Raw genomic sequence first — 263,317 nt, 5'->3', positions numbered from 1 at the left:
ATGATCACAACGCTGTCTTTGCTTTGATTGGGTCAAATCCTGTAGGGGTTGCCCCTGTTGGTTTGTTGTTTTACGCCGCACTCAGCAATATTCCAGCTATATGACGGCGGTCTGTAAATAATCGAGTCTGGACCAGACAATCCAGTGATTGATATCATGAACATCGATCCACGCAATTGGGATCGATGACATGTATCAACCAAGTCAGCGAGCCTGACCACCCAATCCCGTTAGTCGCCTTTCACGGCAAGCATGGGTTGCTGAAGACCTATTCTACCCCGGAATCTTCATGGGTCTCCAGTAGGGGTGATGTGAAGAGATCTGTTTGCAGACAGTGTTTGTGACGATTTTCTTCTCAGGGGGCTTTAGATAAACATATGGAGTATTGTTATCAAAAGGCCCAAAGAATAAATATGCCTTTAGAAAATGAAAACTCACTCACTCACTCTTGCCTCCTTCCACAGCATCGCCATATGATTGTAAATTATTTTGCTTGTGATGGGAAGATTTGTGAGGCTAGAATTACAACAAAACGAAAATGTGTGTATGTAAACTTACTGTATGAGCAAAAGAGCCTTTAGGGTATACGGAAATTCCCAAATGACAGTGTGTTGTATACAATGTTAACATAAGCTTACTCCCCGCTATTACCATCATAAGATCATCGAACACCAAAATCATGTTTGTGAGAGGCTTCAGACCAAGAATACAGTTCACTTTAACTAGGTAACCCATTATGAAACACAAATGTTTTGAACAGAAGTTTGCATATGAGCGAAATTCTTGCCAAGCAGCATAACATTAGACAATGACCTCTGGTGTCTTATCAAACATCTCTTTGGACAGGAGCGCAACGCGACTAATTTTAAGTGTAAGCAAAACCAATTTTATGTGGGCTAAACGAGCGTTCTGCAGTGGCAGAAGTGGCTGGCATTGTGACCAGTGTTTTCACAGCTATGTTAAACCACCTACCACTATAGTCCCAAGGTGCGTAAAGATTCCGATTTTCACGTTAGACAATAAATATCATGTTCGACCGTGTAGAGTTTGAATTAATCATTTACTGCATAGGTAATTAATCGAGGTTTACTTAATTTATTTTTAAATTGTGCGTTTTTAGGTCTTTGAAAGGCATTTAGAAGTGATTCACATAAGGAAGAGAATATATGGATGTAACTTCTTTATTATTAGGAACACAACGTTTCGGAGTATATGCTTACTCCTTCATCAGGTGTTTTTTTATGTCCCTTTTTAGGTGTAAAAACAGATTGTGTTTTTTCTAAGGTGCGAAGCAAGTTTTTTTCTGCTGCTGTTGGCGTTTTGCAGCATTTTGCTAGTCAGGTAAGTCTCTCCACTACATGTACCATCGATGACAGAAATTGTGGTTGGAGAAGAGAAAGGTAGTAAAACGTTGATCCCATGTAGGTCCCAAGTAAAGGTATTATGGAGTTGTTGGCAGTCGTATTTAAGCCGCTCGTGGCACAAGAGGACGTCTCATTCGTTTAGCTTGACGGAGAAGGTTCTGTTGAGCCTCATTCCTCGCGTGACGCACATGTTGAGTTTATATATGAATGGTATCAGTTGTGATGTCGAATGATACTGCGTTTGACACTGTTATCAGTAGTGGTGTTCACAGAGATGCGTCGTAAAATCCTCAAATAGGAGTTAGCTGCAAGTACCTCTTATTCCCGTTGCGTGTTACAGGTATGCGTCCATTCAGCAGATCTCTGACAAAAGCTTTGACTGCTTTGATTTGTGCACAAGACACATTACGTATGTCGTCTAGTGTTCATATTAATTTTGTAGAATGAGATGTCTCAAAAAGTTGTTATGGGTTAAAACATATCTGGCCATGGTCTGTTGTTAATGACGTCTTGCTTTAGCCTGATAACATGATCCCAAACAGGGAGATTAAATACTTTTTATTAGGGATATTACATACATGTATTAAACAATATTTCAATTAATGACAAATGTAGTTTGATACATTCTCGCCATTGTGGAGCTTACCAACTGTAAAGGTTGACACGATATGGCAAAGTGGTGTCTGGGGTTTACCTTTCTGAATCAAATAATACAAACAATAAAATCCACAAACATTCGAGATAGACTGTTGTTATATCTAAATGTTGATGAATGTTTTTTTCATGAAATGTACAAAGACTTTATAATAAAACACGGGTGTGTGTCCGTAACTATAAAAAAAAACACATTGACCCTGGTTATTTCTAAAATAGAAACCTACCCAGTGTTGGCCCGGTGATTGAACAACATCAGCGTTCACAATGCCTCCCTCATCACGAAGATGCTGTGCAGGAGGTTTGACTTTCCAGAGTGTCTCTAACATACACCCCCACGACATATCCTCGTAATGCTGGGTCGTTGTTAATGGCGCTTGTTTTACTTTCACAAATACATTCTTAACTTCGCGGTGCTGATTGACAGAGCTATTTGATTGAGAGGACTGCTCAGTGCTACCGTGAACTGAACTTCTAGTCTGAGGTTGCCTGATTTGACCAAGTTTAGGTAACTGTCGTCGATAGACAGCGGTTCTACATTAAAGACGAATAGAGCGTTGTCAAATGAAGCTCTGTTCTTTGACTAAAGTTGCCTTTGTCCTCTCTCCCTGAGTTGGTACAGCAGGAACTCGTTGTTGGTCAGTATATATGAGTATATACCCCCTATGTGTAAGTACTTATATACATAAGGGTATATATTTTTATTTACTGACCAATAGTGATCTTTATATTGCCATGCCTTGAAATATATGTTCCGTGATTCAATGCTTCAACGGGGATGATATTGTATAGTTAATCACTTGATAGCCTTTCGAAGCGAGGCGGTGACGTCAGCTGATCGATCGTATATTCCAGGTCGCTTCGTTGACGTTTTGCAATCGGTACTCTACAAGTACTGCCCTTGATGTCTGAATATCATACTTTTAAAAAGGTTTTTTATAGTCACATTGTATATGTACCCGTACCTACCTTGTATAACCGCCTAACCATTCCTGATACGTGCTCATGTTGAGTTTAATTGGCCGTATTTGTTTACGTTTATTTGGTGCTTTGAACGATTTAAGACTTGAAACAAACAGTGATGTAAATATAACAATTAATATCGCAAGCTTACATTGACTTATCAGTATACCTTATTTTTTATGTTTTATAATTCTAAACTAATGTTTCAAATTCTTACACAAACAAATTGTGTCATTCTTTTTTCTCTTTACATCAATAGATATCTGCATTGCACAATGTTATAATTTTAATTGATATCATTGTATATCTTTGCACGTGGACTAGTATTAGATTACACATGCACGACTTTTTAGCAGTCATGATATACGAATATAATACGTTTTATGTAAAATCAAATAACATAAAAAAATGCATTCAGAGATATCTACATGGAATGATTGTGGAGTTAAATTTGCATTTATGTCATGATAAAAATGTTTTTATTTATAAACATTTTAAAATCACATTTGCAATATCATTATATCTCATAAATAAACTTAATACTACAGTTGTGCTGTTGAAATCAGGATATATAGTTACAGCAGGATAGCGCATAGGTTATAAGAGAAATAACTTGTCAACATAATATAAGTTGCCAAAACAAGAAAATACAGCTATCGTGTACATTTATTTATGTATCATACACATCTTGTGGGGTAGTGAGTATGATTTGTTGTTTGTTGGGACAAATATCTGTATTTTACCTCTATTTTATCAGTATTTATAATTATGTAAGAAATGGTGGATCAATGAATTAACACCTGTGATGTCTAAAACACTAAATATGAATGATGTCAAGGGGCAGAATAATATGGGTAAATCTCCTATTTCAAACTATTTCAAACTATGTTGACAGGTGGGTAATGCAACTGAGTACTGGTTGGTTGTTGGATGCATGGTACATTTTCATTTGGTATATTTCTAAAACATAGAATAAAAACAAACCATGAAATCAGATTAAGAGGAAATGTTGACATAACAGTAATATTTAAATCATTTGTTTTATTCCAATCTCATTAAAATCCAATCTTAGTTCTCGCTACCGCTAAACAAAGATCTGAGGACGTCCCATGAGGGGTCACGTCAGAACGACCTTTCATCCGACCAATCAGAGCATCGCTTACCAGATTATGAAAGTGACAGTCGGAATGTGATGCAACCTCGAAAACTTTAACTCCGAACGATAGTTACGGGTTTAACGACTGAATCCATACAATCTAGACCATCTATTAGCCATTCCAGAAGGTGCTTTTTTCAGGTTTCAAATTTGTAATCGAGAATTTGTTTCGAAGCGTAGTCGTTTGAAATTAGTGCCGTAAAGCACGAGAAATCTGCCTTCTGATTGGTCATTCCATTGGTCGGTCAAAGTTCGCGTAATGTCGGTCTGACGTGACCCGTAATGGAGAGAACTGAGGTCTGATTTTAATGAGATTGGTTTCTATTCTGAACGTTATTTATTCTTCAATTGATAAATTATAATAAAGGCACGGGTGTATACTAATTAGAGATCCGTCGGGAAAGGCCTGTCAGAGATGTCTCTGTGCTGAAAATGTAGGAGTTCTCCAGTTTTATTACATTGAAGTCCACGCTAGTTTGAAAAGTATTTGTGATATTTGAAAGCTGCAGGTGTTAAGGACTTGTCGTCGGAAATAACACAAAGGCCGTTTTTCATGTCGTTTTCCCCGCTATCTTCCATCGTGTCAATTCGTGTTTTAGTTTAAGCAGAGACCATTGGTATATGGTCTCTGGTTTGAAAACAGAACAAATGTTGATATTCTAAACTAATAATCACCACAAAATAAGTGTTGGTTTGAAATATTCAGTCGTAAACGACCGTTTTTGAATAAAGATGCAACAAGGCCACGTTTCAGTTTGGCTCCGTCTCTACCAATCTGCCAACAGAGAGCGCTGGCAATATAAGTCTTTTTCCGGGCTTGGCGGAAATAGCCGAACGTAAGATTGTGTCTCTCCATGACACTGGGATAAGGATATGGATAAGTTTTATTCCATACTGAAAGGCCTCAGGCCCATAGTACAATTCTGTTTTCGGGCGTGGTTTCAGATCCGTTTAACAGGTCATATTCTAATTAACATAGCATGATAAATGAACGTTGATAGATTTTTTAGAGTATCTTTATCAGTTGTTGACATGATCGTTGTACATTTTTGTAGAGTGGGATGTACATAAAAAGGCAGATCAATATATTGTCTTCATAGGTGGTCGTATTCTGGACAAACTAACAGAAAATGAAAGTCATCTTCAATCACATTTAAACCACATTAGTCACATATTTTCAATTCTCTGGCTCTGACTCTATGTCTGCCTACTTCGATCTGAAGTCTATGAGAGCTGCATCTAAATTGTGCTAAACATATTCTAAACCTTTTAAAATTGATATCAAACAAATAGTATTCTGGGGAAATAGTTGTCTTAAAAAGCTTGTAATAATTGCATTTTTCTGAACTTAAAACATGAGATGGCCATTTTTGTAAGTAAATATCCTTAAGTCTTTGGCTTATAGATACTAAAAACGAATCTGGATTGTTAGGTACACATTAATTATGGCAAACATACCCATAGCCGTATTCATTTAATAACGACTTTACATCATATACCCAATTGCGGATTCCATGTTTTTCAGACAATAACATCATATTATAACATTTTCTAGGTAATCTATCAATAGGCATTTTAGGAATCTTGAACCAATACTTGATAATTCTAATATGTTGAAATATGTAAAGTGCTACACGTCCACATTCACCATATACCATAACACTCGATGTACAGTTTTTTTTATGCCAAGGAATCGTTTACAAGCATATAGATGGACCAGTTCAATAGTTCTGTATTGAGTACGACCCCAGACCTCTGCTTTAGTAATTTAGTAATTTTTGTATCAAATATTTTAAAAAAGGTTTTATATGAAAGATCAGTGAAAGTTTTTAAACTATGGAAGATTCCCTTTGGTATCTTTTTTGCCTGCATTGCTGCATTACTGGTGTGGTAATTCCACGATAATCTGCCTGTGAAGGTTACCCCCAGATATTTATAAGAAGTGACAATTTGTACCGTGAGTTGAAGAACCATTTTTCCTTATTTGATAGTTTATTTCCCTTTTTAAAAACTAACTCTTTCTTTTTCTCAATGTTAACTTGGAGTTTACAGTTAGAACAGTACAGCTCCAGTTGATCTATCAAATTCTGTAAATCTTTATCGTACAAGAGAACATGACTATATCAACAGCAAAAAGCAACAAAAATGCCACTAAAGTACTCACGGAAATGAAAAAAAACTGTTTTTTCGATCTCAGATTTTAAATAAATGCAGTTAATATACCAAATATAAAAATATTCAACAACTCAATTAGTACTAATTGGGCCTTGGCACAAAGACAGGTTTTTATGTCTTTTTACACGTAAAAGTGTGTAAAAATATGAACAAAACAGACTATTGTGAAACTGAGCATAACCAGGTGTTAGTAGATCAAGGTGAATGTCCATGACCTATGACACCTTGACAACAGGTGAAAACAGGTGCTTCAAACCCATGTGCATGTGATTTGTCAGTGGTTAGTGATTTGTGAGTGGCATTGTGGGATAGTGAATTATCGTCAAAATGTCAGAACGTAAAAGTAACATATTCCCTTCTCAAACAACAACTTACATGTCATTATTATCATGTACATAAACATAGCTGTTATTTTTATTGTTGTTTTGATAACTTTTTTTCAGGCTAATTTGCATAATGCCTATAGCCTGTTCCTGCCATGTCAATTTGGACTTAGTTTTATTTTTGAATGTTGAAAGTGCCTACAAATTACCTCCTGTAAAGTACATTTTTTATTGTGCACTGAGATAAAACTAGCAAATCCAGACTAGTACTTTTCCAGTTGTTTTGTTATTACGTATTTACATCTACGTGTTAATGCTTTGTGTCTATTATTAAATCCAGCAAAACAGGTTTTTTTCATTGCCATGAGTACTTTAGTTGTCGCAGCGCACATTGATACGGGAACCATACCAGCAGCCTGATTCCCTGGCTCAAGCTCCTTCCCTGCGCGTGAAACCTTCGTTACATCGCTGGCACCAGTATGGGCGCGTCCATTACAAGAATCTTGAAATTTGCCCTCTAACCCCATATGTAGTAACGTTTATACATTTGTGTATGTCTTCGGGAATGCCATCATATTTCATTTGGAAAACCAACTTCTCCCTTACATTCTTACTATATCAATTAAAGATGATACTTTTAATGAAATAGAAATTCAATTTGACAAACAAAGAAAGCAATTTATCAGCGGTAACTGTATTCGGCGTCACGACAGTCGTCACTTGTTTGTAAACATTCGGTTGCGAGTTCAACTCCAAGCATGGTTGGGGCCACCTATCACAGTGGGGAGTTTTGACTGGTGGCAGCGATAGTATAGAGAGCTCCGCGAACGTGCTATCGCTGTGAGGAGCTTGTCCCTGGCTGTGTAAGCTGGTAAGCTGGTTCCCGGCTGTTTTCATAAAATAAATATATTCCATAGTAATGGTGCAGGACTAACGCTCGGTATGTGTTCTCTGATAAAATGAAGATTTTGAATCGAAAGAAAATAAGATATTATCTTAAGACTTGACAAGGCCTAACCACATGAATGATTGTATTATCAAATCTGTAAGTGTATTGTACATAATCAGCCGATAATGACCTCGATTGTAGTTGTACAAGTTTGTGTATATAGATATATAGGTATTCGTTATATATAGATCTATATATTTGACATCAGTAGACAGGAGCCCAGTTGGAAAAACCGGCTAAATATAGCATAATGTTTACAAGCTTAATTACAACTTACACAAACAAGACAGGTTCAGGAATATTTATTCAAATTTGACATTACTTGTGAAAAAGACGTAAAGTATTGAAAATACGATCATTTTCCGTCGGATCCAAATTATAGGGGATACTGCATAATTAGGGAGATCCCCTTCTCTTTGCTGCTATCATGCAGCGGCCGGCAGACTGTCCAGAACGCCCGATCTGGTTTAATAGAACGTGATGGATACGTACGTGTCGATGACAAACATAAAACGCTGCAGTCTTGTGTGACGACAGGTAGGATTCTACTAAATTATTACTTTAGCTCTAATTGTGTACTGTTTCGTTAAAGAAAGATGAAACCTAATTGCTGATGAAATGCCATTTGGCCCTTACTCACTTTCTAAATTTAGCTAGAACTCAAGCCTAAACGTGATACGTGCTCATGTTGAGTGTAATTGGCTGTATTTGTTTATTTTGTTTTGGTGATTTGAACGATTTAAGACTTGAAACAAACAGTGATGTAAATAAAACAATGTGGCAAGTTTACATTGTCTTATCGTGTATATAAGTACAGTGATGTAGACAAGAACAGTTGTATGTACCGATAAACAACGTGTGAACTGGTTTCAAGCAGTTCTAGTGTTTCGAGAAAGTTCTGTCAGTGCGGTTAACCTCAGTAGTGCTACGACAACAAGGCTGAGAAAGCTATTGTGCCGCCCACATTTTTGTTGGTTTAATATCTGGGTATAGAGCTGCAAGTGATTTGATCGACCATCAATTTATGACGTCATATTTATTTTACTCAGATTAATTGTGCTGCAATGTGAATATTGTATATATTTTGTGCTGTGTGTATTGTATTATTTGGTATAGGTGGGTAATATACATGATGCGTTGTGACAGTAAACATGGTTACAGGGTTACTCTTAGGCTAACATTTAGTCTGTGAAATCTTATATTTAGGAGATAAACATACTGTGTTTTCAATGTAGAGCTAGGTTACCTGTAGATTTAACCCCGCTACAGGTAACCTAGCTCTACATTGTAAAACACAGTGTGTTTATCTCCATTCTACCATGACAGAATAAAATGCGAACTATTTGGTGTTAGCAAATATACTGAGTGAAGCGGCATTGGTTGAGTCGAGTGTTTTGATCTGATCGATCTGAATTACGGAATCACCGAACACAATATGGCGCTGTATATACTCAAGCAGTTTGTTTACACCATAATACTTCACTCGAACATATGACAGGCATTGAAAGCATATAAGCACGGCAACTTGATAAGCTAACATGAGTTGGGAATCCCTAAAGAAAACAAAGCAAGCTTTGCAAGGCTTTCGCTCCACATCGCACGTCACCATTATGACGTCATATTGTTTATTGTGACGCAAAATATATGACGTCATAGTCGTATATAGAAAAGCGCCAAAATTCCAAGCTCTCTGTTGTCTCCAAAACATAAATACAGTGCCTTTGTAGATTTCTATCGTGTTTTATGCACGAAATGTATTGCCACACATCCTTTGAATATTGTAGTAACCGCATCTGTGCATTTTGTAACCTGTAATTGTAGATATAATTATTTAAATATGCCTACCGACAATGACTGAAAAAAGTACTATTCTATGAATATTAGCTTCCGCAGTGATGCGGCCGTCAAACCAGCTGTTTCAATCAGAGGGGGTTTATTGTGATTTAATAGCCTCTGATTGACCAATCAGAATTGAGTAAATTCCAAATTCATGGTAGAATACACAATATCCTTCTTGGCTCTAAAAATATATAAAAAATTCCCTATGCTGATTTCAGAATAGAGCTAGCTTCAGCTGGCTAGACTTGCTTTAGTATGCATTTCTAGATTATTATTTTATTTATGAAATAAATATATTCCACGGTCATGGTGCAGGACTAGGTTAGGCTTTCTTTTGTTACTATCAAGGTATAAGTATATATATTTCGATTTACTGATATCATAAATATTAGGACCATGTGGGATTAACCACCAAACAATTGAGGTACTTTGCCCTACTGTCTTATGCTATTATTGCCTGTTTAGGCCCCAACTGAGTCATTATAGCACCATGCTTGAAACAGTAACTGTCTAGGTGTAAATATAGTCAGAGACCATACAGTAGATCTATTATACATGTTATATGGTCTCTGCTATAGTGTAATCATTATGACTGCCAGATGGCTCAGTACCATTACTATAATCATCATAGTGGTTTTCAGAATTGATATTGGCATTCTACTTACACTAATGTTTCCATAAATAAAAATAGCTCAGAATGTAACTGGGAATATAGCAATATAGCTTGAAGCTATAGTTATGAAACTGATCTAAGTTTCAAGTTTCATTTAGCCATCATCATTTTCATTTAAAGTAAAGCAAGTACAGCTTCCTTGATTCCCCATATAAAAAAGCAGAGGAGGAAAGGCTCTACTGAAAAGAAAAATTACATTTATTTAAAGAAATGGTTTCATCATGTTCATAGAATTGGTGTTCGTCTGATAGCTTAATAATGCCTTGACAACTAAAATGTGAAGTACCAATCAGTTTTAGCTCATAATGCTCATTAGGAATGAACTGTGATGCTATTTTGTGGATAACACTCCTGATTTATGTATTTGCTGAAAACACATTCCAGCAGTTTTGCTAGACATAATGACTGAGTGGCAGAAGAATCTGCATCTCAGTTGATTTTGCCCCCCCTCCCCACACACACACACACACACACAAACACACACACACATGCACACACAGCATATCACTAAGACTAATTGGTACTCTTTCTTGAAACTGCGGTGACTTTTGCTACTTGGGATTTTAATAATTTATATTTTGTTTCAAGGTTGCAAGTTTGATTTTGACTCTGTTCACAGTGGTGTGTTTGTGTGGACCACATCTCTAAAAGTAATAGGTATTCTTACTTAATACTGTGCACACACAAAAAACAGGTTGTCATCTGGTGCCTTATGCTATATAGGGATTTTTTAAATTTATGTTTCTTCCATTTCCATGGCAACAAGTGTGACTTTGACTCTGAGTGTATATTGGTGTCTACAAATATAAAGTTCTGAATCCCTATTTCCATGGTAATATTTTGATAGCTCAAAAACTACTCTTGGATACAGACAGATAGATTGGATAGAAATTTTCTCATCAAGTTGGACTTAAACGTAACAGTCAGCATGGTCGGATGATTTGTTCCTTCGATTTAGTGCTGACCGGGGGAGATTTGTCATCTTCTGATGACTCTTGTTTAGTAGAGAATTATTAATTGGTTCTGTACAATTACTCTGGTATTTTCTGTTTCAGAAGAGCATACTGATAGACCCTGATATATGCAGTATGGCACAAGAGCCCATGCTTTTACAACAAAAAAATATTCAAGAATACAGTCTGTCTGCAGGAAAGTTCTCGTCAGTGGCGGGTTATGAGGAGAGAATGGACAGTCAAGAGACTAGTGCCAGCAGCAGTCTTGAAGGCGCTGTAATGTCTGCCAGCTTAGCTCTGTTTGATGGTATGTGCATGACATCAGTAATGCAAGTGAACCTTAATTGGCTGTGATCCCTATGACAGGATTTATTGATTTATCATTATCATGATTACCATGTTATGAATATTAAATAGTAACCTACTGGCTAAATTTCAATAAACTACTTATGTAAGTATTGTCAGTAATTAACCGTATTTACCATAATAAACACCCCAGGTGCTTAGAAGAGTGACAAAGGGAAGGGAGGTTTGTGTGTGTGCTAATTAAAACCATATACAGTCAAGTCTCGTTTATCCGACACTCGTTAATCCAACAATCGGCTTTATCATGTTTATCCGACACAAATGATGGGAACCGATTAAATCAGTACTGTTTAGACCCGTTAATCATGTTAATCCGACAGTCTCGCACTCCGACTCCGACGCACCTAATTTGCAACGATTTGCTGAAATCACTCATTAATCAGTCTCGTTAATCCGACACGGTGTTCAGCGTACTCCATGGTCATCTGCCCACAAGTACATAGCCCCGTGTTTTGATGCAAGACAAGTCGGCGAGTAGCTGCATTTTTAAACGGCTGCAGAGATAAACTTGCATGATTAGAAAACATATTGTAACATAATGTAACACAACAATATGAATATTTCCTTTTTCCTTTTTTTATTACAATATGTTTGAATCGTTATCTATCGTGTAGTTGTCCAATTTTCGATCGTGAACATTGATAATACCTAATTTCATTTATCCGACATACTCGTTAATCCAACATAATCATATGCAACCAACAATGTCGGAAACGGGACTTGACGGTACAAGTTAATTTGGTTGTCTGAGTTTGAATGGTAGAGAATCATGAGAACAGACATAGTACAAATATCCATGAAACTAAAACCGTTTGATAATAATTACCTGATTACTGGGCAGTTCTGAAATATGCACTAGAAAATACAGATTATTTTGTAAAGTTTCAGGCTCAGTACCAGGCACATGAAGTTTACTTACATCTTGGTCTGGAAGTTGGATGGGGTGGTTAAGATGGCAAATACAGTATTTGATTTATATAAGCACAATGATAGGTTGAGCCGTCTCGTCTTAAGGGAAGATTTTACTGTCTGGGACATTTCAGACTTAGGATGGCCATTGTTATTGCACCACTGAGACATGGCTCATTGTAGGCATGATACTCAATCTTGCTAGGACTGCCAATTAGCTGGATCACAGCCCCCCTTTAATAGCTATACATTTTCATCCTGGTTTGAAGCCATGTATTATGTATCAATGTAAGGAAGAGGTCTTATTATTCTTATTTTCAGAAAAAGATATAGCAGCCGGCATGTTTGAAAGCAGTCTTGGCTTCAAAGATTTGGAAACTGATGGCACAAGCACCAACATTGATAGTGGTGTTGACAGCAATGTTCCTGCCGTCAGTCAGCAGCAGCCACCCCTACTACAGCCACTGAGTGCAGCTCAAGACACGGCAGTTGTAGGCGTTAGTGATGTCCCCAGATGGTTTCCCGAACCTCCTGGAGGGCCTGATTTGATCTGGGATGCTAGGCGGCAGGGGTATCAGAGCCACATTGTATCTGCTGGAAGATGCTGCAGTTTTCAGCAGCAGGTGGCAAATCTCTACAAGCTTGGTGAAATTCCAAGGTTTAAAGAGATCAAGTATGGCACCAAGAAAGATGTTTATGATTTTCTTGGCAAAATCGAAACAGCAGAGAATGATTCTGGGGTCTTTCTGTCAGAGGTAAATTTTATTTACATTCCGATATTTGATACATACCACAGTTGATTCTTCTAAAGTTTGAAACTTGGAATGTGTTCATTATGATAAATTTTCATGGAAGTATGAAAATAACATCATCATTAACATGATAAAGAAGCAGTGTGTGAAATAAGAATGGAATTGTAGATGACTTGTGAACTCATGGTGCAACCAGATATTAATGAACAGGATGAAGGCAAGTCTTGCCTCCATCTTCTCCGTCATTAGGACTGCAGATACCGGTAATTGATTTTGTGTTGATGTGGCTGGATACATATGTACTGAATTATACTAAACTACCTCTCATCTTTGATATAAAGCAGACAATAACCAAGAAGATCAAACTAATGAGACACTAATTGTTTAAAATATGACAACTGTTACTGGTCAGTTTGGCTGGTCTGGGTGAGTCGTGCTCAAAGTAGCAATGCTCATGGCAGAGGAGGTAACTCTTCCTGCACTTATTCTCAAAGCTGGTTTACCACACCTCGGAGGGTCGGTTCAAAATCCCATCTCCAAACTCCTTGATTAACGCAGAAAGCGGGAAAATCAGTGTACATCACAAACTAGGGTAAAGGTTGCGTGCGTATTTCATAAGCTGCTATTTTTAGAATTTACTTGGAAGTTGAGTTACAATGATGAAGTCAACAGGTATTCTTAAAACTATCAATACAGCTGAATACGCGGTTGTAAATAGGTTTATTCTCTTCTGCAATCATTTGTTATAATTTCCAGTGTGTTTACGATTTAATTTTTAAGGGACAATATATGAAAAAATAATTAAATCGGACCCCACCCTATTTCTATTAGCGGTATGCAGTTTTTACATAACTACGCAGTTACTTCCCTTCGGACATGCTTCGCAAACACGATCGAATTTACTACAGTATTTTTTTTAACAATCCTGCAACTATCCTCGCAATTTGAAGCAGTATATGTAAGTATGATGTATAGGAGAATATATTTATGACATTGGGGTATTTTGTGCACTGTAAATTTCGCGATGACAAACTATGATATGCGTTTTAACTTTAACAAAAAACTTTGTCAGGCTGAACTGTCAAAGCTCACTAATCACGACAATGTTTTTTGCAAATTGTCTGCAAAGAAATAATAGTCAGTTTAAGAATTCCATTTATTTGCAAATTATTTTTAATATCCCCACCATTTATCTTCCATCATTCTTTTTCAGACTGAAGGTATGTTTGGAAGCTCCAGTTTCAAGCGTGGTGATGACTACATTTGTTTACGAAGGTTCCAAGATGATAAACTTGTGGACCTGTGCATGGATAACATTACTCAGACCAAATTCATCACCAAGCAAGTGAGAAATCATTGTGTGAATTAATTGGATTAGGTGTGGACCTGTTGGATTGTACTAATGTACGGCAGGGGCAGTCGGGTAGCCTAGCGGTTAAAGCGTTCGCTCGTCACGCCGAAGACCTGGTTTCGATTCCCAACATGGGTACAATGTGTGAAGACGATTTCTGATGTCCCCTGCCGTGATATTGCTTGAATATTGCTAAAAGCGGCATAAAACCATACTCACTCACTAATGAATTGCAACCTTGGATTCGACTTCATGCAATGTTGAGCCATTGCCATTATCAAAATTATCTCTATGAAAGTTCATACTGCAATGGGTACTGTATATCTGTAAATGAATATGATATTTCTCTGGTAATCTTGTGTCTCATTTGACTTTTACTGCATTTGAAATAACTCTGTTACTTCAACTTGAAAATAAACATTCAAAAACAGCCAGAAATATGTCTTGACATTTGTCATGTTTGTTGACAAATAAATTCTGTAACTTTTTAAAGTCTAACCGTAACTTTTACATCATTTATATACCAACAAAAGAAATGTGGATACCATACATGATTGTCAATAGATGTAAAATTACTCATATTCAAGAAATATTAGATTGGTTCAATACACAAACGAACATACTGGTATGTTGTGTGAACCGTTCCTCATGAATGCTGGGGCACGGGTGGCCAAGTCGTCTAAGGCACCTTGATTCGCTGTGCAGAGTTGCGTCCCTTGGGCACGCCAGAAACCTATGATTGTGGGTTCGAATCCCGGTTCGCCCCAATTATGTTTCTAGGTTTGTCAGCACATTACCCGTGCTCGTGGGTTTCACCGAAGTGGTAAACATCTGAGACCTGCATCACTTCGGGCTTTCCTCCCACATTAAGCTGACACGCCGCGATATAACTGGAATACTGTTAAAAGCGGCGTTAAACCCAACTCACTCACTCCTCATGAATGCATGACATGTGACGTCATAGATCTACGACTCGAGATGCATCATATATCTTTTGGCAGTGAGTATATATCAAAGTTATACAATTTAACCAAATATACCTGATGTATATCCTGTCTTACCTTATGTTGGTGTATCCCAGGTTCCCCTGGTGGCTACAGAACTACCATTTGGGAAGAAGGTGTTGAAGCTGACTCGAGAGCAGCAAGTGTCCCTTGTTGTTGATCACCAGGACCACTGCCCTGGACTTGGCAAGATCTTTGGTATTGTCAAGCGCAAGATGGGTACCAAATACTTTGGAGAAATCTTCATGGAATTTTATCCCGGTATGTATATCATTCAGTCATCATCATCTCAAGCTTTTGCAGTTCATCCACTAATTTCACGTTTAATTGACTTTTGAAGTGTTAGTTTGAAACAAGATCTTGGGTAGGTCTTTGAAAGGTATTTAGAAGTGATTAACAAAAGGAAGAGAATATATGGATGTCAACTTCTTTATTATGTGGAACACAACGTTTCGGAGTATATGCTTACTCCTTCATCAGGTGAAGGAGTAAGCATATACTCGGAAACGTTGTGTTCCACATAATGAAGAAGTTGACATCCATATATTCTCTTCCTTAAGCATGTTAAGATCTTGAGTAGATTATTACTTGTGTATTTATTGAACTTTAATTTAATGCAGTGCCCTTTGACATTAACATTCCTGGTACTCCCCTGGATCTGATGAGTCAGCAATTTCAACATTTCAAAATCAACAAAATCTAAAAGTGTATGTGTGTGATCCCAGTAACAGTGTGTCTAGAAACCTGCTCACAATAGTTTAATCTGATTTTACATATGAAATGTATTTTACATGTTTATTCAATTGTCTTTGTTTTATTTGATACACAGTAATGTCTGCTGTATGAAATAAGACTATATTTGTTTTACATATTTTGATATGATGATCTTTTTGATTTTAGTTTTAAATTTTCTGCATCAATCTTAAACTAAATTAAACTTAAGTCTTTGATTTAAACATGTTAAAAGTTGGAAGTTCACAGAGATAACATTTTCGGGCTTGTACTTCTGGATTCTTTCTACGCAATGTTTCATCAGATGAAGAGGCAAGATGCAGCCTAAAAATGTTCAATCTCATTCAAATCTGATCTGTGCCTATTATCTATACTCAAAGATCTGAGGGCAATCCATTACAGATCACATCAGATCGACATTTTGTGAATTTGGACCAACCAATGAAATGACTGACAAGAAGTTGACATTAGCCAGTCAGTCACTACTTTCAAACTAGTGACTTCCATTCTAACTTCACTTTGAAAATATGTTTTGACAAATTACTCGATTCAAATTTTGAAAACTGAACAGAAGAACATTCTGGAATGCATAATAGATTGCCCAAATTGTATGGCAGTACTTTACATGGGCTATGGCAGTCTCTTTTGTTTCAAATGTTTATACCATTGAGGCGAGAGACTGACAAAGTTTTGACAGAATCAGTCGTATAGCTGTAACTGTCTTTCATAATACCCCATGTTAAGCTTTTTGAGGTTGTATGATTAGAAAACACATTCCTATTGTCGCTATCCCAATATGGATAGTGACGCTCTGATTGGTCGGATGAAAGGTCAGTCTGACATGACCCATAATGGAGGTCCTCAGATCTTTGTTCAGTGGAAGCGAGAACTGAGATCTGACTTTACTGAGATTGTAAAACATTGCATATAAAATCCACATACATCTATCAGTTCTAACATCATGTATTTCTAATGTAAGAGTCTTACAAACACTTGTAGTACCAAGATCATGTTTATGTGTTTCAGGGGGTACCCTTGATCCATCATCTCTGTTCCGTTCTTTGGATATTAGAGCGAAATGGAGACTTGCTGAAAACATTTTGATTAATGTTGGATATCTTCACTCGAAAGACATTGTCCATGGGGATATTAAATGTAAGTTGAGTTTATCTTGTGTTTCAATTAATCATGTTAATAGGGACTTAATATGAGCATGCATTGCATCAAAAAAAAATTCGGAATTCGGACATGAATTGCATTTACACCCACTGAACAAGTAAGGCAGTGATGCTGTCCTACTAGAGGCTTATTTGCCATGGTTCTGTTGTGGTACTGACTTAGGACCGACTGTTTGATATTTTGAGGAGGCTTGGATTTTTGTTAGAGGCAGAATATTTTTTCACTGCTTCAAAACATACATTATTTTCTCAGGAAAAAGCTGAACGTCTGATAAATATTGATGGAATTTTATATACGCAAAATAAATCCTAAAGAAATCAACATATTTCACTCCACAGGTGAGTGGTGGCACATTTATTCAGGGATTACTTAGTGGACATTTTTGATATAACAAAAACAGTTACTTTCCATCTTAAGCAATTGAGATTATTGACAATAACCATGATAACAAGTCTGTTTTGGTAAATCTAAACTTTATTTCATCATGTTCATCACAGTGCTTTCTGTAAGGTATTATTGATGACACAACTGTCATATCGATAATCTTTAATTTTTCTTCCCTCTGATGATAATTACAATTATTGATCTTATATATTTCCAGCCCTAATTAACACAGGGTTATTAAATAATTTACAGAGTTGCCACCTGCCCAATGGCAAAAGTGATAAACCACAAGAAAATGTCAGAGTACTTTCTGAATCTTACCATGCTTAGTACTGCCATGATTAGGACCGCCTCCATGGTCTAGTGGTAGAGCATCCGCCTGGAGAGTGGGAAAGTCCGGGGTTCGATCTCCAGCTGCGTCATACCAAAAGACGTTAAAAGATGGTACTTGTTATTACCCTGTCTGGCACTCGGCATTAAGGGACTAAAACAAGGACTGGCTTGGAGTCAGTATACTGTGTCCAAGTGGGGTATTCATGTTAAACTGTGGCATGGTATCTCAGTGTGCTAGCGCTATAAAATCAGCATCTGTCCGGACTAGTACAAGCAGCCACACACACAGACGCACAAATACATGCACGTCACTATATAAGTGCAACAATCTTGGATGCGACTTTAAACCCAATTTCACCTCACCTCACTACCATCCTTTATCATACCCTGAATCTGGCTTCAGGACAACAACTAAAAAATCTGTTGATTAAAACTGCAGATGAGTTTTATCTTCTTTAGCTTCCAAAATCAATCAAACTTGATGAGGTCAAAGGCCACATCATCCTCATACTGGACTTGGCAAATGGTACTGTGACTAGGTTTGTGGAAATTTATCATTGTTTAAACTAGGGCTTGGACGGGTAACTTGGGTACACGATCAGGTGGGTACTTTGTATGACCCGGGTATCCACCGGACTACCCGGACCTGTGGTTACTCACAGGATATATTGTGTAATGACAAAAACTCACTATAGCTCAGTGGTTACACTACAAGTCTCTAATGTGCGCATTCCTTTTGACTTGTAGTCAACTTCAGTGTACGTATGATCTGATCGTTTGATACATGTATCTAAATAGTTTTTGCCAGGGCTGCAGTAAAATAATTCCCAATCAGACATTTTGTTCCCAACTCTTGAGACCTACAGCAGGTACCCGGGTAGTACATTTAGACAGGTCTTAGCCCTAGTGGTTAGTCACGTGTTTAATGACAAAAAAATATCTTGAACTCCATGGTTACACTGTAAGTCACTTATGTTCACATTTTTCTCTCACTATGTACGCATTCCTTCTAACTTTATAAGTTTGAATGAAGATAAAACTTCAGTAAAATTCAGTGAAGGCATGAGCAGATTGTTTTATAACTGTACTTAAATACTATTCCCAATCAGATATTTTGTACATTTATGTGTTGAAATCTACAGCAGGTACCCAGGTAGGATTAGGTAATAGTGAGTGAGTGAGTGAGTATGGTTTTACGCCGCTTTTAGCAATATTCCAGCAATATCACGGCGGGGGACACCAGAAATGGGCTTCACATATTGTACCCATGTCGGGAATCGAACCCGGGTCTTCGGCGTGATGAGCGAACGCTTTAACCACTAGGCTACCCGACCGCCCGATTAGGTAATAGAGGGGTGGGTACCCGGGTAGTAAATTTGGACTCGTCTCAGCCCAAGTTTAAACAAACAATACGGGCTTGCCCTATTTTATCCAAAGAATACAGGCTTGACCATGTTGACAGCATTTGGTTTTGTAGGTAGGACAAGATCAGTTGTCCATCAGTTGTCAATCTTAATTATATGTCAGCATCCGCCCGGAGAGCGGAAGGTCCAGGGTTCGATCCCGGGCCGCGTCATACAAAAAGACGTTAAAAGATTGTACTTGTTGTTACCCTGTCTGGCGCTCGGCATTAAGGGGCTAAGACAAGGACTGGTCGGCTCGGAGTCAGTATACTGTGTCTGAGTGGGGTATTCATGTTAAACAGCAGCATGGTATCTCAGTGTGCTATCACTATAAATCGGCATCAGTCCGGACTAGTACAAGCAGCCACACACACACATACACGTGCATGCACGTCGCTATATAAGTGCAATAATCTTGGACGCGACGTTAAACCCAATTTCACCTCACCTTAATTATATGCCAGGTTTCTGGCTAATAGCTTTGACAAATGTTAATGTCAGAAATTGTAGAAATGCTATTTAGACACAAGTGATGCTAACACAACAACCAATTCAGTTAATCATGACTTCAGCTGGCTTAAACATGTTAAAGCTTTGTTTCAGACAGTACCGATACACAAGTGAATTTGTGGACTGGAAGCTACAGGCTCTCATTCCAAATCTATTGACCAATAAAAGTTGCTGATAAATGTTCCTCTTGCTTTCAGATGAAAATATCGTTCAAAACGGATATGGTTATCCTATCTTAATTGACATGGAGTCGGCCTATCACCCTACCTACAACATGTACAAGACAGGGATGCGTGGTAAGACTGATGTCATGTATATATTTGTACACCTTCCCGAGAGTCAGTTAACTCCCTTGCCTTGGGAAGATGATGTTTGCACCAACAAGACCATGTACCCTGACAGTTCTGTAAACTACTGATGTGCCTTGATGTAAAACTGTCACTCACTCACTCACTCCTTTGTGTTTCTGTTTTGGACACCTCCATGTGGTAATACCAACCTCATTAAAATCATATCTTAGTTCTCGCTGTCGCTAAACAAAGTTCTGAGGACATCCCATTTCAGGGCACGTCAGCACGACCTTTCATTATTCAAAATTATCATCTATCTCTCGCTTCCGTAGGATAAACATTTGAGCCCGAGAAGCTGCACAGTATGTGGGAAGCACTGCCATACAATTTCAACCATATATTAGACATCCTGGAATGTGCGCTTGTTCAGTTTTCTAAATTTAATCGAGAACTGTGTCAACATATTTTTCAATTGTAGTCTGAAATGGAAGTCGCCAGGTTGAAACGATTGCCATAAAGCTTGAGAAAGCTGCTTTCTAATTGGCTGATGTCGACTTTTTGGTAGTCATGTCAGTGGTCGGTCAAAGTTTGGGAAAGGTCATTCTGACGTGACTCCTAATGTGATGTCATCAGATCTTTGTTTAGCGGCAGCGAGAACTTAGATCTGATATAATGAGATTGTGGAAATACCTTATGGCTTTACGTTGTGTGACATGGCATTGTGTGATGATTGCTCCACTGAGTACCAGTTGTTGGCTTCAGACCTGGTTATGTATTGCAAGTCCAAGATTTCTACAGCTGTCCCAATGGAAGTTAGTCATGAAAGTACTAAAGACCTGTTTACACCTTAGGTTTATCCACAGTTCCTACTGATTTAGAATAAAAGTCATGGATTAATAAATCCAGATGAACAAAATCTGAGGACACCCCATTACTGGTCACGTCAGACCAACCTTGCGCTGACTTTGACCGACCAATGGAATGACTGACAAGAAGCTAACATTAGCCAATCAGAAGGCAGCTTTCTCATGCTTTATAGCACTAATTTTAAATAGGCGACTACGCTTCGAAATGTATTTGGACAAATTCTCCATTAAAAAATTGAAACTTGAACAAATGAACATTCTTGAATGGCTAATAGATGTTCTAGATTGTATGGATTCAGTTGTTAAGCACGTAACTATTGTTCGGAATACCCCCTGTTAACGTTTTCGAGGTCGCATGATTAGGAATCACATTCCGACTGTCACTTTCATGATCTGGTAAGCATCCCTCTGATTGGTCGGATAAAAGGTAGTTCAGACGTGACCCGTAATTGGATGTCCTCAGATATTTGTTTAGCGGATGCGAGAACAAAGATCTGATTTTAATGAGATTGACATGTATATCAAGTTCTTAACTGATGAATTAATATTGCTTCTAATTTGAAACAAAATATAGTAGATAGTATGTGTTCAGAAATGCAAAGAAGCTTTTTCTAAATAAATCTTCAAATTGATATTGGCAATTTTACTGTTTTACCAAGGGTGCCGCCATGCATCACGGAAATAAACCTGTCGCTTTAGGGGTAATAAATATCGAGCAGACTCACGGAATGGCCAAAAATGAAATGCTGACGACTTTGGTAAGTCAGTGTCAACTAAGACTAAGCTGTAAACCTGCTCACACTCTGTTGAAATTGATAATCACATCTCCATTAATCCATGTATTTGTTAAACTGATCAGTTTCATTGAAACAATAACATCCAAATTAGCAGGGTTAAATAATCATTGATCTATTGATGTAGCGAGATAATTCTAAAGAGCCTTCTTAGAAGAAACACTTTCTGTTACAGCGACATACACATTCCTGCCTCCATGGTTCAGAAAGTGCCACAAAAGCCAAGACTTTGATTTGCTGAAATCTCTCGACCTGTGGGCAGTGGGGGTCGTGCTGCTGCACATCGTATTTGGACGTGTCTTGCTGGGGAATGAGCGAGCGAATCTTCGGCGCTGTGATACATGTAATATGCAAGGGGGACCTTGCCTGCATGTAATGTCCAAATATCTGAAATTGGTAAGTTTGACAAGAAGTCAATTAGCAATTCTAGCTACTCCACATAATGAGACAAAAAAACAACTACAAGTAAGAGTCTTTCTTCGTGCTAGATAGATCCATCAGATAGATTTTAATCCCTCACTTGGTTCCTTATAAATAGAAATCTTGACGACAGTACTTGTCACTTTCACTGACAGACAATTTGATCAATTAATTGGATGTAAAGCGCCCAACTCTTACAAATTGAAGTGTATTTGAATAATGCTATGATTAGTATCATAGGGTCGAGTATATGTTGCCAATACTTTTGCGATTCATGTATAATGAATGCTCCCTTACATGTTAGCATGCCTGCACATTGCGTGAGTTAATCGGCCTTCTGCCACGGTGAATGATGTGCGAGTCATGTATAATGAATGCTCCCTTACATGTTAGCATGCCTGCACATTGCGTGAGTTAATCGGCCTTCTGCCACGGTGAATGATGTGCGAGTCATGTATAATGAATGCTCCCTTACATGTTAGCATGCCTGCACATTGCGTGAGTTAATCGGCCTTCTGCCACGGGGAATGATGTGCAAGTCATGTATAATGAATGCTCCCTTACATGTTAGCATGCCTGCACATTGCGTGAGTTAATCGGCCTTCTGCCACGGGGAATGATGTGCGAGTCATGTCATTTGTGCAGGGCACAATTCAAAGCCAAGATACAACACAAATGTTAAAGGATGATTATATGATGACTGAATGAGGTTTGAAAGTTCAGGCTCGGTGTCCGGGCTGATGGTAGGTCATCATGGCCATCGTGATTTGGCTGGAATATTGCTGACTGCAGTGATAAACAACACTCGCTCACTCATAAGATGTTGCTGTCCTGCTAAAACATCCCGGGAAGGACTTATTTTAACCCTAACAGTGCAAAATCTGTGAGGAACTCTATTCTGTATGTAAGTAGCACTGCCTCAGAAGTAACAAAAATTAAATTTGCAGTTATTATGTACATAGGACACATTTGCTTGATCATGTAGATTTTCGTCAATTACCGTATTTTCTTGAGTATAGTGCGCACCCATGTATAATGCGCACCCCCCTCTAGCGGGTTCAATATTTTGGAAAAAAAGAAATTTGAATATTATGCGCAGAAACTTTTTACACCGTACCCTTTGAGCGAAGTCCGGCAAACGAACGGATGCTGAGAAACTTCGTCAGTACAAATTCGAAATTTGAGATAAAAAATCACCAGACATGTTTATTTACCGTTTAAATAGTATTTATTGTTCTGCTAGGCATTGTTTTATATTTAGGGATTAAGATTACCTTGCGTATTTTCTCGTAAACTAAGCTGGAAACAGCAATCAGCTGTACACACGTTTTCTTGGAATCGACCGGTGATTCGGTTAAGACACACCCAATGATATAACTTTATAAGATTTTTAATGCAAGGATCGGCGACAATTGTATCTGAAACTATTTTATTTATCAGGAATAATATATTCCATTATTTTCTTAATTATATGCAACCTTTACTAAACATATTTAAAATAATAATAACCCTAAGCGAAGCTGCTGATCGCTATTCCCGGGTATTATTTTTTACATGGAACATGTCTGACCAGTCACCGTCAAGGCTCACGCGCACGTGATCACGTGATCGCGTGAATTTCATGTTGACATAGAATCGTCAAACAAAAACAAATATGACTTTTAACAAGTCAAAGTATGTCATTTATGATATATGTATCGATTCTCTGTCAACTAAAGTTTGTTTCAAGGCGTCAATAGCGGTATTCTGACCGTGGTTGCTGTTAATAACGGTGAGTTGTGCGATCTTCCGATCGCTTCACACACGATTTCGCCGAAATTAATAAAAACAATATTATAAGGAATTTTGAATAAAATCAATGAAATAAGTTACAAACATAAGTCCAGATATACAAAGAACACTTTTTATAGCCAGACAGTGTAATTACATGATTATTTTGCGTACTTCAGTATGGATTTGTTGACATGGTATTCCCGGTGTTTCATGCTCACGGTAATGTCTTTCCATGGGGGAAAAAAACATCCAAACTCATAATTCGTGTATAATGCGCACCCCCTTCCACACAGCTGTGTTTTTTGGAAAAAAAGTGCGCACTATACTCAAGAAAATACGGTAATACATTTTATTGATTAGGAACAATCACTTCCTTTTGTAGACATGGTAGTGTCACTATGAATATCCCTATATGAGCCAAAACTACAACCTGTTACCTCTACAAAGACATAACGTAACATAACGTTAGTTTAACTACATTAACATGAATTGGGTATTTTTACTGACATTTGCTGCAGACTTGGAGTCAGATATCACGCTATGAGCACATCTTGATAAATTACTGGTAGGCCCTGTGAGAATTGTAATTGTCTTTTTAATTAACCATTACCTTGTATATACTCAGCAACTAAAGTTCCTGCGATACAATATGAAAGAAGAACCTGATCAAAGTAGATGCACACATCAGAAAGAATTCATATTTTCAAACAGACAATGGACCAGTAAAACAAGTTACACATTTAATGACACATGTCTAGCACAGAAATGACGTTATGACAAAAGAAAGTTGCAAGAACAGAATTGTCAATTCACATGTCATTAGATTGTTGGTCAGAATTGGGCGTCTGGCTAGTCTCCTTGCAACAATCCCATAACGTCTAAGACAGCGACGGACAGTCTGTGCCTCTATTCAATAAAAGCCAGGGATGGTTCTTGCAGGGATTGTTGCAGGCTGGAACCAATTTGGCAGATGGGTGGTTCGAATCCAACGATCTTCACGGACGCTTGTATAATGGAGAGGGGGTGGGGGGGCTGCCACCGTTTGGTCGGCCTCTGACAATGTATATTTGCTGCCATAACGTCCAAATGGTGTTTCTGTGCAAGTCACATCACCTAGCAACTTCACACTGCGACATTCCTGACTGGAGCATACCAGTGGCTCTCAAGCAGTCATTTTCAGATAATTATGATATCTCCAAACTTCAAATAATAATTGAAATTTGATGTTTTTCCGTGTTGCAGTTGTCAAGACAAGCAGAAACAATGCATGCCGAATCCCTTCAACATGCAGGCTTTTATACCCTAGTTTACATCATCAATTGCATGATAGCTGCATGAAAGACACTTTTTGCCATCAGAACATGCTTACAGCTGAGGTTGCGTTTGTGCTACATGTTTTCATATTTTCGTATCTGAAAGGTTTTTCTTGTATGCAACCGATTGGAAAAGGGTGTTACAGGAACTTTTGTTGCTAAGTATATGTAACTCTGTTATCATACTATAAAATGTATTTTCGATGCAGTTTTGAAAATCTGCCTTCTATCCTTGCAACCTTTATGTCCTTTCTTACAAAACCAGGGCCCAGTTCCACAAAGTGATCGTGGAACTAAGGTTCTCATATCTCCCATACTTTAACATAGACAGTCATAGCGCTTCAATTGCTATGTGGTTAATGGCCCTGTAACCTGACAGCTAGTACCTGGTGTGGTTCAGATTCCTCATTTCCCAGCTTGCCCTAAATAACAGGACCCGTGAAGATCCGGGGTACAATAGGTCTTCAGCAACCCATTCTTGCCGTATCAGGCGAATATGCTTGTCGTAAGAGGCGACTAACGGGATAGGGTGGTCCGGCTTGCTGACTTGGTTGAAGCATGTCATCAATCCCAATTGCGTGGATCGATGCTCATGATGTCAATCACTGGATTGTCTGGTCCAGACTCGATTATTTACAGACCACCGTCATATAACTGGAATATTGCTGAGTGCGGCGTAAAACAACCAACCAACCAACCAACCTAAATAACAGAGCCCTCATTAATATTTACCAAACACTGAAACTTTACTATAGTTCTACATATGGTCCCTGATTTACTCAATTAATTGTTCATCCTGTTTTAAAGTGGACATTGTTGTACTTCAGCTGCAGCAGAGACCCAACATTGTGAGGAATTACCTGCCCAGCATCTCCCGGAGTGATGACCCCGACCTGAGGCGTCTGGCCTGCCTGATTCATGGGCTGCTTGCTCCCGCGGGCCACAATGCCCAGCTGACTGCAGAACAGGCTGTAGATGCCCTTCGTGGTAAGATCCATGGAAGTGTTGAAGAGACAAGTAACCTCTACAGAAATATGTGTCAGGGTGTTGACTTCTTTGACAGGCATTTAGAAGTCTGGACTAATGGACGTGACGTTAAACCCAATTTCCAGGGTATGAAACTCCCAAAACATTCAGCCAGACCACAGGACTGGCTAGCTGAAATACTTGCCAGCCCTGACCAAAACCTGCCTGCCCACTATAATCATATGTTTCTCAGGATAAGCTAACGAGGTTTCTTTTTGGTTACATTTTATCATTCATCTTTACATGTGAATTAGTGCTTATCATCAGGAAATATTTAGAATATTTTCACATATAAAATATAACCTGACCGTCGGGCAGGGGGATTTGAAAATCTGGCAGCCAGAGTTGAAATCAACCCGTCTCGGACGGTTGGGCAGGCAGGTATTTCGAACACTGCCATTTCACCTCACCTCATGATTAATGTCCCACTATCCATGTGTCTTCTTGTTTCAGATGACTATGTGATTGCAGTCATCAAGAAATCCGGGGATCAGAGAGTACCCCCAGCTGTAGTTCCCCGGGGCACATGCATGAAGGACTTCATGAATACTCCAACGGTGGAACAGCTGGTGGGTTGTTGTACTAAGCAATAATTTGAGCATGTATTTTGTAAAATAAAGAAAACTTTATTCAGTGAGTGAGTGACTATTGCTTTATTCCGTATTGATAGAATCACAGAAATTTCATGACAGGAGGCACCAGAAATATGCTTCACACATTACGCACATGTGGGGAATCAAACCCAGACCTTTGGCATGACAAGCGGACGCTTTAACCTCCAAGTTACCCAACTGCCCCTGAAAATTTATTCTGTAAAAAATTGTAATCCTTTTAGCATGTTTAGTTTATCTTGTTCAAAGGGGGCTCAAGTTTGTTCAAAACATCGCACTTTATAGATACATGTTTGTCTTAGAAGTACTTTTCTTTTTTATCCAATTCTTTAGATGTTTAGTGATATTCGTCCAAGAAACCACAGTTTCAAGGTTTTTTCAAAGCATCATGATAAAAAATTCCTGGAATTATGATTAATTTGTGTGTTTTCATGAAATAAAATATACTTGAAAAAAGGTTTACTTGGTAAATGTCTCTTTCTCTAAAACCAAAGAAGTAATAAAGCTGACAGTTTGCATGGATGCTCCTGCAAATAAGTTCAGATTGTCTGCGTCAAAAATTTTTTTGCCATAGCCATCATGGTGAAGATGCTAATTTGAACCATCAGTCTTCTGTCTATGTAGAGTGAGTGAGTATGGTTTTATGCCGCTTTTAGCAATATTCCAGCAATATCATGGCGGGGGACACCAGAAATGGGCTTCACACATTGTACCTATGTCGGGAATCGAGCCTGGGTTTTTGGCATGACTAGCGAACGCTTTCACAACTAGGCTACCCGACCGCCCCTGTCTATGTGGAATAATTGATGTGCAGATGAAGGGTGCAGTGAGACCAGATATATGTTCTGTTTTGCCTAGACATTTTACATAAATTCCTTGTTTTCCACACCTGCAAAAGTGTTAAATGTGTTAATTTAAACAATAATAATCATATTTTGATAATTCATTTTTGAAGCTGTGAGTTTTAACTCCAAATTCCCGCTGTCTGTTGGCTAGAGCCATTCTAAAATGGGGATTGGATGTTTAAATTTGTCATGTGTGCTAAGCTATGAATCACGGGTGTGTCTGGTCCAGATGTGATCTGCAGACTGCTGTAAAGTTCTTGTTACCTTTCAGAAAAGTCAGCACCCAGACCTACGGGAAGGAATGTATTTTACCTGGGACCAACCCTATGATGGAAGGGAGATGGACAAGATCATGAATAAACATGACAGACTAACGGAGTGTTGTGAACTCCGTATCCATGCTCCCATCGACTCCCATGTTCGACCCCCCATCTACAAGCCACCGGATACCACTGAGCTGTAATCATCGTCTGAGGAGTGACATGCAGAACCAGGGACTAAACTTAATGACCAATGCGACATTTAATCACAATAGTTACGTGATGTTTCCCCAGACCCGTGAAGATTCGGGGTAGAATAGGTCTTCAGCAACCCATACTTTGCTTGTCGTAAGAGGCGACTAAATGAATCGGGTGGTCAGGCTCGCTGACTTGGTTGATGCATGTCATCGTTTCCCAACTGCGTGGATTGATGATCATGATATCAATCACTGGATTGCCTGGTTCAGACTCGATTTTTTACAGACCGCCATCATATAGCTTGAATATTGCTGAGTGCGGCATAAACAACAAACAAACAGAACAAAAATGTGATGTTCCCTGGTCAAATATACTGATGGGAGTAGATAAGGAAACACATTGAAATATTGCAGAATTTGTTTACATTTTGCTTGTCCTGTGCGGAATCCAGGTTAGAATAGGTCCCCGGTAACCTATGCTGGTCGTAAGAGGCGACCAAATGGATTGGGTGGTCAAGTTCAGTAACTTGGTTGATTCTGCGTCATGATACCCGGTTGACATGGATCGATGCTCGTAATATCAATCACTGGAATGTCAGTCTTGACTCCATTATTTATAGGCCACCATCACACAAGTGGAACATAGCTGATTTCAGTGGTAAATGACAAGAAAACCTTTTTTTTAATACAAGTTGGTCATCAAGTGAAATGTTAGCATGAAGTGTATTCACTATATTGCCAAGCAATCTGTTCTGTTCAGGGTACATGTGACTTTCATTTCCTTTAATAATTATAAGTGTGTTTATAGTGTGCCATTTTTCAGTCACCGAGTGAATTCACAAGGTGCTACATATTATCACCCCGGTCATTGGATCAGTGTGCATTCAATGTTCATTCTCAGCTCCCTGGGGTAACAACCCTTACTGCCTATGAGGTGGTAGAAGGTTAACAGTCACATTACCACCTCATCCTACCGGGTACCCACTCACTGCTTGGTGATGAGAGGCATATTTCGATTTCGAACAAAGTCACTTGCCTAAGGAGACACCATATGTGGTACATGTGCTTCAGTGTTGGGCAGGACAGAAGCCCTAAAAACTTTCAGGAGTCCAGCTGCTTAACGTGGTGACCAATCCAACTACTCTCCATAACTAACTTTGCTCAACTTCACCTGACTTGTGACCTGTGTACTGTGCGCCTTTATAGGTGTTGCCTTATTTATCTCCCATCAGTATATGTATTTTACTTTCATTAGACTAGTGAGTTCAGCATTCTCTTGTATCAAGGGCAGAAGAACAATTAGGGAAGACATGAAGACGTCTCATTGGTCAGCTTTTATTCCCTGTTGTAGATAAAACAACATAGTAATATCTGATAATACACATATTTACCGGTTGAAATAAAAGTTAACTGCATCTGTGGTTCTGCGTGCATGCTCGCCTGTTGGTAGTTGGCCTTGTGTTGAACAACAGGGCTTTTAGATCTAGCAGTCTTTCAGAGTTTTATTTTGTCGGCTCTGCTTCCTAGTGCTGGCTTTATTGGTACTGGTGGTCAGTGTTGACTGTTGACAATGTAAGTACCGTATTCGACGTAATAAGCGCCCAGGGCGCTCTCAAAATTAGAAATAGGGGTCTCTTATTAGAATATTATTTTGGTGAAAAAAACAGATTTGAAAGATAAATTTTGTGGTTTATGCTGACAGCCTGAAATGTTTAAATACGAGATACGTTTTGCAGATTTTAATTGCTCATAACTAAGGGTGCATATAACACACGAGTGCGTATTATACGCGAATAAATAAGTGTTGTGTACATTGATCAATCGGAAGAGGTGCTAATTGGGATTGTTCACTAGCCAATATATTAGCAAATATCGCCGTGGGCGCTTATTAGAGCAGGGCGCTTATTACGTCGAATACGGTAAATTGACTGCTGCTTTAAGTAGTGTTCATGTCAGTGATGTCTCAATACTTACAGTTTGCCAAACTTGATTGTAAATATGATTAACAGGCTTATAATATTGGTGCATAATTAAAACCATTACCAGTAAAAACCACTACAGCTGACATGAGTATACAGCTCCATGTTGTCATCACAAGAACAGGTATACCTGAGATTGGGTTCGAATCCCGGATGGTGCTAGAATTTGTACTTAATTAAGAAAATGTAATCCCAGATATAACATATGTTACATTTGACCACTTTCTAAAAAGCTTTATATATTCATAGCTTTGGCCATGGATGATGTGCCAATTTGCACTTATCAGCGGGGTACACAAAGTATGTGATCTAGACTACAAGTTGTCAGACTTCCATTTTTGTGGAAGCCGCTGTGGCTGAGTGGGTTAGATCGCTGACTTTGTGTGCTGGCAAGGATGTGCCTCACTCTGAGAGTGTGTGTTTGCATCCCGGATGGGACTCAACCCACAATTATTAGAATTTGTACTTTACTAAGAAAGTGTCATCTCAAATATGACATATGTTACAGGAAGATCTCCATTTGAAATTTCTGAAATAGCTGAAATTATTAACTGCAAGTATTTCAGGAACACATTTTCGAACGTTTCTGGAAAAGAGAGAAACCACTCCCATGAATATTTGTATCCATTGCAGACAGTGGTTATGCTGTATTATATGTTGGTCCAAAACCACTAGACTTCACTTTATGTACTTAGTTGCTGTTTCATGTACTTAGTTGCTGTTTCATGTACTAAGTTGCTGTTTCATGTACTTAGTTGCCGTTTCATGTACTTAGTTGCTGTTTCATGTACTTAGTTGCCGTTTCATGTACTTAGTTGCTGTTTCATGTACTAAGTTGCCGTTTCATGTACTTAGTTGCTGTTTCATGTACTAAGTTGCTGTTTCATGTACTTAGTTGCTGTTTCATGTACTTAGTTGCCGTTTCATGTACTTAGTTGCCGTTTCATGTACTTAGTTGCTGTTTCATGTACTAAGTTGCCGTTTCATGTACTTAGTTGCCGTTTCATGTACTTAGTTGCTGTTTCATGTACTAAGTTGCTGTTTCATGTACTTAGTTGCCGTTTCATGTACCTAGTTGCTGTTTCATATACTAAGTTGCTGTTTCATGTACTTAGTTGCTGTTTCATGTACTTAGTGGCCGTTTCATGTACTAAGTTGCTGTTTCATGTACTTAGTTGCTGTTTCATGTCAAGTTGCTCTATGTCTTCTTTCTCTGTGCTCACTGACAATTTACAGCAAATACAAATCTATGTGTGGGTACAAGTATGTGTTCAAGCATATCTATGCAATCAGGTGGGAAGTGGTATCTTTGTGTGTCAATCCATGTACACAAGTGCAGGTCTTTCGAGGATGCAGAAGGTGAAAATATTTGCAAGTCACGCTGAAGATAGGGGTTCGATTCCCCAAATGGGAACAGTTTGTGAAACCCATTTGTGGTGTCTCAGTTGTGATCTTGCTGCCGAAGGCTGAAAGTGGCATCCATGGTTCACTTGTTCGCTCATGATCGTATCCATGCATTCCTGTGTGTTCGTGTATAATTGTAGAACTATTGCATTCATGTGTTCAGCAGCATCCATGTATACAAGTGTGTGTGGCATCCTTGCATTCGTGCCTGTAGCTGCATCCATGTATATAAGTGGGTGTGGCATCCATTCATTCATGCCTGTAGCTGCATCCTGGCATTCGTGCCTGCGTGTAGCTGCATCCATGTATATATGTAAGTGTGTGTGGCATCCTTGCATCCGTGCCTGTAGCTGCATCCTGGCATTCATGCCTGTAGCTGCATCCTGGCATTCGTGCCTGCGTGTAGCTGCATCCATGTATATAAGTGGGTGTGGCATCCATTCATTCATGCCTGTAGCTGCATCCTGGCATTCGTGCCTGCGTGTAGCTGCATCCATGTATATATGTAAGTGTGTGTGGCATCCTTGCATCCGTGCCTGTAGCTGCATCCTGGCATTCATGCCTGTAGCTGCATCCTGGCATTCGTGCCTGCGTGTAGCTGCATCCATGTATATAAGTGGGTGTGGCATCCATTCATTCATGCCTGTAGCTGCATCCAGGCACTGGTGTATTGGTATTCATGCATCAAATGATGTGATAGCCTTATGGTTCAAGTGTGTACATATCACCCAGGAGATCAGGTTTTTCTCCTCAAATTTGTACATTTGGGAAGCTCATTGATGGTGTAGATATTCCTGTAGTTCAGCTGAAAGTGAAAAAAAAAATCATATTCTCTCACATAATGATCATGATGATGTCTTTTCGTCATACAGTAGATGCCCAGAACAAGTGAGACAAAAGATCACTGTATCCATAAGTATATCGCATGTCAAACCTTGGTTGTCTCCAACAAGAAAACACATTGTCCACAAGGCTATCACATTAGGGCTATTACTCGGGTCGGGTCGGGTTGGTCCTAAGTAAGACCTGGGTACCCACGGGACTTTCCGGATCTGCGGTTAGTCATGGGATATGTTGTTTAATGACAATAACAACCATACTCCATGGTTCCACTACAAGCAGCTAACGTTTACATACGTATTCCTTCTGACTTTTAGATGTTTGAGTAAACGTAGAGCTTCAGTCAACATCACTGTATGCATGATCAGATCGTTGTACACATGTATCTCAATAGTTTTTGCCAGGACTCGTGTAAAACAATACCTGATCAAATTTTGTATCCAACCTACAGTAGGTACCAGGGTCAGGTATCTGGGTAGTAAGTTTGGGACTCAATCCAGCCCTATATCACATACCGGTACTCCTGTTTGGGACAAATGCTTCACGGTCTGAAAATCTCACATTGCTCACTATCCCTAACAACTGTGATACAATGGCTCCTCTAGGATTCAGTATTCCTAATGTTGATGTCAAACTACATCAGTATCTGTTCCTGTTAAGGCAACCTGTTTACCATATATCTTTTCAAAACCTAACCTGCATCTTGGCATCTTCATTTTTTCAGGTTTCTCTGGAATTGTTTATGAAATTATTTAAAAAATCAATTTGTAAGCTGTAAAGGTTCTTCAACTTGTTCAAGGAAAATGTTCAAGTACCGGTATGAGTGTTTGTGCATCATCTAGGGTTCAGTTCTAGAGGAGCTATGTGAGAACAACAAAAAGTACCTGATTGGTATTTTATTGAGAAATATTTTGTGCCTGTTAAAACTTTGCATGACATACAGCTATACCATGTTATTCAAAAGTGTTTGTTTTTGGTTATCTCATCTGGTATTTTGAAGGTCAGAAATGGGCAGGAACTTGTCTTTATTCAAATGTATGTAATTGTATATTGCCGTTTTAGATTTCTCTGTAAATTGGGGGAAGCAATAGAAACACAAAACCAAGCACTTGGTTTTAAACTTGGTGTGGCTGTCAAATCCATCATGTCCATGTAACATTATACTCATGTTCATTGGAAGTTTTGTCTCGTGAACAATATTTTTCTATTTCTATATTTTCTTTTAATAAACGCTTTGTAGATGCAATATTGTTTTATTGATTAAATTTCATGGGATATACTGAAGGTCACTGTTAAAGCAAAAACTGCTACAACCTTACATCTATTTGTGCTATGTGATTTGAAAATCTCAAATCTGTTCGAACAACTTGCTCCTCGGGCACCATCGAGTGATTGTTGGGATTACATCATTTGTTGTACATTACAACAGTGTCGGCCTGGGAGTGCCACATTTGATATTTGGGAGGAAAACTCATGGTGGTGCTCTCTTGACCAGTAAGGGCTCGGACAATGGTTCAAAGGCTTTCCAGCTTGAAGGCAAATATAATGAGGACAAAGGAGTACCGGTCATCAATTTCATTACCATAGTTAATATTTAGAAATTTGCATGCATGTTATGGCAAAATATACATACAGTGTATGGAAATGGTCCATGAGTATTACAGTATTACAGTTATATCGCGGTGTGCCGGGTTAATGTGGTAGGAAAGCCCGCAGTGATGCAGGTCATAGTGGTAGTGGTTGTTGTCTAGGTGCCCCGGAGCACCCAGCCTAACCCTAGCTAGGCTAAGGGTAAGACCTTTTTTTTCTCCTTCCTCTCAATCATTCTGGACCAAGGCTTATATAGCCAAGGTCACCTGACATTTAGTAAGTAATAAATATAAATATAAACAGTAATTCATCAATGACATACTTGCACATCTCGTTCAGGATGGCAGACGGTCGATGTACACAAAAATGGGGATTAACAATTAGGATTAGCATCTTATAAATAACAGCAATTAAATGTTTCAAGGCATATAGATGTCATGGCTCCAGGGTAATAGCCTTTGCAATTAAATGTTCTTCAGACAATGGGTGTCGTAAATCAGTCGCCATGACAGCACTCACAAACTACATCAACCCCTAACCACAATTGCGGAATAAATAGAGGATATTATATGAGTGTTCATGTCATACTATGTTTAAGACACGAGTGTTTTAATTCCGGTTTTTAGAATTTATGCATGAGTGTCGTAAACATAGTGTGACATAAACACAAATATAATGTTCTATTTATTACCGAAGAGTGAGTGAGTGAGTGAGTGAGTTGGGTTTAACGCCGCTTTTAACAGTATTCCAGTTATATCACGGCCTGTCAGCTTAATGTGGGAGGAAAGCCCGAAGTGATGCAGGTCTGAGATGTTTACCACTTCGGTGAAACCTACGAGCACGGGTTTTGGTGCTGACAAACCTAGAAACATAATCGGGGCAAACCGGGATTCGAAACCACAATTATAGGTTTCTGGCGTGCCCAAGGGACGCAACTCTGCACAGCGAATCCCCGCGCCTTAGATGACTTGGCCACCCGTGCCGCCCTTAATACCAAAGAAGAAATCCACACACAGAGAGGAATTTTAGTGTTTACCTATAAGAACAGCAGCGGAACCATAATTTGTCGAATGACGTGAAAAATCTTCAGCTATGATGTCGCTTCTCGCTCATTTCAACCTCGCGTCACAATAACATTCGGATGACGGAAACAATACACTGTTGTCTCGTGATGTGATATGACCCTGGGGCATGTCTGATTTTTATGAACCCTGATATGTTTGCCCTTGTAGGTAATAATATACAATAACTAACATGTCATAACTTTATTGTATTCATGCCACATAAATACAAGTACAATGACATTAATATTTGGACAAAAATACGAAGATAAAGGTGCATAAAAACAGCACCTACACCTCAGAATCTCCTCAAGTCTTTCAAATAAGTTCATGTACATATTATAACATAAATCTGTGAGTACCATAGGAGCAAGTTACTTTGGCCCTTAAAAATGAAAGTCAATTGCAAGAATTCCAGTCAATATCGATAAATATATATCCGGAAATGTCAACAAACTAGTGAATGGTTTTAATAAGCGCCTCTGTCAAATTCTATGTGCCCAGGACACTTATCATGGCAAATACGGTTATGAAAATGTACACAAACATGCAAGATATGTTTTATGATGACTTTCAACTCCTCATTTCATTATGTCTTACGACCTGTGAAGATGCGGGGTAGAATAGGTCTTCAGCAACCCATGCTTGCCGTTAAAGGCGACTAACAGGATCGGGTGGTCTGGCTCACTGACGTGGTGGATGCATGTCATCGATCCCAATTGTGTGGATCGATGCTCATGATGTCAATCACTGGATTGTCTGGTCCAGACTCAATTATTTACAGTCTGCCGTCATATAGCTGGAATATTGCTGAGTGCAGCGTCAAACAACAAACAAACAAACAAACATTATGTCTTACATGAAACTCCAAAACAAATTATGGATATTCTTTAAGATATTTCAACAATTAAAATTAAACAGCTATTGCTTATTGCTTGATGAAAACAATGTCCAATACACTTCTTTCCAATCATAAACTGAACAGTAAAGCCATACAGATGCAGGAAAGGCCCCTTGAGGATATCTTACACAATAAACAAGGAATGGTCTGATTATATTTGAGCCACCATAATAGTGCAGACACTCTTACTTCAATGCAACGTACTTGCCTGATAAAGGTGCAGGCATCTGTATCGAAACGTACATGCTTGATAAAGGTACTAGCATCTGTATCGAAACGTACATGCTTGATAAAGGTGCAGGCATCTGTATCGAAACGTACATGCTTGATAAAGGTGCAGGCATCTGTATCGAAACGTACATGCTTGATAAAGGTGCAGGCATCTGTATCGAAACGTACATGCCTGATAAAGGTGCAGGCATCTGTATCGAAACGTACATGCTTGATAAAGGTGCAGGCATCTGTATCGAAACTTACATGCTTGATAAAGGTGCAGGCATCTGTATCGAAACGTACATGCTTGATAAAGGTGCAGGCATATGTATCGAAACATATTTGCTTGATAAAGGTGCAGGCATCTGTATCAAAATACTTGCTTGATAAAGGTACTAGCATCTGTATCAAAACATCACATTGAAAGAATATTGGAGTTGTAATCAACTGTATCTTCATCAATACTGCAGCATCTAAAATGTCACTTACAGAACACATAAAAACAAGCTACAGCCCTGAAGTTATGGCACTTTCACATTCTACAGTCTGCTAAGGCTGCAGTGGCTATGCACAAGTTAATAGGCAGTCGTAGAAAGTTTGATTCAAGTCCCCACAACACCACTCTGTCTGCTTTGTCAAGATCTAGGTTCCATACCAATGTGGCAGCTAATATTTACTCTAATTACACAAAAACAAATTCTGCTTCTCACAGCACACTCATTACGACAAGGGGCGGTCGGATAGCCTAGTGGTTAAAGCATTCGCTCGTCACGCCGAAGACCTGGGTTCGATGACCGACATGGGTATAATGTGTGAAGCCCATTTCTGGTGTCCCCTGCCGTAATATTGCTGGAATATTGCTAAAAGCGGCGTAAAACCATACTCACTCACTCAATACGACTTGAGATATGCTGGAATTCCGAAGTACCACAACTGTAATTATTAATTATTTTAACAATGTGACAATGTAGATATGCCAGCGATTTCATGTGAACGTTAATTTTCTGCTGGTTGTAACCGACATTAACTGAGGTTCTCTATCAGTTGTGACAATGGGAATTGACATGTACGTATGAGGGTTAACTGACACATTCTGAGCCCCACAGGAAATGCATAATGGTGATCTTGTGTCATGGACATTACATCATGTCACATAGGTGTATCCACAAACACGTTCGTCAATTGATCAAATTGATTCGTTGTGACAAGTCAGTAAAGGGTCCCAGACCTTTGGAAAACAGACCAACGTGAAGAATGTGCAGGAGAGCTATAGCTGTTAATTCTTGATACAAAATTGTTACCCGTATAAAGTTTATATGATAACATATAGTAAAGTGAGTGAGTGAGTATGGTTTTATGCCGCTTTTAGCAATATTCCAGCAATATCACGGCGGGGGACACCAGAAATGGGCTTCACACATTGAAATGATTTGTTGTAAATCTTAGTATTAATATATGGATTTTCTTTATCAGAGACTGAGAAATATTAAATGCAGAACATACTTACAAGTCAAACCAACATTGTCAACACTGCTTAAGTGTCAGTGACAGAACTTATATAACACAATCCAGAATTGAATTATTGATAATAATGATGATGATGATTTACAAAACGCCAGCCTTCATACACGTTGTGCATACTCAAAGCAGTCAATCAGCACATTGATCAGTGCAGTGACCTTTGGAGCTTGTACTCCAGTCTAGTAGGTTCACCAAATAAGGGGGAGCTAGGTGATATCTCAATCTCATTAAAATCAGATCTTAGTTCTCGCTACGGCTAAACAAAGATCTGAGGACATCCCATTAGGGGTCACATCAGAACGACCTTTCATCTGACCAATCAAGGCGTCGCTTACAAGATCATGACAGTGACAGTCTGAATGTGATTTCTAATAATGCAACCTCGAAAAACTTTAACATAGGGTATTCCGAATGATAGTTACGGGTTTAACAACTGAATCCATACAACCTAGACCATATATTTGCCATTCCAGAATGTTCTTTTGTTCAGGTTTCAAATTAATAATCGAGAATTTGTCAAAATATGTTTCGAAGCGTAGTCGCCAATTTGAATTTAGTGCACGAGAAAGCCACCTTCTGATAGGCTAATGTCGACTTCTTGTCAGTCCTTCCATTGGTCGGTCAAAATTCGCAAGGTCGGTCTCACGCAACCCTTAATGGGATGTCCTCAGATCTTTGTTAAGCGACAGCAAATACTAAGATCTGATTTTAATGAGATTTGGTGATATCTCTTAAATATTGGCAGTTGGAGTTATCTTTTACTTGCCCTGAATGATATGAATAGTAGTTGTCAGTAAAATGCAGACCAGCTTTCTTCAACCTGTCAAGAACATTCATCAACGGACATGCATGATTATGTGATGGGTCCTATGAAGATCCAGGTAAGAATTGGTTTTCGGCATCCCATGCTTGTAAGAGGCAACTAACAGGATCGGGTGACCAGGCTCGCTGACTTGGTTTGATGCATGTTGTATCCCTATTGCGTAGATCGATGCTCATGATGCACTGGATTGTCTGGTCCAGAATTAATTATTTACAGACTGCCATCATATAGCTTTAATATTCCTGAGTGTGGCGTTAAACAACAACAAACAAAAATTATGTGATGGAACAGCTCTTTGTGTCACCATGACAAATATGTATTCTATCCCAGGAAGTGCAGTTTGTCCATCAGCTTCTTGAATGTAGAATCCCCCTTCTGTACTGTGATGATGCATTTGCTGTTGATGGAGTGGTCGGATGGAGGCCGAGCCAAGGTCCATTCCTTCAGTTTGGGATGATCTTTCAACTGTGAAGAATAACATAATCAGCATGGACATTCAGAGGTGGACTTATCTAACCACAAAGCACAACTAATTTGACAGATACATACAAGCTGCAGATAACTTTACATATTATAACAGTGTGGTGTAAGTTTGAGGTATAGTCGTTCTTTATTACTAATGATGGCAAAGCTTGATCGCCTTACACACTATTTGTCACCACAATAGTTCACATGCATATCACTGGGGAAACTGATGTTGGAAGACATCATATAGATAAATTATGAAGGAAGGGACATTGTGGTATGTACCTGAGCGTGTTTCTGTATCGTAAATCGGATCGTATTATGACTTAAACTTGCATTTTAAAAACTTGTGATTTTAAAAAGAAAAGGTCAAGAATGAAAGGTAACAGAAAGAGATAAATAAAAAGCGTAGTATCTTTCATCCTAGGCTATAGCTATGCACGATTGCACTACTTTTGCATTGATTATTTAGTTCAACTGAATGAATGAGTAGGTTTTTATGCGCTTTTAGCAATATTCCAGCAATATCATGGCAGGGACTCCAGAAATGACTTCACACATTGTATCCATGTCGGGAATTGAACCCGGGTCTTCATCGATTCAGATAGGTAGTTTAGTTGTTTAGAAAGATGTGATTACTTTAAAACATTTTAAAATTTTTTAATTTATTTATTTTTTACTTTTACAAACTTAACCCCTGTTGTGGTCAGCTTGGCACAACACAAGTTTTAGCTTGATCTGTCAAGCAGCTCTGGAGAAAACATAAATATTAAAAAAATGTGTACAACACTAGACAATAGGTGGCTCCAAACACTTTGTGACTTAGTGACAAACAGCAATATTTCAGATTAATGTCAGCTGATCTGATGCGTTCAGAAAACAATATCTGGTGTGCTCAACACATTGCTGAATAATGTCTGGTGATCTTACTTTCCATCAGAATATATATAAGGAAAACAAATTCGAGTGAGTGAGTGAGTATGGTTTTACGCCGCTTTTAGCAATATTCCAGCAATATCACGGCGGGGGACACCAGAGATGGGCTTCACACATTGTACCCATGTCGGGAATCGAACCCGGGTCTTCGGCGTGACGAACGAACGCTTTAACCAGTAGGCTACCCGACCGCCCCTTGGAAAGGTCAGACTGCGTTACCTTTTGTTGTACATCCTGCATCTGGAGCACCTGTCCTACAGATGTACCTCGCTCCACCTGTCTCCTGTACACCGGCCTGCCTTTGTACTGAATCTCAACCTCCACTTTCTCCACCACCTCATCCTCCCCTGCACAGACAGAGTACATATAAAGGTGCTCATTCCATTTTGATACTAACACAAGACTCATTCACCATCATAGCTTCATTTTGAGTCTCATTCAAATGACCTGACCTGACCATACAAACAGCCGTCCAATCAAATTACACTGTTCTCTCATGAATGCAACAACAGAGCTACAGATAAGCAGCGTATTTGTGCAAAACCCAATTACTATCAACTAACTTGCGTACAGAAACGCATGCATTAAATGAAAAACTCAAATGTATAAAAACAGCATGCATAAATATCCAATGAAGCTTTTTCAGCATGCGTACAATAGAGCTAATTTCCGAAACACAATTTCAAACTAATTTACTTTCCGAGTCAAGCCTATAGTTAGAACCCTTATATACATGTACATCTAAAACATGATTACAGTTTTTTTTTAAATTTCAAAATGTGAGGAAAGATGAGTGAAAAAATATTGGTTACCCAATGAAAAATGTAATAACCCAATTAAATTAGAAACCTTCGAGTAAAAACTCAATTGCTCCCAAAGTTATCTGGAGCTCTGCAACAAGCAGGGTTATCACCTGTGTATGACGAAACATGATCGATTCTTGCTGTCACAAATAGAAATTTGATTGTATCGTAGATGAGGACTTCCCTCCCCGTCTTTCATTGACAACAGTGTTCTGATTTGTATAAATATATCCAGGGCTAGGAAGGCTGCAATTCTAAATGTAGCACAATGACAAACTCGTATTCAGAAGAGCCATTTTGATTGGTTTCTTAATTTCAAATTCATGAGTGAGCGAATTCTTTGCTAAGCTTGTGATTAGAGATATGGAGGTGGTGTCTTTTAAAAAATGAGGCTATTAGTGCTAGGACGAGTCCAAATTTACTACCCGGGTACCCGACCCCCTATTACCCGATCCTACCTGGGCACCCACTGTAGGTCGCAGGAGTTGGGTACAAAATGTCCAATTGGGAATTATTTTACTGCAGCCCTGGCAGAGACGTATTTAACAATCAGATCATGCATACACTGAACTTGACTGAAGCTTCATCTTTACTCAAACACATACAAGTCAAAAGGAATGTGTGCATCATCAGAAAGAAATGCAATCATCAGCTACTTGAAGTGCAACCACTGAGCTATAGTGAGTTTTTGTCATTAAACAATATATCACATGACTAACCACAGGTCTGGGTAGTACTGTCGATACCCGGGTCCTACTGAGGACCCACCCGACTCGAGTACCCGAGTTACACATCCCAGCCCTAGAGGCTCTGGTGGTGAACTGGTCTAGGGTATTTTGGAGATAAGGATAATGAAAGATGACAGGTTCTATGTCGGACCAGGCAAACCAAGCAAGCATAAATCCAATGTACCAGTTAAAACCAATGTACCAGTTATTCAGTGAGTGAGAGAATATTGCTCTATGAGGCAGTCAGCTGGTACATAATCGACTCTGGGCCAGGTTAACCAATGGGTGAAGTAATGATCCACAGCATCAGGGCACAAGTCACACAATCAGCCAAATGACACAGTGCAAAGCATCCTCAATAGTCACCTCATTGTTTTAAGTCCTGTTAAGATCCAATCTCATTGAAATCAGACCTAAATTCTCGCTGTCGCTAAACAAAGATCTGAGGACATCCCATTACGGGTCACGTCAGAACGACCTTCCGCGAACTTTGACCGACCACTGAAACGACTAACAAGAAGTCAACATCAGCCAATTAGAAAGCATCTTCTCGAGCTTTACGGCACTCGTTTCAGCCTGGCGACTTCCATTGAAAGATATGTTGACAAAGTTCTCGATTAAAATTTTGAAAACTGAACCAACGAACATTCCGGAATGTCTAATATATGGTTGAGATTGATTTTAGCGGTTGCATTATTAGAAAAGTCATTCCCCCTGTCACTTCCATGATCTGGTAAGCGACGCTTTGATTGGTCTAATGAAAGGTTGTTCTGACGTGACCCGTAATGGGATGTCTTCAGATCTTTGTTTTTGAGATAGCGAGAACTTAGATCTGATTTTAAAGAGAATGGTTAAGATCCAGGTTAGAATTGGTCTTCAATGACACGTGCTTGTCGTAAAGAGGCGACTAACAGGATAGGGTGGTCAGACTCGCTTTATGCATGTCATCATATCCCAAATTGCATAGATCGATGTTCATGATGCCAATCACTGGATTGTCTGGTCCAGACTCAATTATTTAAAGGCTGCTGTCATATACCTGGAATACTGCTAAATGCGGCATTAAAGAACAAACAAACACTGTTTAGGACAAGCATTGGGTACTTGAGTTCTATTTAATTACAGAACAACAACACTGACTAACCAATGAATAATAGGTGAGCTAAAATTGGGTTTCACGATGCATCCAAAATTATTGCACTTATATAGCGATGTGCATGCACATACATGTGTGTGTGGCTACTTGTACTTGTCCGGACTAAAGCTGATTCTATAGTGCTAGCCCACTGAGATACCATGCCGCAGTTTAACATGAATACCCCACGCAGACACAGTATACTGACTCTGAGCCTCCAAGTCCTTGTTTTAGCCCTTTAATGTCGAGCACCAGACAGGCAAATAACAAGTACCATATTTTAATGTTTCTTGATATGACCCCTCTGGGGATCAAATCCTGGAGTTTCCGCTCTCCGGGCAGACACTCTACCATTAGACCACGGAGGCGGCCCCGAATCAATAATAACAAATAATAGCAAATAATAGCAAATAATAGCAAATAATAGTTCCACTGATGATTGAAATACCACACATCTCATCATCTAATTATTCATGATATGGGAAAAAAAAAAATACCATTGAGTATCTTTAAGGCCTGCTCAGCTTTGCAGATGTCTCTGTCACCTTGGTGCTGCTGGGTCAGGAAGGTCAAGGTCATTAAGAGTAACGTCCCCTCTACTGTTTCAGTGAGTTTGTTGGTGTCTAGCAGGTTTAAAATAGTATGGCCATTAGAACGGATCTGAAACAAAATACAATACATCTGATATCCTATTTCAAGGTCACAGAGACAGAAATGGCAGATCAAAGTTATCTACTGTCCAATAAGAGCTATAGTGAGTGAGTGAGTATGGTTTTACACCTCTTTTAGCAATATTCCAGCAATACCACGGCTGGGGACACCAGAAATGGGCTTCACACATTGTACCCATGTCGGGAATCAAACCCAGGTCTGCAGCGTGATGAGCGAACACTTTTACCACTGGGCTACCCGATCACCCCCAATAAGAGCTATACCATAGTAATATATTTGATGAAATTAATAATGACAAATTTAGCTGACTATCGAACTAGTTTATATCACCTATCTTCAGATTGAATTTGGTCCGAATAAATCAATATTTGTTCAAGTTATCATTCTTAAACCATTTTATAGTTGTGTTAATGCAGGCAATGTTTGATCTTTGGCCACATCGATCAGTTCTAATTTGGTCCTATTTCTTTCAAAAGAATTGTGTTCACACATAAACTAACTTCTATTTGCATTAGATATAAGTCCATCAATTTTGCAGACAGGGTTGATTTATGGCATTCAACTTCTTTATTCCCTCAATGCAACAGTCTGGTACAGGTAAGGGTACCTAAGGCTAAAACAAATAATAGTCTTGGTTCTCAGGCACCGCCCGCATCATCATAAAGTTTGCCACACATTTTGTTTTTATTTCCATTTCAAAAAATAAATAAATAAATAAATAAATCCTTAAATATTCCAAATCCAACAGTAGTCAAATACTGTATTCCAGTATTTTACTCATCAAGGAATACATTTATGTTGGCAGGCCCTTTCCCAGGTTGATGGTACACAACTGGTTGTTTGGTTACACAACTGTTTAATTGGGTACATACTAGTTTGAACAATACAAAAGAAAAAAGAAGACCCTGCCCGCCCTCACTATATTTTCAAAAAACATTGCCTGAGAACCATTTCTTTTATTTTCTTTAGCCCAATTGATAAAGATACAGCACCTGTATCAAAATGTCACATTAAACTATACAGAACTTGAAATCAGTATGTCAAACCTGTCTTCACTGATACTGTAGCTTCTAAATGCCACACTCATTCGCTAGTTTAGGGGATCACACCTAAAACGTAAACAATATCTCTCAAACTATCAAAGTGTGAGTGGAGACAGAAGTACAATCCTTCCAAGGGTTATTGTTTAAGATGAGGTGCTGACAGTGGTTTTAGGAACTAATATATACATACATGATTCATGATTTGCCTCAATACACTGCTGCAAGAACATCTCCTGTTGGGTGGACATTTTTGACACTGTTTCTTATAATCTTTAACTTGACTTGACCAGGGCCTCTTGCCAGTCAGCAGACAAATGGCCACACATGCCGTCGCCCATAGGTCCATAGTTACCAAGAAGGGAGAGAACTTCTCCTCTTTTTTTATTGCTTCCCACCAAGGAGGCAAAAACTGAGATGTGTAACCTGGAAAAGATAAATTTCTTAAAATCACCCAAAATAGAAATATAATTGAGATCAGATGTTTTTATATTTGTATTTGTGCAATAATCAGTGTGGGTAAATCCCAGTTAGTTAATCTTTGGTAACAGAGGACAACTACTCTGAGCATCTTCCTGAGGCAAAGGCGTTATAGACTATAAAAATCCAGTTTCCACCCTTGCCCAACTAGGTTGGAATTTCCAGGCTCACTTGTAGCACCACCAGTGGCTATTACTAGTTATGTCCCTTCTATGTCCCTCCTGTTGACCAATCGGATTCCATCTCTCATATCACATGCATTTTCTTCAAACAAATGGTGCTGACCAGTCAAGACGATCTGATCAATAATCAAGATCTGGAGTGTAAAAAAACTAGCCTAGTTCGGCAAAGCTGGAAGCTGGACTTTTATAGTCAGTTAATGCCTTTGCCTCGGGAAGATGACTTTAAGGGAATTTGTAATATTTGAGATCCTGTTTGAAATAAAGATAGTTTTAAAGTATTCTGTTTGGAAGGTGGGATACTATTACCTGCAAAAATGATTGTGGATAGTTCACAATGAGGACATCTGTTGAAAATTTGAAGATGTTATAGAGTTATGTTAGCCAAAATACTGGATCTATGGCAGTGATGTAATCGAGGCATGGTATTCGTAGGAATTGATGACTTTTTGTGTTGCCACTGGTGTATAAGAAGTGAGAAATGCCAAATACATATGTAACATACCAACAGTTTTGTTCATCTTCTACGCAAATATCTCTGTAAACGGTTGAATCATGGTCTTGGGGTTCATATCAAGAATGTTTCCGCTTACCTTTAAACTGGGGTGGAGATTCCCGAGTTCGGACAAACTCAAAGTCAATCAGGCAAAGAGATGTCAGATCTTTTGGTATTCGGAGGCAGATATTTTCAGCTGGTAAAAGATAAGAAGGAGATAAGTTCTAAATGAAGTTATTTTGAAGATGTTGTGACAATACCATGTATTACATCAACTAGGTGTAGCAGGGCGTGGAGTCATCCCACAGATGACATCCTTACCTTGTCAGCTTGCTGACGGGGTTAACCTCTTTGGTCATGTGGACAAGGCGTCCGACCTCGGATCAGAAGGTCCGTGGTTCGAATCCCATCACGGGACTCGGAAATTTTATGGCCGCTACATAGGGAATAACTTTTAAACTTGGAACATACCTATGTCGCATTAAGTTTCTGATGCTTAGTTTGTAAGCCCACAGCTGTTGAGAAGTGACCATGACAAGTAAAGCCTCAGACTTAAGGAATGTTATATTTGGGACAACACTTACTCAGTAAAGACTTTGAAAGTACAGATTCTCGTACTTTTGGGGACTGAGTCCAGTCCAGGATTCGAACAAACACTGCCATCATGAGGCATCTAATCACCAGCACACAAAGTCAGCAATCTAACCCACTCAGTTCGAAACCTATGATTGTAGGTTCGAATCTCGGGTCTCTCTGATAATGTTTCTAGGTTTGTCAGCAACATACCCGTGCTTGTGGGTTTCACCGAAGAAGAAAACGTCCAAGACCTGCCTCAGTTTTGGCTTTCCTCCCACATTAAGCTGACACGCCGTGATATAATTGGAATAATGTTAAAAGCGGCGTTAAACCCAACTCACTTACTCACTCCTGGAGCATCATCAAAATCTTCAGTACTCACGCTTGATGTCGCCATGAACGAGCCCCCTGCTATGAATGTAAGACAGACTCTGTAGCAGTTGACGAAGAGCATGTGCAGCTTCACTGACAGAATAATGTGCGTTGTGTTCCAAATGCCCACCTACAACGGGAAACCTACCATCTACATCAGAACATACATACACACACATATATCAAAGGAATGGTTGCACTTATCAAATAAAAACTTGTTATCAATGGAACTTTTATCCACAATCAAAAATGATAATATAAAATCATGCAATCAATGAATGGAACATCACTGGCTCTTTTCTATAGCTATTTGGTTAACCATCTGGTTGCCATGACTATACTTGTCTGTGTGTCTGCAGGGAGGCTGCAAATTCATACCTATGTACTGTTCATTTTAACTATCTGACATCCACTGGCCACAAAAGCATAGCCCCGATTCATGTCTTCATAACTTTGTACTAATGTCTGATGCTGCTTGTTACCAGCCTATCGATAATATCATGGACACTTTTAACTCTTTAATCACCAATTATGTTGATATTGGACATATTTTGTCAAACATAATGAACCTGCAAACACGAAGGGGCCGAGTTCACTGCCTCAGCTGCTGTGTCGAAAGCTATTAAGTGTGGACCAGGCAGTAAACACTGGCCCTCATGATAGCTTTGACTGTTTTCAAAGGTAAATGATTTGGGAACAAGGGGACATTTGCAGTCTGATAGAGCTTGTAAATGCCAGCGCAAAATCAGCATCAGACCAGCAGAATGTTAAGGTGTGAATCATCGCTATATATCAGCAACAGTGGATGGGGGACAGTAAAACTGGAGCAATACACAGCTAAGAATTTGCAGCTGCCTTCAGGGGTGAACATTTAGTAGCCATATAAACAAGTATTACAAGTACGTATTAGTTTCCCAAGTTAGTCCCCATGTTCATGTCACTTCTTTGTGTGAAGGACCAGAGTCAGAATGTCTTGCAATCTTCCTGGACAATGATAACAAATAAATAACACATAGCTATGATATTACAGAGACATTGACAGCTTATACTGGAAAAACTCTCTTTTTGAGGAAACAAGAGTTGAAAGATTTGAAATTTTTGTGGTTTATGCTGACAGCCAGAAAAGTTTATCTAAGACTGATGTATTTTTTCCAGAATTTAAATGCCAATCATTAAGGGTGCATATAAAACACATGTGCGTAGTATACGGGAATAAATAAGTCTTTTGTACATTGGTGAATCGGAAGGGGTGCTTATTGGGATTGTTCACTAGCCAATATATTAGCAAATATTGCCGTGGGCGTTTATTAGAGCAGGGCGCTTATTACGTCAAATATGGTATGTATTCATTTATATTGGGTATTGACAGTTTTCTTTGTGCATGGGTATTTTTTAGGTTTTTCCTCCCTTGGGACAAGTCTATTGGGTATTTTAGACCAATGAATGGACCTTTAAAAACATAATTCTGCCCAAAATGTTGTTTCCTGTGACTCCAAATTTGTGTCTAAGTTACTAATAAGGGTGACTTAGAGCTATTCACTGCAGGAGATTGTATGTTTACTCTATGCTTGCTTTTATTCAGCAAAACAATCTGTAAAGAACTACAGGAACACAACTTGTGTGAGTGAGTTGGATTTAACTCTGCTTTTAACTGTATTCCAGTTATATCGCGGCGTGTCAGCTTAATGTGGGAGGAAAGCCTGAAGTGATGCAGGTTTCAGACGTTTACAACTTTGGTGAAACCCACGAGCACGGGTATGGTGCTCTTAAACCAAGAAACATAATCCGGGCAAACCGGGGTTCGAAACCACAATCATAGGTTTTCTGGCGTGCCCAAGGGATGCAACTCTGCACAGCGAATCGCGGCGCCTTAGACGACTGGGCCAGCCCATTCCCCTGTACGCAACTTGATAGGGCTATATTACATGATTTTTGGATGCAAGCAACTCAAAATTATTTGGGTAAATGGCGATTTATTTCACATTATGCAAATATGCAGCTTTTCTGGAGCCTTGTCTATTAATATTACTGTATTCGACGTAATAAGCGCCCAGGGATCTCTCAAAATTAGAAATAGGGGGCTCTAATTAGAATATTACCTAGTGGAAAAAACAGAGTTGAAAGATAAATTTTGTGGTTTATGCTGACAGTCTGAAATGTTTATATACGACAGATACATTTTTCCAGAATTTAATTGCCCATAATTAAGGGTGCATATAACACACAAGTGCGTATTATAAACGAATAAATAAGTCCTGTGTACATTGATCAATCGGAAGGGGTGCTAATTGGGTTTGTTCACTTGCCAATATATAAGCAAATATCACCGTGGGCGCTTATTAGAGCGGGGCGCTTATTACGTTGAATACGGTAATTGAAATACCCAGACTATTCACCAACCTTCACAATATTCCATGAATACATGGATTTCCTCCTGGAGGACAATGAGTCCATAGATGTCCATTATGTGAGGACTGTCATGGTGCAATAAAGGAACTAATACAGATTTCTTCTGACCCTCAAACTTGACACGTTTCTGCTGAAATCCAAGAGATATACTGTTATCATGGCTGTCATTCTGTAGGATGTCAAAACACCTGATGATAATAGTTAGGGGACAATGACACAGAAGGCTGTGATATATATATATATATATATTGTTCACCTGGGACATATGGTACAAGTCAAAAAAGGGAATTGCATCAGATATCACTTTAATGTCACTGATGCATCAAATTTGGAAATGTCATTGTATCTGACTTGGCATCCTATTTTAGCCACAAATGCTTTGTTAACCATTTCTTTTTTAATTTTCTTTCTACAAGCACCGATTTTGATCTAAATTCAACTGTTGCAGGCATGGACGGTTTCCCTGTGTCCTCCTTTGAGTTCATTGCCTTGGAATCACATCCACTATAACTATTATTAGTTTCAAAGTTACCACGGTTACAGTCATTATTGTTTTCACGCACAACTCATCAGCCTTATGTCGTCAAGTAAAGCAGAATGGTTTTTGCATGTCAGAAGTTCGTAAACTTGATGTATTGCACAAAGTATGAGAATGAAGCCTACTGAATCCTCGCACTTCTGCAAAATTAAAATAAGGCCGCCAATGTTACAATTCAGTTGCAGATGTCACCATTCAGTCACTAATAAGAGGACTGTATACTGGTAAAATATTGTAATACACATCGTTTGTGAAGCATACTGCAGATAAGCTGCGTATTTGCGTAAAATACCCCAAAAATATTCAAAACCCAATTACTTTCAATTAACCTGCGTACACAAACGCAGGCATTAAATAAAAAACTCAAAGGTAAAAAAACAGCACTCATAAATACCCAATGAAGCTTTTTCAGCATGCGTACAAAGGAGCTAATTTCCGAAACACAATTACGAGCTATTAATTTACTTTCCGAGCCAAGCCTATATATTTAGAAAAGTGATCATGGTTATGTACATCCAAAACATTATCTCATTTTTTTTAAATCTTAAAATGTCCACTCTTTTGGTAAAATACCCAATAGAGGGATGAATAAATGAGTGAAAAAATATGGTTACCCGATGAAAAGTGTAATAACCCAATTAATACAATGATTAAAATAGAAACCCTAGAATAAAAACTCAATTGATCAAAAAGCTATTTGGAGCTCTGATATCGGAATACCAGTAATACCGCCCAGTCCAAGTATTTTCCTCATATTGGAACTGGTCTGTATGTATCAAAGGCAACATACTTCATGCTTTGCCTTGACTATTCACTTGACACTTCAAAATATTACTGACACATGACTGACATATTTGAACAGTTAGAAAATACCAGATACATACCAGTTTCCGTACAAACTTCTGGTGAGACTGACGGTCTTCACATAAACAAACACTAGCATGCTGTATTCCTTCAAGTATCCTGTATTCTTCTTTTTCTCTGTAATACCATTCACCCCTGATATTTACTGGAGTGAGTTTCTGAAAGAGAAAACATTCTTCTTCAACAAGTATCTTGCCATTTTGGCAAGAAAAAACAGTGACTGTCTTCTAGTTTGCATTCCTGCTAACCAAGTAGAGTGTTGCTTTGACTTTCCTGTGAGGACAAGATCAATGATTAAATCAATCTCATTAAAATCAGATCTTTGTTCTCGCTACCGCTAAACAAAAATCTGAGGACCTCCCATTACGGGTCATGTCAGACTGACCTTGCGCGAACTTTGACCGACCAATGGAATGACCAATCAGAAGGCAGCTTTCTCGTCCTTTACGGCACTAATTTCAAATTGGTGACTACGCTTCAAAACATATTTTGACAAATTCTCGATTACAAATTTGAAACCTGAACAAAAGAACATTCTGGAATGGCTAATAGATGGTCTAGATTGTATGGATTCAGTTGTTAGACTCGTAACTATCATTCGGAATACCATGTGTTAAAGTTCTCAACGTTGGATGATTAGAAATCACATTCCGACTGTCACTTTCATAATCTGGTAAGTGACACTCTGATTGGTCGGATGAAAGGTCGATCTGACATGACCCCTAATGGGATAATGGTATGTCCTCAGATCTTTGTTTAGCGGTAGCAAAACTAAAATCTGATTTTAATGAGAATGTGATTAAATAAACATAATTGTTATATTTCTGGTTATTTCATGAACCTGCAACCCTGTGTTTGGTTAAACCCTCATCCTTCATTTTTCAGTTAAATACACTTGATTCACTAGCAGCCCTGTGTTAGGTGTAGCTCTGTACACTTACCTCACTAACTAGCAGCCCTGTGTTAGGTGTGGCTATGTACACTTACTTCACTAACTAGCAGCCCTGTGTTAGGTGTGGCTATGTACACTTACTTCACTAACTAGCAGCCCTGTGTTAGGTGTGGCTCTGTACACTTACCTCACTAACTAGCAGCCCTGTGTTAGGTGTGGCTCTGTACACTTACCTCACTAACTAGCAGCCCTGTGTTAGGTGTGGCTCTGTACACTTACCTCACTAACTAGCAGCCCTGTGTTAGGTGTAGCTCTGTACACTTACCTCACTAACTAGCAGCCCTGTGTTAGGTGTAGCTCTGTACACTTACCTCACTAACTAGCAGCCCTGTGTTAGGTGTAGCTCTGTACACTTACCTCACTAACTAGCAGCCCTGTGTTAGGTGTAGCTCGGTACACTTTCTTGGTAACAAACTCTTCTAACTCCTTCATGGTTCCCGGCTTGACATCATGGAAGACCTTTTGAGGTGGCTGATATAGTGGGACACTATCCTCTTGTAAGTCTGTGCTGAAATGCTCCCTTGGGGCAGTAGAACCTATGGTGAAGTCATCTCCAGGTAGTGTAATCCTCGACAACTCTCGATTCAAGCTGAATCTAGAGACACCGTTGACAAAACTGGGGACAGAGGTGGCAGGTCTGAGGTCTCTGTTAACTCCACGTGCTATCAGTTGTTCACCATCGCCAGAAACGATTTGATTATTGTTCTCTCCATCATCACTTTCAATTTCAAAACTTTCCCTTTCTTCCTCTCCATCTGACTCTTCCTCTTCATCTGAGTCTCCCAAGAGGTCAAAATTAGGAACACAAGACAACAAACTTGATGAATTCTGCATAATCACAGAATCATCTTGCCCTTTTGATATGATGGGATCACTGCCACCAGAAAAGATTGGTTTATTATGTTCTGATAATTCAGAGGTCTGACTAATGACCACATTTTGTGATCGTTGAAAGTTTACATTCCTGTTGTAAGTATTCGATACACATTTCTGGTTATCACAATTCCCAGGTTGTAGTGTACTACTGTCCATTTCTGATACTGAATGCTTGTCTACATTTGGTTTTACATCCATCTGTTCCATTCATCATCAATCCAACAGAACCAGATTTGTGTTCAGTCTGACTTCTTCCAAGACAAGGGAACATATTTTAATCTGGCATAGTTCTCATGGAAACCCATGGAAGAGCCTTGACACTCTTCATCCTTCAAGTCGGGAAAGTGCAGATCTGCACCATCTTGATATTCTTGTGAACGCACAGTTGGAGAAATGTCCATTTCTGGAGTATCAGTGATCCATCATTTTACAGAATATCTGAAAAGAAAAACAGACATCATGTAAATAGTGACAGACATCGATCTATACTCTGTGACCAGTCTGTATAAATACTAGGGCTGTGCATTGGCAACAGATTTGTACTGCAATATATTGAATGGACTGTGTAAGATGAGACGATGTGACAGAGGTACAAGGCTGGCCACAATGAACTCTGGGTATGGGAGGGACTGGCTTTATACACACTGGCTTCTAATCTAATCAAGCTGGCAAATACTAATTAGTATCTTGTAATTCAGCTGCAAGAAAAACTTTCACTCTCCCCCTTAATTTGCCTCTATGAAAAAACATAGCGCTTGGGCTTATGGCTTCACTGTGCGTAGCTCTATTGTTTTGGTTTGAGAAATGAATAGGGCATGTGACGTCACACTCATAATCTTTCATACAGGGAAGATAACAATGTGAGAGAAAAATCACTTAAATGTTTTTGAAACTTGATATTTCTTTTTACCCAATATACCTGAAAACACAATAAATATTGCAATATGCTTCATTTGAAGTCCTAATCAATACTGATGACACTAAACAACTGATGGGTCTAGCAGGCTTGTGGTATGTTCAGGATGTGGGTCCTATTGAACTAAAATATATCCACATCTATCATGATAAGGTCTGTTTAATTATAGAGAGTGAGCATTAAGCATTCTTTTGCAATATCAATACAGTGAACTGTAAAATTTACTTCACACATTGTACTCATATGAAGAATTAACCGTGGTCTTCAGCATGACAAGTAAACTTTTTAACCACTAAGTTAACTCCACTAAGAATGATCTAATCACGAGGACGATCATGGTTACCCTGAATAAAAATAATTATTGAATTCATTCTCTATAACCTACTGGTGAGAAATTTGACAAGCAATGTTTTATGTACGTGTTTAATAATCTCAAACTAATGTAAAATAGCACCAGACAACAGTAAACCAAGTCCTGGTTCTGCATTTTCCTTATCAATCTTATAAGAATTAAGACAATTATCGAATTTCAAATCATGATTAAAAACAAACTTTGAATGCACAACATAAAACAAGGTATTACTAACAATTAGTACTCACATGAGTCCAGCATGACGCCTTTGATAGGCATTTAAAAGTTGGAACAACAAGTTTCATGTCTGGAGTGGAGCTTGATAACTACCCAAAAAGTAAATTATTACTCACATTCTTGGAGAGTTATTTCCCTTTTTCAGTTTAATTATCTCCCCTTCTTAGTAGCTAAGGTGGACAACTTCCGCTCAACTGTGTGACAATCTTCCAAACTGTCAGAAGAAGAAACAAAATCAAAATGCAAAACTTGCTACATTCAGCTCCCTTTTAAGGGTGGCACTACCTCCAGAATGAGGAACAACCTGAATCTAGAACATTTTAAACTACTACACACAGATATAAATGCACGCTCCTCATTTTGTGTTATGACACACAGGTACAATGTGTGAAGTCCATTCTTCCCTCAATGTGATAATTGGATTATTGCTAAAAAATGTAATGCTCATTCACTAACGCACTCACTCACTCACACACATGTAAATAAGATTTCACAGAAAAATGAGGAAACATAACATGTTCAAATTATTCAATCAAAGAAATGTGTTCTCCACAAAACTACTTCAAATATACACAGTTACACAATAATACACAGGTGTTCTAGGCAAAGTCAAACTATATGTTGAAATTGCTTTTTGATTTATATTCACAATTGTACAATGTTTATCTCCAACAGCCACTCTAACATTTCAAATTTTGAAGTCATTGCACACTCATGTTTATTCCATTCAAATAAAAATTGCCTTTATTTCTGAAATTGTATTTACATTAATAGCACACTACTAATAACATAGACCGTCAGTGTCAAATGAGTGTCAGTCACCATGGCTACATTATCACACCATAGGAGAAAGTTGGCTCAATTTGTTAATAATGTTCAAAAAGGTTATTTTGCCTCAAAACATATGGATGGAACTAAACATAGTAGTTAATGATTACTCTAATTACAAAATGTATACATAAAACATGTCTCACATGACACTATAATTATGGACCTGAAGTGTAAACATATGACATAAGCACTTCCTCCCTTTAAATTCCAACAAAATGTCACTCCCAGAAATATTTCTTTAAATGAACGCTCAGATCCCTACATTGTTCGACTCCTAAATCAAATTTTATGGTGGAGGTCAACCCAGCTGTAATGAAAAACACTAATTGCAAAGAAACAAAACATTCTTGACCAGCTGTTGCCTGGAACTATTTGTCGTGCTTATGGAACTGACCCGTGAAGATCCGGGGTAGAATAGGTCTTCAGCAACCCATGCTTGCCGTGAAAGGCGACTTGGCTTGTCGTAAGAGGCGACTAACGGGATCGGGTGGTCAGGCTCGCTGACTTGGTTGATGCACGTCATCGATCCCAATTACGTGGATCAATTTTCATGATGTCAATCACTGGATTACTGGTTCAGACTCGATTATTTACAGACGGCCGTCATACAGCTGGAATATTGCTGAGTGCGGCCAAACAATCAATCAAACAACCAAACAAACTGATGGAACTTTGTCCCACTTTAAAGTCCGGAAGTTGGAGTAATGTCAAATAGTTGACACATTCATACATGTCAACATGGCAGAGAATCGTTCAGGTCTAGCGACATGAGTGTTACAAATCATGATAGGACACAACAATTATGAACTTATTCGATGTGATACATGTATATTGGGAACTTACAATAACCTCCGCATAGATTGAGAGCACACTGGTCACAGGGCACTTGATTACAAGCTCCACGCATCGATAGCGTAATGTGCCCCTTTCAAGCGGGATGTAGCATGTGTTGGGGGTGAGCTCAAGTGAGCGTATTAGGAAGCGACCATTTGACCTGGGAGCTGGTCTCTTTAATTAAAGCTATAAGCTAATAATAAAAATTCTAAAAATAATAATGATTTTCGTTCAAGGATTTTCCATTTGATATGAATTTGACAATGATAATATTTCAACACAAATAAAAAAATATAACCTGAATACATGCAAGGAAGACAATTTTTTTCCCACGTGCGTTTGTTGATATTCGTAGACGTGACACACCTCTCATTTAATCTTCCCCGTAATGCATATGTAAATATGACACCTCTAGAAAACCATGACATTGTTCAAGTGTCTGAAATATGAAATGTCACTATGAGGTGTTTTTTTTTAAAATGATATATCATATATCTTTAGTACTCACAAAGTACTTTGGCAAAAAAAGGTCATGGACGCAGGTGATGTATTTATCACATGGCTTCTCGTACGCACTTTGGAAAGAGTTGTAGCGAAGAATGGTTGGCATGTCCAGTCAATAATGATACGTGAAGTAAAATCTAATGAAAATCAGATCTGTCACTCCTATTCTATACTTTTCTCCGTTAATCAGATTGGGGAGCAAGTTTGCCAAGTCGTCTATATATGCCGCAAATAGCTGTGCTCATTTAGGAGTGCCGGAAACCGTGATTTTGGGTTCGAATACCATATTATCCCTGATTATGTATTTTCTAGGTCTGATAACAGCTGATTATGTTATAATCAGTAGTTATACCTAGTTTTCGATACATTTTAATAAATATTTGTTTTGTTTCCTACCGTAGTCATCCCAAGTCGCAGAAGTTTACAGTTCAAAATATTTCAATAATGCAAATTGGACAAATAGCGTAAACTTTGTGTTTCACTCAAATGTTCCACTTGCAATCGTTAAATAAACGTATGTTTGTCTTGCATGAACAGAAACGCATGTGTGCTTATAGGCAAACACACATGCATGTGAATACACACACACACGCACTAATTTCACTCAATTTCATGCTTCTTCAGTTTTCCGTTCATGGTGTTACCATAACTGTTCATTGTTTGCCAATGTCTCAAGTTGTTAATCAGTTTGAACCATTAAGGGAAATAATGATTGAATCAGAACAAGTTTACTGCACTTCCTGTTACTCGTCCGCCCTTCGTGCCACCACCATTTCCATCCTGTTTTATTTGTATTCAATTTAAAATCAATTATCCAGTTTTGTTAGTGTAATCATACTGCTAATGATATTGACATTAGTATGATATCAGTATGGTTTCCTTTACTTTTATACATTGCTAATGATAAAATAATTTACGTCAGATCAACTTCTTCGCATGTTACAATTGAAAGTAATAGAAAGACAAATATATTTGTATTTTCCCAAATTTTATAGAATATGTTGGCAAATCCTTGACTCATGTAGACATATTGTTTTTCAGTGGTAACAGGAGGGACAATCAGGTTAGATCAGCTTAGTTTCAGTATTTAGATTTTCACAATTATTTTCTGTTAAGGTCTGCATGTCTTATTTTAACATTCAACATTGTTTCTGTTTTGATGACAAAGGAATAAAACTAAGCTCCTTTGAACCAAGTCAATTTTTGTCAATTTGTATCTGAAAACAATCTGACTATTTCTGGTCGGTATTAGCCTGGACTAGTACAAGCAGCCACACACACACACACGTTCGTGCACGTCGCTATATAAGTGCAATAATCTTAAACGACAGTTCATCTCACCTCACCTTATAGTGCTAGCCCTCAGAGAAACCATGCCGCAGTTTAACATGAATACCTAACTCAGACAAAGTATAATTACTCCGAGCCGACCTGTCCTTGTCAAGCTCCTTAATACCGAGCGACAGACAGGGTAACAACCATATTTTAACGTCTTTTGGTATGACGCAGGCGGGGACGCTCTGCCACTTGACCACAGAGGCGGCCCTAGCTAGCACTAAAAACCGACATCAGTCGTGACTTGTACGTGTGGGCAGCCACACGTGCATGCACGTCGCTATACATGCACATTCTTGAACGCGACATCAAGCCCGATGTCATCTCAGCAAACCATGAACATTAATCGGACCTCCTGTTACAAGGGTTTTCAGGCCAATGTTTGACACGGAGCTCTACAAGGAACTGATAAGATCGGTCACGATGTATAAATCATCACGAGGGAATACCCCGCGCAGGAAACAGTTAGGTCACCACCATACGCTGGAAACATTGTCAATATGTATTGTCGAGGGTATGGACGAATTAAATTGCTATGGATCGTCAGCTCTCAACCGAATAAACATTTACTTGAACAAGACTTTTCTACAAGTTGCCACATCAGTTATCCAGTTTGTTTAACAAGATTTATCAAATTAATGTTGGAAAATGGCAAGGTTATAATATCATATATTCAGTCTATTATGATAAACATAGAACGGAGATATAATACACTGGATAATCCAGGATAACCCTAATGAAACATTTCCCCTTCAACCGCAAAATATTAAGAGGCTAGTTTGCGCGGTTTAGTCAATTTGACAATCTCTATCAACCGTCAATGCTTATCTGCCATTTGAACATCCACATAGAGTGCGGGCCTCAGTGAGAGTCTGAATGTTGTTTTACACCACAGTTACAGCACAGTTACCACAGTTACCACAGTTACAGCTTCATGTCACGACGACCGGTCATTAATCGACTGCATGGTTGTAAACAGGAGCAACGTCAAGCAAGGAGTACTGAGGATCTGTATCAGGACAGTCAACGAGAAATCGCTGGATCAAGAACGTACTTCTCTCTCTCTCTCTCTCTCTCTCTCTCTCTCTCTCTCTCTCTCTCTCTCTCTCCTGTGTTCCTGTGACACCAATATTTCAGTGTATTTTTGAAACAAGTAAAGTTTGTTTTCAATATTGTAGTACTTGTATGGAATCAAGTCACAAAAACGCAACTGCTACAGAAAAGTATGCATTCCATGCAAAAGTTGACGTGATGTTGCAAGACAATTTAACGTCCACAGAAATTCCATTTGGTGTTTATGGCAGCGTTGGCAACAGACGAATGCAGTCGGGGACCATCCTCGGAGTGGCAGGCCACGCGTAACCAACTGGATTCGAACTGGATTCGAACAACACGCCTACGAAATCGATTCCAGCCAGCAACAGTGACTGCAAGAAGAATCCCTGGCCTTCGATGAATATCTTCACAAACCGTACGTCGCCGCCTCAGACGGTGCAGGGATAGTCGCTAGAAGACCCGCCAGACGTCCCATTTTGACAGGAAACTACCGTCAAGCACGTCTACAATGGTGCAGACATCGTCTACGCTGGACGGCCATGCAGAGGGGACAAGTTCTATGCACTGACGAGTCTCGTTTTCACCTCAGCCACAGCGATGGACGGATTCGAGTGTACCGATGTCGAGGTGAACGTGACGTGAATCATTATGTCATGGAAAAAGATCGGTCGGGGACGGCCCCGTTATGATATGGGGTGGGATTACAGCAAGACAGAGGACCCGTTTGATAGTGGTTGAGGGAAATCTCAATGGACAGCGCTACCGCGACGAGATCATCAGCCCTGTTGTTCTACCGTTTTTGCGTCGTCATGGCCCAGGCATTACCTTTCAACATGACAAGGCCCGCACTCATATTGCTCGACTTGTTCAGGATGCTCTTCAACAAAACAACGTGAATGTCATCCCCTGGCCGGCTCGCTCCCCTGATCTCTCACCAATCGATCACATGTGGGATGAGATGAATCGGCGCTTTCGACGTCAACCACGTGTTCCACAAACACTCCAGGAACTTCGAAATATGCTCCAGCAGATATGGACAGATATCCCACAGGACTTTGTGCGACGCCTGGTCCATTCCATGAGACGAAGATGTGTTGCTTGCATCGCAACCAGAGGTGGACACACACGCTATTGATTTGTAAATTGACATTTTGGCATGTTCATGGTTTATTTTTATGAAATCACGCATTTTCTTAAGTCAGTATGGCAAATTAAACCATTTGAACACTTACAGGAGTCTTTTATCTGTTGCAAACCGGAATTGTTTCAGATTTGGTAAAAAACCTAACTTTGCATTAAATCTTATTCAATGTCACAGGAACTTTTGATGTTCAGTATATATCTGATGTTAACATCAAATATTTCTCAGTCCAATTTCCGGGTGTGCCCCGCCGTGATATGGCTGGAATGTTCCTAAAAGCGACGTAAAACCATACTCACTCTCAATCCAAGCTGTAGAACTCACTGATTCTTATTGTGGTGCAACTTATCAGCTGGATCCCGTAGCGGTAAAGCAGAAAGGGACCAACTTACTGACGCTGTCCGGTGTTTTTGTTTATTAATAGCCATACAGTCAATAAATTAAAACGACGAAATGGAAATATATTAATAGCCTTACATCGACATTTGGGAAATACCGCTTTATATATTTATAAGGAAGTGCATTACTGAACTATAATTTTCGCAAACGTATTTGTTAATGCATTTTGTGAAAATATTGATCAGCATAAAATCACCCTGTATGAATGTGTTCTATTCTGTAAAATAGCTTTCTCCCATGTTTTCAAAATCGTACAATGATTTTTAGCAGAGATTTGTTACGATTATGGAAAGGGTTTTATGTGTCATTTATGGCATATGCATGGATAGAAGAGGATCCGGGTTCAATACTACACTGTGTGAAGTCCATTTGTGGTAGAGAAACTATATATGCAGGTCAGTTTGTGTTGAAGGCGGAGGCCTGCACGCTGGTATTAATTTGCTCCGACAGTGAACGTAATTTAGTCACACATTCACATTCACACACCTGTTACCGTGACACTTTTCTGATTAAATCACCGCATGTGTCAGAACGAAGAACCTTACGGTGAAATGTCGTGGTTTACTTACCTACTTGGTTTTGATCTGTGAGGATATCCTTTGGGCAATATTTCTCAATGGTTTTGACCAGAGCTATGCTGAGAAGGAGCTTTCGTTGGTCATTGCTTGTGTGGCTAAGTGTCAAAGTGGCTTATGATTTCTATGCTTGGAATAGAGTTTCCAACAAGGAACTGATGCTACAAATGGAACACCACGTTTATAGTCATACACTCAAACATGTGGATTTCCCCGTACAGGAAAAGGTTAGATCACCATCAGTTAGAAGCACTGACATTGTGAGTACAGGATGTGAGGATATTTGTCGAGATAAACGGCAAATAGATCTGTTGTACATTGTTCACTCTGCACCTCAGAATTTTAATTTTCGGACAAACATACGAAAAACCTTTGCAAATCAAACATTCTTTCCGCACAATGAAATACGAATAGTTTTCCTTCTTGGGAAACCGGAGAATGAACAGACGCAGTCCGATATATTGCTGGAGCAGACGACACACTGTGATATCGTTCAAGGATCGTTTCACGACTCGTATCGTAATCTTACCCTCAAGGCTGTGTCGGGCCTGAAGTGGGTCAGTGAAAACTGCCCAAATGTTTCATTTGTAGTAAAGATAGACGATGATGCCTTTGTACAAACGTTCAGTATATTAGAACAATATTTACCTCGCTATGAGAAGGGTAAGAGGTTGATATTTTGCAACGTGTGGAAAGAGGGTTTCATGACCATTCGCAGACGAGGAAAATGGAAGGTAGCAGACGATCAAATGAAAGGATACTACACGTTTCCGTGGAAATACTGCAGCGGTTTTGTCGTGATGATGACTGGAGACCTATTGCCATTGTTGTACAAAGCTTCACTTGCAGTGCCCATACTGTGGGTGGACGATGTATACTTGACAGGGATATTAGTGTCCAGGATTAAAGATGTGAAGTTCGTCAACGTGGATCTGAATGTGCACAGCTCGTTAAAGGCGCCGGTGATCCAAAAGTGTTTCAGTCGTCCCAATTGTCGGCTTCTCTTTGGTGGATCGAAATCTCTTAATTTGGATGAACTCTGGCAAATGGTTTTGCAGAATCGCAATGAACACTACAGGAGAAAAACACAGTACAACCGTTTGTCCTTCAAAAGGGTCTAATTACAAATGTACAACTAAGATGTGGGTGCAGTGCATACGCATCAAAATCTGACATATTTTACATATAGTACAATATATTAAATAGGCAGTGATTCTGGAGTATCATTTTTGTTTTGAAATTCAGCTTTGTTAATCCCAGAATATTTCGGTGAAAAGCAATGTACCGGTATATTGTCATCCTATCATTATTAAGATTAAGCATAAAATATAACATTTGATTCAAAACACAAAAACTTGGTACATCACCAACCTCGTTACTAAATTTCGTAAAAATCGTCATTAGAGAAGCTTAATTAGATCGTGAAAATGTTCCAGATCTCATTATCAAGGGGAATATCCCCTAAATACCCTACTCAGCAATATTACAGCTATATCCGTGGCCTGTAAATTATAGTCTGGGCGAGAGCAAACAGTGATTGGTATTGTGAGTAAGTATACAATTTGTTTGAAACAGGTAATGCACCAAGTCACAGAGTCTTATTCGGTAAGAGTGAGTGAGTGAGTTGGGTTTAACGCTGCTCTTAACAGTATTCCAGTTATATCGCGGCATGTCAACTTAATGTGGGAGGAAAGCCCGAAGTGATGCAGGTCTCAGATGTTTACCACTTCGGTGAAACCCACGGGTATGGTGCTGACAAGCTAGAAACAAAATCGGGGCGAACCGGGATTCGAACCCACAATCATAGGTTTCTTGCGTGCCCAAGGGACGCAACTCTGCAAAGCGAATTGCGGAGCCTTACCACAAACAGTTTGCTGACATATTGGATGGCATTGAACTGAAACAAGGGTCAGATGCACACCTGTAGCAAACAGTATCATTATGAAAACAATGACATCTGGATTGTACATAACTATGTACATACTGAATCAAGGTAACTCAATGTTATATTTGAAAGAGGCACAATACTGCTGCACATAACCCAAACTTTATCATGTATCAATTACCAAGTTTTGTGTTTGTTGGCTTGTTGTTTAAATCCACATCCCACAATATTCCAGACATCGTTCCAAGACTTAAAATATCAGTTTAAGCTGGTCTTTTAGTCAGGTAACTCCCTTTCCTCGGAAGATGTATTTCAGCTATATGACAGCGACCTGTAAATAACTGAGTTCAGACCAGACAAGCCAGTGATTGATATGAGCAAAGATCCAAGATAATGACATAGAGATCACGGAACCTGACCACCATATTCATTTTGTAACCATACTAAATGCATAGGTTGCTGGGGACCTCAAAACACAGAGTCCCCCACCAAGGTAGACTGACATATAGTCTCTGAAATGAATATATTTTACAGAAAAAACAGTTGATAAATTATAGTTATAAAATATAATAAAAAGGAGCCCAGAGACTTTCTTCATTTTCAGATGCTGCAGTAATCTAGAACATTATAGACTTGCAAGGGCTGTATTGGATATATTTGTTTCAGGGCCTGTATGACAGACCACCACCATGGATCCATGTATAAGAACAGTTCACTAAACTTGACATGAGAGTGGTCTGTGGCACAGTCAAAAAATTGTTTTCTAAAAACAATCCACACATAGCAGCCACCCTGGCTCACCAATCACCAGTTTGGCCGCCTCTTTCATTCTTGAGTGAGTATGGTTTTACGCCGCTTTTAGCAATATTCCAGCAATATCAAGGCAGGGGACACCAGAAATGGGCTTCACACATTGTACCCATGTCTGGAATCGAACCTGGGTCTTCGGCGTGACGAGCGAACGCTTTAACCACTAGGCTACCCGACCGCCCCTCCACCTCTTTAGTCAAGCATGGGTAACTGGGAACCTGCTCTCACTCAGACCAGCCATCTGTATATGAAATATATCGCAGGAGGAAAAGTATGATGTGACACAAATTTAGTTTTACATGTTTATTATGTTATAAATACAAAATATTAAACACTTCCAAGGGAAAAGGACAAGAAAACATGCATCTTGAGGTGAAGCAAACATCATCAACATTATAAGGACTGCATTATGATGAAGTTAACACCATAGCGTGCACAATTTTGTTGCAAAGTTTTCATCTGACTGTACAGGTAAGTACCCAAACTGGACACTTTCAAAATCAAGACAGTGAATGTTTAGACAACATGAAAGGTGTAATGTATTCATACATAATTGTAAATCTCCAAAGGAACTTCATAATTCAACACCATTTCTTCCAAGCGTAGCAGCAATACAGTTTTAAGACATAAATGGCAGGCTTACACAGGTGTGCATCATGTTTAAGAGATCATATTTGACATGGAGTCAAAGACATTGGTTTTGTGGTCAGATGGGTTAGCACGAGCCTCGTATGTACAGATTGTAACCTCGTGGCGACGAGCCTGCAAGGGAAAATAAACACAATGAGCACTCAGTCATAAAACATGTACATAGACTTACTTAGAGAAGCACTCTAGTATAATACATAGACACCTTACTTAGAGAAGCACTCCAGTATAATACATAGACACCTTACTTAGAGAAGCACTCGAGTATAATACATAGACACCTTACTTAGAGAAGCACTCTAGTATAATACATATACACCTTACTTAGAGAAGCACTCGAGTATAATACATAGATACCTAACTTAGAGAAGCACTCTAGTATAATACATAGACACCTAACTTAGAGAAGCACTCTAGTATAATACATATACACCTTACTCAGAGAAGCACTCGAGTATAATACATAGATACCTTACTTAGAGAAGCACTCGAGTATAAAAAATAGATACATAGACACCTAACTTAGAGAAGCACTCAAGTATAATACATAGTCACCTTACTTAGAGAAGCACTCGAGTATAATACATAGACACCTTACTTAGAGAAGCATTCTAGTATAATACATAGACACCTTACTTAGAGAAGCACTCTAGTATAATACATAGACACCTTACTTAGAGAAGCACTCTAGTATAATACTTAGACACCTTACTTAGAGAAGCACTCTAGTATAATACATAGACACCTTACATAGAGAAGGACTCTAGTATAAAACATAGATACATAGACACCTTACTTAGAGAAGCACTCAAGTATAATACATAGACACCTTACTTAGAGAAGCACTCTAGTATAAAACATAGATACATAGACACCTTACTTAGAGAAGCACTCATGTATAATACATAGGCACCTTACTTAGAGAAGCACTCGAGTATAATACATAGACACCTTACATAGAGAAGGACTCTAGTATAAAACATAGATACATAGACACCTTACTTAGAGAAGAACTCGAGTATAATACATAGACACCTTATTTAGAGAAGCACTCTAGTATAATACATAGACACCTTACTTAGAGAAGCACTCAAGTATAATACATAGACACCTTACTTAGAGAAGCACTCAAGTATAATACATAGACACCAAACTTAGAGAAGCACTCGGTTACAATACATAGGACCCCATACTTACAGAAGCACTCGGTGGTAATACATAATACTAGCCTACTGTGATACCATGCCACAGTTATAACACAGATACCCCAGTCAGACACATACCAACTCTAAACCCGCTAGTCCTTGTTTTGTTCCCTTAATGCCAAGTGCCAGTCATGGTACCAAGAAACCTGTTTGATCCACTAACCTTCCGTTCTAAGAGCATATGTTCTATCCACTACACCACTGAGGCATATATAACGCCAGATTATCAATATTTAGTAGTACAAACACAGGTAAACATACAGGTGAGGTGAAATGGGGTTTAATGTTGTGTCCAAGATTATTGCACTTACCATATTCGACGTAATAAGCGTCCCGCACTTATAAGCGCCCACGGGAATATTTGCTAATATATTGGCTAGTGAACAATCCCAATTAGCACCCTTTCCAATTGATCAATGTATACAAGACTTATTTATTCACGTATAATACACACTCGTGTGTGATATGCACCCTCAATTATGGGGAATTTAATTCTGGAAAAATATATTTGTCGTAGATAAATATTTCAGGCTGCCAGTATAAACCACGAAATTTTGAGAGCGCCCTGGGAGCTTATTACGTCGAATACGGTATATAGCATTGTGCATGCATGTGTGTGTATGTGTGTGGCAGCTTGTACTAGTCCGGACTTGATGTCCGATTTTATAATGCTAGCACACTGAGATGTCATGCCGCAGTTTAACCCCACTCAGACACAGTAAATTGACTCCGAGCCGACCAGTCCTTGTTTTAGTCCCTTAATGCTGAGCGCCAGACAGGGTAACAACAAGTACCATCTTTTAACATCTTTTGGTATGACACGGCCAGGGATAGAACCCCAGACCTCAGCTCTACAGGCGGACGTTCTACCACTAGACCACAAAGGCGGTCAGGAAAACATTATTCATCATGCTTCCCAGATAATTGACATGTATATTTCATGTTCCCCAAAAATTAAAGTTGAAGAGGTTTCACTGTAGTTTATGTTGCAACAAACCGAAATGTTTCCATCTTTTTGGTATTACCTGTGTGAAATCTCCCCTGAGACCAATGTAATACACCAGAGTGGAGTCATTGCCAAAGTTTCCAGGGAAATGTATGGTTAAGTGTTCAACACTGTTGAATCTGGCAGCCCTGAAATGTATCATGAAAATAGTGAAGGTAAGCTATGAACATTTGAATAAAAAGGAAAATATATTATCGTACCATCCTACTGTATGTATACGGTTTCTATTTCTGCAGAGAGACACTCAATATTCTCAGCACACAAACATATTTAAAAAATCATTTGTACAAATGTTTGCTGATTCACAAAATACATCTACCTGTGTAAGATATTATACATGTCAGTAAACTGATAAATGATGTTATTCAAGTCAATCAGGTAATATTTCTCTCCCAATAAATATTTTTTGAGAACAAAGGAAGTTTCCCTGTCAGCTTAACAGTCACAAATGTTAACAAACATAGCCACTTCACAAAAGTTGCTTTTAGCATTGATATTTAAATATTTTCTATTAATATTGAGGACTAAAATCTGTGGATTTGAACAAAATATGATGTGATCATAAGGAGAAACATACATGCAAAGTTCAGCTCCTTAATTTTGGTTGGTTTGTTTGTTGTTTTACGCCGCACTCGGCAATATTACAGCTATATGACAGCGGTCTGTAAAATAATCGAGTCTTGACCAGACAATCCAGTGATTGAAATCATGAGCATCGATCCACACAATTGGGATCGATGACCTGCATCAACCAAGTCAGCGAGCCTTTTACGACAAGCATAGTCGCCTTTTATGGCAAGCATGGGTTGCTGAAGACCTATTCTATCCCGGATCTTCACGGGTTTTGGAGACATTTACAGAGCCTTATATGCATTTTGAGAGAATACATGATCATAGTTATAACAAGGTCAAAAACAAACAAAAAATGCATGAAATGGAAAATATGTGGGGTCCGACAATGAACTAAACAAAGACCAAACTTTGTTACATTCTGTCCAAAAAATGTCAGAGTAATGGCCAGAATGAGAATTTTCAATATGGATGCTGTGGCAGCCATATTGAAAATCGTATGAGAACTTTGATCAAATGCAGGTTTCATCATTGGTGGGAACAAGTATGTGAAGTTTCAGCTTTATTGCTCCTGTCTGAGGAGAAGATGTTTTTGATGCACGACTGACAACAGGTAAACATGTCCTGGCATAAGGGCTCTTGACTCTCAGTCAGGTGAGGTAACAATTCTGAGAGTGAGTGAGTGAGTATGGTTTTACGCCGCTTTTAACAATATTCCAGCAATATCACGGAGGGGTACACCAGAAATGGTCTTCACACACTGTACGCGAACGCTTTAACCACTAGGCTACCCGACCGCCCCAACAATACTCAAATCTAATCCCAACATTCCCAAAATGATCCCTATGAAAACAAAACATTTCAAACTTTATCTGTGTTATCTTACTTTGTTGCATATTCTAACATCCCCTCTGGGTCAGGGTGAAGTTCATACTCTTGCTCTGCTTCAATGTTCACGTCATCAAAGGTCATGCCTGGGCGATTCTTGAATCTACAATAATTCATTATATGTTATATGTCGACAGAATAATCTTCAAGGTAGCATATACTATATCTTCCACCATACATGAAAATTCACAGTGGTAGCAAATGGGTGTGCCTCATGAACAAAAACTATATTTTAATTCTTTTTACATTTCACATATTTTCATTTTGATTCTAAAAAGTTGGCATCTGCCACAATGGTATAAAAGTAATATTCCACAAGGAAATTTATCATCCAAAACTGGCTCCCACAGGAGATAACGCTTGGATGAGATCAAGCGATATCTACACTGTAGATATCGCTGCAATGAAATTACATCACAATGGTTTGCAGACCATTGTGACGTCACTGGTTACTATGACGTCACAATCAAATGACATCACTAATGGCTCTGCTATTGAAGCTGTTTTCAGTACTTTTTACACTGAAGACACTGCTAATTACTGTCTACAAATTTAAAAAGTTGAAAGAATGATGTTGGATGATAAATAAAATCTCACCCGAGTGTCTTTTGATATCAAATATATCAACACTCGTTGATAAAAGTGGCAAAAATCCTCGGCAAGCCTCAGGATTTTTCCACTTTTATCAACTCGTGTTGATATATTTGATATCAAAAGACACTCGGGTGAGATTCACTATATAACCAGTCCTTCCTGATTTTTACTCGTCTCAGACAAGCAGAATTGATGTTAATTTCAAATCAGTACTAAAAATAAAAACATGATTAGAGTTGATTGTGCTGATTGTGAATATAACTTTGACAAAGACAGAAAACTTTGATCATTGGGGTTGACACATTTAACCATTCTTTTAAGATGCATCAACTTACAGTCTCATTCTTGAAGGATGACTGTCATCTTGTCCACCAATGACAATAACTCCTTTCAATTTTACACTTCCAGTGAATCTGAATTAAAAAGAAAGAAAATGTTTGACAAGACCACCCTTAGAAGTCTTCATTTCCTTACAGCCGCTCACATTGAACCAATATTGGGCAAAGTTGGCGTAACCAGGTAACATATATTACCACGTAATGGCCATTATTTTCAACATGTTCAGATACTAATGGACTCAATGGACCATGAATTATGTAAGTCTTTGACTAAACTATACAAAATATTCAAAAATGTATCTATATAAGAAACCAAACATGGTAAATATAAATGTATATCAATTATGAAATATATATATTTATATATACAGAAAGCTCAAAATACATGATACAGGTGATCATCATAGTGACTATTTTTTGTCTTTTGCAATGGTTGAAATACCAGGATCCACTATGGTGCTTGGCCTTGTGATGAGTACGAAAGTGTTTACTAAAATGAAGAATTCTAATAGGTTTTCTTACGGTATGTTGAAAATCAATTCTTCATCAACATCACTTTCAACATACTGAAATAGAAAAACGAATCAGTTTACAAAATTTAATCAATATGAACAAACAACCGGTAACTACATTTTTTATCAAAGATAAAATCAGAATGTAAATAAATGTTATGATGAGGGCTTTATCAAGGAGATGCAGTGAATCCGTAGACACTAACTTGTAGACACAACATACAGTGAACACGTAGACAAATCAGGAGTGAAATCGTAGACACATTTTATTATATTGGAATTGAATTATAATAATTAATATTATCAAGGTTCTTTTGTGAATAAATTGTTAAAAAAAATTCCCGTTGCATGCATGCCTAAGTGCTGGAACATCGATAATTATCCATATAATTGCCACATAATAATTCAATATGCATATGTAATACATCAATATTTAAGTCTATTTCCCAATTCCCAAACCCACTGTGAATTTGCCTATGAGTCTATGAATTCTCCATGGCTATGAATTAGTTTGGTTACAAATTCACTTACTGGCTTTGTCAAGTTTATCTCTATCATCACTTTCCCACCATTGTTTGTTGTTTTGGTCAATCCCTGTATATGCAATTCTTAGCTATATAACCCTGTCCTATCAAGGTGTTTATTACTTGCTTAATAGGTACCAGTACCTTTTATACCAAATGTTGCATTCAAAGAACAAAGAAGTTGCAATCCATAAATCAACTCTGTCTTCACTGATGAGAAATAAAATGGCATTTACAAACTAAATAGTTTGTTTACCATAAAACATACAACAGCAATAAGTATCAGTCTTGAAATAACTGAAGCAATGTCAATTAAAATAACAAAGAAACAGATACCAGACAAATAATTTCATACATAGTTTTGGGGAAAACTATTGATCTTTAATAATTTCATTATGACATTGTTAAAGGGAGACCATCGTATGACAACCGCGCGATTATCGCCCCTTAATGTATCCTCAACTCGACCAGTCTAAAAGTAAAACCTTGTCTTTATCCAGTCTTTGATCCCATGGCTTGAATATTGTCCTGCCCGATCCATCAAGTGTTTCATTCAAACATTCCACACGTTCTGTGTCGATCTTCGTGTAAAGGCTGAACTGAGCTGCCATTTCTGATTCTGAAGGATGGTCATGTCCACCTCCGCAGTCGTGGCCGTGCCCATGTCCATGTCCGTGCCCTGACATTATGAACTATCAACTCTAAATAATTTCAGTTGCGATTTTCGATCGAAAACTAAAACTTGGATGTACTATAAGTGAGATAAACAGACAATATTGACAGAAATCACAGCAGCAAAATTATTGACATGCCTACCGGAAGAGTTTGATTTAAATCTTTCTTCTTGTCAGGAGAGTTCCAAATGTGATTAAACTAGTATCCTCTGGCAGTTGCGTGACGCATGCACATGTCAATGGCTTATGTTTATTACACTGGTTTATTTGCTGACTCAGTTAAGTGTAGAAAAATCACAAGGCTGTAGCCAGTCAGGTGAACTGGCTTTGTGTTCCATTTAGAATGAATGTAATACTTTAGGAAAATATTTTAGGTTTCAGGTAAGGGGCTGTAATTATTAAATTTAATATTTTAATGAATTTTATTATTATAAAATCTATATGATAAGCCAACAACAAAATAAAAAGAATAAATTTAGTTTGTTTATCAAGTCATGTTTTTTTAATTGTCACAAACAAAGACACTGGCCATGTACTTCAAGGAAGAGACAAGCAGTGTTAAAATTTTAAGCTGTAATCCTTAATATTGTCGGTTACCCAATGGCACTGGCGTATCCAGAGTGAGGTTGCACACACAGACACACTTTTTCCGACACATTAGAAGTTACCTGCACCCTCGGTCAATTCACTTTGTGACTTGAGTATTATGTACACCCCTCCTTTTTCAATATTCTGGATCCGCCTCTTCACCGCTATATACAATGAAAAAGGACTGGCATTCATACATCTAATTTAAATCAGTTAGTTTCAACCAGTTCAAGCTCACGAATAATCTTTTCTTAATAAAACAATAAAAGAGTGAAAATTCATTTCCATTTTGAAATACATAGCACTTAAAACATACAAAAATAAGAGCAAATTGTTTTGCATGCTTAACATTTGAAATCATCATGGTCGATGTCCGCTTTTCTAGCTATCTTTTGAGTTATGTGTAATCTTGTTTGTGATCTGGGTCTTAAAGCTGCTTTACACATTATTTTCTTTCTGTAACAGCATGTATTGACATGAAGGGAATATTGCTTTAAACGGAATCAACAATCTTGAAGTGATTGGCAACACTGACGTTGACATCGCATGTGCAATTACACGTTTTTCTAATAGATGCATGTATCCCATACATTATTTTTTAAATCTCTTTTTAAGTGTTAAAACACACTTCAAATTTGTTTCCAACTACCTGATGTGTTTGTTTTTCTATTCAATGAAGACAATTTTAACAATGTCAATACAGTTTATATTAGTTACCATTGTACAGATATGTACATGTTTAAGGTCTTGAATAATGGGAGTGATTGTGAGGGTTAAAGTTCTGTTGGTAGATTGTTACAAAGTGTTGAAGCACAGTATGCGAAAGATCTATGACCAAAAGTCTTCAAGTTGGTTTCAGGAACTTGCAGCAGGTGTCCACGGATAGATCTTGATGGCCTATATTTAGGCATTAGTTAAATCAGATACAGTGGGGCTGATTCATTGAAGCATTTGTAGGCTAATGTCAGTAGTTTAAAATCAGTTCTCGCTTCGAGAGGCAACCAATGCAGCAAAATCATGAAAGGAGTTATGGGTGTCCATTTTGGACCCGTGAATATTCCGGGGTAGAATAGGTCTTCAGCAACCCATGCTTGCTGTAAAAGGTGACTATGCTTGTCGTAAAAGGCGACTAATGGGATCGGGTGGTCAGGCTCGCTGACTTGGTTGATGCATGCCATCGATCCCAATTGCGTGGATCGATGCTCATGATATTAATAACTGGATTGTCTGGTCCAGACTTGATTATTTACAGACCACCGTCATATAGCTGGAATATTGCTGAGTGCGGCATTAAACAACAAACAAACCAACCATTTTGAAGTTCTCATAACAATACCTGCAGCTGTGTTTTGTATGCCTGAAGCCTCTTGAGCTGTTCATTTGTGATGTTAAACATGGTTACCCATCAGACTACAGTATTACACTAGTCAAGCCTTGACATGACTAAAGATCTGGCCATGAGATGTACAGCATCTTTTTTGAGCAGATGTCGAAATACTCTACCACACTGGCAATATGTCAGTTAACCCAACTCACACCTTCTCTTGGGCCGTTCTATTACAGCTGTGAGGCAGCCTAGTGATAAAAGCATTCATCGTCACACCAGAAGCCTTGGTTCGATTCCCAACATGGGTACAATGTGTGAAGCCTATTTATGGTGTCCCCCATCAAAATATTGCTAGAATATATTGCTAAAAATGGTGTAAACCCAACTCACTCACTATAACAGAATTAGGAACATCCATTTGTTGTTAATTACTGGTAAGTGTAGAAGTTTTGGGCGACAACCAGTTGTACACGTGATGTGTGTCTTTAAATAATGCATTCATATGCAACATACATGGGTTTGTGTAATTTTTGTAACAGAGATTTCAATAGTTACTTTGTTGTATATTTGACTTGAAGATGTAAATCGTAATATTGTTTATTTGTTTATTTGTTTATTGTTTAACGCCGCACTCAGCAATATTCCAGCTATATGACGGCGGTCTGTAAATAATCAAGTCTGGACCAGACAACCCAGTGATTAACATCATGAGCATTGATCCACGCAATTGGGATACAATGACCTGCATCAACCAAGTCAGCATGCCTGACCACCCGATCCTGTTAGTCGCCTCTTACGACATGCATAGTCACCATTTACGGCAAGCATCGGTTCCTGAAGACCTATTCTACCCAGGATCTTCACGGGTCTGTAAATCGTAATTTAAAAGGAAAAAGTGTGCTAACTGTACTAAGGTTTACCTCACAATAAGTAGCAGGGAAGTAGCCACAACTAAACAAAAAGATGACAACATTGTAAATATCTGAGATCATGTTTCTGAAACAAACATGTCAGGGAGAGTGGAGAAACACAGGAAAAGTCAGTGTTTCCTAGGTCCTTTGAAGATCCAGGGTAGAGTAGGTCTTCAGCAACCCATGCTTGCCGTAAAAGGCGACTATGCTTGTCGTAAAAGGCGACTAACGGGATCGGCTGGTCACGCTCGCTGACTTGGTTGATGCATGTCATCAATCCCAATTGCTCATGATATTAATCACTGGATTGTCTGGTCCAGACTCGATTATTTACAGACCGCCGTCATATAGCTGGTATATTGCTGAGTGCGGCGTAAAACAACAAACCAACCAATCGACCAGTGTTTCCTAGGGGTTGAGCATTGAGGCTGTATATTTCATATGGATGCAGCTTTTATAATGTCAATATTTCTCCGTCTCGAGTCCGTTAACACTTGTTATTATCACAATGTTACAAGGCGGCCCATATATATATAATCAAGTCTGGGCCTTTCATGCCAGTGGTCGATAGCATGAGCAAGGATCCATGTCGTTGGGGAGTGGTTGAGGGCTCCCAGTCAGACAGGTTGCACACTGTTACCAACTTGTTGGTTCTTACAACAAACATGAAATTGACGATTTATTCTGGAGTGACCACGGAGAAGGTCTTCAGATGGCTGACGTGATGATAAAACAATGGTGCTGGTAGGTTATTCACATTCAGTTCAATTCACGAGCTTGTGGTTTGGAATGCATGTTATCCGATATTTGAAATACCGATATTTTGTTTGTGCTATACACAAACGTTTTTTAAAATAACAAAAATACATTCACCCACAATCTTATTATTTCATTAAACTTTATTTGACCCATTCAAATCAGGGTCATCATCATTTTGAAAGGTGACAATTTGCATTTACAGAAAAACAACAAATGACAGGGAAGGGGTGTTGACTTATTTATTCACATCAATTCCCTTGAAGGTATCAGGCCAAACACAGTTGCTTTTGCCAGCGAAAGCTAATACAGAGAACATCACCACACCATCACACCAATACTCCACCTGTACATTGCTCAATGAAAGTACCCATCCTTGATGACAATAACCCACCTATCTGGAAGGATGCTGTGAAGCACACATATCCAGGGTGCCTTTCCAAGAACACTAAACATATATTTAGCTTCACACACTGAAGTCATAAGAACTCCACTGCTTTCAAAACCTGTACATCACACACTCATTTTCAAAATGGTGAACCCTTAAATGTAACGTGACAAGTGATTTCAAATTGAATTCCATAAAAAAGGACAATGATTAATTAGAAGTATGTGCAGTTGTTCATGTACATTTGTAATAAGTATACCTTCATCAGATGTCAGATAAGTTACGTCCTTGAAATTCATTAAGCAGATTCTAAGAATTTTATCATCTCTTGATATTCATTTATTACATCAAGATGGTTGAATTTGTTTGGCATATGGTTGAAGATGCGGACCAGATTGAACCTTTCACCAGAACTTCTACTGTAGTACATGGACATTTGTCGCACAAGATTCAATGCATCCTTTCTTTTCTGAAAAAAAGAAATGTTACTTTTTACACATGTTTTACCTCAAGAAACTAAATACCGTCAGATCACATTTCACTAAAGTAAAAAAAAAACCTGAATGAGTTTGCTTTGTCAGTGTAAAGGTGACTTGATGCTGGAGAAAATGTCCCACTGCTACTGAGAGTTCGTTAAAACATTTGTGTATGTTGTCAGCAATTCCACCAACATGACAGCAGCCTGTAAATAATCAAGTCTGGACCAGACAAAGCAATGGTTGACATTACGCAATCAACGATCCGTTTAGTCGCCTCATTTGAAAGCATAGTTCTAAGTTTAAACCCACCCCAAAAAACCATTTGTGATCATTTATTCATGTCACTGAAAAAAGAATATAGCCCCACATCTGATTTAGAAAAAGTAAGAGGTTTTGCCTCGGAATTGCTTGGGTACAACTATTATTGTATAGAGTCCATGGAGTGAACTGCTAAAATAATCCCCGGGAAATATATGCTCCAGAGGAACCGAGTTTACCGAGTGACAAGATTACAACTTACCAGTAATGAGTCGTCATACTGCCCAGTCATCAGCACAATACCTGCACAGAACAAAAACATTGAAAGAGAGTGGAACTTAAGACCTGAACATGTTCATCTGAATGTATAAAGATGATATAGATGACTGGATAAAGAAAAACTCCCTCAGGTTCTTTTGTAAAGTTCTGAACTTTATAGCCAGGTTTCTTAACGATAAAGAAGGTAAGGATCCCAAGCAGCTAATCACCAGTTGGGCATCTTCCCGAGGCAAGGGAGTTAACTGAGTATAAAAGTCCAGTTACCACTCTTGCCGAACTAGGCTGGATTAACAAGACTATGCATCAAAATTGCGTAACAAAAACAACATTGCAACTGCCGTGCAGGATTTGCAAAGCATGTGTATCATCAGCTGGCTGCAACAGATATTTTCCAAATCTTTTCATGTTCTTAATGAAGGTACTCAAGTGATTTAATGGATTTTACAACGTATGACCAGTTTTATTGCAATACAGATCTTAAGTATCGATCAGGCTGTTTTGACTTGGCGCCGCCAATTTGTTTGAAGCAAATGCAACTGACATGAGAGGTGGCATCTGATTGGTCAATAGCAGGGACATAACTCGTAATAGCCACTGGTGGCGTTATGATTGAGGCATGAAATTCCAGCCTAGTTCGAGAAGGGTGGAAACAGGACTCGTATAGTTTATTATCTCGCTTGCCTCGTGAAGATGCCAATTGGGAAAAACAAAAATCCTTTACTCAAAACCTGAATTCACATGTGGAAGCAACTACATAGGTTTTAGTAATACAAAAAGACCTTTGTTTACCCAGGGCAATTCAAAAAGTGAGTTTTCACACAAACAGAACTTTATCATTAATTCAGTAATTGCACATGTTTGATTAGAGAGAGCCCCAAGTCATGCAGTCTGTAGATATTGTAACAAGCATGGTTATGGTATGACAGAAACAGGATCCTCTATAGCCAAGGGATGCTACCTAGACATTTGTGGCACATTGGTCCACTGGGCAACCCATGCCCCCAAGTGGACCAGGAAAAGACTCACCCTTGTTCCTCTGGAGCTCTGTGAAGTGGACCAGGGAGAGACTCACCTTTGTCCTCCTGGAGCTCTGTGAAGTGGACCAGGGAGAGACTCACCCTTGTTCCTCTGGAGCTCTGTGAAGTGGACCAGGGAGAGACTCACCTTTGTCCTCCTGGAGCTCTGTGAAGTGGACCGGGAGAGACTCACCTTTGTCCTCCTGGAGCTCTGTGAAGTGGACCAGGGAGAGACTCACCTTTGTCCTCCTGGAGCTCTGTGAAGTGGACCAGGGAGAGACTCACCTTTGTCCTCCTGGAGCTCTGTGAAGTGGACCAGGGAGAGACTCACCTTGTTCCTCCTGGAGCTCTGTGAAGTGGACCAGGGAGAGACTCACCTTGTTCCTCTGGAGCTCTGTGAAGTGGACCAGGGAGAGACTCACCTTTGTCCTCCTGGAGCTCTGTGAAGTGGACCAGGGGAAGACTCACCTTTGTCCTCCTGGAGCTCTGTGAAGTGGACCAGGGAGAGACTCACCTTTTTCCTCTTGTCTCTCTGTGAAGTGGACCAGGGAGAGACTCACCTTTGTCCTCCTGGAGCTCTGTGAAGTGGACCAGGGAGAGACTCACCTTGTTCCTCTGGAGCTCTGTGAAGTGGACCAGGGAGAGACTCACCTTGTTCCTCTTGTCTCTCTGTGAAGTGGACCAGGGAGAGACTCACCTTTGTCCTCCTGGAGCTCTGTGAAGTGGACCAGGGAGAGACTCACCTTTGTTCTCCTGGAGCTCTGTGAAGTGGACCAGGGAGAGACTCACCTTTGTTCTCCTGGAGCTCTGTGAAGTGGACCAGGGGGAGACTCACCTTTGTCCTCTTGGAGCTCTGTGAAGTGGACCAGGGGGAGACTCACCTTTGTCCTCTTGGAGCTCTGTGAAGTGGACCAGGGAGAGACTCACCTTTGTTCCTCTGGAGCTCTGTGAAGTGGACCAGGGAGAGACTCACCTTTGTCCTCTTGGAGCTCTGTGAAGTGGACCAGGGAGAGACTCACCTTTGTCCTCTTGGAGCTCTGTGAAGTGGACCAGGGGGAGACTCACCCTTGTTCCTCTGGAGCTCTGTGAAGTGGACCAGGGAGAGACTCACCTTTGTTCTCCTGGAGCTCTGTGAAGTGGACCAGGGGGAGACTCACCTTTGTCCTCCTGGAGCTCTGTGAAGTGGACCAGGGAGAGATTCACCTTTGTCCTCCTGGAGCTCTGTGAAGTGGACCAGGGGAAGACTCACCTTTGTCCTCCTGGAGCTCTGTGAAGTGGACCAGGGAGAGACTCACCTTTGTCCTCCTGGAGCTCTGTGAAGTGGACCAGGGAGAGACTCACCTTTGTCCTCCTGGAGCTCTGTGAAGTGGACCAGGGGAGACTCACCTTTGTCCTCCTGGAGCTCTGTGAAGTGGACCATGGAGAGACTCACCTTTGTCCTCCTGGAGCTCTGTGAAGTGGACGAGGTGGAGACTCACCTTTGTCCCCCTGGAGCTCTGTGAAGTGGACCAGGGAGAGACTCACCTTTGTCCTCCTGGAGCTCTGTGAAGTGGACCAGGGGAAGACTCACTTTTGTCCTCCTGGAGCTCTGTGAAGTGGACCAGGGAGAGACTCACCTTTGTCCTCCTGGAGCTCTGTGAAGTGGACCAGGGAGAGACTCACCTTTGTCCTCCTGGAGCTCTGTGAAGTGGACCAGGGGAGACTCACCTTTGTCCTCCTGGAGCTCTGTGAAGTGGACCAGGGAGAGACTCACCTTTGTCCTCCTGGAGCTCTGTGAAGTGGACCAGGGGAAGACTCACCTTTGTCCTCCTGGAGCTCTGTGAAGTGGACCAGGGAGAGACTCACCTTTGTCCTCCTGGAGCTCTGTGAAGTGGACCAGGGAGAGACATGGTGGGGCGTTCTCCTTCATCTGCTGGTACATGATGAGAGGTGTGAAGTACACAGACTTCCCAGAGATCATGGAGAAGAAGAGTTCATATCCATCCTGGCGAGGCAGTGGGTACAGAAACTGCAACAACATTCACCATCAAATACTAACTAAACAAAACATGTAAGAAAACGTACAACTTTGGATAACCTATGGTTTATTGCATAAAGCGATGTTTCAATGTAGATTTTTACACCGTTATCAAGCTGGAGTAAGAATCTACATTGAAATGTCGCTATATGCAATAAACTAAAAGTTGTTATCCATAAACTTGTACAGTTTTTTATTTATTCACCAAATTCTAGAATGCCGATCAAATAGTTGAACATAACACAGTGTTTTAGATGGAGCAATCATGTAATTCTTTCTATTAATGACTTCATAATGAACAAGACTTATCTATCCATGCATATAAGTCAGGTACATTGCTTTCATTGAAATATCATCTAATTTCAAGAATAAATCCAAGTGACAATTTCAAGAACTTCAAGAAAATATTAGCAGAATATATAGAGTTCATTTTTCCGAATTCCACCAGAATGTACATTGCCATCTTTCTACATAATGCTCAGTCACTGGTTCCATTCATTATTTTAAAAGACCCGTGAAGATCCCACGAGCAGGGGTATGGTGCTGACAAACCGTGAAGATCCAGGGAAGAATATATCTTCAGCAACCCATGCTTGTTGTAAGAGGCGACTATGCTTGTCCTAAGAGATGACTAACGGGATCCAGTGGTCAGACTAGCTGACTTGGTTGATGCATGTCATCACATCCCAATTGCCCGGATCAATGCTCATGATGTCAATCACTGGATCTTTTGATCCAGACTATTACCAAATTATTTACAGACCACCGTCATACAGCTGGAATATTGCTGAGTACGGCATTAAACAACAAACAAACAAACATTATTTTAAAGATATATCAAATAGACTGACAAAAAATTAATCATCACAGACAGAATTTGTAATGGAACTCACAGATGGACATGTCTTAGCCTTTTCCATCAGATCATCATAATCGATAGACTGAAATATAACAAGTACAGCATGTTAAGATACATTTAAACTGACAGTGTTGAAGTCAGGAATTCTGCAAACATCTGCACTGCAGGGATTCAATCAAAAATCATCTTTAAACTGTAACCCTGAATGAGTCAGTGGTCAACCACTGGTCAAGCAAGCAGAACAAGCAACCAATGTCATAAGCTTGAAGAGTACCTTCTACAGAAAGAGCCAACCTATAGAGGTAAGTAAAACATTGATCAACATTCAGATTAACAGTCAGTATCAAATTCCTTTCAGTTCAGGGTTTGACAAATAAAGAGGAAAAATCAGTGAGTGAGTTGGGTTTAACGCTGCTTTTAACAGTATTCCAGTTATATCGCGGCATGTCAGCTTAATGTCGGAGGAAAGCACAAAGTGATGCAGGTCTCAGACGTTTACCACTTCCGTGAAACCCACGAGCTGACAAATCTAGAAACCTAATTGGGGCCAACCCACAATCATAGGTTTCTGGCGTGCCCAAGGGACGCAACTCTGCACAGTGAATCGCGGCGCTGTAGACGAGTGGGCCACCTGTGCCCCTGGAAAAATCAGTTCATTTGGTACTTAATATAGTTTGTCTCCTGGTGAGTGTGTTACCTTCATGACTGTGTATACACATTCCTTCTTACAGTGGAATTCTTTCCATATCTGAATGAAGGAAGAAAACAGGAGTGACTGTTATTAACAAGAACAAACATCAGCTGTGGAGTTATCTCCCTTAATGAAACAACAGCAGGTAATATATTCAGAAAAGCTTAAAAAGCACTGTATTAAGTTTTAAGCATTACTTTGTGTAATAAAATGAGATAATCAGTATTTTCAACTTACTTGAACTGATTGAGTGATACTCATACACTGTAACATGTTTTATATAAACGCATACTGTACAATGTCTGTATTGAAAACATGAACAAAAATATCAAACAGTACTAGAATTGAACAAATGGAAAATTATTACATCGTCAGTGTAACCCATTTTAAATGCCTAAACTGAGATCAAAGGCACCTGTGTTTGTTGATTCTTTTAGCTAATGAATGAAGATTAATATCACTACTTGATGAGTGTCCTTTGTTTGAATCAGTGATGGTACAACTGGCCACAGATAATCACAAACCTCCTCAATCTCCTCTGCCGTCTTATCTCTGATCAGTTCCATCTTCATGACACTGTCTAACCCCTGGAACAGACAACACCATGAATAGTACATTCACAACCTGTGGAGACCATACATTCATAATCCTCCACAAGGAGATTTGTCTGCTAAGATAAGGTCAAGAGTTTAAAGTGCAGGTATCATGAAAAATAGTGATAAATTTCTCTTACATCATTATGTAGCCAGTATGATGTACAATACGATGGCTGAGAAAAACTGTGAAAATGCAAATGTAGTGCTGTTGTATTTTTTAGGTCTATATTGGAAACAACCCAAGCAAATTTTAAAGGCGCTAATGAGGAACCGGGGGTTAATTAACATGGTCAACTAGGCCTGCAAGCTGATTAGGTAATACCAGCAGCCTGGTACAGAATATACGCGATCCTGATCGATCCAGAGAAAGTCAATCCCCATGAGGTTGATTGAGAGTGATAATCCCGAGAGCGGCGATCCCTAGATCCAGAACATCAGACCTCCAATGAGTGATCCCAAGAGCAGCGATCTCTCGATTGTCGATACCTGGACTGGCGACTCTGCGATGAAGCACAGCGATCCTTTTTGGAAGCGCAAGATTGATCTCATTCCCTGGTAGAAGTAGAGGACCAACTCGCATGATCGATCCAGGGACAATATCAAAGCCTGCGTTATCGACTTGGAAGCGACTGGTAAAGCGTGGGATGATAGGCGACTTGCAGCTGACGGTCGGGGAGCGCTAGAAGGTTCGACAGTCGAGGCTGTCGATGCTGGCTGGGACACACCCTCTTTAGAGAAAACCATACCGATGTCAGAGGCTGCTGGCTGCTCCAACGTAGGCTTGGACACGGGCACTTTGGGGACAGACAGTTGGTCCAATGTGGTGTGAACATATCAGTGAGGGAACTGTCGGAAACACCATCATCTTTGCCAGACAAGGAGGGGATGGTAGACGCCGGAGGAGGCTTCATGATGGAACTGGTGGAGGGAACAGCCAGCATGGTGTCTTATTTAGGCTTCTTTCAATGTTGAGGAAAGCCAATGTTCTGCGTCCCTGGACTTGGACCGGTGGTCAACATCCCGCTTGCAGCACTTGGGTAGGTATAGCGTAAAGGCTTCCTCTGTGAGGTGGGAACACTTAGATAGTCTTAGAACATCGCTTGTCTTGACTGCAACGACCACGGCAATCACAACGGTCGTGAGCATCAGCAGTGGAGTAAGTATGGCAGCAAACTTGGTGTTGATCGTCTCGTAAACAACAACAACAACAACAAATGTATTCTCTACAACTCAATACATGTCTCCACAGGATGGCAATGAGAATATGACTGATGTGGCAGGGGTAGTCAGGTGACCATGTAAGGTCACAACGCATGGGATAATATGGTAGTGCTTGACCTCTTTATTGGGCTGGAGGAGATCTTGGTGATGCTGTGGGATGTGTTCGGGTAAATTGTTTTTAGAAGCTGGAAACTTTGTTCAATCACGTTTTGGCATAAGGAAAAATTAGATTGTGTAAGATAGGACAAGTTTAAAAATTTGTCTTTTTCAATTTTAGGGGCACGGGTCAGACCCACCCCCTACCCCTTGATCTTTATAGCCAATTTAGTGCTAATTAACCAGAACAGTGTTTGTCTGGTTATATCCCATTAGTTAGACGTCCCATTAGTTAGACGTCCCAATTGTTAGACATGTTTATTCGGGCAAAGAGGGAATATACCTACAGGTGTAATGGATCGGTCCTAATTAGATTAAAGTACTGGGTAGGGATAGGGGACTCACAGTTTAGGGAGTATATATGTTATAATTTCGTTTAATTAACCTAAATTACCTTACTCTCAGCACAGGTTCAATAGGCATGAGATTTCCTATGTAAACTATGGAGTAGCTTAATTGTCTTACTGTATGATCAGTTGAAGGAGTTGAGTTTAGATTATCTACTCATCAAACAAAAAAATTGATCTTGGGGTACGTATTATTATCAGTATCGATATGGTTGGTTAAAGGTAAGTAGAGTACCTCACCTCTCGGCGTGGAAGTGAGCAGTTGATATTAGATGGATATATTTACAACAGAAACCGCGAGAGGCAAACCTGCACACATTGGAGATGTGTCGTCAAGACGAGCAATGGGAAATGTACGACTGTCGGTGACTTTCTTTGCAATCAGTCGGAACATAACCATCCGCCTGAAGATGAAACCAGAGTGAACTTTGTCTGCAATCTTCGTAAAAGAGCGCGAGAAGAAACCACACAGATGCAGGCATTGTACGAGGAGCAAGTCACTCAAGTAGATGAAGCCAACATGCCAGCGATGCCAACATTTCAGAGCGTGAAAGGTGCACTTTACAGGTAAATATCATCCCGTATTTTTGACTTGGTTAGAATTTACTCTCTTGTTTTAGGTCCCACATAACTTGTTTCGCTCTTAAACATTTCAAGTTAATGAAATCATTATCAATATTTCATGTAACATGTGTGTAACTGTTCCTTTGCTCTTGTTCAGGCGTTACATTCCAGCATTACCCAGGTCGAGGTCAGCAGTAGACATTGAAGACAAATGGTCAGAGACAACAGATGGACGTCCCTTACTACTGTTCAGCGACGGCGACGATGACAAGATCCTGGCGTTCTCTTCTGCAGAACAGATACAAGCACGCCAGGAAGCTGACACCCTTTACATGGATGGTACCTTCACAGCATGTCCAGGTTTATGGGATCAAGTATACATCATTCATGCCAGAGTTGGTCCCAACGCCTTCCCTCTAGTTTTCGCCCTTTTGCCAGATCGCCAAGCAACAACCTATGGCCGGCTTTTTCGACAACTGAAGACAGAAGTTCAAGAGCGATTCAACAGACCTCTGTCACATAGCACACTTGCTTCGTCTGGGATAAATAAACTGTAAAAGTTATTAAATGTAAAGTGTCATTAAATGTTAAGTATAATATTAAAGTATCTATTTAAAGCTGCTTTCCTTTGATTGTCAGATCTTATCTGGACTATTCCATTTTAAAGTCTGAGGTAACAAGCATAAGGATTAGTGTGCACCCAACCGTTTAAAGTGTTGTTATAAGCTGTCTAACTATTGGGACGTCTAACTAATGGGAGGACACCGTTTGTCTCACAGCCATGCACCTTATTGCATAACGTATGCCAGCAGTCAGTCCAGGTATCATTAAACACTATGTGTATAGTGTAGTGTAACACGTTTACAACTGACACTGAGTCTTTGACATGTCCATTCCTCTTTCTGGTGCTATTTCAAAACAAATTAACAAATCTGTTTTCTGCAATCACTTGCGATCCATGCTTCCAAGATGGGGATCATCCGGGTTATTTCCATCACTACTGTCGGTCACAGGTTCAAACATGTAGGTGTTCACGTGTACTTCTTCCCCAGAAATCACCAATTCATCTTCCAAGAAACATTCACATTCCATGACAACTCAAAAACTAGTGTCACTGTTAGAGTTCAATATATTGGCAAGTTACAAGCTCACGATACCGCACAAGGAACAAAGTAAGTATGATTGATGCTTCATCATTTTATACACAGATCAGTGAGTATGTTTAACAGAGAAATTCTCACAACAAAATAAATGAAAGTACCGAACCATGAACAAGAAACGCAATTGAAGAAACAGCATGTTTCACACATCGTTTTCTCACTGAATAGTGAACTCAATTTGTGAAATAATGGCCCTGTCACATTTCCGATGTTGAAAGAAAAAGGAGTATATTTTAATCCTTTCTTCTCACTCATACGAAGGAACATACAGTGAACATACGGGAATTGTTCATTTGTGGATAGGAGAATGTCCAAGGATTGAAAAGGGTGTAGAATAGGTTTCCTTTGCTGAGAACATGTGCAGCCGACCATTACCTTGAACAGAGGGGCAGGCTTGTTGAGTGATCAAGCATGTAATTTTTGAGGACATCACCTCTAACATGACCATATATGGAGCCTCTAAATCTGGTTCCGCTGCATTTTTGTTTGAGTCTTTGAATTGACAGACAGGACTAAAGTGCATATAAACCTTATTTATGCGCCACTTTTGATGTTTTGAATACAATATTTGCATTGACAATGTTACGATCTATCTAATTTTGCAAAGTTGTATATACCCATGAGACTTGCACTTTAAACAAATGGAGTGTAAATACTGTCAAACGCAATAGATTCAAATACATCTTCACTGGTTCCTCTGAACACTGATCTTACCTTAGGTGAGGCCTTCCCTTCAGCCTCAGCCTCTGCTTTAGCCTTCTCCTTCTCCGCCTTCTCCAGCTGCTCTTTGATGAAGGCTCGGTCCTTCCTCAGCTCCTCTTCAATCTGATTCATCTTTTCCTGGTAGGACTCTGGGGAGGATCTGTATAAAATATATGAGGGTTAATTTCCATTTTATTTATAACAAGGAACATTACAGTTTTAGGTAAAGAGTCTGTAAACATGGTAAACTAAGTTACAAAAATAACAAAATGAGTGAGTGAGTTTGGTTTTACGCGGCTTTTAGCAATATTCCAGCAATATCATGGTGGGGGACACCAGAAATGGGCTTCACACATTGTACCCATGTTGGGAAACCAACCCAGGTCTTTGGCGTGATGAGCGAATGGTTTAACCACCAGGCTACCTGACCGCCCCAAAAACAAAATGAGGCCTCACTAACTTGAACTGGTCATCATCAGTGTCCAGTGTCAAAAGGCTAAGGCTTCACATGTAGAAGCTTGCATTTATAGCAATGGTAGTTCACTGACTCAACAGAAAGTTCATCACATTGACTCAGCTTTAAAAGCGAAGTTGTTGTTTTTCCTAAAAATTAATACTGCATTTTGTATGTTTTTCTTAAATTTGACAAACCTTTGTAAATCCAGCAGTTTTTTCTTGTACTTGTCAAAGTAAGGATTTTCCTCTATGTTCACCTTCACATCATCTTCATTCTTGACTGATGATGTAGATGAATATCTCAAGTCAAGATACTTCCTTGTGTGCTGTCCTTTTAATAGACTGTTTGCATTTGTCATGGTTAATCCTCGAGCATCAGAGATGGTCGAAGGAACATTGTGTTGTTTCTTCACAGAGGAATATAGTCTCCAGCATTTCTGACAGAGTCGAACGCTTTGTCTTTGTAGTACAAACATATTATATTATGTTGGTCTTCACTTTATTCAGTCTGGAAAATAATTTGAGTGAATAAGAAATAGGTTGAATCTGGTTACAACTGTGGATGACCTCCCAATACAAGCAATGTAAGTATAACATTGGTTTTCTTTTAGAGTGAGTGAGTGTGGTTTTACACCGCTTTTAGCAATATTCCAGCAATATCACGGCGGGGGACACCAGAAATGGGCTTCACACATTGTACCCATGTCGGTAATCGAACCCAGGTCTTCAGCGTGACGAGCAAACGCTTTACCCACTAGGCTACCAGACCGCCCCGTTTCCTTTTAGAAGCAATGTAAAGACAAATTCCTTTTTGGAAACATTCTGGCTTATAATATTGTTCAAATGGGGGGGTTTACTGGTAGTAACTTGTATAGAGAGTGTGGTCTGTAATGCTACCACGTCAGTCTTGTGACCGACCCATTGGTTGATAGTGCGAACAATGTGCAGAGTCTTGATATAATGAGACCATTAGACAGGTCACAGCTGCTATCTCCTGATCACCAGTGCAAGTTTCATATGTGGTCCGACATTTTAGTACTTATTTGCTTATGATCAGCTGATGATGTGTGTGATGTTTAAATATTATTCTTGAAAATTCCTATAGATAGGCCAAAACATCATTCATTTAAATACTGATCATAATCTCAGATTTAGACATTTCCCACTTTACCAGCTGGACTAAGCTTTACAAAATGATAAGTGCCATTCAGTAGAACGATGAGAAAAGATGCATGTCTTGCACCAAAGACGTACAAACTGTCTTGAACTTTTCTCCACTCTTGCCGACGTTTGCCTGCAGAGTTATGGTAGATCTGACAACAGAATAAATTGGCAGTCCTCTTTATGACACAATGATTAAAGATTAACTCTTAAATCGATTCACTGACAACGTCGTAAAGCTGTTACACCTGTCATTACCGTTACATTACCCGAATACTGAACATGAGGAGTGTGTTAATTGCCGGACAGTACTGGTTAATTTAAAACATGGAACGGTCGACGAAAATAGATAAATATCTCAACATGAAGATATCGTTTTTATTTGGCGCAAGGTATATTGAAGATTCTGATTACAGGTATTTAAAACAATAGTAAAAGGAATAAAAATATAAAATGTTAATTAAAAAGCAACGAAAGTAAATAAAATACGCAAAATAATAGGGCCTCGTCCTAGATATTTTCCTCAGGAGAAAGAGTGAGAGTTGTTTATCGTACAATAAAACACTGCAGGGAGAATAAACCATGAGAGGCGCAGCATGATAAAATGTATAAGCTTGAAAAATATTTACCCAAATTAAAAAAATGATGACTCCCCAAATAGAATCCGACCTCGGAAATGTTGGACATGTCCATTTTATGAACAGTTGGATTAGGTTTGGTTCAAACATATTCTCACAATCCTCACATCGATTATCTGTACCTTTTCTTCTAATACTGATTTTCATATCTCTCCCACTTTTGGATGCGATCGTTCGGCCACTGCGTTGCCCAGCTACATCAGAGGGGACCAGGGAATATCTGGAGGAGAAGAGGTCTTCAGCAACCCATGCTTTCGCTCGTCAGATACAAGAACTATCCACTCGTTTAATAAAATTGGTATTCAACGGGAACGAGTTTAGTATTCTATGTATCTCGTATAAGCAATAAACGATACATAAATATTAAACACTGCGAGGAGAATAACCTCCCCCCCCCCCCCCCCCCATACATAATAAGGGTTTGATTTCGAACAAGCCGAGCCAGCCCGTTGGCGTTGGCTTTTTCATCTAAAGGACACAATATTTCGAAAACTGTTTGGTTGTCACACCTATATACTGCGGGTTCGCAATTCAGTAACTCACTAAAGATCATTGGCATTTGCTATTTCAGACAACGTCAGAACAAAATAACCGTATTTAATTTTCACACGCAGTCCGGTATCAGCATCCGGTTTTATGAAGAAAGACTTTTTTGAGCAGATTGTGCAATTTTCTGCATCTAATAACATATTTAAAAAAAACTATTTTGAAATGTCCTGTCGATTTGTTTAACTAAACGAACATGTCCATTTTTCGTCTAGTTCCGAAGTAGTTCGTTTTTATCTTATGCAGTGTTTTAGCTTTTCTGTTTTGATTTTTTGGTCCTCCTGTCAAGGAAGAGTTTGTATTCATAGAAGCAACAGGTGGCCGGCTATGTATGTGCACTCTTTCAATACACGCACTCAAAAGAGGAGGGGATCAATAGCGTTTCATGTCGGAATGAACCAGAAACAGTAATGGATACGTTCTACTGAAAATCTACACGTTGTCACAATCATTTAGATATTTTCTACAACGTTAGGTAAGATATCCTGTCAGTTATTGCTAATGTGTACATGGGGTAAAGCTCGCCAGAGTTCCCGTGAGTTTCATCTATTGTTATGGAAATACACCCAATGGATATGTTGTGGACGTTTGTCATGAATCACCGTACCTGACTGCTGGGTCACACTGGAAGAATTCTGCATGTAATCACTGCCGATGTGAGAACCAGCTCGCTTCATGCTCTTATTTAGTGACCATATTCAGTGGGGATAAGGGTTTGACCTGGTTTTACTGTTGTATAGGTATTATCTCTGCTGTATTAGATACTTTTAGAATTACACTTGGGAATTGCTATCAGTGTGCAACTCAAAATAGTCCTTGATATATTTCTGACTTGTAGGAGTTTGGGGTGGAGTCAACATGATCAACATGAAGACGATAGTGTACTTTATTGTTTAGTTTGACACAATGCAGATCTATTTTAAGTGATGTTTTTTTCTTAAAACTATTCATTGCTTTTTGGTTTGGTTTGTTGTTTTACGGCGCACTCAGCAATATTCCAGCTACATGACGGCGGTCTGTGAATAATCGAGTCTGGACTAGACAATCCAGTTATTTACATCATGAATATCGATCCACGCAATTGGGATCACCATGACACGCTTCAACCAAGTCAGAGAGCCTGACCACCCGATCATGTTAGTCGCCTTTTACAGCAAGCATGGGTCTTTACGGGCTATTCATTGCAGCACAGACCTGTACCACACTGTGTTCACACGTTTAAAACACGAAAAAGTCATTGTTAATTATGTACCAAGATCTACTGTGAATTAAGAATTAGATGGACAATATCGTGATAATAGTTTTAAGCATTTTTGGTAATTGTTAGGTTTACAGATTCAATGGTCACGAGCCACAAACCACAATGGCCCCCCCCCCCCCCCCCCCCCCAACTTTGACGGATGAAACATTTTAAAAAATATGACTACAGAAATAAAACAAGAAAGTAACTGTTCGTTTTTTAAACATGTCTCTCTGTAATATTTGTTCCAGCGATATGATGGGGGTCAGTATTTCCCCAAACAAGCGAACATTTTAAGATTAAAAAAAATTAAATAATGTTTTAGATGTTTAAACTGTTCTAAATATATAGGCTTGACTCAGAAAATAAATTAGCTCATAATTGTGTTTCGGAAATTAGCTCCTTTGAATGCATGCTAAAAAAGCTTCATTGGGTATTTACGCAAGCTGTTTTCATACGTTCAAGTTTTTCATTTAAGGCATGTGTTTCTGTATACAAGTCATCTGAAAGTAATTGGGTTTTGAATATTTTTTGGGATATTTTACACAAGTACGCTGCTTATCTGAAGCTCTGTGTATGGCATTATTTCTTCTTCACCTCTTGTTTTAAGCTCATGACCCTGTATGTATGTGGTCATGTGATATTGTTTGCAATGCTATGTTAAATCATTCAAATTGGATAAACGTTACAAGGGAGCATTCATTTGATGTCTAGGGATTGGAGGGGAGCGGGAATGGGGGAACGATCTCTACTGCTAAAGCCTCACCTCATACATTGCATATCTGAGTTTATAAAAAATATATTTGTTTTGTTTATATATTAACCAAATGTTTTGTGTTAATAGTGAAAATGAATAGACTGTTTCATGGTGCTCAGTAAATCTATAGTTTGTTGGACACAGCTGGGAAAAAAATATATTGTTCTCCAAATATTCCCACCACCACCCAGCTCCACCCCTCTACAAATCAAATAAATGCTGCTTGGTATAAGGTACAACAGGTGCTTTCGATCCAGACTCTTGAACTGTCGAAACAGTTTAGAATGAACAGTTTTCATTAAAGTATATGACAGTTGTCAGGTTTTCATGGTTATTTGTGACATTTTAATTTGGATCTTTCAATATGTGAAGGCAAAAGGGATCATGTTTTTGTAAATGTGATGCAAATTGAATATTTCAGATAAGATGTCAAAGATTGATGATACAGCGACTCAAGCTGGATGCTGCAAACCCCCGACACTAAAACCAACTTTCATCCACATGATCTAAGATGGGGAAGAGGAAGAAAGTGAATTTTGTCATCTTCATCCTCTTTCTCCTGTCAGTTTACTTTCAGGATGTCCAGTCACAGGATTCAAAACCAAAACGTGAGTTGACACTGGGACAAGCTGTGATGTTTGTGTAGCAGGGCGTGGAGTCGTCCCATAGATGACATCCTTACCTTGCTTGACAGGGTTAACCTCTTTGGTTATGTAGACAAGGCGTTCGACCTCTGCTCAGAAGGTTCGTGGATCGAATCCCATCACGGGACTTGGAGAATTTATGGCCGCTTTATATGTATGGGGAGATGGTGGATAACTACAACATGTTAAATTGAGACATGAACAATTAAATAATTTTTTAAGAGAACAAGGGGGGCATGGTGGCCCAGTTGTCTAAGGTGCCACGATTCGCTATGCAGAGTTGCGTCCCTTGGGCATGCCAGAAACCTATGATTGTGGGTTCGAATCCTGGTTCGCCCCGATTATGTTTCTAGGCTTGTCAGCACCATACCCGTGCTCGTGGGTTTCACCGAAGTGGTAAACGGCTGAGACCTGCATCTCTTCGGGCTTTCCTCCCACATTAAGCTGACACGCAGTGATATAACTGGAATACTGTTAAAAGCAGTGCTAAACCCAACTCACTCACTCACTCACTCAAGAGAACAAACCAAATTTGCCGCATATATATGTATATGTGACTTGGATGAATATTGTTTGATGTACCCTCTGTGTGGCTGTGTACCCTGTGTCTGTCGCAGCAATACAGAGAGCACATCAGACAGTATCCCACCTCATGAATTGCCGACAACTTATAATATGAATCTTATATCACAGGTTAATGGTGAATTGTGGTATGATATCAATTCATCATGAAGAAATGTTGCGCAACACTTGAAGGTGGTAGTAGTAGCCAACAGAATATGCTACAGACCAATCTCTACCAGTCTATGTTTCAGATTTTATTTCAGAAAAGAGCATTGTAGAAGGGGTATATAATTTGCCGAGTATCTATGACTGAACCGGTTTTAGTTTTCAGTGCTTCAATTAAGGTTTGTTTTCTACCACTCAATCTCCCTGCTTTCTTGTATGGTGTATAGCTTTTATATGCATTCGTGGCACATAGGGCTGGGACGAGTGCAAATTTACTACCCTGGTACCTAACTCGCTATTCCCCAACCCTACCCGGGTACCCACTAGAGGTGGGACAATTAATCGATCCCCGAATACATATTCAATATTTTTTTAATGCACCATTCTTTTATTCAAAGTTATTAATACTCAAATGTTGAAAAACCTTATTATAAAACAAGTGATACCAACTGAAGTAGTCAAATCCTGAATCAATCGAATCGAATTGAATCGGACATGTAATATCAATAATTGAATTGAATCGCATTGCATGTGAATCAGCTCACCTCTAGTACCCACTGTAGGTCTCAAGATGAGGGAACAAAATGGGAATTGTTTAACCGCAGCCCTGGCAAAAACTATTTAGATACATGTATCAAACGATCTGATCATACGTACACTGAAGTTGACTGAAGCTTTATCTTTACTCAAACATAAACAAGTCAAAAGGAATGTGTGCATCATCAGAAAGAAATGCGAACATCAGCAACTTGTAGTGTAACCACTGAGCTATAGTGAGTTTTGTCATTAAACAATATATCACGTGACTAACCATGGGTCCGGGTAGTCCTGTGGGTACCCGGGTCCTTCTCAGGATCCACCTGACCCGAGTACCCGAGTACCCATCCCAGCCCTCGTGGCACTTATCATGATGAATATGGTATCAATGCATCATCTTCATTTGTTTGAAAAACAGTAGGCCAATGATTTTGACATGTTTAGGAATGATAGATATATCAGTGACATCTGTGTCTAAACATGCTAAAAACATGCTGAAATAGAAGTTATGCTAGGATTATTTCTCTTGTAGCCTATGTAGAGAACTGTCCCGATCTGGTCCCCTATGTGTTCCTGATGTTCTGTGGGGACCCGGTGATGCCTAGCAGCTGTATCCTGGAAAAATGGGTGTGTGACGGAACACCGGAATGTCCCAATGGAGAAGATGAGACAAATGCAACTTGTCACAATGGTAGGTGTCGGAGACATTTTAACAATTTCAATATTGTGCTGTTCACTAATATCTGCTGGTTTAATGTTCATGTGTGTTATCATATCAATGTGGATGATGTCAGTGTTATGCCAGCACTCCTTGAACATGTCTTTGTGTATAGTCTGGAAGGTAATTTAAGGTACCGACACTACAATATCTGAGAAACTATTGGACCTACTCCAGTCAAAGTTGGTATGAGATTATTAAACAGTCATACATAACTGGATATTACATTTAAAGACAATCGGTGCATGAATAAAAAATCTGTCTATTTAGCTATCACGATATTTCATCAACAACCAGACCTGTTCGTCACGGGTGTGATGAGCATTCATTGTAAGAGCCATCTGCATAATGCTACCCCCGCGTCACAGGGCCATATGACACAGTTGAACCAATCAACTCAACTCGAAAGGTTGCACGGGAATCACGCACGTTGAGACGCCCAATGCTAACTCCATATTCGTGCGTGCGTGATTCCGGTGCAACCTTTCGAGTTGAGTTGATTGGTTCAACTGTGTCATACATTCACAGTTCAGAGCCTCAATGGTTGATTACTTCAATATAGTACTGAAGTCCCAAGGGGCGCTGGTTAAGGCATTCATTCGTCATGCCTTAGACCCGGGTTCAATTCCCCACATGGGTACAATCTTTGAAGCCAATTTCTGGTGTCCCTTGCCGTGATATTGCTGGAATATTGCTAAAATGTATAAAAACAGCTCGCATTGATCATGTGTTGATACCCAATGAAGCTTTTTCAGCATGCATACAAAGGAGCTAATTTCCGAAACTCAATTACGAGATAATTTACTTTCTGATTCTAGCCTATATACTTAAAACATCTATATATACATCTAAAACATTATTTCCTTTTTTTTAAATCTTAAAATGTTTACTAATTTAGGGAAAACCCAAAAGAGTGATGAATTGATGAGGGAAAAAATATTGGTTACCTGGTTACCAAATGAAAACAGTAATAACCCAATTAAAATAGAAACCCTAAAGTAAAAACTCCCAAGGGGCGCTGGTTAAGGCATTCATTCGTCATGCCTTAGACCCGGGTTCAATTCCCCACATGGGTACAATCTTTGAAGCCAATTTCTGGTGTCCCTTGCCGTGATATTGCTGGAATATTGCTAAAAGCCTCGTAAAACCATAGTCACTCCCTCACTATTGAAGTCCCAGTCTGTTATAGACTTATGGCTTCTAAGCACTTGCAATAATATGACATCAGTAAACTTTTGGAAAGCCTACCACATGTCCTCAGACTTGAACCCCTTAAAACTATTACTAAACATAACATACTTTGCAGAGCTACAGATAAGCAGTGTATTCACGTAAAATAATACCCTCCCCCCCTCTTCCCCCAATATTCAAAACTCAATTACTTTCAATTAACTTGCGGACAGAAACGCATGCATTAAATAAAAAAAACTCAAATGTATAAAAACAGCTCGCATTGATACCCAATGAAGCTTTTTCAGCATGCATACAAAGGAGCTAATTTCCGAAACTCAATTACGAGATAATTTACTTTCTGATTCTAGCCTATATACTTAAACCATCTATATAAACATCTAAAACATTATTTCCTTTTATTTTAAATCTTAAAATGTTTACTAATTTAGGGAAAACCCAAAAGAGTGATGAATTGATGAGGGAAAAAATATTGTTACCTGGTTACCAAATGAAAACAGTAATAACCCAATTAAAATAGAAACCCTAAAGTAAAAACTCAATTGCTCAAAGAGTTATCTGGAGCTCTGACTTTGTGATGAGAAAACCCCATGAATGTATCTGTTCCTGTAGGTGACCCATGTGAGGCACAGCCGTGTCAGAATGGAGGAAGCTGCTATGGATACCCGTTAAGTCCTAACATCAGTGTAGCCTACTACATATGTGTGTGTCCCCCGGGCTGGTATGGTGTGACCTGCAACACCACCACACGCCCGCCCGCCACCACCACACCTGCTCCGCCCCCCACCACACCCACACCTGTCCTGCCACCCATCAGCACCACAGTCACACCAGGTAAGTGTGGGTAATGCAAAACTAATCAGGTGTGCAAACGAGGGTGGATATTTCATATATTTCATGTTTGGTTCAGTACTATTGTTGATTTTTAAAGGAATTTTCATGATAAGAATGCACAGTTAACTAACTGTGTCAAGAAGTAATTATCCCCCGCCCCAACGAAGTTGGCGGGGGATATAGAAATGGGTTCTGTCCGTGTGTGTGTGCGTCCCGAAATCGTTTCTGGAGCATAAGTCAGAAACCGTTAAATATTTCTCTACGAAACTTTGCATGTCTATCAGACTCATGCTGAACTGGTGCCTTTTGCTATTTAGGAATTTTATTAATTTTATTTTTTACGGTTCCATGGCAACAAGTTGGACTTAGGTTCTGTAAGGGTGCTGTTCGTTTCCGGAGCGTAACTAAAAAAACGTTAAATAATTTCTTGCAAAACTTTGCATGTTTACCAGACACATACTGAACTGGTGCCTTTTGCTATTTAGGAGTTTTATAAATTTTTATGTTTTACGTTTCCATGGCAACAAGTTGGACTTAGGTTCTATGAGGGTGCTGTTCGTTTCCGGAGCGTAACTCAAAAAACGTGAAATAATTTCTTACAAAACTTTGCATGTTTACCAGACACATACTGAACTGGTGCCATTTGATATTAAGGAGTTTTATAAATGTTTATTTTAGAATTTCCATTGCAGCTATTTTGACATGGCCTAAGAGAAATGTTGGGTCAGTTACCTGGTTTGGGACCATAACGTGTTAAAATGGCGGGGGATATAGATGACTTCGTCGACTATACACTTGTTAATCTCTAAAAATAGTGATTTGCTTCAATTTATCAGTATAGATGGAACTTTAAGCAGGTAGTAGATCTGGTGGAACCTGGTATTACTGAATGGTTAAGTTGACAGGTATTAAAATTATGAGTGAGAGATAATATTTTGTTTTCAACCTAAAGAAACTTGGATATAGTAGAATGAGCACATGTAGAGGAACTCTTGTCTTTATGATCACAAACTTGCATTCTTAGAGTATTTAGTGTGATGTTGCTTTTTACACACTACCTGTTTTGCCTGTGTTTACAGTTGACCCTACCATCTGTAATATTAACCCATGCATGGCGGGTGTATGCACTGCACTGAGAGGGGGTCAGTACCACTGCAACTGCATTCCAGGTGGGTGTTTCTGCTGCTATTACTGTTAGTATGTTTGTCTCTGCCAATAATGCTCTCCTTGCAATTTTCTCAGTTACTTCAAACTCGTTAGGTGTCTACTAGTAACTACAGATATATAATACCTGCAGTCTGGTTATATAGAGGATATTTGTATTATCTTGTCAAATAACATGTTTATCTCAAAACCTCCCTGCCAGATAATTCAACATGATTATTCAAATATGTTCTAAGGAGCTGAAATGCAAGGTACCAAAAAATTTGTTTTTATTAAAATTTAAAGTACCGTATTCGACGTAATAAGTTCCCAGGGCGCTCTCAAAATTAGAAATAGGGGACTCTTATTAGAATATTATTTTGGTGAAAATAAACCAGGGTTGGAAGATAAATTTTGTGGTTTATGCTGACAGCCTTAAATGTTTATATGCGTATTTTAAATAAGTATTGTGTACATTGATCAATCGGAAGGGATGCTAATTGGGATAGTTCAGTAGCCAATACATTAGCAAATATCGCCATGGGCGCTTATTAGAGCGGGGCGCTTATTACGTCGAATTCCTCTATCTTGGCTTTTTCATTTCTCATTTTGATATGTGTCTGGGATTGCAAAGTTGCAAATATTTAAAGCTAATTTGATGGGCATTTCCTATTTGATATTTTGTTTCCCTCCAGGTTACAGTGGGCGGAACTGCAGTACTGCTGAGAACCCCTGTACGTCCTTCCCCTGCCTCAACAAGGGAGTGTGCCAGGTGTCGGGCAACAATTTCACGTGTGGGTGTGCGGCAGGCTACTCTGGCCGGCAGTGTGAGGAGGACATCGACGAGTGTGCAGCACGGCCATGTAGGAATGGAGGCTCTTGTACTGACAGGGTCAATGGCTATCTCTGTGCCTGTCCTGCTGGATACAATGGTGGGTTCTCCCACCTTGATAAAACTGTGTCCTCCTGCATATATAGGTGACCCATGTAAGCCTAGTCAGAATGAAGGGAGTTGCTATGGTTACCCTTTGCATCCATGAATGTGGCCTCCTACGTATGTATGCCGTGACACTCACCTCCGACATCACACCCGGCCCTACCAAACCCAAATCAGTCCTTCCACCCAGTAGACAGGAGGATACTGTTTTGTCTGGGATTGTTCCAGCAATTTTCTTGAAACATTGGGAATAAAGGCTAATAAAGTAGTTAGTAGAATTATTTATGTGTGTTCAACGCCTCTCTTTGAGGCAGAGTACTTGGACAGTATTGCAGCAGACATCTGTTGAATGTAGTGAAACTATTGTAATAATTACCCTCACAGGCTCAAACTATTGCAACAATTACCATCACTACTCACAGGCTCCAACTGTTGTAACAATTACCCTCACTACTATCAGGCTCCAACTTCTGTAATAATTACCATCACTACTCACAGGCTCCAGCTATTGTAATAATTACCCTCACTACTCACAGACTCCAACTTCTGTAATAATTACCATCACTACTCACAGGCTCCAGCTATTATAATAATTACCCTCACTACTCACAGGCTCCAACTTCTGTAATAATTACCATCACTACTCACAGGCTCCAGCTATTGTAATAATTACCCTCACTACTCACAGGCTCCAACTTCTGTAATAATTACCATCACTACTCACAGGCTCCAGCTATTGTAATAATTACCCTCACTACTCACAGGCTCCAACTTTTGTAATAATTACCCTGGCACGCCCCAAATTTTGTAATAATTACCCTCCCAGGCTCCAACTATTGTAATAATTACCCCCACAGGCTCCAACGTTTGTAATAATTACCCTCACATGCTCCAACTTTTGTAATAATTATCCTCACAGGCTCCAACTTTTGTAATAATTACCCTCACAGGCTCCAACTTTTGTAATGATTACCATCACAGGCTCCAACTTTTGTAATGATTACCCTCACAGGCTCAAACTTTTGTAATGATTACCCTCACAGGCTCAAACTTTTGTAATAACTACCATCACTACTCCCAGGCTCAAACTTTTGTAATATTTGCCATCACTACTCACAGGCTCCAACTATTGTAATAATTACCATCACTACTCACAGGCTCCAACTGTTGTAATAACTACCATCACAGGCCCCAAATTTTGTAATAATTACCCTCCCAGGCTCCAACTAGTGTAATAATTACCCCCACAGGCTCCAACGTTTGTAATAATTACCCTCACAGGCTCCAACTTTTGTAATGATAACCCTCACAGGCAACAACTTTTGTAATAATTACCCTCACAGGCTCAAACTTTTGTAATATTTACCATCACTACTCACAGGCTCCAACATTTGTAATAATTACCCTCACAGGCTCAAACTAGTGTAATAATTACCCCCACAGGCTCCAACGTTTGTAATAATTACCCTCACAGGCTCCAACTTTTGTAATGATAACCCTCACAGGCAACAACTTTTGTAATAATTACCCTCACAGGCTCAAACTTTTGTAATAATTACCATCACTACTCACAGGCTCCAACTGTTGTAATAACTACCATCACTACACACAGGCTCCAACTATTGTTACAATTACTATCAGTACTCACAGGCTCCAACTGTTGTAATAACTACCATCACTACACACAGGCTCCAACTATTGTTACAATTACTATCAGTACTCACAGGCTCCAACTGTTGTAATAATTACCATCACAGGCTCCAACATTTGTAATAATTACCCTCACAGGCTCCAACATTTGTAATAATTACCCTCACAGGCTCCAACTTTTGTAATGATTACCCTCACTACTCACAGGCTCCAACTATTGTAACAATTCCCATCACTACTCACAGGCTCCAACTATTGTAATAACTACCATCATTACACAAAGGCTCCAACTATTGTAATAACTACCATCACTACACACAGGCTCCAACTATTGTAACAATTACCATCACTACTCACAGGCTCCAACTATTGTAATAATTACCATCACTACTCACAGGCTCCAACTGTTGTAATAATTACCATCACTACTCACAGGCTCCAACTTTTGTAATAATTACCATCACTACTCACAGGCTCCAATTTTTGTAAAAATTACCATCACGACTCACAGGCTCCAACTGTTGTAATAATTACCATCACTACTCACAGGCTCCTACTATTGTAATAATTACCATCACTACTCACAGGCTCCAACTGTTGTAATAATTACCATCACTACTCACAGGCTCCAACTTTTGTAATAATTACCATCACTACTCACAGGCTCCAATTTTTGTAATAATTACCATCACGACTCACAGGCTCCAACTGTTGTAATAATTACCATCACTACTCACAGGCTCCAACTTTTGTAATAATTACCATCACTACTCACAGGCTCCAATTTTTGTAATAATTACCATCACTACTCACAGGCTCCAACTGTTGTAATAATTACCATCACTACTCACAGGCTCCAACTATTGTAATAATTACCATCACTACTCACAGGCTCCAACTATTGTAATAATTACCATTACTACTCACAGGCTCCAACTTTTGTAATAATTACCATCACTACTCACAGGCTCCAACTATTGTAATAATTGCCATCACCTCTCACAGGCACCAACTATTGTAATAATTACCATCACTACTCACAGGCTCCAACTGTTGTAATAATTACCATCACTACTCACAGGCTCCAACTATTGTAATAATTACCATCACTACTCACAGGCTCCAACTATTGTAATAATTACCATCACTACTCACAGGCTCCAACTTTTGTAATAATTACCATTACTACTCACAGGCTCCAACTTTTGTAATAATTACCATCACTACTCACATGCTCCAACTATTGTAATAATTGCCATCACCTCTCACAGGCACCAACTATTGTAATAATTACCATCACTACTCACAGGCTCCAACTGTTGTAATAATTACCATCACTACTCACAGGCTCCAACTATTGTAATAATTACCATCACTACTCACAGGCTCCAACTATTGTAATAATTACCATCACTACTCACAGGCTCCAACTTTTGTAATAATTACCATCACTACTCACAGGCTCCAACACTTGTAATAATTACCATCACTACTCACAGGCTCCAACTATTGTAATAATTACCATCACTACACACAGGCTCCAACTATTGTAATAATTACCATCACCACCCAAAGGCTCCAACTATTGTAATAATTACCATCACTACTCACAGGCTCCAACTGTGGTGTGAACATTGATGACTGTGCAGCCAAGCCATGTGGGTCGGGGACTTGTGTGGATGGTGTCGCCTCCTACACATGCCGGTGTCCACCAGACAAGGCTGGGCAGAACTGTGAACGTCCACAACTATGTCCTCAAGGTAATCTGTCACTATCATGTAACAGGCCATGGTTGATAAAACTGGCTGTCTTATTATTGATCAACTTTAAATGCCTGCCTTATTCTAACTTGTAAAAGGCTTTCTTGTTTTCGTTTCTATACAGTTCTTAATATGTAAACACAAGTTGAGTTTGATAGCCCAGCAGATCATTTGATATAACCATGGACCAACATAACGATAATATAGGTCCGTGATATACCAGAATATAAAATTAAGTACATATTTAGGTACTTGACATGAAGAGTTTGGTTTTTTTCGATTTGGACAGAGATTGCAGTCATGAAGAATTGGTCCACCTGCCCAAGTTTTGATGCCATTTTCTGAGAACTTGTAGCTGTAATGCTTTTGGCCAATGCAAATGAACAGTTTTAGAACTGTACAGTTGGTTTTCTTACACAGCTCAACATTCACCTCACATTGTAGTGGTTGTAGTTTTATTTTTTGTTTGTAGGTGACCCCTGTGAGAATTTTGGGATATGTTACCCTCTCCAAGTAGGCAGCCAGGTATGCGTGTGTTTCCCTGGGTTAAGTGGATCCCGATGTGAAAACAACATCAACGACTGTGACAACAACACTTGTGGACAGCATGGCAAGTCTCTGTATACATCTATAGAAGCTCTGGGATACTGTTGAATAATTCCTACACTAAGCCAAAATTTCTGAAAAATTTCTCTGTGTTTTTGTGTAAAGGACTTTTTGGCGTAGGAATTATGTACGGTATGTGTGATGTAAATTGTTTCGTTGATAAACGAAAGATAAAGAGCTCTATGGCCATTATCAGAACTCAAGGGAAGAAATCTGTAATTGTCAGAGAGCACCTTTATCCTATTGTCATTTAAATAATGGTAATTTTTCAATGTGAAGTTTACATGATATACAGTTTTTCGATTGGATGAGAGGCTGGTCACATGACCGCGAAACTGAAGTCCATAAGCGTGTGAATAAACACATTTTGAAGTTCAAACGTTATTCACAAGACTGTATTCTTGAAATGACGTAAACACTGACGGACTACTTCCACATTTCTTGGGAAATGCCAGGAAATACCCTAGCACAAATACATACAGAAGCGTTGTTTCTCATTATTTAGACCCTTAAATTTACTGCATTTGGACTAGTTAAACTGATTGACAGATTTGTTTCCTTCTAGAGGTTGTGTCAACAGGTACAAGCATAAAAGTGGAGTAGGTCTGGATACAAGGGAGATAACTGTGTGTGTTTATGTGATTGCATGCGGTATATTAACAGGTACATGTGGTATATTGACAGGTACATGTGGTATATTGACTGGTACATGTGGTATATTGACAGGTACATGTAGGGACGGTGTCAACGGGTACAAGTGTGAGTGTCAGACTGGGTACAAGGGAGGTAACTGTGAAACAATCATCGACCCCTGTGAACCTAACCTGTGTAAGAACAACGCGTACTGCTGCAGTAAGGGGAAACAGTCGTGTGGTGACAGGTTGCCCCTTGGCTCCTACCAGTGCTACTGCACTAATGGATTTACAGGTAATTTAGAGATTGCAGATTATGAGTGAGTGAGTTAAAATTTAACGTCGCATCGCCATTATTTCAGCCATATAGCTAGGAGATTTAAGAATATATGACACAGTATTGATCTGCAAGACGTTGGGTGATCTTAAGGCTTTTTTAAATGTTATTAAACTAACAGTTGAAGATTGTTCATCACAAGATGGGCCTTGTTTAGTTACCAGTAAAACAGTTCTTCAACTCTGTGGCTCTTTTAAGTTTCTCTTGAAATGTAAGTCTTATTCAACTCAAATAAGTGTTCCATTACAGATAAAAGCCTTACTTAAATCTGCAGTATGCTGATCATTTGGAATACAAATTGATCACAGAGGAATATGCACTTCATGTGATGCTGATGCATTTTGTATAGATTGTAATGCTCTTGAAGATGACAATCATGTCATATTCAACTGCCCTTTGGAGATAGGTTTAGTGATTTGTTAGTTAAATATATCCTACCTTACCACCTGCAGATGATTGTTTACCTTTGGTGTATGCTCAGTAGCCATTTTCTCCACGGATCCCAAATCTGTTTTACAGTTTTCATCAAATTATATTGGATTAGTTAGTTTAAAAGCACAGGTAACCCATACCCTACCTCACATCTATCCCTTAGAATCTTGAAAGGGAAAGGGGTAACTAAGCCTTATGATTGTAAAGCTAAAGGGGTGCTGGATCAGAAAGGGAATCCAAGGGCTAAGGATATAGTTTAACCTACCCCAACACAACTAACCTGAATGATCAAAGATGCACATGAGATCTGTGAAGCGAGAGCCGCTATTGGCAGCCTGAGCCAATTAGCACTGTATAAGCTGCACCAGGTAGACTCCATTGTTGCATTTGTATATTCCAAGTTAAATTGAGGTAACATGTAACCTTATGTATGTTACATTTATGTATTTACATGTAATATCGATCATATGGCCTTGAATACAATAAACGTCTTGAAATCTTGAAATCGGAATACACTGGTAATAAGTGTATGCTTGGGATTCAAAAGATTTGACATTTGTAACCAAATTTGGCTTTTAATGATGATGTCACATTTGCCTGTAGGTAGTTGCGATTGAAGAGTTATCTCCCTTTAGGTGCACTTGTCACCAACTTGATTTTAGTTTCTTATGTCTTTATTATTTTGATTATCGGTTCAAAGACTTAGAAACAGATTGCTTTTGGACTATATTGTTATAAATCAGGCCCAAATGAAAGAAATCTTTCACAATATAGCAGTGGTCCATATTTAAGGTCCATACTTGCCAAAACTGGCCTATTTGCTTCCCAATTATAGGTATAGTCGGTAATATTTCAGCTATATACAATGGTATGCAAACGTGTATTATCAGATTAATAACTGCAGACCAGAGATGAATTTACAAAAACTTGTTTTGTTCCTCCATATTTTGAGTTTGACTTTATATATTAAAAAAATAGAAAAAGCGACTTTTTAACTTGCCGTCTCCCACCTATGGTACTAGCTTCTGAAACTCATCCTTTTTCTTATACAGGTACTCAATGTGAAAGGCGTATGAATGAATGTGAGAACAAGCCCTGTCAGAATGGAGGTCTGTGCACTCTGATAGAAGAGAACTACGTCTGCACATGTCCTCTCGTCTTCACGGGACGCAACTGCGAGACACTGATACCCTGTGCTAGCCAGCCATGTCTCAACAACGGAAAATGTCAGACCACGGGGAACACCTATCAGTGCAATTGCTCGAATGGAATCTCGGGAGACAACTGTGAGAATACTGGAAACTGCATTACAAAATCATGCCAAAACAATGGCACATGTGTTGTAACCACACAGGGAGAAATTTGTCGATGTCCATCAGGTTATTCTGGTTTGAACTGTGAGAGTGCCCTCCCTTGTCTTGCAAATCCTTGCAGGAACAATGCCTCCTGCGAAGATGTTTCACTGACAGAATACAGGTGTGTCTGTCCGCCAGGGTTGACAGGACAGCAGTGTGATAGTGTATTACCCTGTGGGGGTACCCCATGCCAGAATGGTGGGACCTGTTCGAATCTTGCAGCAGGATTTGTCTGCACCTGCCCTGCTACATATACTGGTGTCAGGTGTGAAACTTACTTAAACTGCAACAGCTCGCCTTGTTTCAACAGTGGTACTTGCACAGAAGAGGGTTCCTCATTTCGCTGCCAGTGCCCTCCGACCCATACAGGTTCAAGATGTGAGAGTGGTCTCCCTTGTCTCAGCAATCCCTGCAGCGTTGGATCCACGTGTGTCAGTGTCAATATTTCTTCATATCGCTGTTTCTGTTCACCTGGGCTCACCGGCATCAACTGCGATACAACTCTAGCTTGTAACAACTCCCCATGCAGAAACTCTGGGCAGTGTGAAAACGTCAACAATTCTTACAGATGCACCTGTCTTCCTGGCTTCACCGGCCAGAATTGTGAAACACACGACCCCTGTTTGAGCACACCATGCCTCAATAATGGTGTGTGTACAAACTTTGGTTCTTCTTACTCCTGTGGATGCTCCAATGTCTACGGCGGACCGAGATGCGAGATAGCCAATCCATGTGGTTCGAGCCCCTGCATCAACAACAGCACATGTTCCAACAATGGAGACATCTACCGCTGTAACTGCTCATCCACCTTTACAGGCAGAAATTGTGAGACCAAACTAGAGCCGTGTGTACAGAACCCCTGCTTGAATGGCGGGACCTGTGAAATAGAAGGACTGGATTACACATGCCGCTGTTTGTCCTCACACGTAGGCAAGAACTGTGAGATTCCGGTTCCCTGCGCGAGCTCGCCCTGCATTAACTCCAGCATCTGCCTGAACCAAGGATCTCGCTACACATGTCAGTGTGGACCTGAGTATACAGGCTCTAGCTGTGAGAGCAGACTCCCCTGTGCAGACAAGCCATGTGCTAATGGTAACTGCGTGGACGGCAACCCTGACTACGTGTGTACCTGTAATCCGGGCTACACGGGGAGGAACTGTGATTCTCTTATACCTGTTTGTGATTCTACCACCTGTATCAATGGACAGTGCAGTATTGAGGGTCTCAGACTCAAGTGTAACTGTACTCGGGGATTTACAGGTAGGTTGAGTTCTATCTTTACCAATGTGCCTACAGGCTTGAAAAGGCTTGGAATTTTAAGGTCCCTCTTAAAAAGCCTTGATGTTTAGTTTCAACCTTGAAACTGCGGTAGAAACTAAAATTTTTTGTCCACTAGTCCTTATAATGATAACGTATAGCAAAATCCTTAAAAATGGAAAATTTCTACTGGTCCTTATGATACCTTGAGTATTTGGCAGTTTGGCAAGGACTACAGGACTAGTAGTGCCAATTTCTAATGCTGTGAAAAGCTTTGAAAATCACCAAAATGGCTTGAAAAGCTTTGTATATGTACAATATAACATATACTTGTTTATAAAAGAATTTCAATTAATGACAAACTTCATAGATTTTATTTGTTGGTTGTGAAAATAAATCTTGTTGGAAAATGTTCAAACTGCTTTTAGGTATGACAACTAATATATCAGATATATAGTATGCTGGATTTAATCAATATTGACAGACTAAGGCTAATAACCTAACTTTAAAAAGCCTTGAAAGGGCCTTGAAATTTAGTGTTCCGTATCTGCAGTAACCGTGTCTACATTGTTTTATTAAAACATGTTAAAATCTGTGCAACACTGCTGATAATGCCTCTTGTACAAAATTTTACAAGTTCATAATATATATAATAAAAATATTGTTTCGTAGAAATTACAGTCTTGTAATAGAAAATAATAAACTTCCCCTGACTTCACTTTTGCTGTTTGGAAGATCTAACAGTTTGTCAATCAGGTACTTCTTGCTAAGTGTATTGATCAAATGGAAACTTATTAAGAAGGGTCTATATGTTGAAAATGAAAAATATAATCTGAACATGTTAATTTCAAAATTGGCATCATTTCATTCAAATTTATATCACAAAGTTTGAGATAACATTAGTTTATTGTAATCATGGTAATTAGCAAATTCATGTTTTACCTTACCTGATGCTACTCAGTGCTATAGGTGTAGCGTCAGGTAAGTATGAAAACAATGTATTTAATCAGAAATGCTCATGTTTTACCTTACCTGATGCGACACAGTGCTATAGGTGTAGTGTCAGGTAAGTATGAAAACATTGCATTAAATCAGAAATGCTCATGTTTTACCTTACCTGATGCTACTACACCTATAGCACTGTGTAGCGTCAGGTAAGTATAAAAAAATTGCATTTAATCAGAAATGCTCATATTAGAAATATTGCAAAGATACCATAGATAAATTGGGCATGTTGACATAGAACAGTTAACAAACCACACATATTTGATATATGAATTGTTATTATTTTTAACATTGTCTGTGATGTGTGAATTACAAAAAATTAAAACAAGTTTGTGTATATGAGCTCTCCTTGTTCCTGTTGACACTGAGCACTTGTTGACTAGGTCCGAGATGTGACCTGGTGGATCCCTGCCTGACACCCCCCTGTCAGAATGGCGGCACCTGCCTGACTCGCGGAACCCAGTTCTTCTGTCAGTGTCCTGAAATCTATACTGGGGAGACCTGTGAATCCCTTCAGCCCTCATGCTTCTCACAGCCATGCAGGAACAACGCCACCTGCATTGACAATGGGTCGGACTTTGTGTGTTTCTGTACACCTGGGTTCACAGGTGAGCTGCTTACCAGGATTTAGATGATTACAGATTTGATTTATTTGTTTGTTTCTGTTTGACGCCATACTTAAAAAGTGAAGTTTCCCAGGTTGCAAGATACTATTACTTGCACAACTGATTATGGATAGTTCGCAGTAAGAGGACTTCTGTTGATTCATTTGTATATTTGCTATTTGATGCCACACTTAACATGCTTAAGAAGTGAAGTTTCCCAGGTTGCAAGATACTATTACTTGCACAACTGATTATGGATAGTTCACAGTATGAGGACTTCTGTTGATAATTTGAAGATTTTGATTAGGTAATGACAGACAAACTACCGGATTTGTGGCAATGATGTAGTTTTCTTAGAATTATTAACAATGATAACTATTGTTTGTTGTTTGTTGTTTGTTGTTTGTTGTCCAATACCACACTCAGCAATAATCCAGCTATATGATGGCAGTCTTTGTTTAATTGAGTCTGGGCCAGACAATCCAGTGAACTCATGAGCATCAATCTACGTAATTTGGATATGATGACATGATTCAACCAAGTCAACAATCCTGACCCGATCCCATTAGTCGGCTCTTACTACAAGCATGGGTTGCTGAGATGCAAGGGTTCAATTTGATGAATTCTGAATGTCTGTGAAGTGTACATGGTGTAAATTACAAATCATTAGAACAAGCAAGCCAGGTGGATATCAGAAATATTTTGTTGTCGGTTGGAACTACTTAATCAATCAAAGAAATAAGGAACCAACAAGGAAATACCGCTGACAATTAACTAAGAAATTGCTATTTGTGTGTGTTTTGTTATTATTGTATTTCATCAACTTCTACATTTCTACCAAGAGATTAAAAACTGTACACAAGATTCTGAATGGGAGCAGAGCCTTCATGCCTTACCGCTGTTATACAAGATACACCATTCAGTGACCCGTGAACATGGTAAAGAACTGGGGTAGAATAGGTCTTCAGCAACCCATGCTTACTGTAAGAGGCAACTATGCTTGTCGTAAGAGGTGACTAAAGGGATCGGGTGGTCAGGCTCACTGACTTGGGTGATGCATGTCATTTATCCCTTATGCGTAGATAAATGCTCATGATGTCATTCACTGGATTATCTGGTCCAGATTCGATTATTTACTTTGCTGAGTGCAGCGTTCAACAACAAACAAACAAGACAAACAAACACCATTCAGTTGGATTAAGTACTTCAACACAGCACTATGGCCCCTGACTGAGCATGCTGAGATTCAGTTACCATAGTTATTGTCACCAAGTGTGTGAATATATACAGAAAAAATGTGATTGGCAATTGAAAAGGAATTTGTGTATACTTTTATCCCAGGTATTCAAATAAGAATAATTTTATACAAAACTGACATATCATTTGGTATTTTTTCAAAAAGCAAGGGATATCAACTGTTGATTTTCATGTTTTAGTTTGTCATGATTTGTTCTCTATGTCTTCAGGGAAGGTGTGTGACACAGTTCTGCTGCCGTGCGATGTCCGTCCATGTAAGAACGGGGCAACATGTGTCAATGTAGGTGGCTCCACCTTCAGCTGTCAATGTCCACTGACACACACAGGTAATACAACTCATTATAGTATTCACGACCGTCCGTCCGTACGTCCCACCTGTTTGTTGCCGATATCTCAAGAACTAAACACTGGATTGTCTTCATATTTCAAACTATGGTGTATATACAAATTCCGCAGACACCAGTCTGTTTTGGTGACCTGGACCCCATTTTCAAGGTCACAGCAGGCAAATCTGCTTTTGGAGTTGGAAAACGATGTTGCCGCGATATCTCAAGAACTAAACACTGGATTGTCTTCATATTTCAAACTATGGTGTATATACAAATTCCGCAGACACCAGTCGGTTTTGGTGACCTTGACCCCATTTTCAAGGTCACAGCAGGCAAATCTGCTTTTGGAGTTGGAAAACGGTGTTGCTGCGATATCTCAAGAACTAAACACTGGATTGTCTTCATATTTGGAACTATGGTGTATATACAGACACCGCAGACACCAGTCGGTTTTGGTGACCTTGACCCCATTTTCAAGGTCACAGCAGGCAAATCTGCTTTTGGAGTTTGAAAACGGTGTTGCCGCGATATCTCAAGAACTAAACACTGGATTGTCTTCATATTTGGAACTATGGTGTATATACAAATTCCGCAGACACCAGTCGGTTTTGGTGACCTGGACCCCATTTTCAAGGTCACAGCAGGCAAATCTGCTTTTGGAGTTGGAAAACGATGTTGCCGCGATATCTCAAGAACTAAACACTGGATTGTCTTCATATTTGGAACTATGGTGTATATACAAATTCCGCAGACACCAGTCGGTTTTGGTGACCTTGACCCCATTTTCAAGGTCACAGCAGGCAAATCTGCTTTTGGAGTTGGAAAACGATGTTGCCGCGATATCTCAAGAACTAAACACTGGATTGTCTTCATATTTGGAACTATGGTGTATATACAAATTCCGCAGACACCAGTCGGTTTTGGTGACCTTGACCCCATTTTCAAGGTCACAGCAGGCAAATCTGTTTTTGGAGTTGGAAAACGGTGTTGCCGCGATATCTCAAGAACTAAACACTGGATTGTCTTCATATTTCAAACTATGGTGTATATACAGACTCCGCAGACACCAGTCGGTTTTGGTGACCTTGACCCCATTTTCAAGGTCACAGCAGGCAAATCTGCTTTTGGAGTTTGAAAACGGTGTTGCCGCGATATCTCAAGAACTAAACACTGGATTGTTTTCATATTTGGAACTATGGTGTATATACAGACTCCGCAGACACCAGTCGGTTTTGGTGACCTTGACCCCATTTTCAAGGTCACAGCAGGCAAATCTGCTTTTGGAGTTAGAAAACGGTGTTGCCGCGATATCTCAAGAACTAATCGCTGGATTGTCTTCATATTTGGAACTATGGTGTATATACAGACACCGCATACACCAGTCGGTTTAGGTGACCTTGACCCCATTGTCAAGGTCACAGCAGGCAAATCTGTTTTTGGAGTTGGAAAACGGTGTTGCCGCAATATCTCAAGAACTAATCGCTGGATTGTCTTCATATTTGGTACTATGGTGTATATACAGGCGGGGGACATTTCGTCACTTTGTGACAAATACTTGTATGTATATAGTTATGACGTAAAGATTACAAATGTTTAAGAAATTATCAAAAATGGTTAAAGCTTTTTTCATCATGAACATGAACCATACAATATTCAGTGAACACTTGTTTTTTGGTGGACATCACTGTTCATTTGCTCCTGGCTTCAGAGAACAATCAAATGAGTAATCCGAGTAAAAAATAATACATTAAACTACGGTTATAACGAACTCAAAGGGACCACTAATTTTAGTTCGTAATAATGAATTTCGTTATAAGCATATATGTAGCAAATATACAGCAAATGGCCAGGATTGAAAATCAGTTCGTTATATCGGTCATTTCGTTATGAGCGTGTTTGTTATAAACGTAGTTTACCGTATCTTTCTTTTTTACTTTGAGAGTTAGATGAATATGCTGAATGAATATGAAGATGTATTTATAAATTTCAAAAAGATTGTTATATCTCAGTGTCTACCTGACATTACATTTCATCATTATTGTACGCTTGTGGCTGCAGGCTCCACCTGTGAAACTCTCCTGAGTTTGTGTCTCAGTACACCATGTAAAAACAGTGGGGAGTGTACATCGTCTGGGAATGACAAGTTCAAGTGTACCTGCCGACCACCCTTCACAGGTAAGATCTGGGAGCTCCCTTGCTTGTTGCTGCACCTGGTAACAAGTTATATTTGTAGAGTGAGTGAGTGAGTTGGGTTTAACGCCGTTTTTAACAGTATTCCAGTGTGTCAGCTTAATGTGGGAGGAAAGCCTGAAGTGATACAGTTCTTAGTCGTTTACCACTTCAGTGAAACCCACAAGCACTGGTATGGTGCTGACAAACCTAGAAACATAATTGGGGTGAACTAGGTTTCGAACCCACAATCATAGATTTCTGGCGTGTCCGAGGGACGCAACTCTGCACCTTAGACGCCTTAGACGACTGAGCCACCTGTGCCCCCATATTTGTAGAGTGAGTGAGTGAGAATGGTTTTACGCCTCTTTTAGCAATATTCCAGCAAAGTCATGGTGGGGGACACCAGAAATGGGCTTCACACATTGTACCCATGACGGGAATCGAACCCGGTCTTCGGTGTGACGAGCGAACGGTTTAACCACTAGGCTACCCGACCAGCCCTATATTTGTAGAGACATGATGGAAACAACTTAAATGATCCAGCCAATTTCTGACACATCTCTGTGGTAAATTATTTGTTATTGTCAGTGATTCCAATTGAAATGACCCAGTGTGATGATTCCAGGGTAGAAAAATCCCTAGTGCCAAAGTTTGTTGTGAAAAGATCCACCAACACCTTCTGCTACTACTAGTCATACAAGGCAAATAATATATGGATTGTGGTCCAATTGCCACGGAGTATACACATGTTATAAAGAAAGGATCTTTCAGTTGTAATCTGGCTGATTGTGTGTGAGCGTAGCCTGGTATCTGATTTAGTGGGTCCCTGGCTTGTCCAGGCCCAGCAACTATACAAGTCGCCATGATACAGATTCAGAAGTGCTGACTATCACATATAGGGGTTACTATTAGGGCTATTTTTGATATTGCAATAGTACTGCAACAAGAATATGAATACTATTGCAATAGTAAAAATACAACTTTAAGGCTTGATGATCGATTTAATAGAAATGAATAAAGTATTGCCGACAATGTTAAAGTCGGCCATTTTCCTCCCTGTCACTACTTAAATCAAAGGGAAGTAACTCAAAATATTACCGTAAGTTGTCGTAATCCTTGTATTGCTATTCAAGACATGTCAGGTTTGAAATTTGTCACTTTTTTCACTCGTAATTAATTTGTTATTGGACCAGTGAGGCAATCAATTGTTATTCATACAACTGTAAATAATTTTTAGATTCCTGTTGATATAGTACAGTCGTACAGCAAACAATTGCAATACATCCATTGTTCAATATTTATATACTAATGGCATAAAATACCATTCACTCATAAGTGAATTTTAGTCACATGTTGGGAAATAGAAGCTATTGATAAGAATCCATTTTCTTAAAATGCCAATTTCTGTGGTGAAAACAAGTAAGTAATGTAAAACATATTCTTGTTGCTGATTTGTGAATACATGTATATCATTATTTTGTTTTCTTCTGACACCTGGCAGGTACAACATGTACGGAGAGAGTGGTGACCTGTGACCTGTCACCGTGTGGGAACGGAGGTTCCTGTAACACAGACGAGTATGGTGTGTTCTGTCAGTGTCCCACCAACAACGAGGGGCTCTTCTGTCAGCTGGCTGGTGAGGAGAAGAACGTCTCTGTTAACACCTTTTTTTTTATTTCTAATTATTTATTCCAAATTGAAGGCTTGGTGTTCTAAAGAGAAAAGATAATAAAAAGAAATGTAAGATATTTTTTTAAAGTGAGGAATGACGTGTCAGTGAATTACAGTGCTGTCCATTTTAATTACAAATTTGGCAAGAATAAAGCAGTTTGACATTTGGACAGTTGTGAGTCAATGGATTGGTCAACCATGTTAGTTTTGATAAAACCCATTATGGCCAAAGGGGACTGACATAGAGAATGTTTTTGACCTGCATTAATTGAAACTCTTGATAGTAGCTGAATACAATGGTTTAGTTCTCTCAAAATACTGCTGAATTAAAGTAGGGTTGTGTGGGCACTAAATTCTAAATTCACTTGCTCCAGCACCTTATACAAATGAAGAAATGGTTGAGTCTTGGTGATGTATTACACAAATAGGTCCCCAGTACCCATGCTGGTCATAACATGAAACAAAATAAGGGTCAGATAGCCAAGATGGCTGCCGACTATGGATTAATGGCCGACCAGTAACTAACCCAGTGTGTATTCTGCAGGTGACGTCTGCTATGGCTGAAGTGTCACAGATGTCCTCAGCTTGTCCCACTAACTAACCCAGTGTGTATTCTGCAGGTGACGTCTGCTATGGCTGAAGTGTCACAGATGTCCTCAGCTTGTCCCACTAACTAACCCAGTGTGTATTCTGCAGGTGATGTCTGCTATGGCTGAAGTGTCACAGATGTCCTCAGCTTGTCCCACTAACTAACCCAGTGTGTATTCTGCAGGTGACGTCTGCTATGGCTGAAGTGTCACAGATGTCCTCAGCTTGTCCCACTAACTAACCCAGTGTGTATTCTGCAGGTGACGTCTGCTATGGCTGAAGTGTCACAGATGTCCTCAGCTTGTCCCACTAACTAACCCAGTGTGTATTCTGCAGGTGACGTCTGCTATGGCTGTAGTGTCACAGATGTCCTCAGCTTGCCCCACGAACTAACCAAGTGTGTATTCTGCAGGTGACGTCTGCTATGGCTGAAGTGTCAGAGATGTCCTCAGCTTGTCCCACTAACTAACCCAGTGCGTATTCTGCAGGTGACGTCTGCTATGGCTGTAGTGTCACAGATGTCCTCAGCTTGCCCCACGAACTAACCAAGTGTGTATTCTGCAGGTGACGTCTGCTATGGCTGAAGTGTCACAGATGTCCTCAGCTTGTCCCACTAACTAACCCAGTGTGTATTCTGCAGGTGACGTCTGCTATGGCTGTAGTGTCACAGATGTCCTCAGCTTGTCCCACTAACTAACCCAGTGTGTATTCTGCAGGTGACGTCTGCTATGGCTGTAGTGTCACAGATGTCCTCAGCTTGTCCCACTAACTAACCCAGTGTGTATTCTGCAGGTGACGTCTGCTATGGCTGAAGTGTCACAGATGACCTCAGCTTGTCCCACTAACTAACCCAGTGTGTATTCTGCAGGTGACGTCTGCTCCCCCAACCCCTGTCTGAATAGCGGTGAGTGTTGGAAGAAGGGGACACAACCAATCTGTGAGTGCAAGAAGGGATACACTGTGAGTACGTCAGTGCAGCATTAGAACGCTGTTTTGTTTTCTTGTGTCTCATAACCAGACTTACCTTATATTTCTGTGTGACAGTGTCCAAATGTTTTGTTGTAAATTTACCTCATCACCTCAAACTTGAACCATGAAATTAAATGCAGAAGTCAGTCACAAAACAAAACTGTAAAGAGTTATGTCCCCTGAGTTTTCTGTTTTTAAAGTCATGCCCTGCCAAGGTTAAAGTCACATAACTTGCATTTCTTTCGATTGATTAGCCATCAAGCCAACTTTAATATTTATGGCTGATACTTTGCATTGTTGTCGTAATCTAGCAAGTTTAGACACAATACTGATTATCTAATTGTTTCACATGGACTTCACCACTTCCAGGGCACTCTCTGTGGGACGAAGGTGGAAGGTTGTGGCCCAACTACTTGCAATGGTGGTATGTGCCTTGAGAATACAGTCGGGGAGTTCAAGTGTGCCTGCAACCCCGGGACTACAGGCTACAGATGTGACAGACAGATGTGACTTATGGGTGTGAGTATTGATCCGCATCATCATAAAGTACGCCGCACATTTCGTTTTAATGCTACAATATTTAAAAACAGTTCTATCCAATGTAGGAAGGAATACATTTATGTATTGAGACCGTTTCCCAAGTTGATTGCACACAACTATTAATTTGGTTACATTCTAGTTTGAACACAGAAAACAAAATTAAAAAAATACCGCCCGCCTGCACTATTTTTTCAAAGCCATTGCCTGAGAACCAAGCCTAACTTAGTTCCTTGCTGTGTTCATTTCTAGTCACCTGAGAAATACACAAGTAGTAGCATTAAAATATTTTATTAAGGAATTAAATAGTTTGAGTTTATCTTTGTGAGATGACCCAAAATGCATTCTGTAACTTGTATGTTTATACGTAGGAGTAAACAACAGATCATTCGCTCCGAACAGATGTATTTTAGACTGTGAAGCCATTACTTGTTTGGCATATGTAAGTGATAACAGTGGTGTGTTTTTCCATCAAATGGACCTGTGAAATGTGTATGATGTTGTGACATTGTTTGAAGCTGAAATGCCAGAGGTGATTATCTATGTATGTTTCTTTTGTTTATTTGTTTCAGGTGACGCTGATGCCATGACTTTGACGTGTCTTACCGAAGAGAATGATCTGTCTAAAGGTGCCAATCAGCATGATATCAGTATGCTGGTTTTGCAAGACTTTTGGTTACAGTACATTACTGGATTAAAATGGGTTGTTGTTTTTTGGAGGGGGATGGGAGGGGGTGAGGGGGTGTTCTTTATTGTTTTGTTATGTCACAGCAGTGAAATGTCACAATAAATACACAATGGATGATACATGTACAGCTTGTGGACAAATAGAACAGATATTAAACTGACAATACACATTAAATTAGGCTTTGTGTAACACAAGATGTTTGATTACTTATTGCATAGCTCTGGATAAAAAATTTTTTCGAAACAATGGGATTAGGCAATAAGCATTTTTTTCCAAATCATGATGATGTCATGTCATGACACAAACTTGTAGGGAATGGAGTGAATTGATTTAACTGTTTTGTGGTTTATGAATAGATGTGTTTAGTTCAAAATGATTTCATCTGGATATGTGGTTGTTTTGAGGTTGTTAAAATTATCTCAAGATTATATGTTGCATACTAGGTAGGGCTGGGACGAGTCCAAATTTACTACCTTGGTACCCATGCACCCCCCTATTACCTGACCCTACCCGGGTACCCACTGTAGGTCCCAGGAGATATCTCAAAATGTCCTATTGGGGACATTTTTAGAATAGCCCTGGCCAAACATAATTAGATACATGTATTAAACAATCTGGTCATTCATATACTGAAGTTGAATTAAGTTATATCTCTATTCAACCATATGAAAAATCAGAAGGAATTGGTGCATGGTCAGAAAGAAATGCGAACATTAGTGACTTGAAGTGTAACCATAGAGTTCCAGATAATACTTGTCATTACACAACCCGTCCCAGCCTTAATACTAGGTTTACCTGGACAGATTATTTTTCTTGAATTCATATACTTTCATATTGGCAATAATCAGTTGAGACAGATACTATATTTTTTTGTTACTTTTACTATATGTTTATTATCCTGTCACTGTTTTATGATATTACAATTATTCTATTTTTATGTACTACATGTACTATCAGCATCCTCAGAGAAATATCATTATTTGTACTTATAAAGAAATCATATTCATATTTTATTATGATGTTTTGAAGTGTATGAGACGATAAACTCTGCAGTGCAGTTCTCTCAACTAAATGACATTCCATTAGAATATCTTATCTAAGCATTGAGATCTACATACAGTACTGGGTGCTGAGGGGAAGGGGCTGTCGTCTCGGCTATGCAGTTTTTGCCAAGCAGATTTGTGTTCCTTGGGCATGCCACAAACCTATGATAGTGGTGGGAACCTATGTTTCTTCGTTTCACAACCATACCCCGAAGACATGTGTAACTTCGGCCTTTCCTTCCACATTGTGCTGACATGCCATGATATAACTGGAATACTGTTCAAAGCGGTGTTAAAACCATCTCACTCACTCATCACTCCATGCAGTGCAGACAAAGGCCACAATCAGGCGAAGTTAAGGGTAGTTGATGGTTGAGTGTGTTCGGCAAGCATGCCTCCTGAAAGTTTCAAGGGATTGGTGCTGCCCCATACCTGGGACATGTTACATTTTGTCTGAAAGATGCGATTATTCACCCAGCAGTGGATGGGTACCCGGTAGGATGAGATGGTAATGTTGCTGTTAACCTTCGTGCACCTCAGAGACAGCTTGTATACTCTCCAGGGAGCTGAGAATGAAATTTGAGAGCATGCTGATCTTTTGTTTGCCCTGGATAAAACCACCATGAACATTAACTTGGTGAATGGAATCTAAAGTATAATAAATGAGGTCGTTTATTATTATTATTATTATTATTATTATTATTATTACTATTACTATTATTAAAGTAAATTATTGATGATATTACAAGTATACAAGTATTGATGATACAATAATGTATTTGCTTCATAGCTGTTTTTGTTGTGATGAAACCTCAAGAGCCTCCGCCAGTTATTTTTTAGAGATGTTTGTCAGAACCTTTGCAACATTCCTCTTCAGATTGATCTATATGCATGTTGCTATACATATTTATTTGCCTGTATTATTTGTTTATTAATATATTCTAATAATAGCTACCATGTCTATGTTTGTTTATGATACTCACTGTAGATGGTTGTTGCATTAGATAGCTTTCTGAATTGGCTCAGCTGTATAGAAATTGAGGTGAAACGACACATCGGTGTTGCTGTGCATTGTGAGTTTTCATGCGACAATACAACACACAATGCATGTTTTAGTGTATCCATACAAGATGATACACTTAAAATAAAATAGTTACTCCTCAGTTCATGAACCCTCCCCCAATCCCCCATCCCCCAGCTCTTTTGTCAGTCAAATATTGCAAAATGTGTTGTAATAAACTTTTCAAGTTCACTACTAAATTAGCCACTATGACCCTGTCTACAACTAACTTTTCCTTTTGAACATGCTCTGAAATATTTATAGTCAAGAAGTTTCCACCAATTTGACGTAAATATGTGTATCATGATACATAAGGTATCAGGACCTATGTATTGTGACGTGTATCGTATCATGACCTTCCTGTATCGTTTCATCCCTAATAGAAATGACCCTTGTCCATCTGTCTCTCTTCTGACCATCTATTTAACCTTCAATATCGGCAGTGCCGCCAACCATGTTTTAGAGGTAGGTTGTTTTTGAAGTTTCAGAGATCCATGGGAGCATTTTATGGAATAGCTTCTGTTAGATGAAGAGTGAAGAATATTTTGTATTTACCACTGGTAAGTTGGCTTGTTATGTATTTTTGATAGATGTATCAGTTACATGTTCAAGCATATCCTCCATTCAAGTTGCAACATCATATTATCTTTATAGGCTTTTAGAAGTTTGTTATACAGTCGAACCTGGATGTGTCAAACTTGGATGTGTCAAATTCCCGGTTGTCTCGAATTCATTTGGGAGTCCCAAGTATCCAAATTAAGCATAAAATTCCCCTGGTGACGCAAATAGTTCAAAATATTAAAAAAATGTCCACACACTCACACTCGCCAAGCGTTCAGCTTACTTCAGACACAATTGACTGGCAATTACATCAAAGGCAGGATACGTTGTAACATCATGCCAGTATCCGATCAAGGCTTATTCAACAAGCACACCTTGCATCAATGGTGCAGAGCTGATTCCTGTACACACATTGGCAGCAAGTTGTCCTCGTTGACTGCTGATGACGCATGAAATTGACAAATCTGTAAAACGAATTTAGGTAATGTTAGTGAATCCATTATTCAAGATGTGACTGAAACAATGACGTCAGTCCAGATGGAGACAGTGAGATCGAAGATACGCCTGAGTTGCTGTACCCTTCACTACCAGCAGCCATGTCACTGAAATTTACATACGCCTTGAAATCAAGTGTTGAGTCCAGACCTGGTACTAATCTCTCATAACATCATGTTTGATCTTTGAAACATCACTTTGTTGGTTGTCAGAATGACAGGGTGGGAGAACATGACATATAGATGTATATACATACAAATAAAGCGTTTGGCGTGAAGATCCGGGGTATAATAGGCCTTCAGCAACCCATGCTTGTCGTAAGAGGTGACTAATGGGATCGGGTGGTCAGGCTCGCTGACCTTGTTGATGCAGGTCATTGTATTCAAATTGGGTTGATCGATGCTCATGATATCAATCACTGGATTGTCTGGTCCAGATTTGATTATTTACAGACAGCTGTCATAAAGCTGGAATATTGCTGAGTGTGGCCTTAAACAACAAACAAATAAACAAGTTAACTCAGTTTTCTGTTACTGGACCAGTGTCAGCTATCAGTGATTAACTAACCTGCCCTCCCTGTAACTTCTACTGTGCACAGGTGTTGGGCAGTCATGACTTTAGTCACTCAAGTTTCGTGGATCTATAACAACAGCAATATTTGCCATGGTTTAATCATATTGATAGATATATTTACCTCATTGAAATGAGAACCTGTATATGTTAATCTCATGGTGCATGGTATTGCAGGATCACACATGTTCGGATGCAGTTATTGTTTGTTAATGCTGTATTGTGACATCCTATATTAGGGACTGAGCATTGTCCTTTATTGTTTAATGCATTCTGTTTGAGGATCTTGATTTCCAATATGCCTATCTACATATACATAGGTGGGCAAGAGGGGAACATTTATATTTTGATGATCTGATATTTTTATGAATTCTGAAATTGTGAAAATATATGTTTTTTTGTACAGATGGTGCATTTTGTTACCTAAATCATCCATGACATTGATCATGCTTATGTCATAGCTCAATATGTTTAACTAGGGCGAGTTATCTACTTACTTTTAGGCTAAAAAGATAATAGTCTTGGTTCTCAGGCACCGCCTGCATCATCATAAAGTCTGCCACACGTTTTGTGATATTTCCATTTAAAAATAATAATAATCATCTTCAAATATTCTGCATCTCGAACAAGCAATCTGGCAGTTAAATGCTACAATACTTAAGAACAACATGATTTCCCCGAAATTATTGTCAACAAAATTTGGTTACATACAACCAAAAAAAACAAACCACCGCCCGCCCATGCAATAATTTCAAAAGCCATTGCCTGAGAACAGTTCTATTATTTTTTAAGCCTTATACACATTTGTGTTGTATGTATGTAAAGGTGCCATTGAATGCATAGCTTCATCAAATGGACCAGGCTTGGGAATAGATAATCTCTTATTGGTAAAAGATCAAAGTTTCAGTTTATTCATTTGATTACCTTGTTGTAAATGAACAACAGGGCATTCTCAACATATGTATTTGCTTAAAATAGATTCATGGGAATAGATTGATTCGGTGCTTCATAAAGCTGTTGCAGCACAAAGAAATGTTGGAACCAGTCTTTACTGGAATGACAAGCAGAAACAGACGTACTGACTATGCTCTGAAAATGCATTTGTACTGGTTTTCTTTGTGTGCGGAGATTTGCATAAATCAGATGCTTCATCAAACGTTCCACCAATGGTTGACAGTTCTCTCAATGGTGAACAGTGTATGTAAGATAAGAAAAAAACAGATGACCCAACTGCCAACACTGTCAAAACAAAGTTGCTCCAAATTATGATAATCCCATCTTCCCGAGGCAAGTGAGTTAACTGACTTTAAAAGTCCAGTTTCCACCCTTGCCGAACTAGGCTGGAATTCCTGGGCTCGATCGTAGCACCACCACTGGTTATAAAGAGTTATGTCCCTTCTAAGCCTCTCCTATGGACCAATCAGATTCCACCTATCGTATCACTTTCAAACAAACTGGCGGCACCCAATCAAGACGATCTGATCGATAATCAAGATCTATATTGTGATAAACCGGGTCTTACATCGCAAAGTGCATCAAATCACGTGAGCACCTTGATCAAAAACATGAAAAGACTTGGAAAATATCTGTTGACGAGTTGGCGGTGCACATGTTTTGCAAATCCTGCAAACGACCGAAATCAGCATGACAGTTTACTAACCGGATTTCGATTTCGTTGCGTGATTTTGATTGGACTAGGCATAGACTTGTTAGTCCAGCCAAAATGTAACTCCATATTACCAGCCTAGTTCGGCAAGGGTGGAAACTGGACTTTTATAGTCAGTTAACTCACTTGCCTCGGGAAGATGTAATAATCCAGACATAAATAGACCCAAAATGTTTTTTTCACTGATGTTTTATATCGTTTGAGTTTTATATCTGAGAGAATACGTTCATTGTAATTCTCATCCCCAAGTTTGTCCCCTTAAAGAGAATAATCATGTTTGTGTATTTATACCTGATATATTGCCCAAGCTAGGGCTGGGACGAGTCCAAATTTACTACCTGGGTACCCACTTGTAGGTCTCAAGAGGTAGGTACAAACTGTTTGATTGAGAAAAGTTTGACCGTTTTCCTGGCAAAATGTGTTTAGATACAGGTATAAAACGATCTGGTGTATTCACTGAAGTTGACTGATGTTTTATATGAAGGAATGGGCATAATAGTCAGAAAGAACAGCGAACATTAGTGACTTATAGTGTAACCAGAGAGTTCTAGATAATTTTTGTCTGTAAACAGTATATCACGTGACTAACCACGGGTCCGGGTAGTCCTGTGGGTACCCAGGTCCTACTCATTACCCACCCGACCCGAGTACCCGAGGTACCCGTCACAGCCCTAGCCCAAGCATGCATGTACTCTCTAAGCTATGTAGGCTGTAGTACTAAAGGTTGTCAGCACATGATACTTAAAACTCACTACCTTTGCATCTATTTTACCAATTGTCTGTGAATGCTGTTTTAGAATTCATATTTTATTTTTATATTCAAAGGTCTTTAGTAGAAGCATATCATATTATGGCACATGGTAATCATATATATATGTTGATCTATCTATGTGAAATTATTGTCACTATTCTGTCCAACTTAGCTGTCAGTTATTTGAATTTTTTAACATTTTCAGTATTATTCTTAGCATTTGTTTATATTTTGTTTTTATTTAAGTTTATCTTTAGTTTACAAATTATAAGCCATATTTTTGTTTAGTCAGACTTTCCTAAAATCATGTAATATATATCTGTCTTACATCTGTTGGCAGTTTTCCAGTATCTCTATTAAGATCCTCCATAGTGTGGGAAGGTTTGCCACAGATGGGAAACAATTTTTGCTTTATTAAACAATTTGATATGACCCATAATTGTTTGCTTGTCATCTTAAGAGTGAGTGAGTAAAAATTTGTTATGTCACATCATCTGTATTTCAACCATATAGCCACTCTAATCTTAAGTAATGTAATAGTGAGTGAGTATGGTTTAACGCCGCTTTTAGCAATATTCCAGCAATATCCCGGGCTGGGGACACCAGAAATCGGCTTCACCCATTGTACCCATGTCGGGAATCGAACCTGGGTCTTCGGTGTGAGAAGCAAACTCTTTAACCACTAAGCTACCCCATCGCCCCAAGAAATGTGATAACTCTTTGTTGTGACCCCAAAACATTGAGGTTATTTCTTGTGGTAACTGGGTACTAACTTGATTGGATGTTGGGTACAGAGATTTTGTTGATGTTGTGGCATCCCACCTGGTTCAGGTGGAGCATGGCTCATAACTACCAATGGCCAAGAGTTTATTATTTACAGGCTGCTGGGGTATTGATGACTGACACATATATAAACAACCACAAAAAGATACATGTTATATGTTTGTGTGTATATTTGTTCCCATATGTATTATGGTGTTCAGAGTTATCCACTGTTCAGAGTTGCATTCCTTGGTCAGCGTCGTGCCAGGATCTTCTGATGATGGTTTGAATCCCAGGTTTGTCAGCACCATAATTATACTCTCACTCCATTAGGAGGGGGCACGGGTGGTCCAGTCGTCTAAGGCATCACGATTCGCTGTGCAGAGTTGCGTCCCTTGGGCACGCCAGAAACCTATGATTGTGGGTTTGAATCCCGGTTTGCCCCGATTATGTTTCTAGGTCTGTCAGCACCATACCCGTGCTCGTGGGTTTCACCGAAGTGGTAAACGTCTGAGACCTGCATCACTTCTGGCTTACCTCCCACATGAAGCTGACACACCGTGATATAACTGGAATAATGTTAAAAGCAGTGTTAAACTCAACTCACTCACTCACTTCATCAGATACTATGTTTTCTCCTTTATCCCCTCTTCACTGGCTCTCACTACAAGTCTCTTTCACACCATTCTGCCCTTCTCACTCCATCCCTCTCTCTTCCTGTCTCCATGGTCTAGTTGATACATCTGCTCAAGCGGACATACTAAAAGACCTTAAAAGAGTCTGTTAACCTAGACCAAGAGGTTCAAGTTAGATGAACACCACAGCGCTGTCAAAATTGTATGCCAAATTGTATGCTTCGCCAATGTATACAATGGGCTTAATCGACTGTTCTAACTTGAACCTCAAGGTCAAAGTTAGTCTATATTTACACACTGTCAAAAAAAAGAAGAAGTTTCGTATGTTTGAGCACTGATGCACATGCAAATAAGTACCTTGGCCATGCAACCTGTATTGAAGACAGGTGATTCATAGACACGAACACCTGTGACAAATGTTAGAGCTAGTGTTTGAGTGTTGTTTGTCTGCCTGGTATTTTGCATTGGCAGTTAAAAGAAGGACTCTTTGCCACCGAGTGGGGTATCCATGTTAACTTTTAGGACAAGTTCAAGCACAATACAGGCGATTACAGTCTCAGTCACTGTATATACTACTGACAAAAAATAAGGGAAATGATAGTGAATGTGTAATGACGACACATGTCTGAAGAATTAATTTTGGGCTTGTAGATCAATATCCAGTGTATTCACCATTTTGGGCGATACATGCAGGACACCTTGATGCCATACTGTTGATTAACTTGCAGAAGGCTTCCCTTGGTATTGCCCGCCATTTCACCAAGCAGGGGCCACGGTCTCTGGTGTACACTCTCCTCCGAGAACATCCCACAGATGCTCTATTGGGGACATGTCAGGCGACTTGGCGGGCGGGTCCAATGACATAGGCACGATGTAATCTGGCTTTGTGGTCTTGCAGTTCAATATTTCTACCGATAATTGGAATTCGAATGGACCCATGACCGGACGCAACTTTTCGTCAACATATCGCTGGCCAGTCAAATGTCCATTACAATAACCAAATCAGTTCGCCTATCATGTGTGATACTGGCCCGCACCATGGCACTACTGTCCCCATGCCGATCATGGTCAAGTAGATGCCCTGCCCTGCCCTGCCCTGCCTTACTGCTCGCAAGGCGCCAACGTTTTCTGCAATCTGTGAACAGGAGGCAAAACCTTGATTCGTCTGTCAACGTAGTGTAACGTCATTGTCGTACCTCACCTTCCCCAAACATTGCCGCCCATGGTAAGCTGTTCGAAAATCGCCTTCCTGTTATTGTACGGGGTTCTCTATTGATAACAGGAGAAGATTTTAATCTATTGCTATTACAGTAAAGAGACGATTTTGTCTGGGTGTCGTTTTGTGGGCCTGCCACGTTTGACGGTACTTGTTTCACAGTCGAGAACTTACACTTTTGGAATTGCCAAATCTTCAGGCAACTCGGATATCGACGTCACGGTATTGTAAAATAATGTACACATCAACGATAGCTACATTTAAATAATTAGTTTCCTTATTTTTTTGTTAGAAGTAGTAAAGGTGCAATAATCCTGAACGCGGTTAAATCCCATTTCACCTCACGTTTTCCCAATACCTATCCGTTCTGGAGAGCCTCCGTGGTGTAGTGGATACAGCGTCTACCCGGATAACGGAAGGTCGGTGGTTCGGTCCTCTACGGCGTCACAGCTAAAGATGTTAAAAGATAACACTTGTTTCTTGTCGTAAAAGGCGACTAACGGGATCGGGCGGTCAGGCTCGCTGTCTTGGCTGATGCATGTCATCGATCCCAATTGCGTGGATCGATGCTCATGATATTAATCACTGGATTGTCTGGTCCAGACTCGATTATTTACAGACCGCCGTCATATAGCTGGAATATTGCTGAGTGCGGCGTTAAACAACCAACCAACCAACCAACTTTTAGTATGTCCGCTTGAGCAGATGTATCAACTAGACCATGGAGACAAGAAGAGAGAGGGATGGAGTGAGAAGGGCAGAATGACGTGAAAGAGACTTGTAGTGAGAGCCAATGAAGAGGGGATAAAGGAGAAAACATAGTACCTAATGAAGTGAGTGAGTTGAGTTTAACACTGCTTTTAACATTAACAAACCAACCAACAAACCCTGCCTGTCGCTCGGCAGTAAGGCGATAAAACAAGGACTGGTCGCCACCCATCGCTATACATAAGTGCAATGATCTTGAACGCGACCTTAAACCCCATTTAACCTCGCCTATTCGTTCTCTCACTCCATACTTCTTTGTCTCCATCCCTTTAAAAGCCTATCAGAAGGATGGTACATCTCAGGATAGCAACACGTCAACTAGTCATGCATAAAGTTCCCAAAGGTTAAATGACATGCAAAATTCATTTAAAGAATATCTTTACTACAGTCTTAAAAGCAAAATTTTCAAATTTACACAGCAGGGTTCAAAAATACTTTTTTAGATACCAGTTGTTCTCAGAAGCAGGATAACATATTCACCAGAGCGGTAAACACTAACACATGTTTTACACATGACAAACAGCGGGGTTGCATGAGACGCTCACTCAAACCATTCACTGCATACAAAGACTCCTTCGTCACTGAATGGGGTTTTCAAATGGTCTTTATTCCTTGCCAAGCTAATGTCATGTCAGCCTGTCGAAACCACCTCTTTTCTTCTGTTAATTTTAGTATAATGCTACATATATCTATAAATTATACCTTGTTTACGTCGCTTTTTGAAAGGCGCGAATGTCTGTCCCGTTTAACAATAGAACGGGGTTAAGGGAATGCCAACAGTTTCAGAAACAGGAATGTAGGTATTCTGTTTTTCTTTTTCCAAGAAACGAAACCCCGTCCTTTGAAATGGATCATACCAGGGAGACTATACAAAGATATAGACTGTCTGGATACACATGTATACTCCTCAGTGAACTTCAGCGGGCAATGACAAATCACGCCCCAGACAACTTCGACAATCTCTACTCGTCGTTAGAGGCGACTTGGTTGATTGTGTGTCATCGCATCCCGACGACGATTAGCGCTGCTCATAATATCAATCACTGGTTTATCTAGTCCAGTTGATTGTGTGACCCTTTGAAAGAGTTTTCAGAAATGCTCATATCCGCTTTAACATATATTCAATATTTATCTCCCGATATGTTTAGTTATAACGACTCAAGGAAGTGTACACACAACTGCGCAGTTGAAGTTACAATTGCTAAATAATTACATGCTGCCGTTCACCTTATCTCTTGATCGACTTCAACTGCCAAGCTGACATTTTTACAGGTAAAGGCACACACAGGACTTAAGTGTCTCCAGATTATTACCGCCTCCGTGGTCTAGTGGTATCAATAATCTTGGACGCGACGTTAAACCCCATTTCACCTCACCTCCAGATTAATATCGAGTTTCTTACGTGTGGAGAGACATGTATTATATTTTGAAGTGAGTGAGTGAGTATGGTTTTACGCCGCTTTAAGCAATATTCCAACAATATCACGGGGATATGGGCTTCACACATTGTGCCCATGTGGGGAATCGAACCCGGGTCTTCAGCGTGACGAGCGAACGCTTTCACCACTAGGCTACCCGACCGCCCCTTATATTTTGGACGGTCAATGTAATTTTATCATATGAAAATACGTGAATCATTCTTTTTGTACGCGGATAACACGCGATGGTCACATGGCACCGTAAGCGCTTTCAGAGTTATTAACAGCTGGTCATTAAATATCTAATCAGTACTGAGAGACCAACCAACATAAGATTCACACATATGCATCATCATGTTCAGTTTCCTACTTCACTGTTGGTCCACATCTATTCTTGTTAATCAGTCCCCACTTCACAACTGGCGCGTGTTTTATTCTTATTTTCCATTGCCTACTTCACTGTTGGCCCATGTGTATGTCCCATGTTCCATTGCCTACTTCACTGTTGGCCCATGTGTATGTCGTTCCATTGCCTACTTCACTGTTGGCCCATGTGAATGTCCCGTGTCCCATTCCCTACTTCACTGTTGGCCCATGTGTATGTCCCATGTTCCATTGCCTACTTCACTGTTGGCCCATGTGTATGTCGTTCCATTGCCTACTTCACTGTTGGCCCATGTGAATGTCCCGTGTCCCATTCCCTACTTCACTGTTGGCCCATGTGAATGTCCCGTGTCCCATTCCCTACTTCACTGTTGGCCCATGTGTATGTCCCGTGTTCCATTCCCTACTTAACTGTTGGTCCATGTGTATGTTCCTGTGTTCCATTGCCTACTTCACTGTTGGCCCATGTGTATGCCCCGTGTTCCATTGCCTACTTCACTGTTGGTCCATGTGTATGTCCCATGTTCCATTGCCTACTTCACTGTTGGTCCATGTGTATGTCCCATGTTCCATTGCCTACTTCACTGTTGGCCCATGTGTATGTCCCGTGTTCCATTGCCTACTTCACTGTTGTCCCATGTGTATGTCCCGTGTTCCATTGCCTACTTCACTGTTGGCCCATGTGTATGCCCCGTGTTCCATTGCCTACTTTACTGTTGGTCCATGTGTATGTTCCTGTGTTCCATTGCCTACTTCACTGTTGGTCCATGTGTATGTCCCGTGTTCCATTGCCTACTTCACTGTTGGTCCATGTGTATGTCCCATGTTCCATTGCCTACTTCACTGTTGGCCCATGTGTATGTCCCGTGTTCCATTGCCTACTTCACTGTTGTCCCATGTGTATGTCCCGTGTTCCATTGCCTACTTCACTGTTGTCCCATGTGTATGTCCCGTGTTCCATTGCCTACTTCAGTGTTGGCCCATGTGTATGCCCCGTGTTCCATTCCCTACTTAACTGTTGGTCCATGTGTATGTTCCTGTGTTCCATTGCCTACTTCACTATTGGTCCATGTGTATGTCCCGTGTTCCATTGCCTACTTCACTGTTGGTCCATGTGTATGTCCCATGTTCCATTGCCTACTTCACTGTTGTCCCATGTGTATGTCCCGTGTTCCATTGCCTACTTCACTGTTGGTCCATGTGTATGTTCCTGTGTTCCATTGCCTACTTCACTGTTGGCCCATGTGTATGTCCCGTGTTCCATTGCCTACTTTACTGTTGGTCCATGTTAATTCCCATGTTCCATTGCCTACTTCACTGTTAGTCCATGTTAATTCCCATGTTCCATTGCCTACTTCACTGTTGTCCCATGTGTATGTCCCGTGTTCCATTGCCTACTTCACTGTTGGCCCATGTGTATGTCCTGTGTTCTATTGCCTACTTCAGTGTTGGCCCATGTGAATGTCCCGTGTTCCATTCCCTACTTAACTGTTGGTCCATGTGTATGCCCCGTGTTCAATTCCCTATTTCACTGTTGGCCAATGTGAATGTCCCGTGTTCCATTGCCTACTTCACTGTTGTCCCATGTGTATGTCCCGTGTTCAAGTCCCTACTTCGCTGTTGTCCCATGTGAATGTCCCGTGTTCCATTGCCTACTTTGCTGTTGTCCCATGTGAATGTCCCGTGTTCCATTGCCTAACTCACTGTTGTCCCATGTGTATGTCCCGTGTTCCATTGCCTACTTTGCTGTTGTCCCATGTGAATGTCCCGTGTTCCATTGCCTACTTTGCTGTTGGCCCATGTGTATGTCCCGTGTTCCATTGCCTAACTCACTGTTGTCCCATGTGTATGTCCCGTGTTCCATTGCCTACTTTGCTGTTGTCCCATGTGAATGTCCCGTGTTCCATTGCCTACTTTGCTGTTGGCCCATGTGTATGTCCCGTGTTCCATTGCCTAACTCACTGTTGTCCCATGTGTATGTCCCGTGTTCCAGTCCCTACTTCGCTGTTGTCCCATGTGTATGTCCCGTGTTCCATTGCCTACTTTGCTGTTGTCCCATGTGAATGTCCCGTGTTCCATTGCCTACTTCACTGTTGGCCCATGTGTATGTCCCGTGTTCCATTGCCTACTTTGCTGTTGTCCCATGTGAATGTCCCGTGTTCCATTGCCTACTTCACTGTTGGCCCATGTGAATGTCCCGTGTTCCATTCCCTACTTAACTGTTGGTCCATGTGTATGCCCCGTGTTCAATTCCCTACTTCACTGTTGGCCCATGTGTATGTCCCGTGTTCCATTGCCTACTTCACTGTTGGCCCATGTGTATGTCCCGTGTTCCATTGCCTACTTTACTGTTGTCCCATGTGAATGTCCCGTGTTCCATTGCCTACTTCACTGTTGGCCCATGTGTATGTCCCGTGTTCCATTGCCTACTTCACTGTTGTCCCATGTGAATGTCCCGTGTTCCATTGCCTACTTCACTGTTGTCCCATGTGAATGTCCCGTGTTCCATTGCCTACTTTACTGTTGGCCCATGTGAATGTCCCGTGTTCCATTCCCTACTTCACTGTTGGCCCATGTGTATGTCCCGTGTTCCATTCCCTACTTCACTGTTGGCCCATGTGTATGTCCCTGTGTTCCATTGCCTAACTCACTGTTGTCCCATGTGAATGTCCCGTGTTCCATTGCCTACTTCACTGTTGGCCCATGTGAATGTCCCGTGTTCCATTGCCTACTTCACTGTTGGTCCATGTGTATGTCCCGTGTTCCATTCCCTACTTCACTGTTGGCCCATGTGTATGTCCCGTGTTCCATTCCCTACTTCACTGTTGGCCCATGTGAATGTCCCGTGTTCCATTGCCTAACTCACTGTTGTCCCATGTGAATGTCCCGTGTTCCATTGCCTACTTTACTGTTGGCCCATGTGAATGTCCCGTGTTCCATTCCCTACTTCACTGTTGTCCCATGTGTATGTCCCGTGTTCCATTCCCTACTTCACTGTTGGTCCATGTTAATTCCCGTGTTCCATTCCCTACTTCACTGTTGGCCCATGTGAATGTCCCGTGTTCCATTGCCTACTTCACTGTTGTCCCATGTGAATGTCCCGTGTTCCATTCCCTACTTCACTGTTGGCCCATGTGAATGTCCCGTGTTCCATTGCCTACTTTACTGTTGGCCCATGTGTATGTCCCGTGTTCCATTCCCTACTTAACTGTTGGTCCATGTGTATGTCCCGTGTTCCATTGCCTACTTTACTGTTGGTCCATGTGTATGTCCCGTGTTCCATTCCCTACTTCACTGTTGGCCCATGTGTATGTCCCGTGTTCCATTGCCTACTTTGCTGTTGTCCCATGTGTATGTCCCGTGTTCCATTCCCTACTTCACTGTTGGCCCATGTGTATGTCCCGTGTTCCATTGCCTACTTTGCTGTTGTCCCATGTGAATGTCCCGTGTTCCATTGCCTACTTTGCTGTTGTCCCATGTGAATGTCCCGTGTTCCATTGCCTACTTCACTGTTGGCCCATGTGTATGTCCCGTGTTCCATTCCCTACTTCACTGTTGGCCCATGTGTATGTCCCGTGTTCCATTGCCTACTTTGCTGTTGTCCCATGTGAATGTCCCGTGTTCCATTGCCTACTTCACTGTTGGCCCATGTGAATGTCCCGTGTTCCATTCCCTACTTAACTGTTGGCCCTTGTGTATGCCCCGTGTTCCATTGCCTACTTCACTGTTGGCCCATGTGTATGTCCTGTGTTCCATTGCCTACTTCACTGTTGGCCCATGTGTATGTCCCGTGTCCCATTCCCTACTTCACTGTTGGCCCATGTGTATGTCCCGTGTCCCATTCCCTACTTCACTGTTGGCCCATGTGTATGTCGTTCCATTGCCTACTTCACTGTTGTCCCATGTGTATGTCCCGTGTCCCATTCCCTACTTCACTGTTGGCCCATGTGTATGTCCCGTGTCCCATTCCCTACTTCACTGTTGGCCCATGTGTATGTCCCGTGTCCCATTCCCTACTTCACTGTTGGCCCATGTGTATGTCCCGTGTTCCATTCCCTACTTAACTGTTGGTCCATGTGTATGTCCCGTGTTCCATTGCCTACTTCACTGTTGGTCCATGTGTATGTCCCATGTTCCATTGCCTACTTCACTGTTGGCCCATGTGTATGTCCCGTGTTCCATTGCCTACTTCACTGTTGTCCCATGTGTATGCCCCGTGTTCAATTCTCTACTTCACTGTTGGTCCATGTGTATGTCCCGTGTTCCATTGCCTACTTCACTGTTGGCCCATGTGTATGTCCTGTGTTCCATTGCCTACTTCACTGTTGGTCCATGTGTATGTCCCGTGTTCCATTGCCTACTTCACTGTTGGTCCATGTGTATGTCCCGTGTTCCATTGCCTACTTCACTGTTGGCCCATGTGTATGTCCTGTGTTCCATTGCCTACTTCACTGTTGGTCCATGTGTATGTCCCGTGTTCCATTGCCTACTTCACTGTTGGTCCATGTGTATGTCCCGTGTTCCATTGCCTACTTCACTGTTGGCCCATGTGTATGTCCTGTGTTCCATTGCCTACTTCACTGTTGGTCCATGTGTATGTCCCGTGTTCCATTCCCTACTTCACTGTTGGTCCATGTGTATGTCCCGTGTCCCATTGCCTACTTCACTGTTGGCCCATGTGTATGTCCCGTGTTCCATTGCCTACTTCACTGTTGGTCCATGTGTATGTCCCATGTTCCATTGCCTACTTCACTGTTGGCCCATGTTAATTCCCATGTTCCATTGCCTACTTCACTGTTGGCCCATGTGAATGTCCCGTGTTCCATTGCCTACTTCACTGTTGGTCCATGTGTATGTCCCATGTTCCATTGCCTACTTCACTGTTGGCCCATGTTAATTCCCATGTTCCATTGCCTACTTCACTGTTGGCCCATGTGAATGTCCCTGTGTTCCATTCCCTACTTCACTGTTGGCCCATGTGTATGTCCCGTGTTCCATTCCCTACTTCACTGTTGGCCCATGTGTATGTCCCGTGTTCCATTGCCTACTTCACTGTTGGTCCATGTGTATGTCCCATGTTCCATTGCCTACTTCACTGTTGTCCCATGTGTATGTCCCGTGTTCCATTCCCTACTTCACTGTTGTCCCATGTGTATGCCCCGTGTTCAATTCCCTACTTCAGTGTTGGCCCATGTGTATGCCCCGTGTTCAATTCCCTACTTCACTGTTGGTCCATGTGTATGTTCCTGTGTTCCATTCCCTACTTCAGTGTTGGCCCATGTGTATGTCCTGTGTTCCATTGCCTACTTCACTGTTGGTCCATGTGTATGTCCCATGTTCCATTCCCTACTTCAGTGTTGGCCCATGTGTATGTCCTGTGTTCCATTCCCTACTTCACTGTTGGTCCATGTGTATGTCCCGTGTTCCATTGCCTACTTCACTGTTGGCCCATGTGTATGCCCCGTGTTCCATTCCCTACTTCACTGTTGGCCCATGTGTATGCCCCGTGTTCCATTCCCTACTTCAGTGTTGTCCCATGTCTATGTCCCGTGTTCCATTGCCTACTTTACTGTTGGCCCATGTGTATGTCCCGTGTTCCATTCCCTACTTCACTGTTGGTCCATGTGTATGTCCCATGTTCCATTGCCTACTTCACTGTTGGCCCATGTGTATGTCCTGTGTTCCATTCCCTACTTCAGTGTTGTCCCATGTGAATGTCCCGTGTTCCATTGCCTACTTCAGTGTTGGCCCATGTGTATGTCCTGTGTTCCATTGCCTACTTCACTGTTGGCCCATGTGTATGTCCTGTGTTCCATTCCCTACTTCACTGTTGGCCCATGTGTATGTCCCGTGTTCCATTCCCTACTTAACTGTTGTCCCATGTGTATGTCCCGTGTTCCATTGCCTACTTCACTGTTGGCCCATGTGTATGTCCTGTGTTCCATTCCCTACTTCACTGTTGGCCCATGTGTATGTCCCGTGTTCCATTCCCTACTTCACTGTTGGCCCATGTGTATGTCCTGTGTTCCATTGCCTACTTCACTGTTGGCCCATGTGTATGTCCTGTGTTCCATTCCCTACTTCACTGTTGGCCCATGTGTATGTCCCGTGTTCCATTGCCTACTTCACTGTTGGCCCATGTGTATGTCCCGTGTTCCATTGCCTACTTCACTGTTGGCCCATGTGTATGTCCTGTGTTCCATTCCCTACTTCACTGTTGGCCCATGTGTATGTCCCGTGTTCCATTCCCTACTTAACTGTTGTCCCATGTGTATGTCCCGTGTTCCATTCCCTACTTAACTGTTGTCCCATGTGTATGTCCCGTGTTCCATTCCCTACTTCACTGTTGTCCCATGTGTATGTCCCGTGTTCCATTCCCTACTTCACTGTTGTCCCATGTGTATGTCCCGTGTTCCATTCCCTACTTCACTGTTGGCCCATGTGTATGTCCCGTGTTCCATTCCCTACTTAACTGTTGTCCCATGTGTATGTCCCGTGTTCCATTCCCTACTTCACTGTTGTCCCATGTGTATGTCCCGTGTTCCATTCCCTACTTCACTGTTGGCCCATGTGTATGTCCCGTGTTCCATTCCCTACTTAACTGTTGTCCCATGTGAATGTCCCGTGTTCCATTCCCTACTTCACTGTTGTCCCATGTGTATGTCCCATGTTCCATTCCCTACTTAACTGTTGTCCCATGTGTATGTCCCGTGTTCCATTCCCTACTTCACTGTTGTCCCATGTGTATGTCCCGTGTTCCATTCCCTACTTAACTGTTGGCCCATGTGTATGTCCCGTGTTCCATTGCCTACTTCACTGTTGGTCCATGTGTATGTCCCATGTTCCATTGCCTACTTCACTGTTGGTCCATGTGTATGTCCCGTGTTCCATTCCCTACTTCACTGTTGTCCCATGTGTATGTCCCGTGTTCCATTCCCTACTTAACTGTTGGCCCATGTGTATGTCCCGTGTTCCATTGCCTACTTCACTGTTGTCCCATGTGTATGTCCCGTGTTCCATTGCCTACTTCACTGTTGGCCCATGTGTATGTCCCGTGTTCCATTCCCTACTTAACTGTTGGTCCATGTGTATGTTCCTGTGTTCCATTGCCTACTTCACTGTTGGCCCATGTGTATGCCCCGTGTTCCATTGCCTACTTCACTGTTGGTCCATGTGTATGTCCCGTGTTCCATTGCCTACTTCACTGTTGGTCCATGTGTATGTCCCGTGTTCCATTCCCTACTTCACTGTTGGCCCATGTGTATGTCCCGTGTTCCATTGCCTACTTCACTGTTGGCCCATGTGTATGTCCCGTGTTCCATTGCCTACTTCACTGTTGGTCCATGTGTATGTCCCGTGTTCCATTCCCTACTTCACTGTTGTCCCATGTGTATGTCCCGTGTTCCATTGCCTACTTCACTGTTGCTCCATTGGTGTCCTTTTTTTTCTATTTCCCACTTCACTAATTGCCGATGTTTATTCATTGTTGGTCCTCACCCAAGAACATCATGCGACACAAAGATCTGGTTCGAGGATGGTCTAAGCTTATTTCTGAGATGAGTTATATTTCAAAACAATAAATAATAAGACCCAACAGAACAAATCGCATCACACCCAGGAATTAATGATACTGTTTATTGTCTGTTTGTGACATGACATGAGCGGTTGAAGCAACAATGGAAACATACCATGGACTGTGTTAATGCTATACATTAACACTGTATATGTATATTATGATCATTATGTAAGTCTGGAGTAAATGAATCTGGGAATCATGGATATCTGAGACAGTTGGCCTGTTTAGAAGCAGGGATGTGACGTTTGCAAATATATACACATTAGCGTTTTACGTTTAATACATCGGGGCGTCCATAAGAAGCTGGTGGTTGTTAGTTACGAAAAAGCTATTTTAAAATAAAGACCAGCTTACTGCACGCCTGTTTGTAAATGCAACAAGACATGGTCAGGCTGGTGTCCGTCACTAGCTGAGCACTGTCTGGTCCACATGTTAGTCCCCATTTGGGTCCCCGGGATCACGGGGAGCGTTTAATGCATCGAGACGTCCATACGAAGCTGGTGGTTGTTAATTACAAAAAAGCTATTTAAAAAATAAAGAGCAGCTAACTGCGCGTCTGTCTGGGAATGCAACAAGACATGGTCAATCTGGTGTCCGTCACTAACTGAGCACTGTCTGGTCCCCATGTTAGTCCCCATGCTGGTCCCCGGGATCATGGGGAGGGTTACACTGTACAAGGTGGAGCAGGAACGAGTCCGTCATTACACCTTCACGGAACTCCTCCCACGTGATGTTGTCGTCATGGTCCTTGTCCATGGCCTTGAACATCTTCTCGACGACGTCACCAGGTGTGGCGTACTCAGGTGGAAGATGAACGCGACTGAAGTCCATCATCTTGTACACAGACTGAAATGGTACAAACAGCTGTAATAGTAAGTGAGAAGTGTTTTACGCCGCTTTCAGATATGCTCCATGCCAGCCAGCGGGGTACACGAAGAATACATTTTTGTAATCTGACGGTGAATAACCGTATACATCTTGCTTGAACAAACGTGAATTTACACAGATGAACAAGAAAGTTGGAATCCATGACAAATCAGGCTACTAATTCAAACTATACAGAAGTGTGTCATATCGTGCAATATCATGATTTCACAAGACAGCTACGTATCGTATACGTTAGCGTATGCATATCTCACATGTAAGTACCAGATTATCTAAGTAAGATTATCTTAAGCCTATATTTAAAGTATAGGAGTTAGGATCTCAGCGCTAAAATCGCTTTGTGAAAGTCGGCCCTGCCAAATTCAAACCCTCTGGGTCATGTGACGCAAGTGCATCTTGCTCGGGAATATAAATGTGATGTACTTTTCTCATTATTAGCGCTTTGTTTTCGTCATCACTTCAGGTTATAGGGTAAGTGAGTTAGTCGGGTTTAACGCCGGTTTGAACAATATTTCAGTTATATCTCGGCGCGTTAGCTTCAATTCTTAGTGACGCATGCCGCAGATGCTGTCCAGCTTGGTGCAACCGACGAATACGGGTATGGTGCTGAGAAACCTAGGGATCATAATCAGATCGATCTGGGATTCGAACCCAAGATGAGAGGATCCTGGTGGGGCGAAGGAACCCGGCTGAGTCATTGGGTAAACCCGACTTGACCGTAACAAGGGTGAACTTAAATCCTTTTCTAACCTTAACTATTTCTTCCATTTCCGATTTGGATATCTTCCCGTTCTGGCTTATGTCATAAACATCAAACGCCCATCTCAGGTTTTTGTCAAAGTCGTCACTTCCGCTCGCGTTGAGACCGATCAGGAACTCGCGAAAACTAATCCTTCCATTGCCATCAGTGTCAAATGTCCGTACAATGTGTCGGACGTAATCCGAGCAGTCTCCGGGGAACACCTTGTTGTAGACAGAAATAAACTCTTTCTCAGTTAAGAATTCCTTCCCTTTCTCGACACGAGCACTTTTCTTGAATTCTTCATACCAATCATGGATTTCGATATCAGTGAAGCTAACTCGAGATTTAATGTCATCTATGTCGGAAGGTAAAAGTTTGGTCTTCATGACTTTTTGTCCCATATTGGATATCTGAAAAAGAACAAACAGACTTTAATTCAGCAGTAGTAGTAGTGGTAGTAGTAGTAGTGTAGTAGTAGTTGTAGTAGTAGTGTAGTAGTAGTAGCAGTAGTAGCAGCAGCAGTATTACATTAAATGACATCAGTGACGTGACCACATTGGCAGCTTGTGTTTAGATAATATAATAATTACATTCTTTTTCGTCTGTCTACAAACCCCATCTATATGATGTGAACCAACATCAGACATTAGAGAAATGTTTTTGTTGCTTAAGTGTTTAAAAAGTCGTCTTCTGTCTTAGCAATTTCGTCTGACCAGTCCCTCTTTGGGACTCGTGTGTGTGAGTAGGGTTCACATATCTATTGCCAGTTTTAGTATTCATAAAACTTCTGTTTTTGTATTGATATGATTTCTGTTTTCGTATATTGATATGATTTCAATTTTATCTTTGGGTGCTCTGTTTATATACGTCCGAGTAGCTGTCCATCTCTCAGGAATAGAGTTAGTTTGGTCTTCGTAATTGCATCTTTTGGCTTTGGGATATCTGCAGCAGAATCTCCCCACAGGGGGTATAAACGGGGAGTTCCCAGAATCTACCCCGGTGTAGATAATAATAAATTGTTATCGAATCCAAAAATTCAAAATGTTGTTTTATGTATTCAAAGAAGAAATAAATATTGTTTAAACTAATAAAAGATATCTTACAAATCACATTGACTTATTGTAGTCATCATCAATTTGTAAGTTCGAAAGTTGGTGTTGAGAATTGTTTGAGGAAATGTCTTACACTTATGTTATTGAATAAGCTTTAACATGCTTTGTGAATAGACCTAACTACTTTTGATTGCATATAAAATCATTTTGAAACCAAGTATAAGTATGCACTTGTGTCTGTAAGTATCTTTGTTTGGGGAAGCATGTATCACTGTATCAAGAATATATATTCTGACTATAGAAGACATCACATCATTAAAAGCATCTAATTATTTGTCCATTTACATTCTTATTCTTCTAAATATAGTCAGATGGGTGTTATAAATTTCACGAAGCAAATGTCATTGTCTTAGTCAGGGTTTTTATATTATTATCAATAACAAATATAGAAAACTAACATAGAATATGAGAGCAATTTTATTCTGAAAACCAATATCCAACGTTTCCATGAATTATTTAAATGTCACTGAACATTTATCACTACGTTAAAGTGTTCATGGAGGTTGGTAAGATACACTGCACCAATGGACTGCTTCTCAAAAACTGGTGCTCCCACCTATGTCTTCTCAATTTAAATAACAGGATATGAATGTTTTAAAACTAATTAGATGTGTGCTGAATAGGCATTTATGTAAACTTAATCAGATAACAATGTTGTTAACGCAGTTGACCAGGAGAGATCAAGACTGAGTTAAAGGGCAAGTTCACACGGAAATGAACCTATTTTTCTTGTACTTTTTCCACATTAAAAATGTTAACCTAGAAATGTCATAGACAAAAATATAAAAATATCACAATTAATTAACATATTTTTCGCATTAAAACTATTTATATTTTTCACATTTACCAAGTGTTCTATTTCCATAACAAAAACACCATGGCTTATGCCCCTTGCAATATGACGTCATTGGTGCCAATTGATAAACATTATGACGTCATCATGCTTTGTTAGAGCCGCTTCACTTGGTGTAGGTACAGGTGTGTGATTCTTGCGTCTCAGATGCCAGCCAGCATAGTGTTATGCTGAGTCACCACTGCGCCGGAGTGTGTCGTAGGCCATGTTGTTTTACCGCAAACTGGTACTTGATATCTTTTGCGTTGAGAATAGACAGGGACTCAGTTGAAATGGCACCAATTACGTCATAATCTAAGGGGGATAACTCAGGCCTGTTTAGCTCGAAAAAACGAAGGCCTCATAACGGCATATCATTTTCACACGATTGTGAGCTTCCTACTTTCACTGTGAAAAAAATGAGTGTATATTTTCAAACACAGATGCTAACTAATTCTAAAATTGCGTTTTGATTAGAAAAAGAAAGAAAGTGATTTTTGCGTGTACACTTCCCCTTTAAATGCATCCCAAAAAAGGAAAACTTCACGTACATTCATGTACATTCTCATTTCTTTAATTATGATTACTGTTTGGATAAACTGGTGCTCCCACCTTTGTCTTCTCAATTTAAATAACAGGATATGAATGTTTTAGAAATAATTGTGTGCTGAATAGGCATTTATGTAAACTTAATCAGATGACAATGTTGTTACAGCAATTAACCAGAAGAGATCAAGACTGAGTTAGATGCCAAAAAGAAAATTTATGTACATTCATGAAATAAAAATGTTTAAATCACACAGGGTTGGAGTAGATTCTGGGAGCTCCTAGATTATAATCATAACCCGAGGGACTCCCAGAGATTCTGGGAAAGGGGGGTAGATTCCGTATACCCAGGTATACTTCGATGCGTGTATACTTTCAGACTTTACACCGGGCTGAGGCATGGTCTTGACATTCCAGTATAAAGTGAGCAATGGATTCAGATTGATTGCAAGATGAGCATACCTTGTCATAGTGATTTTTGTGACCGAGTCTGAGGCGTGATCTGTCTATTTTACCTTTTCTTTCCTGTCCGAATGAGTCAGACAGTGGTATCATAAAAGCAAGAGATTTAACCGTAAACGTCCTACCTGTTTGGCTGCTCGTCTCCAACACGTGCGGGTGTAGGTGTCGTATGGCTTTAGACTCTCATCAGCAACCAACACAGGATCTGTGCAACTGCCCGCAATTTTCTTTCCTTCTCAAGGACAGTTTCAAATTATGTCATAAATCGCTAAGCCAGGGTGACATTGTATGCACAGGTATAACACGTAACGAACTTGACAATTCTCCGAGAAGGTATTCCAGCGAGATGGGAACGTAACGAGACAACGAGTAGGTTACCCTAGTCGGTGTCGAGTGTCAGCCCCTGAGCGCAGGCAGGCATGCGTAACCGAGATATAAGGGTTGCTAAAGATGTACCGAATGTACAATTGCCGAGTGACAAGCTGCTGCATGACTAGCCCAGGCCGGAACAAACGTCACTTACTTAATCCCAGCTTAAGCACGTTAACACATTAAATATTAAATAGATATGACTTGTTTTATGGTGTATCCGATCTGGGTACATTTGTTCAAGTTGAGAATACCGTATTTAGTGTAAATACTTAATCTTGTATTAACATCCCGGTTAAATGACATGTGATACAACATGGCCGTTCAATGTTTTTAGGATATGTCTGTTTGTTTTTAACGCGGCGCTGAGCAATATTTCAGATATAAGACGACCTTCTGTAATAAGCAAGTCTGGACCAGACAAACCAGTGATTGATATATGAGCAATGGTGAACTCCTGGGTACGATGACACCAATCAACCAAGTCAACCATTTCACAGGGGCTTGCAAGGCAAATGTCAGCATCTACAATATATATGGTGACCACCAGTGTCAGTACTATGGCCCTGTGATGTCGTACTCTCGCTGGTTGTCCTTTCTTTTTAATCTAAGTTTATATTCCAGAAACACCCCTGTTATGTTTGTGTGGCGTGTTTGAACTAGTGTAGACCATATGTCCTTTCTTTTTAATCTAAGTTTATATTCCAGAAACACCCCTGTTATGTTTGTGTGGCGTGTTTGAACTAGTGTAGACCATATGTCCTTCCTTTTTAATCTAAGTTTATATTCCAGAAACATCCCTGTTATGTTTGTGTGGCGTGCTTGAACTAGTGTAGACCATATGTCCTTCCTTTTTAATCTAAGTTTATATTCCAGAAACATCCCTGTTATGTTTGTGTGGCGTGATTGAACTAGTGTAAGCCATATATCCTTCCTTTTTAATCTAAGTTTATATTCCAGAAACATCCCTGTTATGTTTGTGTGGCGTGATTGAACTAGTGTAAGCCATATGTCCTTCCTTTTTAATCTAAGTTTATATTCCAGAAACATCCCTGTTATGTTTGTGTGGCGTGATTGAACTAGTGTAAGCCATATGTCCTTCCTTTTTAATCTAAGTTTATATTCCAGAAACATCCCTGTTATGTTTGTGTGGCGTGCTTGAACTAGTGTAGACCATATGTCCTTCCTTTTTAATCTAAGTTTATATTCCAGAAACATCCCTGTTATGTTTGTGTGGCGTGATTGAACTAGTGTAAGCCATATGTCCTTCCTTTTTAATCTAAGTTTATATTCCAGAAACATCCCTGTTATGTTTGTGTGGCGTGCTTGAACTAGTGTAGACCATATGTCCTTCCTTTTTAATCTAAGTTTATATTCCAGAAACATCCCTGTTATGTTTGTGTGGCGTGCTTGAACTAGTGTAGACCATATGTCCTTCCTTTTTAATCTAAGTTTATATTCCAGAAACATCCCTGTTATGTTTGTGTGGCGTGCTTGAACTAGTTTAAGCCCTGCCTACAACTTTATTCAAACAAGGAAGCTGTACCTGAATCATCATATTGGAATTCAACACGTACGCGACCCAAATCACGGCTATTACACGTATTATCTTTCAAAGGCTCAATTGCCTACAGTACAGTGTTCTTGCTTGAGCATTGACGATATAGCTGTGAGGGTTCTCACATAAATAAATCATAAAGCAAAAACTCCATTGTGAAAGTTCTCAGAAATGAATTTCGCAGTTTTGTATGGTGTCTTTCATAGATAATTATGACAACCATAGTCATAAAAATTCAGGCTCATAAACCCTTGTAGGCGGCCACGGTGACAGGTGACAATTGAGCGTGTTCGGATCACGCTATAGTCAACATCCGATACATACCGATTGCATGCTTGTGCACCATCTGTATATGATTAAGATTAAGGTTAAGATCTAGTTTGACCGGGTGGAACTGCACAAAGTGAACTGCACAAAGTGAACTCCGCGATGATACCATTGAACAGTGTTTACTACTCTATCGCATTTGCCTTGAGAAATAACTACACATGCATGACAAAACATATGCTGAATGATTATATTCAAGATAGGCCTTACACAGTACTGATAACAAAAGCTATGACATGAGTTCAAGAGCTTTCTTAATCGCGATGGTTGTTGGTTTTATCGTGCCATCTAACTATTGTGTGTCCACATAGTTCCTTCGGATCTGAAACGACAGGTGGATTAGGTCTCGGCAATTATATGGTCGGTGGTTTGAATAACCCTTTCGAAGGCATGCAATTCATTCATTCTACAACAGAGTAAAACTTTCTTAAAATATTCACTTCTTTACAGCTATTGTGTGAGTTTGAACAATTTGTCTATTTTATCGCAGCTTGTCAAATGTTATGCTGGTGGTAAACGTTAACACAGTGATAACAAACCAAGAATAAATATTACTAGTCTATCTCATAGTCCCTGAACCATAGTGTTTCCCTTCCGCCCAGCTCTTCTGTTATGCATGCAAGAGCTCTAAATGAAGCAAGTCTAGATTTTCTTCAGGTTTAGAATCTCCCATCCAACTGGGCCTCCCTTTCAGTTTAAATGGAGTTAGTTGTTTCCATCAAAATTATATATTTTCATAGACTAGGCGTTAGTCTAAATCATCACGAAGAAACTAGGATTCGTACCACGATCAGCGGATCATTGCACGGTGAAGGGTCGCAACTCTGTACAGCGAATTGCAGAGCCTTCGAAAATGGACCAATCATATGTGTCCGCTTTTGTTTCCTTACAATTTTAAACCGAATTGAGTTTGCTTCAGTTAATCCCTGATATTTTTTGAAAAATGAGATCGGTCACGATGTACCTTAACCAATTTATTTATATACTGTCTACAGATGGACCAGTGTTATAATCCAGGTTAGAATTGGTCTTCAGCAACCCATGCTTGTCGTAAGTGACGACTAACCGGATTGGGTGGTCAGGCTCCCTGATGTTTTGCGTAAATCGATGCTCAGTATGTTTATCACTGGATTGTCTGGTCCAAACTATATTATTTACAGTGGGAGTGTGGCGTTAAACAATCAAACTGACTAGATGAGCGGTGGGTGTTCTGTGAAGTGCGCCCGCCATGTGCTGATGTCAAGGCCTGTGTCTGTCACAATGGCGTTGCATGTTTGTTGCCTCACGAGACCCGCTGTACAAAAAAATCCTGTACCGGTTTATCTTACCCGGAGTTCGGTCACGGTTTTGTCTAAACCCGACCTTGAGAACGCAATTACTAGACAGTCAGTCATACGATATGTCGTCATGTACACAGTGTCTGTGAAATAGTCTGACTGCATTCATACTATTGTGTGCAACATTTCGTTTTGTATGTAGGCTGCACACATAACTGGAAACTGGACTTCTAAAGTCAGTTAACTCTCTTGCCTCGGGAAGATGAGCAATTCCAAAACATAGCACCAGACGCCCAAACGAAAAGAAAATATGTCTACACATAATATTTCGCAGTGGTAAATTCAAGTTTTCAAATTGTATACTTGTCACCTGATTTGGGATGTTCGGAAGACCCCTGTTGTGTTATATTTTTCTGTATATCAGAATGACAATGACAACATAAACATGATACCAGCGGTATATGATTCATTCCCGATTATCCAGTGTATTAAATCTCTTACATATGCACTTAATTAATATGAGGGGTCTTTGATACACTAAATATAATCCTAGATGTATCCGTACGGGTCCATGTAGCCTTAACACTGTATTCCCGTGCTGTGTATCTTTCTTCTACCTTGGGGGCGGTCGGGTAGCCTAATGGTTAAAGCGTTCGCTCGTCACGCCTAAGACCCGGGTTCGATTTCCGACGTGGGTACAATGTGTGAAGCCCATTTCTGCTGTCCCCCGCCGTGATATTGCTGGAATATTGCTAAAAGCGGCGTAAAACCATACTCACTCACTCACTCACTCTTCGTACCTTCATTTCCTAGTAATCCGACACTCTCAACAAGCACTGTTTCCATAACGAACCGTAAGAAGCGACCATCGGTTGATGCACGTCATTCTATCCCAAATGCGTAGATCGGTGCTCATGATGTCAATCACTGGATTGTCTGGTCCAGATTATTTACAGACATCCGTCATATAGCTGGAACTCTGCTGAGTGTGGGGTTAAACAACAAACAAACATAACGGATTCTTCCTGATAAGCATGGCAATATCATATCAATGCGAATATTGTAACTGCAATTGCGTGATGTAACTATCAAGATTATAGAACAACATGTAGCAATAAACAAACACATGCTACAGACGGATTTCGTGTGTAATCCTTTAGGTGTGTTTGCATGACTAAGTTCTGAAAACCAATCTTGTCTTTGCATATGAGCAGAGCCTGTTGGGTCTACACTAAACCGTCTACACTGCCCGTGTCCAACCAATGGCTATACACGCTGAAGGCTGGTGGTTTAACGTTCGCTTGCCACACAGAACCCTGCTCTGCGTTCGATTCCCCACAAAGGAGCGGTGTGAGAAGTTCATTCCTTCTGTTCCATGCAGTGAAGTTGTTGGGGTATATCTAAAAGCGGCGTAAAACCACTTGCACTCACTTGGTAATTGCTTTTGAAATATAGCGCACAGAGCACTTATGCACAGTGAATGCTGCGCTATACAAATGCATAAATTATTATTATCATCATCATCATCATCACTATTATTATTATTATTATTATTAATAATAATAATAATAATAATATTAACTCATGTATAAACTGGATGAATATGGTTTGTTGTGTCTGTAAAACACACGAAGTAATATTGAACCTGTATGTTGAAGACGCTTGTTCGTGACCTTCATGTCTTTGATCTGACCAAAACTATAGCCAAAAGCGTTCATTATTAATGTAAACTGAACCGATTATTATGTTATTGTGTAATGTCAGTTTGAATATTTTGGCCATGTGATATCCGAAGGTCTTATATATTTATTTTATATCATTTGATTTTTCAGTAATATGTATTTACATAGTCAGTTTTTCCAGCATATCTAGGGGGGTCAAATGTTCCAGAAGAAGGCCTTTCTTGAACTATTCAAAAACACCAAAATGTGTGGCTTGGAGAAAAACTTATCATAAACATTATAACAGACAGACAGATATTTTATTAAAGTCTCACCTCAACATGTGATACAAAAATATACAAGATGAAAAATTGAACCGTTCCATACGGAACTACGAGAGACTATTTGCATTATTATAATGAAAGTAAACTTGAATTAAATTAATTTAAAATTCAAAAACTATGTTATAGTTAGGTGAATATTAGACAGGTATATACAAATAGACATTACGTTGTTGTAATATATTAAAGCAGATTTGGGCAGATAAAAAAAACAAAAAAATTAGGCGACATGATGCTGCATGTCATCTCTGTCCTATATTTAGCTTGTATGTTTTTCAATACAACCATCAACTTCAAGACGTAATCTTTCTTTATACATTTTTGTTATCATTTTCCTATAGAATGTTATGTAATATGTTGCCTGTCTGAAATTTAGTGGGTTTTTTTTTTATAGATTCGTAATTTTAATACTGCTGCTATTTGTTGGTGTCGGTGGTATCTTGCCATGCCCTAGACTAACATCTAGTCTCTGAAACGAACATATATTAAAGAAAAAAAAACAGTTGTTAAATTATAGTTATAAAATATAATAAAAAGGAGCCCAGGGGATTTCTTCAATTTCAGACACCGCAGTAATCTAGACTTTCCAAACATTTTAGTCTTGCATGGGCTGTATTGGATATATTTGTTTCAGGGTCTGTATGACAGACTATGTCATGCCTATACGTAGTTATTTAGGGGTTAAATTAATCAATCAACGTTAAGCTCGTCGCAGTGGAGGTGGTGCTTGCCACGGACTAGACCGGTTTGTAGTCATAATATGTCTGACTCGGATTATCAGAATAGGTTTTATGAACTGTGTCAATCTTACAATTACTTCTTTACGCGTATTAGCTATACAACCAATGTCTCCACACCAGCTCGTATTACATATATACAAGCTATAGCTTGAAATGGACACCATCCCCCGGACTGTGGCTCATCTGTCCCAGGAATGTTGACATATAAGCTTTGGATATGAAACCCCGTTGTTCTGCGATATATAACCCTTGCTACTTAACCCCCCACCCACCAAGCCATATCGTGGCCTTGGAATTTGCCCCTTACTAAAGTTACAAAAGAACAATCTTACAACGTACATTACAACATATGCTGATATGTCCGCCATTTTATTTTCAGAGGTGGTGTGGGTGTGCATGGCGCTGGGTTTTTTTCATATACTTTTACTGACCAGGGCCCCGTTCCTCAAAGCGATCTTAGCACTAAGGTGATCGTAAGTCCCATACTTTAACATAGGTTTACGATCATCGTAGTGCTAAAATCGCTTTGAGGAACGGGGCCCTGGGCCCTTTCCACAAAGAGATCGTGGAGCTACGACTTAAGTCTATGTTAAAGTATGGGAGTTACGATCATCTTCGCGCTATGATTGTCGTAAGTCTGTATAAAAGTATGGGAGTTACGATCATCTTAGCGCTACGACTGTCGTGAGTCTGTATTAAAGTATGGGAGTTACGATCATCTTAGCGCTGCGACTCTCGTAAGTCTGTATTAAAGTATGGGAGTTACGATCATCTTAGCGCTGCGATCTTAGCACTAAGGTGATCATACGTCCCATACTTTAACATAGGTTTACGATCAACGTAGTGCTAAAATTGCTTTGAGGAACGGGGCCCTAGGCCCTTTCCACAAAGAGATCGTGGAGCTGCGACTTAAGTCTGTGTTAAAGTATGAGAGTTACGATCATCTTAGCCCTGCGACTGTCGTAAGTCTGTTTTAAAGTATGGGAGTTACGATCATCTTAGCGCTGCGACTCTCGTAAGTCTGTATTAAAGTATGGGAGTTACGATCATCTTAGCGCTGCGACTGTCGTGAGTCTGTATTAAAGTATGGGAGTTACGATCATCTTAGCGCTGCGACTGTCGTGAGTCTGTATTAAAGTATGGGAGTTACGATCATCTTAGCGCTGCGACTCTCGTAAGTCTGTATTAAAGTATGGGAGTTACGATCATCTTAGCGCTGCGACTCTCGTAAGTCTGTATTAAAGTATGGGAGTTACGATCATCTTAGCGCTGCGACTGTCGTAAGTCTGTATTAAAGTATGGGAGTTACGATCATCTTAGCGCTATGATTGTCGTAAGTCTGTAGTAAAGTATGGGAGTTACGATCATCTAAGTGCTACGACTGCTTTGTGGGACGGGACCCAGGGCCCACTTTCGAAAAGCGATCGTAGCTCTACACACTGTAACATGGCTAACATATCTTTGTGCAAGTGGGTTCAGAATCTCGTTTCACAAAGCGAACCTAACGCTACTAGTTCGTATACAGTACTACATTTGCGTTCGGAAAATGCTTTGGCATCTACGATATTTTAAGAACAAAAGGGATGGCGACGACTCTGTGAAGGGAGCTGTGGATCAGACTCGCCATACACGTCAGACTTCATATGTTGTGTGAAGGGGTGAACAACGTTCACTGTATGTGTATGTGTGAGTATAGAGATCACGTGAGTTCAAACACTCGGAAAGGAACCGAGATCAGGTGGGTTGAACAAAGTCGACGGTCCACATACTAAAGTGACGAGAAAAAAAGTTTACATTTGAAAACTGGATTTAACCAAACAGTTACAAACGTTATGAACATTTTACTAAGGCTGAAAACAGCGACTGAAACATTACAATTTTAAACACAAACACAACTATGATACCCGTATCAAATACATAACTATTGACTATAACTATTGTTTGTTTCCTTTTTAGACACCATCAGACATGGGTGTATACTTTCTTTTTCCCGGCAGCTAAGTATACTGTGAATTTGGTTTTCTATGGGTAATAAATAAATAAAAGAACAACTGAATAAACTTACCAACGCGATTCAGCACATCACCAACACCGCGATGGTTACATTTAGGCTTTGACTGTTGCGAGATCACTCATTGCTGAATACTCCTCAATTTAGAGGACAAAAACATCGCCTAGTTGTTATGTTTACTGCCAGGGGTCCGCTCCACAAAGCTATCGTAGCGCTAAGGTGACCGTAACTCCCATACTTTAACATTGACTTACAACTGTCGTTGCGCTCCGGCTATGGTCACGAACTCGTATCAAAACATAAAGAAATTGTTCCAAACGCAGGGTTTTATATGTTCCCATAACTAATTTGTTACGGTTTGTCGAAATATAAATAAAAACAGATTTGTGTATTTCAACGTCTTAAAATTTTTCTTTGGTACACACGAAGTTGTTTGGGCTGGTGAGAATGTTAGTTGTGTTGAAAGTACCGAATATTTTGTATTCTACAATAACATGGATATATGTATAATTACTAATGAGAAAGCTTTGTTATCATTACAAGAAGATTACAGTGGCCAGAGACTACGTACAATGCATTTTGGTCGATTAATTAAAACATTACTTACTTTGATATTGTACGAATTTGGATGATGAATCTTTTTATTTTTCTTATCCAAAACGAACGATCCAAACTGAAGTGATCGTGCAAATCAAAATGAAATTAAATTTTCTTATAATTTTATTTTCTGTGGCTTTTGTTTCAATCCGCCAATTCTGATGAACGAAAAATATATAGTGTCGCCTTGTATAGAATACAAAATGATGCGTAAAGTATTGTCACAGATCAAGGTCTAATGAATCTAATCAAATCAGATCTTAGTTCTCGCTACCGATAAGATCTTTTTTTAATGAGATTGTAATGTAATGAACTCCATGCTGTGAATTCTAAATCACTTTGCATGAGCGGATCCAGAGGGTGGTTTAGGAGTGCCTCATACCAAACATTCGAAACATTTAAAGATGACCGTGTGTACTACAAGCAAACGTATCACATCACTATAATTATATGAGAATATATTTAAATTATAAAATGGCTTAGTTGGTGATTTTTATAAACACTAAAAAAAAGTTGTCCGCGGTTACTTTTCCACGTGAACAGCAATGTTTACCATTCTTGTCCTCATATGAGATTTGACTGCACCGACACTCGGCTACTTTCGTTATCTAAATGGCCCGGAAACCGTCACGAAGCATGAATCCACGATCCACAGGAATGAACCATCCACTTTGATCCCGATAGTTTCATTGTCATTAACAAAAAGTTACTGACACTCTGACCTGTATGGGTGTCCATGCATACTATGTCAACGTGAATATAGAAGTGTCCATATGGAGTACCAGCAGAGAGGAGCACATCGGATTGGTGGCACAATGCGTTTTCGAAAAACAAAACCCTCCAAATTCATGCCGAAAAAACTTAAACACTCGTGTCAGATGTAATGCGTCGCTATTTTTACTACCACGCTTCTTGTTTCATCAATAAATATAAATAATATCTTTAACATATACGATACTCTTGTAACATTTAACGCACATGCTAACTGTACGATTTGGGAGTTCCAACAAACCATCAAAGGTAAACTTTCTTCAAACAGTATCTACATTCACTGAAAATGGGTTGTGTTTGCACAAATCACCAACCAGGCAGAACACCGTTATCTTCTAACGCAAGGTCTCGTTGGTGGACATGTGCTGTGCCGTTATGTCCACTACTCTGCTTCCTGGCGCACAGAAACTACAACATCCTCGCCCAGCGCGTCGACGACGGTCACAAACGGAAACTCTCCTTCATCGAAACTCATCTTGATGTCCTTTCCTAAGTCCCCATCCGGTAGTTTAAGATCGTCTCTAACATTACCTTGGTTGTCAACGACGGACATGCACCCTCCCGTCAGGATATCGACCAGCTGAAACTCCTGTCCAGGCAGAGCTTTCATGATCTGTTTTGACGGGAGGGTGTCTTCATACTTCGACTGCGTAAGTACGTCGGCGCCAACCAGATGCACCATATCTTTCCCGGTCTTGGAAGTTGAACGTTCCATGATCTTGCAGGGATGACCTTTTAGGACAACGTGGTCGTTCACCTTCACGGACATGCACTGCTTCATAGTTGGGTCCCATGTGTTTGAGGAATCAAAATCCGCCATGCTTTTTTTTTTAACGCTGATGATTCACCTTGCAAAACCAGACGGCGTCGGAGCGAGAATGGCGGCACAAGATCCGCGTCTCGAGTTATACGAGGCAATATGATAACTCTCTGTGAGGTTTATATCTTTCCTTGTCGACAATGCGTGACAAGATTGACAGATTTTTATCTCTGGTGTGATCAGGTTCTGACAGTTAACCTGCGGGATTCACCAAGTCGTGCAGTCTTAACGGAAGGCTTGTCGCCAAATCATGATCAGTATGAACAATGGTAAAGGTGCAAGATCCGTTTGAACGGGTATAATATCTATTCTATCATTTTGCACAGTCCGTTAAAGACATGTCCACACGCTAATATTTAGGCATTTCAGGCAGACAGACTTTATTCAGTATTCCTGGCTTCCAGCCTATAATAAATACAGTAATGGTTTTGGCATGATTACAAGAAGAAAACTGTGCACTCTGTTAGTGGGAGTACCAAATCTAACTTATAACACCCACAATGTTTCTGCTTGTTATCAGAGTTGGTGTCTCTTTAGCGGTACATTCATATCTGCCGCACCCCATCATTACATGGTATTCATCTTCAACTAGGGACCCGTGGCGATCCGGGGTAGAAAAGGTCTTCAGCAACCCATGCTTGCCGTAAAAAGCGACTATGCTTGTCGTAAGAGGCGACTCAAGGGATCGGGTGGTCATGCTCGCTGACTTGGTTGATGCATGTCATCGATCCCAATTGCGTGGATCGATGCTCATGATATTAATCACCCGATTTTCTGGTCCCGACTCGATTATTTACAGACCGCCGTCATATAGCTGGAATATTGCTTAGTGCGGCGTTAAACGACAAACCAACCAACCAATTTCAACTAGGCTCAAATCTCTTGAGCGACGGTACATGCATAGATGGGCTTCATGGGCAGTACTACTTTGTCTCGCACACTCAGGGGCTAATCTCAATATTACATCTGAACATTGACATAGCCCTCCTGTAATATAATATTTAGATATGTTACAATTATCGGCGAAGTTAGCGCCAAACAAATCAACCCTCAGTCATTGTCGCGCGAAAACAAGGTGAAATGGGGTTTCTAACGTCACTTACATAGCCACGTGCATGCACGGGTGTGAGTGGCTGCTTGTACTAGTCAAGACTTGCGGCCTGCGGTCTGCTAGCCCACTGAGCTACCATGCCGTAGCTTAACATGGATACCCACACATTAGAGTGACTCCGAGCCAGATAATCCTGGTTTTATCCCCTTTGTGCTGCGCGGAAAACACGGTAACAAGAATCATCTTGTAACGTTTTTTGGTGTGACGCGGCACGGGGATCGAACCGCCGACCTTCCGCTCTCCAGACAGACACACGCTCTTTGTGCATCTCTCCAAGTTATTCACAATGACATAATGTTCTGTGGCGGGAGGGCAACAACTGTAAAACGTCAAGAATGGAAACCATTCTCATATGTATACATGGTATTGGTACCCATTGCGCTGCATCACATTTATGACATGACAATAAAATCATAACTGATTGTAGAACTATATTTTACATTGCCACAAATGCAAACAACATTCAACATACAGTAAAGTACGGTTATAACGAACTCAAAGGGACTACTTATTTTAGTTCGTTATAACCGTAGTTCGTTATAAGCATATACACAGTATAACTACAGCAAATAGTCGGGACCAAAAATTAAGTTCGTTATATCCGTCAGTTCGTTATAAGCGTGTTCGTTATAACCGTAGTTTACTGTAGTTCTATTTCTGTATACCCATGCCATAATATTTATGTAACGGTTTCTTTGGCACAGGTTCAAGTATTTTTTTAATTTGTTTTTCTTTTATGTATATAAAATGTAACCACAGATTTATAGTACGACCATCTATGTCAACGTGGTCATGCACTACTAGTAGTAAAACATTGAGTCAGGTGGTTTATACGCCAGCGTGATACAGCTTGAATACATTTGGCTGTGAGGTCAAAGAATATTCAATCATATGCATCCTCAATACAGAACTTAAAGTCCTTATGGAGAAAAACAATTTTATGATATCACAATGCTTCCAGCCTGTGTAAAACGGGAAGAACGATCTTATATATCTCCAAAATATCAATGTAACCGAATAAAATCGGAGATGGCACATACCTGCTCGCTAAAGATGGCACTGCCTTGAGATTAAGTTGAGTTTGCAATGGCGGTTGTTACAATATCTGCAGTGGTTGACAATTTATAAGCCAATTAAGGTTTTGTTTTTCACATGGTTTCATGTAAAACTCTCGGTAAATACAAACACACTGACACTCATTTAGTTAAATAAGTATGACATTTGTACTCAATAAGCTATACCTATCCAGGGAGTCTATACAACATATTTTGCATTCTCATCTATTTGTGAAATATTATGTCAGCTATCCGTTCATTAAGCAGCGTCATACCATGGATTTTGTCAAAATAACTTTAGCGGTTTACATCTACAGGTATAGTGTTGAGAGTTGTCTCCCTTGGAACTTGACTCAAAAGAAAACGTGGAATTGTGTATTTTTATCAGGATTATTTCATGAGTGCTTATCATGGCTGCTGCCGCAAGACATCTTTATAAGTTTATTGGTAATTAGGGTTTAAGCTGATACAATTCCCATAAAAGTAGTGACATACTGTACTCACGTAGCTTAACAACATACACAACAAATCGATTAAGCGACATGTCAACATCTTGATAGATCCACTCATGAATCACAGTCATGAAGATACTCGTGCAAAATGTCTTAACTAAGTTTGTGCCAACCTCACCCTTAATTGAATCACCAATCACCAATCACTTGAATCACTGCCATATGACCTCATGCGTGTGTTTTTATAATTTATGACGATATCACTTGTGCCAATATTTTTTTATACATTATTTTTCTACCTAGGGTACATTTCATAATATCCATATCATGTACCGTGGTTTGAATGTTTTCATTTTCATGTAGATCTACCCACCATGTCATAAGAGTTCTCTGCAGTAAACAAGCAGGAACTATACCATGATGGATGCAAAGGAAAACCTGCAGAACTTGAGCATGGGTACCTGTCGATATATACTTGTAAACGATGGTACCCAGGTCAAGAATGTATTGTGGAAGATTTAGGTGATGAAAATCTAAGCCATAAATTTGTGAATATCACAATTGCTCAAAAGGGTGTGGTAGTTTGCAGTTGCCACACCATATTGAACCTTGCCAGATGATATGCTCTCTTAACATCACAATTTATGTCGTCATATCACATTTGCGCGGATCAGTACTCATGTCAATCACTGGATATGTCTTGTTCAATCTTCATTATTTACAGGTTGCCTTCATATAGCTGGAATATTGCTGATTGTCGCAATAAACAACAAACAAACAGATTAATTGAGGCAGATTATACTATCATCCACGTTTGTTTTACCATGTTTACAGTTATTTGTTTATTTCTGAAACTGTTCGGTACAGTAATTAATACATCTACAACTATTTTCTTTATTTTTTTCCATTCTGGACATCTAGATATTGGAGCCAACTTGACAGGTAATCCTTATTTTATGTACTCTAAAATACAATTAATAAATTCATATGTGACCTACTTTAATTTCTTACCGGGGTATTATCCATGAACCTATTGACTGTTTTCATCATGTTAATGCCAAATTAAATTTGTGAATTGAGTGCAAATATCTCAGTCTCTCTTTCTGTTTCAATAATTACTTACATACAATATATATGTACTTGTATAAAACATATGTACTATTTAGATCCTGTATTCAGAGGAGTGTACCATGGATCCAAGAAGCATGAAGGTAAGTAATCGTAAAGTACTTTTTTAAATAATAATAATAATAATAATAATAATAATAATAATAATAATACATGTATTATAAGCTATTGATAGGATGAGTGAGTGAGTATGGTTTTACGCCGCTTTTAGCAATATTCCAGCAATATCACGGCGTGGGACACCAGAAATGGGCTTCACACATTGTACCTGTGATGACTTTGGCAGCTAAAACAAACACTTGGCTTTCCGGGGAAAGGTTGTATTCTCTCATTACATGTCAATACACTCAGTCAAGTGTAGTTGGCAGCCATGTGGTCTGCTAGCGCACAACACACACTTCCGGCGCTGTTACACGTGCACACTCATTTATATAGAGACATCGTATGGATAAAGCGAGTGACTGGTTATATGATACTAAAACGCTACATTCCTCCCCCTTTAGTTAACAACTTGTTGTTTAAGCAATTAGTGAACAATGTTACTAACTCATCAGTCACTGAAAAAGAAATAGTGATCAACTCAAAGAGTTCAATGGAAATTTTCCCATAAAGTTCACTGAAGTATTCTTGAACACTGAAATTCACAAACTTAATGTTCATTCACTTGGTTTCTGAAATAAATGAATTGAGCATGCACCTTAAAGTTCAATCTGAAAAAAACCAAAACACTTAACAATGAAATACAGTAGTTTACAGATTTAGTCTATCTGGAGCTCGACGCTCACGAGTCGATCTTCTCAACTCGACAGATGAGGACAGTTCTGGACTAGTGTCACATGAAGGTAACCTGGTACGCGGAAATGGCGTGTCTGCGGGTGATACTGGTACAGAACTAGGCTCTGGGAGCTCTGGTGAGAAAGTGATGACAGACTTCGACACTTCACTTTCTTCCAACAATTCTGGGGATTCTGGTTTCACAGCATCGGGGTCCACATAACGCTTGATGAGGTGATCTACATGTCGCCTCACAATTTTGTTATTTTCCAAGCTGACTTTGAAGGAGATAGGACCTGTACACTGGATTATCTCCCCTGGTAACCATTTAGGCTTACCAAGAAAGTTCCTGACGTAAACAAGATCACCGACAGCGAACTCCCGTGACTTTGTATGTCTATTGTGGTAGTTTGCTTGCTTCTCTTGTTTATGTTGAACTTTAACACCGATGTCAGGGTGAAGCAAGTCAAGATGGGAACGTGGACATCTTCCCAATAGTAACTGCGCTGGAGATGACCCTGTCGTAGTCTGCGGAGTGTTACGATACCTGAACAGGAATCTTGACACCCTGGTGTTGATGGAACCGCCGCTGAGCTTCTTAAATCCCTGTTTGAACGTCTGGACACTCCTCTGCCAGTCCATTGGACGCTGGATGGTAAGGGGATGTACAGATGTGTTGAATACCATTTCTCTTGATGAATATAGCAAATTCATCACTTGTGAAACATGTCCCATTATCAGACACTATTGTCTCAGGTAGACCATTAATGGAAAATGTTCTCCGAAGACACTCAAGAGTGGCACTCGTAGTTGCACTGTTGACAGGGAAAACATCCATCCACTTAGAGTGAGAGTCTATGATGATGAGGAACATTTGACCTTGTAAGGGACCTGCATAATCAATGTGCAGACGTGACCATGGTTTGGACGGCCAGTCCCACGGATGTAACTTTGCTTCGCAGGGTGAAGAACGACTCTCCTGACATATGGAACAAGTCCTGACCTTGTTCTCCAGCTCTGAATCAATGCACGGCCACCATACAAGACCTCTGGCAATAGCTTTCATCCTCGCTATTCCAGGGTGAGCTTCATGCAACACATCTACACACTGTTTCCTACCCTGAGGTGGAACCACTACTCTGTTACCCCACAGAATCACACCATCCTGAACACTTAGCTCAGTTTTCTTCTGAATATATGGCTTTAGCTCTGTATCTGGCTTCAGGTTTTCTGGAAAACCACATTCCACTAACTTCTTCACTCTAGCTAACAAGGGATCCTTCCTTGTCCAAAACTGAATTTGTCGCACATTCACTGGGAATTCTGCCATGTTCTCGAGGAGCATTATTGTGTCTCCTAGAACAGGCGGCACAGACACAGAGGTTTGCAGAGGCAATCTGCTCAAACAATCTGCGTTTGCTAACTTGGAACCTGGTTTATACACAATACTGTAATCATACGCTACCAGCATCAAGGCCCATCTCTGGAGTCTGGCTGACGCCATCACTGGAATGCCTTTCTCTGCATCAAGTAGACCCATGAGGGGTTTGTGATCTGATAACAGCTGAAATTTTCGTCCGAACAAATACTGGTGGAATTTCTTTATGCCAAACACTATTGCCAGTGCTTCTTTATCAAGCTGTGAATAGTTCTTTTCTGCAGGTGACAAGGAACGTGACGCAAACGCCACAGGCTTCTCAGTACCATCTGGCATGATGTGTGACAGGACGGCACCTACTCCATATGGAGAAGCATCAGCTGCTAAGTTGAGAGGAAGGTCTGGATTGTAGTGAGTCAAGACCTTACATGAAGACAAGTGAGATTTCACCTTTAGAAATACTGTATCATGCTTCTTGGTCCATGACCATGGAGCGTCCTTTTGTAGTAACCCATGTAGTGGCACTAACGTCGTGGAGAGATTTGGCAGGAATCTCTGGTAGTACTGTACCATCCCAAGGAATGACTTTAACTCTGTCACATTCTGAGGAGCTGGTGCGGACACAATAGCGTTTACCTTCTCCTCTAATGGATGCAGTCCCTGTGCGTCAATCCGGTGTCCCAGGTAAGTGACTGAGTCTTTCTTGACGTGACACTTTGAAGCGTTTAGACGCAAACCTGCTTTCTGCAATCTGTCAAGGACTTCATTCAGATTCTTGTTGTGTTCTGCATCATCAACACTTGTGACGAGAATATCATCGAGGTAGACGCACACATGTGGCAAGTCGCTGAGAAGACATTCAATTGTCCGCTGGAAGATAGCAGGAGCTGCCGACACCCCAAAAGGTAATCGTTGGTACTCGTATAGACCTTTATGGGTGTTAATTGTGGTGAGTTTCTTGGAATCATCGTCCAACACTATCTGCTGGTAGGCATTACTCATGTCCAATTTCGTAAACTTGCGACCACCTGAGAGGGATGCAAATAAGTCCTCAATCCTGGGTATTGGGTAACAATCTGGTTTAGCAACCTGGTTGACTGTTAGTTTGTAATCTCCACATATGCGCACTGAAGACTGATCCGACTTCAACACTGGTACGATGGGTGCTGCCCACTCTGAGTACTGCACTGGTTTTATGACACCCTGCTGCTCTAACCGTTCAAGTTCATTCTCAACCTTGTCCCTCAAGGCATAGGCCATGTTCCTGTGCTTGTAGAAGCGTGGTTGTGAAGGAATAGATATGTTAATCTTCACTTTTGTATCTTTCAACTCACCAAGTTCCTCCTTGAAGACATCGGAATGTGAGTTAAGGATACTTTGCACATCATCACAATCTACTCTGAGGATTGTTCCCCAGTCTAGACGAACATGTCGCAGCCAGTCGCGACCAAAGAGATTAGCTCTTCTCCCTTTCACTACAATCACTGGCAGTTCTGCTGACTGTTTGCCGTAGTTCACTTTCACTGAGCATGAACCAAGCAGAGGTATCTTCTCACCTAGGTAAGTACGTAACAAGGTATGAGGAGGTCCTAGTTTGGGTGGATCTTTCCCTAACGATCTGTAAGTGTCCTCATTAATCACTGAAAATGTTGCACCTGTATCCAGCTCCATGCTTAATGGCTGACCATTAAGTGCTAAATCAATAAACATTGGTGGTTCCTTCTCTCTCCTCCCAACAAAAGGTGTAGAGCTAGTCTCCATCTTGTAAATGTCATATATTTCACTTTCAACATCATCATAGTTATCAGGAGTGACCTGATTTGTCGCTGAACGCTTGTGCTGACCCCGACTTCGACCTTGACCTCTAGATCGATACGAGCCACGTCCACAACGAGAACCTTTACTATTCTGTGACTGACGACATACCTTCCCAATGTGGCCAATCTTACCACAATTGTAACACTTTGAGGTACGAAAATGACAGTCCGGAGATTTGTGATTTCGTAAACCACATCTGTCACATGGCAGGTAGACAGGAGCATGTTGAGATGATGACATCTTGTGCATGTTACCCCCTGTAGCTGCTGAAACACTTGAAGCACCAACTTTAATATCTTCTACATTCTTTGCTGCCAATTCCATTGACTGTGCTAGTGTAAAAGCCTTAATGTAATCCAGAGCTTTCTCTGCTAATAATCTCCTCTGTATTGCATCATTATTAATGCCACAAACTAGTCTGTCTCTAAGTGAATCATCAAGAGTAGTACCAAAGTCACATGTACTTGCCAGTTTGCGCAACTCGGAAGCATACGCTGCAACACTCTCTTGAGACTTTCTATCCCTCTTGTGAAATTTAAGTCTTTCAACTATCACTGACGGTGTTGGGTGTTGATGATCGCGCATGACTTTCACTATCTCAGCAAACCTCATTTCCTTAGGTTTCGTAGGAGCGCACAAATTCCGGAGAAGTGTGTAGGCTGTCTTACCCATTTCACTAAGCAGAATAGCCCGTTTCATCACATCATCCTCGTCATCAACACCTCTAGCCGTAAAGTACAAGTCTAACCTCTCACAATAAATGTCCCAGCTGTCAGTCTCTGTATTAAATTCGTCGATCTTCCCGGAGGTAGACGACGCCATGTTTATGGAGCGAGTGAAACACGACGGACGTTAATCACACAAAATGTCCACAAAAACGCTAAGACATCCAGTTTTACCTCGTCGCCAATTTATGTGATGACTTTGGCAGCTAAAACAAACACTTGGCTTTCCGGGGAAAGGTTGTATTCTCTCATTACATGTCAATACACTCAGTCAAGTGTAGTTGGCAGCCATGTGGTCTGCTAGCGCACAACACACACTTCCGGCGCTGTTACACGTGCGCACTCATTTATATAGAGACATCGTATGGATAAAGCGAGTGACTGGTTATATGATACTAAAACGCTACAGTGCCCATGTCAGGAATCGAACCCGGGTCTTCTTCGTGACAAGCGAATGCTTTAACCACTTGGCTACCCAACCGCCCCTGAGCATTGAACAATTTTTAATGTTTTTCACTGAAATTATTTTCATAAATCAAACCAGTTATGGGTTCATCATGTTCATGGGAGCTTATGTCATGCATGTCCGTCAAATTGCAAATCCCTTATGATTCACTTATTAAATAGACATAAAACCAACTCAATGAGGCCTCTTTATGGTTGTGTTGAAGTAATGACTCATTTGCTGCAGATGATTTCCAAGATGTACTGCAGAGAGCGTTCGACTATGGCCTGCAGAAGGTAACTGCTGTGGTGTGACACCTGACAGTTTAACATTTTTCCTTGACATAGTGTAGCAGTGTCTATTTATATCTCAGTATCCATCAAATGTTTCACTTTAGTTGTGCCAAAGGAATAGTCAGCATTATAGTAAGCAGGTGATGTGCTACTGTTTTATGAAGTATCAAGGGCAGATCTAGCATGTTTCAAAGACAGGGGTCCAAACAATCAGAATCTGCTCATGGTGGGATAGTGGGGGATTGTGCTACATTTAGTTTTCTAATGGGGTGGGGGTGGGGGTGGGGATCCCCCCTTAGGATCTGCCTATGAGTATAATCTCAGTTGTTCCTGGACTTGATAGCTGAGTGAGTGAGTGAGTTGGGTTTAACGCCACTTTTAACAGTATTCCAGTTATATCACAGAGTGTCAGCCTAATGTGGGCTGAAAGCCCGAAGTGATGCAAGACTTAGATGTTTACCACTTCGGTGAAACCCACGAGCACGGGTATGGTGCTGACAAACCTAGAAACATAATTGGGGCGAACCAGGATTCGAACCCACAATCATAGGTTTCTGGCGTGCCCAAGGAACGCAGCTCTGCACAGCGTATCGCGGCGCCTTAGACGACTGGGCCACCCGTGCCCCATTTGACAGCTGAAATGTGCATGACGGTTAAAGGCATCAAATTACTTGAATCAGTAATATAGTACACTAAGAAGAGTGATGTCTCTTGAAGTCCGAGTGAAGGTGTACTTAACAGCTCTCCCAGGACAATGTTTATTGTAAAAGCTAAATTAAAATGTACACCGTATGATTAAAATTTGAGTCATCATACTCTGACGGTGTGGACCTTCATCACTACTTCACAGGTTTGTATACCGACCCCTTTCTACAGAATCTTTTTTCTGGTCCTCAAAATTCGGCTTATGCGCGGTCATATACGGTACCATGGTATACACAAGATTTCTCCTGCACCCGTGAATATAGACCAGACAAATTTTAACTGATAAATCAAGACAAGGCCTGGTTCAAGTGAGGGTAACCAGTGAGTGCTTTGACCATGTAGACCAATCATCGCTGAAAGTTAACAAACAGCAATATTTCTTGTGCAACGTGTGCCATGGTATTTTCAACCACCTGACAGTGTGGGGTAAGCAAACAGCCCATGAGTTTCATGGCGTCATTTCATCAGTTGACTAAAACTGGACAAAAGTTACTTCTAGGGCTGGGACGGGTAACTTGGGTACTCGGGTCATGTGGGTACTGAGTAGGATCCGGCTACCCACAGGACTGCCCAGACCCGTGGTTGGTCACATGATATATTGTTTAATGGCAAAAGTTATTGGAACTCTATTTTGATACTTTAAGTGACTAATGTTCCCATCTCTTTCTGACTATACACGCATTCCTTCTGACTTGTATATGTTTGAATAAAGATAAAACTTCAGTATATGCATGACCATTTTATGCATGTATCGAAGTACATTTTGCCAGGGATAAGGTCAATTTTTACCTTTCTCTTGAGACCTACAGAGGGTACCTGGATAGGGTCGGGTAATAGTGGGGTGGTACCAGATTAGTAAATTTGGACTCGTCCCAGCTTAGTTGCTACGACATACAGTTGTACATGTATTCATGTGAGACAGAAGACAGGACTGCATACAGAACCTGTGAGGTATTGATGATGGGTGTGGCTAATGCTGGTCCTGGCTTACATATCTATATATGGGCAACATATATACTGACTGCTGTGTGAATCAACATTCATGCTCTCCCTTCCAGATCATGATCACAGGTGGCAGTCTGAAGGACGCGACTCAAGCTCTGGAGCTGGCCAAGACAGATGGTGTGTGTACCAGGATCATGTGGCAGACCATGGACAGTTACAGGCCATGTCATGTAGGCAGTGGACAGTTACAGGCCGTGTCCTGTAGGCAGTGGACAGTTACAGGCCATGTCCTGTAGGTAGTGGACAGTTACAGGCCATGTCCTGTAGGTTGTGGACAGTTACAGGCCATGTCCTGTAGGTAGTGGACAGTTACAGGCCATGTCCTGTAGGTAGTGGACAGTTACAGGCCATGTCCTGTAGGTTGTGGACAGTTACAGGCCATGTCCTGTAGGTAGTGGACAGTTACAGGCCATGTCCTGTAGGCAGTGGACAGTTACAGGCCGTGTCCTGTAGGCAGTGGACAGTTACAGGCCATGTCCTGTAGGCAGTTGACGGTTACAGGCCATGTCCTGTAGGCAGTGGACAGTTACAGGCCATGTCCTGTAGGTAGTGGACAGTTACAGGCCATGTCCTGTAGGCAGTGGACAGTTACAGGCCATGTCCTGTAGGCAGTGGACAGTTACAGGCCATGTCCTGTAGGCAGTGGACAGTTACAGGCCATGTCCTGTAGGTAGTGGACAGTTACAGGCCATGTCCTGTAGGTAGTGGACAGTTACAGGCCATGTCCTGTAGGTAGTGGACAGTTACAGGCCATGTCCTGTAGGTAGTGGACAGTTACAGGCCATGTCCTGTAGGTTGTGGACAGTTACAGGCCATGTCCTGTAGATTGTGGACAGTTACATAACATGTTCTGTGGCAGATCATGTTCAGTAATTATGATGAGCCAGCCAAGCTTGTCACCACCTCAGAAACTTAAACTTTCATTCTTCATGGAGATTGGCATGAATCAATCCAAAAGAGAGATTATCATGCACTCCCAGTTATGCATTAGTTAGCGGTGTGTGTTATGATCAGATGTTGAGGTGTTGGCGGCACTGTTCCAGGCTGAAGTGAAAGATGCTGGTGTTTGTTTGTATTGCAGACAACATGTACAGCACGGTGGGGTGTCATCCCACCAGGTGCAAGGAGTTCGAGAAGAGTGGCGACCCCGACAAGTACCTCCATGACCTCACAGAGATGATCTCTCAGAACCGGAACAAGGTGGTGGCAGTCGGGGAGTGTGGACTAGGTATGGGACTTCAGACGGTCTAGTAGGGGCGGTCGGGTAGCCCAGTGGTTAAAGTGTTCGATTCCTGACATGGTTACAATGTGTGAAGCCCATTTCTGGTGTCCCTCGCCTTGAAATTGCTGGAATATTGCTAAAAGCGGCGTAAAACCATACTCACTCACTCACTCACCCACCCACCCACCCACCCACCCACCCACCCACCACTCGCTCGCTCGCTCACTCACTCACTCACTCACTCACGCACGCACGCACGCACGCACGCACGCACGCACGCACGCACGCACTCACTCACTCACTCACTCACTCACTCACTCACTCACTCACTCACTCACTCACTCACTCACTCACTCACTCACTCACTCATCACTCACTCACTCACTCACTCACTCACTCAGACGGTCTAGTGGTAGTTCACATATACATTTACGAGGATATTCCCTAGAGAGTCCGGATAGCCAACATGAGTACTAGTATGCCCACAGCTCATTTCATATGTAACTAATTTGTGTAACTGAAGTAAGTTATGCGAGTTGTGGTAGTTGTCCTTTCAGATTTTTATCTGTATCGGTACAATGTGTGAAGCCCTTATCTGGTGTTCCCTGCCCTGCCCCCCTGCCCTGCTGGAATATTGACCATACTCACTCACTCACTCACTAATTTTTCTTGGGATATTGGAATAGACATTGTGTCTAACAAGTCCTTTGCTAGAGTAAGATAATCACAATCCCTAGATATACACGTATGTTTACTAGTAGGATAGGTATCACCTCTTGTAGATAATGGAGATAAATATCAAATTCCATAGAAATACAATCACAAACGTGAGTTATGTTTCCCTGATGTACCTTCTCAAAAGTAAAATAATTATACTTTTTATGCATTTCATGAGCAGGTAAATGACAATTTTACCTCTTCCTGACTCATACCAATTGCTTTAGTGTTAGGATAAGTATAAATGATATTTTTACTCTGAAAATACAGTTATCAAGGCTGACACCAATTATTTAGGTTTGATTGCAAACTGAACAACACAATTGTCTGTTTACATATGTAAATATATTGATTTTTCCTTGATCTTTTTTCAGATTTTGATAGATTACACTTTTGTCCCCGAGAGACACAGCTCAAGTGAGTATATGACAAAATTGATCGGTAACTGGGTGTGAAAGTCCTAAATGTTGTAAACAATGTAACAATATCATGTTCTGAAGAAACAAGGGTTTAGAGTTTGACAACTCTTTCCAGGTATTTTGAGAAGCAGTTTGACATCACTGAAGCTACTCATCTCCCAATGTTTCTACACTGCCGCAACTCAAGCACAGAATTCCTAGACATCATCAGAAGAAACAGGGACAGATTCACAGGGGGAGTGGTAAGGATGCTTCTCTCGTACTGTCTCAGTCGCCAAAGTATCTTGCATGAGCTCTAAGTTATATAAAACATTTCAACAAGATTTGCAATGATGTACTCTTAATGTACCGGTAACAAACCTCTTGGACCAATCATGAAAATCTGTTTTATGAGATTCAGTAGTCACAAGAACAATAATATTAATTACCTCTGCTCTTCAAGTCTGTACCTTCTCTATCAGATTGTAATGGATTCTGGTTGACAGCATACAGGTCTGCCTTTGGATTTCTTTCTGATTCCTTCTTACAGTCAGAAGATATGACAAGACCTGTTTACTTAAAATACAGGTCTACTTTTTCCGCTTTGGTGAAGACCGCCTTCGTGGTCTAGTGGTAGAGCGTCTGCCCAGAGAGCGGAAGGTCCGGGGTTCGATCCCCAACCGCGTCATACCAAAAGACGTTAAAAGATGTTACTTGTTGTAACCCTGTCTGGCGCTCGGCATTAAGGGGCTAAAACAAAGACTGGTCGGCTCGGAGTCAGTATACTGAGTCTGAGTGGGGTATTCATGTTAAACTGCGGCATGGTATCTCAGTGAGCTAGCACTTTAAATCGGCATCAGTCTGGACAAGTACAAGCAGCCACACAAACACACACACGTACATGCACGTCGCTATATAAGTGCAATAATCTTGAACGCGACGTTAAACCCCATTTCACCTCACCACCTCACACCGCTTTGGTGAAACTCATGAGCATGGTATGGTGCTGACACACCTTGCGTTTAATCAAAGGTTTGAACCCATTATCAGCAGGACCTGGCACGGATGGTGGGAGCAACCCATTGTCAGAGTGTCAGACTGTCTCATGACAGTGTGTTGAACTAGGGACCTTTTCATTGGCACTACTTTAGGGGTTTGTATCCACTACGTTCCGCCATCACCCGTGATTACATTGGACTGCTGTGCTGAGTCGTCACTACCTTCAACCATTGAATCAAGACATGGCCTAGTTCCAGGGACTGCTCAGACCAGTGCATCTTCCTGAGGCAAGGGAGTTAACTGACTATAAAAATCCAGTTTCCACCCTTGCCGAAATAGGCTGGAATTCCGGAGTTACATTTTCGCTGGACTAACGAGTCCATGCAATGTCCAATCAAAATCTAGTCATCAGGTTCACACAACATGGATTTCAATGTGCAGATTTCAGTTGACAGAAGGATTTGCAAAGCATGTGTACTGCCAACTGGGCATTTTGCAAATGTTTTGAAGTTTTTACACAAGGTGCTCAAGTGATATGATGCACTTTGCGAGGTAAGGCCCGTTATGATACAATATAGATCTTTGATTATCGATAAGATCATCTTGACTGGGTGCCGCCATTTTGTTTGAAACAAATGCAAGTGATACGAGAGGTGGAATCTGATTGGTCAATAGGAGAGGCTTAGAAGGGACTCAACTCGTAATAGCCACTGGTTGCGCTACGATCAAGCCCAGGAATTCCAGCCTAGTTCGTCAAGGGTGGAAACTGGACTTTTACAGTCAGTTAACTCCCTTGCCTTGGGAAGATGGTGAAGTATTGACGATGGGGACCTTTTCTGATCCTGTGGCAGACATGATGCAGATGGTGCCGGTCTGCTACTCAGGTGACAGACATCTTTCCCGTTATTGCAGGTCCACTCCTTCACAGGGACAAAGGAGGAGGCGGCTGCCATGCTGGACCAGGGCCTGTATATAGGAATCAATGGGTGGTAAGGCTTTGCTGCACATACCTGTCAGTGTCCTGCTGGAACATCTTCAGTACTCACTGGATTTTATATATATTTTGGCTGTCGTATATTAATCTGTCCTATTTGCAGGTTCTTACGATATTTTTACTGCAATAATGAAACATGCATATACCTTAAAATAAGTTAAGTGAAAATGAAAAAGAAACAATTTGCCAAACATATTATTTCAATCATGTAGGTTATCTTTACCACTTCATTTGGTAATGGATACATGGATCCATGTTTAGTTCTTGTTTAACAGACAGCATTGTTTTATCAGCTCTTTGAAAACGCAAGAAAACATTGACGCAATGTGTACAATCCCAACAGAACGCCTGATGATAGAAACAGGTAAGTCAGGGTTAGAGCTGGTAAATAAGTCAATGTCAACAGCAGTGTCAAGGGAAATAGCTTACCATCAGAAAAACAACCTGAAAGATTTCAACTTTTGAATTTTGTGTGTAGCAAAAACTAATTCTATTTTGAAAGAAAAGAGAGAGAAGTGCTTTGTTGGTCTTCATTTTGATAATTTTGACATGGTCCTTTTACAAAGATAATGGTCCCAATAATGGTGCCAACACGGATATGAGTGAGTGAGTGAGCGAGTGAGTGAGTGAGTTGGGTTTATCGCCGCTTTTAACAGTATTCCAGTTATATCACAGCGTGTCAGCTTAATGTGGGAGGAAAGCCCGAAGTGATGCAGGTCTCGGACGTTTACCACTTCGGTGAAACCCACGGGTTTGGTGCTGACAAACCTAGAAACATAATCGGGGCAAACCGGGATTCAAACCCACAATCATAGGTTTCTGGCGTGCCCAAGGGCCGCGCCTCAAACGACTGGGCCACCCATGCCCCCACACGGATATGAAATTACATTCGTGTTATATTTTCAGTTTCATTGAAAAGGTTGACAATAATGTAGAAACATGTCCATTTGTACGTAAGCCACTGATTACCTGTGCACCCTGTTGCCAGTACTGGTACCAATTTATAATAATAATAATAATAACAACAACAATAATAATAATATTTTAATATTAACATATATTATTATTAATACATTTATAAGTTCTGAAAATAATTTGCTAAATTGTTTAGTTTAGTCCTTTTCGTGTATGTTTCTATTCTTTTAGTGAATGTCCAATAGTACTTTTGTAACCAAATACCTATTCAGATGCCCCGTGGTGTGATGTGAGGCAGACACATGCAGGCTTCAAGCATGTGAAGACATCCTTCCCCTCCAAGAAGAAAGAGAAGTGGGAGAAAGGATCCTGTATCAAAGGCAGGAATGAGCCTGCATGTATAATGTAAGTCATCCAGTGTTTGGATCATTCATGCACAAAACATGCATACCTAGGTCATTTTGCCATTTTTCTTCTTTGGTAACCAACCCTCAGAATTTTTCATTCCTACCACATAATCTGATTGCTAAACCCTGTCTTGCTGGGGATACTAATACCTGCTCACTTTGTTAGTTTATTGATGATACCAGTGTTGACATGTTTTCATTCATTCTCCAACTGTTTGTGGACCGCCTCCGTGGTCTTGTGGTAGAGCGTCCGCCCGGAGAGCGGAAGGTCCAGGGTTCGATCCCGGGCCGCGTCATACAAAAAGACGTTAAAAGATTCTACTTGTTGTTACCCTGTCTGGCGCTCGGCATTAAGGGGCTAAAACAAGGACTGGTCGGCTCGGAGTCAGTATACTGTGTCTGAGTGGGGTATTCATGTTAAACTGCGGCATGGTATCTCAGTGAGCTAGCACTATAAATCGGCATCAGTCCGGACTAGTACAAGCAGCCACACACACACACACACGTGCATGCACGTCGCTATATAAGTGCAATAATCTTGGACGCGACGTTAAACCCAATTTCACCTCACCTCACCTCACCAACTGTGTGTGCATTCATTCCTGGCACATTGCCAAAGTGGATCACTCCTCACTTTCTTCAGACTCTGTTACTCTGTGGTGCAAAAGAGCCTCAGTTGATTAATGAGGCGGGTAGTCAGGTTCTGGGACTTGGTTTATTGCTTGTCATTCTACCAGGACATTGTAGAACCCTGCATTCTGATTGGTCCGCCAGAGGTATCAAATCTATCTTAGACCATGATCTTGCTGATGACTGCATTACTTGTAAGAAAATATTTATTCAGATGCAATTCTTTCACGAACCTGCACAAACAATTTCAAAATCGGATCTTACTTTTTTAATGCTGCTAAATAATGTGATGCGGTTCCTTCATTATTTACAGCAAGTGTAGCAATAGATTTCAGGCTGAAAACTTGACGAACAAATATTTTGTCTTGAGAGAGTGCATGGACAAATTCAGCAACATCAACATGGCTTGACTTTTGGCGCTACTCAATCACATACTATGATGTGATATCTCCTGAGCTTAGACTTCCCATCTGCAGGGGGGCATGGGTGGCCCAGTCGTCTAAGGCGCCACGATTCGCTGTGCAGAGTTGTGTCCCTTGGGCACGCCAGAAACCTATGATTGTGGGTTCGAATCCCGGTTCGCCCCAGTTATGTTTCTAGGTTTGTCAGCACCTTACCCGTGCTCGTGGGTTTCACTGAAGTGGTAAACGCCTAAGACCTGCATCACTTCGGGCTTTCCTCCCACATTAAGCTGACACGCTGTGATATAACTGGAATAATGTTGCGGCGTTAAACCCAACTCACTCACTCACTCACTCACTCCCATCTACAGGACTTTGTCATAATCGTGGCATGTACTGAGACAAAACATTACACAGGTCGCTTCATTTTCCCTAGGATTGTCAGTTGAATAATGCTTTCAGTATATCTGCCGACATGATGGTTTTGTGTCTCATTATAGTAATTCAAGCATTTTGGTGAAAATTATGGTTTGGGTAATTAAAGCAAAACATATATGCAGATAAACATATAACGTCCCTGATCATTGCCACCATTACCAAAGTTTGTCTTCGTTTTGTTTTTATGGCATGGTAGAATGGAGATGAACCTAGGTTTTGAATTCCAACCTCTGAAATATTCTTGGGAAAAAAATGCTGTGTTTCTGAATATAGCATGAATGCACTTTTCTAGATGAACATTCATGCCAGATTGTAAATGTTCACTTACGATATTTAGGCATTATGAAGTAATCGTACACATTCTCATTGACTCCTAGACAAGTGTTGGAAGTGATGGCAGGAGCAAGGAATGAGGACATTGGGCAGCTAGCAGAGAGGATGTTTGAAAACACTCAGAAACTGTTCTTCCCCGATTGCAGTTGATGACAGCAGGACTGTTACAGCCAATCTGTGATATCAGCGGGATGCACTCGGCTACACAGATCAGCCCTGTGTGTTATGGGAAGTCAGAAATAGAGAGAATCTCTTGAAAGCTTTAGGAGTGAACTGGCTTTCTTCACCTGAATTGTTACCGATAATATTATGGTAAATGTGCATTGCCTTATCCATGTTACCAGTGGCAACCACATATTGCAAAAGCTGAAACCGGGTATTCCCTATTAAACAAAGTGAGAAACAGGCTGAAATACGGAAAATTACATTTATTTTCAACATTTATACAAACACAAAATAAAATATAATTGCATCGCACAGCATGTTATGTTATTTTGTATTACAAATTATTACTTGAACTTAACACATACCTGCCATTTCACATTTTTAAAATGTTTCATTGTCAATTTCTTTGGCACAATCAAAGAAACAGTAAATTCCTTGAGAACACAGTACAAGTCTAGGACAAGCATGTTGCTTTAAGTTAATTTAAACCGTTCACATTTTAACACTTCATAATCCTAACCTTGTTATCATACACACACTAATGATGCAGGAATTATTCAGTACAGGATGAGTGATGATGAAGTTAAAAGAAAACGTTTCTGCATCACAAGTAAGATTCCATCCTTGATGACAAAAAGTCCAGTTGGTACTTATACTGTAATAATAAGTACCATTGTATATGTAGTATTAATTTCTGGTTCTTGATTAACAGCTTAATGGCATAATCATCTCATACATGCTTGTAATACAAATACAAAACACCCGGCATATTTGTGACTAGATACAGCTCAGAGGCCCTATGCCTAAATAACACTGCGAAAAGAAGACTTCCTCAGTAGAGGAAGTTTTTAGTTCCATGTATTTATGTTTAAAAATGTTACATAAACAAGGGGAACATGGAACTTCTGTTATTTATTAGGCTGTAATCTGCATTATTAGCGCCATAGCAGATTACCAAGTCAGGCCCCATAGCGGGTGTTATCTGTGATATTGTTTATGATGGGGTGCGTATGTAATATCAACATGAGGCAATATTTGCTGGAACTGATATTTACAATGTTTTCCTCAAGAGTGGAATACCTTATGCCAAATAAAGTGAGGGTGAAAACTATTCTACTTACAGGATGTATTTAATAAGTTAATAGGTATGAACCAAACTTTGTATAGGAAATCTTACAATGCTTACCCTAGCACATTAGGCAAATAGCCAGGTTACAGTAACCAGATGCTTTTAACACTTCAAATGTGACTGACTATATTTTAACAAGTCACTCATGAGGTATAGTTTCAGGAAAAAATAAAATGCATCCTCATACTTGGGATATTATGAATCATATTTACCATACTAAGATGAAACTAAAAGTGTTCTAACAGAAACCAGAATAATAATACTGTGACCGTAATTAAAACATTTTTACAAAAAAATTACTTGAACATTTCTGGAACACTAACACGAATTATCATAACAAATCCTAAAGTTTCATCATTGTTCTAGCCACTGATGATTCTACATAACCTATTTGGGCCTTTGAAAAGATATATTAATAACAACAACCTACTAGTCAGCAGGAAATAACATGAAGTTTCCAAAATGATCATCTTAATATGTTTGATTTAAGTTTATAATATCAGCAAAATCGCTATCACCTGAAACATGATGGGTATCGAATATCAACTTTCAGCCAAAGAATATAAACTGGAACGTGAGGAACAAGAGACTTGCATTGAGAAAAGAACATGAACAAATAAATGTAATGCATACATTCTTTGATGACAAAATTTTCAACATATTGTTGCTTTGACTGTTTTCATAGTTAACACTGTAAAGCTGGAGCGAGCGGAACCCAACCACCGCGGCGAGACAAGAGCTGCAGCCTCTTCCAATGCTGAGTCTTAATTGGCTGTTATTTGTGTAAGAACATTACTACACCAGCCCACAAATGTAACTGTATAGTTCTGCACTACTGAAAGGCTCCAAGACGTTGTTTGGTGAATATTTTCAGGTGTAAACTTTCCCCTGGAAGAGAAAGAAAGTAACAACTCAGAACATTGCAGAAGTACATGTCCCAAAAATAACATACCGTATTCGACGTAATAAGCGCCCAGGGCGCTCTCAAAGTTAGAAATAGGGGGCTCTTATTAGAATATTTTGGTGGAAAAAAACAGAATTGAAAGATAAATTTCGTGGTTTATGCTGACAGCCTGAAATGTTTATATACGACAGATATATTTTTCCAGAATTTAATTGCCCATAATTAAGGGTGCATATAGCATGTATAGCACACGAGTGCGTAGTATACGCGAGTAAATAAGTCTTGTGTACATTGATCAATCGGAAGGGGTGCTAATTGGCATTGTTCACTGGCCAATATATTAGCAAATATCGCCATGGGCGCTTATTAGAGCGGGGCGCTTATTACGTCGAATACGGTATGTGAGTTTTAAAAAACATAGGCTACATGTTCGCAACATCATTGCAGTTTAGTACACGGACAATATGTTTTCAGCAGACTCTGTAAGCTGGAGACATGAAGAATATGCTCCACCAACTGAAGTCTGGGAAATCAAACCAGTGAGTGAGGGAGGAAGGGAGGTTGGTCTAACTCCACTTTTGACAGTATTCCTGTTCTTTCATGTGGTAAGAAAGCGCGAAGTGATGCAAATCTCTGGCTCGGGTGAACCGGGATTCGAACCCACCACCATAGCTTTCTTGCATGCCCAAAGGACCGAAAATCTGCACCGTAAATTTCGGCACAGACTCAGCGACCCGTGCCTCCGTGGACAAGTCCAGGTGTTAACTATTAGGCTACCCAAAGCTCTCTAGGTACAACACCCATTCAATGGAATACGTTCAACTCATGGCTACACATGTCATGTACTCATCTTACACATCCAGGTTAATTAACGTCAACTACAGACTACTTACACCAAAACGTTCTGTAACAACCAGGTGTACACAATGCCTGCTATGTGTAGGATGTATTTCCATAACCATAATGAGTAGGTTTTCACCAATCCCCAACACAGCCACAAGTACCCTCCAAGTCGAGACCAGAAGTCGGGGTTCAGTGCGTGTAGCTGAAAGTAAATACAATTGTACACTTGTTATTGTTATAGATCCAGAACGAAATATTGAAGGGAATGTCTCTTCCTGTTTGTTTGTTTGTTTGTTTGTTGTTTAACGCAGTGCTCAGCAATATTCCAACTATATAACACTGGTCTGTAAATAATCGAGTCTGGACCAGACAATCCAGAGATTGACATCATGAGCATCGATCCACACAATTGGGAAGCGATGACATGCATCAACAAATTCTGCGAGCCTGACCACCCGATCCTGTTTGCCTTTTACAGCAAGCAAGGGTAGCTGAAGACCTACTCTACCCCGGACCTTCACAGGTTGTCTCTCCTTGATGTAATAGGTCATGGCAAGCCTGTGAATCACACCATCAGGATGGATTACACATTATTATTAGGTTATGGTCTTATCAGGATTTCCTACTTGTAAACCATTTTGGCCATCTGACAGACTCAGCATTTCAGTTGTCACATACATACACACCATGCTTTTTGACGTTCAGTGCAAGATAACCATTGAGAGTATTTTCTTTTACCTTCTGGGTGGCGATATCTTAGAACAAACACATCCCCCCAAAAATTTATACCTAAAAGTATTTGGTTATTAAATGGTTGTTAGTGCTGCAATACTTAGGTCATTTCATATTTCATGGTTTTTTTTTGTTATCAGTGTCGTTTCCTGTGTGTATTTCACTTGATCAGATACCAGAGCAATTCCACTCATTTTGCAAAAATGGCATCGGATGAAAATGATGAAAATGAGTGGAGTATTCTCTATGTATCTCACCCATGAAAATTTGGGATACATATAATCCTTGCTTGTCATAAGAGGCGACTAACAGGATCGGGTGGTCATGTTTGCCTACTTGGTTGGTGCATGTCATAGAATCCCAATTGCCAAGATCTATGCTCTAAAGCTGAGTGCGGCATTGAACAACAAAAACATCACTATGTATCTCTTCAAAATGTTTTTTTATTGCTATCTTATTATGTATATTATTTATCGTATGCCTTTCACTTGTCAAAGGAATTTCCTTGCAGGTAATAAAGTATTGTCATTGTCTGTCTATCCCATAAACCTCATTTTTCCTAATGAAAGCAGATCATTCAACACAAAACATACTAAAGTATTGCTGTCTTCAAACCAAGAGGTTATGGAGTGAGTGAGTGAGTTGGGTTTAACGCTGCTTTGAACATTATTCCAGTTATATCACGGCTTGTAAGCTTGATGTGGGAGGTAAGCCTGAAGTGATGCAGGTCTTAGATGTTTACCGTGGTGAAACCCACAAGCACTGGTATGGTGCTGACAAACCTAGAAACATATTCGGGGCAAACCAAGATTCAAACCCACAATCATAAAAAGTTATGGAAGTAATACATACTGGTACTACAGTCAATAAGGTTGTACAATCACACTCCATCTTCAAGCATATGTTTTCTGTACACCTACCCATTCAACTGCTTGAACTGTTTTGGCCACCACATATTGCCTGTAGGGTCTGCTGGAGTCGATGCTCCACAGAACAAACTCCGATGACTTTCTCCATGCTTGGGTCAAGTACGGACTCACTTTCCCGCATACACTGGCATACATCAGTGGAACGTTCTCCCTCAGCCAGCTGCAAATATAACCACCAGTGAATATTTGTAGAAGAAATGAGTGAGTGAGTGATTTAGGTTTAACTCCACTTTGAACAGTATTCGTCATATCATGGCGAGTCAGCTTAATGTGGGAGGAAAGCCAGTAGTGGAGCAGGTCTCAGACGTTAACCACTTTGGTGAAACCCACGAGCACGGGACACGTGCAGACAAATATTAATGTGGTGAACCGGGATTCGAACCCACCAACGTAGTTTTCTGGTGTGCCCAAGGGATGCAACTCTGGTCAGCAAATTGTGGCACCTTAGACAAATGGGCCACACATGCCCCCTGGGATCATGAAAATGTTCTTTAATATTTAGTCTAACTGTTCATTCCATGCAATCCCCATTCTTCAGGAACCCATGCCTGTTGTAAGAGACGGCTGACGGGATCAGGTTTAGACTCGCTGACTAGGATGATGCATCTCCAAATACGTGGATCGATCCTCATGTTGTCTATCTACTGGATCACCTGGTCAAGACTCGATTAATGAAGACAGTCTGAATTTGGCAAAGTGTGGCGTTAACACAACAAACAACCAAAATCTCCTGCAATAACATGTATATTGCAGTGAAACACAACACGATGTGGTTTGTGATTGTGAAATGAAGATAGTGTATTTACCCAATCACTTTAGAGAAGAACATCTGAATCTTCTTCCAGGCCTGTTCCAGGACAGCCAGGATACCGTACTTGTTCAGGAACGTCACCGTCCGAGAGCCTGAAGAAATACATAGATCTTGATCACCTGATTTCTATATGATCAACTACATGGTAACTATTTTGGAGAGGTATCATTACTGATTCACTGCCCTGCAAACTAGACTAACAAACATGATAACTGTGTGAAAGTGAGTATAGTTCTACGCCGCTTTTAGCAATATTCCAGCCATATCACGGCAGGGGATACACACGTGGGCTTCACACATTGTACCCATGTGGGGAATCGAAGCCTGGTCTTCTGGGTGGCGAGCAAACGCTTCAAGCACCAGGCTACCCCACCGATCCCACGATGATAACAGTGAGAGAGTTGGGTTAAACAGTATTCCAGTTATATCGCGGCGTGTCAGCTAAATGTGGGAGGAAAGCCCGAAGTGATGCAGGTCTCAGACGTTTATCACTTCGGTGAAACCCACAAGCACGGGTATGGTGCTGACGAACCTAGAAACATAATTGGGGCGAACGGCCATGATGATAACAACCTCGTGTAAATAAAACATCCATTTTGATTAGACTTACGTTCAATGCTGGGGCTTGTGTACATGTCATAACCCACAATGCCTCCAATGACAAGGACGATGGAGAAGATCAGAGTGAACCAGGGAAACGGGCTCTGACTTAACTTCAGAAGCAACTCCTGCAAACAGAAAAACACTAAACTTATCCACATTCCAACATGTCCAATATCTGTTTAGCTAAATTATTTCAAAATACATGTATACAGGTTTCTTAAGCACTGCTTTAAAGTAATTTATGAGAACTGACCCTGCAGACTACAGCACAGTGTTCATGGCCCTCTGGGACGTTGCGGTTCTGTGATGCGATCTCATCATTTGTCACAGCGAATGATCTCAGTGTCTCCCTCAGCATTTTCTTGTCCACTTTCTTGCATAGTGTGCCCCAGTTGCTGTTGATGTGTTCCAGCAGGACCCTAGAAGGGCAGGGGGAAATGTCATAGTCAGGATAACTGGGCATGCTGGTTTATATTTATTTCATGCTTAGTAACTTAACTTGATATTTCATGACATTTAATTATGTATTGATTCACAAAATACACATTAATATACAATAGTTTTCCTGACACAAGGATCACTACCTGATATAAACGTTTGGTTCAACTTGTGACAATGTATATGCTGAGTATTCCTGGATTACACAAAAGGACCATATGAATCATATGCATCCAACCTAAGGTACACACACTCCTTGAGTCGAGCAACCTACCCTGACTGAGGCAGATGTTTTGTGTACATCTGACACCACGTTGAAAATGTCTGCTTGTCCGTCAGCAGACATGTCATCAAGTTGGACAACAGCTAGCAAATGAAAACAATATTTGAATGACAGTAGTTTTTTTCCTGGACATTGTTTACAAATTGTTTCTCTCTTAACTTTAGGGTCAAATTTGAAACCAAAATTATAATCAAATTCCCAAATTCCTCAAAAATGGTTTCACCATTTTTTCAGCAAGCTATTTAAACAGGTTTGGTCAGTGAATTAAAACAATAAAAACTAAGTCCAATTTAATTACTGAAATTGGCAAAAAGATCCAACTGAAACTAATTCTTAAATCACTAGAACTCATACTCAGCAAGCCAGTTCTTACAACAAGCACCTGTTGTGCCGCGGAATCACAAAATGTTATGAATCAATAAATTTCATGGTCTCCTCAATATGTCCGAGGTGAAATATACTACTCAAAAGAAGTTAAGGATCACCTGATTCTTTCATATTACTATAGTTAATCTCTCATGTCATGACAGATTAACTTTACCATTATGAAAGAATCGGGTGATTCTTAACTTCTTTTGAGTAGTATATGTATAAAGTGATGATGAGGTCATGGTGATGCCTATACTCTCACCTCATGTTTCAGCTGTGGGACACATGACGGGGATGCCCTTGAGAGAAATGATGGGAAGAAGTTCCTCAAAGACTTGGCTGGGTTTTCTCCGAATGCTATGGCCTGCAACAGTAACACAACTTTGTAGCCAGGTCAGGGTATGCTACTTACAGTTAATGTAATAATGTTAATAATAATTCAATGTGAGGACTATTTTACAAATTGGCAAAAGAAGCGGCAATAATAGAACGAAATATGATTATAAAAAATATTATATGAGTGATCAGTGATAAAGTTGCCCTTCAAATATGTTGAGGTGCTGGTGTACTGGAGATTTTTGTAGAACTACTGTAGCCTGTATCATGTTTCACAAGGTTGGCCAAAATCTTCTCACACATAATCCTGTTATCATGGGGGCAAACTCAGTTGTTTCTTGTTATATAATCAGTGGTCTTGAGCTCAGTAACAGTTAATAGTATGCCAAAATTATGTACTAGGGTGCCTTTGAACAAAACAACCTTAGCGCTATGACTGTCGTAAGTCTATGTAAAGGTATGGGAGTTACGATCACCTTAGGGCTAAGATTGCTTTGTACAACGGCACCCTGGGATATAAGTAGGCGTTTTAAGTAACTTTTAACATTTAACGCATCTCACCTTCACTTTAGGATACTGTGCCTGCAGCCTCTTCCTCAGGTCTCCCTGAATGTTGGTGCCAGGGTTGAACAATATATCAAGGACCTGGAAGTAGTCTCGCAGGGACATGGACCCAAATGCTGGACGCACTTCTTTATGCCAGCTGGTAACAAGGAAATTAACTAAATTACTAAAGTAACAGTAAATGGGCAAATGCAAACAACAAAGGTGTCCTTGACTCCTTACAACTTCAAGATCAATTTCAAGTTGCATGTGTTGTATACTGATGATATTAAATCAATTATGTGTCTCGTACACTTGAACAGTAAATCTCTCACCTGAACAAATTCTCCAGGTATTCCACACAGTAAGGAGCAATGGAGCGGTAACCCAGAGCTGGCATCATCAGATCCAACCACACTACAATCACATGGCATCTTACATGACAAAACCAGAAAACAGAAATTATGGATTGTATGTTGCCTATTTTTCAATCTTCAATATGTGCACAAATAATTTTTCAGACCATGAATAAATACAGGATTTTGAAAGCATCCAGAATTTGACATTATTTTCCAACATAAATCATTGTAATACTTTTCCCCAAAGACAAACGGAAAAAAAATATATATATCAATATCATAAAAAGAAACAACCTGGTAGAGTGGTAAACATAAGCATTTTTAAGTCTGTTTCAAAGTATAACCTTTGTAACTTAGCATGTTAAATCAATACATAATCTGACACTGAATGCCGACAAAGTTGACTTCAGTGGTTTTTCAACATGTTTGCTGTTTTCTACATTGAACTGAATTTGATTGGACTCATTGGGAAACAAACCAATAGAATATGACGTATAACAGTTAACTATGTCATGAGCTTGGAAGTAAACATCTATGAAGAATCTGTCTCCTTACACCATGTTACCAAAGGTGACCTAACACATGCACAAATCAGTATGGAAAGGGCATCTGTGCAGTGTGACACACTTCTTGTGCTTTTAGATTACATATTGATGTATAAACCCTGGGACACTTCTGTGTCCATGCAAGCAAGTTAGGGGGCGTGCATTAATGAATGGAATTGGTGTTTTCAGCTCAAAATTAAAAACAGATTGTAAAAGTAGCTGCACAAAAATATTGAATATACTGAGTGTATGGATAAACTATTCCTCTACCCTAATATGCAAAAGATATGTAGCCCTTAGAAAATGCAATACTGATCTTTAATAGTTTATTCATACAGAAGGATTACCCACCTCTGAGACCACACCTGAGTCTCTTGACACCTGCCTGACCGAGAGCCCACAGGATACTCAGACATCGAACAGGTCTGTTGTGGTGGGTCTTGAGCAGGTCCAGGTACTGAAGGCATCATGGTTACGTTGGTTATAGGACAGTATCAGAGAAGCATGTAAATCTAAACACTGACAGTTGCCTTAATGTTTTTGTAGAGATTCCTTTGTAATTCCAAATGATACCAAAGCAATTTAAAGACCACACATCAACACGCACCTGTGGGAACTTCGAGAGAGGGATCTCTGGTTTGTGAAAGGCCAGAGACTGGAGGAACATTCTGTAGCCATAGGTTGCCAGTCCTGAAAGAAACAGTGTGATTACCATGATAACACTAGTCATAACATTAGCTACTTTATTATCATCATGCCAAAAGTTAACCTTGAGAATAAAAAGCTTATTTCCAAGACAGAAAATAACATTAAAATTCCATGCAATTGTTTGAGTTGCTCATAAACAGACAAACAGTTAGAAGATGTACATGATCATGGGTCACATGATCTGACAAAACTTGATATCATCTCAACTACATTTTTGTACATTGACATACACATACATCTAGCCTGCAGTAGTAAGAGCAGTACTCTAAACTCACCTTTCTGAGCCTCACTGATCATAGTCTGTAGACAGTGATAGAAGAGATGTTCCAGTGTTTGTTCTGAACATTTCTTCATGGAGGAGATCAACACTTCCTGGCAACTCTTGCTCAGCTTACACAAGGGGAAATCTAGGTACGACAAAATATTAATAAATGCCATTTTGTAATGAATAAATATTGTGTGTTTATTGTAACTCCTGCAATCTGATTGGCTATATGGGTTGATTTCTTTTGCATTCATTTACACAAGATCGCGATCTTATGCTTGGCTACAAATGCCATCCATTTGTGCAAATTGATTGTAGGCTAAGATAATTGTAAGCTACAGTTGATATATACCACTGCTCCAGACCAGCTAAGAGTAGTCCCTGAGCAAACTTGCCAAAATGGTGTGTATTTAAATCTTGTAAGTTTTATATCAATTTGTATATTTATAATACTTATCCTATCTCACACTATGCACTTCTTCTTTCGATCCTATGTGGAAAGGCTCTTGAACAAAAGTTCCCAGCTTCGAAAGACATACTCCTGTACATAGCGACTACCACGACCCGATCACATGACTTTCTCTGCCACATCATTCTCTTTCTTAGAGCTGACAAGCCTGAGGAGGATGCGGGAATGGTTGGGAGGGCATATAGCGTCATCTTCCCGGGAGTCCAGTTTCCACCCTTGCCAAACTAGGCTGGTATTATGGAGTTACAGTCTATGCTTAGTCCAATCAAAATCGCGCAACGGAATCGAAATCCGGTTCATAAACTGTCATGCCGATTTCGGTAGATTGCAGGATTTGTGCCCCGCCAACTCGTTGTCAACAGATATTTTCGAGTAAGTCTTGTTTTATCACAATGTAGATCTTGATTATCGATCAGATCGTATTGACAGGGCGCTGCCATTTTGTTTGAAGCAAATGCAAGTGATACGAGAGGTGGAATCTGATTGGTCCATAGGAGTGGCATGGAAGGTACATAACTCATAATAGCCAAATGTGGCGCTACGACCGAGCCCAGGAATTCCAGCCTAGTTCGACAAGGGTGGAGACTGGACTTTTAAAGTGCAGTAACTTTGTGATCGGTTTGGTTATACAGCTAAAAAGCCACGGGGCTGAAAAATTCCAATTGGGAGCACATTCCTTAGGTAGTTGCAGTCTTCGAAAATGAACTGGTGGAAATGTGGTGGTCTCCTGGCCGGATGATTGATCAAAGTAATGCGACAGAGGTCATACGAAAATGTGACGATACCTGGATCTTGACCTAGACAATCTAGAGCTTGTTTGGACACTTACGTACCGACTGTGTCCTGTAGAGCCGGAAGTTGTGTGTGAAATTAACATAATGTGGGAAAGCGCACGTAAAATCTACAAATAATCATCAAAGCTGGAAGCTGGCTTGCTGAATACTCTTGCCGATGTGGACTGGGCGTTGTCGGAGAAGTCCCCATCAGCGAATGATGTGGCAGAGATAGTCATGTGATCAGGTCATGTAGGTCGCTATGCACAGGATCCATTTGTCTGGGGAGTGACCATGGTGATACTGGGATGTGTCCCAGTGATTTGTTTTTAGAACTGGATAAATATCTGTTCAAGCACCTTTCCACATAGGATTGAAAGAACGAGAAGTGTGTAGTTTGAGAAAGGATAAGTCTAAAAATGAATAAGTTGCTTCACAATCAAACACTGACATTCATTTTGTATAACTGTGCAATTCAACTGGACACTTCGGGGGGAAAAAATGAGTGCATCACAGATTTCATGTCATAAATGTTCTTAATTGTGATAACTATCCATATAACTATCAATTCAATAGCCTTATATAGCATTTCCATCCAAGTCTACCCTGAGAAAAGTGTGAAACAACATGCCTTTAGATATAATATGGGAAGGAAACACGTGGACATCTTCCCGAGGCAAGGGAGTTAACTGACTTTAAAAGTCCAGTTATCTCCCTTGCCTTGGGAGGATGAAACATGGAAGGTGCCTGCAAGCAATAGAATTTGACCATAAAATTTTTGATAACTCATGAGGCAGCCGATATTAGTTCATACTCTGGTTGGGAGTTGTTTCCCTTTGTATATATGCCTACGCCTGTGGAAGAACTTGCTCAATGTTGAGTAGAGTTTGTTATGATTTGTCACACATTGTAGTTCGGTTTTTGCACCTTGCCTTGATTGACAGGCCCTTTCAACTTTGTCACATGCTACTCTGCATTGATTGGCTACTGACTTTGGAGGCATGTTACAAAATTAGGCAGTTATCTGATTCTTGCAATGCCACAAAATACATTGCATGTTATGTTTAACGGACCTCACTGACTTTAAATCATGATTCCCAAAGTTTTATCCATAATACCTTAGCAAAGATTCTTATTCACATGATTCATTAACGTTTTGATAATTTAATTAACAAACAATTTGTATTCAGATTCTGTTTCAAAACAGAATTCCACTAAGAACAACAGCTCAGTAGGAAAGATGGCTCTCTGAAACAAGTGATTTTGGATTAACACTGCTTCAAACAGTAATCAGTTATAGCTCAGGTTAATGTGGTAGGAAACAGAAGTCCATAGATCATGAGGTGTAACCAAAGATCACATCAGACCCATCGGGAATTCGAAACCAATGACCAGCAGATCTGGGAAAATAAGGGAGACAACTCAGCACAGGACAATCATTGTGCTGCCTTAGACCATTGGTCACCTGTGCTCCCTCAGCTTACAAAAAAACATACTCATTGGAGATAACATAAGTGATCAGTACCTTTCGGTTTATCCTTGAAAACAGCATCATTCTCAGGGACTCTTTCCAGTTTGAGATTCAAGAATGATGCCAGATCTTTCAACCACACGTCAGGATTCTCTGGAAAGCTTTCATGTGACTGATTAAAAATCAGTTGCAAATCAGCCTTATCAATCTAAAAAAAAGAAGGTTTCATTGTGAAGAACCATGGTGGTATAGATCCATATAAAAATTTAAGTGCCAGTCATTGCCATAAAAGTTGCTGATGTCAACACTGCTCATGATGTCTGTTAGACAAAGAACACTAATATTATTAAACTTGATACAGGGATTACCTGGGTCTGTATATTTGCGGGTCTTGGGGACTCACTTCTCAGTTTTGGGGGCATTTGGCACTAATATGGTGTTCCTGAGTTCCCACTGTACCATGAACTAACAGCTAACAAAATACAATGCATGTGTAATGCCTTATAAAAAAAAAAAAGAAGAGTCATGGTCTCAGACACAGCCACTAATCCCAAGTCCCAATCTCGTTTTTATTTCCATTTTCAAAACAAATAATTCCTTAAATATTCAGTGTCTAGAAACACGACCCTGGCAGTGAAATGCTATAATACTTAAAAACAAAGCTATCCAATATAGCGTGCAGTTACTTCCCTTTACATGCGCTTTGCTTTACTGCACATCTTGTTTTATGGTCATGCCAGCGCTAGGAACTTGTGTACTTATTTTGCGGTTTGCAAACTTGGTCAATGAAAACATGAAATTTATGATAAAACATAACTAGACATAATGATTTACAAATTCTGTGGTATTTGTGTACTGTACGCCAGACAATGTTTCGCAGAGATTAAGATTACATGTGTATTTGTCTCGTAAGATAAGCCTGAATTAGCCATTAGCTGTGAACACATTTTCTCCCCGATATAAGGGTGATTTAGTTTTAACAATAAATATTTATAAATACTTAATGTCATGGACAAAATAATAAATGTAGTAATTTCAATACAGTGATAGGAAGACCGAAAACCTTTTATCTCTTACAACTATTGTTCGTACAAGAAGAGTTCATGGTGAGTTGATTTGTTTTGTCGATCAGTTCATACACGATTTTGCCAAAATTAATGTAAACAAAACTGAATGAGATCTTGGTAAAAAGTAATATAATGGAGTACAAACATAAGTCCAGATACACAATGAACACCTTTATAGCCAGATAGTGTTATAACAGGACTAACTTGCGCACTACTTCAGTACAATTTGTTGAACTGTTACTTCCTGTGTTGTGTGCTCACGATAATGTCTTTGTTGTGAAATAAAATCAAAGCTCATTGTACACATGTATTATGCACACACTGGTAGTCAAACAGTAGTCAAATACTATATTCCAGGATCTTACTTATCAAAAAATACACTTATGAAGGGAGGCCCTTTCCCAGGTTGATTGTACACAACTCTTTATTTGGTAACTACTAGTTTGAACAAAACAAGTGGGAGAACAGGCCTGAGAACCAATTCTTTTATATTTTTAAGCCTTAAGAGAAGAACATAGATTGTCCTATGTAGGACCCCTACTGACCAATCAGATTCCACCTCTCACATCACTTGTATTTGCTTAAAAAAAATATGGTGGTTCCCAGTCAGGACGATCTCATGGAAAACATTTGGAAAATATCTGCTGACGCAGAGTTAACATATAAATGTTCTACAAATCCTGCATTATGAAACAAATTTGGCACGGCATTTTCCATGTTGTTTATGAACCAGATGCTGATTGCTACAGAATTTTGATTCCCTTGCCTAGGGAAGATGTTCTTATTTTGAATTATTATTGTCTAAAAATATATGATTGTATCATAATTTACATGTAACAATTTAGGATATTGTTTCAGGATGTTCAACAAAAGAATTCTGTACCTTTGCAACTGCCTCCTCAAGCGACTTTGGTTTGCTTTCCTTCTTTTCTGGGTCTGCTTTCTTTTTCTTGGGCTGTGTGACCTTCTTGGACATGTTGGAGACACCATTAGCCTTTACATTGTTTGCACGTTCATCAGGTCTTTTCTCCTTAGTAATGAATGCATCAAACATTGTATGTGACTCTTTTACTGGATCTGAAATTATACAATACATTAATCAAAGGTAATATGGCATCCGAACCAACAATCACAAGATAATTTTCATGACTACGCAATCATGGCTGTGTATCCATGATATGCGGTAAAAAAAACATCAAACAAAAAACTAATCATGTTCATAATTACCATTAAGCAATAATTACTTATTAAAAACAAGTGTAATTAAAAACATCTGTTTCCAGTAGTCAACTTCATTCATTGTCATGATCAATATAAATTTAATAATAATTATATAGACTCTTTTTAATTTTGGGGTGTTCATAAAAGAAAAATACATGGGTACACATGTATTAAACCGGACACCTATCTGCCATGTTTGTTTGATGCAACTAATAAAGCCGCATGTGACAGCATCAGTATATGAAAAATAGGCAGAAAAAAAGACACACACCCCTACCCCCTTGCATTTGTATGGTTGAATATGATAAAACCTTGAAAATGAATATCAAAGCGATGCACAAACGTTGAAAAATGGACATCTACATCAAAAAAGTACTAGAAAATATAAGTTTCATAATTGCGTGTAACAACATGATCCGAGACACATTTCAGTGAACATCTCGTAGTTTGTATCTACTTTGGTAATTAAACATTACATTCATTTACGAAAGCATTTAAGCTGTTGATTGGGGGGCAGGTCCCCCACACCCCATGTTATTTTAACTAGGTGACAAAAATGACGTCTGAAAAACTTAGAAAGCATTACTAAGGAATGAGCTTGTGCACATCCCTTACCTAAATGGCGGAAGGTGTTCGGTATACTGCATTCTTGCCAATATATTTTCAAGAGTTTTGATATTTTATTTATTATCAGCTGGTTAGTTACATGAATGATACAGAATGCTCTAATTTTTTAAAATATCGATATCATCAACAGTTTCATTTTTAACACTAGTAATTACCAGCCGATCACTCTAAACATTTTGTTGCATGTCAATGGTCATGGCATATTGCACAACACAAATTCATAAAAACACCGGTACTGAAAAAACGATTGAGATCTTTGTAGAGCGCATATTTTTCAGTACTGTACTATAGTGACAGAAACTGATGGGTAATAATCAAAGTAAGTTTTCAAAAAATTCAAGTTTCGAAAAACGTGTTTGCCTGTGGAGATGACAGTCTAAAGTGATGACGTAGATCATGTAAATGCAGAACTTCAACATGTGTCAAGCTCATGAATCAAGTTAGAACAACTAAAGAAAATTATTACCGTCATCTTCGATCCTTGGCATGTTTTCAACAAACTGCTTAATTTGTGTTTTAGTCATTGGCCTAGAAGGTGCCTTTTCCTTCTTAGGTTTGCCAACAACTTCCCATTGACCGGCGGCAGACATCTTGCAGTGTGAAACTCTTGCGTGTGTTGAAGATTTAAAAGTCTACCCAAAGTCGTATTTCCGCTTCCGGAGTGTCACGTGGTAGGTATTACGCTTCCAGCGTTGATTGGCAAGGCAGCGTTACAGGCGTTGCCAGTTAATTCTGGCCACGGGGCAGGTGCATTGTATGTTTATGGCCGTTGTCAGTAAGGGTCATAATTCAGCTGTCAGTTTCATTCGTCATTTTAAGCCTTTGAGGACAAATTTCTGGACGTTGTAATTGGAAAATATCCCAGATGGCCTATCTATCGATACGCGGCAACGCTTGTTGCTTTGACTAGTGATGTAAGTCACATAAAGACTATATAATAAGTTAACTATCAAAACACTTTTGTTTCAGGTTTCATTGACGGAACAGTGATTTACAATTGCTTAACAGACGATGCAGTGGCTAGTACTGACTACGAATCGATTCTATATTGATCTTGGGCATGTTTTTGCTTGATACATTAGGCTAGCCTACCAATGAAACGTTGGAAATTAGCGGCATATTATTACACTTCTTGACATTACATATTATGATATGTGTCTTTTCCCACGATCTCAAATTCTTAGTACGTTATAATTGTTTGTTAGTTATTTCGATTCTATGCCCACAAAAAGAAGAATATTTCTCAACTTCTTTGCGTATGAATATTTTTAAAATAGGGTAGCATTGGTAAAAGAAACCGATAAAAGTAAAATATTAAGCCAATTGTGAAAAAAAGTTTCAAGATTTTCATTGAAATGTAAATTCTGAAAATCGTTTGTTAAATTTAAGATACAAAGCAGGTCAAATGGTATTGTGGCGTACCAAGTTGTACCAAGATGATTTTAATATATGAACATTTATTATTACTCAATTGGTTGGTTGGTTGGTTGGTTGGTTGGTTGGTTGGTTGGTTGGTTGGAGAGAGAGAGAGAGAGAGGGATGACCAAAGATTAAATATTGCGACAGCACCACAACCATCGTAACATTATAATATTAATAAAGGTGAAACGGCATGGCGAAGAAAGACCAGAATAAGCAACACATAACTGCTGCTCTGTTTTCACTAAGTTTGATATGTGTTTGTGATGGATCTGTAGGGTGCAGTCAGCTGATTCATCACTCAGAATTTTTAATGTGTATGTAATTTACACAGGAACATGTTATAAGTATGTATTATATATCAATGTTTAAAGATCGGTGACATTCAAGAGAATTGGACATGTACCTTATGGGGGATTTCCGTATCGATTGTATTTTAGTGTCGTTTTTGTAAGGTTTAACTGGTGAGTGATATCAGCGAACCTGCTCAAAATGTTTGGAACCATCAGAATATATCATGCAGGATGTCCAGACAAGCCGATACGATATTGGACAAACAATAATATGGAATAGGCGTGAGTCCTTATGAATAATCGTCACGATATGGCTGAAATAATGCCGATGTGACGTTAAATCTTAACTCACTCACTCCCTTATGAATAACCTTTACTATAACATTACAATGTAAGGTGACTGACCATCAAACACGTGTTTGTAAAAAAACAACACACAACTGTGTACCAACTACCAAGTAACCAAAAACAAGCCCAAACATTACTTTACAAGACGTGCGTCATTTGTATATAGTATAGGTTCGCAATGATAGGCACAAACAAGATTCACAATATGAACGAATCAACAGAATTATAAAGACAAATACAGGATTTCCCGTTTCCATGTAGTAAGTCACTATTATTTAAATTTAAATCTCATTTGGTTAAATTCGAGGATTTCTCTTTACATGACAGCCTTATTTTTAGTCTATGGAATCAATCTATTATATTACTCATTAGGCCTCTACTCTAAACCATATCTTTTTCCGGACGCTGATTTGTGGAATAGAGCTGACTGGACTTGATTTTCTATTATCTAGATTGGTTTTAGTTTCATGAATAAATAATGTAGCTCTTAACGACTCGCAACTTTGACACATAATATTTATTTATAACATACGGTGTTGGGTATGTTGGACAGTATCAAAGTCTTTTTGTCTGACATACAGGACGCCCGATAATACTTTTCCGGGTGATGAATTTACTGATTTTAATCAACTATCTCCCAGGAAATTACGGTGTGTATGTGTAGCGGCCATAAAATGTCCGAGTTCCGTGATGGGATTCGAACCACGGACCTTCTGATCAGAGGTCGGACGCCTTGTCCACATGACCAAAGAGTTTAACCCCGTCAGCAAGCAAGTCGCCTTTTACGGTAAGCATGGGTTGCTGAAGACCTATTCTACCCCGGATCTTCACGGGTAGATCACTTTGAGACTGTTAACTGAATTATTATGATGGCGAGTAGAAACTTATAGTTATCTTATCCACGTTGGTCGTATTAGTTTGTAAATAAAGTAACTTTATAAGTTACATATTAACCTCGCTCTTACTTCGATATGCTTTGACTTGGTATTGTGAAAGGATGGATCGGAAATATGTACCAACGAGTATCAATTCTTGTTTGATGCGAACGATGTGCGTTTGCAGTTATTCAACCATGCGATTAAATTTGTAAAAGTGTCCCCCGCAATGGTATTAATTGAGTCTTGCTCTACCAACCGTTTGGTGATAACTTTTACAACTATTTTTCAGGCAGTCGTGATTTTGCCGAATAATGCATATTAAACACTTGGTCATGAAGTACGAATTATGAACCATGCTGCAAGCTTTACCTTAGTTTGAATGCAGTCACCCAAGTGCATATTTCACCCTATTTCCATCATGATTAATTCATTTCATGCACAAATAGTCTCAAATATTAGGTTATGATAACAGTTATCTAGGTCAGGTCGGGACAAGGTATGTATGTACAATCGTGGCAATGTACTTCCACTCCCGGTTGGAGACTATGCTATAGCCCACGGTGTGCATACAACATACTGACAGTAAGTATAATTCATCTTGTTTCGTGTCACCAATACACTGCTCATATGAACATATATCTGACTACTCAAAGATGTATATAGAGATATCAATATACGTCTGTGTTTGAAGCGCTTGAATTTATTACAACACACAGCGTCAAGCATTAGTCGACCTGAGCAAACAACTGCTTGGGATCCCGAGTTTGTGCTACAATATATGCCACACAACTAAACTCGGCACTGCGAATATTATATGCACTTGCTGTAGTGATCATCGCAAATAATATATATTTATATATAATATACAATTTATATATATGCAATTTAAATCTTGTCTATGATTTTGTCCAAAGTTGACAGTTTAAGTTGAATTATGTTAACATTCATTTTCAGAAGAAGACCTGAATTTAAGGAAAGGGGTCATTATTTTATTTTACACTTTTCTCCGTTTCTTTTAGCAAAATGCCACGCTACAGCATATTTTTACCCCTGTCTTATATAAAAGGATTCTTGAAAATGAATTACCTGACATATTCGAGGATTGTACTATATGGATTGATTCTGTATACGTTGAGCTTTCGTGAAACTGATATAAGTGGGCCATTGAACATTTTCTTTTTGGTGTAGTGTTAAAGAAAAGAAACCAATGGTATGGGCAGTTCATTGACGTGAAGTCATTTTGAATAACATGCGTTATCCTACAGCTCACGTCCCTCTCTTAGTGGTTACCATTGGTCTGCAACTGTTAGGTACATTTTCACACAGGGTTAAGTTGTGAATGACATTTCAATGTTTCGACCAAACACCATTGCATACTAAACAGGATTCCAAGTTATCATGACCCGTGAAGATCCCGGGGTAGAATAGGTCTTCAGCAAACCATACTTGTCGTAAAAGGCGACTAACGGGATCGGGTGGTCAGGATCGCTGACTTGGTTGATGCATGTCATCGATCTCCATTGCGTGGATCGATGCTCATGATATCAATCACTGGATTGTCTGGTCCAGACTCGATTATTTACAGGCTGCCGTTATATAGCTGGAATATTGCTGAGTGCGGCGTTAAACAACAAACCAACCAACCAACCAACCAAGGTATCATAGTACGTATCATAGCACGCCCGAGAAGTATGTAATATGAATAAACCTTCCCTTGAACAGATGCAAGCATGGGACTGGAGTGATTGGTCCAGCAGTGTGGCAGACCACAGATGCGCTACCGTCACGCAACACTATGCAGTCCGCTAGACATACGTGCAGCACGGGGCCTTGACAACACGTTTCGGCACCCAACACAGACTGATTCGAAACTGAAAAGTGAGCGTTTGAAAGGCATTGCTGAGGAAAGCAACATAGATACTACACTAATGGCACAAAGTAACCCATCAACGTATATATTTAAATTAGGTGGACCAATACTGTTGACGGCCCCACACGGGATAGCATTGTGGAGAGGTGGATGGGACGGTAGAAAGAAAGAGAAACACGTACAAGAATTATTGGCATCTGAAATCGTTCTGAAACTGGCGAAGCATATGTCGACGGTGTTCGGTGTCCCGGCGAGTTTTATGGTCTGGAATATTCCACAAACAAGGCCGTACGATTCACGGAACGTAGACCCAAACTTCCTATCAAGGGATCTATTTCCTGTATGCCCATGGCATCAAGCTTTGGAGTCATTTCGCTCTTACGGATGTGACGTCAAACTACCTCTCCTCCATGTTGATATTCACGGGAAACGGGACAGAAGAAGCGACTTGGCGTTAGATGTGGGTTTGGGCGGTATGAAAGCATATTGCAAAGACAAGGAAATGGTAACAAGGTTAATGAAATGTTATGAAGAAAGTTTCACCAATATGTTCGAACCCCTAGGTATTGTGAAAAATGGCATGCCGTTTTCTGTAGACATGAACCCAATCATGTCCGGTTTTAGGCCAGATCCAACAGTGTTCACGCTGTCAACCCAGTCCGCCATGTTGGGTACATCATCAGTGCAACTGGAGATTCCCAAGACGATGAGACAAACTTTATTTGAGGACGACGATTTTCTTTCGAAATTCGCTGATTGTATCATGCATGTATACCAGCAAGTGATTTGTCAAGGGAAACTGCACCCACATGACTGGTACACTAGTCACTGTAGGGCGCCGACCGCTGATATTGACAACATACTGGTGGAACTAGAACAACATCGACAATAGAAACCTCAACTGCGGATTTAAATTGTATGTTGAACATTTGTAGTTGGGAAATAAAATGTTTTCACTTATTTAACTCCCTGGGTTTACTCGGGCCTGATTGAAGCAGGCTCGGTACTGAACGCCAGACCATATCTGTTAACTGTGTGTTTGTGTGGAGGGGGGCAGTCGTCTAAGGCGCCGCGATTCGCTGTGTAGAGTTGCGTCCCTTGGGCACGCCAGAAACCTATGTTTGTGGGTTCGAATCCCGATTCGCCCCGATTATGTTTATATGTTTGTCAGCACCATACCCGTGCTCGTGGGTTTCACCGAAGTGGTAAACGTCTGAGACCTGCATCACCTCGGGCTTTCCTCCCACATTAAGCTGACACGCCGTGATATGACTGGAATACTGTTAAAAGCGGCGTTAAACCAAACTCACTCACTCACAGTTAACTGGACATGCTTGATGCGTTGAAAAAGGTGTTTTGGCTCCAATAGAGAGAAAACAAACTATTTCAGTCTTAAAAAGCAATGAAAAGAATACCACCACCTCCGATTGTCGGTTCCTAATTTGATATACGGTTCCCATGCTGCTAAGAACTGATAAAGCCATTTTGCCATGCTCCACTGCATAGCTATCTAACATAAAAAAAGTATCAATATATCTATTGATAATGAGTATGTTTTTTAAGGTGTTCATTCACTCAGGGGTCACCTTTATCGTTTATCTACACTGAGGTGATAAGGTATTTTGTATATATATTTATATGAGACAGTTGCAACATGTTTAAACCATTGCGCTCATTTGGACTACATGGTTGATGGCCCCTATTGATTTGAGGTCAATAATAATTACTGATAATTCTCAAACCTTCTGTATGCATATCATTTCGATCTGTTGAACAACGATCTGTACATACATTTGTATAACGTGTGAGAATATCCCGACATGTTAATTGTTTGTGTTGTGTCATTTTCATCCTTATTTCATCTATATACACTATAAATCTAACATGCCACTCCCGTGAAACTGTTTGGATGAAGATGACATTGATGAGTTTTGTAAATATTGTACTCCTGAGATGTACGTTCCCGATGTAGGACACTGTTGACCCAAGTGCTAAGATTGTTGTTTCGAATTCCAGATTCACCCAAAAATTATATTTAGTCCAGCCACACCTAAACCGATAGTTGTCCCTGTTTCCAAAGTATTTGTATTAAAAAAATCCGAGATATACATGAATGTTTCCTTTTCCCTGGTGTATTCCGAATGCATAAAAAATTGTTTCTGTTTTTTGTGTTTGAATTTTTTAGCATAATTTGGCACTTTACTTACATATTATACTTAATGGAGACTGTCAGCTATACGTACTTGTGGGTTTCACCAAAGTCTTAAGCTTCTTCGACCAGCGTCAGTTGTGTTTTTCTCTCACAAGCTGACATGCTGGGGTATAACTGAAATTCAGTTAAAACACCGTAGGGATTTTCGGTCAGACTAGGTCCCCAGCAGCCTAGAGGTTAAAGCGTTCGCTCGTCACGCCGGACCCGGGTTCGATTCCCGACATGGGTACAATGTGTGAAGCCCATTTCTGGTGTCCCCCGCCGCGATATTGCTGCAATATTGCTAAAAGCGGCGTAAAACCATACTCACTCACTCCAGCAACCTATGCTGTTCGTAAGAGGCCCCCAAATGGACCGGGTGGTCAGGCTCGGTGACTTGGTTGATGTCATGCATCGTACCCTGCGTTAAGCATTGCTCACAATATCAATTACTGGTCGTCTCGTCCTGACTCGATTATTATATAGCTGGAATAGTAAAACAAGAAACAAAATATTTATTTCCATTACACTGATAATTCATAATATATATTAATGATATAGATCACCATGAATATTTATCTAATGGTAAAGAATGATACTCCTCGTTTAGTCTTATATAAGAATTCATGCGCGCAGGTAGATCCGCTTTCATCTGGGACAATGCAGTCGAGAAAAGTCGCCAGAGCACAGTGCGCGCGCGCGCGCGTGCGTGCGTGTGTGTGTGTGTGTGTGTGTGTGTGTGTGTGATGCATATATATACAGACAAAGATATATTCAGTGAGAATGCGTAGATAGTAATGATAATAGTATAAGATACATACATAGTATGATCATTGAAAACAACCCGTGAAAATCAGGGTTAGAAAATGTCTCCAGCAACCCATGCTTATCGTAAGAGGCGACTAACGGTATTGGATGGTCAGGCTCGCTGACTTGGTTGATGCATGTCATCGTATCCCAATTGCGTGGATCGATGCTCATGATGTCAAGCAATGGATTTGTCTGGTTCAGATTCGATTATTTACAGATCGCCGTGATATAGCTGGAATATTGCTGAGTGTGGCGTTAAAAAACAAACAAACAAACAAACATTATCAGGGATGCAAATTGGCTTTATTATAACTTTTTATCTTATGTTAAAAGTATCCCATGGACTAGTAGTATTTCCTGCTTTGGAGGGCAGGGCAGTTTCTGATATCACTATTCGGACAAGTGCATGTTTCAGGTTATTTCATATGCCTAATTGTGACACATTAAAAACATGACAAAAAAACGGGGGTTGTCAATATACTTCTTCGTGAGCTTTCATTCAATGATTACTGAATTTTCTAAATTGTCATGTAAAACATTATTCTACACAAATAAAAAAATCATTTAAATTTGGATTTGGCTTTGCCTGGATTAGTCACGAAATCGGAAACCAAGCAGCCTTCGTTGCACTTTTAATCAAAGATTAAATCTCTTTCAGTAATGGCAGCATCCTTACAAGCAAATCATATTGTTGTACTGTAGTTAGTTTAAATCCCTTCTAAATATTGAAATGTGTTTAAGCATAGGTGACCTTCCTCAACATTTGAGAACATCCTACCCTAGATTTAGATGTTGCAATGCCAAGATTGCTGTTGAGACTGGCAGATATGAAAATATAAATATCATGAAATATATTGTATGTCCTACAAGCTTAAAGGCTACAATGCTGTTGAAGATGTATTGACTCCAACTCAGAACTTAGGAACAAGTTCACTGTAAAATCCATTTTAAAGTTCACGTTAGTAAATATCCTGCAATTAATAACTATCTTCTAAATTGCCATATAAAACATTAGTCTACTCAAAGTATTCGCCCACCAAATGTATACCATGTGTGATGAAATATTAATTAAGTACAGTAATGACCCCCTTCATCCCTGACAGGCGGGGATTTATCACTTGCTTCTGGCAGTATCTTTGGGCCATGATGTCACCTCAATAAAAACTTCATTGTTGAATGTTATTATCCTGAATGTTCTTTGTCTTGAAATTGGCATTTAGCTGATGCTAGAACAATAACACCATAAGTACATTGTGATGTAGTATATGGCAGACCTATCGTGGATAATGAGGTCTGTTAAACATAGAGTCAAAAACAGAAAGACTGTACCTGGTTGTATAATGCGCCCTCATCTGGCATAAATGAGACATGCCAATACAACCGAATGCTCATGTGGAGCATTTAACCTTACAGTATACTTTCTAAATACCGCCCAGGAAGTTAATAATAGTTCGATACAAGAATTTACCCATACATGGATTCGAACCCGGGTGTTTGGCCTACCGAGCGAACACTTAACGATGCTACCCCCATCTCACCCTGCCACACACACCCTACATATAAGAATATGTACACCTCTAGGTGTTTAGCGTTAATGTATAGAGTATATATGCGGTTATCCAACCAACGTTCAATGTATTTTAATCAAAATCAACAAACGGCTTTATGTTTACTACACTTATTATGAACGAAACTTACAGTAACAAACATGAAATCAACATGAAGTCAGCAGTTGATAGGTTGGATGGTTTCTACAATGCCCTCTTAATTTAAATTAACTTAATTTTTAGAAACAAACAAGAATTATATTTCTCGAGCTACTTTCAAATTATCTGGATATTACAAGTTTCTAGTACATATAATACATGGTTGTTTCAACACTCTGATTTTGATGTAAAACAATTGCATTCCCTGTAACTATCAAAGCTTAGTTACATTCTAGATTTCCCGCCCTTCACATAAATTTAAAATGTCTATTACATGTAGTTTATTAACTACTGTGTTATTTTATAAATATATCATGTACCATTGTATACCAAAAATGTAAATTCATCATATGTATATATGTAGATGTATTTGTGAGTGTATGTAGGTATATGTGTTTGTGTGTAATACTGTATATATATATATATATATATATGAATATGTGTTTTATATTTTTTCATTACTTGTAATTCCTATGCACTGTACATTTATTCTGCACCACAGAATTCACATACCACAATGTAATGAAATGTATATAGGAGAAGGCCTCGTAAATGTGTCACTTGTGCCTAATCCATTTGGTTTTCCGCAATAAAATATGTTTTCAATCAAAATCAAGTCCCCTCATTCGTCTTCAAGTTTGCAATTTCCCATTAGTTAAGACAAGCATCGACCCTATTAATCACTGCACTGTTACTAATTTTATAAATTTTCGAAGCTATCAATTTATCAAAGTTCAATGTCCTTATCTGATAAACCTTCGGTCAACATCTGACCATGCAGGGACCCGTTCAGAAACAATCGTGATGTGTCCTGAATTTGCCTCTTATCTCTTAATACACGTGTGTATGCAGCCCAATAGTTCAACTCGAATACATAATGCAAAATTAGTAAATCCAGTATAGACTATAGATTTCAGGCTTTATAAAATTTCCTCACCGACTCACACTACGACATATTGTAACATAATACCACACTCCAAACAATGTAGATGCCTGTATGACATATTGTAACATAATACCAAACTCCAAACAATGTAGATGCCTGTATGACATATTGTAACATAATACCAAACTCCAAACAATGTAGGTGCCTGTATGACATATTGTAACATAATACCAAACTCCAAACAATGTAGATGCCTGTATGACATATTGTAACATAATACCAAACTCCAAACAATGTAGGTGCCTGTATGACATATTGTAACATAATACCAAACTCCAAACAATGTAGATGCCTGTATGACATATTGTAACATAATACCAAACTCCAAACAATGTAGATGCCTGTATGACATATTGTAACATAATACCAAACTCCAAACAATGTAGATGCCTGTATGGCATATTGTAACATAATACCAAACTTCAAACAATGTAGGTGCCTGTATGACATATTGTAACATAATACCAAACTCCAAACAATGTAGATGCCTGTATGACATATTGTAACATAATACCAAACTCCAAACAATGTAGATGCCTGTATGACATATTGTAACATAATACCAAACTCCAAACAATGTAGATGCCTGTATGGCATATTGTAACATAATACCAAACTCCAAACAATGTAGATGCCTGTATGGCATATTGTAACATAATACCAAACTCGAAACAATGTAGATGCCTGTATGGCATATTGTAAAATAATACGACCCCTTAACAATGTAGGTGCCTGTATGACATATTGTAACATAATACCAAACTCCAAACAATGTAGATGCCTGTATGACATATTGTAACATAATACCAAACTCCAAACAATGTAGATGCCTGTATGACATATTGTAACATAATACCAAACTCCAAACAATGTAGATGCCTGTATGGCATATTGTAAAATAATACCACCCCTTAACAATGTAGGTGCCTGTATGACATATTGTAACATAATACCAAACTCCAAACAATGTAGATGCCTGTATGACATATTGTAACATAATACCAAACTCCAAACAATGTAGATGCCTGTATGACATATTGTAACATAATACCACACTCCAAACAATGTAGATGCCTGTATGACATATTGTACCATAATACCAAACTCCAAACAATGTAGATGCCTGTATGACATATTGTAACATAATACCAAACTCCAAACAATGTAGATGCCTGTATGGCATATTGTAAAATAATACCACCCCTTAACAATGTAGATGCATGTATGACATATTGTAACATAATACCACACTCCAAACAATGTAGATGCATGTATGACATATTGTAACATAATACCAAACTCCAAACAATGTAGATGCATGTATGAAATATTGTAACATAATACCAAACTCCAAACAATGTAGATGCCTGTATGGCATATTGTAAAATAATACCACCCCTTAACAATGTAGGTGCCTGTATGACATATTGTAACATAATACCAAACTCCAAACAATGTAGATGCCTGTATGACATATTGTAACATAATACCAAACTCCAAACAATGTAGATGCCTGTATGACATATTGTAACATAATACCACACTCCAAACAATGTAGATGCCTGTATGACATATTGTACCATAATACCAAACTCCAAACAATGTAGATGCCTGTATGACATATTGTAACATAATACCAAACTCCAAACAATGTAGATGCCTGTATGGCATATTGTAAAATAATACCACCCCTTAACAATGTAGATGCATGTATGACATATTGTAACATAATACCACACTCCAAACAATGTAGATGCATGTATGACATATTGTAACATAATACCAAACTCCAAACAATGTAGATGCATGTATGAAATATTGTAACATAATACCAAACTCCAAACAATGTAGATGCCTGTATGGCATATTGTAACATAATACCAAACTCCAAACAATGTAGATGCCTGTATGACATATTGTAACATAATACCAAACTCCAAACAATGTAGATGCCTGTATGACATATTGTAACATAATACCACACTCCAAACAATGTAGATGCATGTATGACATATTGTAACATAATACCACACTCCAAACAATGTAGATGCATGTATGACATATTGTAACATAATACCACACTCCAAACAGTGTAGATGCCTGTATGACATATTGTAACATAATACCACACTCCAAACAATGTAGATGCATGTATGACATATTGTAACATAATACCACACTCCAAACAATGTAGATGCCTGTATGACATATTGTAACATAATACCACACTCCAAACAGTGTAGATGCCTGTATGACATATTGTAACATAATACCACACTCCAAACAGTGTAGATGCCTGTATGATATATTGTAACATAATACCACACTCCAAACAGTGTAGATGCCTGTATGACATATTGTAACATAATACCACACTCCAAACAGTGTAGATGCCTGTATGACATATTGTAACATAATACCACACTCCAAACAGTGTAGATGCCTGTATGATATATTGTATCATAATACCACACTCCAATCAATGTGGATGCCTGTATGACATATTGTTACATAATACCACACTCTAAACAATGTAGATGTCTGTATGACATATTGTAACATAATACCAAACTCCAAACAATGTGGGGGCACGGGTGGCCCAGTCGTCTAAGGCGCCGCGATTCGCTGTGCAGAGTTGCGTCCCTTGGGCACGCCAGAAACCTATGATTGTGGGTTCGAATCCCGGTTCGCCCAAATTATGTTTCTAGGTTTGTCAGCACCATACCCGCGCTCGTGGGTTTCACCGAAGTGATAAACGTCTGGGACCTGCATCACTTCGGGCTTTCCTCCCACATTAAGCTGACACGCCGCGATATAACTGGAATACTGTTAAAAGCGGCGTTAAACCCAACTCACTCACTCCAAACAATGTAGTTGTCTGTATGACATATTGTACCATAATACCACACTCCAAACAATGTAGATGCCTGTATGGCATATTGTAACATAATACCACACTCAAAACAATGTAGATGCCTGTATGACATATTGTAACATAATACCACACTCCAAACAATGTAGATGCCTGTATGGCATATTGTAACATAATACCACCCTCCAAACAATGTAGATGCCTGTATGACATATTGTAACATAATACCACACTCCAAACAGTGTAGATGCCTGTATGACATATTGTAACATAATACCACACTCAAAACAGTGTAGATGCCTGTATGATATATTGTATCATAATACCACACTCCAAACAATGTAGATGTCTGTATGACATATTGTAACATAATACCACACTCCAAACAATGTAGATGCCTGTATGACATATTGTAACATCATACCACGCTCCAAACAGTGAAGATGCATGTATGATATATTGTACCATAATACCACACTCCAAACAATGTAGATGCCTGTATGACATATTGTAACATAATACCACACTCCAAACAATGTAGATGTCTGTATGACATATTGTAACATAATACCACACTCCAAACAATGTAGATGCCTGTATGACATATTGTAACATAATACCACACTCCAAACAATGTAGATGCCTGTATGACATATTGTAACAGTTTAAATTACCATACCATATATAATTCTGTACCATGTTCATTATTTACTCTTGCTTGATAGCGGTATAAAGATCTATACATTTATATTACAGTAAAAAAAAAGTTGATTTGTCCTCTTTGTCATCCCTCTACTTCTAAGAAATGTCTATCAAACAATTCAGTTTAAATTACCATATTCCAAACAGTAGATGCCTGTATGACACTTCGTAACATGATACCACACTTCAAACAGTGTAGATGCCTGTATAACACATTGTTACACAATACCATATTCCAAACAGTTTATAGATACCAAAATGACATATTGTCACAGTTTATTTACCATATTCCTAACAGCTTAGATAACTGCCTGATATTGTAAATGTTCAAATTACGATATTCCAAACAGTTTATAGATGCCAAACTGGGTAACCGTTTATTTACAATATTCCAAACAGTATAGTTGTCTCTATGACGTGGCCCGTGAAGATTAGGTCTTCAGCAACCCATATTTGCCGTAACAAGCGACAATGCTTGTCGTAAGAGGCGACTAACGGGATCGGTTGGTCCGGCTCGCTGATTTGGTTGATGCATGTCCTCATTGGGTGGATCGATGCTCGTGATGTCAATCGCTGGATTGTCTGGTCCAGACTCGATTATTTACAGACCGCCGTCATGTAGATGGAATATTGCTGAGTGCGGCGTTAAACAACAAAGAAAGTATATGAAGTATCGTAACACATACCAGACTCCAAACGTCAATGTGAGTAGATGTCTTCGTGAATGCAGGGCACCCCAAAATTGTGTGGATATAGAACACCCCCTGATATAAAGTCTATAGCAGCCCGATCCTCGTGTACAGGGCAACCCCCTGGTATAAAGTCTATATAGCAACCCCGATCCCAAGTGTTGAGTCTATAGCACCTCCGATCCTCATCCTCCGCCGTGTGAAGATGTGTATATACCTTCCGATCACCTTCATCCATATACGTGTATAATGGAAGACACGGCACATACTGCAATAACTCCGAAATCTACAAACAAATTACTGTTTCCTAACTAAAGTATTATTATTATTATTAGAAATTAAAAATTATCAATTAATTTTACAACACTTGTTTTATGCAGTATATAATCCTAGCATGCAGTATGACTGCTTATTTCAAAGACATACAACGCGGGACTTTCTGGAGTAGCTATAGGTTGAGTGTATAACCAGTGTTCTTACTCTGACAAACACTACTGTCACAAATCACTTATACTAACCACACACGCGCTAAACTCGGGGTGGGGGTCGCTTCACGTCATAAATTAAAAGTGAACAGTGAGGCGATGACTGCAATAATACGTATATTCTCTGATACACAGGATTAAGTAATCATCACATTTAGGCTTGGTTATCATATAGCTGACTTGACCTTTGCATGGAATCAATCATCTTCCCGTGGCAAGGGAGTTAACTGAATATAAAAGTGGAAACTGGACTGTATAGTCAGTTAACGCCCTTGCCTCGGGAAGATGCAATTATTTAGAAAGTATACAATATTTTGTGAGTACTTTTAACATTTTTGTTGATTGAATTGAAAGAAAACAAATTAAGTATGTATTATCAATGCAGAGGAAAGGGTGTATTTAATTACATAATATTTATATATCATATTCATGATTATTGTAATGAGTATATATCAACTTTAAGTAAATTATTTTTCGTTTTAACATAATTCATAAATGTTATTATATTGATAATGTTAGTGACATACTTTAAATAAAGTATTTTGTATCTAGAAAAAAACATTATTTCAAAACAAAAATAAATATTAATATACAGATTAAAAAAGATAAATTATGTAAATGATCACTATCACAACTATGACACTTTCAAAATTATTTATTTTATTATTTATTTCAGGAATTATTTTCAAAAATGCCGAAAGTCAACGAAAAGAAGTCGAAAAATCAACAACAAAAACAGGCCGAACAGCCATGGTTATACAGGAAGCAGTCTAGGGTTGGTGGACATGTCATATGATCAATTTCTCAAAGTTGTTACTGCAGGCAAGTTTAAGACTATCGAGAACAGGGCGACCGTGAGTCAATTGTCGCAAGGATGCGCTCTCGCCGTTCTGAAGAAAGAAAAGCTGACAATAAGCAAAGTGGTCCCTTCTGACCCATGTCTGTCTTAATCCCTGAGAGATATACAGTCGAGGCTGAGACCTGCACCTACGTAGTGTACAGGGGTCAGGTGAAAACCAGTAAAAACGTTTTGGCGAACAATTTGCTATTTGTCAAGGTGGCATAGAAGATAGCCGACTCAACAGATGAAACAGCTGAAACCAGCAGCAGCAAAAGCCACGAAGACAATGGAGATAATGAAGAAGAGGTTGAAGGAGACGAAGAAGTTCATTGTCCTAACGACGGAAGATGTCTTCCCATAGAGATTTTCAGAGGGCATCACATAATTGATACTGTTTGTATGGTGGGTGTTCCCATCAAATGCATATGCTGTGTAAGTGATCTCACTTTGTATTACAAAAAGAATTTATATCAAGTCCTGGTGGGTTTTTTTCCGAACACCTCTATTCATCATAGGATAATTAATTTCTTTTTAGTTTTGAGTGTATTTATAATGAATACAAATTAACATTATCACATGTGAACAAATATATAAGAGTACTTTTCGTACATTCAATCAACATATAATATTACATAGATTCATAATAAACATTAATTCAAAATTTACATAAAATAACTATTTCTTTTACAATATTGTAGGTGTCTGGTCATTATGTAGTAAAAAAATATGTAGTATTTATTTTTTAATGAAAATATATGATTTCATGAAATTTTAAAACAACAGCGCTCTTGTCGCAGGTGTCAGTGTATCTTCAAGGTCAGCTGGTCAGTTCCAGTAATGGCGGCTATGCTTACAAAACCATGATAAAAACCTTACTCGGATACGGTGAGGATGCTAGAAATTCTCAACTTCAATCGCAACTGTTTTACAAAGATTCCAGAGACGACAATGCCGACTTCAATTCTACCGATTCTCTTGCTGGGGGAAATGACGGTCTCCTCAGTCGAGCGTCTTTCATAGCTCTGAGCAAGTCTCTAACCTTGGAAGGATCCATCATGGAAGACGTGTTTAACCTCAACCGCCACCTGGAGAACGGAGTCGATGTCAACGTGAAACTGTTTCGATCTAGCGCGCCCTTCGCACTGATGAATGGAGAGACTGGAAAAGAATACAAGATAGAGTTGCAAGACGTGTACTTGAAAGTCTGAAAGCTGAGGATGAATAATGCTTTGGTTCTCGCTCACGCGAAACAGTTGGAAAGGGCCAATGCTTTGTATCCTTACACGGAAACGGATATCCGACAAGCCAGTGTCAGCTCTTCTAAGATGACGTTCACATACGACAATCTGTTCCTAGACCATTGTCCAACCCGCGTAGTCGTCGGCTTCGTGGAAAGGAGCAGCTACGACCGGTTCAAACACGAAGAATCCGTTCAACTTCCAAGGCTCTAACATAAAAACGGTTGGATTGTACACGGATGAAAGAGCCCCGGGCAGCCAGTGGAAGCGGGAGATATCGAAGCTTATGTTAATATGTTTGATGGTATTGTCCAAGAGCGTATTTTCGCCCTTGGATGGACGCTCAGGATGATGACAGAAGACAAAACTCAGGAGTGAAGTTTTAGACGACAGCAACCAGGTTTATTGTTGCAGGTTTGATGGTATGAACACCTGGAGAGAGAACATAGGCAACTATATTGAGGGAACAAACTTTCAAATCGGCAAGGCCCTATTCGTCTTCAATTTAGAACCGCTTTCTATCGATGATAATTATCTCAACTTGATCAAATCGGGGAACCTGTGACTCAAGGTTCAATTCAAGTGGGCGCTGACCTCCCCTCTGAACGCCATCGTACTCTCAGTCTCCTTCGCTGATAGAAGTAGGCAAATCAAGGAACATCTTTATCAAATAACAAAAGCAGAAAAAGAACAACAGAAGATAAGACATGAACCGAAACCTATTAACGATGATCGATCTCTTCGAAGATGCATTGTAGGCGTGTACGCTAGAGGCGAAATAACAACTTCTTTAATTACTGTAAAGGCGCCGTTTCGGCATAGATCCTTATACCGTTGTCAAGCAAGACTGAATGATGTTCTTGCTTTAAGTGTTTAAGAGGTCGCCTTCTGCCCAGGCAATTTCGGCTGACATGTCCCTCTTTGGGACTCATGTGTGTGAGTGGGGTATTCACATAATTTTTGTATTGATATGATTTCTATTTTCGTATATTGATATAATTTCATTTTTATCCTTGTCTGCTCGGTTTATGTACGTCCGAGTAGCTGTCCATCTCTCAGAAACAGAGTTAGTTTGGCCTTCGCTATTGCATCTCTTGGCTTCAGGACTCAGGAGATCTATGACAGATAACGGATCTAACTGCAATTCTTGTTTTAACCGAGCCCGGGCTGGTGCGTGGTCTTGACACTCTATAGTAACACGTGAGCAATGGATTCAGCCTGATTGCAAGATGAACAAATCTTGTCATAGTGCTTTTTGTGACCGAGTCTGAGGCGTGAGATGGCAATTTCAGTTTTCCTTTCATTTGAGTATGAGTATGACTTTTGGTGGATCTTGGGCTGAATTTTGTGTAGTCATCTGCCAATCTTATTTGCGTCCCATTGGGCTTGCCATCTTTGGGCTATGGGAGCTTTGATTTTGCTTATTATCTCTAGTTTACTAAAGGGAATAGGCTGTATCTCCGCTTTGTTTAGCGAGTCAGCCTTTTCATTTCCATGAATATCTATGTGAGAGGGAATCCAACACAGCTCCACCTGTTGCCCTTGGTCCGTTGTTTTGTATATTCGTATAGAATATTGTTGACTGTGTTTGGCCTGGAGTTAGAGTTTCTGCCGCTGATGGCTTGAAGTGCACTTGGCGAGTCTGATAGGACGACTGCCTTTGCTTCCGGAAGTTCCGGTATGAGTTTGAGTGCATGATGAATTGCCTCCAATTCAGCAGTGAATACCGACTGACCATCAGGCAAGCGAACCGAATGTGCTTGGGGTTTGGAGCTGTGGATATGGATCCCGTAACCAGCACTGTTGTTGAAAGGATTCTTGGATCCATCAGTGTATAAATGGGCCCAGCTGTCCCAGGTAGTTTGAATTTTAGTGATAGCTACTGATCGTAGTAGAGTTGGCTTTTCTTTTTTAGTGACTTCTGATGTTGAAGCAGTGTCAACTTTGGTAGTCCAGGGAGTGTGTAACCGTTTATAGTGACTTTCTGCAGGCTGAATGTAATGACAATTGTGACTTCGGATGAGTTCACGTACTAATATCCCAGATGGCTTTAGTGAGGGATTTTTCCGAGCTTCATCTCGAGTGTTTTTGTGTTGCCACATCATTTTAACAAAGGGTTTGATGGTCGTCCCCAGAACGATAATATTGCCTGCTCTCTTCTTAGTTTCAATGGGTTCTCCCGTTTCTACTTGTAGTGCTTCTAGTGAAGTGCCTGTTGCTGCACCTGTGGCCAGCATTAGGGCCTTGTACTGTATTCTGTCGAGGCGGCTCAATTACAGTATTTGATGCTGAGTGAAATGCCTCACAACCATAGTCTATTTTGGATCTGATAAGTGATTTACAGAGGTCCAGCTGAGTGTCCCTCGATGTGCCCCAAGATGTGCCTGAAATTGCCCGTAATACGTTCAGGTCTTTTTGATATCTGTGAATGATGAAAATGGTACAGAATATATATAGTAGGTGAAGGATTAACAGTAACAACACTTGCAGTAACAACAATTGCATACATGAGGGAGTAGGTTAAGTAATGACAACAGAAGGATAATACTGTAACAATAAGGACAGAGAACACATGAAGTGGAAGCCAATAACACACGAAGCCAATTGAACAGTATAAGTATACATAGGTGGGGTTATTTTGCCTAATGATATCATAGTAGGCAGGTGGGATGAAATAGCCTTGATCACGAACATCCGTAAGTCGTAGAGAAAATCGTCGATTTTTACAGATAAATCCTTACAATGACTATCTGGGGATTTTACGATTCATCTCACTCACATCTACCACGGTTCTAAGCGTCAAACGGGGTGTGAGAAATCGTACTCCCATCATTCCATTCCTATGTCAATACAAACACGTAAAGCAGGTGGGGGATGAGGCGCAAAGACCACTACTTCAACGACCGCGACGTCGACAGGGAGCATTTGTAGCTCGACGTCGATATGCACTAGACGTAATGCGAACATCTTAAATACTTCGATTCATTAGTTCGCGACCCGTGAAGGTCCGGGTTAGAATAGGTCTTCAGCAACCCATGCTAGTGCGGCTTTAAACAACAAACAGACAAACATGAAGAAACATGTTTTCTATAAAGATCAAAGTTGTGGAATGAAATATGACATGATATACATGATATCTTTTTGCTTATGTGTCTTCACGTGACATTTCAGATGATCATAATGCTTAAAGTTTTTGAAATAAATTTCACATTCGAAAACTTTAGTGAATGGACCACAATTGCTTTTATGTCTTACTAATGATCGTTTCTTATAATGTTTAAGACAAAACTCGCATATGTATATCGGGGCTGTGAAAGATTGTCATCGCACGCCCTTTATCCGCACAGGGGTGCTATAGACTTCATACGTGGTGGTGCCCTTTATCCGCACAGGGGTGCTATAGACTTCATACGTGGGGGGTGCCCTTTATCCGCACGGGGGTGCCAAAGACTTCATACGAGGAGGGTGCCCTTTATCCGCACGGGGGGTGCTATAGACGTCATACGTGGGGGTGCCCTTTATCCGCACGGGGGTGCTATAGATTTCATATGAGGGGGGTGTCATATATCCGCACGGGGGTGCTATAGCCTTCATACTAGGGGGTGCCCTTTATCCGCACGGGGGTGCTATAGACGTCATACGAGGGGGTGTCCTATATCCGCACGGGGGTGCCATAGACTTCATACGAGGAGTGTGCCCTTTATCCGCACGGGGGTACTATAGACGTCATACGAGGAGGGTGCCCTGTCAATGGGGATCGGGGGTGCTATAGACGTAAGGCTATAGGGATCCGGGAGGTGCTATAGACTCAACACTTGGGGTCGGGGGTTGCTATAGACTTCATACCAGGGTCTGTGTTCTATATCCACACGATTTTGGGGTGCCCTGCATCCATGAAGACCTCTACTAATGTGCATTATGCGGTCCAACGAAATAACGTCCGGGAGAATGAAACTAAATAATAAAGTTTTTTCTGTAGTTGTGTTCTTGGATAGAATATAATAGAGTGTCAATAATGTGCAGTAAATGCATGTTTATTTATAATCTATAATTTAACTAACTGCAAATGACAATTTTTTATTTATTCCAAAATAATATAATCTAAATATAGTATGTCAAATTCCTAACTTGGGGAGGCTTGAATATTATTGGTTGTTAGGTTATTTGGTTTTTCAGTCTTTGATTTCCGACCTAGAGTACAATACTTTTCTGATAAGTAGTAGAGTTTTGTTAGGAAAAACGGTTTGTGTGTGTGCATCATTGCGTAATAAATATCATAGAAAGACGGGAGAGGATTAAAAGCGTTCTAAGAAAGTATTTCAAGTACCAGATAGGAATGACTTCTTTTAATATGGATGCTGAGTTTGTTCATGTGTTTCTGGAATCAATGCTAATTTATTAATGTTGTTTTTAAAGATGATGTTCCAGCAAATGGTACTGTGCTCTTAGAACTTCATAAATAATAATTAACTTGATATGTCGGACTTAGCCTACACACGTTTGGTTGTATAGTAAGTCAGAGAGACTGATCACCGTCCTGTAATGCTAACTTGTGTATACATCAATCACAATTGTGACTCCATATACTCAAGTTCTGTAACGCGATCACGAAATAAAACGATTTGTGTAAGGGAAATAACTGTTGTTTCGAAAAGTTTCAGCGGAAGTAAACAAGCCAAGCCAATATGGCGGGTGTTGGGGGAGTGCCCCAAGAAAGTGAACTTTCTGACGACCCGTCATCAATTAATTCATCAACGGAAAAAACTAACAGCAATGAAGTCAGTTCACAAGAGGGCCAAATTCCATCGCCCAGTAATATAACCGAGTCTGCACAGATCAAATCAAAGACCACCACCAAAGAGACTTACCCGGAAGAAACTCGTCTTAGCGGATGGCTGGCCAAAGTTGGTGCTCTGGGCTTCGTGAAAACTAGCAGAGTGTTTTGGTTTGTTTTCGGCGATGACACCTGCAAACTGTACTATTATCGCAACCCCCAAGATTTGCTGCCTCTCGGAGAGATTGACATTTCAAATGCCTTCTTTACATTTGAACCAAATGTGAAGGACAAGCCGGGTTTATTTGAAATCAGGTACTGATCGAGTCATTACAATAATCAGTCATTGAGTGAATTATATTAAACTGTTTCTTTATATTAATAAATGCGCAATTCTCAGACATTTTTTATAAAATATTTTTCATTTATCTCTGTGCAAGTAGGATTTATGACAGACAACTAAGAGTTCTTAAATTGCATCTATTTTGAGAGACCTCTAAATGTAAATATTTCCTTGAAGCACGTGTTTTACTTTTAATCATGTGAGGATGATTCACTCAGTGTCTGACAGAAGCTGCATTTAGATCCTGATAGAATCTACATTGTTTCATCTTGTTGAAGTAAAGGTAATTTAAATTTGGTATATTATATGATATTTATGTTAGTTTAATGAATAATAAAACTGTTAAATGCACATCAATTATCCTGATTATGCCTCCACATGAGCTCCGCGCTCTGATTCCAAGTTTAATTAGTGCCATGTGGTAACATTGTTATTTGGGTAAACATAAACAGCTAGACTGATACAATAGCTTCATACAATTTCTGTTGACATACAAACAAAGTGGTGTTTTGGTGACTAAATGAAATGAGATTTGCTACAACAACCAATTTGGCAGAGCTTATGTTGAGCTTTTTGTTGAACAATGCATGAGCGGTTATATGCCTTTTCTGCACAAACATGTTACTAATGTTACCATGGTTACATGATGTTGTTCTTGTTATCATCCAGCATAGCAATCATGTCACATATATTCTGATACTTTTAAATTGCATGTGAATTTACTATATGGACATGATGGGGACATCAAATGGTTGGGGTCAGATGCCATGTTTTTAGTCTTATTGGTGTAATTATTAGCTGTGAGATATTTGTGCTTCATAAGATTTGAGAAAGCAGACAACTGAAGTGATGTTTGAGTGAGTGGCTTGGTCACCCTTGTCGGGAGTCAAGGGAAGGAACTTTCAAATAGTAGGATTATTCTACCTCCAACATTGCTTCATCCTGTGTTTTTGCAGGTGAACGGTTGACTTGCCTTTGCATGTGTTTGTGACTGGTGCCAGTTGGAACAGGATATGCTGACCTATTGGCAAAGAAACTTTATTCCAAAAGTGTCCAATTATTAATATTGTCCAACTAAACTATTTTTCCATTTGTCACCAAAGCTCCATGGAGGCTAGTGATTTCGTCACTATATGCGTAAAGATATTTTGTCATGCTCCTCACTGTTGCAGTTGTCATAGCATATATATAGATATGATTATACAAAACAATATGTAAAGCACACTGAAAGGCTTCAATTAGACCATTCTGCTCTGATTTCAGAATAGGCACGTTTGTTTACAAACAAGAGAAATGTCAAGTCATGTGATATGCAAATCAGGATGTGGCAGTGGTGTAATGCTAAGTCATCGCTGCGAAAGAGTGTGGCCCCAGCTAACAATATTTCCATCATATTTCAGCAGTCCATATTTCATTTGTAAGGGACCCGTGAAGATCCGGGGTAGAATAGGTCTTCAACAACCCCTGCCTGTCATATGAGGCAACTATGCTTGTCATAAGGGGCGACTTACGGGACCGGGTGGTCAGGCTTGCTGACTTGATTTGATGCATGCAATTGTGTGGATCGATGCTTATGATATCAATCAATGGATTGTCTGGTCCAGCCTCGATTATTTACAGACTGTCGTCATATACCGGGAATATTGCTGAGTAAGGTGTTAAACAACAAACAAAAAAAATCATTCCTCAGGTCAGTACATACACCATTTGATTAGCTTATCCATATGTTAGGGTAAGGGTAGGAATAAAACGCTTTTATCGGGGGATGTAATAATTTTGGTACAATTTTGAAATTGAATATTCTGGAATATCCTCATTAGATCTGTATGTAAACAGCCTTGCATTGTACCTGTCTGTGTTCAGGTCTGAAGGGAAGATCCACTACCTGGATGCCCAGGAGAGACACAAGATGGTTTACTGGCTGCAGGAACTGCAGAGGAAGAGACGAGAGTACAGCCAGAAACGGACCACCATATCATCAGAGAGGGTTCAGTGGACAGTCAAGGTATTTCCATAACCATGGCAACTGTCCTATTACATGTACCCCGGTAAATATGAAATGCTGGTTGTCAGAAATACAGGACCAGGGCCAATATTACTCTAAACGGAGCGTCATTTGTTTTTATCTCGGATCAAAGACAATTTAAGACACTGTATGTCTCACTGAGAAAACCAAAAAAATGATGTTCCAGACTTCATGATTCATTGGTTTGGGTTCTTATTCCAATTATAGTGTAACTGTTTCATTGGCATGTTACTGATCCATTTCTATGTGGTCCGAATTGAAGCCTTAATCATGATAATAGGGGTATTTTACAGAGTGCCTTTAGATTTACACAAATGAGAATGACACCCAAGTTTCAGATGTTTAAATGTATATGCTGTGAAATGGGTATGGATGCGATACATATTCAAGATTTTCTTTTCACAGCAGATTGTATGCCTGCAACGTTTATGCCCTTTGTCAACTGTTTATTTTTTTACATTGTTTATAACACTCCATGTATCTGAGGCAATACTGACCAAAAAAAGGGCTCTCCCTAATCCATGTTGGAAATAAAGAGTGGACCTTGAGGTTTGCTTCTATAGAATTTGAATCTAGGGACCCCCTGAACTGTTTAGTTTTTACATGAGGGCTGTGACTTTTGTGCTAAATTTCAAACACTGCCAATCTACTATTTGAACTAGGATGTCTGCTTTTTGTATTTAATAACATCCTGACAGATATATGTCTTAAAAAAACAGGAAGTGACTGGCTACCGGTATATGGGTTCCTTGTTAAAAGCCAGTAAACTGAGTGAAAACAGGTTTGAAAAACTGACATATAAAACATTTTGTTGCACAGAAGAGACTTCAGATCAGTGGCCTGTTGGGTGATGATGTTGATGATGAGGATGGTGGTAGAGTCATCTTGGAAGCTCCCATGGACAACATCCAAGTGGAGCAGAGTTTCAGTGGGAGCAAAATACCTCAGTGGAATCTGAAGAAGGAGATCCGAGATGCTGTTGTTAGTATCAGGTCCAACTTCAAAATATCCGGAGAGGGAAACAGAGGTAGATAATTTATGATGTTTTAGTTTGTTTGTTTTGTTGTTTTATGCTGCACTCAGAAATAGTCCAACTTCCGCTATTTAACCTATTCGTGTAAACAATCATGATTCAGACAAACCAGTGGTTGATAGCATGAGCAACGTCCCACGCCATATGGGTACAATTACACGCGACCCGTGAAGATCCGGGGTAGAATAGGTCTTCAGCAACCCATGCTTGTCGTAAAAGGCGACTACGCTTGTCATAAGAGGCGACTAACAGGATCGGGTAGTCTGGCTTGGCTGATGCATGTCATCGATCCCGATAACGTGGATCAATGCTCATGATATCAATCACTGGATTGTCTGGTCCAGACTCGATTATTTACAGACTGCCATCATATAGCTAGAATATTGCTGAGTGCGGCGTTAAACAACAAACCAACCAGCCAATTACACGCAATCACCCATGCCACTGTGTCTGACCACCCTATCTGGTTTAGTTGACTCTTACAACAGGCATAGTTTACTTGGGATTAGTTCTCTTCCAGAGTGCCCACAGGGCTATTGTTTTAGTGCCTACAACGGGTATATTGAAGGCACTAGTGATGATGTTCCTTGGTCAAGTTTGTTCTTGTGTAAGTATGGTACTGGTAATGTAACTTGTTTGTATAGGGCGGTCGGGTAGCCTAGTGGTTAAAGTGTTCGCTCATCACACTGAGGACCTGGATTCCATTCCCAACATGGGTACAATGTGTGAAACCCATTTTCTGGTGTCCCACGTCGTGTAATTGCTGGAATATTGCTAAAAGCGGCGTAAAACCAAACTCACTCACTCATACTTGTGTTCCCAATTACGCATGTCCTCCCCTCCCCTAGGGGGCGGTCGGGTAGCCTAGTGGTTAAAGCGTTCGTTCGTCACGCTGAAGACCCGGGTTTGATTCCCGACATGGGTACAATGTGTCAAGCCCATTTCTGGTGTCCCCCGCCGTGATATTGCTGGAATATTGCTAAAAGCGGCGTAAAACCGTACTCACTCACTCCCCTCCCCTTGGGCAATTGACTACATAACTTATATAGTCCCAGGTGAGCTGTGAACTAGTTGGCAGTAATAGCTCGTGCCCAATCTTTCTATATAACAATGTAATACAATGTTTCAGAAACTCCTGGCTCACTGTCCCCAGATTCGGGGTCCTCACGGGAAGACTGGACCCTATTGGAGACCGAGGTTCCTCCCACTGAGACTCTGTTGCCCCCAAACAACACAGCAGCCCCCTTCAAATCTTGCCCAGAACTCCAGTCTCCCACCTCCCCCGTCTCCAAGTCCAACCCCCAGGGGAAACTTCTGTCCACATTCAAGAAGCTGGCGTCCAAGAGAAGCAACACTGTGACAGAAGGGGTTTATAAGGATCAGCGGAATAAGGTTGTCTTCCCTACATGTGTTCGCTGTAAACATGTAAGTTCACATTAGACTTGCACCACTTCAGGCTTTCCTCCCACATCAAGCTTGGTATCATCATATGCTGTTCAAAGTGTTAAACCAACCTGACTCACACCCACCAAAGTGTTCAAAGCCTCAGACTCTTTTGTGTCCAGGCAGGTCAAGCCTGTCATCGTCGGTTCAAATCCCAGATTCACCCTAAATATGTTTCATCATGTCAGCATCATACTTATGCTTGTTGGTTTCACAAAAGTGTTAAATCTGTGTTAGACCTGCATGCATCACTTTGCTTTCCTGATAACAATCACTCATTGACTAATTGTTCAGATTAACAAGAATCTGATCACACTCGGGGGGCCCAGGGGGCCCAGTCATCTAAAGCATTGCAATTCACTCTGCAGTGTTGCATCCCTTGGGCGAGCCAGAAACTAATCCCAGTTTGCCCTGATTATGTTTCTAGGTTTGTCAGCACCATACCCGTGCTTGTGGGTTTCTCCAAAGTGGTGAATGGCTGAGACCTGCATCACTTCGGGCTTTCCTCCAACATTAAGATGACACGCTATATAACTGCAATACTGTTCAAAGCGGCAATAAACCCTTACTTACCTGATAACACTCACTCACTCACTCACTCACTCACTCACTCACTCACTCACTCACTCACTCACTCACTCACTCACTCACTCACTCACTGTTCAGATTAACGAGGACTTGATAACTTTCACTCACTGTTTGTTCAGATTAACGAGGACCTGATAACACTTCCTCACTGTTTGTTCAGATTAACAAGGACCTCATAACACTCACTCACTCACTGTTTCTGATAAACAAGGACCTGATAACACTCACTCACTGTTCAGATAAACAAGGACCTGATTACACTGACTCACTCACTCACTGTTCGTTCAGATAAACGAGGACCTGATAACAGCCCGTGATGACCTGCAGGCCACAGAAGAGGAGCTTCAGGCCAACAGGGAGATTGTGAAACTCCTTCAGAAAGAGGTGGATGTACAGAGGACCGAGATCAACACCATGTATGTGGACTAGGGGAATAACACAAACAAACAGGAAAAAATGCTAGGGGAATAACAGAAAATAAACACCATGAAGATGTGCAGGGGTAGAGGGGGTTGAAACCGGGGACATTTCCATGTCAGACATTGTTTGATTCTATGAACAAAGAGCAAAACATGGTTACAACGCACGCACCACAATGATTCACAAACGAGCATTTTCACAAGAAAATAAACGAGCAATGTGAACATATAACATACACATATAACATATAGGGAAATACCGTATTCGACGTAATAAGCGCCCCCGCTCTAATTAGCGCCCACGGCAATATTTGCTAATATATTGGCAAGTGAACAATCCCAATTAGCACCCCTTCCGATTGATCAATGTACAAAAGACTTATCTCTTAGTGTATAATATGCACTCGTGTGTTGTATGCACCCTTAATTATGGGCAATTACATTCTTGAAAATATATCTGTCGTATATACACAGTTCCGGTTGTCAGTATAATCCACGAAATTTAAATTTCAAATCTGTTTTTTTCCACCAAAATAATATTCTAATAAGAGACCCCTATTTCTAATTTTGAGAGCGCCCTGGGCGCTTATTACGTCGAATACGGTAAGTGATGTTAACCCCCAAAACATACAAGAACAGGGGAAACGTAAAACACAACGTGCATACGCGAACCCCGCAAGTATAGAGAAAAAAGGACGGGAAAAATTCTCCGTTTGGCGGGAAAATTATATCCAAGCGTAGCTACCGCAACGCCCAATAAAAGCACAGTTTATTAGAGAATAAACTATAATAAATATCACCGAATATTCGAGGAACGATTCAGCAGTAGGATACACGTCTTGCTAACGCAAGCGAAGGAGACGAGTGAAGGGTGTCACATGGCAGCTAGGTGGCTACGCACGTGCTGCATGAGGTAATTGAGATCTCTGTGGTAGATTTCGCTATAGCAGCAGTTGTGGGAGACAACAGCCTCGGTATAACAGTGGTAATGTATTACTTATAGAATATTCCGAATAGGAAAATTCTACAAAATAATTGAAGGCAAGTAGATTAACTGGATTAAGTACTGACACCCTGACCCAAATTAACACCCAACACCCTCAATTAACAATAGTAAAACAGTGATTTGAAGTGGATATATTCTGCCTTTAAATGCGATAACTACAGGGGGGAATTCAGTCGAAATGCTTATAACAAACTACAGCTATCAAGAACTGAAATTAGTGGTCGCTTTGAGTTTGTAATAACCATAGTTTACTGTATTATCCCAAATGGTAGATGTAGTCGTGAGGACAAAATGACTTGATGCTAATTTCCATTTCTGAAATATATTTCACTATCTTTGTGTCAGGTTGTCACCTTCTATTTTTTGGAGGGGTGGTCGGTTAGTCTAGTGGTTAAAGCGTTAGCTCGTCACGCTGCAGATCCGGGTTCGATTCCCAACATGGGTACAATGTGTGAAGCCCATTTCTGGTGTCCCCTGCCGTGATATTGCTGGAATATTGCTAAAAGTGGCGTAAAACCATACTCACTCACTCACTATTTTTGGACAATTTAGAATTGTATGTGTTGTGTTAGGAGAGAAGTGGGCAGCAAGTCAGGCGAGGACAGGCATGAGATGCTGCGTCAGCGAGACAAGCACATCGTGGAGATGAGGCACAGCATGTCCAGCCTGGATGAGGAATGCTCACAACTGAAACAAAACACAAAGTAAGTCGAAAGTCTAGCTGGCTGCATTTGCTATTTGTACTTTGAAAAAAGGTTTGATTTGTATACCAGAATAACAGCAGACGGAGTAATGACATTTTGAAGTGTGTTCGTTGCATTTAACTGCGTTTTGGCATGTCGTTTTTGAATGTGACTTTCAATGTACATGAAACCCACACACAGGTATGGTGTGCTGACAAACCAAGACCCATTATCAGGGAAACATGTAGAACCTACAACCATCAGATCTTTTCATGTAAAAAAGGCTCAAAGAAATATTACTATGTAATAAGTCAAACCGATGAAAGCTTAAAAGTTATTGACAAGTGGGAAGAGGAACTTTTAATGGATATGAACTGGCCTAGCTTATTTTTAGAGCACACAAAACTACTCCAGACCCTAAACTTAGATGGTTTCAGCTTAGATTGCTCCATAGAATTCTACCTGTTAATACTTATCTACTCAAGATGCATATTGTTGACAACTGTCTATGTACTTTCTGTAATGCCGAGCCAGAATCTATCCAACATCTGTTTTGGGACTGTAGGGTCAGCAAAAATTTCTGGAAAAGATTTTCACAATGGATTGAATCCAAGTGTCCACATACTGGCAAGATAAATCTTACTTCAGACCTAATTCTTTTTGGCTTTTCAAAACATTTCCACACCGATGATATTTTTGATCTGATACTCTTATTGGCCAAATTTCACATTTATAGATGCAAAATGAAAAATAACCAACCAACCATTACACATTTCCAAAATGAGGTTAAATATTATTACCAAATAGAAAAATATGGACACTTTAATAAAGCCAAACAGACTGAATTCTATACGAAATGGGCTCCTTATGAAAACCTTTTGAAAATATAAACATTTGCTATTCCAAAATTTTACTAAATATATATCCTGCATTCTGTCTTCATAAGTACTAAAGCTTCTAGTGAGTGTGAATGTGTGTATGGATGTGTGTGAATGATATGTACTTTCTTAAAAAACCCTGGTCATGTATTTCGACTCTTATCAAAACATGATGTACTTTTACCAGGAACAATAAAAAAAAAAAAAAAAAAAAAAAAAAAATACAACCATCAGATCCAGAGCAAAGCAATGTGACTGAAAGTTATCTCCCCTTGATTGTGGCAATTGGTAATTTTGAATCTCTAGTTTGGCAATATCACGTGAAACAATCAGCCATGCTTTATTTGTTATTCCTTATCTATATTTTATGTTATGTTACCATAGTTACAGCTTACATTATGTCAGTGAACAGACAATTCAACTATCTTGCAATCTGTATGCTAAATTGTTTTTGAGTTTTTTTACAACAGACATACAATGTAGTTCTACAGACACCTACAAAAGGCAGCTGTCTTAACTGGACTCACTCCAGTGTAAATTGTACTGACTGTGGGAAGACTGTTGGTAAACATGGATACTCAGTTGGCCAGTATTTTTAATGAAATGTAATAAAAATGGGAAAAGGTGATTGGTTAAGAGATTTCCACATAACCCTTCGCATTTGCTAGCTGCTGGCTGCGTTTGTGTTACCTCTCACCCTCCTGACACTGACTGAGGGTGCACCACTGGCATGTTTTCCCTGATTCCTGCCCCCACTTGCAGAAAACTATTTCAGCGATAAGTCTGTTGTAAACCCTATACTTTAACATAGGCTTACAATAGTTGTAGTGCTGAGGTGGTTTTGTGAAAGTTAGCTCTGCGGGTCTTGTCAGTGTCTAACCAATCCCCAGCCTAAGACTAGTCCAGAGAACTAGTTTACTCTTTATTTCACTAGTCTCCAGAGTTTGTAGGTAGTCCTGCTTGAACAAGACAAAAATGTTTACTATGTTTACTATGTTTACCTGTCAATATCTAACCCGTGAAGAGCAGGGGTAGAATAGGTCTTCAGCAACCCATGCTACTGTAAGAGACGACTTTGCTTGTTGTAAGAGGCGACTAATGGGATCGGATGGTCATGCTCGCTAACTTTGTTGATGCAGGTCATCGTATCCAAATTGCGTGGATTGATGCTGATGATGTCAATCACTGGATTGTTTGGTCCAGACTTGATTATTTACGGACTGACGTCATATACCTGGAATATTGCTGAGTGCGGTGTTAAACAACAAACAAACAAACAAAAACCTATTGATATCTGGATGTACTCATACGTTAAACTTTTTCAATCAGAAATACAGGAGATAACAGGTATTGCTGGTTTACTAGAACATTTTCAGATAAACTCAAATTTTATGCGTGACTGTTATAAATGGTTGAAATTATACACTGTTGATATTAGGCTTGGGCAACAAAGGAATAACGTGAATATTGGACATAAACTGATTTGGGAAAGAGTTTGAACTCCGGGTTGTCCTGGTTTCTAGGTCTGTCAGCACCATACCTGTGCTCGTGGGTTTCATTACAGTGGTCGGGCTTTCGTCCCCCAGAAAACTGATGTTCTATTCCAAGTGCCATAAACCAAAGCCACTCACATCCACCATAGTGTTTAAAGTCTGCCTCTGACATGCTGGAAACCTACGTTCATGGGTTTCCAATCCCCAAACATACACAGAACTCCCTCATCATGCTGACATACTATGGTATAACTGAAATACTGTTCATGGCGGCATTACCTCTTTGGTCGTCTTGGCCACGTCAAACCAAAAGAAGCTAAAAGATGGTACTTGTTGTTACCCTGCCTGGCACTCGATAGTTGCGCCGCCAGTGGCTATTAAGAGTTATGTCCCTTCTATGTCCCTCTTATTTACCAATCAGATTCCACCTCTCATATCACTTGCATTTGCTTCAAACAAGATGGCGGCGCCCAGTCAAGACGATCAAATTGATAATCAAGATCTATATTGTAAAACAAACAGGTTTTACTGTGCAAAGTGCATCAAATCATGTGAGCACCTTGATTAGAAACATGAAAGGATTTGGAAAATATTTGTTGACAACGAGTTGACGGTACACATGCTTTACAAATCCTGCAATGGACCGACATCTGCGTGGCAGTTGACAAACCATTTGTCGATTTTTGTTATGCGATTTTGATTGGACTATGCATGGACTATGATTGGATCATTAGTCCAGACAAAATATAACTCCATAATTCCAGCCTAATTCAGCAAGGGTGATTAACTGGAGTTTTATAGTCAGTTACCTCCCTTGCCTCAGGAAGAAGCACTTCATGAGATTGTTCAGCCCTATCACATATTTTGAAGTGTTGATACTAATTGAAAAAGTGTTAATAGCCCAGATGTCTACTGTATGTTTGTACTGGCACGATATCCTCTGTATAAACTGTATTGCACACAGCTCTGTACAGGAGATTCCTATATATTCGGCTGTTTTCAGGAAAGGCAAGATGGTGAAGTAAGCATTCCTTGTCATGTTGCCCATTTTTCCCATGGTCGTCATGTGTCATGTTAGTTTGCCATGAATAAAGATGGGATGAAATAAGGGGACTTCCACAAGGAGAATAAGGTGTTTGATATGAAACTTAGTATGTACCCACGCTACTATTCAGCAATTTAGTAAACCCCAGATGTGAACATATCACTCATTGACTTTATTATTTTATATAAATTATATTTATTGAACTCATTACGTAATATATTTAATTGTTCCCTTGTTTTTCCCATCTTTATATCATTGATGAGTTGCATATATCCATGAATGAGTTGCATATGTCGTACGTGAGTTAAAGATATCACGAAAGAATTGTCTATGTCATGAATGAGTTCCACATGTCACTAATCATGCTGATGAATTGTTTATATCATTAATAAGTTGCATGTATCCAGGGATTTATCTTGACTTGCTTGGAGGCCGATATTTGGCCCCAAGTTGTCAGCAAATGTCAGTAAATATTCCCACATTGGAATTAAACATTTCCCAATTCATGCTGTTTGCACTCATGTAACTGGTAACAGGAGCAGAATAGAGGAAGAGGCTTTAATGCTTATTTTAAAAGTATTGCATTGACTACTACTGTATTTGACGTAATAAGCGCCCCGCTTTAATAAGGCCCATGGCGATATTTGCTTATAAACTGGCTAGTGAACAATCCCAATTAGCACCCTTTCCGATAGATGAATGTACACAAGACTTATTTATTTGTATATAATACGCGCACGTGTGTTATATGCACCCTTAATTATGGGAAATTAAATTTTGGAAAATATATCTGTCGTGTATAATACGCACAGACTTTTCTTTTGTATCATTTCAGGCTGTCAGCATAGACTACGAAATTTACAATCTTTCAACTCTTTTTTTTTTCTCACCAAAATTATATTCTAATAAGAGCCCCCTATTTCTAATTTTGAGAGCGAGCTGGGCGCTTATTACGTCGAATATGGTATGTCAAATTCAATGTTATATTTCTGAATTTACCAATTTTGAAGAAAATGAAGATTTTCCCCAATTTGACAATACTTCTGAATTTACCAATTTTGAAGAAAAAATAGATTTTCCCCAATTTGACAATACTTCTGAATTTACCAATTTTGAAAAAAATATAGATTTTTCCCCCATTTGACATGACAAGGGGACATCGTTTTGGAACCCAAGACAAACCTCTGATATCATGAGTTATGCATACTGTGAATGAGTTAAATATGTCACTAATAAGTTGCATATATCCTGGACATGATGAATGAGTTGTATGCAGCATCATGAATAAAATGATTGAGATGTATCGGGATATAAATCCAAAAATGCATGTCATGCATGTTGTGCATGGTATATACATGTATTTGCATCAGAATGTGATACGAGGAGTACTTTGCGCCAAGGTAAAACAGTTGTTTCGTCTCTTGATGATTGTAATGCTGAATGCATGTTCACAGATGCGCATCACTAAGTAAGTATCCATTTTTCAGTAAAGGTATATTGTGTTCCTATTTTGGTGGCATTCTTGTGAGAATTTGGTCTGTGTTCAATGGATCAAATGTTATTTGTTGGTGATTTGTATATTTTATTCATATCTTTATGAGTTCATAATAATAGATATTTTATGTTTTTGTAAGTAGCAAATTGATTGTTCATAGACATATAATTCCCTGTATAATTTGATGGGCATAAGAAACACAACATCTGAACCTTATCAAGAAATAATGTTCTTCCAACTTTTCCAAAATAATAAGTAAATTTTGTTACTGGATTTCAGCAGCCAACCCTTCATTAATAATTCCTTACAGTGATATATAGACGTTTGTTACAGACAAATAAAATATGTGATTATCAGTTGTATTTACCAGTATTTTTAGCATATGCGAATAGATTAATGAATGCTCTCAGTTCGGCATCTTGGAGGTCAGGTCAGGTGTTGCATCATGTAGTTACACGATGTGATACACGATTTTGATTTTGTATCCGCGATCATAAAGAAATATTTCTTGCAATAATCCATCTTGCAATAACCAAGTCTGATATCTACTCTGGCTAGTGTTACCTAATCATGAAACAAAAGGCTAAATCTTATTGCATTGTCCTTATGGAATGAATCTAGATAAAAAAAGTCATGGAATTTCACTAGTTGACGGCAAACCTTGTATAAGCCGGGTTGCATTGTCACGGATGGCACAAATTTTGTTTTCGCAATATGCATCATGTCCTGACCTGACGTATTATGATCAGTGTCTATACATGAAGTAGGTGACCCCAGACGATCCGGGTGAGAGTTGGTCTTTGGCAATCCATGTTGTGGTCAGACGCACTGACTTGGGTGATGCAACCTCGTATCCCAATTGTATAGATCGATGCTGATGATGTCAATCACTGGATTGTCTGGCCCAGACTCGATTATTTACAAACCGTCTTAATACAGCTGGATTATTGCTGAGTGGTGTTAAACAACAAAACATAAAAACCAACCTAAGGTAGATGTAACATGACACCCCTACTCTCAATGGCACCCGTGAAGATCCCCGTCAGAATAGGTCTTCAGCAACCCATACTTGCTGTAAAAGGCAACCAAGTTTGTCGTAAGAGGCGACTAACTTGATCAGGTGGTTGGGCTCGCTGACTTGGTTGATGCGTATCATTGTATCCCAATTGCAGTGATCGATGCTCATGATATCAATTGCTGGATTGTCTGGTCCAGACTCGATTATTTACAGACCAGCGTCATATAGCTGGAATATTGCTGAGTGCGGTGTTAAACAACAAACAAACTCTCAATGGATTTCACAAACATCCTGTACTTGTGTCATTGCAAATGTCTGAAGGATGCCATGTGTTATTGGAATCTGTTTTGTGTGTCTGCCATGTTATCTGTATTCCCTCTGTGGCAGAGGGTGTATTTCCCAGCTGTCCAGTGCCTGGAGCTTGTATCATAGCATCATGTGCTTTTCCCTGATCAGTCCTTACGTTTTTAAATATCATGACATACTCCTAAATATTTAATATCTAAATACATTAAATTTTGTGAGACACAATTTGATAAGAACACTTTTGATGCATAATTGTTTGGTACAACAAACAAACAAACAAACAAAACATAGTAAGAATCTGGACCTATAACATAAATCACGAGCCAAGTTTTATTTGCCATATTACATGTAGCATACATCATGCAAGTTATTACTGATGCCTATCATAACTGACATGTATATATAAATACCTGGAAACAAACTAGCACCACTCCATTGTTTTCATATAGATGTTAGTGCTCGCTATTTCTACACCGGGATGTGAGAGCATCCCTTCAGAGGTCGCATCAGAACCTTTTCCTGTCGGAAGACTTTTCTCATTGACCATGTCCTCCATGAAACAATTTTGTTCATTGTCCATTGACCAGGTATCATCCAAATGTCCTTGGAGAAGGTTTGTCCATTGCCTGCACTCGGAGGAGGTGACCTTGACCTTGACCTTGAGATGGTTTTATCCATTGACTTTTGTTTCCACAGAAGTTGTAACCATTGCTATGCCCAAGATAAGGTCCATTTGCCTTGCTCTCCAAAAAGCTTTTATCCATTGACCATGTCCTCCAAGGAAAGATTTTGTCCGTTGACCAAGTTCTCCAAGTAACTTCTTTTCGTGGTGTTTAGAAGTTGGTATGATGAACAAGGGAGATCATTCTATGGATGTACAACTTCTTTTTTACAATGAATGTGTAGAGACTTCACATTTCTATACATCACTGGCTTGATGATGTTGATAGTATCTACACCGAAACGTCGCAGTCATTGTAATAGACTGTCCATAGAACTATCTCCCTTGTCCATGTTCTCCAAGGTTTTGTCCTTTGACCTTGTCCACCAAGAAAAGGTTTTGTCCATATGCCTTTCATCCATTGATTTTGAACTTAAAAAAGTCATTTTCCTCTGATCCGTACCTCTGAGAATTGTTTTTTTTCACGGACTATGTTCTGTGTTACAGGATTCAGGAGTCCGAGCTGAAGACACAGCGGGAGCAGGTCATCATGTACCAGGACATGTTGGAAGCGAAGGACCAGATCATCATGAAACTGACCAATCAAATCTATGAACTGGAGAAACTCAAGGGCAAGAACTCTGTGTCACCCTTACCTAGTCCAACGCTGCCTGCTCCTGTGATTATACCTAATACCAAAGAGTTAGAAACATTAAGAGTAAGACGATGTTTTTCATGTTTTTCAATGAGCATCATATACACTTGCTCTAAAGTTGTTAGATCAGGATTACAACATTCAAGCCCTTAGTCAAGCTTTCAAAAGATTTTATTTTAGACATGTAGAGGACATTTCCAAGTTTGATGCATCAGTGAAAAAATGATGTCCGATAGAAAGTAACTGTAGTAATATTTTACGCGCATGTACTCTACATACGATTATCTTCATCAACATCCGGGTCTTTGTCTTTCTGTCGAGTGATGTCTTTGTTCTTGATAGCTATTCAGTCCTGCATTTGATGTTGCAGGCCTAGATGCATATTTTACATGTGGTTATTGCTTTAAAGGGGACAAGTTGACAGAGACTGGTGTATTGCACTTGTATCAAAGTTTATAATGGATATCAGTTTGTTATGACGTTAGTTTATTAAAAATGTGACATTCTTATCAGTAGTATGCTATGTGTGTTGTGATTATGCACAGTAAAATTCAATGCATGATGTAATTTTCAGTGTTTGTCATCATGTTTGTTGAATTTTCACCCCAAATGCCTAGGTTTACCGTTACTTCATCTACTGTATGTATTGTGATGTGTATAGTATTGTAACTTGTCTGTTGTACTGCCTAATTCCTGATGGGTAAACAAAGTAGAAATTAACTTTTAAAGGCCTTTTAAAGAGGAGTGGGGTTGAATTGTAAAGTAATCTTTGTGAGCGCCCTCCTATAAGACCAAATATTTACGTGACAGTCTATATTTTGGTGTTTATGACAAGCTTCCTCGGAAGGAACAAATAGTGTCAGCACTATCAGCTGTTAAAGGTGATGTTCAATATGTTCTTCTCCTTGAATAGGATTCTTGCCAAGCTTATGAGCTACAGAACAAATTCCTAACCAAAGAAATACTGGAGCTGAATCAACTGCGGCAGAATGATGAGGCTCGGGAGAAGATGCTGCTTATGTGAGTACGCTGGCACATCCAACCACTTGGGGATTCCAGGACAGAATAGGTCCCCAGTACCCCATGCACGGCACATCCAACCACTTGGGGATTCCAGGGCAGAACAGGTCCCCAGTACCCCATGATGGCACATTCAACCACTTGGGGATTCCTGGACAGAATAGGTCCCCAGTACCCCATGCATGGCACATCCAACCACTTGGGATTCCTGGACAGAACAGGTCCCCAGTACCCCATGATGGCACATTCAACCACTTGGGGATTCCTTGACAGAATAGGTCCCCAGTACCCCATGCATGGCACATCCAACCACTTGGGATTCCTGGACAGAACAGGTCCCCAGTACCCCATGATGGCACATTCAACCACTTGGGGATTCCTGGACAGAATAGGTCCCCAGTACCCCTTGCATGGCACATCTAACCACTTGGGATTCCTCAGCAGAATAGGTCCCCAGTACTCCATGCATGGCACATCCAACCACTTGGGGATTCCTGGACAGAACAGGTCCCCAGTACCCCATGCACGGCACATCCAACCACTTGGGGATTCCAGGGCAGAACAGGTCCCCAGTACCCCATGCATGGCACATTCAACCACTTGGGGCTTCCTGGGCAGAACAGGTCCCCAGTACCCCATGCATGGCACATTCAACCACTTGGGGCTTCCTGGGCAGAACAGGTCCCCAGTACCCCATGCATGGCACATCCAACCACTTGGGGATTCCTGGACAGAATAGGTCCCCAGTACCCCATGCATGGCACATCCAACCACTTGGGGATTCCAGGACAGAATAGGTCCCCAGTACCCCATGCATGGCACATCCAACAGCTTGGGGATTCCTGGACAGAACAGGTCCCCAGTACCCCATGCATGGCACATCCAACCACTTGGGATTCCAGGACAGAGTAGGTCCCCAGTACCCCATGCATGGCACATCCAACAGCTTTGGGATTCCAGGGCAGAACAGGTCCCCAGTACCCCATGCATGGCACATCCAACCACTTGGGCATTCCTGGACAGAACAGGTCCCCAGTACCCCATGCATGGCACATCCAACCACTTGGGATTCCTTGACAGAACAGGTCCCCAGTACCCCATGATGGCACATTCAACCACTTGGGGATTCCTGGACAGAATAGGTCCCCAGTACCCCTTGCATGGCACATCCAACCACTTGGGATTCCTCGGCAGAATAGGTCCCCAGTACCCTATGCATGGCACATCCAACCACTTGGGGATTCCTTGACAGAATAGGTCCCCAGTACCCCATGCATGGCACATCCAACCACTTGGGGATTCCTGGACAGAACAGGTCCCCAGTACCCCATGCATGGCACATCCAACCACTTGGGATTCCTGGACAGAATAGGTCCCCAGTACCCCATGCATGGCAAATCCAACCACTTGGGGATTCCTGGACAGAACCGGTCCCCAGTATCCCATGCATGGCACATCCAACCACTTGGGGATTCCTGGACAGAATAGGTCCCCAGTACCCCATGCATGGCACATCCAACCACTTGGGATTCCAGGACAGAACAGGTCCCCAGTACCCCATGCATGGCACATCCAACCACTTGGGGCTTCCTGGACAGAATAGGTCCCCAGTACCCCATGCATGGCACATTCAACCACTTGGGGCTTCCTGGGCAGAACAGGTCCCCAGTACCCCATGCATGGCACATCCAACCACTTGGGGATTCCAGGACAGAACAGGTCCCCAGTACCCCATGCATGGCACATCCAACAGCTTGGGGATTCCAGGACAGAATAGGTCCCCAGTACCCCATGCATGGCACATCCAACCACTTGGGATTCCTGGACAGAACAGGTCCCCAGTACCCCATGCATGGCACATCCAACAGCTTGGGGATTCCAGGACAGAACAGGTCCCCAGTACCCCATGCATGGCACATTCAACCACTTGGGGATTCCAGGACAGAACAGGTCCCCAGTACCCCATGCATGGCACATCCAACCACTTGGGGATTCCAGGACAGAACAGGTCCCCAGTACCCCATGCACGGCACATCCAACCATTTGGGATTCCTAGGCAGAATAGGTCCCCAGTACCCCATGCATGGCACATCCAACCATTTGGGATTCCTAGGCAGAATAGGTCCCCAGTACCCTATGCATGGCACATCCAACCATTTGAGGCTATCAAGATACAACAGGTCCCCAGTACCCCATGCATGGCACATCCAACCATTTGGGATTCCTGGGCAGAATAGGTCCCCAGTACCCCATGCATGGCACATCCAACCATTTGGGGCTATCTGGACAGAACAGGTCCCCAGTACCCGATGCATGGCACATCCAACCACTTTGGGATTCCTTGACAGAATAGGTCCCCAGTACCCCATGCATGGCACATCCAACCATTTGGGGCTATCTGGACAGAACAGGTCCCCAGTACCCCATGCATGGCACATCCAACCACTTGGGGATTCCAGGACAGAACAGGTCCCCAGTACCCCATGCATGGCACATCCAACCACTTGGGCATTCCAGGACAGAATAGGTCCCCAGTACCCCATGCATGGCACATCCAACCACTTGGGCATTCCTTGACAGAACAGGTCCCCAGTACCCCATGCATGGCACATCCAACCACTTGGGGATTCCAGGACAGAACAGGTCCCCAGTACCCTATGCATGGCACATCCAACCACTTGGGGATTCCTGGACAGAACAGGTCCCCAGTACCCCATGCATGGCACATCCAACCACTTGGGATTCCTGGACAGAATAGGTCCCCAGTACCCCATGCATGGCAAATCCAACCACTTGGGGATTCCTGGACAGAACCGGTCCCCAGTATCCCATGCATGGCACATCCAACCACTTGGGGATTCCTGGACAGAATAGGTCCCCAGTACCCCATGCATGGCACATCCAACCACTTGGGATTCCAGGACAGAACAGGTCCCCAGTACCCCATGCATGGCACATCCAACCACTTGGGGCTTCCTGGACAGAATAGGTCCCCAGTACCCCATGCATGGCACATTCAACCACTTGGGGCTTCCTGGGCAGAACAGGTCCCCAGTACCCCATGCATGGCACATCCAACCACTTGGGGATTCCAGGACAGAACAGGTCCCCAGTACCCAATGCATGGCACATCCAACCACTTGGGGATTCCAGGACAGAATAGGTCCCCTGACCCCATGCATGGCACATCCAACCACTTGGGGATTCCAGGACAGAACAGGTCCCCAGTACCCCATGCATGGCACATCCAACCACTTGGGATTCCTTGACAGAACAGGTCCCCAGTACCCGATGCATGGCACATCCAACCACTTGGGGATTCCAGGACAGAACAGGTCCCCAGTACCCCATGCATGGCACATCCAACCACTTGGGGATTCCTTGACAGAACAGGTCCCCAGTACCCCATGCATGGCACATCCAACCACTTGGGATTCCTGGACAGAACAGGTCCCCAGTACCCCATGCATGGCACATCCAACCACTTGGGGATTCCAGGACAGAACAGGTCCCCAGTACCCCATGCATGGCACATCCAACAGCTTGGGGATTCCTGGACAGAACAGGTCCCCAGTACCCCATGCATGGCACATCCAACCACTTGGGGATTCCAGGGCAGAATAGGTCCCCAGTACCCCATGCATGGCACATCCAACCACTTGGGATTCCTGGACAGAACAGGTCCCCAGTACCCCATGCATGGCACATCCAACAGCTTGGGGATTCCAGGACAGAATAGGTCCCCAGTACCCCATGCATGGCACATCCAACCACTTGGGATTCCTGGACAGAATAGGTCCCCAGTACCCCATGCATGGCACATCCAACAGCTTGGGGATTCCAGGACAGAACAGGTCCCCAGTACCCCATGCATGGCACATCCAACCACTTGGGGATTCCAGGACAGAACAGGTCCCCAGTACCCCATGCATGGCACATCCAACCACTTGGGGATTCCAGGACAGAACAGGTCCCCAGTACCCCATGCATGGCACATCCAACCACTTGGGGATTCCTGGACAGAATAGGTCCCCAGTACCCCATGCATGGCACATCCAACAGCTTGGGGATTCCTGGACAGAACAGGTCCCCAGTACCCCATGCATGGCACATCCAACCACTTGGGGATTCCAGGACAGAACAGGTCCCCAGTACCCCATGCATGGCACATCCAACCACTTGGGGCTTTCTGGACAGAACAGGTCCCCAGTACCCCATGCATGGCACATCCAACAGCTTGGGGATTCCTGGACAGAACAGGTCCCCAGTACCCCATGCATGGCACATCCAACCACTTGGGGCTTTCTGGACAGAACAGGTCCCCAGTACCCCATGCATGGCACATCCAACAGCTTGGGGATTCCTGGACAGAACAGGTCCCCAGTACCCCATGCATGGCACATCCAACCACTTGGGATTCCTGGACAGAACAGGTCCCCAGTACCCCATGCATGGCACATCCAACCACTTGGGGATTCTAGGACAAAACAGGTCCCCTGACCCCATGCATGGCACATCCAACCACTTGGGGCTATCTGGACAGAACAGGTCCCCAGTACCCCATGCATGGCACATCCAACCACTTGGGGCTATCTGGACAGAACAGGTCCCCAGTACCCCATGCATGGCACATCCAACCACTTGGGGATTCCAGGCCAGAACAGGTCCCCAGTACCCCATGCATGGCACATCCAACAGCTTGGGGATTCCTGGACAGAACAGGTCCCCAGTACCCCATGCATGGCACATCCAACAGCTTGGGTATTCCTGGACAGAACAGGTCCCCAGTACCCCATGCATGGCACATCCAACCACTTGGGGCTATCTGGACAGAACAGGTCCCCAGTACCCCATGCATGGCACATCCAACCACCTGGGGCTATCTGGACAGAACAGGTCCCCAGTACCCCATGCATGGCACATCCAACCACTTGGGGATTCCAGGACAGAAAAGGTCCCCAGTACCCCATGCATGGCACATCCAACAGCTTGGGGATTCCTGGACAGAACAGGTCCCCAGTACCCCATGCATGGCACATCCAACCACTTGGGGATTCCTGGACAGAATAGGTCCCCAGTACCCCATGCATGGCACATCCAACCACTTGGGATTCCAGGACAGAATAGGTCCCCAGTACCCCATGCATGGCACATCCAACAGCTTGGGGATTCCTGGACAGAACAGGTCCCCAGTACCCCATGCATGGCACATCCAACCACTTGGGATTCCTGGGCAGAATAGGTCCCCAGTACCCCATGCATGGCACATCCAACCACTTGGGATTCCTGGACAGAACAGGTCCCCAGTACCCCATGCATGGCACATCCAACCACTTGGGGATTCCAGGACAGAACAGGTCCCCAGTACCCCATGCATGGCACATCCAACCACTTGGGGATTCCTGGACAGAATAGGTCCCCAGTACCCCATGCATGGCACATCCAACCACTGGGGGATTCCAGGGCAGAACAGGTCCCCAGTACCCCATGCATGGCACATCCAACCACTTGGGGATTCCAGGACAGAATAGGTCCCCTGACCCCATGCATGGCACATCCAACCACTTGGGGATTCCTGGACAGAATAGGTCCCCTGACCCCATGCATGGCACATCCAACCACTTGGGATTCCTGGACAGAATAGGTCCCCAGTACCCCATGCATGGCACATCCAACCACTTGGGGATTCCTGGACAGAATAGGTCCCCTGACCCAATGCATGGGAAATAAGCTGGTCCATAATATGGTTACAGCAACCCCAGTATACAACAATGTATGAAGAGAATGACACATATGTTTCTTCTTCCTGCATGCCATTATGTTTTAGGTGTTTTGATGGAACTCCCATGTGCATTGTGCATGTGAAGGGTCGTTGTAGCCAAAACCTGTGACTCAGTTTTAGAATGTTGAGGGGTTTGTCATGAGAGTAAATTTTATATAGGGGCAACTTAAGATATTCTGTTTCCAACTGGAAACAATGATAGCACCATGGATTTGTCATCCCATATGAGTACATTGTTGTCATATGTTGACCGAGCTCAATTTCATATTCCAGAAACTATGCAAAACTGGAAGCCGATTACTATAAGACCAAAAGCCGGTACCTTATTTTGCTGAAGGAAAACCAAGCTCCTGTCATGGGTGAGTGCGCAGCTCTTCTTACACTGTGTTATCAGAACGCAAGGCCCCTGTTACTATGGTTACCACCCAGTGAGGATTCAGGGTTAGAATAGGTCCTCCGTAACCTGTGGTTGTTGTAATAGGTGAGTAGATGGATCGATGGATCAGATGGTCAGGCTCGGTGACTTGGTTGATTGTGTGGCATCCGAACCTGATGGTGTGGGACATTGCTGATAATGTCAATCACGATATGTCAGGCCCATATTTGATTCTTTTAAGACCATCGTCATAAAGCTGGAATATTGCCGAGTGAGATACACGTTAGCATCTCTTTTCTTTAGGGCTTAGCAAAATGGTTTCCTTGATGCTTATGCATTTCTTTTCATCATCGCAGGGTTTACACATTACTCTGATTGGATTCTGCTCAATGTGCGCTTATCACATTCCAAACACAGGGGGCACGGGTGGCCAGTCGTCACGCCAGAAACCTATGATTGTGGGTTCTAATCCTGGTTCGCCCCGATTATGTTTCTAGGTTTGTCAGCACCATACCCGTGCTCGTGGGTTTCACCGAAGTGGTAAACGTCTAAGACCTGCATCACTCCGGGCTTTCCTCCCACATTAAGCTGACACGCCGCGATAATGGAATACAATAGATGTTACAGGATAGATGTAACAACTGATGTTATTGAAAAGACAGAGCCAACCCACAAACTCGTGGATATCAGGGAGTAGATGTAACAATAGATGTTACAGAATAGATGTAACAACTGATGTTATTGAATAGACAGAGCCAACCCACTACCCAGTGGATATCACGGAGTAGATGTAACAATAGATGCTATAGGATAGATAGAGCCAACCCACCACCTTGTGGATATCACGGAGTAGATGTAACAATAGATGCTATAGGACAATAGTCAACCCACCACCTTGTGGATATCACGGAGTAGATGTAACAATAGATGCTATAGGACAGATAGAGCCAACCCACCACCTTGTGGATATCATGGAGTAGATGTAACAATAGATGCTGTAGGACAGACAGAGTCAACCCACCACCTTGTGGATATCACGGAGTAGATGTAACAATAGATGCTATAGGACAGACAGAGCCAACCCACCACCTTGTGGATATCACGGAGTAGATGTAACAATAGATGCTATAGGACAGACAGAGCCAACCCACCACCTTGTGGATATCACGGAGTAGATGATACAATAGATGCTATAGGACAGATGGAGCCAACCCACCACCTTGTGGATATCACGGAGTAGATGTAACAATAGATGCTGTAGGATAGATAGAGCCAACCCACCACCTTGTGGATATCACGGAGTAGATGTAACAATAGATGCTATAGGACAGACAGAGTCAACCCACCACCTTGTGGATATCACGGAGTAGATGATACAATAGATGCTGTAGGACAGATAGAGCCTACCCACCACCTTGTGGATATCACGGAGTAGATGATACAATAGATGCTATAGGACAGACAGAGCCAACCCACCACCTTGTGGATATCACGGAGTAGATGATACAATAGATGCTGTAGGATAGATAGAGTCAACCCACCACCTTGTGGATATCACGGAGTAGATGTAACAATAGATGCTATAGGACAGATAGAGCCAACCCACCACCTTGTGGATATCACGGAGTAGATGATACAATAGATGCTGTAGGACAGACAGAGCCAACCCACCACCTTGTGGATATCACGGAGTAGATGTAACAATAGATGCTATAGGACAGACAGAGCCAACCCACCACCTTGTGGATATCACGGAGTAGATGTAACAATAGATGCTATAGGACAGACAGAGCCAACCCACCAACCTTGTGGATATCAGGGAGTAGATGTAACAATAGATGTTACAGGATAGATGTAACAATAGATGTTACAGGATAGATGTAACAATAGATGTTACATGATAGATGTAACAATAGATGCTATAGGACAGACAGAGCCAACCCACCACCTTGTGGATATCACGGAGTAGATGTTACAATAAATGCTGTAGGATAGATAGAGCCAACCCACCACCTTGTGGATATCACAGAGTAGATGTAACAATAGATGCTATAGGACAGATAGAGCCAACCCACCACCTTGTGGATATCATGGAGTAGATGTAACAATAGATGCTGTAGGATAGATAGAGCCAACCCACCACCTTGTGGATATCACGGAGTAGATGTAACAATAGATGCTATAGGACAGATAGAGCCAACCCACCACCTTGTGGATATCAGGGAGTAGATGATACAATAGATGCTGTAGGATAGATAGAGCCAACCCACCACCTTGTGGATATCACGGAGTAGATGTAACAATAGATGCTATAGGACAGACAGAGCCAACCCACCACCTTGTGGATATCACGGAGTAGATGATACAATAGATGCTATAGGACAGATAGAGCCAACCCACCACCTTGTGGATATCACAGGGTAGATGTAACAATAGATGCTATAGGACAGATAGTCAACCCACCACCTTGTGGATATCAGGGAGTAGATGATACAATAGATGCTATAGGACAGATAGAGCCAACCCACCACCTTGTGGATATCAGGGAGTAGATGTAACAATAGATGCTATAGGACAGATGGAGCCAACCCACCACCTTGTGGATATCACGGAGTAGATGATACAATAGATGCTATAGGACAGACAGAGCCAACCCACCACCTTGTGGATATCACGGAGTAGATGATACAATAGATGCTGTAGGACAGACAGAGCCAACCCACCACCTTGTGGATATCACGGAGTAGATGTAACAATAGATGCTATAGGACAGATAGAGCCAACCCACCACCTTGTGGATATCACGGAGTAGATGTAACAATAGATGCTGTAGGACAGATAGAGCCAACCCACCACCTTGTGGATATCACGGAGTAGATGTAACAATAGATGCTATAGGACAGACAGAGCCAACCCACCACCTTGTGGATATCAGGGAGTAGATGTAACAATAGATGCTGTAGGACAGACAGAGTCAACCCACCACCTTGTGGATATCAGGGAGTAGATGATACAATAGATGCTGTAGGATAGATAGAGCCAACCCACCACCTTGTGGATATCACGGAGTAGATGATACAATAGATGCTGTAGGATAGATAGAGCCAACCCACCACCTTGTGGATATCACGGAGTAGATGTAACAATAGATGCTGTAGGACAGACAGAGTCAACCCACCACCTTGTGGATATCAGGGAGTAGATGATACAATAGATGCTGTAGGATAGATAGAGCCAACCCACCACCTTGTGGATATCACGGAGTAGATGATACAATAGATGCTGTAGGATAGATAGAGCCAACCCACCACCTTGTGGATATCACGGAGTAGATGTAACAATAGATGCTGTAGGACAGACAGAGTCAACCCACCACCTTGTGGATATCAGGGAGTAGATGATACAATAGATGCTGTAGGATAGATAGAGCCAACCCACCACCTTGTGGATATCACGGAGTAGATGTAACAATAGATGCTGTAGGATAGATAGAGCCAACCCACCACCTTGTGGATATCACGGAGTAGATGTAACAATAGCCCACCACCTTGTGGATATCACGGAGTAGATGTAACAATAGCCCACCACCTTGTGGATATCACGGAGTAGATGTAACAATAGCCCACCACCTTGTGGATATCACGGAGTAGATGATACAATAGATGCTATAGGACAGACAGAGCCAACCCACCACCTTGTGAATATCACGGAGTAGATGATACAATAGATGCTGTAGGATAGATAGAGCCAACCCACCACCTTGTGGATATCACGGAGTAGATGTAACAATAGCCCACCACCTTGTGGATATCACGGAGTAGATGATACAATAGATGCAGTAGGATAGATAGAGCCAACCCACCACCTTGTGGATATCACGGAGTAGATGTAACAATAGATGCTGTAGGATAGATAGAGCCAACCCACCACCTTGTGGATATCACGGAGTAGATGTAACAATAGATGCTATAGGACAGATAGAGCCAACCCACCACCTTGTGGATATCACGGAGTAGATGTAACAATAGATGCTGTAGGACAGATAGAGCCAACCCACCACCTTGTGGATATCACGGAGTAGATGTAACAATAGATGCTGTAGGACAGACAGAGTCAACCCACCACCTTGTGGATATCACGGAGTAGATGATACAATAGATGCTGTAGGATAGATAGAGCCAACCCACCACCTTGTGGATATCACGGAGTAGATGATACAATAGATGCTGTAGGATAGATAGAGCCAACCCACCACCTTGTGGATATCACGGAGTAGATGTAACAATAGATGCTGTAGGACAGACAGAGCCAACCCACCACCTTGTGGATATCACGGAGTAGATGATACAATAGATGCTGTAGGATAGATAGAGCCAACCCACCACCTTGTGGATATCACGGAGTAGATGTAACAATAGATGCTATAGGACAGACAGTCAACCCACCACCTTGTGGATATCACGGAGTAGATGTAACAATAGATGCTATAGGACAGATAGAGCCAACCCACCACCTAGTGGATATCACGGAGTAGATGTAACAATAGATGCTGTAGGATAGATAGAGCCAACCCACCACCTTGTGGATATCACGGAGTAGATGTAACAATAGATGCTATAGGACAGAAAGAGCCAACCCACCACCTAGTGGATATCACGGAGTAGATGTAACAATAGATGCTGTAGGATAGATAGAGCCAACCCACCACCTTGTGGATATCACGGAGTAGATGTAACAATAGATGCTATAGGACAGACAGAGCCAACCCACCACCTTGTGGATATCACAGAGTACATGTAACAATAGATGCTATAGGACAGACAGAGCCAACCCACCACCTTGTGGATATCACGGAGTAGATGTAACAATAGATGCTATAGGACAGACAGAGCCAACCCACCACCTTGTGGATATCACGGAGTAGATGTAACAATAGATGCTATAGGACAGATAGAGCCAACCCACCACCTTGTGGATATCACGGAGTAGATGTAACAATAGATGCTATAGGACAGATAGAGCCAACCCACCACCTTGTGGATATCACAGGGTAGATGTAACAATAGATGCTATAGGACAGATAGAGCCAACCCACCACCTTGTGGATATCACGGAGTAGATGTAACAATAGATGCTGTAGGACAGATAGAGCCTACCCACCACCTTGTGGATATCACGGAGTAGATGTAACAATAGATGCTATAGGACAGACAGAGCCAACCCACCACCTTGTGGATATCACGGAGTAGATGTAACAATAGATGCTATAGGACAGACAGAGTCAACCCACCACCTTGTGGATATCAGGGAGTAGATGATACAATAGATGCTGTAGGATAGATAGAGCCAACCCACCACCTTGTGGATATCACGGAGTAGATGTAACAATAGATGCTATAGGACAGATAGTCAACCCACCACCTTGTGGATATCACGGAGTAGATGTAACAATAGATGCTATAGGACAGATAGAGCCAACCCACCACCTTGTGGATATCATGGAGTAGATGTAACAATAGATGCTATAGGACAGACAGAGCCAACCCACCACCTTGTGGATATCACGGAGTAGATGATACAATAGATGCTATAGGATAGATAGAGCCAACCCACCACCTTGTGGATATCACGGAGTAGATGTAACAATAGATGCTGTAGGACAGACAGAGCCAACCCACCACCTTGTGGATATCACGGAGTAGATGATACAATAGATGCTGTAGGATAGATAGAGCCAACCCACCACCTTGTGGATATCACGGAGTAGATGATACAATAGATGCTGTAGGATAGATAGAGCCAACCCACCACCTTGTGGATATCACGGAGTAGATGATACAATAGATGCTGTAGGATAGATAGAGCCAACCCACCACCTTGTGGATATCACGGAGTAGATGATACAATAGATGCTGTAGGATAGATAGAGCCAACCCACCACCTTGTGGATATCACGGAGTAGATGATACAATAGATGCTGTAGGATAGATAGAGCCAACCCACCACCTTGTGGATATCACGGAGTAGATGATACAATAGATGCTGTAGGATAGATAGAGCCAACCCACCACCTTGTGGATATCACGGAGTAGATGATACAATAGATGCTGTAGGATAGATAGAGCCAACCCACCACCTTGTGGATATCACGGAGTAGATGATACAATAGATGCTGTAGGATAGATAGAGCCAACCCACCACCTTGTGGATATCACGGAGTAGATGTAACAATAGATGCTGTAGGACAGATAGAGCCTACCCACCACCTTGTGGATATCACAGGGTAGATGTAACAATAGATGCTATAGGACAGATGGAGCCAACCCACCACCTTGTGGATATCACGGAGTAGATGTAACAATAGATGCTATAGGACAGACAGAGTCAACCCACCACCTTGTGGATATCACGGAGTAGATGTTACAATAGATGCTATAGGACAGACAGAGCCAACCCACCACCTAGTGGATATCACGGAGTAGATGTTACAATAGATGCTATAGGACAGATAGAGCCAACCCACCACCCAGTGGATATCACGGAGTAGATGTAACAATAGATGCTATAGGACAGATAGTCAACCCACCACCTTGTGGATATCACGGAGTAGATGTTACAATAGATGCTATAGGAAAGACAGAGCCAACCCACCACCTTGAGAGAGGAAGTATGTGGAACTTGACAGGTGTTTACAGCGACTCACAGATCAGACCATACAAAAGGTCACCATTGAATTCCTGGATGCAGTAGGGTGGCTGGTAGAACTACACTGACAGTTACATGTTTGAAGCGAAACAAGTACAAAGTACCAAAAAGTATTATCATTCCTCCATATCAGAATGATGAGATCTTGTCCACGTGATCTTAAATTACTGTTTATCCTGCCTTGGAGAGAAACTAATTACTCAGCGGGGCCTGAGGGGCTGTATATGGATTCTGAGAGGCAGAATTAATCCCTTTTATCCCATTTCAAAGCAAACCAGTCAAGAAAACCACGTGACATAGCGCAAGCTATTCTCAGCTCAAAATCTGTAAGAAAAATTTGTTGCAGCAGGATCACAAGGGGTACATGTTTTTTTATTATCCTGCTTTAAGTTTTATACCACGAGCACGTGGTATAAAACCTAATGCAGGTCGCATGCGGCTCGTGGTATAAATCCTAACACGGGACGTATAAACCCCATGTACCCCTTGTGATCCTGCTCCAACTTATGATGCCAGGTCAGATTCATGTGAATAATAAAGCGAATGAAGCATACATCAATGTTATTTTTTGCTTATTTACTTCAGTAATAAAATATTTATCACACATTTCTTCTTTCTATTTACACTGCCCACCGGGTCCTACCAACTATACATAATATGGGGGGAACAAGTAGTAACTGAAAATCACTGGGCCCGAAATAGCGAGTGAGGTTTGTTTTTACACTGCTTTTGGCAATATTCCAGCAACATCATGGCAGGGACACTTGAAATGGGCTTCATACTTGGTACTCATGTGGGAAATTAAATCCAAGATTTTGGCGTGATAAACAAACGCTTTAATCAGTAGGCTACCTGGCCACCCCGGGCCGGAAATAAGTGTGTGGGAGGCTACTGGGTAGATACTGATGAACTGATCTCTGCTTGATGAATGATCGTGTGATAGAATCTAATACACCTATTTCCTGCTACCATTGTTATTACAAAGTTAATCCTCCATCCTGTTCAAGTCCTACACGAGCTCTACACAGAGCTGATTCTATCTCCTGATCACATGCATTTTTCTCAGTGAATATTTATCAGTTCATAATCAACCAAAATAATCCCGAATAAGACCACAGTATGTGCCTTCAACTGACATGACCACTGATTACAATAAAACTCTGCACAGTCAAATAATTCATTTTAATATGTCCGAGCTGAGAGCGGTAGTAGATGCATGCAGTGACCTGAATTCCTGATGGTACTGTCTGGTACTATCTTGTTGCTATCAGCTATACTGACACACTATGAAAACACATAATGGAATTTGGGAAATAATTTTCAGCAAACTGACAGAAAAACTGGAAACAGGTATGTAGTGAGGCCTAAAGGTATGCAACATTGCAATAGTGATGTCTGAGTTTGAATCCTCAATTTCTGTTGTCATACCTGGACTCAAGCTCCCAGTCACTTCATACTTATCAAGAGTCAAAATCCACTGTACATTTCCAAGTGTTTCAGTATATTTGAGTACCTATAAAGATCCAGGTTAGAATTGATCTTCAGCAACCCATGCTTGCTGTAAGAGGCGGCTAATGGGATCAGGTGGTCAGGTTCGCTGACTTGGTTGATGCATGTCATCGATTCCAATTGCGTGGATCGATTCATGATGTCAATCATTCGATTGCCTGGTCCAGACTCGCTTATTTATGGATCGCCATCTGTGTGCAGTGTTAAACACCAAGCAAACAAAACAAAACAGTATATTTTAGACAGGGAAATTTATAAGGTGAAATGATGTCTGGGTTACAGTCAAATGCACATGTCATGTTGTTGTCATCGCGTTACTGCACTAAGAAAGTACCAATAACTGCTCAGTTAACCATCCACATACACTTTTGTTTTTTATCTTAATTGAAAAACAATAAAACAGCTGATAAATGATATTGGCAATGGATCAATATAAGTTGTAGCAGGATCACGAGGGGTACATGGGCTCATGGTATAAAATGTGAGATGGATAAAACCCCATGTACCCCGTTTTATCCTGCTACAACAAATTTATCTTACCGACATGTTTTAATGTGACATGGTCAAAAAAACTCAAATTCAAAATTGATAGAAAACAGCTGTTTGGTTGAGCTGAGGTTAACTTGCGCTATGTCACTTGACTTCCATTCACTCGGTTAAAGCGTGCGGCTTTTTGCTTTGAAGCAGGGTATAAGGGATTTATTCTGTCTCTCAGGAATGCATGGACAGCCTGCATTGTTCGTGGCAGGGTATAAGAGATTTATTCCCTGGCTGAGAAATTTGTTACCCTCACAGTATTTTATCAAGATCAGGTGGACCAATCAGATCTCATCATTCTGACATGGAGGCATGATAAAGTATTTTATCAAGATCACATGGACCAATCAGGTCTCATCATTCTGACATGGAGGCATGATAAAGTATTTTATCAAGATCACATAGACCAATCAGGTCTCATCATTCTGACATGGAGGTATGATAAAGTATTTTATCAAGATCACATGGACCAATCAGGTCTCATCATTCTGACATGGAGGCATGATAAAGTATTTTATCAAGATCACATAGACCAATCAGGTCTCATCATTCTGACATGGAGGTATGATAAGGTATTTTATCAAGATCACGTGGACCAATCAGGTGTCATCATTCTGACATGGAGGCATGATAAAGTATTTTATCAAGATCACGTGGACCAATCAGGTCTCATCATTATGACATGGAGGCATGATAAAGTATTTTATCAAGATCACATAGACCAATCAGGTCTCATCATTCTGACATGGAGGTATGATAAGGTATTTTATCAAGATCACGTGGACCAATCAGGTGTCATCATTCTGACATGGAGGCATGATAAAGTATTTTATCAAGATCACGTGGACCAATCAGGTCTCATCATTATGACATGGAGGCATGATAAAGTATTTTATCAAGATCACATAGACCAATCAGGTGTCATCATTCTGACATGGAGGCATGATAAAGTATTTTATCAAGATCACATAGACCATAGATCACATATTGAGAATACAGATGTGTTGTTTCCTCTTAAGATTGCCTCTGTTGTCATAAATATACAGTACACTTGCTCCAACTCAATATCAAGTGTGTATCACCTGTGAATGTATTGACCTAGGCAAACAGAAAATTATTTCCTGAGAGACATAAACTCGAATTTATAGATACTTAAAGTTTATGTAAATGTATAAATACATGAACTTATACACTCTGAGTGTCATACTTACTACTTTAGAACAAGTCATCTTATTATTTTCATTAAAAAAAAACATCTGAGTTTTCTTATATCCTGTTTTTGCCTTCATCTTGACAAGACACAAGCTGATATACAGTGAGTTCTAAACTACAATGACCTAGTGAAGGAAGTACCATCAATATTCGGTATAGCTACCACCACATGTCACCAAGTTGTGGCTATTGTTACCTTATTGACAACACGCTAATGCATTTAAAGGAATTCATCTGAGAAATATGAACAGGATCATGATAATGAATCTTATCAACCATACCGTCTTACTGTCGATATATTTACAAGGCGTGCATGGAGTAAACAAATGGCTAGTCTACATAGTTTTGAAAGTACCTTTCATAATATTTGAAAATTATGTCTGGAAATGTAGGTTAAAATGCCACTAGGTTAAACTGCTGTTTATATAAAGAAAAAAACAGAAACACATTTGTTGAATGCATTATTCCACAAGGATGTATGTAATTATCATACTGATTGAATTAACAAGGCTTATTTCAGTGTGTAGCATATGTATGTATACTCTTGTTACAGTTAATATAGGTTGGTGGTGACAGGTTGTGTATGTCATGCAATTGACACGCATCAGTAGTATTGTTGCATCATTGATTACCAATATAAAACATTGATTCCCTGGTTGATAAGCAGATATATGTCAGATGGGCATGGTGTAATGAACGTATTGCATTGCATGGTTCCCTGGATGGCTATAGAATGTGTATGTTGGTCACAGCTGGGTTAGTGGGCTACTCCTGAGGGGACACCAATATTGGTTCCCAGGCTCAATAAGTCATTCTGTGTGTCAGACGACAGGATTAACTTCATGTTGTGTTGTCAATGGCCTGGATTTGGGAAACTGTCAGCTCGGATAATAACCTTAGCAGCATGTTTTGAGATCATTGAAAGTATTCTGGTTGTGTTTGGATTGTTTAGTTTTCAAACCTGGATTACAATTGTTCAACATCTGTAGATGTCTTGTTGCAGTATTGATGTGTGAACTATAAATGTCGCCATCTTGAATTTTGTGTATTTTCATTGTGAAGCTTTGATAATTGTTTGTTCGACATCTTTGCCTTTTGGATTTATCTTATTTGTGTTCAGCAACATAGTTTTAATCCTCATCTGCCAGATGAAGTCTTATCTTTCATTATGAGAATATGATATCTGTGTTGAACATGTTGTCTTCCTGGTTTATTATTGTTAAATTGACTTGCATCGGATCTTACTGGATAACTTGAACCTTGTGGAGGATTTCTAGAATTAGAATCTGCAAGTGAAGTAACACTGTAAGAGAAGAGAGAACTTCAAATTTGTTTTGATAATCTGGATGTGGACCCTTCATTGAGCAAGGACATCGTGAAGGAACGGAATAGTATTGGATTTTAAAAAAAAAGAAATTCCTGCAACTGAACCCTTTTTAAAACGTTTGTGTAGATTCGAACTGCCAAGATGCATCGTAGATTCATTGTGCAGTTCCTGTGTTTTGATCATGATGCGATCAGTCACTTTCACCCATCTCACATGCGCCGGCCTCGACGACATCACTCATGGTCGCCAGGTACACAGCCTAACAAAGTCAGCTACTGGGACAAGTTTAAAAAGCCTGCCCGTAAGTCTGTAGCCGGCTGCATCCGTTAGTCCTGAATCCGTGAACAGATCCTTAGCACCCCATTCTTGTTGTAATCCTCGACTATACAGATTGGGTAGTCAAAATGTGTGACATAGTTTATTGTGTGTCAGCGTATCCAGACGACATGACTCCCATGCCATCAGCCACTTGTTTACCTTGCTTGTGCTTGTTTATTTACTCTCCGCCATGATAGAGATGGAATATTGCTGACTGCGGTATAACAGCATTCAGTCACTCACAATAGTCCACATATGTTGGAAATCAGCATTTAGTATCCAAAACTGTCTCCACAGGAGATATTGCTGCTATGAAAGTGCATCACAATGCTTTACACACCATTGTGACCTCATCGGTTACTATGATGTCACAATTAAATTCCATCACTGATTTGTGTGTGACTGATGGTGGTTAGAGCAGTACTTTTTACACTTAACACACCGTTTATGACTGTTTACAAACTGAAACAGTTGGAGTGAGTGAGTGAGTATGGTTTTACGTCCCTTCTAACAATATTCCAGCAATATCACGGCGGGGGACACCAGAAACAGTTTCAAGAATGATGTTGGATGATAGATAAAATCTCAACCTTGTGTCTTTTGATATCAAATATATCAACATTCATCGATAAGAATTTAAAACTAGCCTCTTAAGCTTTTATTGACTCGTGTAGGTACATTTGATGTCAAAACACACTCAGGTGTGATTCTCTATTAGGCCACTAGCTTGAAGCAAACTGTCATGATTATAACTCAGATGTAACCAAAATATTTAAATAGCAATCACATGACAGAAAAAACACCAGGATGAACTTCCTTTTTGCTAATGACTTTTTTTTTTGTGTTAACAGCTTTGTGAGACTTATCACCCACTAAACATAGGGCATTTGTACAATTTCTGTTATTTCCTTTTGTAAAATGCCATGTTAGAGGGGTTTTAAATAACTCACCAGACTTTTGTGACGGCGTTTCAAATGATGAAAATTTATTGTCATTGATGGAATTGTTGGAAATGCCTATCAGACAATTGACATTCTGTAGAAATCTTGATATTTAAGTATTATAAGCACATATATTTCAAGAAATAATTACTGGATGTTATAGTAACCCTCTATTCTTAGTTATGCCTTTTATTATTTATTAGTTGGTTTTACAAATATTTTGGCCTAAAATTCAGTGTTAGGTTGTTGAAATATGTTTTTTCAATTTCAACTTTCAATAGTACTGCTACTAAGGAATGAAAAACAAGCAAGTTTTAACATGGCAAGATACCATACAGAAAGATAATTCTTTTTGTTGTTGTTAGAATAATGATTTTCATATGGACTATTCACATTTCTTATGTACAGTGGTGACAAAATGTCCTGTCTTTAAATTTCACCTGTGCATAATACTTGTCAATCTGTTTCTTCTCCAAAATACTTTTATATATTACATCACCTTAGAGGTAGGGCTGTGCATTATGCTTGGGTGCACACTATGGTAATTGTAAAACATAGTCAGACCCCCAAAATAATGTAATTGGATTCAAGTAAAGTTGAAGGACATTTGTTTAATATTTATAAGGCAAAGTTAGCTAAATGCAAGTATTGATCGCTATGTCATGTAAAACAACTTCATGTGGAGACACCAGAAATGGGCTTCACCCATTATACCCATGAGGGGAATCAAACCCGGGTCTTCATCGTGACGAGCGAACACTTTAACCACTTGGCTACCCCACTGCCCCATTCCTTACATGATTGGCTAATGTTGATCCTTGAACTGTTTTTGTGTTCATGCTGTTTGTTCTGTGTGTTGAAGGCGGCAGTGAAAGCACGCGGTCCCAGGAGATCGTCAACCAGCTACTGCAGGAAGCCATGGATGCTGAGTCCGGGGATGCTGACAACAAACATCTGCACATGGCATCAAACAGGTGGGTGACAAACATCTGCACATGGTATCAAACAGGTGGGTGACAAACATCTGCACATGGCATCAAACAGGTGGGTGACAAACATCTGCACATGGCATCAAACAGGTGGGTGACAAACATTTGCACATGGCATTAGACAGGTGGGTGACAAACATCTGCACATGGCATCAAACAGGTGGGTGACAAACATCTGCACATGGCATCAAACAGGTGGGTGACAAACATCTGCACATGGCATCAAACAGGTGGGTGACCAACATCTGCACATGGCATCAAACAGGTGGGTGACAAACATCTGCACATGGCATCAAACAGGTGGGTGACCAACATCTGCACATGGCATCAAACAGGTGGGTGACAAACATCTGCACATGGCATCAAACAGGTGGGTGACAAACATCTGCACATGGCATCAAACAGGTGGGTGACAAACATCTGCACATGGCATCAAACAGGTGGGTGACAAACATCTGCACATGGCATCAAACAGGTGGGTGACAAACATCTGCACATGGCATCAAACAGGTGGGTGACAAACATCTGCATATGGCATCAAACAGGTGGGTGACAAACATCTGCACATGGCATCAAACAGGTGGGTGACAAACATCTGCACATGGCATCAAACAGCTGGGTGACAAACATCTGCACATGGCATCAAACAGGTGGGTGACAAACATCTGCACATGGCATCAAACAGGTGGGTGACAAACATCTGCACATGGCATCAAACAGGTGGGTGACAAACATCTGCACATGGCATCAAACAGGTGGGTGACAAACATCTGCACATGGCATCAAACAGCTGGGTGACAAACATCTGCACATGGCATCAGACATGTGGGTGACAAACATTTGCACATGGCATCAGACATGTGGGTGACAAACATCTGCACATGGCATCAAACAGGTGGGTGACAAACATCTGCACATGGCATCAAACAGCTGGGTGACAAACATCTGCACATGGCATCAAACAGCTGGGTGACAAACATCTGCACATGGCATCAAACAGGTAGGTGACAAACATCTGCACATGGCATCAAACAGGTGGGTGACAAACATCTGCACATGGCATCAAACAGGTGGGTGACAAACATCTGCACATGGCATCAAACAGGTGGGTGACAAACATCTGCACATGGCATCAAACAGGTGGGTGACCAACATCTGCACATGGCATCAAACAGGTGGGTGACAAACATCTGCACATGGCATCAAACAGGTGGGTGACAAACATCTGCACATGGCATCAAACAGGTGGGTGGCAAACATCTGCACATGGCATTAGACAGGTGGGTGGCAAACATCTGCACATGGCATCAAACAGGTGGGTGACAAACATCTGCACATGGCATCAAACAGGTGGGTGACAAACATCTGCACATGGCATCAAACAGGTGGGTGACAAACATCTGCACATGGCATCAAACAGGTGGGTGACAAACATCTGCACATGGCATCAAACAGGTGGGTGACCAACATCTGCACATGGCATCAAACAGGTGGGTGACAAACATCTGCACATGGCATCAAACAGGTGGGTGACAAACATCTGCACATGGCATCAAACAGGTGGGTGACAAACATCTGCACATGGCATCAAACAGGTGGGTGGCAAACATCTGCACATGGCATTAGACAGGTGGGTGGCAAACATCTGCACATGGCATCAAACAGGTGGGTGACAAACATCTGCACATGGCATCAAACAGGTGGGTGACAAACATCTGCACATGGCATCAAACAGGTGGGTGACAAACATCTGCACATGGCATCAAACAGGTGGGTGACAAACATCTGCACATGGCATCAAACAGGTGGGTGACAAACATCTGCACATGGCATCAAACAGGTGGGTGACAAACATCTGCACATGGCATCAAACAGGTGGGTGACAAACATCTGCACATGGCATCAAACAGGTGGGTGACAAACATCTGCACATGGCATCAAACAGGTGGGTGACAAACATCTGCACATGGCATCAAACAGGTGGGTGACAAACATCTGCACATGGCATTAGACAAGTGGGTGACCAACATCTGCACATGGCATCAAACAGGTGGGTGACAAACATCTGCACATGGCATCAAACAGGTAGGTGACAAACATCTGCACATGGCTTCAAACAGGTGGATGACAAACATCTGCACATGGCATCAAACAGGTGGGTGACAAACATCTGCACATGGCATCAAACAGGTGGGTGACAAACATCTGCACATGGCATTAGACAAGTGGGTGACAAACATCTGCACATGGCATTAGACAAGTGGGTGACAAACATCTGCACATGGCATTAGACAAGTGGGTGACAAACATCTGCACATGGCATCAAACAGGTGGGTGACAAACATCTGCACATGGCATCAAACAGGTGGGTGACAAACATCTGCACATGGCATCAGACAAGTGGGTGACAAACATCTGCACATGGCATCAAACAGGTGGGTGACCAACATTTGCACATGGCATTAGACAAGTGGGTGACAAACATCTGCACATGGCATCAAACAGGTGGGTGGCAAACATCTGCACATGGCATCAAACAGGTAGGTGACAAACATCTGCACATGGCATCAAACAGGTGGGTGACAAACATCTGCACATGGCATCAAACAGGTGGGTGACAAACATTTGCACATGGCATTAGACAAGTGGGTGACCAACATCTGCACATGGCATCAAACAGGTGGGTGACGAACATCTGCACATGGCATCAAACAGGTGGGTGACAAACATCTGCACATGGCATCAAACAGGTGGGTGACAAACATCTGCACATGGCATCAAACAGGTGGGTGACAAACATCTGCACATGGCATCAAACAGGTGGGTGACAAACATCTGCACATGGCATCAAACAGGTGGGTGACAAACATCTGCACATGGCATCAAACAGGTGGGTGACAAACACCTGCACATGGCATCAAACAGGTGGGTGACAAACACCTGCACATGGCATTAGACAGGTGGGTGACAAACATCTGCACATGGCATCAAACAGGTGGGTGACAAACATCTGCACATGGCATCAAACAGGTGGGTGACAAACATCTGCACATGGCATCAAACAGGTGGGTGACAAACATCTGCACATGGCATCAAACAGGTGGGTGACAAACATCTGCACATGGCATCAAACAGGTAGGTGACAAACATCTGCACATGGCATCAAACAGGTGGGTGACAAACATCTGCACATGGCATCAAACAGGTGGGTGACAAACATCTGCACATGGCATCAAACAGGTGGGTGACAAACATCTGCACATGGCATCAAACAGGTAGGTGACAAACATTTGCACATGGCATCAAACAGGTAGGTGACAAACATCTGCACATGGCATCAAACAGGTGGGTGACAAACATCTGCACATGGCATTAGACAGGTGGGTGACAAACATCTGCACATGGCATCAAACAGGTGGGTGACAAACATCTGCACATGGCATCAAACAGGTAGGTGACAAACATCTGCACATGGCATCAAACAGGTGGGTGACAAACATCTGCACATGGCATTAGACAAGTGGGTGACAAACATCTGCACATGGCATCAAACAGGTGGGTGACAAACATCTGCACATGGCATCAAACAGGTGGGTGACAAACATCTGCACATGGCATCAAACAGGTAGGTGACAAACATTTGCACATGGCATCAAACAGGTGGGTGACAAACATCTGCACATGGCATCAAACAGGTGGGTGACAAACATCTGCACATGGCATTAGACAGGTGGGTGACAAACATCTGCACATGGCATCAAACAGGTGGGTGACAAACATCTGCACATGGCATCAAACAGGTAGGTGACAAACATCTTCACATGGCATCAAACAGGTGGGTGACAAACATCTGCACATGGCATTAGACAAGTGGGTGACAAACATCTGCACATGGCATCAAACAGGTGGGTGACAAACATCTGCACATGGCATCAAACAGGTGGGTGACAAACATCTGCACATGGCATTAGACAAGTGGCAGTCACTGTCCAACCTCCCACATCCATTTTAATCAACACACCTTCACAATACCCCAGGATATAAGAACTAGTGCATGTACATGTACATGTGAAAGATTCACTTATTTATGTGGCAAAAGAGTGAAATTCATTGCTGAAAAAGTTTCGAAAGTGTGCGTCAATATAGTTTATGATCTTTGTGATCTCCATAAAAACAACAACATTATTTAGACAAAACTTTAAGAGATATGAGCATGCTACAGATAATCTGTGCAATGACTCTGACTTTGAAATGTTTCTATGTGTCTGTTTACAGCACGCAAGAGTATGACCGCTATGGCTTCCAGAAGTGTATGTTTGAGGACGATGAAGACATTCTCCTCGCCCGAGCAGACCAGCTGCAAAGACAGTCGGCAGAGCTAGCCAACAATATCAAGGTATAATAATAATAATAATAGTGGTGTAACGATACATCGAACTATCGATTGATTGCGATTGCTTGTCTCACGATAGTACACTATCGATTGCAACTTGAAACAATCGATACTATTGGCGATAGTTTGTCTAACTATCGATAGTTTCGATAGTTAATTTGTTTGGTACATTTACTTTCTTAAAAAACATAGAAACAACTCCTATGATCATCTAACCTCTGTCGTGCTTTCCTTTGGATTGCACTACTTTGTCTGCTTGATTTAGAGTTACGTCCCTTAGCTACTCGTCGCTAGGCAACATTGACAAGATGGCAACTTTGTTTCCTAATTGATATGTTGAATCGCATTTAGCCATTCAGTGAATGCCAATGTGACAATTAGTTTGACAGTTTGTATAGTCAAATACTAGTCATTCAATCACATTCATTCACATTGCTGCTAAAACACTGCAGTAACCTAAGACTTTAAAAGTTACATAAAGTGAAATTTTGTATTAAAATGTTTTTGAGAGGTCAATTTGAACTTGTTTTCTTCTCATTTCTTGTTTTCTTCTCATTTCTTGTTTTCTTTACAAACAGTATCAGAAAGTTATAATTATTTTGATGGTGTCAGTCAAAATGCTGAAATATATGCTGCTAAAGCCTGCTATAATTGCAAGTGAAAACTATCGCAATAGTATCGCAATAGTAGGGCCACTATCGCAATAGTATCGCAAGAGTTGTTTTAACTATCGCAATAGTATCGCAATAGTCAAAAATGCCTCAATAGTCACCCCTAAATAATAATAATAATGAGCCTACCCTGCCTGACTTTGCCAGGATCACCCAAACCCTCTTTGCTGCATTTTAATTTTAATGTATAAATAATATTAATAATAATATTAATAATAATGCACTGTCAAGATTCCAAACCAAGATTTACTCCAGTTATAAATCTTTAGTTTATCAAAACCATACATATACTCAGGTCCAGGATAAATGTTTAAAAACACATCTTGTCTGTCCTCCTTCAATGAGCTGTCATTTTGGGATAAAAAGGAAATGCTGATAAAAACATCCATTAACACTACAAGTCTCCCTCACCATTCATGCGTGTATTATGTTGAGGCATTTTGGGGTATGTTGAGGTAGGTGGTCAGCAGTATCGGTATAACAGCAGTATCGGTATCACAGCAATATCAGTATCACAGCAGTATCAGTATGACAGCAGTATCGGTATCACAGCAGTATCAGTATCACAGCAGTATCAGTATGACAGCAGTATCGGTATAACAGCAGTATCGGTATCACAGCAATATCAGTATCACAGCAGTATCAGTCTGACAGCATATCGGTATTACAGCAGTATCAGTATTACAGCAGTATTATGACATCCCATAAATAGCCCAGATAGCTAATACTTAATTTCATTATAAATTTCAATCACTGCTAATTCTAAGAGTTTGTGAAGTAGACTGATTGAAGGAGAGAGTCAAATCACTCAATTTAAACCAAAAGAATATATGACAGGCATTTGCGTTATATTTGACTACTCATTATTTTTGTCACACCATCATTGAGAGATTTAGCATCAGCTATCTGCTTCATCTGTGAGGGGGTGGTGGGGTAGCCCAGTGGCTAAAGTGTTTGCTCATGACAAAGAAGGCCTGGGTTCAATTCCCCACATGGTGTCCCTGCAATATTTCTGGAATAAGGCTATAAGTGGTGTAGATCCATATTCACTCACTGATGTGGGACTGTTACAGGTGGCTGATGAAGCGTCATCGCACCAGGTCAAGTGGGAGAACTTCATGGTCAACCAGTCAGGTCGACCTCTCAGCAGGTCCCTGGAGCTGAAGACACTCATCAGGTCAGGAATACCACACGAGTACAGGGAACAGGTGTGGAAAGGGTGAGTTTATTCAATGTTTACTCAACAGTCTGGTAATTTTAAGATATCTGTCCATATTGAAACCAGTGGTAGTTTGTTTGTTGTTTTACGCTACACTCAGTAATATTCCAGCTATATGCTGGCGGTCTTGAAATAATCAAATCTGGACAAGACAATCCAGTGATTGACATCATGAGCATCGATCCACGCAACTGGAATACGATAACATGCATCACCCAAGTCAGCGAGCCTGACCACCCGATCCCGTTAATTGCCTCTTACGACAAGCATAGTCGCCTTTTATGGCAAGCATGGGTTGCTGAAGACCTATTCTACCCCGGACCTTCACGGGTCACCAGTGGTAGCAGTGGCTTGAACACACTCCATTTGAATCCCTCCCTGTGTTATAACAATCTTTGATGAAATATAATTAAAATGTGAAGCCTAAGTAGAATTTTATTTGGAACTGACGACATAACAACTTTTTGCAACCAATCAAATTGTGGCACACACTTCCATTTGTTTTACTGTTGTGCAAAGCATTTCTTATAGAGAGGGAGAGTCACCCAATCATTGTCAATCACACTGTGATATAGAGCGAGCCCTCTGTATACTGCAGGTGTAGGATGTATAGAGTATGCCCTCTGTATACTGCAGGTGTAGGATGTATAGAATGTGTCCTCTGTATACTGCAGGTGTAGGATGTATAGAGTGTGCCCTCTGTATACTGCAGGTGTAGGATGTATAGAGTGTGTCCTCTGTATACTGCAGGTGTAGGATGTATAGAGTGTGCCCTCTGTATACTGCAGGTGTAGGATGTATAGAGTGTGCCCTCTGTATACTGCAGGTGTAGGATGTATAGAGTGTGCCCTCTGTATACTGCAGGTGTAGGATGTATAGAGTGTGCCCTCTGTATACTATAGGTGTAGGAAGTATAGGATGTGCCCTCTGTATGCTGCAGGTGTAGAATGTATAGAGTATGCCCTCTGTATACTGCAGGTGTAGGAAGTATAGGATGTGCCCTCTGTATACTACAGGTGTAGGATGTATAGAGTGTGCCCTCTGTATACTGCAGGTGTAGGATGTATAGAGTGTGCCCTCTGTATACTGCAGGTGTAGGATGTATAGAGTGTGCCCTCTGTATACTGCAGGTGTAGGATGTATAGAGTGTGCCCTCTGTATACTATAGGTGTAGGAAGTATAGGATGTGCCCTCTGTATGCTGCAGGTGTAGAATGTATAGAGTATGCCCTCTGTATACTGCAGGTGTAGGAAGTATAGGATGTGCCCTCTGTATACTACAGGTGTAGGATGTATAGAGTGTGCCCTCTGTATACTGCAGGTGTAGGATATAGAGTGTGCCCTCTGTATACTGCAGGTGTAGGATATAGAGTGTGCCCTCTGTATACTACAGGTGTAGGATGTATAGGATGTGCCCTATGTATACTGCAGGTGTAGGATGTATACCATGTGCCCTCTGTATACTGCAGGTGTAGGATGTATAGAGTGTGCCCTCTGTATACTGCAGGTGTAGGATATAGAGTGTGCCCTCTGTATACTGCAGGTGTAGGAAGTATAAAGTGTGCCCTCTGTATACTGCAGGTAGGATGTATAGAGTGTGCCCTCCGTATACTACAGGTGTAGGATATAGAGTGTGCCCTCTGTATACTGCAGGTGTAGGATGTATAGGATGTGCCCTCTGTATACTGCAGGTGTAGGAAGTATAGGATGTGCCCTATGTATACTGCAGGTGTAGGATGTATAGAGTGTGCCCTCTGTATACTGCAGGTGTAGGATATAGAGTGTGCCCTCTGTATACTACAGGTGTAGGATGTATAGGATGTGCCCTCTGTATACTGCAGGTGTAGGATGTATACGATGTGCCCTCTGTATACTGCAGGTGTAGGATGTATAGAGTGTGCCCTCTGTATACTGCAGGTGTAGGATATAGAGTGTGCCCTCTGTATACTGCAGGTGTAGGAAGTATAAAGTGTGCCCTCTGTATACTGCAGGTGTAGGAAGTATAGGATGTGCCCTATGTATACTACAGGTGTAGGATGTATAGATTGTGCCCTCTGTATACTGCAGGTGTAGGATAAAGAGTATGCCCTCTGTATACTGCAGGTGTAGGAAGTATAGGATGTGCCCTCTGTATACTACAGGTGTAGGATGTATAGAGTGTGCCCTCTGTATACTGCAGGTGTAGGATATAGAGTATGCCCTCTGTATACTGCAGGTGTAGGAAGTATAGGATGTGCCCTATGTATACTACAGGTGTAGGATGTATAGATTGTGCCCTCTGTATACTGCAGGTGTAGGATATAGAGTGTGCCCTCTGTATACTGCAGGTGTAGGATGTATAGAGTGTGCCCTTTGTATACTGCAGGTGTAGGAAGTATAAAGTGTGCCCTCTGTATACTGCAGGTGTAGGATGTATAGAGTGTGCCCTCCGTATACTACAGGTGTAGGATATAGAGTGTGCCCTCTGTATACTGCAGGTGTAGGATGTATAGAGTATGCCCTCTGTATACTGCAGGTGTAGGAAGTATAAAGTGTGCCCTCTGTATACTGCAGGTAGGATGTATAGAGTATGCCCTCTGTATACTGCAGGTGTAGGAAGTATAGGATGTGCCCTCTGTATGCTTCAGGTGTATCAACATGCATGTAGGGCAGTCGAGACTGAAGCTGGGCCCGGGCTACTACAAAAGCCTGGTCGTACGTGCCAAGGACACCAAGTCCAACCCTGCAGCCAAACAGGTGTGTAGCCCACCTTAACAAAGTTGACATTATGCTGTGTTTCAGCTTCTGGTTCTTTCTTATTACTCTGTACAGAACTTGATGGATCTGCACAGTCCACATCAACAGTGATCAGTCAAGTAATACTGATGGCTTTTGAAAATACTAATGATTAGAAATTCTACCATCATAATTTGCTTAACTCTCTCCCTTATAGGTATCTAATCTACAGATAGACTACCTCAAATTTCAAAACACAGTGTGTCTTCTAATCAATTTAGCAAAGATAGTGGAGTAAGAATGCTATTCTCTAAGCATTGATTGTATGATGTAAAGGTATAGGTACACTATAAATAGTTAAAATACATTGCTCTAGGCTGCTTTGCAAATGCCAGTAACTCTAACCTTGCGTTGTGAATTAAATAATTTACTATTGAGGTAGTATATATCCCAGTGTCTAGATTCATTCTAGAGGTCACTGTATAAGTTGATTGTTTTCTCCTTTCAGATTGAACTTGATCTGTTGAGAACTTTACCAAACAATCGACACTTTGAAACACTTGAATCAGATGGCATCAAGAAATTAAGGAGAATCTTACTAGCCTTCAGTGCTCAGAACATGGTGATTGGCTACTGCCAGGTGAGTCACGGAGACAATCTTGACGGCCTTCAGTGCCCAGAACTTGGTGATTGGCTACTGCCAGCTGAGTCACGGAGACAATCTTGATATCTGTAAGTGTTCTACCCTAATTTAGTCCCTTCGGGGTACGAAGTGCATTTCCACCTGCCACCTCTTGCTTGATATACGGGGTGTGTCTTTGCAGGGATTGAACCGGCTAGCTGCCATAGCACTGCTGTTCCTGTCAGAGGAGGAGGCGTTCTGGTGTCTGGTGACGATCGTGGAACACCTGATGCCCCCTGACTACTTCACCACTACGCTAGCGGCAGCACAAGCGGACCAGGTGAGGCTGCTCACAGTACACACAGATATGGGGGTTCTTCTGTGGGGATACCGGGTCAGAATAGGTCTCAAGCAACCTGTGCTGGTTGTACCATGGGGATTCCGGGTTAGAACAGGTCTCAAGCAACCTATGCTGGTTGTACTGTGGGGATTCCGGGTTAGAACAGGTCTCAAGCAACCTATGCTGGTTGTACTGTGGGGATTCCGGGTTAGAACAGGTCTCAAGCAACCTATGCTGGTTGTACTGTGGTGATTCTGTGTTAGAATATGTCTCAAGCAACCTATGCTGGTTGTTCCATGGGGATTCGGGGTTAGAACAGGTCTCAAGCAACCTATGCTGGTTGTACTGTGGGGATTCCGGGTTAGAACAGGTCTCCAACAACCTATGCTGGTTGTACTGTGGGGATTCCGGGTCAGAATAGGTCTCCAGCAACCTATGCTGGTTGTACTGTGGTGATTCTGTGTTAGAATAGGTCTCAAGCAACCTATGCTGGTTGTACTGTGGGGATTCCGGGTTAGAATAGGTCTCCAGCAACCTATGCTGGTTGTACTGTGGGGATTCTGGGTTAGAATAGGTCTCCAGCAACCTATGCTGGTTCTACTGTGGTGATTCTGTGTTAGAATAGGTCTCAAGCAACCTATGCTGGTTGTACTGTGGGGATTCCGGGTCAGAATAGGTCTCCAGCAACCTGTGCTGGTTGTACTGTGGGGATTCCAGGTTAGAACAGGTCTCAAGCAACCTATGCTGGTTGTACCATGGGGATTCGGGGTTAGAACAGGTCTCAAGCAACCTGTGCTGGTTGTACTGTGGGGATTCTGGGTTAGAATAGGTCTCAAGCAACCTATGCTGGTTGTACTGTGGGGATTCCGGGTTAGAATAGGTCTCAAGCAACCTACGCTGGTTGTACTGTGGGGATTCCGGGTTAGAATAGGTCTCAAGCAACCTACGCTGGTTGTACTGTGGGGATTCCGGGTTAGAATAGGTCTCAAGCAACCTACGCTGGTTGTACTGTGGGGATTCTGGGTTAGAATAGGTCTCAAGCAACCTATGCTGGTTGTACTGTGGGGATTCTGGGTTAGAATAGGTCTCCAGCAACCTATGCTGGTTGTACTGTGGTGATTCTGTGTTAGAATAGGTCCCCAGCAAGCTATGCTGGTTGTACTGTGGGGATTCCGGGTTAGAACAGGTCTCAAGCAACCTATGCTGGTTGTACTGTGGTGATTCTGGGTTAGAATAGGTCTCAAGCAACCTATGCTGGTTGTACTGTGGGGATTCCGGGTTAGAACAGGTCTCCAGCAACCTGTGCTGGTTGTACTGTGGGGATTCCGGGTGAGAACAGGTCTCAAGCAACCTATGCTGGTTGTACTGTTGGGATTCCGGGTCAGATTAGGTCTCCAGCAACCTGTGCTGGTTGTACTGTGGGGATTCCGGGTCAGAATAGGTCTCAAGCAAACTATGCTGGTTCTACTGTGGGGATTCTGGGTCAGAATAGGTCTCAAGCAACCTATTCTGGTTGTACTGTGGGGATTCTGGGTTAGAATAGGTCTCCAGCAACCTATGCTGGTTGTACTGTGGTGATTCTGTGTTAGAATAGGTCCCCAGCAAGCTATGCTGGTTGTACTGTGGGGATTCCGGGTTAGAATAGGTCTCAAGCAACCTATGCTGGTTGTACTGTGGTGATTCTGGGTTAGAACAGGTCTCAAGCAACCTATGCTGGTTGTACTGTGGTGATTCTGGGTTAGAATAGGTCTCAAGCAACCTATGCTGGTTGTACTGTGGGGATTCCGGGTTAGAACAGGTCTCCAGCAACCTGTGCTGGTTGTACTGTGGGGATTCCGGGTGAGAACAGGTCTCAAGCAACCTATGCTGGTTGTACTGTGGGGATTCCGGGTCAGAATAGGTCTCCAGCAACCTGTGCTGGTTGTACCATGGGGATTCCGGGTGAGAATAGGTCTCAAGCAAACTATGCTGGTTCTACTGTGGGGATTCTGGCTCAGAATAGGTCTCAAGCAACCTATGCTGGTTCTACTGTGGGGATCCCGGGTTAGAATAGGTCTCAAGCAACCTGTGCTGGTTGTACCATGGGGATTCGGGGTTAGAACAGGTCTCAAGCAACCTATGCTGGTTGTACCATGGGGATTCCGGGTTAGAATAGGTCTCAAGCAACCTATGCTGGTTGTACTGTGGGGATTCTGGGTTAGAACAGGTCTCAAGCAACCTATGCTGGTTGTACTGTGGGGATTCCGGGTGAGAATAGGTCTTTAGCAACCTATGCTGGTTGTTCTGTGGTGATTCGGGGTTAGAACAGGTCTCAAGCAACCTATGCTGGTTGTACTGTGGGGTTTCCGGGTTAGAATAGGTCTCAAGCAACCTATGCTGGTTGTAAGGGGTGACAAAATGGATGGGGTGGTCAGTTTCGGTGACTTGGTTGATCACCAGTGCCCCCGGTTTGTCAACAGAGCCTGTTAATAAATGTTACAAGGTGTGAGCTGGCTGATTACGTGTCATTGTGATTGTTGTTCATGCTGTCAGCCACTGGTTGCAATGGCCCAAACTCCATTATTTACTGACCGACTTGATAGAGCTGATTTATTGACTGTGATGTAAGTCAACATTCACCCCTTGTGTATATTCCAGCATGTTTATTGCTGACTGTAAAGTAAGTCAACATTCACCCCTTGTGTTTATTTCAGTGTTTATTGCATATTGTGATGTTTATTCCAGCATGTTTATTGCTGACTGTAAAGTAAGTCAACATTCATCCCTTGTGTTTATTCCAGTGTGTTTATTGTTACTGTTATGTTTATTCCAGTGTTTATTGTTACTGTTATGTTTATTCCAGCGTGTGCTGAAGGACCTAGTACAGGACAAGCTGCCCAAGTTGTACAGCCATTTTGAGACCCATGATGTAGACCTGAGTCTGTTCACATTCAACTGGTTCCTCACGGTGTTTGTGGACAGCGTGCCGACAGATACTTTCCTTAGAGTCTGGGACTCCTTCTTGTATGAAGGCAGCAAGGTAGGCCTGTCTACCACACCATGTATACGTATACAATCTAGCCCTGGCTTCACGCCACGTCTGGGATAGGCAGACGACAAATACTTTCCTTAGAGTCTGGGACTCCTTCTTGTATGAAGGCAGCAAGGTAGGCCTATCTACCGCACCATGTGTACGTATACAATCTAGCCCTGGCTTCACGCCACGTCTGGGATAGGCAGACGACAGATACTTTCCTTAGAGTCTGGGACTCCTTCTTGTATGAAGGCAGCAAGGTAGGCCTATCTACCGCACCATGTATACGTATACAATCTAGCCCTGGCTTCACGCCACGTCTGGGATAGGCAGACGACAGATGCTTTCCTTAGAGTCTGGGACTCCTTCTTGTATGAAGGCAGCAAGGTAGGCCTATCTACCACACCATGTATACGTATACAATCTAGCCCTGGCTTCATGCCACGTCTGGGATAAGCAAACAGATTACTTTTGTCTTATAATTAAAAGTCATTGGGATTGTTTTTGACTTTTTGAAACACCAGTTGATTATATTTTGTGTTTTGTTCAATCCCAGTTGACATTATAAATGGCAACATGTTTGACCTTATGACAACAATCATATAAGAGGAGACTTCTGATTGGATGCAACACTTACCATTAGACTATTACTAATATCTGATTGGTTAGAACAGGTTAGTCTGTTTGTAGTGTTTCAAGATGACCGGGGTATCTGACATTTTGTACCAGGAAGTAATGGAGCATATGGGTTTCGAACTGTATCCACACACTCTTGTCTTGGTGGCCCAGTCGTCTAAGGCGCCGTGATTCGCTGTGCAGAGTTGCGTCCCTTGGGCATGCCAGAAACCTATGATTGTGGGTTCGAATCCCGTTAAGCCCCGATTATGTTTCTAGGTTTGTCAGCACCATACCCGTGCGCGTGGGTTTCACCGAAGTGGTAAACGTCTGAGACCTCCATCACTTCGGGCTTTCCTCCAAAATTAAGCTGACACGCCGTGATATAACTTGAATACTGTTAAAAGCGGCGTTAAATCCAACTCACTCATGTGACCTTACTTGTCACATCTCAACTGACGTTACTACTGACCCTGAACTGTGGTTCATCAAAAATAAATCTCTGTAAATTGAAAACTTGTCATAATAAATGTAAATTTGTTGTTTTTTAGGAGCAGGATGTTGATCATAATATTTACTGACTTGTCTTGTTTACAATAATTTGTAATTTGATGAATATATTATACCGTATTCGACGTAATAAGCGCCCAGGGCGCTCTCAAAATTAGAAATAGGGGTCTCTTATTAGAATATAATTTTGGTGAGAAAAAAACACAGAGTTGAAAGATCGTTAATTTCGTGATTTATGGTGATAGCCTGAAAAGATACAAAAGAAAAGTCTGTGCGTATTATACACGACAGATATATTTTCCAGAATTTAATTGGCCATAATTATGGGTGCATATAACACACGAGTGCATATTATACACGAATAAATAAGCGTTCATTGATCAATCGGAAGGGGTGCTAATTGGGGTTGTTCACTAGCCAATATATTAGCAAATATTGCCGTGGGCGCTTATTACGTTGAATACGGTATGACGTAAGGAATCAAAGCTGATTTCTTTAATCTATAGATTGTCACACAAATACGCATCAAAGTTTTTGGAAGGGTTTTTCATCGGTGTTTTCTCTTTCAGGTGCTGTTTCGTTTCTCAATTGCTTTCCTAAAGTACGCAGAGGAAGGAGTGTTGACTCAGAACACATCCTTCCTGGTGAACAGGTACATGCGCACTGTAGGCGAGAGGATGACTTACGCAAGGGGGATCTGTAAGGTAATGTCTCACTGATTCCTGTCATGTAATAAATCACTATAAATCAAGTTGTAACTACAAACAACCTGGCTAGGAATATACAGTTGAGCTCGAATAAATATGGGTGGAATGATCATGTGTAATAACTTTCCGATAGTTGCAAATGTGCATTTTCAAGGCTGATGGGTTGATTGCCAAAGGCTTGAGAATAACACTATTCATTCACTCGCGTCAGCACTTTGGTTGTTCTCTAATTCATTCTTGATATGACATAATGTAAGCACATATCAACTGTCATTACTGGACAGACAATAAATGTGTGACCTCCCAGAATAAGAATAGTTTGCCCTGTTGTCTAAGGCTTTCAGTTCGATGTGTTAAGAGTTAAGTCCCTTAGCCATGTCAGGATCTGCTGGTGCTGGTTACATTCATTCTGAATATGATCCTTGGTTTGTGAGCACCATGATGTATGGTTTCAGTGTGGTGGTAAACGTACCCGACCTACTTCATTTAGGGACTCCTGAAGATCCGGGGCAGAACAGGTCTTCAGGAACCCATGCCTGCCGTAAAAGGCGACTATGCTTGTCGTAAAAGGCGACTAACAGGATCGGGTGGTCAGGCTCGCTGACTTGGTTGATGCATGTCATCGATCCCAATTGCGTGGATCGATGCTCATGATGTCAATCACTGGATTGTCTGGTCCAGACTCGATTATTTACAGACTGCCGTCATATAGCTGGAATATTGCTGAGTGCGGCGTAAAACAACAAACCAACCAACTACTTCACTTAGGGCTTGCTGCCCACATTGAACTGTCATATGGTGATATGGCTGAACAACTGCTCAAAGCTGGTCTTGTTCACTCACTACAGCTCATTCACTCATTCTTTATGTCAGTCACAAAGAGCATGTTTAAAGTTCAAAGGGTTAATTTGTTGTTTTTTAAGTCACTATTCGTCACGTTCACAGGATTCTGTTTTTTCACACTGTTTCTTTGTACAAAATATTTATGTCAATCTTCATGGGATGTTGTGAACAGAAAAGGATGACAGGACCTTCTTCGTGTTTCTTTTCCCTGAAACAATGACCTGACCTTTGTTTCCATGGTTGCAGATAGCCTTCTATGACCTGAATCCCTTCCCAATGAGGAGCATCGCTAGTAAGAGGCAGAGCCATCTACATCAAATCAAGGTAGATAACTCTCAGTGCATTTAAACATTATATTTAAGTAGTGCTACTATTGTTCAGGAGTGAAAAAGATTCCTATTTGTATTAATGAATCACGACACATTTTTTCAATTATGTGTTTTCTCATTAGCAGGTATTTTTGAGTATTCAATACCCCAAAATTTCCTTGGGTACCGAGAGGGTTTATGTGTACATATTGCCATGCATCAAAACTCATTCAGCAGGAATTAATCTAGGATGCTAAACTTAGTGCCCTGGGCAGGTAAATTAGGGAAGCAAATATTTTGTTCAAAAGTACGAAGTTCAGAGGTGTTTTTAACATTGAACTTTAACATAACTTTCAATGCAATAACATTGAACTTTAACATAACTTTCAATGCAATAACATTGAACTTTAACATACCTTTCAATGCGATAACGTTGAACTTTAACATAACTTTCAATGCGATAACATTGAACTTTAACATACCTTTCAATGCGATAACGTTGAACTTTAACATAACTTTCAATGCGATAACATTGAACTTTAACATAACTTTCAATGCGATAACATTGAACTTTAACATAACTTTCAATGCGATAACATTGAACTTTAACATAACTTTCAATGCAATAACATTGAACTTTAACATAACTTTCAATGCAATAACATTGAACTTTAACATAACTTTCAATGCAATAACATTGAACTTTAACATAACTTTCAGTGCAATAACATCGAACTTTAACATAACTTTCAATGCAATAACATTGAACTTTAACATAACTTTCAATGCAATAACATTGAACTAAGCCTCTTCATCCTTATTGTCCTGTGAAATTCAATGCAGCTTAGCAAAGCCGCAACATTAGTTATATTTAAACAGCATGAATAGGAAGATGTATAGTTCAAGTTTGTGAATATACTGAGAATTGCTCAAGACCAGGGCCCACTTGCACAAAGCAATCTTAGCGCTAAGATGATCGTAATTCCCATACTTTGACATAAGCTTACAATAGTCGTAGCACTAAGATCGCTTTGTGCAAGTGGGCCCTGGCGCTGACTAGTGGCCTATAAGCAGGTCCAGAGAAATCCCTGATAACATTGGTAAATCTGAGAACACATCTTGTTCATAACAAAATATGAATACGGAAAGTCATGTGCCATGTTCCGTGGTGCTCTCTTTCCATGATTAAGCAGTTGTGAGGCATTCACTCTCTGGAAGGATATGATATCATGAGAAACTGAATGCCACCACATGTTTCCATGACAACTGAACCTGCCTGGTCGTTCTCCTACCCAGAGTTCCTTGCAGTCAACCCAGCAAGTCACCAATACACTAAGTGTGTTGCCTAGTTACAAGAATACAGAGAAACATTAACTAGATTCATGTTTGTTATTAATCAAATCCAATATACAAGGCAGTGTTCATTTTGCTATTTCAAATGTCATGCAAAGACTCATGAAGATTTAAGTGTTCGATTGATTAAGGTGTGACAGACCTAAAGATACCTGGATATGTAGCTCAATATCAATTCAATGTGATTCAGTTAGAAGGGCAGTCGAATAGCCCAGTGGTTAAAGCGTTCGCTCGTCACACTGAAGACCCGGGTGCGAATCCCGACATGGGTACAATGTGTGAAGCCTATTTCTGGTGTCCCCCGCCGTGATATTGCTGGAATATTGCTAAAAGCGGCGTAAAATCAAACTCACTCACTCACTGATTCAGTTAGAATTGAAGCAAGATATAATGTCCAAGCTACAGTGCTACAAACCATTAACAGTAATGCTGGGATGAGTCCAAATTTATTACCCAGGTACCTGACCCCATATTACCTGACCCGACCCGGAAACCTGCTGCAGGTATCAACGTTTGGGTACAAAATGTCTCATTGGGAATTGTTGTACAGGAGCCCCAGCAAAAAATATTCAGAAACATATATGAAACAATCTGGTCATGCATACACTGAAGCTTTAACATATAAAAGTCAGAAGGCATGAGTGCCTAGTCTGAAAGAAATGCAAACATTAGTGACTTGTAGTGTAACCGTGACTTTTGTTCATTAAACAATATATCACGTGGCTTAACTACGGGCCCAGGTAGTCCTGTGGGTAACTTAGTCCTACTCAGTACCCAGCCGACCCCAGGACCCAAGTTACCCGTCCCAGCCCTAATTGACAGCCATGTTTTATCATTAATGCAGACTTATTTAACTGACTTTTCACTGGAATGTGTTGTCTTCCTCAGCTTGAGTTGGCCGAGTTGGATGCAATCCGCCGAGACTTCAAGTCGGAGAGGGTCCCCGACGACCGGATGGATTTCTATAGTGATGATGAGCTTGACGACGCCTGAGTGACAGTTGCCACGGAACCACCATGGAATGACATCCTGGCTGGGGTACTGGGTGACCAGCACAACTACTTCACAATCATCAGAAAGTGTTAAAGCCTCTAACCCAGCCAGAAGTGTTAGCCTGTAAATAGGAGAGCTTTCATAAAGTTTGCAAATACTTGTGTACAGTTGATTCCATTAGTGTGAAAGTTAAGTTTTAGGATAAGGCATCACTTCGGCAAACAGAAAACCAAGTATTTCTCTTCGAATTAGTAAATTAAAGCCGTGCTAACCATATCCCCATATGTGATTGTATATACTAGACCTTGCTAAGAATCATGGGGAAGCCTGTTTTAATGTGTATCGTACTGGGAACTCACGTTACGCTATGTTTCTTAGTAGTCAACTATGGGCAGCAAGTAAAAACTACTTAAATCCATGACAGTTCAACGATTAATGTTGCTTCTATATTTACAATAGCAGTAGATGGCCTGACTCCTGTGATGAACAAATATCCATATAGAATACAGCCGACTTCATGTGTAATGGTTTGCTGTGCAGAGTTACGTGGGTTTGAATCCTGGTTTGACCGTGGGTTTTACAAAAGTGGTAAATGTCTGAGACCTGCATCACTTCGGGCTTTCTTCCCACATGAATCTGACATGCCGTGATATAACTGGTGAGGTGAGGTGAAATGGGGTTTAATGTCGCATCCAAAATTATTGCACTTATATAGCGACGTGCATGTACGTGTGTGTGTTTGTGTGGCTGCTTGTACTAGTCCGGACTGATGCCGATTTATTGTGCTAGCTCACTGAAATACCATGCCGCAGTTTAACATGAATACCCCACTCAGACACAATATACTGACTCCGAGCCGACCAGTCCTTGTTTTAGCCCCTTAATGCCAAGCCAGACAGGGTAACAACAAGTACTATCTTTTAACGTCTTTTGGTATGACGCGGTCGGGGATCGAACCCCGGACCTTCCGCTCTCCTGGCAGACGCTCTACCACTAGACCACGGGGGCGGTCTTGTGTTATTACTGGAATCCTGTTTAAATATTTTGACAATGAGGTAAAGGGTTGAACCCCATAGGAACATTCTTGTAAACTCTCCATGGTTCCATTTGCCCAAGATCAAAAGTGACTGTCATTGTGACGGAGAACGCATTCAACCAGCGTGCAGCATATGTCAATGTTCTCCAGAGGGTTTGATTTCAGAGAGGTCATCTTAATCTCTTCCGAACATAAGTATAATAATGTAAATATTTCGTAAAGTTGTTGTGTAAATAACACATTTCCATTTATGAATTTTATACATTCCTGACATGTTGCTAGTGATCAAAGGATAATAGTGCTAAAAAAGTCCAAATCTACCTATACATATCGATGGATACAAATTCTCTGATGATGTGAGACTTTGCTCGAGATAGCAGGGATGAGGACATGTTGGTCTTGCCCCCACATATTATCTCACTGCATGTTTTGTGATTGAAATCAATCTTGATCATGTTATTTATTTGTTAATGATGTTGAAACAGGACCTTGTGTACCGTATATTTGACTTTGTCTTGTCGAGATGTTATTGTCTTTTGTGTCCACATTATGCTTTCATTCCCCTGTCAGTCCCTATGAACTATGGCTCCGAGAGGATTTTTCTTCTACCAGGTAAAAATAATGGCTTTGCTTTTTCAACTTAGAGAATGTCCCGCAATTGTTTTTTACATTCCTGAAATCAAAATACAGAAAGAGTCTCTGTTACTTCCTGCCGATAATTGTCTAATCATGCCTTCCTGAGATTCATGTCTTCCTGACCGTGTTCTAGTCTTGTGTATCTAACTGTGTGTTGGATTTTCCTGTTTGGTAATGGTTAGTCCTTGATCCTCTGACACTCATCAAAACACTCCTGCCCAAACACCCCACCCAAACACCCTTATCCAAACACTCCCACCCAAACACCCCCGCTCAAACACCCCCATCCAAACACCCACATCTTAACTCCCCAACCCAGTCACCCCATCCAAACACTCCCACCCAAACACCCCCACCCAAATTCCCCTATCGAAATGCCCCCACCCAAACACCCCCACTCGAACACCCCCACTCAATCACCCCACAAACACCCCCACTCAATCACCCTACAAACATCCCACCCAAACACCCGCATCCAAACACCCCACCCAATCACCCTACAAACATCCCACCCAAACACCCCCACAAACACCCCACCCAAACACCCCCACAAACACCCCACCCAAACACCCCCACAAACACCCCACCCAAACACCCCCACAAACACCCCACCCAAACACCCCCACAAACACCCCACCCAAACACCCCCACAAACACCCCCACCCAAACACCCCACCCAAACACCCCACCCAAACACCCCCACAAACACCCCACCCAAACACCCCCACAAACATTGTCATTATTGAGCCAGATAAATGACCACGAAAAAGGTTTTCGTTGCCTGAGAACAAACTGTATTAATTGCCATATTTCAAGGAAAATATGTCATGAAGTGTCAGGACTCAGTATCAAAGTATCAATTTCCTTTTGGTGAAGCGCTCATGACAGACTCTTCATAGTCAAAATTTTGTCGACATTCGTTTCAATGTTCCTAAACACATGTGCTAATAGTCACATGGACACGTTGCTTATTGCTGATAGTTTAATGTCTACAGTTTCTTGGAAAACATTCTGACACCTAAGCATGCTCAGTGGGAGTGTTTTTAGCATCAAGTGTCTGTGTCAGTAATGAGTGCACCTTACCTGTGGGGAACAGGTGGGTTTGTCCAATATGCAACATGTACTTTCTCTCCAGGAAGCAGTTTGTACAGAGAGAACTATTTTCCTAAAGACATTGTAAATTTGATGGGTCTTTCGTGTGGGTAGTATGGGACATGTTTGATATCTAGGTTTGTGAGGTTTTGGAGGCTCTCGTGTTTGCTCATCTTCCTGAGGCAAGGGAGTTAACTGACTATAGAAGTCCAGTTATCACCCGTGCTTAACTAGGCTGGAATTATCGAGTTAAAATTTATCTATTTTTTTATCAAATTCACGTGACGAAATCAACATCCAGTTCGTAAGCTGCTGTGCAGATGTTGGCCGATTGCAGGATTTGGAAAGATTGTGTACTGCCTGCTCGCCCTCAACAGATATTTTCGAAATCTTTTCATGTTTTTAATCAAGGTGCTCATGTGATCTGATGCACTTCGTGAAGTAAGACCTGTTTCGTCACAATCAGATTGTCTTGACTGGGTGCCACCATTTTGTTTGAAGTAAATGCAAGTGATATGAGAGGTGGAATCTGATTGGTCAATAGGAGGGACATAGAAGGGACATAGAAGGGACATAACTCGCAATAACCACTGGTGGCGCTATAATCGAGGCCAGAAATTCCAGCCTTGTTTGGCAGGGGTGGAAACTGGACTTATACAGTCAGTTAACTCCCTTGCCTCAGGAAGATGATGTTTCCTGCTTTAGTGAGGGTTCCTGTGGGGGTGAGCAGATCCTGTTCACTTACCTGGCATGGTGGACAGAAGAAACATGGAGCCATATTGTACATGAATTTACCTTGGTGCTGGTTGCTACCTGTATCAGGTGTGTTGCTACTTGTTCTGTGATATTAAGAGGTCTTCCATTTACAGAAATTTGCATTCCACTTATGACTTTTGAAAGATTAATGAGTGTGAAACCATATCACAACTTGATGGCCTGTTTAGTTAGAAATCCCCAGGCAGGGATGTGTACTTGTTAGGTGTAATTTTCACATATGTATGTTAACAGGTGCACTGTATTTTGACACAGGTGTATGTTAACAGGTGCACTGTATTTTGACACAGGTATATGTAAATAGGTGCACTGTATTTTGACACAGGTGTATGTAAACAGGTGCACTGTATTTTGACACAGGTGTATGTAAACAGGTGCACTGTATTTTGACACAGGTGTATTTAAACAGGTGCCCTGTATTTTGACACAGGTGTATGTAAAGACAAGTGCACTGTATTTTGACACAGGTGTATGTAAACACATGCACTGTATTTACATAATTGTATGTTAACAGGCACACTGTATTTGACAATTGTATGTTAACAGGTGCACTGTATTTGACACAATTGTATGTAATCACATGCACTGTGTTTACATAATTGTATGTGAACAGGCACACTGTATTTGACACCAGTGTATGTTAACAGGTGCACTGTATTTGACACAATTGTATGTTTAACAGGTGCACTGTATTTGACTCAATTGTATGCAGGTGTATGAAAACTCTGGTGCACTGTATCTGACACAGGAGCATTGCGCTCGGATTTATAACATTGTTGATGCACTATCTGCAAATATACCATAGAAACAATCGTTACGTTCTTACCAGCATACACCCTTTCTTTTCCCTTGCATGTTTGTTTTGCAAAATGTCTAATGTGTTGACATCATCTTTTTTTACTTGTAATGTAAATAGCTGACATTCATGTCTAGTAATACTGTTCGTACTTTATATTTGTTACCAGGGAGCATCTATACTGATGTTCACATCTAATGGCAAGGGGTCACAGTGGATCATGGCACCACAATTTGCTGTGCGGAGTTGTGTCCCTTTGGATCCAGTGATCTTGTGTTTGAATCCCAAATTTGCCCCAGTTTTGATCCTTGGCCTGTCAGAAATATTCCGCCGTAACATGCTTATGGGTTTTACAAAAATAGCAATTGTCTTCTTTGTCCTCGGACGTGACGGTGACCCACAGATTTTACTGACATACTGGTCAAGGTGCTGTTCGACCAAACCAGTAATCATGGGGGTGACATACTGGGGCATGTCCAACCTCACTAGCTCACAAACATGTTATACTCTTCATCATTCCCTCAATCACTTTCCTTGTTGAAATGCCTTTACATTATAGACAAGGGAAGCTGAAGTCTGCAATACACACTGATAATTCCATTCATTAGACTATATAACTTCCCCTCCATAATATATATATAGTTCACTATTGTCACTCTTTGAACAACACTCTGTTGTGTATGTAAATTATTCACTGATGTACATTGTTATATATGAACAAATCCTTCATTATTGGTACCAGTGTTTGATGTTGACCATATTGGCTAATATTTCATTGTTATTTGGCTATTTGTTGATGTTGGAGCAGTATTACGTCTTGTTATTTGCATTTAGAATGTTTCATTATAACATACATGAAAGGGATACAGCGAGTGAGTATTGTTTGATACTGCAGTCAGCACTATTCCAGTTGTGTCACAGCTGGCCCTGGCAAACTAGTGTTTGACAGCATGAGCAACACTTCCGGCCATGGGATACGACACAAAATCCTTTAGGTCACTAATACTTACCACCCAATCCTTAGTTTGTTTGACTCCCATTCACAAGCATGGGTACCCGTGAAGATCTGGGTTAGAATAGGTCTTCAACAACCCATGGTTGTCATAAGAGCCAACTAACAGGATCGGGTGGTCAGGCTTGCTGACTTGGTTGATGCATGTCATTGTATCCTAA

General features: G+C 40.6%; 12 protein-coding genes across 22 annotated transcripts; 6 read left to right on the top strand and 6 right to left on the bottom strand.

Annotated features, from left to right (window-relative positions):
* Positions 1–7,871: 7,871 nt before the first annotated feature.
* LOC124111103 lies at positions 7,872–28,580 on the top strand. Of its 2 annotated transcripts, none has more exons than XM_048399569.1 (11): positions 7,872–8,121; positions 11,246–11,356; positions 12,646–13,079; positions 14,290–14,421; positions 15,509–15,692; positions 17,190–17,318; positions 20,170–20,268; positions 22,098–22,318; positions 26,256–26,415; positions 26,908–27,023; positions 28,182–28,580. In XM_048399569.1, the coding sequence occupies exons 2-11, from the start codon at positions 11,281–11,283 to the stop codon at positions 28,371–28,373; spliced, it is 1,743 nt and encodes a 580-aa protein (XP_048255526.1). In that variant the 5' UTR covers positions 7,872–8,121; positions 11,246–11,280; the 3' UTR covers positions 28,374–28,580. The 2 variants fall into 2 exon arrangements, with proteins under 2 accessions (XP_048255526.1, XP_046326644.2); XM_046470688.2 differs by having other exon boundaries at positions 11,152–11,356.
* Positions 28,581–38,440: 9,860 nt separating this feature from the next.
* On the bottom strand, positions 38,441–60,524 carry LOC124111102 (serine/threonine-protein kinase KIN82-like). Of its 4 annotated transcripts, none has more exons than XM_048399566.1 (11): positions 60,395–60,456; positions 53,842–53,939; positions 51,702–52,658; positions 50,413–50,550; positions 48,982–49,120; positions 46,592–46,711; positions 45,731–45,829; positions 44,672–44,904; positions 43,264–43,426; positions 40,320–40,447; positions 38,441–39,164 (listed from the first exon to the last, which is right to left on the bottom strand). In XM_048399566.1, the coding sequence occupies exons 3-11, from the start codon at positions 52,425–52,427 to the stop codon at positions 39,021–39,023; spliced, it is 1,890 nt and encodes a 629-aa protein (XP_048255523.1). In that variant the 5' UTR covers positions 52,428–52,658; positions 53,842–53,939; positions 60,395–60,456; the 3' UTR covers positions 38,441–39,020. The 4 variants fall into 4 exon arrangements, with proteins under 4 accessions (XP_048255523.1, XP_046326640.2, XP_046326643.2 ...); XM_046470684.2 differs by lacking the exon at positions 60,395–60,456 and adding an exon at positions 55,400–55,521; XM_046470687.2 differs by lacking the exon at positions 53,842–53,939 and having other exon boundaries at positions 60,395–60,524.
* LOC124111104 (beta-1,3-galactosyltransferase 5-like) lies at positions 60,442–61,584 on the top strand. The gene has a single exon (XM_046470689.2). The coding sequence runs from the start codon at positions 60,442–60,444 to the stop codon at positions 61,519–61,521; it is 1,080 nt and encodes a 359-aa protein (XP_046326645.2). The 3' UTR covers positions 61,522–61,584.
* A 1,799-nt stretch (positions 61,585–63,383) lies between these two features.
* On the bottom strand, positions 63,384–70,229 carry LOC124111107 (PITH domain-containing protein 1-like). The gene is made up of 6 exons (XM_046470698.2): positions 69,866–70,229; positions 68,867–68,910; positions 68,342–68,419; positions 67,411–67,515; positions 65,974–66,082; positions 63,384–63,857 (listed from the first exon to the last, which is right to left on the bottom strand). The coding sequence occupies exons 1-6, from the start codon at positions 70,064–70,066 to the stop codon at positions 63,756–63,758; spliced, it is 639 nt and encodes a 212-aa protein (XP_046326654.1). The 5' UTR covers positions 70,067–70,229; the 3' UTR covers positions 63,384–63,755.
* Positions 70,230–73,864: 3,635 nt separating this feature from the next.
* LOC124111105 (ATP synthase mitochondrial F1 complex assembly factor 1-like) lies at positions 73,865–86,297 on the bottom strand. Of its 4 annotated transcripts, none has more exons than XM_046470691.2 (9): positions 86,256–86,297; positions 85,021–85,333; positions 84,382–84,529; positions 80,148–80,210; positions 79,630–79,680; positions 78,967–79,014; positions 77,902–78,064; positions 75,024–75,064; positions 73,865–74,493 (listed from the first exon to the last, which is right to left on the bottom strand). In XM_046470691.2, exons 2-9 carry the CDS (start codon positions 85,299–85,301, stop codon positions 74,323–74,325), a joined length of 966 nt encoding a protein of 321 aa, XP_046326647.2. In that variant the 5' UTR covers positions 85,302–85,333; positions 86,256–86,297; the 3' UTR covers positions 73,865–74,322. The 4 variants fall into 4 exon arrangements, with proteins under 4 accessions (XP_046326647.2, XP_048255525.1, XP_046326649.2 ...); XM_048399568.1 differs by having other exon boundaries at positions 86,245–86,263; XM_046470693.2 differs by lacking the exon at positions 86,256–86,297 and adding an exon at positions 86,080–86,232.
* Positions 86,298–87,459: 1,162 nt separating this feature from the next.
* LOC124111101 (neurogenic locus notch homolog protein 1-like) lies at positions 87,460–113,757 on the top strand. The gene is made up of 17 exons (XM_046470683.2): positions 87,460–87,645; positions 89,589–89,775; positions 91,610–91,768; positions 93,599–93,820; positions 94,900–94,989; positions 95,659–95,895; positions 99,164–99,310; positions 99,783–99,920; positions 100,643–100,843; positions 102,370–103,932; positions 105,318–105,542; positions 107,006–107,122; positions 109,184–109,300; positions 110,799–110,933; positions 112,425–112,516; positions 112,895–113,044; positions 113,635–113,757. Exons 2-16 carry the CDS (start codon positions 89,679–89,681, stop codon positions 113,033–113,035), a joined length of 3,681 nt encoding a protein of 1,226 aa, XP_046326639.2. The 5' UTR covers positions 87,460–87,645; positions 89,589–89,678; the 3' UTR covers positions 113,036–113,044; positions 113,635–113,757.
* An 18,941-nt stretch (positions 113,758–132,698) lies between these two features.
* On the bottom strand, positions 132,699–137,670 carry LOC124111100 (neurocalcin homolog). The gene is made up of 3 exons (XM_046470682.2): positions 137,360–137,670; positions 134,291–134,692; positions 132,699–133,501 (listed from the first exon to the last, which is right to left on the bottom strand). Exons 2-3 carry the CDS (start codon positions 134,681–134,683, stop codon positions 133,283–133,285), a joined length of 612 nt encoding a protein of 203 aa, XP_046326638.1. The 5' UTR covers positions 134,684–134,692; positions 137,360–137,670; the 3' UTR covers positions 132,699–133,282.
* Positions 137,671–147,268: 9,598 nt separating this feature from the next.
* On the bottom strand, positions 147,269–147,706 carry LOC124111132 (eukaryotic translation initiation factor 5A-1-like). Its single transcript, XM_046470744.1, has one exon. It carries the CDS (start codon positions 147,704–147,706, stop codon positions 147,269–147,271), a length of 438 nt encoding a protein of 145 aa, XP_046326700.1.
* Positions 147,707–150,206: 2,500 nt separating this feature from the next.
* Positions 150,207–166,835, top strand: LOC124111098 (deoxyribonuclease TATDN1-like). 2 transcript variants are annotated; one of them, XM_046470679.2, is made up of 12 exons: positions 150,210–150,319; positions 151,246–151,266; positions 151,491–151,535; positions 156,839–156,888; positions 158,649–158,712; positions 159,677–159,823; positions 160,909–160,951; positions 161,069–161,195; positions 162,844–162,920; positions 163,219–163,289; positions 164,113–164,245; positions 166,094–166,835. In XM_046470679.2, the coding sequence occupies exons 1-12, from the start codon at positions 150,283–150,285 to the stop codon at positions 166,197–166,199; spliced, it is 921 nt and encodes a 306-aa protein (XP_046326635.1). In that variant the 5' UTR covers positions 150,210–150,282; the 3' UTR covers positions 166,200–166,835. The 2 variants fall into 2 exon arrangements, with proteins under 2 accessions (XP_046326636.1, XP_046326635.1); XM_046470680.2 differs by lacking the exon at positions 156,839–156,888 and having other exon boundaries at positions 150,207–150,319.
* On the bottom strand, positions 166,463–182,270 carry LOC124111096 (transmembrane protein 214-B-like). Its single transcript, XM_046470676.2, has 16 exons — positions 182,106–182,270; positions 180,675–180,868; positions 178,779–178,932; positions 176,022–176,153; positions 175,646–175,728; positions 175,390–175,495; positions 174,470–174,551; positions 174,153–174,294; positions 173,518–173,619; positions 172,878–172,969; positions 172,419–172,584; positions 172,173–172,290; positions 171,558–171,654; positions 170,743–170,911; positions 169,141–169,292; positions 166,463–168,231 (listed from the first exon to the last, which is right to left on the bottom strand). Exons 1-16 carry the CDS (start codon positions 182,227–182,229, stop codon positions 168,108–168,110), a joined length of 2,037 nt encoding a protein of 678 aa, XP_046326632.2. The 5' UTR covers positions 182,230–182,270; the 3' UTR covers positions 166,463–168,107.
* A 54-nt stretch (positions 182,271–182,324) lies between these two features.
* On the top strand, positions 182,325–187,407 carry LOC124111097. Its single transcript, XM_046470677.2, has 2 exons — positions 182,325–182,553; positions 186,300–187,407. The coding sequence occupies exon 2, from the start codon at positions 186,350–186,352 to the stop codon at positions 187,337–187,339; it is 990 nt and encodes a 329-aa protein (XP_046326633.2). The 5' UTR covers positions 182,325–182,553; positions 186,300–186,349; the 3' UTR covers positions 187,340–187,407.
* Positions 187,408–203,601: 16,194 nt separating this feature from the next.
* On the top strand, positions 203,602–258,462 carry LOC124111094 (TBC1 domain family member 2B-like). 3 transcript variants are annotated; one of them, XM_048399565.1, is made up of 20 exons: positions 203,602–204,016; positions 205,908–206,049; positions 206,890–207,097; positions 208,257–208,528; positions 209,423–209,550; positions 211,132–211,263; positions 214,617–214,634; positions 218,646–218,856; positions 219,707–219,813; positions 225,869–225,954; positions 239,383–239,494; positions 243,785–243,905; positions 245,647–245,792; positions 248,419–248,527; positions 249,015–249,146; positions 249,331–249,468; positions 252,311–252,487; positions 254,176–254,310; positions 255,403–255,480; positions 257,706–258,462. In XM_048399565.1, the coding sequence occupies exons 1-20, from the start codon at positions 203,613–203,615 to the stop codon at positions 257,808–257,810; spliced, it is 2,961 nt and encodes a 986-aa protein (XP_048255522.1). In that variant the 5' UTR covers positions 203,602–203,612; the 3' UTR covers positions 257,811–258,462. The 3 variants fall into 3 exon arrangements, with proteins under 3 accessions (XP_048255522.1, XP_048255520.1, XP_048255521.1); XM_048399563.1 differs by having other exon boundaries at positions 208,233–208,528; XM_048399564.1 differs by lacking the exon at positions 214,617–214,634 and having other exon boundaries at positions 208,233–208,528.
* Positions 258,463–263,317: the final 4,855 nt, after the last annotated feature.

Source organism: Haliotis rufescens, unplaced genomic scaffold (assembly GCF_023055435.1).
Source record: "Haliotis rufescens isolate VD_foot unplaced genomic scaffold, xgHalRufe1.0.p SCAF_2, whole genome shotgun sequence".
In the NCBI taxonomy this organism is placed as follows: Eukaryota; Metazoa; Mollusca; class Gastropoda; order Lepetellida; family Haliotidae; genus Haliotis; species Haliotis rufescens.
Note: the sequence above shows the minus strand (reverse complement) of the source record. Positions and strands in the feature narration are given on the sequence as shown.

What these genes read in the sequence shown, in the direction of transcription:
- LOC124111103 (XM_046470688.2), top strand. Translation starts at nt 11,185, where the DNA reads ATGGCACAAGAGCCCATGCTTTTACAACAAAAAAATATTCAAGAATAC. An exon ending in CAGCTTAGCTCTGTTTGATG is followed by an intron (nt 11,357 to 12,645) that starts GTATGTGCATGA and finishes TCTTATTTTCAG; the next exon opens with AAAAAGATATAGCAGCCGGC. An exon ending in GTACAAGACAGGGATGCGTG is followed by an intron (nt 20,269 to 22,097) that starts GTAAGACTGATG and finishes TTTCTGTTACAG; the next exon opens with CGACATACACATTCCTGCCT.
- LOC124111107 (XM_046470698.2), bottom strand. Translation starts at nt 70,066, where the DNA reads ATGTCAGGGCACGGACATGGACATGGGCACGGCCACGACTGCGGAGGT. An exon ending in GAATTGATTTTCAACATACC is followed by an intron (nt 68,420 to 68,866) that starts GTAAGAAAACCT and finishes TTTTTAATTCAG; the next exon opens with ATTCACTGGAAGTGTAAAAT. An exon ending in CATCCTTCAAGAATGAGACT is followed by an intron (nt 67,516 to 68,341) that starts GTAAGTTGATGC and finishes GAATTATTGTAG; the next exon opens with ATTCAAGAATCGCCCAGGCA.
- LOC124111100 (XM_046470682.2), bottom strand. Translation starts at nt 134,683, where the DNA reads ATGGGACAAAAAGTCATGAAGACCAAACTTTTACCTTCCGACATAGAT. An exon ending in AAATGGAAGAAATAGTTAAG is followed by an intron (nt 133,502 to 134,290) that starts GTTAGAAAAGGA and finishes GTACCATTTCAG; the next exon opens with TCTGTGTACAAGATGATGGA.
- LOC124111132 (XM_046470744.1), bottom strand. Translation starts at nt 147,706, where the DNA reads ATGGCGGATTTTGATTCCTCAAACACATGGGACCCAACTATGAAGCAG.
- LOC124111102 (XM_046470687.2), bottom strand. Translation starts at nt 52,427, where the DNA reads ATGGAACAGATGGATGTAAAACCAAATGTAGACAAGCATTCAGTATCA. An exon ending in CAGGGCTGCTAGTTAGTGAG is followed by an intron (nt 50,551 to 51,701) that starts GTAAGTGTACAG and finishes TTTCTCTTTCAG; the next exon opens with AAACTCACTCCAGTAAATAT. An exon ending in ATCTCCACCCCAGTTTAAAG is followed by an intron (nt 44,905 to 45,730) that starts GTAAGCGGAAAC and finishes TATCTTTTCCAG; the next exon opens with GTTACACATCTCAGTTTTTG.
- LOC124111104 (XM_046470689.2), top strand. Translation starts at nt 60,442, where the DNA reads ATGGTTTTGACCAGAGCTATGCTGAGAAGGAGCTTTCGTTGGTCATTG.
- LOC124111097 (XM_046470677.2), top strand. Translation starts at nt 186,350, where the DNA reads ATGCGCTACCGTCACGCAACACTATGCAGTCCGCTAGACATACGTGCA.
- LOC124111101 (XM_046470683.2), top strand. Translation starts at nt 89,679, where the DNA reads ATGGGGAAGAGGAAGAAAGTGAATTTTGTCATCTTCATCCTCTTTCTC. An exon ending in AAATGCAACTTGTCACAATG is followed by an intron (nt 91,769 to 93,598) that starts GTAGGTGTCGGA and finishes CTGTTCCTGTAG; the next exon opens with GTGACCCATGTGAGGCACAG. An exon ending in CAACACTTGTGGACAGCATG is followed by an intron (nt 99,921 to 100,642) that starts GCAAGTCTCTGT and finishes GTATATTGACAG; the next exon opens with GTACATGTAGGGACGGTGTC.
- LOC124111094 (XM_048399563.1), top strand. Translation starts at nt 203,613, where the DNA reads ATGGCGGGTGTTGGGGGAGTGCCCCAAGAAAGTGAACTTTCTGACGAC. An exon ending in CCGGGTTTATTTGAAATCAG is followed by an intron (nt 204,017 to 205,907) that starts GTACTGATCGAG and finishes GTCTGTGTTCAG; the next exon opens with GTCTGAAGGGAAGATCCACT. An exon ending in AAGAGTTAGAAACATTAAGA is followed by an intron (nt 218,857 to 219,706) that starts GTAAGACGATGT and finishes CTCCTTGAATAG; the next exon opens with GATTCTTGCCAAGCTTATGA.
- LOC124111105 (XM_046470691.2), bottom strand. Translation starts at nt 85,301, where the DNA reads ATGTTTGTACTACAAAGACAAAGCGTTCGACTCTGTCAGAAATGCTGG. An exon ending in AAGGGAAGGCCTCACCTAAG is followed by an intron (nt 80,211 to 84,381) that starts GTAAGATCAGTG and finishes TGTCTGTTCCAG; the next exon opens with GGGTTAGACAGTGTCATGAA. An exon ending in AGTATGACGACTCATTACTG is followed by an intron (nt 74,494 to 75,023) that starts GTAAGTTGTAAT and finishes TCTTTTTTTCAG; the next exon opens with AAAAGAAAGGATGCATTGAA.
- LOC124111098 (XM_046470679.2), top strand. Translation starts at nt 150,283, where the DNA reads ATGGCTGCTGCCGCAAGACATCTTTATAAGTTTATTG. An exon ending in TATTGGAGCCAACTTGACAG is followed by an intron (nt 151,267 to 151,490) that starts GTAATCCTTATT and finishes TGTACTATTTAG; the next exon opens with ATCCTGTATTCAGAGGAGTG. An exon ending in CCCCGAGAGACACAGCTCAA is followed by an intron (nt 160,952 to 161,068) that starts GTGAGTATATGA and finishes AACTCTTTCCAG; the next exon opens with GTATTTTGAGAAGCAGTTTG.
- LOC124111096 (XM_046470676.2), bottom strand. Translation starts at nt 182,229, where the DNA reads ATGTCTGCCGCCGGTCAATGGGAAGTTGTTGGCAAACCTAAGAAGGAA. An exon ending in GCCAAGGATCGAAGATGACG is followed by an intron (nt 180,869 to 182,105) that starts GTAATAATTTTC and finishes GTATAATTTCAG; the next exon opens with ATCCAGTAAAAGAGTCACAT. An exon ending in AAACATCTGCCTCAGTCAGG is followed by an intron (nt 172,585 to 172,877) that starts GTAGGTTGCTCG and finishes CTGCCCTTCTAG; the next exon opens with GGTCCTGCTGGAACACATCA.